Here is a 227290-nt window from a genome sequence, read left to right as displayed (position 1 = left end):
CTGTACATACAGATAGGCAACTTTGGAATTTTAAAGGAACCCCATTTTTGCCAACAAAGTTTAAGATCATCCTGGGAAATTTTTGTCCAGAGACCTAGCCAGTTACAACTCCCTGGACCATAGAGCCAGCTGGAGTGCCAGCAGGCGACTGATTTAGCAGGGGAAAACTGAAATCGAGGGCTACCCACTGCAGTGACCAGAGCAAGCACCCTTTCCAGCGCCCTGAGCGTGAGCATCCCTACAAAAGTTTATAGACCAGCCACGTCCAACTGGGAAGGCCTCTCTTAATCCTGGGGCCACCTGGGAATGTCCCCTCTGGTATCTGGATGCAGGGAACTGGCTAAGACTGGGAAGGCCTTCCCCTAAACCTGGGGCCAACAGGAAATGTCCAGATGGACGGAACTGTCTGGGACCCCACCCCCACCCCCACCCCCATCCCTTGCCACACCGTCCCCAGCCCAGGGATGAAAGGAAGACTCCTTCTGGGACCTGGGTGGAGAGAAGGAATAAAATCTCCAAGACCCCAAGTGAAGTGTGGGAGGTCTGCATTGGAAAGGACTTAACTAAGGCTCGCCTGGTGCTGCTGACAAGACAAGCGCAAGAGTCTCTCGCAGGCACTGATGCATGGGCTCAGGACTGCTGGGAGGAGAATAGGGGTCACTCTGAATCCCGCTTCTGACACAAAATTTCTCAGAAAAGGAATTTAGAGGAAAGAGGCTTAAGTGTGGTGAAAGTTTGCAAGCTGGAGAACACGGTCTTCAGGGTAAAAAGGTGTGCTCCAGAGAGCAAAGGGAAGGCTTGGGTTTTAGAGCAAAAATCCTAGCCCGGTTTCCCAATCATGGCTTTTTATACAAATGAAAGAGTAAAACTTGCTGAGTTCTGATTGGTCAATACAGCTGAACCCTGATTGGTTAATACAGCTGAGCCCTGGTTGGCCAAGGCTGGTGAGCTCTGATTGGTTGGTTCAGGTGAGCACTGGAGTCCCAAAATGGAACAGAGGTATAGGGATTGCCTTTTTCCCGTTCACGGTTGTTCGTGAAACCAAGTAGTGTTAGCTCTCCAAGTTTGTTCTTTTTCAACGTTGTATTGCCTATTGTAGGTCTTTTGCATTTCCATAAGAATTTTAAAACTGGCTTGTAGAATTACAGAGAAACCTTTTGGGATTTTGATAGAGATTATGTTGAATCTATAGATCAATTTAGTGAGAGTTAACATTTTAACAAAATTGAGTCTTCTGATGTATGAAAATGGCATTTTAACAAAATTGAGTCTTCTGATGTATGAAAATGGCATATCTTTCTATTTATTTTGGTCTTCTTAATTTTGCTCATCAATCTTTTGTTAAGTTTTTAATGCAGAGGCCTTGTACATCTTTTGTCAGATTTTCCCCTAAGTATTTCTTATTTTTGATCCTATTTTAAATTATGCTATTTAATTTCAATTGTTGATTGTTGCTAATTTATAAATAATTTTTGCGTATTTACCCTGTATCCTGCAACCATGATACACTCCCTTATTAGTTTTAGTAGATTTTTTTTTTGTAGATTCCAGATGCCATCAGAGATTCTATATAGACAATCAAATCATCTGCGATGGGGAGGCAGCAAGCGGCTGTGTCCCTGCGCCCGGACATTTTCTGTATCATTATCAATTTATAATTTAATTTCATTGTGGTCAGAGAAAATACTTTGTATAAATTGAATCCTTTTAAATTTATTGAAACTTATTTATGGCCCAGAATATTACTATTTTGGTAAATATTTTGTATGTATTTGAAAGGAATGTGTATTCTGGTATTGTTGGGTGGAGCATTCAATAAATGACAATTAGATCATTTGGTTGGTCCTGTTGTTTGTGTCTTCTATACTCTTTAGTTGTTGTCTACTTCTTATATCAATTATTGAGAAAGCGGTATTTAAATCTCTCACTATAATTGTAGATTTGTTTATTTCTCCTTTCACATTTATCAGTTTTTGCTTCATGTTTTTTGAAGTTCTGTTGTTAGGTACATAAACTTTCAGGATTGTTATATCCACTCGTTGAATTAACCCTTTCTCTTAGTGAAATAATTTTTTATACCCATAATATTATTTGTTTTACATTTTTCTTTGATATTAATACTTTTCTTTTGACTAGTGTCATATCTTTTTCCATCCTTTTCATTTTAACCTACTTGTTGCTTTATATTTTAGTACTCTCAGAAGCAACATTTACATGGGTTTTGCTTCATTTATATATTCTGATAATCTGTGCCTTTTAACTGTTTTAACTGAGAGCTTTAAATCCTTTACATTTAATGTGATTGTATGGTTAGATTTAAGTCTATCATCTTGCTATTTGTTTTCTATTTTTCTCACCTGTCTTTTGTTCTTTTTTTCTATATTCTTTTGAATTAATTATTTTTATTACTCCATTTAATCTCTTTTGTTGACTTATTAGCTGAATCTTTTTGTTTCAATCTTTTATCAGCTGCTTTAGGGTTTATAGCATACATACTTCAAGTATGTCCTTTTAAGTGATATTATATGACTTCCATATAGTACAAGTATGTATAATAGTAGAATTCTATTTTCCCACTCCCAGTTTTCATGCTGCTGATGACACACATATTTTGCTTAAACTCCACAAACCCATAAAATCCACAGTCACTTTTTTGTTTAAACAGTTTTCAAAGTTAAAAAGTGGTTTTGTATTAAAAGCTAAAAAGTAAATTATCTTTTCTTTAAAAAGTCAATTATCTTTTAAACAGATTTAAATAATAAGATAAAACTTATATATTTATCAATATCATACAATTTCTAGTATTCTTTATTCCTTTGTGTAGATCACTGGTTCTCAACTGGTTCTGTTGCCCTTCAGGGGACATTTGCCAAGGTCTGGAGACATTTTTGTTGTTGGTGGTGTCACAACTGAGAAAGGTTGCTACTAGCATTTAGAGAGGAGAATCTATGGGTGCTGGTAAGTATCCAATGTGAGGGGTTGAGTCATTGCACACCTGCAAGGCCCCGCGCCCCCAGTGAAGCCGGAAGCAACATCCGGGAAGGCTAACCGAGACATCCGCTTCTGGAAACTGTTGCTTGCGCCAACTTTGCATTGTTTGAACCCCTGTATAGTGGGGCTACCAGCCAACCAATCATGTTAAAGGTCAATGCATGATCCACGCGTGATAGGCCAATGCATAGCGTATGCACCATAGGGATAAAAGGCACGCTGCAACCCCGGTCGGTCGGGGTCCTTGCCTGCGAGAGTGGCCACTGCGTTGGTGCTCTGGGGCTTGGACCCTGGCTAGCCAGAAAATAAACCTCCTCTTGTGTGATTGCATCCTCGATGTCTCTGCTTTTCTGTCCGGTGGGGCTGTGGAAGGTCGGTCCCTAACACCTACAGTGTACAGGACAGCCCCACAACAAAGAATTATCCAGCCCCAAATGTCAACAGTGCCAAGGTTGGAAAACACTAGTTTAAATCCATATTTCCATTTGATTTTACTTTTCTTATGCTGGAAGGGCTTCTTTTAACATTTCCAGTAATGTTAAATGTGGCTTTGCTGGTGGTGAATTCTTTTAACTTTTTCAGAATTTAGAATTTTTGTTTTTTATTTTGCCTTTTTTTTTTTTTTTTTTGAGACAGAGTCTCGCTTTGTTGCCCAGGCTAGAGTGAGTGCCATGGCATCAGCCTAGCTCACAGCAACCTCAAACTCCTTGGCTCAAGCAATCCTTCTGTGTCAGCCTCCTGAGTAGCTGCGACTACAGGCATGCACCACCATGCCCAGCTAATTTATATATATATATATATATATATATATACATATATATATATATATTTTTTTTTTAGTTGGCTAATTGATTTCTTTCTATTTTTAGTAGAAACGGGGTCTCGTTGTTGCTCAGGCTGGTTTCAAACTCCTGACCTTGAGCCACCTGCCCGCCTCGGCCTCTCAGAGTGCTTGCTTTCATTTTTGAAAGGTATTTTACTGACTATAGAATTTTACAGTGATGATTTTTGTTTTTCATTTGGGTACTTTAAAGATGTTGCATCATGATCTTCTTACTTGCATTGTTTCCAACAAAAAATTTGCTATCATCTTTATCTTTGTTCCTTTATATCAATTATGTCTCTTTTTTTGGCTATTTTTCTGGCTATCTGATAAAGATTCTACACTTCTTTAAGGAGTCCAAATATATATCTGGCCATTTGGAGTTATCCAACAGTTCACTGATGATTTTGTCATTTTTTAAAGTTCTAATTAAGTTGTAATTAATTGTGGATAGTTTCTATTGCTATGTTTTCAAAGTCACTAATCTTTTCTTCTGCAATGTCTAAACAGCTGTTAATTCATGTCCAGTATATTTTTCATCTATCAATTTGCAGCTTTCATCTCTAAAAATTTGATTTGGGTCTACTTGACTTCTTGAATATCTAGAATACAACTGTATAGTTATCATAACTGTTTTATGCCCTTTTCTGCTAATTCAAACATTTGTATCAGTTTGGGGTTGGTTTTGATTGGTTGATTTTTCTGCTCACTTATAGATATTTTCCTATTTCTTTGCGTGCTTGCTGAATTTTACTTTTTGTGTATCTATAAATATTCTTGGGCTTTGTTCTGATATGTAGTTAAATTACTTGGGAAAAGTTTTATCCTTTTGGGTCTTGCTTTAAGGAATCTTTAGTTAGAACAGAGCAGCACTTAGTCACAGGCTAATTATTCCAAACTACTGAGAAGAGACTACTGTGAGGACCCTATCCAACCACCTATTCATTATATTCCCTGTCTTGCTGGCGGAAACAGCCACTTTATCTGGCCCTGTGTGAGTACCAGGCACTCTTCTCTCTAATTCTCTGAGATGGTTCTTTCCCCAGCCTCAAATAATTTCCTCCCACGCACATGCTTATCAGCACTCTGCTGAGCTTTTGAGAGGCGTGCTCCACAGGTCTCAGAAATTCTCTCCCCCTCCAACTCTGTCTTCCCTGGAAATTAATCTGCAAATTCCTGGCACTTTGCTCTCCCAGACTCTCAGCTCTATTTATTCAGTAGGGTTCTGTTTACCCAGGGAGTCCACTGGGTGCCACCTGAGTTCCCTTTCCCTGCACCATGGCCTGGAGACTCTTTCATGGCAGTGACCTGGGGTAATCACAGGGCTCACTTTGTTTAATTCGCATCTCTCAACATTACTGTCCTTCACTGCCTGGTGCCCAGTGCCTTGAAAACTGCTGTTTAATATATTTTGTTTGGTTTTTATGGTTGTTTCACGCAGGAAGATAAATCTGGTTTCTATTACTTCAACTTGATCAGAAGCAGAAATTGCAAATGAATTAGGAACTAGGTGTTGTTGTTTTTTTTTTTTTTTTCCTTCTTTTTCTTTTCAGAGACTGAGACTTGCTATGTTGCTTAGGCTGGACTCAAGTGATCCTTCTGCTTCTGCCTCCCAAGTTTTTACTTCTTTCTAACAAGCATGTACACATGTGGCTATGCTTTGACATTGCACACATACAATAGCAACTGAACAGATGAATAATTCATGGGTTTTGTATGCTAGGTAAATCACACCTCCAGGCACCCAGCTTGTGGAGAATTCCTGCTCTTATTTACCTGCCTGCCCCTAGTGTGCATTCAGAGGCCTCTTTTCCTACCGTGGGAGTAACGTCTCCCTTTCAGGGGAATTCCTCTTTGCTCTCATCAAGGGTCCACTTGAAATCTAGTTAAGTTCATTCCTTATAATTTTAGCTTTTTCTCCCTTGAGAATTTTACCAACTGACTTCTTAAGGGACAATATCACATTTCTGGTGTTAAAAATCTAAGTGTGAAGTAATGTAACTTCTTAAAAAAAAACTTAGCATGAGGTCCTTAGGCATGAAAATATTTACGTATTTTAAATAATTGTCCAATAAATGCTCTAAGTAAATGATAAATTTCCACGCAAGGTCTTCCCGAGTCTCAGGCGCATCGGCACAGGAGGCAGGAAGCGGGACTGGGCGCAGGGAAGCCTGCACCGCGCAGAAAGAGCCTCCTCCTTGCCCCGATGGAGAATGAGGCAAAGCTGCTATTTCAGAAAGCTGGAAATTTGTGCCAACGATTTTTTCCCAGCTTATTTTTGGCCTTTTGATTTTAAGGAGTTTTGACCTACAAAGGTGCTCAATATTTAAATAGACAGATATTTGTCTTTTATTTTTTCCATTGCTTTTGTGCTTTGAAACCCTCCTTACTGAGATGAAATAAAGTTTTAACAAATGTTATTATTTTTAAGGGGCTATTTTCTCTATATCATTATTTAAGTCACATGGAGTTGATTATGGGTATGAGATAAGACACTAATGTTTTTTTCCAAAATGTCAAACAATTGTCTTGGATCATTACTTTAAAAAATACCTATCCCCACTGATTTGTGATGCCACGTTTATAAAATATGTACATCTGGTGCAACCTAAGTTCTGTTTATGAGTTCTCAGCTCTGCTCTGTTTATCTTTGTGCCTTATCCTATATACCTATATTGCTACTCTAAATTATTTTAGCTTTAAAATATCTTTTCAAACCTGATAGAAAAGAAGTTCTGTAGAAAAGATCAATACTATTCCTATTCACTATTTTCATCCATTCATTCTTCCAGATAAATTTTATGTTAACTTTTTCAACTTCAAAAAAATGCCATTAAAATTTTCTTTGGGATTAAATAAAACATCTCAATTGTTTAGGAGAAGAACTGCAACTTTAATCTTCCCAATCTTCTCAGCTACAAATATTTTATCTTATTTCAATTTATTTTAATTATTTCAATTTATGCAACTCTTTAATGTCGATCAGTAAATATATATGTCATATGTGTGCATATCCTGTGATTTATTTATTTACTTTTTAGAGATGAGGCCTTGCTCTGTTGCCCAGGCTGGAGTGCAGTGGTAAGAACATAACTCATTATGACTTCTAATTCCTGGGCTCAAGGCATCCTCCCACCTTAGCCTCCCAAGTAGCTGGAACTATAGGCACATGTCACCACACCTGGCAAATTAAAAAAACATTTTTTTTAGAGACAAGGTCTCATTACATTGCCCAGAGTGGTCTCTAACTCCTGGCCCCAAGTGATCCTCCTACCTCAGCCTCCTGAGTAGCTGGGATTATAGTTGTGAACCACTGTACCTGGCTCCCCTGTGCATATTTTAATAAGATTTTTCCAAGTTACTTGTTTTTGCTGTTATTTACATTGTGGCTAGAAACTTTGGGTTTTATGATTAATCTTTGTTGGTAGGAAAAATATTAATGCCTGAACATTTTCCCTCAGATCACCTTACTAGTTTCCTGTAGTTTTTTGGTTGATTTTACATAGTGTTTTATCAATAGATCACTTGAAACTTAATATCCTCTTGATTTAGGAATCTGTTTAATAATTTAAGGAAGTCCTGTGAAATGCTGAATTGGAGAGGGGCAGAACACTGAACCCAAACTTCTAAAATACCCTCATTGTGTGATATGTTTTGCTATAAAATCTTAGTATTCCCTGCAGATGACTAGAATTTTAGATATACCAAATCTAACTCTTTCATTTTCAGAGAATGAAACTCTTTCATTTTCAGAGTATGTGACACGTGCTTGTTGTAATGTTAGATGTTTGGGGGGGGAGAAACATTAGTGATTACCCGATAATGAGCTGTCATCCAAATTCCAATATCTTATAGCAATGTTACTCTGTTGTGAACTGTGATTTTCCCCATAGGTAACACCAGCATAGCCCCCTTTTTCTTAGAAGGACACACTTTATTTCAGAGCAGAGGCAGAAAGGGAGGTTCCCATCAGCTCCCCAAGCAGTGCTCCAAGCTGTTTTCTAAGCCCACGGCAGGCCAGTGTGTGCATTGGCCAAATCTCAGGGTGCGTGTGTAACGGGCCAGCACAAACAGACTAGGCCTCCAATCAGGAACTATCTGCTCTAGAGTCATATTTGTCTTGGGGTTAGAGGTGGGGGGCTGGGACTCAGGGAACTCCATAGGAATAGATCTGGACGGGAACTAATATCCCTAAAGCCACCAAAAGGCCTTCAAGAGTTCTGCAAGAGTATGCTGTTATTACTCAGAAAGGCAGGGCTCTTACCCAATTCCCCTGGGAGGAGCAAGCTTTGGAGAGTGGCTGATGTGAGCCCAGAGTTCAGACACAGATGACACAGACCTTTCTCCTCATCTGCCACCAGCCTGAAATAAGTCTGGCCCCCTTTCCCCATCTTTGCTCCTGTCACGGCTTGAAAGCCCTCTGAGAGTGACTCCAAATGCAGCTCGATTCCCCCAGGCTCAGGTGCAGCTAAATCCCCCTGATGACTGAAGACAATTCCTAAAGGTGATGGGGGACTGAATCTCCGTCTTCCTGGCAAATGTTCATTGACTTACTCCACAGATGCACAGTGAGCTTGTGATGTGCCCACGACTCTGAGCGCTACAAAAGATGTGGAAACCTGGGCCCAGACCTCAGGGAGCCCCATAACCTAAGTACAGGGGAGGATCTGGGAGAAGCTTCCATGTTCAGCTCTAGTCCTTGCTATTTTTGCCTGTGTCAAGCACTAGCTAGATATGAAGGTAACATCTGTGTTATCATAACTCCAGTGGCCCTTGTGTAAACCATGTGTGAAAGTTGTGAAGGAGTGAAAAATAATGGGACATACCAGAACATCAGGTTGAATCTTTGTGATCTTGGATACTCAGATCATCTTTTTCCTTCATTTCTGTAAAATGAAAATACGTATATCAATATCGCAATATTATTGAGACATTTATTGAGAAAATGTAAACAGATTTTTGTAAACAGAAAGTCCTCTCCAAGTATAGGTTTGGATGGTAAGCGTTAATAGAAATAATTTAGTTAAAATGCACCAACACTTGCTATCATAGTACTGTGATACTAATGGGCATTTATAATAAAAAGATAGTATTATATGTATTTGTGATAATTTATTTTTCTAAGTAAAGAGTTAAATTAAGATTAAACATACATTTATTTTACTAGCCAACAGAGCATATGGAGGTAACTTCTACTGTGCCAGCCTAAAACACAAACAAACAAAACTGCCTGCTCCCCAACGAGAGCACACATTAATCAGACAAACCACTGGTTTGAGGGTTTACAGGGAAGACAGGGATTATTTTGATAGCTGGTGGATCTTGGTCATGGCATATACAAACTATACGCACACGTGCCAAGAGGCTCTTAAGTGAGTTCTGTTAGGTAGAATTAATCGAGAAGGTCTTCTTGGGAGAGGTGGGCTTTGGCATTGCTTAAAGCATGCAGAGTGCAGGAGGAAGCCTGAGTTATAGACTCTTAACAGGAGCTTTTACACTTTCCTTTTGTGGGCAGCTGAGCAAGCCCTTGGCATTTTAAGATAGAGTCAGTGTTCTGGTGATGGGTTGATTCCCTAAGCATTTAGGAACACAGACTCCCTTAAAGATATGCAGAACATGGTCATCTGTGCCATCACTGGCGTTTATAATTATGCAGGAGAAACAGTGCTTCCCAATGAAAGCAGAGAACTTAACATGTGGTTTGCCGTCACAACCAGTCTTCAGCCCTTCCTACTTACAAATTTTAAAACTTCAGAGCCTTGTTTCATGGATTACCAGAGACCTGACCTCAGGTGAACAAGGTCAAAGACTGGCTCCTCATGTGGGTCTGTCAGACCGGATTATTCCATAGTCATAGTCTATACCTTGAATTTTTTTTTCTAGAAGGTTTGGTCAGAGTATGGTGAAAAGGTCAATATTACATGTTAATAGACAGGGGCATCCAAAGTGTGAACAGTGATCTTATATTTGCACACCAATCACACATTTACTAAATGCCTATGGTGCCTTCTTTTTGTTCATTTGTCACTAGACCATGAGCTCTCCAAGGACAGGGGCTGTGTCGTATTCTTCTGCATGTGCCCAGTCTCCAGCAATGAACCTGAAACAGGGACATTTTCAAGAAAGGTATGAGTGAATAACCGAATGCACCCCTAAGATAAGAAGAATATAGAAGAAATATAAGGTGTATTTTCTGTCCATTATGAGCTGGTAAAGACTGTCCCTTGCTTTTTAAAATTTCTTTCCAGCTTTATTGAGGTATAATTGACAAATTAAAAATTGTATATAGTTAAGGTATAAAACATGATGATATGCATACATTAATATATTATGAAGTGATTACTATAATCAGGCTTAACATACCCATCACCTCGCATAGGTTTTTTTTTTTTTTTTTTGGTGATCACACTTAAGGTATAATCTTTTAGCAAATCACAAGTATAAAATAACAGTATTATTAACTATAGTCACTATGCTGTACATTAGATCTCCAGAATTTATTCCTCCTGCATAACTAAAACTTTGCACTTTTGGACTAACAGCTCCACATTTCCCCCTCCCCTAGCCCCTGGAAACCACCATTCTACGCTCTGCTTCTATGAGCTCAGCTTTTTCAGATTCCACACATAAGTGGGATTGTGCAGTATTTGTCTTCTGTGCCTGCCTTATTTCACTTAGCACCATGTCCTTCAGTTTCATTCATGTTGTCACTCCTGGCAGAATCTCCTTCTTTTTAAAGGCTGAATAATATTCCTCTGTGTGTGTTTGTGCGTGCGCGTGCGTGTGCACGTGCGTGCCACATTATCCTTGTATATTCATCTGTTGATGGACACTAGGTTGATTCCATGTCTTGACTATCGTGGGTAACAGCTTCAAATTGCTGCAGTGAACACCAGGGTTCTTTCTGAGACACTGATTGCACGTCCTCTGGATGTGTACCCAGAAGCAGGGTTGTTGGATTGAGCTGGTGTTGCAGATCTGGTCCAGGCTGACGGGGTGATTGGCACAGGGGCTCCCTGCCACCACCACCGTCTGCGGGGCACTGAGGGGGGTGAGCACACGTGACAGGGAGGTGGGACTCTGAGCAGGAGCAGAGCTCTGGCCTGAGCCTGTTCCGCACGGGAGGCTGGGCTGTTGACTCCACCTTGTGGTGGCCGCCGAGCGCTTGCAAGCCTGACGGGACGCGCTGTGAGGCACTGAGGCACCTGCTGCTGCACACCCGGCACAAAGGCCCTGGCACCTGCTTCAAGACAAGGAGGACTCCTGGGAGGGCTGGGGGCCAAGCGAAATCTGGGGGGACCCTGCCTTACAAAGGCTGGGAGGTTAAGGGCTATGTTCCATGATCCCACCCCACGGGCAGGGCCCCTAAAGACCGCTTTCCCTCTGAAGCGGGATGATAAAGAACACTGTGTAGGGTCCTGGGAGGACAGCGTCGGACATTCTCTGGATGGCCCAAACCTGGAAGGGCAACTGGGAAGTTGCTTCTCATATCCCTGCTTTCCCAGTGAGGGTCGCGTGGTTCAGACGGAAGTAGTGAAGGTGACCCCTAAGCCCACGCCCCCCGCCGTCAAGCCGACCATTTCACCAATGCCACACGAAAGCCATCTCCCACCGTCCACGTGCCCGGGGCCCTGCCACTGACGCGGCACATCCGTGCATGGGCTAGGACGCGGCTGGCCGTCCACCGAGAACACGAGCAGTCCTGTGACACAGGAGGGAAGCTGGGCAGGTGGGGTGATGAAGTCGCCCAGTGAATAAACAGCAGAGCGGGACTAGACCAAGCCAGGAGCCCTTAGTGCTCCACCGCGGCAGCCGGACGGTGGGAACCATCGTCCCGCTGCTTCGCGTCCCGGCAGGTGAGTGCTCGCAGTTCTGCCATTCGGCCGGCACAGCTTGGTCTACTCGACAGAGCTCTGACAGCAGCTGATTCCCGCCACGTTGAGTGACTGAAGAAAAAGATAAAGGAGAGAACTCGAAGGTTTATCAAGGTGTTTCTAGAGCAAGCAAAACATCTCAGTGGGCAAGGCAGGGCAGGCCACTGACAGGCCACACCACCAATCCACAGAGGCATTCCAAAGAAAACACGCACTGTTCTTTTTATAAACCAGGCTTGGAGATGGCATGTACTTTCTGTATTTAGGCTGTGCTGGGTTGTTCATTCAGCTTGTGTTGGGGGCTTCATTACAGGAGAGGACAGCTCCACCTGTGTGGAGCCGAAGCAGGTGAAAACAAGACGTGTCGTGGACAGGAAGATAAGTGTGGGTGGGGGTTGGAATGGACTTGAACAGGTCACAAAGGATGCAGAAGACCAAGAAGCGACCAGGGCCAGGTTTCCCTTTCATGAAAAGTGCAGTATCCTTGAGCAGCCAGAGTTTTTCTTTGCTCAACCCTCAAAGGGAAGAGGACTCTGTGTCATTTAATAAACATCCTGCCATCAGAGAGCACCCCCCAACCCATGTCATACCAAGACTGGTTAATCTGAGGTGAAGCGACTGAGTCATTGTTGCTTGTGACTGCAATTAAGAAAACTCAAGAAACACACAACCCTTTCAAAATACTTTTTAAAGAGCAAAAGTCACCAAGTGTTCCTCAACAAGAAGTCCAGAACAAGTCAGAGTGCAACTGTGTGACCACTGCACACACACGGTGTGATCAGAGTCAAGGTGCACACGTACACAGGCACACCCACACACACGTGCACAGCCACACACACATGCACAGCCACACACATCCATACACACACATCCATATACACACGTCCATACACTCACACATACACATGCACACCCCCACACACGTGCACACACACACATGCACAGCCACACCCACGGGCACACCCACACACACATGCACACCCACACCCACGGGCACACCCACACACACATGCACACCCACACCCACGGGCACACCCACACACACATGCACACCCACACCCACGGGCACACCCACACACACATGCACACCCACACCCACGGGCACACCCACACACACATGCACAGCCACACACATCCATACACACACGTCCATACTCACACATACACATGCACACTCACACACACATTCACAGCCACACATGCACATCTACACACACACACATAACCCCCCCCACATGCACACCCACACACAAACACATTCACACTGTTATGGGCTGGCTGAATCGCATCCTCCCCCAACAATTCATATGCCGGAGCCCTAACCCCAGCATCTCAGAATGTGAGTGTGTCTGGAGCTCGGGCCGGTGAGGAGGCTGCTAGGGTGAGCCCCAGTCCAATCAGAGCAGTGTCCTTACAAGAAGAGGAACTTCCAACACATAAAAGGACACTGAGGATGTGCATGTGCAGAGGACACAGCAGGAAGGTGGAGTGGTCTTCTGTTGGTGGCCAATTCCTTAGTTTCTGAGGTTTTGCTGCAATGAACATCGTTGTGGATGCCTTTAGGTACCTGAGTATATTTTTGTTTCGATGGGACAGATTGTCAGGGGTGGGATTGTCCAGGGATTGCTGGATCAAAGGTAAGGTTTTAATAATATCTGGCAATTCTGTGGCAATCTCTGAGAAACTGAACTTCGCTTGGGGAAACTGAGGCACTGAGCTGTCATACTTCCGTAGTACCCATGAAGCTTTGGCAGATTTCAGCAGGGCTCAGGGAATGCAGGCCCATAGTCTAAAGATGATAGAACCTTCTCCAGTAGACACCTCGGCCAGCAGAGCTGTAATTCTTGTAGTTCCCTACTGGGGAGCAGAGTGCACCCCGCACCACCCCCAACTTTCAGAACTCTGCTCAGCATGTAGCAGGCTGCGACTTGACCACTGACTCTATGGCAGGGACAGTGCTGGGCACCTGGGTACGACCCCAAGGCGCTCACTATCTACAGGGGACAATGACCAGCAACCCCATCGTTATACTACAGCCTGTGCCTAGTGCTTGGGCACGTCAGGACAGGGTACCTCCAAGAGGGCGGTTGGGGGACAGCCAGGGCTTCCCAGAAGTGTGACGTGTGACCCTGCTCTCAGAGGGCAGGCAGGTGCCAGCAGGGCAAAGGAGAAGGCAGGGCGTGTTGGACAGAGGAAACAGGTGGCAGGAGGTGTGGCCCCTGCGGTAAACACACAGTCCACGCCCGCGGGTTTCTGGGGTGCGGTGTGGGTGCAGTGTGGGTGCGGTGTCTCCAGAGGTGCGGCCTCCTTCCATGGCTCACTCCGAGGGCCCCAGCTCCGCTGCCAGCCCCCCATGCAGCAGGCCCCGCCAGCCGGGCCCTTTACCCCTGCACTGCGCCCGCCTTCCTGTCTAGGAAAGGGCGCCGCTTGGCCCCCTCCTTGTCTACGAGGCCTTCCCCGCCTGTGGCCGCTTATCTCTTGGCCCCAGGACACCCAGCCTAGCACCTGGCGCTTTATAGGGGTTATCAAACCCCTGTAGCACTTGTTGTCAGAAACGCTCACCTGGCATTTGACCCTTGGAGTGAGCTTCAGGCTGCATGTCCCCCGTCAGGAGGTGTTAGGCAGGCACAGAGCCCCTGCTGTGCGCGGATCCTGGGTGCTCAGCTGGGTGCTGCGAGCACCCAGGGCGCCCTTCACTCTGCAGACACCGCACGGGGCTGCTCCCTGAAAATCGTTCGCCCCATTCCAGGAATTTGTCGGGAGTGTGGACGCACAAGCAAAGTCCTCTTCCTGTTTTGTGTTTTGCAAAGTACAGTGATTTAATGTCCAGCTTTCCCAGCCCTAGGACGGGGGAGATCGAGCACTATCTCACCCATGGAAAGAGAAAAGGCGGTTTCCGGCATGTTCTCCCTTCCTGCAAAGGTGCAGAGTGATTAAATATTGGTGAGCTGAGTCCTTCCTGTTGCTCGTGAGCTCATAAGGATTTCCCTCGGTATTTGGCTCAGGGAGCTGCTAGGCGAGTCTGGTGCACATTTCAAACACACCTTGCAGGACTGGCACTGCTCTGAATGAGTACGTGGAGGAGAGAGGCTTCCCGAGCAGGCCCACTTTGAGACTCTCCGGGTTCCAGAGCCTGCCTCAAGCTGCCTGGGCAACAGCTGAGCTTCCAGCATCTCACGGGTGTTGGGAACACAGTCTGACCATCTGCCTTTTAAAGTACATCTTTCCTTTTACAGACATACTAAATTTATCATTAAAGCTAATCTCTAAAGGCCATCTTCCTTGGTTCGTATTTTGCAGTCTAAACAAAAGTTGCACTTTATCTCAAATTGAAATAACTAAAAATCCGTGTTTGGTGGAAGTAATAATAAGGAATAGGATGTTTATGCTAAGAAGGTGTTCACCTGGGGCACTGTGCTTTGAAGTAAGAGTGCAGGCCTACTCTGAATTATTAGGCACCACAGTCCTGCTCTGTCCAGGGGGCAGGCGTTCGCAGCTGCCAAGTGGGGTAACCTCAAGGGCCCAAACATTTGGGCCATTTCTAACTCATTTTCTGAGTTAGAAAATGGCTAACTCAGAGGATTTTGATCAATTCCGAACAGAGAGTATTTCTAGAAAACTGTTACACCTGAAAGCCAATCTCTAGGTGCCCTTTATATGAGAGGTATGTGCCACCTGGTTAGATCCTGAAATCACTCAGTAGGGTTTAAGTCCGTGCATTAAATAAACAGAAGTTCTCCTGGGAACTGTGACAGGAGGGTGGAGTGGCCAATGTCACCAACTCTGGCAGGAAGAGGCAGGTGGCTGGGAACTGGTCTCTGCTCTTCCCTGAAAGGGCTTTGCAACCTTGGGCGGGTCACTTAGGCTGAACTAGATAAAGCACAAGCTTGCTAAAATAAGTGCAGTGCACTTGAATTAAGAAATCTTCTGACCTATCAGTTTCAGTTGGTTGGACTTCATGTATTGGGAAAATAAATTTTGAAACTAGAATGACTGATATAGAGTTGCCAGCAAGATGCTCAAAACCAAACAAACAAAAACAAACAAGCAGCAATAACAAAAAATCATCTTCTAGTACCCCAACTTTAGAAAAGAATGTATGGATACCAGAAATTGTAGGAAATCATCTCAGAATTTAGATTATAGTAAATTTAGCTTTATAAAAATGTGATGATGTTGTTCCCACACCCCTCCCCCATTTTGGCACAAATCAGCAAAAGCTGTCAGACCAGCACCATGATCTAACTAACCCATCTCGCAGACAGGGAAACTGAGCCCTCAGAGATAGAATCACAATGTGCCCCAACGTTCATGGGCTCTTTAGTTTATGATACACTTCAGTGAGATCTTTAAAAATAAAAGGATGTCTTACTTTTATTTGCAGGGGTCACTGAAGCCAAGGAGTTGGTAGCAAAAGACCTTTATTTTATACTTTCTTGTTAGCTTTATTTTTTTTATTTTTTATTATTTTTTCTTTACTTTATTTTTTATTATAATTTTTTTTGTCTTCAAGTAATTTAATGGACTTGTATCTTGTTAGCTTTAAATCCTGAATCATACTGTAAGCTCTAGAAACTTTAGAATTCAAACCTTTAGAATTTGAATTATAGAATTATGAAACTGTGGAGACTGAACAAATTTGGGCAGTCTCCTCATTTAATAGACAAGCCGGCTGAAGCTGGTGGAGATCCTCCATGGACTGTTCAGCTTGGCACATGGCACGTACCACTGGACACAGGCCCTTACTAAGGTCCCAAAGGCAGGTGGTGACCACCACGTTTGAAGAATGACATCCATGTGATTAACAATTAGAGGACTAGAGATGGGGAAGAGAAGCATATCTGATTGGGACTTTTCCATACAAATATTTGGAGAAACAACATTACATTCTTAAACAGGTAATAATTTAAAATTGTTTAAGCAGCACACTGGTATCTGCAGAGGAAATCTAAAGTCAACTCCAAATGCTGATATGCTATGCCGACTTTCTCTCTGGAGCCGGCTGAGGCTGTCCGAAGCCGGGACTCCCCAGCTCTCCGGCCTGCTGTGTGTTCTGCTGGGGAGGGGGACAGCGGGCGGGCAGGCAGTTCTACCAGACGCCAGGCTGCCCACAGCTCGGGGCCCGCCGGATGACACAGAGGCCTCTTCAGCCTCCACCGGAACAACACGCAGGAGGATTGTTGCAGGGAGGCCCCACAGACAGGCAGTACGGTGTGTCCCAAAAGTCTCCATACAAAGGAAAAATTTTGTAAATTTTTGTAATGAATATTTTGTAAATAAAGGTGCACTTAGCTACAATTTCCCATTTTCCCTATGTATGGCAACTTTTGGGACTCTCTATAGTTAACACCATACACTGCTAATGGGAGCCCTGCCTTTAAAACAGGAATGCTTTAAAAGTAGCAATCGTGTCTCCTGCAGGGAAAGTGCCTCCTTATATCATCACATCTGCCTTGTCATATGTCCCCCACAATGATCCAATGAGGTTGGTGGGGCGTGGAATCTAGCCCGAAGAGAGAGAAAAACTCATTTCTGGGCCACCATGCGGCATATGCTAGCATTTGAGTTAAGGCTTGGATGAAAGGATGGAAGGAAGGCAGGGAAAGGAGGAGAAAGGAAGGGTGCAGGTGGCTTCTCTGTTCTACAGAGGAGGACGAAGGGTCAAGGAGAAAGTGATTTGACCAATGCGACACAAGGGCTTGGTGGCAGGGGAATGTCTGGTTGGGGCTATAGACCCCTGGCCCAGGCTGTCCCTCGCCAGAGCCCCTCCAGGGCAGCTCAACTCTTTGCTGACAGCTACATTACAGTTGCACTTTCAAAAGAAGTAATTTATTCTTTTAATTGACAAATAAAAACTATATATAATGATCATGTTCAGCATAATGTTTTGATGTATGTATATATCGTGGAATGGTTAAATCAAGCTAATTAACATATGCATTGCTCACAAACATTTCTTTTTTGTGGTGAGAACACTTTAAATCTATTTTCTTAGTAATTTTTTAAAAATGCAATACAATGTTATTAACCATAGTCACTATGTTGTATAGTAGACTCTTGAACTTATTCCTCCTGACTAACTGAAATTTTGTATCCTCTGACCAATATCTTCTCTACCCCAGTCCCTGTCAAGCACCATGCTAATCTCTGCTTCTATGAGTTCAACTTTTTTAGATTTCGCATATAACTGAGATCATTTGGTATTTGTCTTTCTGTCTCTGGATTATTTCAATTACCATCATGTCTTCCAGGTTCATCCATGTTGTAGCAAATGACAGGAATTTCTTCCTTTTCAGGACTGAATAGTATTCCATTATGTATAGGTGCCACATTTTCTTTATCCATTCATCCATTGATGGTCCCTTAGGTTGATTCCATATCTTGGCCATTGTGAATGATGCTATAATGTACATGGGAGCACAGACATACTAATTTTATTTCCTAGGGATATATATATCTAGTAGTGGGATTGCTGGATCATAAGATATTTTAAATTTTTTAAATTTTCTAATTTTATTTCCTAGGGATATATATATCTAGTAGTGGGATTGCTGGATCATAAGATATTTAAAAATTTTTTAAATTTTTTAAGCTTCAGCCGGCTCATCTATTAAACAACTCAATACTGTTTTCCATAATGGATATATAATTTACATTCCTACCAAGAATGTGCAAGGGTGCCCTTTTCTCCACATCCTTGCCAATACTTACTTTCATCTTTTTGATAACAGCCATTCTAACAAGTGTGAGGTGACATTTGATTATAGTTTTAATCTGCACTTCCCTGATAATTAGTGGTGTAGAGTATTTTTTCATATATCTATTGGTGATTTGTATGTCTGCTTTTGAAACATGGCTGTTCAGGTCCTTTGCCCATTTTTTAAATCAGTTGTTTTTTTGCTATTCAATTGAGTTCCTTATTTATTTTGAATATTAACCTTTTATCAGATGTACGGTTTGCAAATATTTTCTCCCATTTCATAGGTTGCTTCTTCACTCTGTTGACTGATTCTTTTGCTGTGCAGAAGCTTTTTAGTCTGATACAATCCCACTTGTCTATTTTTGCTTTTGTTGCCTGTGTTTTGGGGATCATATCTGAAAAATCATTGCCCAGATCAATGTCATGGAGCTTTTCCCTATGTGTTATTCCCTATGTTTTATAGTTTCAGGTCTTACATTTAAGTCCTTAATCCATTTTGAGTTAATTTTTATATATGGTGTAAGATAAGGATCTAATTTTATTCTTCTGCATGTCAACATCGACTGTTCCCAACATCATTTATTGACTGTCCTTTCCCTATTGTGTGTTCTTGGCACCATTGTCAAAAATCAACTGACAGTAAATACATGGATTTATTTCTGGGCTTTCTATCCTGTCCTATTGGTCTATGTGTCTATTTTATGCCAATATTATGATGTTTTGATTATTGTAGCTTTGTAGTATATTTTGAAATCAGGTAGGATAATGTCTCCAACTTTTTTTTCACTCAATATTGTTTTGCTTATTTGGGGTCTGTTGTGGTTCTATAAGAATTTTAGGATTGTTTTTTCTATTTCTGTGAAAAAAATGTCATTGGAATTTTGATAGGGATTACATTGAATCTGTGGATGGCTTTGGGAAGTAAGGACATTTTAACAATATTAATTCTTCTAATCCATGAAAAATTTCCATTTATTTGTGTTTTCTTCAATTTTTTTCATGAATGTTTTATAGTTTTCATTGTACAGGTCTCTTACCTTCTTAGTTAAATTTACTCCTAAATTTTTTTATAGCTATTGTAAATGGGATTGTTTTCTTTTTCAAATAGATCATTGTTAGTGTATAGAAATGATACTGATTTTTGTATGTTGATTTTTCTATCCTGCAACTTTACTGAATTTATTAGTTTAAACAGTGTCTTGGTGGTCTTTAGGATTTTCTATATATAAGATCATGTCATCTGTAAACAGAGACAATTTAACTTCCTCCTTTTCAATACCTTTTCTGTCTTTCACTTGCCTACTTGCTCTGGCTAAGACTTACAGTACTATCTGAAATAAAAGTGCAAAGTGTGGACATCCTTGTCTTATTCCTGATCTTAGAGTAAAAGTTTTCAACCTCTCAGTATGATGTATGATGATTAGCTGAAGTATGATGTTAGCTGTGGGTTAGTCATATGAGGCCTTTAATATGTTGAGGTGCATTCCTTCTAAACCTAACTTGTTGAAAGTTTTATCATGAAAGGATGTTGAATTCTGAATTTTGTCAAATGCTTTTTCTGCATCTATGGAGATGATGGTTTTTACCCTTCATTCTCTTAACTGGTGTATCACATTCATGTATGTTGAATCATCCGTGCATCTCTGGGATAAATCCCACTTGATCACAGTGAATGATCCTTTTAATGTGTGGTTGAATTTAGTTTCTTATTAGTTTGTTGAGAATTTTACCATCTATGTTCATCAGGGATATTGACCTGTAATTTTTTTCTTGTAGTGCTCTTTTCTATCTTTGGTATCGGGATAATGCTAGCCTCAGAAAGTAAGTTTGGAAGTATTCCCTTTTCTTCATTTTTTAGAAGACTTTGAGAATGACTGGTATTAGTCCTTTGAATGTTTAGTGGAACTCAGCAGTGAAGTCATTAGGTCCTGGCCTGGGCTTTACTTTAATGGAAGGTTCTTTATTATTGATTCTATCTTGTACTCATTACTGATATGTTCAGATTTTCTATTTCTTCCAGATTCAGTCTTGGTAGATTGCACTCTTCTAGGAATTCATCAATTTCTTCTAAATTATCCAATTATTTTAGTGGTATACAATTGTTCACAGTAGTCTCTTATGAGCCTTTGCATTTCTGCAGTATCAGTTGTAATGTCTCCTTCATTTCTGATTTTATTTATCTGAGCCTTGTCTCTTTTTCTTAGTCTAGTTAAAGGTTTATTGATTTTGTTATCTCTTCAAAAAGTATCTCTTAGTTTCATTGATATGTTTATGGTTTTTCAAGTCTCTAGTTCATTTATTTCTGCTCTGATTGTTACTGTTTCCTTTCTTTTACTAACTTTTGGGTTAGTTTGTTCTTCTTTTTCTAGTTCCTTAAAGTGTAATGCTAGGTTACTTATTTGAGATCTTCTTTTTTGATGTAGGTGTTTATGGCTGTAAGCTTCCCTCTTAAAACTACTTTTGCTGCATACCATAGTTTTGGTATGTTGCGTGTCCATTTTCATTTGTCTTGAGATATTTTTTAATTTCCCTTTTAATTTCTTCTTTGACTCAATGGTTGTTCAGGAGCATGTTCTTTACTTTCCATATGTTTATGAAGTTTCCAATATTCCTCTAGTTATTGATTTCTAGTTTCATAGAATTGTTATCTAAAAAAAATACTTGGTATGATTTTCATCTTCTAAAATGTGTTGAGACTTATTTTGTGGCCTAACATATGGTTTATCCTGGAGAATGTCCCATGTGCACTTGAGAAGAATGTATATTCTGTTGCTGTTAGATAGAATGTTCTGCACATGTCTGGTAGGTCCATTTGGCCTAAAGTATAGTTGAAGTTGCATGCTTCCTTATTGATTTTCTGTCTGGCTGTTCTGTCCATTGCTGAGAGTGGAGCTATTAAAGTCTGCCAGTATTATTGTATTACAATCCATATTTCATTTTACATCTATTAATATTTGCTTTATATCATTAAGTACTCCAATATTGGGTACATATATATTTACAGTTGTTATATCTTCTCAATGAATTGATCCCTCTTTCATAATATAATAATATTCTTTGTCTTTTTTCACAGTTTTTGACTTAAAGTCTATTTAATGTGATACAGGTTGAGTCCCCCTTATCTGAAATGCTTAGGATCAGAAGTGCTTTAGATTTTGAAATATTTGCATTATGTATTTACCAGTTTATTTTCCCTAAATCTGAAAATCCAAAATCTGAAATGCTTCGATGAGTATTTCCTTTGAGCATCATGGTAACACTCAGAAAGTTTTGAGTTTTGGAGAATTTTGACTTTGAATTTTGGGATTAGGGATACTCAACTTGTATAACTTCTACTATTCTCTTTTGGTTTCCATCTGCATGGAATATCTTTTTTCATACCTTTCTTTTCAATCTAAGTGTGTCCTTGTAGGAAAAGTGAGTGTCTTAAAGGCAACATAAAGTTGGATCTTATTTTTTAATCCATTCAACCACTGTATGTCTTTTTATTAAAGAATTTAACCATTTCCATCCACACATTTATTCATAGTTAAGGGCTTAATATTGCCATTTTGTTAATTGTTTTCTGGTTGTTTTGTGGACTCTGTGTTCCTTTCTTTCTCTCTTGCTGTCTTTGTGATTAAGTAATTTTTCTAGAGCAATTAATATGATTTGACTCCTTGTATACTTTGTTTATATACTTTAGGCTTTTTCTTTGTGGTTACCATGATGCTTACAAATAAAATCTTATAGTGATAACAGGCTATTTTAAGCTAATAACAACTTAAATTTGATTGCATAGAAAAACCTCTACACTTTAACTCCATACCTTTGTGCATTTAAAACTTCTGATGTCACAATTTACATCTTTTTAAATCCTTCAGCAAATTATTGTAGTTATTATTATTTTAATAGTTTTTGTCTCTTAACTTTCATAAAAAGATATAAGTGGCTCATACTTTCATACTAAAGATATAAGTGACTGCAATGAAAGTATTACAGTATTCTGAACTTGACTGTTTACTCACTTTTACCAGTGAGTTTTATACTTTCATATGTTTTCTCGTTACTAATTGGCATCCTTTTCTTTCAGCTTGAAGACTCCCTTTAGCATTTCTTGTAAGACAGGTCTGTTGGTGATGTACTCCTTCAGCTTTTGTTTGTAACGAAAGGGAATTAAACTTGCTAATTCAAAGTGACTTAGTTTCTTACTTTTGGCTCAGTGTTTGGGATTAACTGGATTCCTTTGGGTGAGTGCTGAGTCTTGCTGAAATTTTGCCCTGACACCTTCTGCTTCCAGGCCAACATCTAGGTGCAGGAGAGAGCATGTCTTTCCCTCCAGTCTCAGATTCTTGTGCTGTTCTTGTGGTCCTCACTGTTATCCACCAAAGAGCCACTGGTCTAGAAGAATCTCCTGTGGGAGGGTCTATTGCTTAAGTCCATGTTCCTGCCATCTGCTGCAGATCCCTGGTCCCAGTTCTAGGTTCTAGGCTCTGCTGGCCCACTAGTCATCTTAAAACATCAAGCACCTCACTTGGGTTCTTACAAACTTGAATCCTTTGCACACCAAGTACAGACCTGGTTAGGGATCTCACCTTCTACATATCCACCTATAGACACATTGACCCCTGATTTCCCTTCAGGTACCCTGTCAGATGAGACACTTGCCTTGCAAGTGTGCTCTTCTGTTCTGGGGAATCAACACAAATATATTAGTGGTTATGAGTGCTTCTCGTCCCTGCCAAGATGGCCCTACCATGTTTCAGAATAGCCCAGTCCCTAGCTTCTGAAGTGTTTTCTCTGTTCTGCCTCTTTCTCTAACAATATTGTGATATATACATGATATAAGTTTCTAAATATATGGTTTTCAGTGTATACTTGGATATATGTTGAGAAGAAAGGCTGAAAAGTAATGAACTAAGCAACGATATGAGAAGTTAGATAATGACGAGCAAAATAAACCCTAATAAAGTATTAATATAAGGAAGGAAATAATAAAGATTGGGGAAGATTAATTAGATAGGACTTTTTTTGGCCATGACAAAGTAACTGGTACCAGACAAGCCCTTTCACCTCATATAAATATAAAACTGAAAAAAATACACGAGCCTACTTACTTATAAAACAAGACAGTTTGGGACTATTACACCTAAGAGAGGAGAAACATACTAGGTGAGCCCCATGACTGCCTCAGCTTCCAGCCTGGGGCATTTTCTAGCATGGTAAGACAGGGCCCAGTGACCTGGGAGGTAGATATCAGGGTTTGGGCTACAGACATGGCTGGTGCCAGAAAGAGGGGAGCTACAAAGGGAAAGTGCTGTAGAAATCTTCACAGATCATGGAGTCTTTGACTGAATAATACCTGCTTCTGAACAGAGTGAGGTGGTAGGAAGCCAGGCTGAGTAGCTGCTGAGGATCTGTGAACAGACATGGTGTGGGTGGTCCAGCACTGAGATGTGGGGGCTCCACATAGCCGGTGTGAGCAGCCTCACTGAACGGGCCAGGCTGGAAGCTGATGCAGTGTAAAGGTAGCACACCTTAGAAGTAAAGCTACTATAGTTAGAGTAAGGGCTACTGCAGATTCAGCCTAATGGTTTTAAAACAAGCCTCAAAAAAATCAAGCTGATCTACCAATAAATGAACTGCCTGTCAGCATAAAATTAAATGGTTTCTAGAGGAAGGCATCAAAATATGGACCCTTAACAATGTAGGGGGGCAAATCAATTGAAACTGGTCCTGAAATAACCCATATGTGGTAATTAGAAGTAGACAAGAACTTTAAAATAATCACAAATACAAAGAATTAAAGGAGAAATGCTTATAATAAGAGAAAAGTTGTAGTATTTCAGCAGAGTAATGAAAACCCTGAAAAAGAACCAAATGGAAATTTTATAACTAAAAATTAAAATATTCAATATTAAAAATTAATTGGCTAGGCTTAATAGTATTAACAGATACATATTACTTAATAAATGATCAAGGAACTTGCAGATTGATACATAAAAATTGTCAATTCTAAAAAACAAAGAGAAAATAGATTGAAAAGAAACTGACCTGTGGGACAAGAGCAAGCAATCTACCTATGTGTAATTGGAGTTTCAGAAGTAAAGAAAAGAGAAATTAGGGCAGTAAATATTATTTTGAAGAAATGACTTACCCACGAAGGATAAATACAAAGAAACTCACACCTTGGCATGTCATAGTCAAGCTGTTGAAAACTAAAGATGAAGAGAAAATCTTTGAAACACTAAAAAACAATAGTAACAAATAAAACTCCACAATAACTACAGGAAGCAAGAAAAAAATAATGACTGACTACACATCAGAATCAATGGAGGGAAGAATAAATTGGAGCAGTATCTTTAAAGTGTAGAAAGAAAAGAAAAAAAAAAAAACTTGTCAACCTAGAATTCTATACCCAGCAAAAATACCCATCAAAAACAATGGTGAAATAAAGACCTTTCAGGTGAGCAAAAACAGAAAGACTCTGTTACCAACAGATTTACATTACAGGAAATAACAAAATAAATTCTTCAGGCTGAAGAGAATTGACTCCAAATGGAAATTTAGAAATATAAGGAAAAACAAGAAATACCAGAAATAGTACAAATGTGGGCAAATACAAAGATTACACAATTTTCTCTTCTCATAATTTATATAAAAGACATAATGATGTATAACTCTGTGCTGTTATAATGTATGTAGGTATAATATATATGACAATGATAGAATTAAGGGTGATGACAATTGGAAATATGTTGTTACAAAGTTCTTATATTTTATGAGATGTGGCACAAGTGATCAATTTATGTCATAATTCCTATAGGAACAACTAGAAGAACAATGAAAAGAGATGCAGCTGAAAATCCAATGAAGGAACTGATGCACACTAAGTTGAGCCTTCCAGATCTTCTCTAAGGAGAAACTTGTTGCCACAGCAGCTGGGACTGCTACTGACAAACAGTATTCTATTGTCAGGGCCTTCACAGATTGTGGTAGCTGCAGAGAGCTATCTTGCCCACCTCTTGCTTGGGCAGTCCACATGAAATGCCTGGCCAGTTGAAAAATATAAAGTTTGGCTCTTTTGGCCCAACTCAGGATATCTCTGAAGGACCACTGTAGCTCCAGAGGTCTCTGTGGGTCTTCTGGGGCTAGTGTTGGACTGTAGTCCAATTTCCTTAAGTACTAATTTGACAGTTGGTATCTCTGACATTTCACTTTGACAATTGTTTTGTTTTTACTGTGATGATATTATACATTCTCAGTCTTTCAAATGCACATTTTGGCTTGTGATTATCTAAATTTTTATCTAGAGCAATTTTTGTGAAGCCATGAGTAAGTCAAAATTCATGTTATTTTGGAATATGAGTTCCATCATGGAACCAATGCAGTACAGACAGCTCAAAATATCAATGAAGTGTTTGGGAAGGATATATGCTAATGAACACACAGTATGTCAATGGTTTGAGAAGTTTTGTTCTGGTGATTTTAATCTTGAAAATGAGCCATATAAGTGACATGAGACCAATGTGGATAATGATGAGATGAAAGCTGTAGTGGAAGTGAATCCATCTCAACCTATGTGTGAATTAGCAGCAAGGTTTCACATTACTATTCCAACAATATTGGACCACTTGAAACAAATCGGCAAAGTAAAGAAGCTGGACAGAAGGGTAACGCATGAATTAAATGAGCATCAGAAGAGAAATCATCTCAAAGTTTGCCTTTCTTTGCTGTCAAGACATAAAGGCCATTTCTACACTATATTGCTATGTGTGATGAACAATGAATTCTTTTTGACAATTGCAAGCCTTTGACATAATGGTTGGATAAAGATGAAGTACCAAAACACAGTCCAAAATGGAATATTCATCAAAAAAAGCTAATGGTGTCTGTTTGGTGGTCCAGTGCTGGTATTATTCACTACTGCTACATGGAAACTGGTCAGTTGATTACAATGGATGTCTACTGCAACCAATTGGATGAAATTATGAGGATGCCTGTGATTAAGCAGCCAAGATTGGTCAATAGAGACAGGCCAATCCTCTTGCAAGACAACGCTCAACCACATGTTTCACAAACAACGCTGCTCAAACTACAGAGGCTGGACTTAGAAACTCTGTCATCCACTGTATTCACCAGACCTTGCATCAACTAACTACCACTTCTTCAAGGCTTTGGAACACTTCTTACAAGAAAAAATACTCCATTTTCAACAGGCTATGGAAAACACCTTTTGCTATTTCATTGCCACTCGCTCTCCAGGCTTCTTCACTGCTGGCATAAACAAGCTACGGCTAAGACGGCAAAACTGTGTCGATAATTTAGGTGTGTACTTTGATTAATTGTACTGCTTCTTGTTTGAGATAGTAAACCACACTTTTGATTCAAAATCAGATATTTCATATTTAATAACCTTTAAATTAGGCCGAAATGTCAAAATTATGTCATTTGCTCCCAAAGTCTGGAGAGGCCTAGAACATTTAGTCTACATCTTAATATCAAAAACAGTTGGTGTGGGCTCATTTAAGCCACCCTGCCAACATGGAATACAGCCCTTCTCATTCAAGAAAAAGTAGAGATTGCCCAAGGAGCGTGTGTAGAATAGAAGAGGAGAATGACTTGGCCAGAGCCCCATGGAATGCCTGCATAGGTGGAGTGGTCAGAGGGAGGGAAGTCACCCAGAAGTCTGAGAAGTGGGCTTCAGGACCTCACAGAAGCCAAGGGAGGAAAGCGGCTCACAAAGTGGTGGACCACTCTTCTAGAAGGAGGAGGAGTTCAATAACATCAATGGCAGTTAGGGCCATGAGATGACTGAGCCTTATTAATTGGATTTAGCCAAAAGGAGGCTTTGATGACCTTGTCAAGACAGTGCAGTGGTAAGGGCAAGCTAGTGGCCGTGGTAGGGACTGAGAGCCAGGGGAACAAGCAGACGATGTTGGCTGAGAAGGGCTCAGTGGTGTTGGAGGAGAAATGTGGCTGTAGGCTGATGTACTTTCTTCCTTCTTCCTCCTTTATTTCTTTGTAGTTCTAGTTCTCCTTCCTTTCATTCTTCTCTCTTCTCCTCCCTTCTTTTCTTTCTTCAAGTAGAGACCTATGCATGTTTAAGTTCTAATGAAAAACAGAAATCAAAGATATAGGTAAATAATTTCCAAAATTCTTGTTTACTGTCCAGATGACTTTCTCATGGACCAATTCATTGCTGGCCAAATGGCTCCATTTGGCTGTCCTTTGGGAACTTGAAGTTCAGCATGTCTAAGACTAGTTTTCCCATCTTCTCCCAGACTCTCACTTTTCTTCTTCTCCTGATTGGCACCACCACCCACCCTCCCAGTGTGCCACCACTTCTCCCTCCCCACCCATAGTGCTGTCCTACTGCCTCTTAGTATCCTGCCATCCATTTCTCACTTTTTCCCACTACCACTCATTGGTAATGTCCTCACTGTCTCTCCCTGGGGCCACTGGAGTCTCCTGAATGGCCACCTTGTCACTAGTCTCCTATCCCACAACTAAGCAGTTTCATCTTTCAAGGAATTCTTCTCATTCTGAATCCCAGCTGTAGAAAAAATTGTGAAGTCTTCCGAGTGTGGCAGATGTCTTTCTTGTCTTGACCTTTGTCCACTGGTCTTCCTCACCTTGGAATGGCACCTCACCCTGTGCCTCAGACCCAACTCCAGAATGGATGAGCACCCCCCCTCTCTATTCCCAGTGTTCCAGACTTTCTCTTCTGATCTGCTTTCATATGTCTCTCTGCTCTTTCTGTCCTAGAGAATAAGTTCTATGGGGCAGGAATGCTATTTTATTAATCTCTGTACCTCCTAGTCCAATAGCAGGAACTTAATGAACAAATAAACAATATGAAAAAGACATGGATAAATGCAGTTTTTTGGCACTGATTCCTCATCCTACTTTTATTAGCCATAAAGCCACCAAATCCTATTATCACTATCTAGGCCACATCCTCTCATTGACCCACAAGATATCATCATAGAGCTCATAAAATGATCTGCTGTGTTGCCTATGTTTCCCAAAGTTTGCCCCAGGAACCACCAGTCTTTTAAGATGTTATGTGAGAGAAGGGTCCCGTCAAAATAGGTTTTCGAAAGAGTGCTTACTCCATTCCCCTCTTGGAGATATACAATGTATTTTACAGACTGAGAAGTTTTATAGTAAAAATGTCTAATTTGTTACCCAATATTTCCCAAACCTATTTGAAACAGAATTATTTTTTTCTTCAAGCTTTAATATCTCTTAAAGCTAATGAACACTGTCCTATGATAGTCTTTCAAGTTACTACCATGGTGGGATTATTCTAACATCCCACTTGAACCCTATGCAGAGACTTTTGGTGTAATCTTCTGAAAACAAGATGGCAATGACAGTTTTTGCAATATATATCTATTGTCTAAATAAACAATGTGGTTAGAGTTTATGACATGTTTTATGAATTAATGATTTTTTTCTCAATTAAGAAAATCTATGCCTATCAAAGAGATTCCCTTTATTTTATGATGTTTACTTTTTTTGTAGAAACCTTTTTGTTCCATCTTAACTATTTGGGAATTAATGAAATGAGATATAAAATTATTATTTTGATTTCTTAATTGAAATGTAAGTTGGTTAAAGTCAGGTCCTACTTCCTCTTGGGTCTTCACTTCAGGCACCTTAAGGAAAGGCAAGTTAAATTATTTTCCAACATTCTCTGGATGGCAAGCTTCCAACCTGCATATTTCATTTTTTCAAATTTGAGATTTCAGAGTCAGAGACTTAGGATGTGTCTACACATGCATTCTAATGCATATTTCTTATTTAAAAATTAACTTTAAAGAGACTTCATCATCCAAAAAAATCCATCTGTCCAAAAAATCCATCATCCACCTAAATCCATCTGATTTTTTCAGGTGAGTTTATATTAATATCATGTTAAATGGGCTTCCTTTAATACACATTAGTATTGCCTTTTCTGAAAGTATAACATGAATCTCAAGTCCTATTGTGGAGCTGGTATTTACACGTGCAATTTCACAGTTTTTCCACACTCAGTTTCCTAAGTATTTGGACTGATTAATACTATGAACAGCCGTACTTTCAGCCATGTGAAAACTCATCCTCAGGGCATGTCATCTGAGTAAGGATTATGCCAATAGCTTCACACATCACATCTGTAAAAAGTTTTTTGATGTTCTCTAATGGAGATTTCACAGTCATATCCAAGTGGAAAGATTTTTAAAATCAGTTTGTCACTGTATCTGAGGTATATAATGAACTCTATTGAACAAACGCCTGCCAACAACACAGACTGAGGATCTTTTATATTATGTCTATATAATACCTGCATGGGCAATAAGTCATAAATCAACTGTTGCCCTGGCAAGTTTCCTTTGTAAAGTCGTCATGTTGGCATCACCAACTCATGACAGGCTGGTCAGAAGCACATCTGAAAACGTCAGCGGAGCAATAATTAGCAACTGCGTCAGGCATCTGGGCCCATTTTGATAATGTGAGATCATAGCTTTCCAGCTCTTGGATGAAAATAAAGAATAGTTTTTGGAAACCATAGAGATCCTAATTTATTTTCCCATTTGGGAATGGGGAAAGGTATTATTAAACCAAAACATTCAAAATAAAGAGGTTCAGAAAATATGCATATTCTAAGCTGATAACCAAATGAGTCACTGGGATTTGCCCAAAATTACTCAGAGAGCCAATCAATTATTTGTAGACTTGTCTAGTAATATGTCCAGGAATACAATGGGTATTTTTCATACATGAGAAATAAAATACATAATGCAGTCCCTGTCATCAATAAGATTAAGAAGACAATGATAAGTGCATGACACAATTAGAAAAGAGTGCCTCCTGATAGCTGGTATGCTATTGAATGTCAAGTGGTATGATATGGGCATAAATATTTAGGAGTTAAGAGAAACAGGAGAGTTTAGGAAAGAGGCATGAGGAGGGTAGGAGGGAGTGAAATTTGGAAATGGAGAGCATTTTGAACAATGGTTAACATTGATTGAATTCTTCCTTTTGTCTGATACTATGCTAAGCAATCAATTTACAGTGTTTCATTTATTTCTCCCTACAATCCTACAAAGCTGATTCTGTTATTGATCCCCGTTTTAGCAAAGAGGAAACTAACTCAAATAGAGTAAGCGAGGTGTCTAAGACAAATAGCAAATAAGTGACAGAGGTAGAATTCCAGAGCAGCTTCTAGAAGCTGGTCACTTAACTACCCTGCTACAATAGATAGTTATGTTGATATAAACTGTATGAACATGGATGTAAATGTATATTCATAGAATAGAGGTCATGGGGGCAGAAGAAAGCGATAAGTGAGAGCATTTCAGATTTGAGAAGAATTGAGCATAAGTATAAAAGAGGGAATTGGCATGACTTGGGGGTAGTGATGAAAACATGTGACTAGGAGGGCTTAGATGATGGGGGGATGGACTGGGGAGGACCCCAGTGGGCAGGTCAGTGTTAGCACGTGACAAGGAGATTTGGTTGGTCTGGAACAGAGATTCAGGTGTATACTGGCTGGTCAAGTAGGTGACCACCATACTTTGTGGGCTTTGGACACACAGAAAGAATCTTCAGGGACATGAATACAGATGCCCAGGGGTGATTCCTGATTTGACTGGAGCCCAGGAGACCTGTGGGAAAGAACTTGACTTCTGATTATACTTGGGTCAGACATATGCAGAGCTGAGGGATGCACTAGAGACAGGAGTCATGGAAACCTGTGGGCCGAGCCTCAAGTGAAGCTCATCCAGCCCCCCACAACTCCCCACAGAGTGTGCACAAGTAAATGTGCATCTGCCATTTCTGGCCTCCCACATGTACACATCACCATTCTAATTCTCTGTTTTCCAATGAGATGATCGTTGGGCTCAAGCCAATTGCTGCATCTGGTCCCTGACCAAAGGAACCATGATCTGTTCTCTTTCTGGACACTGAAAAGCCATTCAAGGATGATTTTAAACCATATTTTAACCTTATTTTCTCCTTGTTCTCTGACTTAAGGACTTAACCTGTGAGTAAGATGCAATTCCACAGTACAAATGAGACATCTCCACCCACAGTTGTCTTAGAGATTCCTGGAAAGGTACAAGAAGTGCAGAAAACTGTCAAAATAGTATTTGGGATGTGCATAAAAGTCAGCTCCTGGCGGTCCCCAGAACACGAGAGTGCGCAAGGACAGGGCTTCCCCTAGGAGTGGGAAGTACTGATAGCTACTGCAGTTCGCGTGGACCTGTCCAAGGGCTGCATTTGTGAGCACAGTCTGATGCCCCAGAGAGCCAGGTTATTAAACACAGACTGTTCTGAGGTACAGAACAGTCAGGTGTGTTGTGGGATGTGCACATACAAACCTTATACACCAAGTGTGGCTGTATTTATTAAGCAAAGACAGCAAGATCACTGATTAACACTAATGATTACAAAAGTAAAAGAGTAGAAGAAACATAAATACTTTTTTTTCAGTCATAACCTTATAAAACTTGCCTTGGGAAAGTGTGATTGATCACCATATTGGTAAAACTTGTATCTTTTCCCATATAAAGATGAATGTTTACATCAAAGCAGAAGAACGAAAGCTTTCCATGTCCTCTGTGCTAAACCCAAGGTCACACTCATGGCAGTGAGCGCACAGGCAGCTCCCAACTTACAAATAGTTGGGCTTCAAGAGTACACTTGCAATTTGGGTCTCTGGAGCATAGAAGCATTTCCCCATCGAAACAATGCTAAGAAGGAGGCCTCAACTCTCAGGCAACGTCATAAAACTCTCTTTAGTTTCCCGCATTCTGAAGTCCACCGAGAGTGCCTCTGCAGCTGTGAGGCTGGGGATGGCGCGGGCCAGGGAGGTGGCACTGGAATTGGAAGTAGGAGACTGCCATGTCCTTCAAAGGAAGGGCTCAAGGGCATGATCATTTTTGCAAAGTGTTTCAGGGCTGGTTGTCCTAGCAATATGTCATTACTTAAAAACAAGAAAAAAAAAAAAAAGTAAAACACTTTTTATTTTGAAATAGTTCAAGACTCACGAGAAGTTGCCAAAATAGTACAGAGAGTTTCCATCCACCCCCTCCAGCTGCTTCTTCAATGATCATGTCTTACAGAACTGCAACCACAGTGCCTTGTCTCAGCCAGGAAGCTGATGTTGCTACAAAGCTATTAACTCAGGTAGAAAGCTTATCTGGATTTGATTAGTTACCTTTTTCCCCCTAAACAAATATAATGCCTTGGAATTATGAGATCATTTCATTTTTCAAGTGCAAATGATAAAACTATTTTTGTAACAAAAGCTTCCATTTTACACTGTAAAAAAACCTGACATTGTTATTTGAGTGAAGACTGAGTAGGTTTTATATTGATATAATTTTGATATAAAAAAGGCAACGATTTTTTTAAATCGTAGAATATTCTTAAATAGAATATTCTTCAGTAGAATATTTTTAAATCGTAGAATATATTTGTAACTAAATGAATAAGTTGAAATGAAGGATTTAAAAAATTAATCTGAGTCTGCATATTTATCACAGTGTGTGGACCTGGATCCATTCTCACTATTGCTATAAACTTGAGTGAAGTCCTTTTCACTGAGTCACTTAATCTCTTTGGTCCTTAATTACTGGATCGTAAAGTAAGAAAGTTAGATTAAATGGCTTCCAAAATTTATTTCAGTAAAAAAAAAAAAATCCGATGATACCCTCATGTCAAAGATATCATATAGAGATCATTGTAGAAAGCATATGACAGTGTTATTTTTTTAAAAAATGGAGCTTAAGTGAAAATAAAAAAATGTCTTGTACTCACATAAAAGTCACGGGGGAAGTGTGAGAGAAGATGTGACAGTGGCGAAAGCGTACAAGTGAGGACCCCCGCAGGGGACCAGAACGGTAGGAACAGCAGACAGAGGGTGACCAGGAGCCACTTCAGCCTGTGTGGCATTTGGACAAATGATGTCAACTTTCCCAAGCCTCAGATCCCTCCCTGTGAAAGGCTGGCAGTCCCTGTGAGCCTGGTTCTGGGGACCCCAGGGATACAGCATGGACAGCACACAGCAGGATCCCCAGCAGAGAGCTCCTTCCATGGAATTCTGTGGATGTAAGAGGGAACCTAACCTGAATGTCAGATTCAAAGTGAAAACGACATAAAACTTGGTAAGAGATTTGAGCTGGGCGATGTGGATGGAACAGGGACAAGCCCGCCTTTGAGGGTGGCAGTTAGCTCACAGGAGGAGCCCTGGTTTCTGAGGAAACCTCTCGAGGAGAACACATCACTGTGCCTAGATGTGGCTGGAACCTCGGCACCCACTTGGCAGATCTGAGAAAGGTGACTGGGCTTTCTCGGAAGACTCGGGAGAGACACCCACGGTCTCAGCAGGCTCTAACTGCAGAGAGCCAGAAATGCACAGAACAGAGCAGTCTCATCTGTTTTCAGAAAAGTAAACATGTCCCACGTAGCTTTATCTCACTGAGAATTTGAGATCAGAATTCAGGCTGTGGATTCCAGGGAGAACCTAAGACGTGGTGACATGAAATCGAAGCAGCGATTTATTAGTCTCTCCCCACCCTGCTGTTCACACTGGGTCTCATCCACGTCCCCTCTCCTGCCCTTCTCCTAGTATTTACAGCAGTGCCTCGGGCATAGCCTTCCAATACTGCTACTCAAGATAAATCCCAAAATTAACTAGACTTTTAATTACATAAAAAGACAATAAAAAGCAGTTAAAACAGAAATATTTATATATACTCCTGCCATTTACATCAAAACTTCTAGTGGATATTCTTGTTTCCTTTATCTTATTTCTTTAGGACTCATTACAAAATGATTTTCTTTTGAATTTTTTGCACGGCTTTCACCTTTCATGTTTAAAACATAGCTTTGAAACCTCACAAAATTAAATATTTCATCTGCCAGCATTCCTCAAACTGCATTACAACACCTGCCTCAATAAATATGTACACACAGCACTAAAAATGGCCTGGATCACCATCAGTTATACATTTTATCTTTGTATTTAGAAGAAAAGAGAATTTGAACTCATTTTACAATCAGGAAATGTTCCGATGATCTTAATTGTGCTGTATTTTGGAGAAAAAATTATTTATTGGCTTATACTAGAACCAGAAATTTACACTTTTACTACAGTGTACACTAGGAAAGAAATAATTTGCAATTTCAAAAATACAAACAAAAATCCATTTGAAAGGAAAGTAACCTGCAAATAGAATGATGACTTTAGTTAAAATTTATTTAAAGTGCCCCATTGGTATTTTTTGCAAAATGTTTACATCAGACCTACATGGTGTTATATGTGAACCTGCTTGCTTTAAGTGTATTTAAAAAAATCAATCCCAGAGAGGAACATTTACTTTTTGAAATCAAATAGCTCCTGGGCCCAGCACTGTGAGGGCAGCAGGGGACGGGCATCCTGAAGCTCTGGAGTCTGGAAGATTGAAGATTGCTCACATTAAGAAAAATAGCCACATCCAAGCCTTACATCCTCATGTGCAATGCCATTTGGATAGTGAGCCACTGAGCAGAGATTTGAAGCTCCATATTTTGTGATTTCTACTAACATAAACACGTAGAAAATTTGAAAAACCTGGGTTTCCAAATTGTTAGAAACCTAATCTCTTTCTCCTGTGGCTGATAAAAAGCTAAATGAGAAATAGTTTCTGTATTAAAAACATCACTAAGTTTCCAAATTTTAAGATATTTTTCTTAATATTTCTAATAAGTAACATTTGCAGGTTTTATACAATTAAAAGTAGATCTTGAGTAACTTTCTTCAATTTCTTTTTCTAATGGGTGAGTGTTCTTGATGGAAACAAACGGTATCAACTCTCTCAGTCTGCTGGGACAGCCATAACAGAATACCATGAACTAGGTGGCTTAAACAACAGACATGCCATTTAATATCTCACAGTTCTGGAGGCCGGAAGTCCGAAATCAGGGTGCCAGCACGACTGGGTTCTGGGGAGGGCTTTCTTCCTGGCGAGCAGATGACCACCTTCTCACTGTACACTCACATGACAGAGAGAGAGCAAGCTCTCTGGTGTCTCTTCTTATAAGGGCACTAATCACGAGGGCCCCACCCTCAAGACTTCATCTAAAACTACATAAAACTAAAAGACTCAAAACTTTTATGTCTCAAAAGCTGCACCTGACAAATACCAACACATTGAGGGTGAGGCCTTGAACATGTGGATTTTGGGTGAACACAGTTTAGTCCATAGCACCAACACTGGCTAAGAGAATAGCTGTGCTGGGAAAATAAAGACTAGTGTCTCACAGAGTCAACAGGAAGGCTGGAGAACCAGGGTCAGAAGGTAGACGGGGGAGAGGCCAGGAAGCAGGAGCTGACCCCAAGAGCATGCCCAGAGTGGGCCCCAGGAGGAGGAGGAGGAGGACCCTGCTGGTGTTCCTATACCTCAGCCATAGACAACTGGCATCAGTGCCATGGACTGGGGCACCATACTGCCCTTGTAAATAACCCCTCAACTGCCCCTGCCTCCCTGCCCCTGCCTCTCTCGACACTAGAATCACCCTACTGGTATCTACCCGAGGACAACCACTGCCAACACTCCAGAGTACCTCTCCTGCATGTGCAGACTGGAAATGTCATTCAGTCCACAAATACTTGTTGAGCACCTGCAGTGTGACAGCATCGACTTGTACTCAGGATCCAATAATGAATTCCTACAGAGAACATACATATGTTATTTTACAAAACAGTGGGATTGTAGAGAATGAACTGCTAGAGCCGGTCTGTAAATTGTTATTCCCTGTTCTCAGGTAGATAAGTGCGGAAGTTGGGAGTAGACACTTAGAAAGGTTTAAACCAATCTGACACCACCACGACACCCTGGTGTGTGGCCAGTGGCTGCATCTCCATGAGCAGGAGTAGAGCAGTTCCAGCGTTGTGAAATCACCTCTGGGTGCATGTGCTATGAGCTGCACACTGGTCATGCCTGTATTGATCTGCAACAGATTTGAAAATCTGGGTTTTCAATCTGACAGACAGACAGACAGAAGTCTGATCACAGGTGGCTGAGAAGCACCGATATCAAATGTGGCCTTTGCAACCTGTTTCTTTTACAGAACATGCTGTGAGCATCGTTCCTTTTCAAGAAATAATGCTTCCATAACAATTTCAATGAAGGTGTTATTCTTCAGTTTTAAGTTTGATTAGTTGAGAGGTTTAAATCAAGTTTTAATTGATGCCTGCAACTTTCCTGAGATGGCCTTCTCCCATTTGGATATTGCACTTGCATGACTTATGCACAATGGCATTGAGATTCAGAAACGGTGGATCTCTCTGGAATGCTTTTCCCAGGGGAACCATTACCAAACTGCAGAAGGTACCTCACTAAAAGAAAATTTCATCCATAATGAGGTCCAACAGTGGAAACTTCTAGGCAATATTTTCATAGAGCTTTAGTTAGCAGCACAGTGGCCTCTTTACTGAGCTCTTCACAAATCCCAAAGTAATGAATTTCACTACAGCACAAGCAAGCTGTTTTGTCTTACACAAAAAAGACAAATTTGGTTTTTCACTTTACCTCCTCGATGACTGGAAAAACCCCGAGCAAAGTGTGTTGGGATGCTGTTGCGGGGTTTGCTAGGCTCCCATCCACCTATCCTGAAGCGCATGTAAGTCAAGTTTTGTGTTTCTCTCAAATTACAAATGATTAGATGTTGAGAACCTCTGGGGCCACTCTAGAATGAACACATCTGTATACAGAAGGAATATTCTAAACGAATTGCATTAACTCTGTGGCGAAAATGCCATTCATTAGATGGGATGCTTTATGATGTGAGTTAAGGGACAGGATGCCTGCTTTAAGAATTGTGGAGATAGAGAATATTGTGGAATCTGGCACTTCCCAGGCTGCACCGACCAATAGAAGGATGAAGGTTCTTCACATTCTGCCTCTGCCCTCTCCTCTCCCTGCAGTGAGCATTCCTGATCAACTGGGGCCTGCTTTCCCCTCAGCTTCCAAGTCATCCTCAACACTGTGCTCTACAGAGCTCTCTGCAGGTGACAGTCGTGGGACCTGAGCCCAAACCTTCTTACCACTCCTGCCCTCAGCCATTTGTGATGAAAGACAGGAACTCTAGAAGTCTCTCAGGCTTACATAAGGTTTTCTACCTTGTCATAATTCGACTCTGGAAGATTTAGTCCTGTTTAGCATTTTTATTGGCTACCACCTTCTCCAAAAGTGACTTTAAGTCTAACACCCTAGACGCTTCAAGTATGGAGAAAGCATTTATTTCAAAAGGATAATACTATCTGTGATATTTTCCCCAGAGACTTTCCTCTAAGAGAGTCCAAGTTGTAGTTAACTGGCAAGTAAAAGATAATTATGAATGTTGGTCAACTTAAATCTAAGTTAGATTCTAATTATAGGTCATAGAATAATGGATGTGCTCTGTAGTTTTTAGTACATTCACATGCTAAGGTAAAAAATAGCCACTCCATGCCAAAAAAGGAAAGAATAAGAGTCTTTCAAACAATTTTACCAACTTGCTAAAACAGAAAATATGATTTCTCATTTTTTTCCTTAGGCCTGAGCACATACACCACTTCACCTGCCAAATTTTCCTCCAACAGATCTTAGAAAAAAAGTTTTGTTTCACCATTTATTATAATATTCCCAAACAAATTAATCTTCTTTGTGCTTTACTCTTCCCAAACAGTAAAAATATCATTAAAATGACATATTTCGGTAACTCAATATGTGGTGAATATACTGGTATATCCTGGTATAACCATTCCTGGTATATCTGTTATACCTGGTATATTCATTTCTAAATGCAATAAAAATAACAACCATAAAATTTCAGATGAATAAACCAGAACCATTACTTTTTCAAAAAGAGTCAATGTCAGCGTGTTTTACAAAAGCTAAAGTTAGGGGAGAATTGATTCCTATGATCCGTGTTTAACCGACATCTATTCATCACTATGTCTGCATCAGGGCTGTGCGCCAGAACTTCCTGTGATGATGGATATGTTCTCCGTCCATGCAGTCCCATGTGTCAGCCACTAGACGCGTGCCTGTTGAGCACTTGGAACATGGCTCACAAGAAAAAGAAGTTTTAATTTGATTTAATTTAAATTAATCTAAATTGAAATGGGCACACATGGGTAATAGGTACCATATTGGACAGTGCAGACATAGAACAGATGTGGACGTTTCGAAGATACAAAGATGGGTGTGATTGGGTTTGTCTCTCAAAATGCCTACAGAGCAGCGCGTGCGGGGTGGTCCGCACAGCCAAAGGCTGCAGCCCAGAAGTGGATTCTAACCAGGGCCGGGGAAAGTGTCCTGACTCGGACACTGCGGCCTGGGCAGGGAGCAGCAGCCTGGAGGCGGTATCCTACTCCGCTCTGCACATCTTTGGGGGTAATAAAGAAGTAAAAAAACAAGGATTCGAACCAACCACAAACAACCTTTCCCTGCGATTCAGGCTGAGAGTAGGGTTGAAAGGTCCTGGCGAAGGAAACCTGTATCTGATCTGGCCTTGAGGTGGTCTCTTCTCACCTTGAACTTCCAGGACTCTGAGCAGGTCGCTCAACCCATGTGGGTGACCCAGCTGCCCTTTTGAAAAAGTTGGACAATCTTGGAGATGTCGCCAAAAATCTAATCCCGCCTGCTTCTAGCTCTGCGATGGGTCAGGGGCAGATGCCAAGCGGAGTCTCTGAACGGGCTGCCCCGCGGGCACAGCGCGGCCTCTGCGCAGGCAGTGGGCGAGGCTGGAGGGGGCTCTCCGGGTACAGGTACGGGACCGGGGCCGCGCGCGTCCTTAGTCCTCAGTCTGCACTCGGGACCGCGGAGAGACCGAGTTCCAGGAACCCCGGGAATGGCTGGGTGACCCTGAAACTTTCTTCTTTTGGAGCCTGACCCAGGACCGACTGCAGAGCAGGTTGCTGGCAGGGACCAAATGGAGCTTCGCGCCAGGCCCAAGGCTGCGCCCGTCACTCGCAGTCCCGGGCCGGGTCCCTGGCGCGCGGTGGCGCGCAGCCAGTCGCTGCCACCCGGGATTTGCCGCGCGCCCACCCCGACCCCGTGCGCCGGGTCCGCGGAGGCTTCTCGCGGGACCTCCCTGGGGCTGCGGAGGGCACCCACGGGGCGAGGCGGGGGTGGCGGGGGGCAGGAGGCGCGGCGGACGCGGGCACGGCGCCAGGGCGAGTGGGGCGGGTGGCGCGGGGGAGGCGGCGGGCTAAAGGGAGGCGGCCGGCGGGGCCCGCGGGTCACTCAGAGGCCGGGGCGGCGGGCGGCAGGACCCGCTCGCGGAGGCGCGCGACAGCGGCGGGCGGCGGGGCGCGGAGCCGAGGGGCCGAGCGGCGGCCGCGCGCACCATGCCCTCCTTCGACGAGGCGCTGCAGAGAGCCGGCGAGTTCGGGCGCTTCCAGCGGCGCGTGTTCCTGCTGCTGTGCCTGACGGGCGTCACCTTCGCCTTCCTCTTCGTCAGCGTGGTGTTCCTGGGCACCCAGCCCGACCACTACTGGTGCCGCGGGCCGAGCGCCGCGGCGTTGGCCGAGCGCTGCGGCTGGAGCCCGGAGGAGGAGTGGAACCGCACGGCGCCCGCCCGCCGCGGCCCCGCGGCCCCTGTGCGCCCCGGCGACGGCCGCTGCCAGCGCTACCTCCTGGAGGCGGTCAACGCCAGCGCCGCCGCCGCGGGCGCGCTCAGCTGCTCCGACCCGCTCGCCGCCTTCCCGAACCGCTCGGCGCCCCTCGTGCCGTGCCGCGGCGGCTGGCGCTACGCCCAGGCCCACGCCACCATCGTCAGCGAGGTAAGGGCGCGCCCGCTCCGCTCCCCGCCGGCACGCCGCCCCTCGCGCGGGGCTGCAGCGCTCGCTCGGGCATCTCTCCGGGACGCGCCTGTCCCGCGTTCCACAGCTGGCGGGAGAGGACGGTGCTGGCTCTCTGGCGACACGTAGAGTGCGAGAAGTTGGCCACCAGGGCAGGTCAGCGGAGATGGCGACTGACCGGCTTCATCCCACACCTGGAAGCCAGGCGTCCTAAATGCCAGAAAAGACCTTTCCTTACTTTCCCGTGCCAGTGAGCTAACGGAGAGATGCTTTGCTTTCAGGTGTGAACAAAAAAAGATCATAGGAGCCAGGTTATATAGATGCTTCTCACACACCTTCTCGGGAGTCAAAGCACCTAACGCGACGTTATCTTGCGATGTGTTGTCGCAGTAGTCGGAAATTATGGGTGGACTCATAGTAGGGAACTTCAGTCTCTTGGGCAAGCGACGTTGGCGGGTCCGGATTGGCTTGTGGTCTCCAGGGGTCAAAGGAAAGGAGATGTCAACGTTTGAAGGTGGCAGCAACTTATTCCAGTTGCCCAAATGCTTATCTGAAATGCAAGGGGACAAAGGTCGAGGCTCTCCCAGGGAATAGTTTTGGTAAAACTGCTTTGGGGCAAAGAGCAACATCCGAAAGAAGTGAGGAAAGCTGAGGGGTTGGATAAGAGGGATCACTTTGTAATAATCGACTCAGAAACTGCCTCAGTAGAGCAAGGGTTGCAGGCATGAGCAGTTTTACTGTGCTTTGTCTACAATCATAGCTCAACTTAATTTTCAAAAAATGATTGAATATGCTCTGGTAAATTGAAGACAAAGTTTTGTCTTTGCTTTATTCTTTTGTCATTAACATTTTAAAGCACCTACTTGAATAATGGAGAAATCCCTGGAGGGAGGTGGGAGTGAGTGCCCTTTCTGTGGCTGTTAAACATGTTCTTTGGTCTGGTGACCTCCTCTTGCACTTGGGATTGTAGATGGTTGCAGTTGTACATGCTCCATAATGCCGTGTAGGGGTGTGTTAGCACACGGTGTGTGGCTCTATACTGAGTGCTCTAAGCATAGAATCCCATGGCAGCGCTGCCAGGCAGTGTGTACCTACCTGTGTTTTGGGTCCTTTAATTCGACTTAATCTGTGGGTAAAGCTGGGGACTGCTTTATAAACTATGGTGGTCTTATTGATAGAGATCTCACAGTTGAACAGGACAGGACATGGCATGTGGTTGGGTGTGAGAAGACGCTATCACTGGTACTTCCCTAGAGTCGCATCTGTTAGGTGGCTGCTCCTATTCCATTTAGCAGGGCTGCTTAGTGTTTACTTCCCCAAAGAACAAGAAGACCCACCTGGAGAGTAGACACCTGATTTCTGAAGGCACTTTAAATGAAGAATAAAACCAGTTTTAAAAAGCGAAATGCATACACATTTGAGGGAGGTTTGCCTGCTTGAATATGATTCGTGGATATCAACAAAGAGAGACATAAAACTATGTAAGTTAATGCCCTGACAGATACTTTAAAAACTTTCTGGGTTACCAGGGTTACTACCATTCTGGAGCTTTACGAAGGTCAGGGGCTTCTAAAACACAGTGTGGAATGAGGAAAGGTCAGGAGATGGTGCCTGACTCAGTTTCCAGCTAGCTATATGGCCTGAGTGAGTCACTTACCCTCTCTGGGCTTAGCTTTCTCATCTGTAAAATTATGCTTTGAATCAGCCTTTTACAGTCCCACAATTGCCATCAGTGTCACCACTGGGGTACTGTTTGGTATGTCCAGTACAATGATCAAAAATTTTCAAGAAAAAGTAAAATGGTATTCAGAATGTGCCCCTTAAAGCCACAGAAAAGTTTTTGAAAAGTACTGGAGAGATTTTTTTTTTAATCCCAAATAGTTTTGTGCTTCTTTTGGTGTGTTTGTTTTTCATTATGTTTTGATTCTTAAGAGGAAACCCCCATTTATTCAGGAAGTTCAGCCATCCAGAACAACTCAGTCTCTCTCAGAGTTCTGCATGGCTAGTATTTTACTGTCTTTGGTTTTGATTATGATTCCATTCGTTTTTGTTCTTTCAAATTCTGTCAGAGTGATGAAAGGAACTGTGGTTCCATCTTCAGCTGGCATCATAGACCCAATGCATTTTTGTAAACTTGAAGTGTCAGATATTAATCATGCAAATGGGTGAATTGGGAGAGTTTATAAAGTGGACAGGCTAACCAGATAGCAGAATGCCTCCATGTGGCTGTTATTCTTAATCCTGCACCATTGTGGGGAAGGTATCATTGTCCTGGCTTTATAGAATAGAGATCTGAGGCCAGAGATACCATAGGACCTGCCAGGGTCCCGCATCTTTTATGTAGGCAGACTGAATTCAAATCCAGGAGTCTGGATTATAAGTTACTCAGTCCCTTTTGCTCCATGCAGTGCTCCAAGTCCTTCAAACAAGTCCATGAAACATGGTACATAGATCTCTCACACTTTATAACCTGCAGAAATCTTGCTGAAACTTTGTGTTTATTTTATTACTGTCATAGTCCTTGGGGCAACATTTTGTTTTGTTTCCTGGTGTCAGGAACTGGCAGTTTGGAGGCTGTGCCTTCATTTGGTGCAAATGGTTTTCTATCCTTTTGATGTGAAAGTTGCAAAATAGTCACTTAAATCTCATCCACCTTCTTTGCATCTTACAGCTCGAAATAGCTCTAAGCAGCTAAGTCAGAGGTCAGTGCCAACTGCAGTGTCGTTTCAAGCCAGCTCTCAACTTGCATCTCCTGCTCAAGGCAAGGCAGTGGATTTCCCACCTACATTGAACTTCCTCATTGTAGACTTTTCTGGGGCCTGATTCTCAGCCTTATCTGGTTGTCAAGTGTTGGGCAGAATAAAACATGATGTAATGCAGAGAAGCAAGTCAGAGCCCCATCTCAAATGTATCAATTCACTGCACAGGGAGTGAGTCTTAAGATTGACGTTAGGATTTTTCAGTGCTTGCTAGTATGCCATGGATGAAAAAAAAAAGGAGCTTCTCCTTAGTCTATCACTGGAAACAGGGCTTTAGATCACTTCTAGAAATAGACTGAATCACACTTATTTTTCATATCCAGATAATTTTTCTTCCAGAATAAAAAAAGGTCAATTTGAAGGATGTAGCTGTTCTAGAGATAGTGGTGGCTGCTTTGTTCTCAGGAGTTGTCCATGTCCTTCATGTGTCCGTGCTGTGTTTCTCGCATGTCTGTGCCAAGACATAGGCCAACCCAGTGGGCTGCCCTGCAGACATCTGTGCCATCGTCACCCTGTCCTCACTCATGATTTGTTAACCATGTAATTGCACTGTTGAGACGGGTGGTTTAGCCAGGCCCAGGTTCTAGTCTGGTTGAGTCTTTGATTTTGTATGGGCACTTTAGAATGATCTTAGTTTTGTATTATTTTTGTTTTCTAACATTATTTGGGCCTTCCCCCTCACCTTTTTTTTTTTCCTGCTGAATTAACCTCACCAGGAGAATGTCTGTTTTATTACAGCTTCAAAGAACCAAGCACTGTATAGCACTGTTTTCTGTTTTATTAATTTCTCTTTATTATTAGCTCTAGTTTTAGGAGATTACTTTTGGTCTACTTTTTCCAGTTTAAGTTGGATGTATAGCTCAAGTATTTATAGCTTTTCTTCTTTTCTAGTATAAATATTTAAAGCTATGAATTTCCTTCTATGAACTTCTTTGCACCTCAGCAAGTTTTGACATGCATATTTTAATTATTTTATTCTCAGTATTTTAAATTTTCATTATTTGTTTCTTTGACTCATGATTTATTTAGGCTTGTTCTTAAATTTCAAATCTATGCTGATGTTTTTACCTTTTAATTGTTGGCTTCTTATGTGACTGTGGTATGGTCAGCAAACACAATGTGGTTTGTATGACACTGATTTTTTTGAATTTTATTGGAACTTGTTTTCTGGCCTTGTAAGAAGTCATCTTTTTTTAGTGTTCCATGCATACTTGAGAAAAATGTATGTTCTTTAGCTATTGGGTGCAGGGTCTTAAAGATGTCTAATATTTGAGGCTTGTCAGTTATACTATTAAATATTCTAAATTTTAATTAAATTTTCATCTGCTTGGTCTATCAATAATTAAAGACACATAAAATCATTTGCCATTGGTAGGTTTGTCAGTTTCTTCCTGTATTTACAGATTTTAAAATTTATATACAATAGGCAATTTTATTGAATACATATGCATATAAATTTAGAATTTAAAAAAATCTTCATAGTGAATCGAACCTTTTATTAGGATACAGTGACTCTAAAGTCTGTGATGCATTTTGTCTTAATATATATTTTGTCTGTTATTAATACAGCTACTCCAACTTTATTCTAGATAATATTTGCCTGCTATATCTTTTATTACCCTTTTGTAACAGTTTAGGTGTGTCTCTTATAAAATGTATATAACTTGACTTAGCTTTTATCTAATGTGCTTAGTTTCCTTTAAACTAGTATGCTTAGTCTCTTTAAATTTATTATCATAATTGATATATTTGGGTCTGTTATGCCCCAGTTTTTTCTCTTTTGTCTTGGTCTTTCTATGCTTTTTTCTCCTTTTTCTTTCCTTTAAAAAGTGATTTTAGTTTTTCATATTCTGCTTTATTCTTTCCTTTTTTTTTGTTTAGAATTTAGATCCTTTATTTTAATTCTTTTAATGGTTACCCTTGAAATTTTACTAAGTTTACTCAACAGAGGCTAAATTTAATACTGTGACTTCCTCCTAAACAATTGAGGAATCTTAACCAATTTAACTAAGTCATTCTTTCTCCTGTCTTGCAAATATTAGTAGCCAATATTCTAAGTCTGCCCTTTTATTACTACTTTATGGTTTTTATGTAGATCTTATATATTTGAGTTTATATTTATACCTGATTTACTCATAATTCCATATGGTATCTCATTTCCCCCCCTTTTGCAGTAAATCTTTAAAAGTTTCCTTAATGTGTATCTCTAGGTGGTAAATGTTCTTAGTTTTTGTTTATATGGAAGTATCTTCATTTTGCCATTACTTGAAAGATGCCTTTGCTAGGTACATAGTTCTATGATATAGATTATTTTTTCTCGGTCCTTTGAAGAGGTTAGTTCTGTCATGTAGCTTTCATTTTGCTTTTGAGAAGTTCATTGTCATTCTGACTGTCCTTCTGCTATAGGTGATCTGTTTTTCTTTCAGGTTGTGTCTAGGTGGGTATTTCTTTTATTTATCTAGCTTGCTATATGTTGCCCGTAAAAAGCATCTGGCATAGAGGAGACACTCAACTAATACTTGTTGGATTAATGAAGGTTGTATTTTCTTTAACTGTGAATTTAGTTCCTTAATCACTTCTGGAAAATTCTCAGCCATTCTGCCTTCAGTGTTGCCTTTTCCATACTCTATTCTTTCCTTCTGAGATTCTTCTTAGACATAGTTGGATCTTCTGCTCTTCTTGGCTCTGAACCTTTCTCTTATATTTTTCATTTCTGTATCTATATGGAGACTCTAGACATTTTTTCAGACCTATCTTCCAGATTACTACCTTTCTATTCAGCAGTATCAAATCTGCTATTTAATCCACCCATTGACTTTTTATTTCAACAATTATTCTTTCATTTATCAAAGTTATATTTATTATTTATAAATATGCCTGGTCATTTATTGGTAGTCTCTTATTTCTCATTCAATTTTGGATGTCTGTTTTTAATTTCTATAATGTTTTACATATGCTTACTCTACATTTTATGTCTGGTAGCTCTAGTACCTGAAGTCCTTGGTGTTCTAAATCTGTCAGAAGTTTCTTGTGTGTTTGGTGTTTGCTGATTGTGAGCTCCCAGTTGATCTTCTCTGTGGGAAAGCTGGCTGGTCCAGAGAGGATTTGTTGGAGCTGGGGGACACTACTGACCTGGAATCACTTTCTCCTTTCCAGACTACCTGGCTGAATCTGTGACAACTGAATCTGTTGTTGTTTGTTTTTATTCAAGGTGTGTAGTTTTTCCTTAGCTCCTGAAACATCAACAATTCAATAAAACTTAGTTGTTATGTTGAATCTTGTCTTTCAGCAAGAGTCCCTGGTAACTAGTCCTTTCTGCAGAAGACAAAAGTGTTTTACTAGTTTAATAGTTTATTCTCAATGGAGTAAAAGCAGGACTGTAATGAGTGAACAGTCACCCCATAGGTGTCTGTTCTTTGGTCTAGGCAGCAGGATGGCCAAACAGATCCATGCAACAACAAAGAAAATATTTATAATAAGGAGCTTCATTATGAAACTATGCAGTAGTAGCTCCTGCTCCTCTCTGGCAACAGATATTTTAGATGATCGACAAAAACTCAGTTGAAATTTATTTAGCATTTATTATATGTCAGGCACTGTGCTAGGCTGGGGATTCAAGGATGAATAAGAGTCTTTCTCTAACAATCTTAAAGCCTGGCAAGGAGAACTGCACTCAGACAATGATGGGATAGATGACAGTGGTGGTAGGTGTGGTGAAGGGTTCTACCCTCTGATGGGGCTGAGGAGTAAACCAGGGGAAAATGTACATTGACCTTAACTTCAGCCTCAGAGGACAATGAGGAGTCCAAGAGGAAAATGAGGAAAAGACCGTTCCATTCTCACATTCTCTCATCTTCATCATCATTTCCTCTGCAGCCATTGATTAAGTGCCCTCCGGAGCAGTGGGTGTTGTGCATTCCTGGGTCCCATCTGCAAAGTTTGGAATCAAAATATTGGGGGTGGGGTTCAGGAATTTTCCTTTTTCACAAACATCTAGGGCTCCTTGCAGGTGGTCCGTGGACCACACAGAGAGACAAGCTGGTTGTTTCTTAATGAGGAACATGATGAGAATATAATGGCTGGAAGAGAAGTAATTGCCAGTTCTGCCAGACACTGCAGACTCTGGCAGAAACATCATCCCTTTATCTTACAGCAGGAATCCCAAATTTTATCTGAGGAAATGCTGCTGTTTATTTTCAAAAAGTTTTGAGCTCTCCAGGGATGGATAACTGATAGTAAAATCCTAGAATTGATTGAGTAAAATCCTAGAATTGGTTGGGGAGAAGCAGCCCACAGCTGAACTACCCTCCCTGGGAATACTGGCAAACCACAGAAAGGAGTTTTGGGCAAAGGCGGGAAAACCCCATGAGACCCCAACTGTATGGCACAGACATCTGTACTGTTCATCTATGGGTTGTTCTTGGCCTAAGGAACCTTAGTAAAATGGAAAGAACATACATATCCTTTGGGGTCAGATAGATCTGGGACTAAAGCCCAGCTCCTCTGTTTATCAACTTGAAGGACAAGTCGCAGCATCTATCTCAGCCTCCGTTTCCTCAGCTAGAAGGGGTGTAATAACACCTATCATAGCAGTTGGTCTGACACGTGCGTGCAAAATGCCTACCATCGTGCCTGGCCATAGGTGGTGCTCAGAACAGCTAGTTCCTGTGAACACATGGAGCTAAATCTCTTGGGCACTAATTTGCTCTTCAAGCTGAGAGTACCAGTACTTTCCCTCTGTAACACCCAGGTGGGTCATATTTCTCAGCTTCCCTTGCAGCGAGTGGGGCTGTGTGTCCAAGTTCTGGTCAATGATGATGGGGAAGCGAATGTGGCACTGCCAGGCCTGGAGCCAGAATGGCCTTCTTCCTATCCTACAGTCCCCCTAAAGGATGGAGGAGCCCTTAAATGGAAGGAAGCCTGGTTCCTGGAAGCCTGCAGGGAGGGCAGTCCCCCCACAACCCTCTCCTCCACACCAATTCATTTGCATGGGACTATGGGAACGTGAATGAGAAATAAAGTTTCTTATGTTAAACCACTGAGGTTTAGGGGATTGTTTGTTACAGTTCTTACTGTCAGCCTGCTCTGTTACATGTATGGCTAGTACGTGTAGTATGTTTACAGGTAGGGCAAAGATCACAAGGCCGCAGGCATCTTGAGATCACCTTCTGCTGGGCCTGGTACATAAGGCCACCCCTGCTTCGCCCAGCGTCTCTGCCCCAGAGGCTGCCCCCCGCCGGGGACCCTGGCCTGCAGCCCTCCAGGCCTGGGATCCTCAACCTCCAGGCTGTCCTCACCTTGGGCTCTTGTATGTGCTATTTCCTGTTCTCAAAATACTTGTCTTTTTTCCTCCAAGGCTGCTCCATCCTTAACCTTAAGATACAGCTTAAGAGTTACCTATTCCAGAAACACCTCCCAATCCCATCTTGGGGCTGGACTGGGCTTCCTTTCCTGGCCTCAGCACTAACCACCCTTCTGTGTGCAGACTGTGGTGCTCAGTGCCGTCCTCATCAGACTGTTAGGGGATGGAGAGCCGGCACTCTGTCCTTCTTGCCTAACACAGTGCCTAATAAATATCTGTGATTAAATTAATGAGTGAATGAGAAAGGGAGTGAGCAACAAATTTAATCCCTTTTATAACTGTAGTGAGGCCAACCCCGAAATGGGCCTTCATGGAGTTACAGGAGGCCTCTCTCCCAGCATTGCCACTGCTAGTGATTCACAGTGCGTGTCGGTCCTCGTGTCTCCCTCCTCCTCACGGCCACAAGGTGTGACCAGTCATTGGTGACCAATCATTAGGAGGTCACAGGCCTGAGGAACTCCCCGCACAGGCCTCTGAGCAAGGTGGGAACAGACGCCCACGTCACTTGACTCCTATCTGCTCGTGGCTTCTTGTCATCTGCTGAATCCTAATTTGGGGGATGTGACCTGGAACATGGAAGGAACAGGAAGGAATAGAACCGCTGGCTCTTTGGGGCCATAATTTTTATGTGCTGACGTCCATTGTGCAGAAGAGGCTTCCCCAGCTGTCCTGGCGCTCCACAGCAGTCTGTGTCGCCAGCAGAGCTCGCTCCAGGGCAGCTAGGCGCGGGTGCCGGGCCGAGGCAGCGGAGGCCCGGGGGGCCTGGCCCCAACTGTCCCAAGGGCACAGCATTGAGCCCTTCAAGGATCTAGAGCGGGAGCAAACACACCTAACTCTCAAAATAAAATAAAGCCTTTCCAACATTCTTCCTCTTTTTTTCTTTCTTTCTTAAACCATAACCAAGAAAGGAAGTTTATATCCTGTGAGGAAAAGGCAAAGTTCCTTAAGGTTCTTGGTGTAGCTTTTTAGAATGATAAATGACTGGTGAACATGTCAAATGATGGTTAATGCTATTTTATCTGGGCAAGAGATCAGTAACATAGCTTTTAAAGGATTACTGTGCTCTTTTCTTCTCTGTGTTTATAATAAAACAAATACCTTTGGGGCTGGTAGTTATGTGATAATAGAGAAGTATAGTAAGGGATGAAGTTTAGGGGCTTATAAGAAGATGAATAAATAAGTGTGACTTTAAAAATTCCTATGTGTACACTATGCAGTGATTTACGTGGTGGGTAGATGGGCCCAATGCAGCCTACCCCACAAAGTAGAAGACTGATTCAGCACTTTAACTTTAAAAACTGCATTTGGGGACATTAAAAATGAAAGCCCAGGAGGGATGGATGTGGAGGTTATTGTTGAATATTTTCTCAAGCTTGGATGCTGGTCTTTGATTAAGCAGCGAAGCAGACGTGTGGTGGAAAGAACACGGGTTCGAGGCTCAGGAACTCCGTACAGATCGTCGGTGTGAGACTGGGGCACTGGGCAGCACCCACAGACTCTCTTCCTTCTCTGGGTAAAGTTAATTGGCAATTGGTGTAAGGTTCTCCTCTCCCTATCACGCTATACTTGAGTTAGCACTCAAGCCCTGGGGTCATCAATTCCTGACCTGAACTCAGGGTTGCCATGTCTATGCAAGAGTGGGAAGGTATCTGGGGATGGAGCTAACGTAAAACATGAGGTGTGTGTTTCCTGAGATCAGGATGGATTCTTCCCTTCCTTCCCAGTGGGCTTGCTGTACTGTAAATGGTGTCAATAGGAAGAGATGGCCCTGGAGGACAGCCACTGTCGCTCTGGAGCAGGTGTCCCACCTGCCTTCTCTAAAGTCTACTCTGCATCCTAGCACCCTGCAGAGTCTGAGGAGGGGAACCTGCCCTAGGCCATATGCACAAGTAGTAGAAACTACTGGATAGAGGCAAGGTGGGTGCAAGCCGGGACTTCAGAAACAGAGGTGCTCACTCTGGTACCATCCCAGGCCTAGGACGCAGGTGACCTCTCCTGAGGATTGTTGCAGGGCAGCGGCCGAGGAGATAAGTGAGTGACTTGTGAGTCCCTGGCTCTCCATTTTAACAGGACCACTGGGACCACATGAAAAAGTGAACCAGAGCTCCCAAGTGCATCCATAGGCACACACTTCTGCCCTAATTATCTGATTATTGATACTTAAACATTAAACCTAACATTTAAATTAAGTGTTAAATTTAACTCTGATCATCCTCTCTGCTCGACAGTGTCTCACATCTCAGATGCCTTTTTCAGTTGTTGCTTATGCCCCGAGTACGCACAGGATGGCTCTGATTTCACGGCGCTTCTGCCAGTTGGAAGCGCTGGGCAACCAACGGCACAAGATGAAAGACAACATGTGTGTCTCCAGCCCCGTGGGGAGGGATGCTGTAAGGTGATGCCTCTGAGGCATAAACAGGAGGGACGAGGCTCCAGGAGCTCCTATTCCGAAGATTGATTGTGGCACATTTATGGGGATTAAGGGGTTATGGTGAAAACAGCATGTACAGTTAATATTGATGATTTTCCAAAGCAATGCTCTGCAGTGTTTATTGAGAAATGAATTCCCTTTCATTGTTCTCAAATGAGTATTTTAAAGCCAATACTCATAGGAAGTCATATAGATAGTTAAAAATTCTAAATATCTAGGGTAGAGGAGAAGATTAGATTGAAACTAATTCAAGTTAATTTCGCATCAACATTTAAAAAATAGAGAAATAAATTTCAAAGTTGTAGGAATATAAGAAATTTTTCCAGGAACCTTTCAACAGAGATTCTTGATCTTTCTGTGTGTCTCAGTTACTTGGTAATTGTGTGACAGATTTGTCACACTATTGTCAGCCACCTAACTGACAATGGATTGCTATACCCCATCCAGGGTGTGTGTGTGTGTGTGTGTGTGTGTGGCATGTACAGAAGAATTTTGATTGCAAACCCGACCAAGTCATATACATTAAAATATCAAATAAAATTGTCTTTGTATTTATTGATAACTAGATGATGACAACTTATTGTTGGAAAATTTTGTGAAGGAATGACCAAATTTTAGATCTGAACTAGTTTAGCATAGCCCTTCACGAAGGCAAATAGGTAGCTGAGAACATAGGCATACTAGCTGTGTGAATATTAGTAAATTGCTTAGTTTGAGGTTTCCTGAGCTTGGGCTTTTACAAAATGGGAATGGTGGTTGTGTGCAGTTGATGGGAGGCTTATATAAATAACACACACAAGGTGCTTCTGTGTTGTCTGATGTATTTTTAAGTGCTGAGTACCGGGAGATGATTACGGTTGCTGATGACAGATACTGAGGAAATTGATTCAGAGAGGCAGCTTGGTTCTGGAAATTAGGGGTGGATGGCAACTCTAGGTCTGAGGAAAGTGTTCTTTAAGCACAGTACCAAGATTGTGATACTAAAGACATGACATGGATCCACTTTCTGAGCTGGTGTAAACTGGAGCTCAGTAATAAAAACTAAGGAAAGACTCAGGATGGAAGGTCAGAGCTACAAGTTTTGGCAAGATATCCCAAGCATCCACGTATTCATGTTGTAACATGGAATTAACAGTTCCCATCCAGGTGGCTCTCAGGGCAAATGAGAAATGCGCATGAACCATTGAGCATATGGAAAGCCCTCGGCACATTCTAATGATCTCCTAGCCCTTTGTCACTAAATGTTGTACCCAAGTCCTCAGCCTGCCTAGTCTGCTCTGGGGTTGCTGGACTCAGGCTCGTTCAGAAACCCAGGCTGTGTTCTGACTGCAGACTGAGCACAGGGATGCTGGGACAGAGCCCTGGACTTTCCTAAACCCAAGGAAATCCCAGGACTGGGTTAGACTGGGGGCAATGACCCAGCTGTTAGGATGCAGGGCTTGCGCAGGAAGCCTGCTGCATCTAAAGATGCCTTTACTCATGATTTGCAGAGATAAAATCATCAGCTTTCAATCTTAAAGTTACTGTTGTTTCAGGGTGAGAGGTGGGGGTAGCACCACTATCCTAGCAGATTATAGGCTCATGGAGGACGAGGTTGTGTGCCACTCAAATTTGCATTGCATCCATGTCACTCCGCTCCCTGCAGGGCCAGCTATGATGCCTTGCAGAGTCAATGTTTGCCTCCTGATCTTCCTAAAGCTTCGCTGCTCATGTCACTCCTGCACTAAGCCTTCCAGCTGCTGACGGGCTCCAATAGGGAGCTCGAGCTGGTACTTTGAGGTCCTTCATGGCCTTGCCCCAGCTAACTCTCTGGACTCATTTCTTGTGACTGCCCACTTTAAGGGCCTTGTTGGACATGGCTCTTGGAAGGAGATGGCAAGGACTGCAATCCTCAACCAGCTGCTTGCACCATGCCAAGTCCCCAGAGAACCCTGCAAGAGGACGAGCCCGGGCACGATCACACCATGCGTAATGAAGGCCTTGGCCCCAGAGTCTGGTGTGGACGTCAGAGCACAGTGAGCAGGGCTGAGTCACTTGTCGTCCCAGAGGACTGCCTGTGCCTGGATGCCACCTTCTGGAGCTGGAGTCAGCCTCAGGCCTGCACAGCCACCACAGCTGCAACGCATCCCAAGAGAGGACCCAGAGAGGAAAGGAATCTGAGAGCACAATCCAAAGGCAGGGAGAGGCAAAGAGAACACAGAGCATGGACAAAACATCCTCACCTCGGGTGCTGTCCACTACCCATGCCTTGTTAGGGGAGGGCTTCCTCCCCCCCTGGAGAGTGCCATTCCCCATGTTGGGGACCCATCCAAACTAGACTGCCAAGTCCCAGGACACTCTGTGGCCCTTTCTTTTCCCCTGGATGGTCCTTTTCCCTCTGCTTCTGCCTCCCTTGAGCAAAGCCCATGTCCACATGAAACGGTCTTGCTCATCTGGTCCAGAACACCACTTCCACATCTCAAATCTTAGAGCACTTTATTCTACTTCTACCTCACAGTAGCTTACATTTATTAAGCACTGACTCTAGGCATTGGGCATTGCAAAATATCAAAAAGACATCTTAGCATCTGGATTTTTTGGACAGAAGAAAACCCTGAAGTTTAATTAATGGTCTACACCAAACAGTCTGTTTTATGATGCAATATAAGGTTGCAGTTAAATCCAGCCTTTGTGGATTTGATAAGTCACAATACCAGGAAATAAAAATAAGAAATAACAAAATTGGTGATAGTGTTGAAATCCAACCTTGTTCAAGAAGCATTCACAATGGAAGCTATTGACCTATATTCTATATAGTCTATATTTAAACAATGATTTTTTTATATGTGAAAAATTTCTAGAAAGAACCATAATAACATTTGTAAACAGAGTCCGAGAAAGATTAATCCTGGCTCCTTTTCTGGATTTCTTATTAGTACAGCCTGACCTTTAACTCATTATCTTATTACCACTATTAGAAGAAGAGTCAAAACATATTTCATGTACTTTTCAAGTATTTATAATTGTACGATTCTTTTTAACAGTTTTCAATTCTCATTGAATAGCATGCTACGCAATTAGATATTTTTCCTTACTAAACTTTTGTAGACATTTTACTTAAATATTTTTTCTTTTTTTTAAACCATATAATCTGTTGAGGTATTAAAAAATATACATAGGCTTATTTAAAAATTTTAAAGATCTATATATCGACTTCCTTTTTCATTTTCTCAGTCTCTCTCAAGCCTCCTTTCCTTAAGAAAATAAACAAATGACAACTACTAAAGCCCTGGAATTCCAGCATTAGTCAAATTGGAGTAATGTCTTGAGCCATCTTTTATAAACCAGTCACAAGAAAGTCCACTCTGTCAGTTTCCCTTCCCAAAAGCATTTAAATTAATGCTAACATATGGTATGTATTTATTAACTTCTTCCAAAAAATAGTCTTTTTACCTCAACCTGTCATTGACTTGGTGACAAAATACAGGGTGATCTTGCAGCTGGGATACATGTTCCTATTTATCATTAGTTTAAGAAAGCAGCAAATGTAGTTAGTCTAATATTTATATGGAAGAATAAAGGTCCACAAATAGGTATTTCACTCTAAAAGAAGGGGTTAAAAATAAAGAAAAAGGCCAAGTGAGATGGTGCATGCGTATATCCCAGCAACTTTTGAGGCTGAGGTGGGAGGATCACTTGACACCAGGAGTTTGAGACCAGCCTGGGCAACATAATGAGTGAGACCCATCTCTACCAAAAATAATACAAAAGGGGTAAAGAATAGAGAGGAGGACTTTCCCTCCAGAAATTAAGATGAAATCCCAAACCAAAATAATAAGAACAGCATGGTCCTAGAGCAAGAACAGACAAATAGACCAATGGACGGGACAGAGCACTCAGAGACTGACCCCATCCCGGTGAACAGCACATACAGTGAAGCTGGCCCCATAGCTCTGTGCACAAAGGATGAATTGTTTGGCAAAATAACACGACTCATCTGATATGGAAAACAATGAATCTACCTAGCCCCACATACAAAGGAGGACTCACAGTGAATTGAAGACTTAAATGTTGAAGTGAAAAGTAAAGTTAATGCAAGAAAATATGGAGAAGCATGACAAGGTTGGGAAGATTTTTTAAAGAAAATTTCGAAAGTACAAATGTAAGCCAAAAATCGACAGTCTAGATTAGATCAATTATTGTCTCATGACAGACACCATAAACAAAGTTAACTGAAAGATCACAGTTAATATTTAGTAGAGCCATACTACTCCATATAAGTAGTATTATGTAACTAATACTTAAGTACATTCAGTGCTTCAATAATTTTTTTTTACTATTTTACTTTTTTTTTACTATTTTACTTTTTTTACTATTTTACTTTACTATTTGCCTGACACATATGTTGTAGGTACTTTGCATGTGTTAACTCCTTTAATCCTGGCCCACTCTGTGAGGGATGTGCTGTATTCCCCTGATGTAGAGGAGGGAAGGAAGGCACAGAGAGATTAAGTAACTTGCCCAAAGTCTGGAGCTGCACTATGGGAAAAATGGAAAAGAAATCTGCAACATTTGAACCAACAAGCGATTAACTGATATCTCTAGAATATGAAAGAAACTTCTGTAAACCAACAAGAAAGTCATGCAGAGGAATAGGATATAGACAGTTTTCACAATAGGAAGCCCAAAAGGCCATTGAGCATATGAAGAGATGCGGGCATTTGAGGAGCTTTCCCTTTCTAATGCAGTCAGCTGCTTTCTGTTAAATTTCAGTATGCAATGAAACTCATTTAAAGTAGGCCTGTGGCATAGACTGGTATCGTGTAGACCAAACACACCCTAACTGGGATAATACTGCAGATATCCCTGTCCTCTGCGGCAGCTGCCCTAATCCTTCCTGGGAGGTGTTTACCTGTGAGTGAAGGAGTTTACCTCACCCTGGCTGAGGACAATGATGAACAATACACAGATGACTTCAGCTGTCACCCAGAGATGCTGTGTCCCCAGATGCAGACCACTGGTGCACACATAGAAGGTCTTTCCTGAGGATGCCACACAGATCTCTGTTTCTATCTGAAAGCCTATTATCAATTTAATATTCAATCATCAAGTTTAATAGTTGCATTCCCCAAATTTTCTTTGGAGTAAACCACGGTTTCTTTGCTTTTGGGTTTGTTTGTTTGTTTGTTTGTTTGTTTTTGAGACAGGGTCCCACCTGTCACCCAGGCTGAAGTGCAGTGGCCAGATCATAGCTCATTGCAACCTCAAAGTCCTGGGCTCAAGTGATCTTCCTGCCTTAACCTCCTGAGTAGCTGGGACTACAGGTGCATGCCACCACAGCCTGCTAACTTTTTTATTTTATTTTTTGTAGAAATGGGGCTATTTTGCCCAGGCTGGTCTCATAAGCTGGCATTAGGCCCTAAGTACGGTAGAAAGTCAGAGAAAAGGCTGGAATAGGGAAGATATGTTTCAAGCAGGAAGTGGGATGAGCAAGAGCTGGAAGAGCAGGTAAAATATTCCCAGTGAGGGAAATTATGTGGAAGCTAGAGCAGAGGTTCCACTTCCTTCCCTACTGACCCCTTGTCTAGGAAGAAGTGTCTTGTCGGGAAGACTGCATGTATCCAGCAAGCTTAGGGGCAGGTGAGGTTTGCCCTCGTGCCCTGCACCTCCTCCTCTTCCTCTGGTGGCTGGTGTTCCACAGGTCCACTCTGACTTCTCAGAAGGAGGTAAAGGCATAGGTAAAGCGTGATGTTCATCACGTAAGCTCAGATTCGCATCACCTGGACAGTTGCCAAGGTGTGCCCTAGATCAGCCTGCACCCTGTAGCCAGCTCTAAAAGCTGGACCGTGCTGGCTCCTCTGTGCCCTGGGGTGAGTCAAGGGGAGCCACCCATCCTTTCCCACTTCCCACAGGACAGAGAGCACAGAACCTGTCCCTGAATCTTAGCAGGCCACACTTACCAGACTGTTGCTTTCCTGTTTCCAAACACCTGCATATATTGGATCCCCGCTACCATCTTCTGTCCACCCAATGGGGCAGGCAGCTGCATCAACTTCACAGTAGACTTCCTGTGTCCCCCACCCCCTCGCAGAGGGGCTGCCTTGATAGCACTCTTTGTCTGTAGAGGTTTTTCCTTAAATACTGTGTCCTGCATGCCAGCCCCATTCTCTTCTGCTTGCACCCAGGGCTCTCCTGCCTTGCCTGAGATTGAGGAGGTTTCCTGGGACATGGAACTTTCAGTGTTAAAACTACGAGAATCCCAAACAATTGGGACAGCTGGTCACCCTAACCACTCCACCAGTAGAAAAAATGATTCCCAAGATGTATAATATTGAGAGGTTTTGAATAACATGAATGTGTATTAGAGAGGAATATGGTTAAATAAACATGGTATACCTATTTGAAATACTACAGAGATGATGAAACTGTATTTATAAGATAATAATGTAGAAATATTGATGATGTCATAGTAAGTAAAAAAAAAAAGTCTAGGATATAAATGTGTGCATACTGCATGATTTCAACCATATTGTTAAACTCTGTGCATGGTAGATTGGTTATTGTAAAGTGGAGATTGCCTGCCAGAGGCCTTGGAGGAGAGAGCTATTAGTTACTGCTGCTTACACTTTCTTTTTAACTAATTAAGATATTGTTTTGCCAAATGCAGAGTGAAAGGAGGTGTGAAGCAGCCTGAACATTATGGTGGTGCCACATTTAACACTGATGAGTAGCCAGAAGTGGTGGCTCATGCCTGTAATCCCAGCACTTTGGGAGGCAAAGGTGGGAGGATTGCTATGTTACCCAGACCTGCCTGGGCAACATAGCAAGGCACTGTCTCTACAAAAAATTTGTAAATTATCTAGGCATGGTGGTACACACCTGTAGTCCCAGCTACTTGGGAGGCTGAGGTAGGAGGATCACATGAGGCCAGGAGTTTTTAGGCTGCAGTGAGCTATGATGATACCACTGTACTCTAGCCTGGGCAACAGAGTGAGACACTGTCTGTAAAAAAACAAAACAAACAAACAAAAAACTGATGAGTAGAATGCTTGCAGATTGTTAATAGTAACTATGTTGCTGTTCCAGTTGCTGGGATTTCTGAGGAACAAGTTCAAGGTGCAAAAATTAAAGCATACAGATAAGATTGGGTTTTCAGCAAAGGACAAGGCACCAAATCCCTTCTCAATAAGGCCCAACAGATAGAGATTGTGAAATCCTGCACACTAGTTAGTAAAAGAACACTATTAATGATCTCGTAAGCAAAATAGATACTTAGTTGCTCACATGAACAAAAAGACTCTCAAAAAAGAGGGGCTGCTCAGAGAGGACAGCATGGGGAAGAATCAAGCCTCTGGAATCACAGGCCCTCAGTTTGGAAAGGGCTATAAGGTAATGAGATGGCTCCATCACTCAAAGCAGGATCAGAAGATAAAACTGGATGAACAAGGTATGGGAATCTAACAGTTGCCTCCCTCAATATGAATAATTGAAAAGGCAATTGCTTTAGTTAGCAGATATTATTATTTTAATCTGACCTATAGCTTTTAATAGCTACAGTCTGTTTAAATATCTTACCACATTATATTTTATCTTGTCTAGTTGACATTTTTTTTTTTTTTTTTTTTTTGAGACAGAGTCTCACTTTGTTGCCCTAGCTAGAGTGAGTGTCATGGCATCAGCCTAGCTCACAGCAACCTCAAACTCCTGGGCTCAAGCCATCCTCCTGCCTCAGCCTCCTGAGTAGCTGGGACTACAGGCACGAGCCATCATGCCCGGCTAATTTTTTGTTTCTATTTTTAGTTGACTGGCTAATTTTTTTCTATTTTTAGTAGAGACAGGGTCTTGCTCTTGCTCAGGCTGGTTTTGAACTGACTTTAAGTGATCTGCCGCAGCCTCCGACAGTGCTAGGATTCTAGGCATGAGCCATGGCACCAGGCCTGTTTATATGTTTTTATATCAGTGATTTTGTTTACTATGTAGCAAGTGCATTTCCTTGTTCAGGAACCATTAATTTATTATTGGTGTGAAATTATGTAGTATTTGGTGTTATTTTGATTACTGAAAATTTCCAGTCACAAAACATAATGGCTAGATACATTCCATGTGTTTAAATACTAAATTATCTTAAGCATCATATAGCCTATGAGGGAAGTAATTATTATTTTCCTACTTTTCAAAGGATGGAATTGAGGGTGAGAGTGGTTTTGTGACTCACCCAAGATAGCACAGCATGAGAATTGGTTTCCCTGCAAGGTCGAGGTCACCCCAGACCAATGTCTTGTCCCTACTTACCTGCCTTGAGGGCAGGCTTTCATATTTTAGCATATCTGACAATCGTCTGGAGGGCTGTGAAACCAGACTGCTGGGCCTTTCACCCCAGAGTTTCTGATTCACTGGGTCCAAGGTGGGGCCTGAAAATCTGCATTTCTAACACCTGCAATTCCCAGATGTTGCTGATGTTCAGGTCCAGCACCACCTCTGAGAACCACTGGTCTACAAGGATGCTTGTGTTAGCTAATGATTTTCCCATCGCAATGACTGGCTAACCTTATACTTGAATGAAAAACATGGCTCTCTTCAAAGAAAGTTCATAGGGAATTCTGTTCTTAAAAATTCAGCTGCTACTCAGTACTGTGGTTTCCTTCACTGCAGTGTTTTTGCCCCCATCACAACTTGCATGTGCTTAGAGGATGGATCTTATAAAATGCTGCACACTTTCAACAGATATTGATGTCATGTCTCTGCATGCAGAATTTATATGTAATTGAACCTCCCTCTGCCTGGCCAGGCAAGCTGCTATGCAGTGTCTTGAGCTGCTGTTACCAGGGGCCTTCCTGTCACCCTGAAGCCATGCCGTGAGCCGGCCCTGACATGCACTAACTCATTCATTCTAGAGGTGGGTGTGGAGTGGCCAGGGGGTCCAGGCATGCTGTGGGTGCTGGGGCACCAGGTGACCAAGAGGCACAGGTCCCAATCTTCCACATTGTGCTCAGCCTCACACCATGCCGTGCCTTTACCTCCATCCATAATGCCCTGCGCCCTCCCTGCTGAACCTTCCTTCTCCTTCCTTCCCTGTCCAGCTCAGATCCGAGGTCCAGCTCTTCAGCTGCCCATCCTGCCTGGGCTGTGAGCACCCCAGAGACACCCTACACTACACGGGTTGCTCTGTGCTCACTGGTCCATGGGCCCCTCCTTGTTGCTTGACAGTCCAGCAATGCCCTGATCTCCTCTCCCTCAGGTTCTCCAGTCTCTGTTTTCTGCAAACTGTCAATCTGTCCCCACCACTCTTAGCAAATCCTTGCTCTCCATGTCCCTGGAGAAATAGAAAACTTGGGATAAGAAGCTTTTTCAGTGTCCTGCACCACGACAATAAATTTCTCTCTATCCATCCCATTGTTTCTTCCTAACTTAACAGAAGAAGAACCATGACACCCCTCCACCTCCCAGTTCCCCCTCCCCTTATCTTTCCTCCTATGCTCTGATCCCCACCCTCCTGCCCTCTCTGGTGAATCCTGCTCCCAGCCCCTCCCTTGGGTCTCCTGTCTTCTTTTCTCCTTCACTGGCCATCCACATTTAGACCCGCTCAAATGCATCTGCTCTTTTCTCCCCGTCCCCCATGCAACTGGCTCTTTAGACAGTGCTCCTTATCCCTGTGTCTCTCTGCAGTGGAGCATCTGTAGCTCCTTGTCATAGGCACACTCTGCCTCCACACTCCTAAGCCCCCATTCACCCCTTAGCCCAGCATGGCCTCCTCCATCTCTACCATGCTACAGAATCAGATCTTCTGGGGTCTCCAGTGACCCCAAGATCATTCTTTACTAACCTCCTCACTCTTGATCTAACACCTAAGTGTCACCTGTGCAAGAGGAAGGAATGGGTTTCACACTTTTTTTTCCCCCTAGAGACAGGACCTCGCTCTGTTGCCCAGGCCAGAGTGCAGTGGTGCAATCATAGAATGCTGCAGCTTCAAACTACTGGGCTGAAGCAATCTTCCTGCCTCAGCCTCCCAAGTAGCTGGGATTACAGGTGTGTGCCACTCTACCCAGCAAATTAAAAAAAAAAAATTGTAGAGATGGGGTCTCATTATGTTGCCCAGGTTGGTCTCGAATTCCTGGCCTCAAGCGATCCTTCCACTTCAGCCCAAATCCCAAAGTGCTGAGATTACAGGCATGAGGCACTCACTGCATGCAGTCCAGGATTCATACTCTTTAGGGACCCTGTGTTTTGCACAAGTAGCTATTATAGTCACCAGTTCATATTTCACTGTTTTGCTCATTCTGTGCTCCCCAATGTTTCTCTTATTTTTACTGCTTGCATATTCTGTCCAATTTCTGATGAAGCCAAATAACACTTAAACAGATGGCCATGCTTCAGTCTCCTGATTCATGCATACTTCTAGGAACCATGAATCTAAAATCTGGAGATGGTCTGCAGAAACTATTCTGTTTAGTAAAATGTTGAAGTAACTTTAAGTTAACTGTAACGTATTTCATCATCTCCAACAATGCCATGATTTCCAGTTGCTCACTTGGCTTTTAGGAAATTTTCCTATCAATGAAACATTTTACCATTGTTCTTTATTTTTTCAGTAATGCTCCATCTATAACTAACACAAACCTCAAAGTCTGACATAATGTATTCACAAATTATCCCTGAATGGTTGGGTTTATTTTAACCTTCTTGACCAGGCCAAAATCCATTATCATTTCAAAAAATAATTAAATAAGGTTGCTGTAGCATGCTAACATTTTCCAGACTATTTATGAAAATTTCTAGCTCTTTTTTTTGTTTTGAGACAGAGTCTCACTCTGTTGCCCAGGCTAGAGTGCCATGGTGTCAGCCTAGCTCACAGCAACCTCAAACTTCTGGGCCCAAGCAATCCTTCTGCCCCAGCCTCCCAAGTAGCTGGGACTACAGGCATGCGCCACTATGCCCGGCTAATTTTTTAATATATTTTTAGTTGGCCAATTAATTTCTTTCTATTTTTAGTAGAGACAGGGTCTCGCTCTTGCTCAGGCTGTTTTCGAACTCCTGACCTTGAGCGATCCTCCCACCTCGGCCTCCCAGAGTGCTAGGATTACAGGTGTGAGCCACCGCGCCTGGCCTAGCTCCTTTGTAAGTCATGTGAAACAAAATCAGAATCTGCTATTCTGTAGAACCATTATTATAGCAATTCCAACGACATCTCCTTGTTATCCTAAATGGCCACTTTATAGTATGGTATTTTCATCTCCATCTTTTCTTTGAATCCTTAAATCAACGAAGTACAACATAAATATCTTTACATGTGAGTTTTGTGGAATTTTTCTATTTTTTGAACATTAATACCTATACATTTTCTGGGAATTTCAACAATTTGTATTTTATGTTACATATTTTCAATTAAAAATATAAAAGTTTTCAAAGAAAAATATAATAAATATTCACATACCCACCTCCCAGAATGAGCAAATGTTAGCATTTTGTCATATTTATTTTAAATTTTTTTAAAAAAAGGAAATAGTTTACTATTACAGATAAGGTTGAAATTCCACTTGCTGTATAACAAATGATCCCCAAACTCAGTGACTTAAAACATTTTCTTATATTCACAGATTCTGAGGGTCAGGAATTCAGAATGGGCACAACAGGGAGTGTTATATCTGCTCTAAAAAAATGCAGCCTCAGAGAGGAGGACTCAGAGGCTGGGCCTACCTGATGGGCAGGAGCCATTCATGTAACTGGCAGTCGTTACTGCTTTCAGATGGGACCTCAGCTGACACAACTGCACATGACCTCTCCATGTAGCTTGGGATTCCTCCTAGCAAGGCAGTCTCAGAGTTCTCACATAGCGCTCAGAGGCTCAAAGGTGTGTTCTACCTCACAAAGCTGCATTGCCTTTCATGAGCTAACCTTGGAAGTCACACTGCATCCTTCTGGTGCATTCTGCCAGTTCCAGGAGAGCCACAGCCCTTCCTGGATTCAAGGGGAGGGGAATTAGACTCCTCCTCCTAGAGGGGGTATGGCAAGGTTCTGAAAGAGCATGTGGGTTGGGAATTCTGGTCATGACATCTTTGGACAGCCACAAGTCCCAATTTCCCTCCTTAGGGACATCCACTCTTGTGGTTTGTCTTCAGACCATTTTTCTCAGTTTGCCTACATATGTGAGCCTCCATGTGAATGTCTTTCATTGTATTTCCATCTTTCTAAAAAAGTAATCACAGAGAGCCATAGAAATCCAGTGTTAAATCCAGGCATTTAATGCTCTTACATTATTAGTCATCAAGCTATGTTGGGGGAACATGGCATTAATAAAGCAGCATGTACATGTAAGTATACTATACTCTCTAATACTTTATAATCATTAGAAATAAATAGTAACATCTTATTCATATAGAACTTTGCAATGCTTAAACTATTTTCACATTTATTCCCTTAGTTAAGACTTCATAAAAATAAAATATAAAAGTCTTAAGAATTAAGTTCATATTTTGTATGAATCAAATAAAATAATGGAAAGTATATGGTTTATCAACTATATAGAGCCACTGAGATGCCCCTTATCACTAAGTCTCCTACTGGGACTTTTTGGAAGATAGTGTAATCCTGTCCAGGTATCCCTTCCTTGTCTCCTGACTGACCCTGTGCCCTTTGCTTCTGCCATCTCTGTGTGTTAATATATAACCGATTCTTCAAACAGCCTTTCCTGACATACCTCCCAGCTGGAACTCCTCTCTCCCTCCTCTGTGCTTGCATATCATTCTGTGTTTCTCTTATGGTGTTCCAGTTTTTATTCTATTTCATACACCATATCACTGGTGCCCAGCTGGAAGCTTCCAGCAAAGCAGAACCCAATTTCTATCCCTCTCAGTGAACAACAACATGCCTTCCACCAGGAGCAATCCATGAAAGTCTTCTGAATCAGTGAACAAAATGAACAGTCTTTTCACCATGCTTAGCTTGCTATGCCTTTCTCAGGCTGTGGAGAAACAGGACCTGGAAGTGTACTTTAAATGTGGCAATATCTTGTGAGACAGAAATTGCCCGTGCTCCCCAAAGTCACCCAGCATGTACCAAGAGAACCCTGGCCTCTCTGACACAGGGCATTTCCCGTGACTCCTCCTTAGCACTGTGGTGCTCATCTGTGGGGATCCTGCTTTCCAGCTTGAGCACGTGTGGACTGAGAAGAGCCACAGGAAAGAGAAAAGACTTGGTTGTGGGGAGGTCGTTCAGGCTATCTCTAGGAAGGGTGCTGGCCTCACCATTAAAGCAATAAGTTATTAAAAGAAATGCATGTGTGTCTTGTCTCTACCTTTAAATTGTAAGGTGACTCTGCAGTGTTAGGGTTAGAGCTTCTCTGCATCCCAGGTGCACTCCAAAGAGGCGGATGAAGAGTGAGTGCAAGAAAGACCACATGCTCACCCAAACCTTTGGTGGCGGCACCTCTTTCCAGAAATTTATTAAAAGAGATCTGGAACTTTGATGGCTTTGTTCCTACATTTCCTAAAAGAAGTAGAGTAAATCAGGGGCTCACAAAAAGCCAGATTCTACCTTAATGTACACAGCCAGGAGCCTGCCTTTCTGAAATGCCCATAGGTTTAAACATAATAAATACAGACTTGTCAATAGTCAGTTTTCCTGTTGTCTAGCCTAGGTCTGAGCCAAGAAAAAGACATATAAACTGCCAAAATGACACTATTCTAAAACCACCTCTTCTTTGCAAAGCAAACACTATTTTAAGGCCAAAGATGCATAACTCTTACACTCAAAAGCTTTCACCTATTTTTCCTAAGCAATTGGTTATCTAAGAGCAATATGAAATGGCCAGAATGATGCTTGAAGGGAAAGAAAACCCAGACTTGAATGATAGCAACATTTTTTTGCATTATGCCAGTCGCAGAAACTGCTCACACAGAGTAAGCGTGAGGCAATATCCAATTGGCAAAGATATGATGGAAGTAGTTCACTTATTAAGAAGGATAGTTTAATTAGTCTTACTTATTTAAAGAACAGTGACAAGGGTTTTTTAAAAGGTCTCAAAGCAAGGGAATTTTGCATATTTCCTAGACTGTACATTTACCCAAGTAAAATTATTTTAAGAATTATCTCAGGAACCTGCTTAAATGAAGAATGTATATTTCAGAAATTTGAAGAGCTGCATTTCTTTGTTCATATCCGTAGGGGCAGGTGGGGCAGCCTGGGTGTTGAGGGTGTGGACCTGGGAGTCAGAGGTCTTGAGTTCAGTATCCCTCCCACCTACTGATGAGCATGGAACCTCACCTGACTAGCACCCAGATCTCTCTAAGCCTCTATTTCTTCATCTATAAAATAAGGATAATAATTGTGTCTACCTCACAGTGTTGTTGGGAGGACTTACTGAGACAGTGTGCGTAAACGACTAACCTAAAGCCTGGCCGATAGAGAGGTAATATGAAGTGCCAATAAAAATCCATTTTAGGCACTAGATTTCAGATTTGAAGCATGCCACAGTACTCGCAATAAGGCAGCACCTGTGTATTTATTCACCTGAACACCTGCATGTGGAGAATAAAAATCACCCAATTGTTGAAGGTTGCTGCATTGCTGTGCCCTGCTTACTTGGTTAATGCATGTTCATAGAGCCAGCCCTGTATGTCCATGTATATATTTTTTGTTTAAGTAGTTTCAAGTAACCACAAGGAAAATAATTTGTTTACAAAATGCATTAAGAAGTAAATATTTTCAGTTTGGAACCTTGCACCGCCATTAGTAACATGATTTCAGATTCCATGACAAATTAGAATGGCAGTCCTGGATGATATGTTAATTTTGCCCTAGAGCTAGCAGCATCAACATGCATCCCAGTCGTGGAAAAGACCAGGTCTTTCCCTCGGTCACACCCATCACCTGGGCAAGGACACTTTTGGGTATCCTAAGGAATTTGGGAAAGACACTTGTGGAGACAAAAGTGACTACATCTTGGATGCTGATTGCCATGTTGACTTCTGATTGGCCCCAGTCCTGGGAACACCTCCTGATTCCTGCTTTATTCTCTGTCCTTAGTGTAAGAACATGTACTCACTATAAATCCTGCCTTTAGATCAAAGCAACCTTGATATTGCACAAATTATAGGTGCTGATGCACACAGCATTCTTGCCTGTTCTGAAGGGTTGACTTTGATTGTCTCTATCGAGCACATACACCCTTACCCTGTGGTACGTAAGCCTTGGGTCTGGGGAGTAACAGGGTGGATGTCTACCTGTCTTGAGGATGCCTCAGACTATGCTTTCCAAATTTCTCAATAAATCACCCTGTACTGACAAACTGGATTTGTCTGCCTCATTCTTTGGTTTCTTGGTTCCCTCTGCATTTAGGGGCTGCTATGCATATATGGCCCTTTCTTGGAACAACACTGTTGCAGGGGGTGGCTAGAAACAAAATCTTTCCACATGTGGAGCTAATCAGAGGTCAGGAGCAAAGTTTAGTCTGTACTTTGGGTCAAATTATTATAAACTGTCCAGTCATAACAGGGAAATGCTTGCAAAGCTGCGATCTCCAGGTAGACTTTGGTCAAAAATCCTATTGTCCCAAGGTTGGCCTGTTCCTTGAAGCTCTCTACCATAAAACCTGGCCAAAACTCTCCTAAGACTGAGCATTTTCTCAAGTATCTTTTCCTCATTCCAATCAATTGGAAATGTTATGAAAATAAGTCTGTTGTCAAGTTCTACTTGCTCTTGCTCTTAAATACAAACCACCAAAAAAATCAAAAGGTAAAAGTGAGCACAAGACACAAAAGGAGCAAGGGGCCATCTGCACAGCCTGCTAAGAAAGCTTAAGTTTGGCTCAAAGATATTTGTTTGAATCAGTTCACTTTTTTTAACCTTGTGATAATTTGTTAACTTATCCTAACAATAGTTTTTGCTTTCTTTACTGGTTTATTTAATGTTATATTTCTCCTCTAAATCTTTTCCTTATATATTTGTTTGTCTCCTAATCTAACAGTAATCATATTAGTGATATGAGTAACCTGCTGTTTATGTCTGATACTCCCTCCACATTCACAGACTCAGAAAATGTCAGAACAGGAAAGCACTAACCTTCAGCACTATTTGTTCAGTGTTCCCTAATTTGACCTGTGAAATTAGGCTCTGAAGATTCTAGAATGATGTGTAAGAGTAAAAAAACTGGTAGCAGGATTAGAATATAGCTTTATGATATTCATATCAAAGTCAATAATTTTTAGAAGTTTAAAGAAGACCCATGTTAAACTGGGAAAATACTAAAGATTCAAATTCTGTAGGCTAGTTTTAATATTCTGGAAAAGTAGATTTTCATAGGGCAATGGTGCTAGTATTTCATCACCTTGGCTGTCCATGTCATAAGAGTGTGTTCTTATTAGAAAATGTGGACTTTGGCAGACTTTAAAAGGTGTACGTTACTACATGTTCTGATGAGATTTTGAAAATCTTTGGCAGCTGTGGTTTCCAAGTGGAGAAAAAGGGCTACCATAATTTTGAAAGACAGAAACTAAAATCAAATAAGATATGATGGTTCTCATTCTCTACCCTAGAACTCCTCTTCAGGGAATGTCTGGTGGACAGTAATATACAGATGTTCCTCCACCTATTATGAGGTCATGTCCTGATACACACATTATAAATTGAAAATCTCCTAAATCCAAAATGCATTTAATCCACCCAACCTACTGAATGTCAGAGTTTAACCTAGCCTACCTTAAACATGATCAACACTTACATTAGCCTACCATTGGACAGAATCATCTAACACAAAGCTTATTTTGTAATAAGGTGTTGAATGTCTCATGTATAATCATTTATTGGATACAGTATGCTGTATAGTATCGGTTGTTCACCCTCGTGATCATGTGGCTGACTGGGAGCTGTGGCTGGCTGCTGCTGCCCAGCATGAGAGAGTATCATACTACATTTCACTAGCCCAGGAAAAGATCAATATTTGAAATTCAAAGTATGGTTTCCACTGAACCTGTATTGCTTTTATACCATTCTTAAGTAGAAAATCATAAGTTGAACCATCATAAATCTGGGACAATCTGTGTACCAGAAAATCCCTGACATCTCAAAATGGCAGATTCCTAAAAGAGATTGGAGCCTACATGTCCTGGAAGCAGCCCCAGTGGTTACGTGGAACTCAGCACCACACCTCCCATAGATCCAGAGGAGGGGGAGTCTCTCTATCCGAAGGACACATGGAAAAGATCATGTTTCTACTTTCCTCAAAAGAGAAGTAAACTCATTGTTTGATTTTTTTTTTAACTTTTGATAATTTCCCTCTATTTGTTTCACTCTTCCTTGACCTGCAGTGTGATGGCTGTAGCATTGTTCCTGCACATTACATGAGATTTTTTTTTTTTAATTTTTTATTTTTTTGAGACAGAGTCTCCCTCTGTCACCCAGGCCAGAGTGCAGTGGCACGATCATAGCTCACTGTAATCTCGAACTCTGGGACTCAAGTGATCCTCCTGCCTCAGCCTCCCTAGTAGCTAGGACTACAGGCACAGGTCACCACGCCTGGCTAATTTTTTTGTAGAGACAGAATCTGACTATGTTGCCCAGGCTGGTTACAATGGGTCCTAGGACCCAGAAAACTGCCCAGTATCTCTTTGTCTGTATTTGAGGAAAATTTCTAGTAGCAAAAATATTCCCTGGCACTGTTTTCAAAATGCCAGTGAAATGTGATAGAACTACTTTTTGTACCAGTGAAGTCCCAAAGTCTCTTTCTTCCTGATAGGTTAATTTAGTACCTTCCTTTTCCCAAACCAAAGAATCACAAAAGACTGCTAAACTTTGTATTATTGTTATTATTGTTAGTTTTAAATATTATAATGTTTCTAAGGACAAATCCTGCGTGTTTTGTTTTGCTTTTTAGTACTTACAATTATCAAATACTTGGCCCATTTTTGTGGTAATTGTGTGATTTCAAATACAAATTGGCCCCATGGATAATTATTGTTACAGTCATCAGAAAGCAGGGAGCTATGACTCCTGCTCTGTTCTTGCCATTTATTTCTGATCTGCATCTCATTTGTCATCTATGCTCACAAATCATCTGCAGATGAATACATCTGAAATATACATGTTGAGTACATCACCAGATTTTATTTTTCCCATTGTTTACTCTTGAAAGCCTTCTTTCCAAAATGTTAAGTCATTTTTATAAATTTATCATACCCTTGTAAAGTTTTTATAATTCCTAATTATTTCAGGGGATGTCATTAAGGGATAATCAATTACAAGAAGAAGTTATAATCACTATAATTAAATTGAGGCTAAACTAGACCGATCCTATGTCTTATTTTTGAAAAACTGGGGCTAAAAAACTTTGTGGAAAAAAAATGGATCTCTGTGGAATGTATTCAGGTTTATTTATTTTAGGAGGTCTGTGCAAGCATTTTACAAAAGAATCTGTAATGCATATAAATTATCAAATTATGTTACTTAATATTTTTCAAACTTATTTTAGAATAAGTTGGACTATGAGGTTGACAAAACAACTAGAATAATTATATTAAAATTACAATTTCATTTTTGCACCCAATGCATTTGTTTTGCTTGCTATGACTTGACTATATTTCAAAATTCTTATAGATTTAGTAACCTTTTCTAAAAAATAGGCTTTTACTGTGTTTCTAGAACAATGGTGGAAAATAAAAACAAATAACCACTTATCCAAAATAAAGGATTGGTTTAAGAATTATGGTCATACATACAATTTACTAAATACAGCCATTGATGGTGATGGTATTAAAGAGAGATTCACAAACTCACAAATCATATGCATATTATATAAAATAGCAATAGAATATAACTTTATCTTTATAAAACACATATACACATATTAATCCATAGACAAAAGTCTAAAAGAATATGCCTTTTAGAGTGGAATTGCAGTTGACAGTAATGATTTCTGTTGTTTTCTTCTAATGTCTATACAGTCACCATGCTACTTAAATTTTAAAAAATTAGGTTATGTGCAATGATATTTAAAATTAATTTATCTGTTTTTTCTCCAGCACTTTAATCTGATGATACAGAATGATAATGCTGTACTAAATCAGAGTTTTTAAACCAAAAAACAAGGTTATGTAGTCTGAGAAGTAACAAGTTCATTTTAGAGACAAAAAATATGATAGAATTGAGACATTTCTGGAAAATTCAGGAAATGTGGTCACAATTTAGCTGTTAACTTCTAGAGCCAACTGAACTAGATATGTAGGGTATTTCCAATCCAGTGGCTGCATCTTATCGAGGCCTTGAAGAGTGAATCAGTAGTATTTTATTAGGCAGAGAAGAGATGGGAAAAAATGGTGCTCCAGACAAAGAGAACAGCCAGAAGCTCAGAAAAGTAAAAATAATTCAAATATTGGTGAATGTGCCAATGTATCTAAGAAGGTAAAAGTGATGGGTTAGGTAAGAGTTGAAAAATGTGCCAAGGCACAATAGGAAAAGCCTTGGAATATATATAAAAACCTGAACTTTATTCTGTTAAAATGGAGAGCTATTGAATGTTTTAATCAAATGAGGGATAATAATTATTTCCAAGGAAAAAACAAAAAAGGCATTCCTCCATAATACCACATGTAGGAGCTGTTCTTATTCTATAGTAAATTATTGCTTTAGTAGTATCTTATAAAGACAGCTGCCTGAGGGTCCTTTAGCTCTACATAGATATAGTAGTTTTTTTAAAAGCTCATCAGCAGACCATTTTTAGAAGCATGCACCCTAAAACTTGAACTTTGAGTATTAAGATTTATGGTTGATATTATGGAATAAGGTACCATAGAAGCCAACTCTTCTCCAGTATTCAAGGCTGACCTTGGTTTCTTGGGACTGAGAATACTGGGAAACATACAAGTCAGATATTATGCATGACGTTAGCACTGTTCTAAAGGCAAGTTAGATGAATATATTCAAACACTAATAGTTAAATGTTATACTACAGAATCTTCAAGGATAAACATATAAATGGAGACTTACACTTAATAAGGCTTAAGAAAGAAGCAGTTTAATGTAAATTTATTGATTTTAGTTTTGTAAATTACATATTTCACAATAATGAAGAGGAATAATAGAGACCTTGTATTATTAATAATAAAGATATTATGAGGATGTCTATTTTCAGCCATCATTTTTTACAAATCTGGAAAGCTGAACCAAAAACTTAGTGGGATGTAGGGAATGTTGGAGTTGGGAGTAGCCAGAAATATCCTACCTGACATGCGGTGACAATAACACTTCAATACTTCAGTTAATTATATTTCCACTGAGTCCAGTGGAATGCAGAAAATTTTACAAATTGGAAATTCCAAAGGACATATTTAAAATAGGAGCTACTTAGTCTTCTTAAAACAATAAATCATTCATTTTAGAATGATTTTATAGTCTGAGCTCATTTCATGTGATTTTTAAATGTAGAAAGGATACTATTATCCTCTAGGTATTATGTTATAAGAGCAAAAGTATGCTGATGCCTAATTTTGTCCAACTTGATTTGTCTTAGAAAAAGAAAATAAAAATCCAGATTCACTTAATCACTGAATACATTTCCCTAACCTATGCCAAAGTCTGAATGTAAACTTTTCCCAAATCCTTGGCTGACCACCAACTTATACAAACATGGGGAGACCACCAGGGGGCCATGCTGAAACAAGACAGCACCACAAGCTGTAAAATTGAGGAGAGTTCTCTGTTGCTGTGTCACAAGACAGTCAGAGTTTGTAGTTTGAGTCCAGGTAAGCTAACTTCTTATCAGATCAGCTTATCAGAGCTTAAAAAGTACAATAACTGAGATAAATTTGCTAAGTAGTCTCAACAGCAGATTGGAGATGGAAGAAGCAAGAATAAGTTATTTTCAAATACCTTGAAGATAGATCAATAAAAATGACCAATCCTAAGGAGAGAAAGAAAAAAATTGAAGAAAAACAAATGGCACCTCAGAGAACCAAAGAACAACATCAAGGGTGCCAGCTCACAAATCCAAGTTCTGCTTGTGCATTAGGCTTCAAATCACCAGGGAATGGCAATGAGGCAGGGATGTATTATGCCACAAAAACTTATTTACCAAAAATGGATTTGGCCAGTGGAAAGAGGAGACTTGCCTTAGACATTAAAGAATTCAACTGTACCTGTACACTGGTTAATCTCAGTATTTTCACATTTTCAATTATTTCCTAAATTTCAAATGAAACTAAATATGATTTGGAAGACTTTTAAGAGAACAATCTCCCACCCCTCACCCTGACTCACCCCAGATTCCCCACTAACAATTACTTCAAACATTTTGCCATGAAGAACATCCTACTCTGCTGCACCCCAAACCAGCTTCATATAGACAGTTGCATGTAACTCTAAGGGACTGTTTCCTCCACTTTCCTCTTGCTATGTTCACTTTGTTTCCCTCAATGAAAACTTCTCTCCCACCCTCCTAATATAGGACTTTACATTCTACATATGTAATTTCTGTTTTTCCAAAGTGGATATAGTTTTACATTTTTTCTAAAAAATACATTAAAAAACACTCAATGACAAAAAATTTGATAAAATGCAGGTTTGAAAACAAACTCACCGATTATCCAACCACTCAGAATTTTAGATCAGCTTAATTGGTATCCTCTTCTGACATTTCAGAGTAGCTTCAGCCCTCTTAATCCCAGGTTGCAAATATACAGATTCAACCAACAATGGATCAAAAATATTTGGAAAAAAACAATAGTAAAAAATAATCCAAATTTTAAAATACAGTGTAACAACTATTTATATAATATTTACATTGTATTAGGTATGATAAGTAATCTAGAGATGATTTAAAGTATTTGGGAGGATATGCCTAGGTTATATGCATTTTATATAAGGGACTCTAGAATCCTTGGATTCTGGGTTCCAAGGTGAGTCCTGGAACTAATCCTCCAAGGATACAAAATTTATGAGCATATATGCATAAATTAAGATTATTTTACACCTATGAAATCATATACCTAGTTTTGTAATTTGATTTTTATTTTTAGTCAGAATGAACATATTTGTCCATGTTAGTAAAAATAGACAATAACTGACTTAGCAGAGAAAGCTGAGTCTCATACTAAGGGCAGGAAGGTGAGGGACAAGAGCATTTGCGGAGGAGCAACAATAATAAACAAGCAGACTCCTACCGGAGAATTCAGGAAAGATTCAGGTACTTCATCCAGGGTCTAGGAGGCTGAATGAGCTTGAGGGTCAGGCGTAAGTAAGTTCTGGCTGCAGTGAGACCTTGCTCCCTCCGGCTGCCTGCTGCAATTTTTCTTCCACCCACAGATTTCTGTATTGGCTTTATCATATAGTCTCCTTTTGCCTGTTTTTCACTTAGGGAAAAACCAGCCTTCACACATTGGATTTTCTCTGTGCTTCTTTTCTCTCAGATTTCTCCACCTTTGTCTTTTTTCTCAGGTTCCTGGAAAGCTTCTTCAAACAGTGTTCCAGGTCACTTTCTCACTTCTTCACATCATCCAGTCTACTGCATCTTGCCTCCGTTTGTTCTTAAATTCAGCAATTATGATTTTCATCTTCAATAATTCCTTTTTGAAGAACACTCCTTTTTCATGACTCGTTCTTATTTTATCAATGTAACATACTCTTACGTCTCACTGAAACTACGAATTCAGGTCTTTTAGTTACTTCTTGTTTCTTGCTGTAGCTATTGCAGTAAGAATCACTTTCTCCAAATGCTCCCACAGTTCTGCTCTTCTGAACTGCTGAGCCTTGCCTTTCCCTGCCTGCTCGCTTTCTTCTCCTTAGGTTTACAGAAGGACACAGCTTGTTCAGTGCCGGCAGGTGCGCTGGAGTCTGTCAAGGGAGATGTGATGCCTGTTCAGTTCGTTTAGTTCCCATTTATTGTAATTTTTTTCTGGTTTGTGTGGGCTCAGGAGGAGATATCCATGATTGGACGGGGCTGCACAGGTCAGCTGGGGAAGGAGGTGACCCCTCTCCCTCCAGGTGCTCAGCGGCTGACCTCTGGAGCGTCTGCCCAGCAACCCCCCACCCCTGCGGTCAGGGTTCCCCGACCCCAGGCCGCGAGCAACAGTGGACGTGGCAGGCTCCTGATCACCGGAGTCCTTCCCGCAGATGCCCTCGAGGCCCGGCTTCATGGGCCTTGGAGCCAGCCCAGGAGTTGTCAGTGAAGAGGCGTGAGAGAGTCCCTTCCCTCAGCCCCTTCTCAGGCTTTCTCGCCTCAGTCAGCTCAGGTGGCGGCAGGGCAGAGGCCACCTGGCTGGGCTCATACCTGCTCTGCGTTCTGTCAGAACGTTCTGGAGCTTTGGGTCTATGGGCAGGACCCTTCTGGAGTTCCCGTCTGAGGTTTGTACGTTTGGTTATTGAATTGGTTGTGTCCTTTCAGTTGGCCATGAGGGGAGAGGAATCCATAAATCTGTGCCCCTTAGGAATTGGAGGCCAATTTTTGTTTCTCATGCCTTATTTCCTAAGTGCGTGAAGCAGCGATTCCCTACTCTTTGAACCCAGGTCCCTCGGGATAAACGTGAAAAGGTAACGTGGCCCGCGCGCCATTACCTGCGTCCTCGGTGGGAGCAGTCACACGTCCCTACGCATGCGTGGTCACCCCATGCGCATGCTCACACGACCCCACGCGCACGCGCACACTTCTGATGAAGCGCTCCCGCCGGGGCAGTGGGGCAGCTCACCAGTCGCAAGTCTGATCAGGTTTGGGGCTTTTGCTTTTTTGCCTCCAGTGCTTTTCTCTTCTGCCCGTCCGTCTCATTCTCTTTTCTAGCCTGTCTTTTCTTTTTTCTGAAGCCTGCCCTTTCCCCTCATCTGTGAGCACTGAGGAGGGGAGATTGGGGTGAGGAAAAGAGAAGGGAATGTGGGAAGAGGAAAAGTCACAGCACGGCAGGGTATGCGTAGTCATTCCCAACTGCTCCTTAATACAGGAGAGTGTCTGGGTTGGCCTGAGTGATCCCATGAGCCCATTGAAAACAGTCTTGTGTGGCTGATGGCCGCAGAGGAATGCAGAGACTCAAGGCCTGAGAAGGATGTGGTGTAACAGTGCTGGGTATGAAGATGGAGAAGGCAGTGGGGAAGGGAGCTGAGAATGATTGCTGGCCTCCAACTAGCAAGAAAACGGGGGCCTCAGTCACACAGCTACAAGGAACTGGATTCTGTGAACAGCTTGGATGAGGTGGGAAGCAGATTCTTCCCTAGAGTCTGCAGATGGGAGCTCTGCCCACCTTGAGTATGAGATACTAAACAGAGAACACAGCCAAGCACGCCCAGACTTCTGACTTACAGAACTGTGAGATAATGAATAGTATTGTTCTAAGCTACTAAGTTTCTGGTAGTTTGTTATATAGCAGTAGAAAACAAATACTCGATAGGTTTGTGTACAATGCCTATGCATTTTTTTCAAGACGCATGTAGTTAATATCCCTTGGCTTCCCAGGTGGTGGCCAGCAATACATGTCAGAGTATTCAATCTAGAAAAACAAAACAAAACAAAAAACTAATGTAAACAACATGTTAGGTTTTTGTTCTCAAACTTGGATGCATACCAGAATTCCCTGGAGAACTGTGTTCTGTTGACCCAAAAACCAAATTCTGCAAAATATTTAAAGAGGTTTATTCTGAGTCAATATGAGTAACCATGGCCCAGGGAAAACAAAAACCCAAGAAGCCTTGAATAAGTGGTCCCAAGGCAGTCAGATTACAGTTTAGTTTTATACATTTTATGGAGGCAGGAGTTACAGGCAAAGACATAAATCAATATATGGAAGGTATGCATTGGTTCAGCCCCAAAAGGTGGAATATCTAGAAGCAGGGGCTTATAGATTATAGGTGGATTTAGAAATTATTTTCTCTGCAGTTGGTTAAAACAGTAAGGCCCTGTCTGAAACTTGGAATCAGCCAGATATCAGTTAAGGTAAGGGTGCTATGTCAGAGTCAGGTTGTGAGAACAAGCCACAACATCTTGGGTCATAATGATCTGATTCACAAAATTGATAGCCTACAGGTGTGACTTAACCCTTGCCTCGTAGGGCCTTGGATCCTGTGTATAATTTGGTATCTTAATGACACAAAGAGTCTGTTTTGTCAGTCTTATGATCTCTATTTTAACACAAGTTCTTCTTGTGCATTAGGCTCCAAACACCAGGGAATGGCAGTGGGGCAGGGATGCATTATGCCACAAAAACTTATTTACCAGAAATGGATTTGGCCAGTGGAAAGAGCAGACTTGCCTTATATATTAAAGAATTCAACTGTACCTGCTGGTCAACTGTACGTGAACTGCTGGTCAGTTATGTCTAAACTCCAAAAGGGAGGGAGTATAAGGAGGTGTGTCCAACCTCCCATCCACATCATGGCTGGGGTTTTATTTTTAGTTTACAGTTCAAATACAGATTTCTGGACCCCACCCTCAGAATTTCTGACTCAGTGTGTCTGAGGTGGAGCCTGTCAACCTGAAATAATCAAAAGGGTCAGATTCCAATTTTAAAGAGTTTATTGATCTTAGCACTTTGGGAAGCTGAGGCAGGAGGATCACTTGAGCCCAGGAGTTTGCAGTTGTAGTGAACTATGATGACATCACTGCACTCTAGCCTGGGCAACAGAGTGAGACCCTGTCTCAAAAGAAAAGTTTATTCAAGCAAAAAGCTGAGAATGGCCATTCCAGGGCACACCTCTCCAGAGAAATGGGGGTAGTGTTCCAAAGTTAAAAGCTAAATTCTTGCTTATATAAGAAGATGACAAACTTAACAGTATTAACACAAGGCTAGTTTGGGAGTTACAACAAATTAAGAAGTTAAATTTCCTTTTCTGTGCAGCTTGTTTCTTTATAGCTGGCTTTTATTTCCTTTCGGATTTAAAAGAGTATATTTAGCATTGCATCTTAAGGCACTGTGATAGCCATGAAGTCCTTTGTGTGAGAAAGGTAAGAGGAAAGTTAATCTATAATGAAAATCAACAATAAGAGGGAAGGGGTCTTCCCTGGGCCCTTAGACATTTACAACATTTTACAAAGCAAGGCAGGTAAGAGAAAAAACTTAATTCAGACAAACAAAAGCTTACTGCTGACTGTCATGTGAGGTAGGCCCTGTAATTCACAATCTTTTAAAGCTCAAAATAGTTTAGAGTTCCAACAGTTTGGATTTTGAATTACTTACTACTTATTTTCATAATCCCAAGAATTTGTGTTTCTCCTAAGTTCCCAGATGATACTGTTGGTATTTGAGAACCACTATGTTACTGCCAACATTACTTCATATTACAAAAAGAACAATTTGTTAAATTGCTCTATGTTTCTAAATCCATAATTTAGATTGTTTCCCTTGTTTTCTAGTAAAAATTTTATTTAAAATGCTCACAGAAATTGAGTTGCCTGTCTATATTATTCTTCTGAATTTAGTCATTTTCCCCTTTGAGGAAAATGACTTCTATAAATCCCCTTATTCGGTATTTTCATTTTATTATAATTCAGCCTTACAGAAAGTGTGGGTATATTATTTTGGGATATAGTTTTAAAAGCCAACAGCAATTATCTGCAACAAGCATAAATATCATTAAAATAAGATGTTCCCTGATTACAGTTATTTACTAAAGAACAAAGGTACAAAGAAAGAATACCACAAAGCCCCATTGTGCCTTAACAGTCAAGCCATGGCCTGCGGACACTGGCAGGTATGAGACCTGCACTGGCTCTCAGTCATCCCCAAGCCAAGGAGAAAAGCCAAAAAGCAACAACCCCTCTTTGCCTCCCAAAGAAGTGAATGTGTTAGATACTCACTGGCTAGTGCAGTCGTTTTGGTCATCTTTCCGGAACATTCATGGTGAGATGATGAAGTGTCTAAGATTATAGACTGGTAATTTCATTTGATTAAAAAGTCATGTGACCTGATTCTCTCATGCAGTTGGTGTTTAATCATAAGCCATTTGTTATGTACTTAATATTGATCATGTTGTGCCATGTAGGAGGCCTTGGCAAGGGAGGAAACTTCTCCCTAACTCCGTTCCATGTCCCTGTCCTATGGGTATAGTGGGTCAGATAGTTGTTCCTCTTTGTGCTTCCAGTATTAAAGATGTTCACACCCAGATGGTTGGAAATGGGCTGCAGTTTCAGTTCTTAACTCATGCCCTGGTTTTAGCACAGGGCTCCCTTTGTGGAAGGGAAACTTTGGTAGTGACAGGTTTATGGCTACAGGACCTAGAGCAACAAAACCCATTTCTGGCAGGACTGGCCGGCCAGCCTGGGATCTCAGGAGACCCTGTTGAAGCTGGTTAGCATTGCCTGCGGCAAAGACGGGGGCGGAGTCCATGCTGTGAAGTCTAAAATGGCTGGCCCTGGCTGTGACTTTGGATGGGTCTTTCCTTTTGGATATAATTGCATTAAATCAATGTGGCAACTCAAGATGGTTAGTTCATGAAAAACAGTAGCTATGATTGGCAAGTATTTGTGCCTTCAGTTAATTTAAAACTGATTAATCATCACTTAATGTGTAATTTTTTAAATAGACTCCTCCAAAATGTGAAGTCATGAATTCAATTTAGAGAGGTACTTGTTGAAATAGTTGTGGTCCACTTGTTAAGCATTCCTTAGCCTGAGTTTTCTGGAAATTGGAGCCTGGGGCAAAAGCTTACATATTAATTCTGTATCAGGAGCTGCAGAACCAGGGAAGGAAGAGTGAGGAAGGAAAGGGACAAGAGGCAGGAAGGAGGGAAGAAAGCAAATGTCAGGCAGGAGTCCCAGCCGGCCACAGCTCCACAGGAAACACAGCAAATATGCCGACCTCAGTCCTGGGGAGTCTCCCGCTAGGCCCTGTGAAACTTCTGCATCTCAGAGGAGCCATGGGAGCGCTGGGCTCCCTCTTCTCCTGCCTCCCGTCTCCTATTGGTCAGAGTCTGTCCCTTGGGACAGCAGCCCCCCTCAGCTCAGGCATTTTTTTCAATTACCCTAAGCAATTCTAATGATCCCCCAATGTTGAAAACCACTTTTATGCTTGGCACGGTGGCTCACACCTGTAATCCCAGTACTCTGGCAGGCCGAGGCAAGAGGATCACTTCATACCAAGGGTTCAAGACTGGCCCAAGCAACATAGCGAGACTCTTCTCTACAAAAAACTTAGCAGTTAGCTGGGGCATTGTGGCATGTGCCTGTAGTCTCAGCTACTCAGGAGGCTGAGGCAGGAGGATCGCTTGAGCCCAGAAGTTTGAAGCTCCAATGAGCTATGATGACACCACTGCCCTCTAGCCCAGGCAACAGAGTGAGACCCTATCTCAAAAAAAAAAAAAAAAAGGAGAAGAAGAAGAAAGAAAGAAATCCGCTTTTCAAAACCAGTTATGTTATTGGACACACTATGTCTCCGGCATTGGGCTAAGTACTGTACATGTATTATGTCAATGACATCACTGATCCACTTGTTCCCCTCATTTTATAGATGGGAACACAAAGTGTCAACAATGTTAAGAAAATCAAAGGACACAGAGCTGGGAGTGGCAGAATCAGGACATCCAGGCTATCTGGCTCCAGAACGATGGCTCTTTTCTGCCAAGAGAACCCTCCACAAATTTAGAAACTTTCATCTTCTTATCGTTAGACATTCTCAGTTATTTAAAGAAATTGCAAACATTTTAAGATGATTAACTGCATGCCTTTGCTACAAAGGAATAAAACAGCCTGGACAGAGAGGGGCCGATGTGTCAAATGTGTCTTATACAATCTGAGGATGAGTCATGAAGGACATAAGTTAATAAATTACAAGCCGTTATTATTATTATTTTTTTTTTTTAGAGATGGGGTCTTGCTTTTGCTCAGGCTGGTCTGGAACTCCTGAGCTCAAGCCATCCTCCCACCTCGGCCTCCCAGAGTGCTAGGATTACAAGTGTGAGCCACTGCACCTGGCCATTACAAGACATTATTGTTAAAAAAGATTTAATACTTTTATTTCTCCCAATTTCACAAGTTCAGACAAAAAGCCATGCATTCGAAAGACCTCTCTCCGTATTTCGAAGCTTATTTGCATAACCTTACCTTAAAGCATGGCTATTACTAACTGAGGGGAGCAGCTCCTATGACAAGTGAGGGTCTACAAGCCTTTATCCCACAGCGATGCCCCCTTATACTAAGCTAAGTCACCCTGTTCTGGGCAGTTGTTGCAGACTCTGTCTCTTGGACTTGCTCTCATCTCCCTGGAATCCTCTTCTTGTTCTGTCCTGGGGCCAGGACATCTGCTCTGGGCCTCTCCATTTGCCACTTTCCAGACTCTTCCTTTGTCCTCTTGAGCATCATCCTCACTCTGTCCTAAGCTCTCTTTACACCCCCGGTTCCCTGAGTGAACTCTCTTTCCACCTCTGTTTCCCTGAGTGAGCTCTCTTTATGCCTCTGTTTCCCTGAGTGAGCTCTCTTTCCACCTCTGTTTCCCTGAGTGAGCTCTCTTTATGCCTCTATTTCCCTGAGTGAACTCTCTTTATGCCTCTGTTTCCCTGAGTGAGCTCTCTTTCCACCTGTTTCCCTGAGTGAGCTCTCTTTACGCCTCTGTTTCCCTGAGTGAGCTCTCTTTCCACCTCTATTTCCCTGAGTGAGCTCTCTTTCCACCTCTATTTCCCTGAGTGAGCTCTCTTTCCACCTCTATTTCCCTGAGTGAGCTCTCTTTCCACCTCTGTTTCCCTGAGTGAGCTCTCTTTATGCCTCTGTTTCCCTGAGTGAGCTCTCTTTATGCCTCTGTTTCCCTGAGTGAGCTCTCTTTACGCCTCTGTTTCCCTGAGTGAGCTCTCTTTCCACCTCTATTTCCCTGAGTGAGCTCTCTTTCCACCTCTATTTCCCTGAGTGAGCTCTCTTTCCACCTCTGTTTCCCTGAGTGAGCTCTCTTTACACCTCTGTTTCCCTGAGTGAGCTCTCTTTACGCCTCTGTTTCCCTGAGTGAGCTCTCTTTATGCCTCTGTTTCCCTGAGTGAGCTCTCTTTATGCCTCTGTTTCCCTGAGTGAGCTCTCTTTACGCCTCTGTTTCCCTGAGTGAGCTCTTATGCCTCTGTTTCCCTGAGTGAGCTCTCTTTAAACCCCTGGGTCCCTGAGTGAGCAGAAACAAAAGCATGCACATCGCTGGCCTTTCTCCCAGCCCCGTCTGCATTGTGCCAGGTGTGCCAAAGTGGAGCTATATGTAAATACCTGCAGATTAGTTTTTACACCGGCAGCTCACCGTGGTGGTTCATACAAACAAGAAAAGCATTCATTAACTGTTTGGGGTTAAATGAAGATGCACAAATAATGCCATCAGATCATGTTAAAAAATTTTTCATGATGACTAGAATTAATAATGACATCCTTTCCCCTCAGGGAGACCCAACCCAAAGTATTTTCTTTCTGGTTACTATAATTTTTAACACTTTATCGGGTTCTGTTATGGTGCTTTGTTGTTGATTAAAAATGGAACCTGCCTATGGAGGTCTACATGTAATTGTTTGGCCAATGCAAAATGTAGCCAGGGAGACACCACACCTGATAGTCAAACCAAAGGTGTCATTGATGCTTCTTTATTTTTATTTGACACTGATGAAAACTTTAATGGCTTCTGGTTCCAAGCTAAGAGCTGATTAGGAATGGTTCCATTCACAACTCATCCCTAGAACAGAGGCACATAGATACTGTAATTTGATGTCAGAGTCCTCTCATTCTCCCAGAACAATACGAACAATACGAACAATGAATGAGTACTATTTCTCATGGCTCATGACTGGAGTCAAATACTGTTATGTCCTCTAATCTTAGAATTTCTTGTGTCAGAGTTTGTTCAAGAGGGCTAACCTACACCTCTATGGAAAAATCCAGCTGATGTGTGTCAGGGTTAGGTTTGAGGAGCAGATAAGGCCACCTCCTGAGTTTCTAAGCCTTTTGCATACTTGCATTATTTTTTACCTTACTTCTTACATTCCATATTTGTATACTGTAGATGTTTTGTTACTCTAGTTTTAAGGATAATTTAGAAATCATAACTTTAGCATATACCTAAAAATTACTTGCCCTAGCATTTTATCATTACAACTCAAATTATTGTAATGTCTGTTTGGATTTTAACAACTAGGATAAGCTAAGGAAAGCCCTTACTTGGAAACTCTTCAGAAGTCTCTAATTTGGCTACAGTTGTGCTTTCTGTAAAATGAAGCAATGTAATCCTTACAACATTACGAGAACAGTTGTTTGAGTCTTTTATCAGATTGACTTTCTGCTCATGCCAAGGGGAGTAATTCTCTTTGTGTAAAAGTGACTTTGAAGATTAATAAGTAACAGAATAGGTACACATGGATTTATGAACATTTAAAAATTGTTTAATGTTTTTGCATGTGTTCACTTTGAAAAAAACATAGGAGGTGCCTCATTTGTTCCACATAAATTGCCTTAGAAGAAAGACATAAATTGTTGTGTCTTTGATTCAGACTTAAGTAAATTTTTGGTGATCCACAGTGACCTCCCACTGACAAGAAGGGGATTTTAGATCTCCCTAGGAATTACAAGTTCTAGTGCTTTATTTCAGGAAACACAGGTCCTGAGCTGTTGCCCCAGCAGACAGGCAGTGAGCTCACAAGCGATTTGGCCCCGGGAGGCTGGGGGCTGCTCCCTGACTCTGTGAGCAAGAGTCAAAACCAAGCTCATGAATCCTTGTGTCTGCAGTGTTCTGTGTACAGCAGACAAACACAAGCAAGTGTGGGTAGATGCATATTTCTTTAAAGATACATAATTTTTTTTAATTTTGATTTTTTTTATTTCAAAGTTCTAAGGGGGGTACAAATTTTTGGTTACATGTATCACTTTTATAATGCTTGAGTCATAGCTATAATTGTGCCAATCACCCAAATAGTGTTAATTTGTTTAGGTTATTTTGTACTTTCGAAAACCGGCAAGATTCCAGTTGTAAAAATGGAAACCAGGCTAGGTATTTTACGCAGAAAGGGATCTGATAAAAGGTTAGGATTTGAGCTGTTTTGGAAGGGCTGGCACAGAAGGAGACGACAGAGATCCGGAGGGACAGCTCCTACAGAGTGTCTTGGTGGTCAGTCCCTGCCCTGCTGGCCAGCCATTACAGCTAGTACCTGTGGGGCAGTATCCTTTTGCCCCCATGTGGCCAGGCAGTGGCCATAAACACTGGCCAACTCCTGCAGCCACCAACCAGTGTTGTCACTGCAAGATTGGAACTGGAGCTGCTGCTATAGCCAGAAGCAGAAGGCCCAAGACCCCCCTCCTGCCTTCTAATCTTGCTCCCTACTGGTGGAACCTAAACAGAACCCTGCTGGCAAAGGAGTCTGGGAAATGTAGTTTGCACACCTCCAGCCCTCTGGGATGGAGAAGGAAGAGAAGGGCAGGCAGTATCTGGCCCAGATGACTGTCATTGTACTTTAGAAAATGTTTAGTTATCAGCACTTTAACCATTTAGACCATTTATTTTAAATTAATTTTGTTTTAATATGAAATACGGAAAGACTCTTTTGACTATTTCTTTTATGATAGAGTCAAGAAGATAATCAATTTTATATTAAAGAATATCTTACAGGTTTAAAGAATATTTGGGGGGGGCATTTTAATTCACACAATTCAAAAGCAACTGAACACATTCATGAAAAGTCTAGCTCTTGGTAGGCCTTGCTATGTCATTTATACAAAGGGTGCCTTGTGTGTCCCTGTGCTGGCTAACCCCACTATTTGAAATATGGCTGGGTGAAGCAAATCCTACTCTCTGGGTTTTTATATTTGATACTAGTTGATACTTTTCTAAAGCAAAATATGGCATTTTCTCTGGTAGTTAAATAGTCTGTTTGCTTTCTCAGATTTTATGTACTTTTATTCTTTATTTCATGTACTTACATTCTTTGCATGTGTAATTCCAATGGGAAGTTATTTCAGATAATAATTACCTATTAGTTTATTTAAAATGTTTGTACCTTAATAAACCAAAATTGATGATAAAAATCCTTTTAAATTACTGTGATCATAACTTTACACATATATGTAAATCTCTTTACTCTTACCTCAGTCAGTCTTCTCAGCATCTCCATGAGGGGCCAGCTACTCCTGCCTCTGCCTTCTTTCCGACTGTATTAGATGACAAGTCATTAGCTACAGAACAAAGTCAGGAAGTTGGATTTTATCAATAAATATGTCAGTTTGCTTATGAATATGTATTTATGAGACTACTTGCAATTCGTTTTCCAACAACATTAGTTTTCTCTTCATGCCACAGTGCAATGCAGTGGTTTTCAAACTGGGGTAAGCACACCATTTGGGGGTTTACAGAGACAATCACAGAGGTTGAGGTTCTAGAAGTTTCTAAAAAGAGTCAATTTTCAGATCCTCAACTCATATGTCCTTGTTACCAAGAAAGATTTGCCTGCACATATGCCAGTGGTAAGGATGCAGGTCCCTATTCAAAACTGTTCTTTTCCCACTTTGCAAAATGATTCATGCGTTCGTCAACTTGAGGCTTTAAAGCCTGTGGGGCACCAAACAACAGGACAAGTTGAAATATTGTTTTAGTGTTCAGAAAGTAATTAAGAAAAAAAGTAAATGACTAATGAGTTAATTAAAGAACTTTTGTAAATCTGGTGGTTTCCATTTTTTTCCTTGGAGCACAATTGTTAGAGAACTTACATGATGTTGGCTAACATTACTGTAACAAAACTCCCTTCGTTCCCATTAATTTATTTATACAGAGAAGTCTTTTTGGCCTACAAATTTATAAAAATGCAAAACAGGAATAGAATTAATGTTGAGTCTTAAGTCATTCTAGTAATCAGTAATACTCATCCACAGATTATATGACCTAACTGGGAAAACCCAGCCTCCATTAACATTCTTCTGAAAATGGAGAGGTACATTTCCAACAAAATTTTACTTACGTGTAATTATTATTTTTCAAAATTCATGATATCTTATGTTTTTATCAATTATGGTCTAAAAGTAACTATAATTATAGTACAATCAGAATTCTAATATTTAGAGACTTATTGTCATAAGAAAGTTTAAGAACTTAAATGTCAATTTATATGTATAACTTAGTGTGCAAAGAAGTATGGTGAAGTAATCAATAAAATATTTTCTACATAAACTATATTACATTAGGATAAAAGTATGTGGAAATGAAAATAAGAGTTCAAAGATAAAAAGATTGCTATCTAGTTGTAGACTGCTAAAGAACTCCTTTTTACTGGACGATGGTAGGTGTCCAAATGCTATGGTATTGCTACTCTCTTGAATACACTTAAAGGGATGATGTAATAATAACATTTTTTCAAAAAATCAGTATTTATACTGAAAATCATATCATTTGCAGTTATTTAAACTGACAAAAAATATTGATGCATCAATGTAAACATACGCATGTGATACATTTTCAAAATTTATTTTAGGAGTGTATGGAGCAAAAATGTTTAAAGAGCATTGCTCTGCACAAAAGATAACATGTTTTGAAGATAAACATTTCCACATGTCTCCACGTGTATTCTCTTTGCTTTCCCAGTTTGACCTTGTCTGTGGCAACGCGTGGCTATTGGACGTCACCCAAGCCATCCTGAACCTCGGCTTCCTGGCAGGGGCGTTCACCTTAGGCTACGCAGCAGACAGGTAGGTACAGACGTGACAGCTGTTTTATGTGACTATAATACAGGGAGGAAAATGGTTGAAGTTAACTGTTAGAACAATAATTTTGCTAACTTTAAAGACAGTTTTTGATTCCACCACTCATGACATTCACACTTGTTTGGCTTGACTAATTCTTTCCTTCTCAAACTTCATCTCCTTCCTCCTTGAACTGTACAAAGGTGTGAGTGAGGCTGTTCCCAGTGGGTCTGCAAGTACCTGAATGACAACAGACCCACAAGGCGGTGGCGTCATGATTGGGTTGACACATTGTTGCACTGGATACTGCAGAGTGGATTCAGTGCGCTTCAGCAACAACTCGCTGACTGTGATTTGATAAATTTAGCCATAAGATCAGCCTGTTGCAAATTTGTTTCATTTAATTAAAAAAAAAACCCTTGTATTTTATTCTAAAATTTTAAAACTCTTTGAAACAATGTTTTCTGCAAAACCATTAAAAGGGTTTTATCTATTAAATAATATTTTGTATTCATAATTGTAACTGGCTAATGGTAGACATGGCAAGTGTGTATATTCAAGACAGTCGTGCTTTCTATTTAAATATTCTTGTTCCTGACATTATTCATGTTAATGTTTAACTCTATTCCTTTATCCCAATTCTAGCTAGGAAAATACTTGCAGTAGTCTAATAATCCTCTCTCTACCCCTCAGAAGGGGTACAGATTGGGACTCTTTGGCCCATGGCCACATCTGGCCTAATATTATCTGGTCACTCCAGCCCAGCCCTTGGTGAGTTCTTGTGGTTGTGCCATTCAGTGGATGATTGCTAAGGGTACCTTTTAGGGAGCTGCAAACAGAAATTAATTAGCTAATTCAGTAACAAAGGGCCCCCACATCCTGTAGCCCAGCAGTCCCCAACCTTTTTGGTACCAGGTACCGGTTTCATGGAAGACAGTTTTTCCACGGATGGGGGAAGTGGGTGCAGCAGTGCAGCAGAGCTCCGTGGCTGGGTCCCTGACATGCCATGGACCGGTACCACCCGGAGGCTGCGGACCGCAGCTGTAGCTGATTGGAGATCTGAGTTTGATCAGACCAGTGCTGCAAAATGGATAGAGCATAAGGTTTCTTTTTCTGTCACTTTCTCTTTCTCCTTCACTGTCTCTCTAGCCCTCCCCCACAGTGGTCCTCTGCACCTGAGTTTCTCCTGGATCCTTTTGTATCAGATGTTCTTTCCCCCTTTTCTTCTCCTTTATCGATGTTCTTTCTCCTGTGTCTACTTCTAGCCCTTTCAAACTTCACCTTTCCTTTCTTAAATCGCTTTCTCTCCTAACTGGTTACAATTTGGGGATGGAGTTATGCATTTTAAATATTTGCTTATTTTGTTTTGTTTTTACTCTTCACAAATTTAAAAATTAGGGGGTTTTTTGTATTTTTTTTTCTGTTTCACAATCAATGAATATACTTCAAACTCAATTAACTTTACTAGAGGAGGTGTATTTTCCCTACCTGTGTTCTGGGAGAGGATTGAGCATCTGTGCTCTTACAGGACTTGCTATTTGGAAAGGAAGTGCCAGGCTTGGGAGAATGATGAGCTGGGAATAATTCTGCCTCCTGGCAGGACTGCCCTGTGGCCTTTTCTCTTCCTGCATTTCTATGATTTGTATCCTTGAAGGAAAGGACAAGAAAGAATTTAACAGGCCATATATCTATAAGGGGACAATATAGGAAGGGCAGAGGGTCAATTTTAAAATCTAAATGGGAACTTCCAGTTTCCAATTTGGCATATAAGGAGCTTAGAAGTCGCTACTCAGTCTAACAACAAGTAAAAAGCTGAGCAAACGGAGAAACCAGCAACTCTTCTTAGATCCATAAGAGAAGAGAGATCACAGGGCAAACTGCTATCACCACCCTCTTCACCACCCCCTAAGTAGAGACACAAGCAGGTGAATACAGAGAGTCAACGCACATGAGCAGAAACACCCTTGGGAGTGCCTGCGTAGACAAAACCAAGTCTAACTGATGAAGTGCTAGAGGCTCGGTGGGCATGAGCTTGAGAATTAAAAACTTCTGAGGGACCCAGTCAAAGGGGACCCAACCATGCCTTTGTGGTTTTTACCCCTTGGAGCTCTAGTAGGGTTTCAAAGGGACTATCAAGGAAAATCCCTCATCCTAACAGCAGGAGGGGAAGGGGAATCATTTTGAAATATACCAGAAAACTCTGCCCTCTGGGGGAATTGTTTAACCAGATCTTGACCCGCTGAGGTTTTCTCAGAGCCTCACTGACCTAGGGCGAGGGGAATACCAACCCCAGCTCCTTCCAGCTTTCCCCGTGGGAGAAGGGAAATAGGGTTACTCAATTCCAGCCCCTTCCAGCTTTCCCCGTGGGAGAAGGGAAATAGCTGGCTCCAGCCATCCTATCCCAGCTGGTGGAGGGGCCTCTAGTGAGGCACTTGTGAAGTTCACAGCGCAGAGACATACGTAGTCTCACCGAAATACCGAGATCCGCTCATGCAAGCACAGAATGATACCCGTCCCTACACCTCACCACCACATTACTGAAGGCCTGTTTACAGCACTTCCTTTTGCCCAGTTCATCATGTCAGGCTATCAAGGAAAAATTACAAGGCGTGCTCTGAAGAGACAGAGCAAGCATCAGAACCAGATTCAGATATGACAGAGATGTTGGAATTATCAATTCAGGAATTTAAAACTACAGTGGTTAATATATCAAGGACTTTAATGGATAAAGGAGACAGCATGCAAAAACAGATGGGCAAAGTAAGTATAGAGATTGAAAATCTAAATAAATAAATAAATAAAATGATAGAAGTCAAGAACGCTGTAACAGAAATGTATGCTATTAACGGGTTTAGTAATAGACTGGGCATAGCTGAGGAAAGAATCTCTGAGCTTGAGGATATCTCAGTAGAAATATCCAAAACTGAAAAACAGAAAAAATACTGAAAAAAAACCCAGAACTATATCAAATAACTATGGGACAACTACAGAAGGTATAATGTATGTGTGATGGGACTACCAATGAAGAAAGAGAGAAAGAAACAAAAGAAATATTTGAAACAATAATGATGAAGAATTTTCTCAAATTAATGTCAGACAACAAACCGCAGATCCAGGAAACTCAGAGAAAACCAAGCAGGATAAACATCAGAAAAATACACCTAAGCATATTATATTCAAACTACAGAAAATTAAATATAAGAAAAAAATTCTGGAAGAAGCTGGGGGTAGGAGGAGACCCTTCCAATTGGGGAGGAACGGTGAACACCCTACTGCTCTTTAGAAACCATGCAAACAAGAAGAGAGTGGAGTGAAATACTTAAAACAGAGGGGAAAAAAATCTCTACCAATCTAGAATTCTGTACTCTGCAAAATTATCTTTTAAAGGTGAAGGAGAAATAAAGATTTTCTTAGACAAACAAAAATTGAGGGAATTTTGATGCCAGTAGACATGACTTGCCAGAAATGTTAAAAGAAGTTCTTTGGAGAGAATGAAAATGATGTAGGTCAGAAATTCAGGTCTACATAAAGAAAGGAAAAGCACTAGAGAGACTAAATGAAAGTAAAATAAAAATTATTATTTTTTTATTGATTGATCTAGCAGCAACTTGTCAAAAAATAGCAATAATGTATTTGATTGTGTATACTTATATATATTATATATTTGCATATATATGCTTACTGTATAAGTAACATGAATGACAGCCATGATATAAGGGACAGGAGGGAGGAATTAGGATTATTTTGTTATTATAAGGTATTTGTACTACCCATGAAGTGGTATAGTATTATTTGACAGTGGACTTGGATTAATTGTAAATGTATGTTGCAACCAGTAAAAAAGTTTTTATTAGATTGGTGCAAAAGTAATTGTGGTTGTGGACCATGAATTTTAAATCATTATAACTAGGCTGAAACACATCTTTATTCACCAAAATTGGAGCCATTACAATCAACATGGTTTTGCCAATGAGAAGTAAGTTTGTTTATTTCTGTAGTGTAAAAATCCATGCTTCAGGGTTCGACAAACTCTTGGAAAGCATTCTCTGCATCCTGCTGGTTGTGGAAGCTTTTTCCCTGCAAAAAGTTGTTGAGATGCTTGAAGAAGTGATAGTCAGCAAGAGGTCAGGTGAATATGGCAGATGAGGCAAAACTTTGTAGCCCAATGCATTCAACTTTTGAAGCATTGGTTGTGGGATGTGTGATCAGGCATTGTCGTGGAGAAGAATTGGGCCTTTTCTGTTGATCAGTGCGGGCTGCAGGCGTTGCAGTTTTCAGTGCATCTCATCGATTTGCTGAGCATACTTCTCAGATGTAATGGTTTCACCAGGATTCAGAAAGCTGTAGTGGATCAGATAGGCAGAAGACCACCATACAGTGACCATGACCTTTTTTGGGTGCAAGTTTGGCTTTGGGAAGTGCTTTGGACTTATTTTCAGTCCAGCTTCTGAGCTGGTCATTGCCCGTCATCGTGTAAAATCTACTTTTCATTGCACGTCACAATCCAATTGAGAAATGGTTCATTGTTGCGTACAATAAGAGAAGACAACACTTCAAAATGACGATGTTTTGATTTTTGGTCAGCTCATGAGGCACCTACTTATCAAACTTGTTCACCTTTCCAATTTGCTTCAAATGCCAAACAACCGTAGAATGGTCGACCTTGAGTTCTTTGACAGCTTCTCATGTAGTTGTAAGACGATCAGCTTTGATGATAACTCTCAGTTGGTCATTGTCAACGTCCAATGGCCTGCCACAGCACTCCTCAACTTCCAATGGCCTGCCACAGCACTCCTCAACTTCCAATGGCCTGCCACTGCACTCCTCTCTTCTCAAGGCTCTCGTCTCTTTTGCAAAACTTCTTGAACCACCACTGCACTGAATGTTCATTAGCAGTTTCTGGGCCAAATGTTTTGTTAATGTTGCAAGTTGTCTCCTCTGCTTTATGATCCATTTTGAACTCAAATAGGAAAATCACTCGAGTTTGCTTTTTGTCTAACATCATTTCCATAGTCTAAAATAAATATAAAATACACAGCAAGTAATAAGTCATTAGCAAAAAGACATAAAGTGAAAAATGTGCATTAAAATGATGTGTAACATAACCACATTTATTTGAGAATGTATCCCAATATCAAATTTCAACAATGCTAAAACTGCAAGTACTTTTGCACTAATCAAAGAGTTTAACTGACATGCTAAGAATGAAGAGAAAATGGAATCATAAAATGCTCAATTAAACCACAAAAGGGAGGAAAAGCGTGGAAGACAAAAATAAGGGCAAAAAATAGAAGACAATAACAAATATGGCAGACATTAATCCAACTAGATCAATAATCACTTTGAATGTAAATAGTCTAAATGCACCATTTAAAGTCAGAGATAGAGTGGATCAAAAACAAGACCCAACTATATAGTCTATACAAGAAACCCGCTTCAACTATAAAGAAACATATAGATGAAAGGTAAATGGATAGAGAAAGATATACCATGCTAAAAGTAATCAAAGCAGAAGTAGCTATATTGATATCATACAGAGCAGACTTCAGAGAAAGGAAAGTTATCAGGGATAAAGAGGGCCATTACATAATGATAAAGGGGTCAATTACCCAAGCAGACATAATAGTACTTAATATGTATTTGCCCAACAACAGAGCATCGAAATACATGAGGCAAAAACTGATAGAACTGCAAGAAGAAATAGATGAATCCACTATTGTAGTTGGAGACTTCAGCACCCCTCTGTCAGAAATGGATGATCCAGCAGGCAGAAAATCAGTAAAGACATAGTTGAACGCAACAATACCATCAATCAACATCTAATAATTAACATATATAGTCTACTTCATCTAACAACAGCAGAGTACACATTTTTCTCAAGTTCACATGTACCATTCACCAAGATAAATCACATTCTGGGTCATAAAACACACGTAACAAATTTAAAGAAATAGAAATCATACAATGTCTAGTCTCAGGACCACAGTAGAATTAAACTAGAAATCAATAACAGAAGGGTAGCTGGAAAATTTCCAAGTACTTGGAGATTAAACAATCACACCTTTAATAACACATAGATAAAAGAAGAACTCTCAAGAGAAATCTCAAAATATTTCCAAACAAGGTATTTTGGACTAATTGAAAATGAAAACACAAATTACCAAAATTTGTGGAATGCAACAAAAGCAATGCTTAAAGGGAAACTTATAGCCTTGAATGCATATATTAGAAAAGAAGAAATATATAAAATCAATAATCCAAGCTTTCACATTAGGAAACTAAAAGAGAATAGAAAATTAAATCCAAAGTTAGCCGAAGGTAAAATACGATTAGAACAGAAATCAATGAAATTGAAAAATAAGAAATCAATCTGGTACTTTGAAAAGATCAATAAAATTGATAAGCCTCTAGCTAGGCTAACTAAGAAAAGAGAAAGTGAGGACACAAATTACTGATATTAGAAATAAAAGAGGTGACATCGCTACAGATCCCATGGACATTAAAAGGATGATACGGAGTATTATAAATAATTCTATGCCCCAAAATTTGATAGCCTATATGAAATGGAACAATTCCTTGAAAGACACAATCTACTAAAACTCACACAAGAAGAAATAGACAATCTAAATAGGGCTATATCTATTAAATAAATTGAATCAGTAATTAAGCTTCCAAAACAGAAAGCACTAGGCCCAGATGGTTTCACTGATGAATTCTACCAAACATTTAAGGAAAAATTTATACAAATTCTCTATATCTCTATAATCTCTTTCAGAAGATAGAAGTAGAGGGAATACATCCTAACTTGTTTTGTGAATTTAGTATTATGTTATACGAAAACCAGGCAAAGATATTACAAGAAAAGAAAACTACAACCAATATCTCCCATGAATATAGATGCAAAAATTCTCAATAAAATATTAGCAAATAGAATTCAACAATATATAAAAAGAATTATACACCACAACTAAGTAGGATTAATTCCAAGTATGCTAGGTTGGTTCAACATTCAGAATCAATTAACATACTTGATAATGTCAACAGACTAAAGCAGGAATCCTCAAACTTTTTAAACAGGGGGCCAGTTCACTGTCCCTCAGACCATTGGAAGGCTGGACTATAGTTTAAAAAAAACTATGAACAAATTCCTGTGCACACTGCACATATCTTATTTTGAAGTAAAAAAACAAACGGGCATAAACATCCGCATGTGGCCCATGGGCCGTAGTTTGAGGACACCTGGATTAAAGAATAAGAATGACATGATCGTATTAATAGATACAGAAATAAAGAAATAAAAAAAGCTAAAAATAGGAAGAAATTAGCTGGACAACTAAAAAAAATACATATATATATGTATATATATATATATATATGTATGTATAAATTAGCCAGGCATGGTAGCGCATGCCTGTGGTTCCAGCTATTTGGGAAGCTAAGGCAGGAGGATGGCTTGAGCCCAGGAGTTTGAGGTTGCTGTGAGCTAGGCTGATGCCACGGCACTCTAGCCAGGGCAACAGAGTGAGACTCTGTCTCAAAATAAATAAATAAATCAACAAAAAATAGATACAGAAAAAGCATTTGACAAAATCCAACACGTATATGTGATAAAAACTTTCACTAAACTAGAAATAGAGGGGAACTTCCTCAACTTGCTAAAGAATGTCTACAAAAACCTATAGCTAACATAATACTTAATGGTGAGAAACTAGAGCTTTCCCACTAAGATCAAGAATAAGACAAATATTTCCCTTCTTACCACTTTTCAATGTGTATTGGAAGCCTTAGCTAATACAATAAGATAAGAAAAGGAAATAGAAGGTATATTGGTTAGGAAGGAAGAAATAAAACTGTTCACAGATGACATGATTATTTATGTTAAAAAAAATCCAAAAGAATTGACAAAACAAACAAAAAACAAACAAACAAAAAAACCACCTGAAACTAATAAGTTATTATAGTAAGGTTGCAGGACACAAAGTTAATATACAAAAGTCAATCACTTTCCCTTATACCAGCAATGAACAAGTGGAATTTGCTTTTAAACACACAATGCTATTTACATTAGCACCCCTAAAAATGAAATACTTAGGTATAATTATAACAAAGTATGTACAAGCTCTGTATGAGCAAAATTCTGATGAAAGAAATCAAAGAAGAACAAAATAAATGGAGAGATATTTCATGTTCATAGATAAGAAGATTCAATATTGTCAAGATGTCAGTTCTTCCCAACTTGATCTATATATTCAGTGCAATCCCAGTCAAAATTCCAGCAAATTATTTTTAGATTGTTGACAAACTGATTCTAAAGTTATATGGAGAGGCAAAACACACAGAACACAATATTGAAGGAGAAGAACAACATCAGAGGACTGACACTACAAGACATCAAGACTTACTATAGAGCTACAGTAATCAAGACAGTGTGGGATTAGTGAAAGAATGGATATATTCTTTACACAAATACATCAGTGGAACAGAATAGAGAGCCCAGAAATGGACCCACTTAAATATAGTCAACTGATCTTTGATAGAACAGCAAAGGCAATACAATGGAGAAAAATGGTACTTTGGCAACAAAATGGTACTGAAACAACTGGACATCCACATGCAAAAAGATTAATCTAGACACAGACTTTATACCCTTTTAAAAAATTAACCCAAAGTGAATCACAGATATAAATGTAAAACACAAAATTGTAAAACTCATAGAAGATAGAATAGGAGAAAATTTAGATGACCTTGGGTTTGGTGATGACTTTTAAGACAGTACAAAAGGCACGATCCATGAAAGAAAGAACGGATAAGATGAACTTCATTAACATTTAAATTTTTTGCTCTGCAAAAGACATTGTCAAAAGAATAAAAAGACAAGCCACAGACTGGGAGAAAATGTTTGCAAAGGGCACATCTGATAAAGGCCATTATTCAAAATATGCAAAGAACTTTTAAAACTCAACAATAAGAAAGCAAATAATCCAACTAAAAATGGGCCAAAGACCTTAACAGACAACCTCACCAAAGAAAATATGCAGATGATAAATAAGCATAGGAAAAGATGCCCACATCATATATTATCGGAGAAATGCCAATTAAAACACCAATGGGATACCACTATATAGTTATTAGAATGGCCAAAATCCAGAACGCTACTAACACCAAATGCCGGCCATGATGTGGAATGACAGGAACTCTCATTCATTGCTGTTGGGAATGCAAAATGGTACAGTGACTTTGGAAGATGGGTTGACAGTTTCCTACAAAACTAAACATACTCTTACTATATGATCCAGCAATTACAGTCTTTGGTATTTACCCAGGGGACTTGAAAACTTACATTCACACAAAAACCTGTGTATACATATGACAGCTTTTTTTGTAATTGCCAAAACATCAAAGCAACCAAGATGTCCTTCAGTATGGATAAACAAACTGTGACACATTCAGACAATGGAATATTATTCTACACTAAAAAGAAATGAGCTATCAAACTGTGAAAAGACATGGAGGAAACATAAATGCATATTACTAAATGAAAGAAACCAATCTGAAAAGGCTACAAACCATATGATTCCAACTATGTAATTCTGGAAAGAGAAAAACTATGGAGACAGTAGAAATATCAGTGGTTGCCAGTGGTTGTGGGGAAGGAGGGTTTGAACAGGTGGAGCACAGAGGATTTTTCAGGGCAATGAAACTCTTGTGTTTGATAATACCATAGTGCATACATGTCATCATTATACATGTGTACAAACCCATAGAGTGTACAACATCAAGGGTGAGCCTAATGTACACTACGGATTTGGGCAATTATGATGTGTCAACGTAGACTCGCAGTTGTAACAAATGTACCACTCCTGTGGTGCATGTTGACAGTGGGGTGGCTGTGCATGTTTTGGGGGAGAGGACATATGAGAACTCTTTGGACTTTCTCCTCAATTTTCCTGAGCACCTAAAATAGAGTCACTTTAAAAAATCTGGCCGGGCGCGGTGGCTCACGCCTATAATCCTAGCACTCTGGGAGGCCGAGGCGGGCGGATTGTTCAAGGTCAGGAGTTCGAAACCAGCCTGAGCAAGAGCAAGACCCCGTCTCTACTATAAATAGAAATAAATTAATTGGCCAACTAATATATATATATAAAAAAATTAGCCGGGCATGGTGGTGCATGCCTGTAGTCCCAGCTACTTGGGAGGCTGAGGCAGGAAGATTGCTTGAGCCCAGGAGTCTGAGGTTGCTGTGAGCTAGGCTGACACCATGGCACTCACTCTAGCCTGGGCAACAAAGTAAGACTCTGTCTCAAAAAAAAAAAAAAAAAAATCTAACTAAACTAAGCCTACTTCCACCCCTACTTTGCTGACTCAAGCAGGATGCTATATGTACAAATATTGTGGAAATTTCTGTGGAAAATGTCATAGAATCAAATATCTTAATAGTCTTTGATGTCAAACCTTCACCAGCTAATAATTTGACACAACTATGCTGAACCAATTAATCTCAGACTCTTGGAGTATTGTGAACAATACCCTGTTCCTTTTTTCTAAGCTATTTAGTAATTATTGTGTAAATGATGAAAATAAAATAGAAAAATTAAGAACAACTCACATTGGCTGTGAACTTTGTAGTTTATAAAGAGCTTTCACATTAGCATCTTATTTGATCCTCTCTACAACCCCATTCTAGAAAAGGTGGTGGAAAACAAAAACAAGAGAACAAAATCTGAGTTTTGGAGAGCTTAGGGATTGGCCCAAGGTCGTGTGGCTGATAGGTGGTTGAGCAGAGAAGATCCCAGGCCAGGCCTTCTGGCTGTCATACACCAGTGCTAGTTCTTTCTACCACTCTCTCCTTGTGACGCAACCCACAAAAATGCTAGAAAGTATCACCTCTGAGCCACCATATTTTGGTACACTGCAATCACAAAGGACACGTTCCATGCTTTAAATTTTGTAATGTCGTTTTAGAGGCACATGTTTGTGCCTGTTTTTGCCATAAAACAAGACAAAGTTTTCAACCATCCTTTACTTTATAATAATGAAAATATAGAGAACGCATTTTCTGCACTTAAAACTTTTTTAGCAACTCTTAAAATGACAGTTTGTTTTTTCCCCATTGTGTTGAAGAAAATGTTTAAGGTGAACTCTTTTCCTCTCTCTCAAATAGGTATGGCAGAATAGTCATTTACTTAATATCCTGTCTTGGCGTTGGCATCACTGGTGTCGTGGTGGCCTTTGCACCAAACTTCTCTGTGTTTGTGATCTTCCGATTCCTGCAAGGTGTGTTTGGAAAGGGGACATGGATGACTTGCTACGTGATTGGTAAGACATTGTCACGCCTTCTCTATTTGGAAACTAGGGCTAGATGGCTGAGAAGCGCCAACTATTGGCCTTCCTCATGTTCCTTTAACAAAGGAGATTTCATCGCAGCTCCAGTAATTATTTCTGTAGTTATGAGGGCTCAGAGCCAGGATTCTGACTGCCTTAGAAACTGAAATGCCTCCTTACTTTGGGAAACAAATATGGAATATCATAAAATACTGGAGTCACCCACTTTCGAGTACTCCTGTATTGTTATCATATGGCTTAGAGCTTTGCTTTATTAGAAATTGATTTTTATAAAAATTTCAGTAGCTCCTTGAGACAATATTTTAAAGCATTTTCTGTGTATTATATTCTGTGATACAGTTTGAGAATACTTTCCTGTGTTTTCAAATATTATCTAATTCTCCTCTTTCTGTACAAGTGGAGAACTTTTTACCATATGGGAAATATGTCTTAAAAATGAGAAGTTCACTTGTGACCTTTTGCTATCTTCCATAACTACAAAGTTTGACCTTCTGGATAGGAGAGAAAGAAAAACTTCCCTTTACTTTTTCTCAGATTACATGGGAAAGTCCTGGCTGCTCCCTTTGGCTCTATTTCTAGTCCGGGACCAGCCACCTACTTTAAGAGTCAAGGTGGATTCATGACCAGGGAAATGCAAATTCCCATCTTAGATTATTGCTCCAGATCTTTGGGTTCCCCCTGTCTTCTGATATTACTTTGCCATTTCCAAGCAGTACCCACTTTGGAGACATCTTGAAGATCTTTCTGTGGGTGGGGGAAGTGTCAGGAGGGATTGGTTGTCACTTGCTGGAGCAGAGGGGATAACTCTGGAATGTGAGGCATTTTTAAGAAGACCCTAGTCTAAGTGAATTTTCAAAGTTGTGATCTTAGGACAACAATCCCAGGATGATCAGAAAAGAAGAAACCAATTAGTAGGAAGGTGGAAAGAGAAGAAAAGGATTGCAGCATTAAAATTTTTAAAGAAATATAACATAAATGAAAAAATGAAGCTGTCTTCTGATAATGAAAAGCATTTGTACAGTCTAATGTTCACAATGAATCTCCTAAAGAGACTGTAATGTGCAAATCTTTAGAGATACAATGAGAAAATTGAGCCAGCTTACTATATTTATGTTTTGATTATTATAATTATCTTTCAAGGTAATCATCAATGAATCTGTCCTAAAACCAACACATGCATTCTTTGTGTTCCCCTGGTGAACCCAGAAGAGTGCTGGTTTGGGGTGTATAAGAGGAAGGTGGAAAATGCTTTTGGTAACTGGCAGAGAAGAGAGTGAGAGAAGAGTGTAAGGTATGAGGAAGGCACACCTCCCTCATCTCAGCCGGTGTGGAGTTCCAGGGTGGTCTAGCAGTGCTGATGGGTATAACAGGTGCAATGTCTCTGAATGTGTTTGTTTCTTTTGGAGCCGATCTTGAGCTTCCCTAACCTCTTGTGTTTGTTTTCCTTCAGTGACAGAAATAGTAGGTTCAAAACAAAGGAGGATTGTGGGAATAGTGATTCAAATGTTCTTCACCCTTGGAATCATAATTCTCCCTGGAATTGCCTACTTTATCCCCAATTGGCAAGGGATCCAGCTAGCCATAACGCTGCCCAACTTTCTCTTCCTCCTTTATTACTGGTAATGTGGCTTTGGTTATTATCATATTTATTCTTATTCCACAGAAATGTAGAGTCCAAACCAATGTGCAAATGAAATCAATAGAGGAGATTTTCTAACATCTCCAAAATGGCTATGTGCTTTGAGAATTTTTAGAGAATTTTAGGATTTATAGGGACTATTTATTGAGTATTCAATTAATAGTTGTCATTAAAAATAACAAAATACCAAAATACAAAATTCTAAATAGAGTATTACATTATGTATTATTGTTTTGCAATATCTTTATGAAAACAATAAAGCAACAAACTATGTTTCCCAGTATTGCAACATTCAAATTAAATGTAATGAAATTTATTTGCTTCTCTCTGTAATCTATTAAGCAAATTAATATTACTCAGGAATTCTCTGGGAAATAAAAAAATGTTAAGAGCATCAAAAAACTAAGTTATCAAAAAGCTGTAGGTATATGCATTTTATTTTTTTGAGAATGAACATATTTTAATGATTCTTCTAATTTAATTTTAATATATGAGCAAGTTGATTTACATAAATCAGGTTCTTAATCTTTTCCTAATACTCATTAAATCCCAATTCTGTTCATATATCATCAGAGATACTATAGTGTGGGAGATTCTGGTTTTGCAAGAGCACTGTCATATTGATTATTTTGATGAACAACGATCCAATTATCAAGTTAGCATTTTTTCCATCCATTATAACCTTGCAAGGATAGTCTACATTTCACAGGGCCTATTATAAACTCTCCTAGTCTCCTCAACTTGTATCAAATTGCAAGATCCATTTTGATAGAAAAACTCGTCATAAACTTTTAGGTTTTGAACTTCCTAGGCAAAACTCAAAAAAGTCTCCTTCTTTGCCAGGGTGGTTCCTGAATCTCCCCGCTGGCTGATTACTCGGAAGAAAGGAGACAAAGCATTAAAAATTCTGAGAAGCATTGCTAAATGCAATGGGAAATATCTCTCACCAAATTACTCGGAGGTAATTTTATTTATTACTGGTACCAAAGATTGTTAAAGTAGATGAATTAATTTCTTTGTCACATATGTACTTAATTTTGCTTCTTAAAATTATGTGTATCTTGCCACATGTTGACTAAATAATTTTCAGTTTGACTAAACTAAAAAAATCTTTGGAAAGGTCATAAGATATACTAAAGAAGAAATAATTATAAAGTTATAATAACATTATAGTTAAGGTTAATTGATCATTTCAGTTCATATTGTAGTAGTTGCACCAAGTTACTTGAATTATTATACTTTACTTACTATAGGCCCTATATTTAACAATTCATCTTGATTGTGCAAACTATAAATTTTCTGACATTGAATTTAGTGTAAAGAAATGTTCTTAAATTTGGTCTTGGAAATACTACTTATTCAAACCAGAGCTTGAACAGGAATGCAATATTTTATCCGTTAGAATATGCTGGTCTTTCTTCCTTCCTTCCTCTTTCATCCAGCAGGTGTTTGGGATGCCTCTGTATCAGTGCACTAAGAAAGGGGGTGGGGGATTACAAGCTTATTTTTTGCCCTCTGGAAGATTTGATATGCAGTAGAGGAAATAACACATATATTTGAGGCAACCCCTAAATAATTAGAGAATAGCATAATAAAGAAATATATGACAACACTTTAGCTGCAAAAACTAAGTGAATGCCGAGTGACAGAAGGATTATTATACAAGAAATATTAGAGAAGAATTTTTGGAAGAAATGAATCTTGATTTAAATCTTGAAGAATATTAAGTTGCTAGCATTGTCTTCTTCATAGCAGTCAGTTTATTTCGATAAAAACGTTCATATAAGAACATTCTGATAAGAACTGGGTTTTGTTGGTTGTATGGCCCCTCCCTAGCCCCTAGAACTAGGTCAGATATATTTAGATTTCTACCTTCTTCCTTCTGACATTATGGTGGCAGGCAGTGGCCTCTGTTTCCAAAGGTTTCTACTAACCAGTTACCACTAATGCAAATAGGTTAATGATGTACCTTGAGGTCTACAGATCATAAAATGTGTGGTAAAGATAAAACATGATCTACTTAAGGGACTATCATTAATTGATCCTTGCCATCCTTTGAGTGAGCACATTTGAGCTCTGCATCCCCTTTCCGGGGGAAAAAAACGTGTCTCTGCTGTCCCAGCTTGCTCTCAGTTCATTGGCTGTCAGTCCTCACAGCTGGATCAAAGGTATGACCATTTCTGTTCAATTTTAATAGTCAAGTGCATGTTTTTTCTCTGTTCGCCTAGCAGTATCCTGAAGATGCTGCACACATCGTCCCAGAGGTAAGCATATGTAAGATCTAAGTCAAGGTTTTTAAGAACATAGAAAAAAATAGCTGTGTGCTGATGGCTTGTGAAATAGAACGCCGCATTCATCAGGCAAGTTGTGTGTCACGGTGAGTGTCGCTAAGAGACGAGTCTGATTTCCAGAAGCAGCTGCTGCTACACGTCCTGTGAGTGTCCGGTTCAGGGCTGCTCCTGTGGACCCACTGACCCAGCTTCTATTTAATAATTCATGAGCACTGCAGAGATCGTGTCGACAGCAAACTAGTTCCATGTTCTACATGGCTGTGCTTGTAAAAGATCATGAGCTATGGGATCCATTGCCTTCCGAGTCATTTTAACTCTAGTTTATAGAGGTTAGACAGATGGTCTCCATTGAAAAGCCAGGTCTGGAGCCAGACTTCCCTGGAGAATTGACTCTAGCATCCTAGCTGCCACTCTTGCCATTGGGTTACCAAAGCTAAGTTTTGGTTTTTTTGTTTGTTTTTGTTGCCCCAATGAGTTTTCATTTTATTCTTACTTTTGTCCCCAAAATTTTAACATGGAAATTTTCAGACCAATTCAAAAACTAGAGCAATGAATTTCTATATGTACATCATCTAGATCTAGCAATTACCCACTCCTGACCAATCTTATTTTTCTATGCTCAGCCTACTCTCGCCACTCACTGAAAAGAATCATCCTATCCAGCCATGATAGCATTTCATCTTGTAATATTTTTCTCTAAAATAGAAACACATAAATACTTATCTCTGGGACTATGTGTGCACTATCTTAAGAACACTGCTAGATGAATTGCAAGAAATACTCATTTGGCTTTTAAAATTCAGTACAAGAAACCACATCTTTGATCCAGCTGTGAGGACTCATTGCTACTGTGAGAGCAAACTGGGGGGGGGGGGGGGGCAGAGGTATATATAATATAAATATAAAAATAAGCTCAATATAATTATTCTAAGAAAAAGCAAATAATTCCTTACTATCAACTATCAAATCAGGGTTTCCAATTCCCTGAATATCTTATCCTGTTTTATGGCTTATTTGTTGCATTGGAATCCTCCTGAAGTTTGTATATTGTGATGGGTTGGGCTGTCTCTTCAGGATTCTTTAGTCTATAAGTTCCTGTACTTTTTGTTTTCCTGGAAACTTTGGGGGTGAAAAATCCTGGGGAGTTTTGCCCATAGAGTTTCCCACAGTCTAAATTTTGTTGATTACGTCCTTAGGAGCCTCTAACGTGTTCCTCTGATCTTTGTATTCTCTGTAAATTGGTGATTAGATCTAGAGTTTAATAAAGTTCAAATTTGATACTTTTGGCAACAATTCTTCCACTACATTTAATGGAAAGGTAGATTCTATCTCTTAATGGAATCTTCATTTATTACTGGAATATTATTATGAAGACCAACTTCTCCCATCAACTCTCAGTTACTCTGAGATATAGTTCGTATAGGAAAGGCAGGACATATGTGTAATTCTTTCTTTCTTTTCAAAATAATGAATTGGTTTCTCACATCCTCCAAAAGTTATCAGTGAGTTGTGTGGTTTTTCAAGTGTCATTATAAATGCCTGGATTTAAACAGATTGTATATGTTTCAGTCCTTTACAGCTATTTTGGTTTATATCCTTATTGACGTGCAAATTGCCCCGTCTTAGGGCAGATGAAGCATGTTTGTGTTGGTTCCTGAGTCCTGCCACCCTTTTGGTAGTTTTGGAACACTTCCTAGCACACCACGACTTCCAATTCACAAACTCATCTTGTAAGTTCCAGTCTCCCACTTGAATCACCTATTTCTCCAAGGATGCTTTGGTTTTTGAAATAAATGTCTCCAAACTGAACCTACCCATCTCAAACCCTTTTATAATAGTTGTACAACATAAGCAGAAAAGCAAAGCTTTATCTTCGAGATGAGAAGGATTTAACAGTTCAGTTTAGAACACCTTGCCAAGAGCTGAATTTAATCATATCAGAGGCCATACCATAATTTTCCATCTCAAAGGGCCTTACGTTCCCACAAAGCATAGTGATGCGCAAAACACCTCTTTGCGATACCCTGAAGTGCTGGCCAGCAGGGCAGGCGTTGCACGTAAACCCCAACACCAAAATCAGAGCAGGATCCTAATATAGCTTTTGTGGAATGATAAGCATGGCCTATATCAATTACTCATATTTTGGTGACTCAAATAAATATTGTTCATGTCAGCGTTAAGATCCAAGGAATCTAGCTGGATTCAAAGCGGCCCTAGGAATTCTGGCCACTCTGAACTCTCTCTCCAAAAGAACCTTGGCCACCTACCAAGCCCAGCCTGTTCCATCGCTGACACCAGGGGTCCTAGTATATTTAGGGGATCCTAAGAACCTAACTACCCAAGGATGCCCTATTTTATAGAAGATAACATAAGTTCACCACAATCTAGAGTCGCACCAATCCTCAGGGCTGTAGTATGTGGAGGGGAGATATGGGAAGAGAAAAGTTCGATGGTTTTGATTCCATTATTCAACCAGATGGATTGTTCTGAGGGCTGTGTGTCCTGTAAATTGCCTCAGTTATAGTTCACATGGATGTTACCCCTTTCATGGGTGGGCAAACTCTGTCTCCGTCTCACTGGTCTCTCTGCTTCCATATTCCAAAGTTCCTGGCTGGCCTCTGGCTCTGTGGAAGAGACAGCTAACAGGTAGAAAAACAGGTGATCAGAACTGCAGGCTGTAATATACCAAGAGTATATCTTATATTATAATCAAAAATAGAATCCAAAAATCCAAATACCAATGTAAAATAGGCAAGCTTCTAGGAGGTTCATGGAAATTAAAGAGAATCAGAGGGTGGGTGGAATTGTAAACAGTAGGTGGTCACCCAACGCAGAAGGAGGATTACCTGAGGCATCTAGTCTGGTGGTTCTTAGCCTTTTAGCATTTGCATACTATAATTTCTAAGGCCTACTTGAAAAAATAAAAAGCAAACTATTGGTGGTGAGTCTACAGTAATTACAGCACAGGCACATCTGCGACATAACGGTATCTCATGATGTCTTTGGGAACATCCACCATCACCCAGTGACCCAAGGGAGCATGTCGGGGAAGAGAACTGTTTTCTACCCTGGCCACACCCTCTATTTTGCTCATAGCGCAAAGTTTTTGCATGTTCCAGTCAATGTGAAATTTTTCTTTGGTATCGGTTGGACATTACTTCCTACCTGTCACCTGTAGTGTGCTGTTTCTTGCCTTACACCTGATCACTAACCACTCAGCTCTACTTTCCTCTCTCATGTGACGGACATGTAATAGTACTGGGTGTATGGGTGAATGATGTATTGAATGACAGTGCCCATCAGAGGTTATGGCCACTGTCCCAGGTGCTGCATGTGTGTGTTTGTTAAAATAGAAAAGGAATAGACAAGCATATGAGAGTGCCTACAATTTTGGTAGTAGTAGCCTTGGTCTATTGCTAAGTAGTGGAGGGCTGGGATTCTTTCTTAGCGAATGTGAAGTGGTGTTATCTGTGATTGATTGTATGATGTTGTCAACTATTCACTTCCTCTCCGTAAGAGGATTATACATCCCACCCCCGCCCATTGCCAGGTGACTGGTAGCAGTATGTCTCTGCAGACAGTTCCATCCCCACCCAGTGTCAGGCTTGGCCACCTGACTTGATTGGATCCAAACACCAGAAGTGCCAGAATATTGATTCAGAGCAGGAGCTTTAAGAGGCATCATGAGTTTCCGACAGCTCTCTTGCTCTTAGCATCTGCCCTAAGAACAGCATATCCCACGTTGATGCTATACCTTCAGCATGGGTCTCAGGAGAGAGCTACACCTTGGAGCAGAGCTGCCCTAGCTGCCCCACACTGCTGTATGGAATATGGCCGAGAAATAGCTGTTTCTGCTGTAAGCTACTGTATGCTAAACCTGTCTCCATATGCTACAGAGATTTGGAGGTGTCTGCTCTTGCAGCCAAAGCTGACTAATGCAGTTGATCATAGTATTACAAGTTCAATTGCCAGAATAGGGTTCAACATATTTTTGGTTATCTAGAAGGCTTCTGATAGTGGTAGATTGGATTATTATTTGGAAATATTCATTCCTCTCTCTCATTTCCGTGGGTTGAAAATACTTCCTGGCTTCCTTGATGTTGGGCGTGGCAATGTAAATTGCCTTGGCCTCGTGGTAGGTGGAGTGCACTTCTGTGCTTCCACGTTGGGCTGGGATATGTGGCTTTCTTTGGCCAGTGGTTACCAGATGTGATACAGTAGAGGGTTGAAATGTGCTTCTGAGGTTGGGCTTTCCCTCTGCACTTCAGCCATCACCATGAAGAGAACACCTCCAGCCTCACTTGCGGGGCCCAGAGGAGGCTGAGAGACACCCAGAGCAGAGCTGCTCCGGCAAAGCTTTCCAGGCCTGCCTCTGCAGCTGCCCAGCCAGCTCACACACGCTGAGCCATGTGAACGCTTGCTACTTCACGCTGCTAAGATCAGTGGCCGGTAGGCTGCGTTATCTATCAATAGGTGACTGATACACTGATTGGACAGCCATTGTCACTGTGCCGAACTGGATTATACAGCTACACAGGTAGTCACTGTGGCAGCATTTTTAGTTTCCTGTTTTTCAAGGATTTTAAAGGCCTTTACCCTAAAGATCCCTCTCCTCCCCCTCCCCGCAAAACTCCCACACCTCTTGTCTTTGTGTGGGATGTGCTCATGGAGAACAGTAGGCTACAATTCTAGTCAACAAAAAGCCTCTGGTACCACAGAACTTAATATCTCCATATTTGTTAGCGATATTTTTATGCTATGCTGGTGAAATAAACCCCTAAGCTTTGATTGTAGTTTTCTTATTTTGGGGATATGCCTATATGGTATATTGTTCATATCTGATCTAAAGCTTATTGAAATTGACTACCAGCTGTTATGTCAGTACATGTTCTTGCATAAACAAGCGCATGGGCAGTTAGTTCCCTTGGTGGTATGTTCAGGTGACATCAAGAATGGACATTTGAGCTTTCTGGTCCCAGATTCCTTTGGGCCCATCATCAGTATAAGTGATCCCATTCTTTGAAATATTTCAAAAACAGAGAAGATTAAAACCTCATTAGAAGTGTCTTGCTAATTTTTAGGTTACCTGAGTTAGCAGAGAGACTTCCAACTCTTAATGGCTACTGTCTTTTCTATAATTTAATGAACTGTCACACAAATACCAATGTTGCTTCCGAAAGGGGCTTTCCAGCTTTGGGAATATCTGTTTGTGACATTTCCTTTCAAAGGGGGATTTTTATAAACAAGTTTTTTCTTCCGAAAGAGGAACCGCACCATGATTCTGACTTTTGTGAAGTCCTTCGGGGCCGTATGGTAATTCAGTCCAATTATGATGTTGTCCGTGTTGACCGTTGTGTCCAGCTGTTATCTCAGACTTGGGATTCGAAATTTCTCCGCATGAAATTCATTTCAAAAGCTCCAGAGAACATAGTTTTGGCCCAGGCAGTGGCAGAAGGGTCTGCAGGGCAGTCCTGCGTCAGAATGGGAAAGGTGTGAGTCTCAAAAATAGTCAAGGGTATTGGAAAGAAAGTCACTGGGAACACGTCCAGTGCTTTCCCCTAACGGAGCTAAGTCTTCGTTCTTTCACTGCACAGTGAATGGTGCCAGTTCTACTAGCAAAGCCCTCATCTTTAAAACATCTCAAAAATGATGACTGCATATGCATATTATCACACTCGCTTTAATTTAGAATAGTCTCAAAAGCATAAAAAATGTCAGGACACTTGATATACCCAACGCAAAATGGACCTTTGCAGCCAATCATTAATTTACTCATACTTTATATTTTTGGAAATAGCCTGAGTTCTATAAATGGGCTATGTTTAAATGGCTGTCTTTACTTTCTGTGTCTTTAACTTTTTAAAAATAACACTATGTGACGTAAACTGTGAGAACTGTTTATGCTACACCGAAATAGTCCTAAGAGCAGCACTGATAAACTGTTATGTCGAGAGCATGTCAAGGGCTCTGAGTTCCTTTCTCAAATGTAATGACTACTAAGTTCCCTTTGTTGGGTTTCAGGGGTCTGAAATGTTGGTTCTTGGTGCGCTCATGGCTCAAGAATGACCAGACGCACCAAAGTAAGGCAAGCATGAAAATGAGGTTTATTGAGGAGAGAAAGATAGGATTGTAGAGCAAGAACAAGATATAGGTTTACAGTGTGTGATACATATGCCACAGATGACGAAAGGACCCATTGTCACAGCCGAGGGAAAGCAAAGGAAGGGCTTGATAGTGGTCTCAGTCTTGTTTTATAGCATCCAGACCGCCCAAGTGGCTCGGACATCACCACGGAACCACTTTGACTGGACAGTTGGGAGTTGCATGACCTGAGTCCTACTATGCATGTGGGGTGTTCTAGGTCACTTTCTGGACTCTGTTGTACCTGTGCAGCCTGGCCCGTGGGCTAGAGAGTCCTCTGCATTCTTTTGCAGTTGATGCACTATATTCTCATTGGTAGATTTGTAGGGTGTTCCCTTCCTACCCCAGGTGTGGCAGTCGCTCGGGACAGAATTAAGGTGGGGCAGGGCCACGACAGGGGCCCACCCTTCTCCTTCTTCCCAGGTGGGGCAATCACACTAAGGCAAGGCACCCACTTTCGTCCCTAGGAGACCTGGAATCCCTTGCTATCTACCTAATATTTTCACAAAAGGAAATTCAGCCTAACATCGTCCATGTAAATGGACTGTCATTTAACCCATGTAAATATTGAGGAGAGGATGTTGCAGAGCATTATGTGGCTTTAAAGGTATTAGAAATTCAAGTTACATGTGCCTTAAAGACTGAGATTACCATCCTGGAGTGAGCCACGCACACTGCGCGATGCCTCACCGCGGAGCAGCGTCTGAGCGAGGAGCCGCAGGGAGCTGTGCCTCCCACGCACCCAAGCTCATCTTCCAGATCCCCTCTTGAAATAACTGGGTCATGCCTTCGTCAGAATCCTAACTATTTCTTGTTAATACAAGTTAAAGTTTGACAAATATTCATTAGAGCTGTGAAAGGAAAGCACTCAGCGTTAGCGTTGTGTAAACTTCATTGTTCGATCCTATCCAGCCAATGCTGGTGTCTGAGGACATACTACTAAAGAGTAATTGTATTCACAGAACCCAGGACAGGGAATGCACCCAGAGCGTGTCTAGTAGGGTGGGCACCTGTCCCCGTTTTCCCAGGACTGGGAGGAATTCTGGAACTTGGGGGTTTCAGAGTTAACGCTGAAAGTGTCTCTGGCAAACTGGGATTCCTGGCCCAACTGGAGCATGTGGCCTGGAATTTGCTGGCCTATTCCCAGTACCAAAGGCAAACTGCTGAGTGCCTTGTGCCTGCCAAGCCTCTGCTTCCTTCCCCAGCCCCTTCTCCCTCAATGCCTGGTTCCTACTCTAGTCCTCTGTCGGCTCCTGAGCCCTAGCCTGTTTGACTGGGCCCCGGGCCCCTGCTTGCTCTCTGCCTGCTCCTTCCTCAGAAAGTAGAAAAGTCTTCACTCATTCATTGTCATAAAGCTGGATGCTGGCACCCCCTTTCGTGGCTGGTACCTGTTCTTTCTAGAGATTGCTGCCGCTGAGAGCCCATCCTCCAGACGAGTACCTGGGCCGTAGACAGCAGAGCCAGCTCGCAGAAGACCCTAGTGTGTCCTCTGCCCTCGGGCTGGCCTCTCCACTTGGAGGAGCAAGTCCCTTTGCTTGTTTAGGCTCAGAGCCACCGCCCTTTCCCTTCTCACTTACTCTGTCATCCCCGCTGCTAAGATTCCAGCAAACCTCACAGGCAGGTCTATGTGTTAGCTGCCTCCGAGTGGAGGTTTCTCCAGCTTCTTGGTGATCATCAGGAAAAAGAAATTCAGGATGCACTATGTAAGCCAAGCAAACAAAAGGCTTTATTATTATTATTATTATTATTGAAAGCAAAAGTATACTCTCAAATGAAAGAGCGGGCAGACTGAAAAAGAGCAGCTTCACCAGGAGGAAATGGTGTTTGGTCTTTTGTAGCCTTACTAATTGAGGGGAGGAATATTCAAGGATAAGGGGTTGACTTTTACTAAAAATCTAGGTAGTGATTCCTAGAATTGGGTTCCCTCCCATTTTTATACTTTATAAAGTTGTCTCAGAACTGTCATGGTGATGTCAGGGCATAGAAATGTTAAAACCGCGATGTAAATGGTATCGTATTTAGGCAAAGTTCATGTAAGGTGGCCGAGATCGCGGACAAGCCAGTTGAAGGCAGTTCTTGCCTGCAGTTCTTGGCCCCTCTAGTGATGGCTTCTGCATGAGGGCCGTTCATGTTGACACCTGGACCTGACCTTCAGGCCCCTGCACTGGACATCAGCCCTGTCTCCTCGTCTCCGACTCTAACATTTGTGGGTTATGACCCAGGAGGGGAGATCTGAGCTCCGCGAAGCAATGCTGAGAGCTACTCAGGCATGCTTTAGTCATGTAATCTGGAAACCAGTGGGATCCTGCATTCCCCTCCCAAAGGCTGGGTTCCCCTGGCCCTTTAGGAACAAGGGTCCCCTTTTCCCACCCAGCAGCCCTTGGTAGACAGAGAAGCATTTGCTTTCGTCTAGCGTAGCCCAAGACCCGCTGGTATCGCAAACAAAATTAAAATGTAAAACAAAACAAATCACCCACGCAGGCTTACTTTATTCTGTTAATACTGGTTGCTCTCTTTTGTGAGAATTGTGAAAGCACCTGATTCAATTATTCTAGCTCTGGGTCCCTCTCTAACAGACGAGAGGAGCGAATTTGCTTTTCCTTTTTCCGTCTTCAGCATGTGCGGGGGAATGGCCCTCTGATACCGTCTTTGGAACCTTCACACTCTATCGGCTTTTTCAAGTGTTTTGTTCCTTTGCCATCTTGCCCATTCTTGTGTTTCTGGCATAATCGGGTTCTGCGATCCAAATGCCTGTGCTTCCCTGCTGTGAGTAAATGAGAACGTGCCCCTCTCTGTGAGTGTCGTCCCCAGCGGAGGTGACAGCGCACAGGACGCCCAGAGCCCTCTGCAGCCAGGGCCCCGGCTGGAGTTCCTGGCGCTATTCATGGCCCAGAGCTGCTGTTTCCATGACAGTCCTGTTTGCTAGATCTTTGACCCACCAGGAAAATTGCCTTTTTTTTCCTGAAATAATCCTGAGAAAAGAGATGCAGCCTGGGAAGAAAGCTAAATCCATTTAAATTCCCCAGAGCTAGATTGAATATCGGTGTACACAGATGTGCCCCTTTGACGCAGATGAAACAGGAGGAACTCGTACTAAATAGTAACAGAGAAAACACATTGAGATCCAGTCTCTTGAGGCCTCATCCAGGAATATGGTATTAAAAGATAGCAGGTGCTCAATTTTCATGGGATGAATCCTCCCTCCCTTAGAAAGAATTAAAATTAAGATCCATCGAATAGATGGGTGGATGAAGGACATCTAGGTTTTGTTGGCATAGCAACGCGTCTTCCTGGGGGTGCTGATTGTGCAAACCCACCCACTCATACAGACTGTACTGGCCCACACGTGCAGAAAGGGCTACGCTACTTGGTTTGGAAAAAGTAATATGGACCTGCTCTGTTTTCATTTTTCTCTGACTTTGGTACTATTTGAGGGAAGGAAATATAATTTCCTCCTTTCCATACAGCAAGGGAAATGGATTGATAGGAAGTCTTTGTAAGGTGCCAAAATAAAGGATTCATTAAAGAGCAGAGAATCTTTATCCTTTCCAGAATAACTTAGGGAATGTTAGGGAAGTAGTCAGAACTCAGGACATTTTTTCGGCTAGAGGAATCTTTCTTGTGTAGCAAAGCTTTGTCACCTTCCCTAGTGATGGGCATGGAGGGTGACCAGAGAGGGAACTCAGGAAGAGCAGATTGCAGTGTTCTTGTTCACACGCTCCTGTCTCCCAGCAGCTGTAACCTCAGCCCCAGAGTTGATGGAAGAATCATGTGGCCAGTCTGTCCAGCGGGCCACAGATCCTTAGGGACTATGGAGTTGCTACAAAGATCCACAAACCATTTACAACCAAGCCTTGTCTGTAGAGTGAATTAATACATCTTGGATAAAAATGTACTTTTTTCCAGATGAAAGTAAATGCAACTGTAATTAGTAATGAATTGGAAAGTATTATTAAACCACAGTAAATTTGTGTCACTTTGTGAGCAGAAATGAAAAGCACAGTTCCCATCATGTGGGCAGTCTTCGCATTGCGGACATGAACCGGACATCCTCATGCTCAGTAATGAGAGGAACCATGCTCAGTAATGAGAGGAGCCACTGCCCTGGGAGCACAAGTAAAGTGTTTCCCCTGTTGAGCAACTACTGTAGGAGCTTTCAGAGTTAAAGTTATATCCTTAGGTATGCCACTTACGAAGAGCTGAAGGACTCTTCAGCTATATATATCTTCAGCCGAAGGACTCTTCAGCTATACCTGAGTTTCTTTGGATAATTTTTCAGCATTCCCAAGTGAAATCAAGGGCTTTCTGGGTAAGACATGAGGAAGGCAAAATTAGATATTTGGCAAATCCAGAAGCACTGAAGATGGAGGAAATTCTGAGATGGCATCTAAGTGCCTCTGTGAGTCGTTTGGGTTCTTGTCCTTTGGGTGCAGAGTTAACTGTGCCCCTCTGTGCGTGGCTCAGTCACCATGGGGCTATGCAAGGCCCTTCCTCACTTTGCTTGTTTTCCTCTTCCCTTCCTCCCCCAACCCCGCTCGTCCCTCTGTAGGTTCCCACTCCATGTGTCTAATTTACGCCCTTTGATATTCATGTGTCCTTATGATGCAGAGGACACTGTCTATGTGTATTTAGGTGACATAAATGGCACCGTGCCACTCCAGATCTTGTTGTAATGCTTACTTTCCCGCTCAACCACGCTTTAAATGTCTGCCCTACTTGCTCCTGTGTGCGTGCATTGCTTCCAACTGCCACGTGATGGTCATTAGCACATGCCCGTGTGTCTCACGTCTCCATCTTCCTGATGATGGCCCCGGGTTGCCGCCAGTGATTGTGATCAGTGTTTACATGCGTGTCCCCTTTGGACCCGGGTGCGGTTTCCCTTGGAGTACATACATTCGGACTAAGACGAAGTGATGATGAGAATTGTGATGGGCGGAGTGTGTGGCTTTGACATGTATTTGTGATATAGCAGACAATTTGCTTTAATCCACTTGCAACAGCTTTCTCTCCCTCTTCAAAAAAATCCATGGCTACCTAGTGTCTTATAGATTCGCAAGTTGCCTATTAGTGGAACTAAAAGTTTTGTGTACCGTAGTTTCCGACATTGGGGATTTTTAAAATGTGATATTTAGAACTTGTTCTCTTTCCGTGATGATTACTGGCATCTACATTACTGGTGCCACTGGAGACCTTCAGTCCCCTAACATCAAGTTTAAGCGTTTAGGATGAGTTTCAGAATGAGAGTGCTCTCTCTTATTTTTTTTCTTCTCTCCTTCCCTTAATTTAATAGCCTCCCCCCCTTCCAAAAAAAAAGATAAAAATAAAAATGCTCTCAGCTTTGTTTTTAAGAAATGAAGAAATGTTCCAACACATGACCAACCACTGCGACCTTCTAACCTTTGCTAACATCGAGGCTGCACTCTGGGTCCCTCGTGGGCCTTCGTAGATAGAGGCCCTTTTGCTGCTCCTGGCGGCGTGCCCGGTCCTGCGGGAGTGAGTGACGGCTCCATCAGGCCAGCTCAGGCCAGTAGCACAAAATGTCTCCTCCACACCATGTTTCACCAAAACAGCCCCTGGGCCTAGGTTATGGGGACTCGCCCTGTCCCGTACAGGGGCCCCTGCTGAAGAGTGCAGTTGAGCCCTCGAAACGTGGCAAGTCTGCGCTAAGATGTGCTGTCCGAGCGATCTGCACAAAGGGTTTCAAAGATTTAGCATGAAGCAGGGAATGTCAAATACCTCATGACTTTCATACTGATTACAGTTGAAATGGTAATGTTTGGGGTAGATTGGATTAAATGAAACATCATTAAAATTAATTTTCCCATTTCTTTTCTAACGTGGCCATTAGAAAATATAAGCTTATGCATGTGGCTCATATGTTTTTATTGGACAGCACTGAGGGGATGGGGGATTTATTTTTAACTACCTCAAATAGCATCGAACACTCAAGATAACTTTAACACAGGTATTTCTTTATCATATGAGCTCTTGCATAGTACATATTTTTTTAAATCTACTCTTGTTTGAAGAGATAATGGAGGTTTTCAAAAATTGCCAAAGCTCTACAGGGAATTTGGCAAATTCTCTTTTGTGGATACCGGGCAGCACTACTTCCGCCGAGACGCTGGCGAAAGCTCTGTCACATCAGATACGCACATGCTCCTGGCCCTTCTGGGACTGGCGTTTGTCTGACTAAGGGGCCGTGACCAGGGCAGTGGGGTGGAAGGTCGTGGGCGTATGTCAGTGGTCACGGGTGGGCTACCTCCCCGCCCCGCTGAGCCCTCCGTCTCTGACGCTTGCCCCTAAGACCCGTGGGCAGTCTAACTTCGAGTGCGGAACAGTATGCCCCAGATCCTCAAACGAGATTTTGTTCATACAGACTTTTAGAGACTAACATTTTCTAGACACCAGAGCCTACAGGGAATTAATTAGTGATGGCACATTCACCTCTTAAGGCACAGTGTTGGACTCAAGATAGGTAAGTTCCTCTTCTCATCAGGGTCAGCTTTCCTTGAGAAATATGGCAACTGATGAAGAAGTCACCTAGTGAGAACAACCCTATGAAGTTGCCAGGCTAGAAATGCAGCTACCCAATGCTGTCCCCTGCTCCTGCCCATGGCAGAGCCTGCAGAGAAGCAGCGTTCTTCCCTCCTAAGCCCGGGAGGACTCAAATTTCTCCTCAACCCAGGGCTCCAGGAAGAACTAAATACTGGAGTGAGCAGTCCAGGTGGGACTTGCTGTTCATTGACTCTCGGTGCTTCTCGCCCCAGTCTCCTGGGGACGTGACTGAAGTGTGATGTCGACTCTGGGTCTCGGGCAAGACATAGTTAATAGGCTCCCAGGTGATGTAGATGCCGCTGACTTGGAGGCCACACCTTGAGTAGCACGGTTCTCTACATGTCGTGTTGTTTGCTTGTGTGTATGTTCATGAAAATTTACCCTCACGTAAGCCTGGGAGATCAACGGTGCCAAATTGACATTAAATACATCTGGCATAGTTAAGAAACTCCAACACAAAAAGAAATATGTTCCTATATTTTTTTTTAGAAAAGGCTCTGTGACAGTTCTCTTTACGAAGGAATTCCCATCAGAGCACCTTCAAAAGCATCTCCCTTTATGCATCGCAGCATTAGTTACAGTTTACTAACTGGAAAAGTGCCGAGTGAATTGTCACCTGGAAGTAAAGTACCTCCCAAATGTTATAAAAAGCAGTGTTCATGTTACAGCCTCTGGTACTGAGCACTTACCGTGTTCCAGGGGTGTGTGTGCGTGTGCACGCGCATGGGATATCTAATTGCATCTTCAGAATACCCTAATGAAGTGAGTATTAACCTCCTTATGCTACTAATGAGAAAGTTAAGGCTCATAAAGTTTAGATAACGTGCCAGTAAAAAAATAAGTCAAATACCACGTCTCTGGGCTATCTTTTCTTGACCTGAAACCAGTCCTTCACATGGGGAGCTCTGAATACTATGTTTATAACAGATGGTTATTTATAATGTCTTTCTCTTCCTTGGCAATTTAAAATGTCAACTTGAGGTAATGTTTCACAAAGGCACCAGGAAGAATTGTAAGGAGAGCTGAATTAATGAAAGAAAGACGAATAAAGTACTCTTTTAACATAGAGTACATCATTGTTGTCAAACAGTGTCTTGGCAGAGTTAAGGGACGATCAAAGAGACGGATAGAGCAAATAGCAATCCCGCTCCTTGAGTAAACACAAGGACAAGGCATCTGCAGTTTAACCTTGAGCGATGGCTTCTTCTGCTACGAGTGGGGCGGCATCGCTAGGCAACCAGCCTCCAAACAGGCAAATGTTACCCCGAGCATCTCCCCCTTTTCCCTTTGCTCCAAATCAAAACCAGCATCCCCCATCTAGATGGTATAAAAGGTATGAGAAAACAGAATGGCAAGTGAGACACAGAAGGCAGCACACTGTGTGGTTCTATTTCTGTGAAATTCTAGAAAAAGCAACACTGTCATGACAGAAAGCAGATGTGAGGGTGCCAGGACCCAGAGTGGGTGGAAGGGACTGACTTCCGAGGGACGTGAGGAAACTTTCCGGGGCCGTGGATGAGTTTACCGTACCGTGGCATGGGAGTGGTAATATGACTCCGTGCATTTGTCAAAACTCATTAAGTGTGCACTTAAAATTGCTGAATTTTACTGTATATGAATTATGTGTAAATATGATAAATTGTATGTAAATGAATAAAGCACATTTTTCAAAATATGTGATAACCTGGCATAACTGTATCCACCTCAGAATGGGCACAATTTGGTAAGCCTTTGGCAATAAAAAATAAGCACGGCTCTAAAGCTAGGAGTTATTGTAAAAGAATAATAGCCGCAGCCGCCACTGCACACGAGCTGCCAAGACTTTACTGGATGAATTCCACCCAAGATACGGCTTTTAGTCTCCCAAGGTCTTTGGACGCCCAGAAAGTGGGTCGTCTTTCAGAATATCTGCGTCACTGGGGCGAAGATGTTAGTAAATCAAAGACCAGCTGGATTTATTCTTAAATGTAGCAACATACTCACTCGCTTGGAAGTACTATTAATCCTTTCATTCACTGGACAGGGCGGACTGGTTTTATGGTCTTGATTACTTTCATTTGTACTCAGCACTTCATACTTCGTTGGTGGAGGAAAGATATTGGGCATTGAACTTGTGCTTTGGAAAAGCAGAGATCATGAGACTGCTTGGTTCTGAATGTTAAACGTTCAGCATTAAAACTAATGCCAAATTATCTTTACGGAGTGAATTGGAGTGTTGAAGCAATTTTTAAACTATTCACTATAAAATATTTTGCCTGAAATATTCAGTTATTAAAGCAAAAGCATTGTTCTGGACTGGATTCTTCAGATAATTCTGCTTTTGGCAACAAGTGACAGAAAACCAACTTAAATGGACTCAGACAATAAGGACATTCACTGCCTCATGTGTCTGGAATTCTGGTTACAGAGTGTTCAGGGCTGGCCAAACTGGGGTCTCCGCAGTCTCACTGAACCATGGCTTTCTGCCCCCCTCTCCCCCCTGCTGACAGGGCAGCTTCCTCTTAGGACTGGTTCCCTTGTGTGTGTGTGTGTGTGTGTGGGTGCATCGATCTATGTGGGCCCACCATGTCCATTCATTCCCTAGGGGAGAGGGAGAAGATTTCCTTCAGGAATCTCTGACTTAAGAGCAACGAAGGACGTTCCCAGAAGCCCTTTTCTCGTTGGCCCAAATTGTGTTGCAGTCTCACTGCTCATTGGCTCAAAGTGGGACACATGCCCAGTCACTGACACAGAGGATAGCATTACCCTTAGGTAATCAGGCCTCCCTCTGCAACTGGAAGCAGGCTCAGCTCCCCTGAGAACGTGCATTGACGCTTTGTACGGGAATGGGGGGTTCTGTTAGGAAAGAGAAGGGGGCAGTAATACTGAGTCAATAACTAGGTACACTATTGTCTAAGTTAAAATCCATGCATTTAAAAGTAAACTTTTTTTGTTATAAAAGTATTATAATAAGGTTTCAATTTTTAATTTTAAGAGAATATTTATAGCTGAAAAGAAGGTAAAAACCGCCATAATCTCACTGCCTCATGAGAACTATTAATGAAATAATAAAAGCATACTTTTAAATGATAAAATAAATATCATATTCTGCTTATTGCAGATGCAATATAGCATAATAGTTAAAAATACAAATTTTGGTATCAAGCCTCCTGATTCATTTAGGTACTGTGTGTCCTCCTTGAGTAAGCTACTTAGCTTTTTTCTATGCCTCAATGTATTCCTCTCTGTAATGGGCATACTAGTAGTATCTGCATAAATTCCTCTAGCACTGACCCCCTAGTTCAGGGGTCAGCAATCTACAGCTTTCAGGTCAGACCCAGCTCACTGCCTATTTTTGCAAATAAAGTTTTATTGGAACCCATTTATATTTTGTCTATGGCTGCTTTCACACTACAATGGCAAAGTTAAGTGGTTGTAACAGAGAACTTACTGTTCACAAAACTAAAAATACTTACTATCTGTCCCTTTGCAGAAAAAGATTGCCAATCTCCATGTTAATCCATAAGAGCTTTATTGTCTTGTTAAAATCTAGCATACCATAATTCTGTAGTCATGTAGTGACCGGAGATCTGGCCAGGAAAATGCAACATCCGCAGAGCTAACATGAGGTCAAGAGATGCTCTATTATTCTATCACTACAAACAGTGAAAAACCAGGAATAAGTGAAAAATCTACAAACGTGTTTAAATGCCGAATCATCTACGTGAACTGACCGGAGATCCTGAAATATGTGATTATTATCTGCCTTCAGTGCTAAGATGCTAACATGGGGGCCTGAATGAAAGCAAATTTGTTTGGACTCACATCTCGTAAACGGAAGCCATCGCGCTAGGCGGGCCGCGAGAAGACTGGAGAGGACATAAGGAAAGCCAGTAATAAATTGCTGTGGATATTGCTTTCGAAAAGAAGAGGGAGAGCGTGGCCACCTGTGTGCTCCGGGTGAACAGTGGCGTCGGTGTGTAGATGAGCGATCTGTCATCTGGACAGAAGACGGGAGACGAGCCCGGGACGAACACGGCTGCGCAGGCCCAAATCTGTGTCACGGAAAATCGCTGAGTGAAGGGCGGTAACTGCTGGAATAAGTCAGCAGTGACACCTGTGTGGAGACAAACTGCCCTCGTATTACCGGTGATTTTAATCCTGAACTGAAAGATCTTTACAATCTAGATTAGTTTAGTCACATCTTTTCTCATAAAACAGAGATTCAATTTTTGGTCAAGCGTATATTTACAAACATATAGAAGTGACCATCAACTGTAAAGAATTTTTCTGGAAGAAAAGCTTTCTACACATTCAGCACTGCTAGGTGGGGATTAAGGACAGAGGATCTCTAATCAATTGTCTGGTTTCAAATCCTGGCTTATCTACCTTCATGCCATTTAATCTTTAACGTCCTGAGCCTCTACTTATAAAATGAGATTAATAAAAGTACTGACTTTATAGAGCTCTGATGAGAATTAAATGAAATAATCCATGTAAAAGCCCAGAATCTAATATTACACGCTCCACGGATATTAGCCATTTTAATGTGGGAATGTATAGAAACTAATTGTTGAAACATTTCAGTAACGAACCATACAATAACATATTGCTGTAATATAACAACTTCTTATCTTCCACGTTTGATATTCCTGCCTTATTTTTGGAGCAGCAAAAGTTAAGGTAAATAAGGAAAAATCTGTCACTGGGGTCTTAACCCTTTGCACTCAGATGTCGAGTGTGACTCGACACAGTTAGCAAAAATTATAGAGATTTAAATTACTCTTTGAATGTATCAATAATTTGAAATATTAAAAAAATCCAAGTAAATAAGTTTGTATGAAAAGAAACTCCAGTTTTTTATTCTACTGCTGCGCTTTGTAAAATCTGGGGTATTTTAAAAAATTAAATCCCGAGTAGAATAAAGGAATCGAGAAAAAAGCAAGCGAGTGCAAAGGGTTAAGGTGTAGAAGGTTAGCTCAGGGAGCATCTTAATGGGCACTGCATTACTTAGGGTCCAGGTCAACTTGCTGGACAACTCGCTGCTGAAACAGCGACCCAAAAACCGTAGTGACAAAAAAAGAAAAAAGTATTTACTCTCTAATACACACCCCCCCTCCCCCAGAGGTAAGTAGCTTGGCTCTGGCAAGGCAGCTCTGTTCCACAGGCCCCCAAGACCAGGTTCCATTTATCTTGTGTCTCCACCATCATCTGTAACAGGGTGTGTGCTGAAGCTCACCAGCATCTTCTTCCGTCAAGCTATCTCCTCTTAACGGATGGGACCTAGAACTTAAGCACATGACATCCACGACCACCTCACTACTGAGGTCTTAGTCACAGGCCACCGTAGTTGCAAGAGAAGCTAGAAGAAGTGACTGTTGACAGGCAGCTGTGTGCCCAACTAAAATTCCATGGGTTCTGCTATCAAAAGAGAGGAGGAAAGAATGGGTGGTAAAATCAATTGTCAGTCTTCCGCTGTCCTCATCATGGAAACTATTGTTTTGTTGACTCTAAGACACTACTGATTTTAAGACACAATGGTTTGGCTGGGCACGGTGGCTCACACCTGTAATCCCAGCACTCTGGGAGGCCGAGGTGGGCAGATCGTTTGAGCTAAGGAGTTCGAGACCAGCCTGAGCAAGAGTGAGACCCCGTCGCTACTAAAAAAATAGAAAGAGGCCGGGCGCGGTGGCTCACGCCTGTAATCCTAGCACTCTGGGAGGCCGAGGCGGGCAGATTGCTCAAGGTCAGGAGTTCAAAACCAGCCTGAGCGAGACCCCATCTCTACCATAAAAATAGAAAGAAATTAATTGGCCAACTAATATATATAATATAAAATCAGCCGGGCATGGTGGCTCGTGCCTGTAGTCCCAGCTACTCGGGAGGCTGAGGCAGGAGGATTGCTTGAGCCCAGGAGTCTGAGGTTGCTGTGAGCTAGGCTGACGCCACGGCACTCACTCTAGCCTGGGCAAGAAAGCGAGACTCTGTCTCAAAAAAAAAAAAAAATAGAAAGAAATTAGCCAGACAACTAAAGATATATAGAAAAAAATTAGCCGGGCATGGTGGCGTGTGCCTGTAGTCCCAGCTACTCGGGAGGCTGAGGCAGGAGGATCACTTGAACCCAGGAGTCTGAGGTTACTGTGAGTTAGGCTGATGCCATGGCGTTCTAGCCCGGGCAACACAGTGAGACTCTGTCTCAAAAAATAAATAAATAAATAAATAAAACAGTGGTTTTGTATCCCACTGAGTCAGAGAAAACAGGCTGTTTAACCTGTGACACATTGCTTTCTTATCAGTTCAGCTGTAGGACACATCCCAAATTAAGAGATTTTAAAATGTGGAAAACCAATGTGTCTTGGTCTAGAAGAAATACAGGATTGGGGAGACTGGGAAAAAAGTGATCTGAAGACCTTCACTTGCAGTCTACTTTAGTGTGTGTGCTTTCCCCAGAGCAAACGTAGGCTCAAGATGTCAAGCTTCAGTTGGCCCTTTGAATTTACTGTCTAGAATATGTGATTGACAAGGTACTGTCGGTGTGAATTTCTCCAAGTCAAATTCTTGTGACTACTGGTTGAGAGACCTTTTGGCTCAAAATCTTGGGGACATTTTGCCTAGATTCTCACTCCGTCTGGGCCAGATCTGGAGTTGAGCAAACGGACAGGAGGGCTCCTGCCCTTAGAAGTCAGGATTCTTACTTGAGGACAAAAACTGAAGGCAACGTCTTGAGGAACAGATATCTCCAGGACACCTGGCTTCCCACTTCAGCATTCAGGCAACTATGCAGTTGTCCGACACCAGGCACGTTGCTTGGTGCTGCGACACAGTCCCCGCCTTCCGAGAGCTCCAGCGCTCCGGGAGGGAGAAAGAGAAGGAGGCGCGTGAGGAACACTGCCTATCGGTGCTGAGAGAGGGCTTTGGGCAGACAGGCACAGGTGGGAAGTCATCAGGTCTGCTGAGGTTACGAAAGACCTCCCAGACCAGGTGAAATCGGGACTGAGGAGGTCACAGGGCCTCCAAGCAGAGGTGACAGACCGCACAGGTGCATGGAGAGGTGGCACTGTGGCCACCACAGGGAACTAGATTCTCTGACACCTTTGGCACACTCGACTAGAGGCAGCCTGTGACTACGGAGGTTTGCCCTGTGTTTTATTTCCTGCATAGTGCCTTGTACGTGGTCGGCCAAAAGTAATATTTGTTGAACTGAAGAAAAGATCAACTTCTTGGATGGCCAGATAAAGATGAGCTGAATTTTCCTGGATCAGAAAGGTGCTAGGTTCCAATGAATGGACAAAAGCAAAATTGTCCTTTGATGTTTGATGCTTGCTCTTAGACTTAACATTATTTTGTCAAAGTAAGATTTGAGGATTTAATATATAACATAAAGGAACACTTGGTTGGATCCCACATGCTTTACCCACTTTTACTCTCATTTTCTCCCAATTTAATAAATGTGCACACGTAGTTACTTTAGAACACACCTTTTGTCCTTGTTTACTCAGAGCAGTTTAACATGAAGTACTGCGATTACGCTAAGAATAGATTTCTCTGTGCTGCAACCCCAGCTTTGTGAATTTGACCTACTCAAAATGCCAGAGGACAAGCCTTTTCATTCTCAGATTTTAAGGTATAATTATGAAAGCCCCCAGTCAGTTTGGTAAGATCATCCAGTTCCGTGGCTTTGAATCTGGTTAACAACAGTTCTGTACTATGCAAGGTGTTTTTTTGGTGTATATTGCTACTGAAATCTGCTTTTCTTGTATAGATCACTGTCACAGATGAGGAAGTTAGCAATCCATCCATTTTAGATCTGGTGAGAACTCCCCAAATGAGGAAGTGCACACTTATCCTTATGTTCGCTTGGTAAGTTTGACCTGTGATGGATTTAAAAGCTTGTGTCAAATTTGCAACATGCCCCTTCCTTCCAATCAGGTTGAAGTCATCTCCTCCTTGTTCTTCTCTGGTGTCTTTCAATGTTGCTGCAGGTTCACAAGTGCAGTGGTCTATCAAGGACTTGTCATGCGCCTGGGAATTATAGGAGGCAACCTCTATATAGACTTTTTCATCTCGGGAGTTGTGGAACTGCCAGGAGCTCTCTTGATCTTACTAACCATTGAGCGTGTTGGACGACGCCTCCCCTTTGCGGCAAGCAATATAGTGGCGGGGGTGGCATGCCTTGTCACTGCGTTCTTACCAGAAGGTAATCTTCCCCTAACTCTGCCTGGCAGGTTTGAAAGACTTGAAAGAACTTTCAAGAACTTGAAAAAAACGAGGCCGGGCATGGTGGCACACGCCTGTAATCCTAGCACTCTGGGAGGCCGAGGCGGGTGGATTGCTCGAGGTCAGGAATTCAAAACCAGCCTGAGCAAGACCCCATCTCTACTAAAAATAGAAAGAAATTAATTAACCAACTAAAAATATATATACAAAAAATTAGCCGGGCATGGTGGCACCTGCCTGTAGTCCCAGCTACTCGGGAGGCTGAGGCAGGAGGATTACTTGAGCCCAGGAGATTGAGGTTGCTGTGAGCTAGGCTGACGCCACGGCACTCACTCTAACCTGGGCAACAAAGTGAGACTCTGTCTCAAAAAAAAAAAAAAAAAAAAATTGAAAAAACTAATCAAAATAGTAAAGTTTAGGGAGCTGCTAGTCCTTAGGAAATGTACCATCAAATCACAATCTTGGCACCAGGCAAACTTTTGCAGTGTCACTCAGTTTTCTGCTTAATTGTTATATAAGCTTTGAAGATAAGAGATTAGTTCTGTAGATGTTTCTGTTTTCTCGTTCATTAGTAGATGAAATAGATGTCATGCTAAATCTAGCTTATAGTGACACAGTTTCCTTTTAGTCTCTGCTATCTGACTGGCTTTTGCAATATGGGTGACGTTGTCAAACATGTTTCCTGAGCACCCACTGCATTGCTGGCGACATGCTAAACACCGAGGCCACCCACAGAACAAAGACTCAGTTCTTGACTTCAAATGGTTCGAAACCTATTAAGGGACACAGATACTTCAATGGGAATAATTTCGTTATGGTAAATGAATTAATAGAATTGTTTACAAGATTTAGAAATAGCAAAAACAAAAATAGGTGGGAGGAGAGATCAATCCATGGGAGCTGTCCAGAGAATCTTCCCAGAAGTGAGAACTAGGCGTGAGTGGAGAAGGAAAAGTTCCAGATAGCAGGAGGGGAGAGGTGTGATTTTTTTTCCAAAGTAGTTTCACGGAGTGCGAAACACCTTTGCAGGTTCAGGAAGTAACGGTTCTTTGCTGTGGCTGGCACCCAGGCCAGGGGCCCTGAGAGATGGTCAGTCACTAGCACGACTGGCCCCCAGACCATGCCAGGAGAATGGTCCTGTGAGCAGAGGACGAGGAGTGAGCTGGGCATCTCTAAAGCAGTTTGGACAAGGCTGTGAGGAGGAAGAGATGCCGAGAGCAGGAACCAAGGTCATGGCAGTGAGCCTGGACAGAAGACGGTGCTTTCATTTCAGGGATGTTTTGGAGTTAAATTTTGCAGAGCCTGGGGACTGGTGGACGGGTACAGGCTAAGGAGAGTTTGCAGGTGACCCCAGGGGCACGTTGACACTGCCCGCATGGTCCCCTGCCACGGAACACAGCAGAGCTGGCAAGGCCATGGCTGGCCCTTTCCACTCCCAAGGGCCGGGTGAATTAGAGCAAGTTTGTTACCTCCGTATCCTAGGAGAGCATGGAGTGGGGACTGCAGAGACAGCTGGATCCTCTGGGGTGCTTTGTGTCTGCACAAGAGAGGCCCTTTGTCATTGAGAATCCTCCGAGGGTCAGCAGAGGAACCGGCAGTGCTGCAGGAGTCAGAGCCATCCGACACTTACGGATGAGTCTGTCAATCGGATGAGGCTTTGTGAACTCCCCAGACATCGAGTAGACACTATTTGGGTAAAGTCAGAGAAATGCCAGTCTTCAGAACACACACACACACACAAGACGTACAGGCCCTCTGACCTATCGGGATGGGCGATGATAAACAGAAACTGCCTGTTTATGTTTCTCTCGTTTTCCTCGAGTGTGTTAGTTCCCCGGGGCTGCCGTCACAAACTGGGTGGCTTGAAACAGCAGACACTCACTCTCTCAGAGTTCTGGAGGCCGGGAGTCTGAGATGCGGGTGTCCCAGGGTTGGTTGCTTCGGGCACTTCTGAGGGGGGATCTGTTCATGCCTCTCTCTGAGCTTCCGGTGGTTGCCGCCAAGCCTTACCATCCCTTGGCATCACGCCAGTCTGTCTCCAGATTCACATGGTGGTCTCCTCTCTGTCCCTGTGCCACCTTAAGTAATTACATCCTCAAAGACCCTATTTCAAAATATGGTCACATTCTGAGATTCCAGGTAGACAAGGATTTGGGGGGATGCTGTTCAACCTGCTACATTGAGTTAGTATTGTCTAAGTGTGGGAGATCTGTGCAATGGTCATCAATCAACATGTGTCTTTTTGGTATCCTTTAATTGCCAGCCCCTAAACTAGGAGGGAGAAGGAGAGGTGAACAAGATAGACATAAGCCCTGCCCTCGGGAAACATACAATTTAGGTAGAAGGGTGAAAAATTGGGAATGTTGGAGACTTCACTATTCTTTCTATTTTACTTTGGTAGTGAAGGTTTAACTTAAAAACATAGTCCTCTAAGAAGAGATCTTGTGTTCTCGTGGCTTATGGAATAGGATGAAATACTCATTGCATGTGAAATTGGGGAGAACGTGGAGAGAAAGACAAATGGCTTAAGCGTGGCCATCATTTCCTGAAGTATACTTTACCATAGGAGATTTTCTCTGGTCCTACACTGAGTGGGATGATTTTAATGTGTGTCACATTCAGCGTGTCCCTGAAAATCATTTACGACTGTGTGTCCAAACCAAGTTTGAAGTAACTAGGTGGGTGGGAATCAAGCTATTTTGTAGAAAACACTTTCATATATATTGGAAAATATAAACCAAGGAATAGAACTTTTCTTCTTATTCTAATCAGTTTTATTTTATAGACATAATTTCCTGATCGAAGCTTTAGAATTGTCCTCAGCAAGATTGAAAACTAATTGCTCTTATTCTAGACACGCTTTATTTGCGCATTTGGCAGACTTGGCTGTTTTTACAGTCATGTGTCAGTCATGACTGTCTGGCAGGAATAAGTTCCAAATCCCTACAGTGAGTTCCAAATGTTAGCAGAGGCTCCTTCCAATTCCAAGAGGCTTTGAGACTTGACTCCCGGGACTGGTAAATTAATGATAGAACAACTTCTCCCTCGGCCATTCCTGACCACGTGGCAGAATGCTGCTGAGCCTCTGGGAGAAACCAGCCCTGACATTACCTCACAGAAAACGGTTTCACTCGCTCTCCCTCCACCGAACCCGACTTTGCACGGTCTGAAGAGTGAAATTCTAGGAAAACAAATAGTCTTTCTGGCTGTATCTCCATCTAAGACTCACTGCTTTTGGCCCAAATTTCTGAATTCTAATTAAAGTCTGGAAAATAAAGAGCTTTCTGTATCCATACCGGTGTGGCATCGCTGAGTTTATTTAGGATGGCTAAAACCTAGCAGTTGTGCTAAGTCTTCTTTTTGAAATGAAAAGGTTGTTTTTCACCTTCATTTCTCTTTAAGTGAAAAGTTCATATATCTTAATTTACATATCTCTATTAGGAGTTTTTGCAAAGTTTTATTTTGGAAATCAGAGCAGGTGTATTGACATTAAAAAAAAACTCGATAAAATAAAGAGGTTTATTCTTTTTTTTCTTTTTTAAAAAATTTTCTTTCTTTTCTAAAAATATGGAGCGCTTCACGAATTTGCGTGTCATCCTTGTGCAGGGGCCATGCTAATCTTCTCTGTATCGTTCCAATTTTAATATATGTGCTGCCGAAGCGAGCACAGGAGGTTTATTCTTGATCCGAATGTGTGTGACTGACAGTCCAGAATACATGGCCTCACAGGGTCCTGAAAAAATGTGCCCAAAGTGGCTGGTTGCAGTTCGGTGTTATACATTCGTGGAGACAGGAATTACACGTAAAGTCACAAATCAGTACGTGGAAGGCGTACATAGGTTTGGTCTGAAAAGATGGGACATCTTGAAGGTAGGGGGGATTACAGGTTATCGGTGGATTTAAAGATTCTTTGATTTGTAATTAAAGAAATGAAGCTTTATCTAAAAGCTTGGGATGTGTTAAGTTAAAATAAGGAAGTCTGATAATCAAAGACAAGCCATGGGACAGACCCCTAGAACAGGGGTCCTCAAACTTTTTAAACAGGGGGCCAGTTCACCGTCCCTCAGGCCGTTGGAGGGCAGTTGGCGAGCGTGGGCGCCCATTCCACACTTGCGACACATGCGCACTGTGGGCCCAGGACGAGTCGGCTGCTAAGCAGGACAGGCAGTGGTGGCAAAAACACCCAGTGGGCCAGATAAATGTCCTCAGCAGGCCGCATGTGACCCAAGGGCCGTAGTTTGAGGACCCTTGCCCTAGAGCAATCTATTAAGTAAATTGATGTCCTGCAGGTGTGATTTAAACTTTGTCTTGCTCGGCTTTAGGTCCTGTCGGTGGTTTAGTATCATATCGTTCCTGAGAGTAACTCCCAAAGCCAGAGGGCACCATGCGGTGTGTCTGGCCTCCCTCCTCCTCACGGCTGGCCAGTCTGTTTTAAGGTTTTTCTGGGGTCCTGCTGTCTAAGAGGGAGTCCATCCAGTCAGCTGGGGGCTTACGATTTTATTTTAGTCCACAGATGGTACATTCAGAAGAGATTCAAAACCCTGTGTCCTTTCTTCAGTAATCGAGGGACTGTTCCCAGTAATCTCTAGCAGCTTGACCGGGTCCCGAATCAGCGAGGGACATTGTTTCTGTGTTCTCATTTAACTCTGCGGGAGACAATTTTAGTTTTAGTACTCATTTTTAAATTGCCTTGTGGTTTTTGCCATTGCTACCAAAAGTTGTCTATCACCACCCCAAAATGAACTTAGCGTATTACTGGAATGATCAGAAGTTTGTGTGTGCCTATATAATTATTCACGCATCCCGATAGATCGTTTCCTTTTTACTCTTTAGTTCAGGAACAGTGCAGAGCCTTAGGGACTTCTCTTTTATTACACATTTCAATGAAATATCTGTCTTGATATATTAATGGTTAGGTACCGGACTCTACTGCTTGGAAAAGAGCGGGGAGTCTTTCAGATTGAGGTCCGCATGTTGGATAGACCATATGTCCCCCAGTGTGGCAACTTGGCAGTGTTTTCTGAACATTTTGCTGCATTGACTAGCTATTTTTCTGAGCTATCCACTTATGTTTCTCATGGTGGGTATATGTTTTAATTTGGTTTCATGGTTTTTGTTTGGTTCTTTCCGTCAAATAGTCCTAGCCTCGGTTGAAAACCTAAATTGAGGCTCAATTATAGAACGACCCTGATTTAATAAAAGGAATCCTGTGACTTAAGTACCTAACCTGGATATGAGATCATTTCCATGGTAGCAGGCGGCCTTCTTCACTGCAGCTGAGAGCAGCGGGAGATTGCCCCAGCGGGCCAGGACCCAGGGAATCTGGGCCACGGCTCCCCCTTTCCGTCCCCAGCACCACCTGCTCATCGAAGGACAGGGGTGGAATGCATTTCCTCGTGCCCCTCCCTGGCCTTCACGAAAAAGCAAAGCCTAAATAAAACACATGTTGACAACCGCCCTGTGCCAGAGCAGGTGGTGGCCCAGCGCATCAGCACAAGTCTGACCCTCCCCGCTCCCTGATGTAACTGTTCGTGTGACAGCTACAGGTGTTCTCATCTGGGAAAAATACCGAGTTCGCCAGCATACCCTCGGCCCAACTGCAGTCAGAACGCAGTAAAGCAAGGGCTCCCAGCAATGACCTGGACTCTCAAACCGTCTTTTCCTCTGCTTGCCCTCCTGGGAAATTGTTTCATCTAGTGAGTTTTAGCTTTTCTGATTTGCTGACTCTTCTCTAGAGGGAACACACAGACGTCCATGAGCTTGATTCTCTTCTTGCCTCCTCCTCACTCATGCCCACTTTTCTCATAAAAAATTATTTATTCAGGAAGATACAATAATGCTCCCAGAAGACAAGAGGACGGTTTAGTGCTAAGTGAGCATGCACATGAGTATAAAAGATATTCATCTGTACACAGATGAAAGCCAGACATGCTGGACGTCCTTAGCTTTGCTTTGAAGAGCAGATACGGTCTCGTTCATGCAATCATATGTCCTCATACCAAATCTCCTGGGACGACGTAAGTTGCACAACTCTTAGGAAACTTAGAGCACTGACCTTTCAGAGTAAAAATACTTAACTCCTTCTGTCCTTAAAACACAAAAGAAAAAAAAATATTTAATAGGGAATGTGTTTGCCATTTCCCACTAGTTACTAGGGAGGAAGGGAGGGTTTCTTCATATAACCAGAACAGTCCTCAAACGGTTCCCTGTTCCAAGGTAGTGACTGCTCGACAAATGGTTCTTGAATTATGTTTCTGTGATGCAACCCTGCTCAGAAAGACATCTAGCACACTAAAATATTAGCTGTCATTCTGGTGGTGGTTGTTATTGAAATTTGGCTACAATATTAAAAGGCTTTATCATTTGTGCTTAAAATTAGCAAATACTTTTGGGCTAGGGGGCGCTAAGCAAGTGCCTTTTGTTGTTTTGTACAATGTTAATGAAATCAGACCTCTGACTTCTCCCTCCCAAACTTTCTGTGTTTGCAGGAATACCATGGTTGAGGACCACGGTTGCTACCCTGGGAAGACTAGGCATAACCATGGCCTTTGAAATTGTTTATTTGGTAAATTCAGAACTGTACCCAACAACGTTACGGTAATTCCAACATACATGTCATGGTTTCTCCTAAGTAACTCTGTAGTCACATATTTTAAGTTGACTTAAAAACTGTAAAATAGCTTCCTTAGCTTGGTAATATGTTAGCCTGGGCTGAATTCGGCCCGTGAGGAAGAGATGCTCTGAGTTATAGCTGCTTTCTGCGTTGCTGCCTGACACGTTTTGCGATAGAAGTATTGCTCATATCATACCTTCATGCACACCTATGGTTTTGTGGAAAGGCTCTAAAATTGGAACCAGAAGACCTCTTCGTGCACTCGCTTGGATCGTGGGTTAAATCTGCATTCGCCAGCATCGCCCTGCCGCAAGGCTATACGGACTCTCGGACGGCGTTATACACCTCGCATTTGTGGGCAGCTGGTTACCGAAGGACAGAGGGAGACAGTGTGCGTGGATTAGCACGAATCAGCCTCCTTTGCTGGGGAAACAGCCCGTGGGCACACTGCTGTCGTGCAAGGGTACCAAAGGGGCACGTACTGGCACAGAGCAGGCAGGGCGTGAGCTGCTGATGGATGAGTGCCTCTCCTCCAACACCGGAGCCTTCCTCACCACGCTCACTGTGAAACGGTGCACAGTGGACATGGTTTGCTTGCAGTATGCGACAGTGGTGGTTTTCAAGGTTAAAAAACTAGAGAAACGGAGAGTGTTGTCACACTTGCTTTGCTAGTGAATATCTCGGAATGTTTTGATTATCTTGAATGTACTTAAGAAGTAGTTTTCATTTAAAACTGTTTTTCATTCCACAGAAACTTTGGAGTCTCACTGTGTTCAGGTTTGTGTGATTTTGGGGGAATCATAGCCCCATTTCTGCTCTTCCGGCTAGCAGCTGTGTGGCTAGAACTACCTCTGATAATCTTTGGTAAGAGCTCACTTTTTATGCTGTTCTTAAGAACTTTCATCTACATTCTTTGCATTAATAGAACCCTATAATGATTATTAGATTATTAGGTTATCAATGATATCCATTTCATACTTTTATGACAACCATTTCAGTTTTGAGGAGCCAATGTGAGTACAGTAAAATTTGAAATCCTACATGGCTTTAATTTACTCTATGTTAATGGGTGGTGATAAACAATGTTTGATTTAGCCTTTTTTGTTTAGGTTCTGGGTTAAAATCAAACACTATGAAACTCTTTTATGGTACCGGGAAACAGAACAGGTGATTTTCAGGGGACCCAGTTGGATCTTTGGTATGTTTAAAAATAAGCCTAAGGATTAATTTTAAAATGTTTAATTAAATGATTAATTTTAAAATGCATTTTAAAATGTTCCCTACCGATATCATATTTTTCTTCTCTTTGATGCCAAATGCTATGCGGAGAGAACAGGGAACTCACGGTCGCTCACACGTGCTCCGTAACCTCTTCCAGGTCCCTTGAGCTCACACCCTCCTTGTACCTTCTCTCGGTAGCACCAGGGAAAGGGCGGAGCCAGAGCCCAGCAGGCCCAGGCAGTTCAGCGCTCCAGGGAGCTCCCCCTCTCCCCCCAGCTATAAGGGACGCTGGTCAACCCCATTCTCACCCAACCTTTCCTCCACTTCCACGTCCTTACTCCCAATAGAGAATGTTTTTCATTTCTTGTTCAACAGTTGAAATTTGAAATTTGAATGAAAATGTTGAGCCCATGAGGACAAACCTTCAGATTCGTGCAAAAACCCTTTGACAGTGCTAGGGACAAAAAAAGCAACTCCTAACCCTTGACACTGGTGAACTCAATAAAAGATCACCTCAAGTTATTTAATGGGCTTTGATCATCGAGCTGAGTGTTGATTCTGTGGCCAGCATGAAAAGGCAGAGAGTGCCAGAGTTTGGCAAGGACAGGGGAGTCCAGGAGACACGCACCTGACCTCCAGGACCGTGGGCACCCAGGCTGCACGTTGGCCCTTCCTTCACAGAGCCTGGGCGGGGACAGAGCCACGTTCCCAAAATCTCGGTGAGGACAGTGTGCTCTCTGCGGAGACCCTGAGAGGAGAGGCGGCTGTGAGAACACTGCACGGGTCCCCTGGCCCTGCTGACGGCGGGGAGAAGGGGGGAAGGCAGGGCGTCTAGGCGGGATCTGAAGATGGGCAGATGCCACCGTGAGGGGCGCTGTGCTCCAGGCAGGGGAAGCCCAGGGCCGGAGAAGATGGCGTCCTCAAGCACCCGCAGGTTAAGGGACCGAGTGCAGTGTGTGAGGGGGGCCTGAGGGGCACAGTGCTGGGGGGGCAGGGGCCAGCTACGCAGGGTCTTGCCTGTGAAGGCTTTGCTCTCGGTCCAGATGGAAGTGGGAAGTGACTGGAGCGACACCCGGGGCCGGCAGAGCTGGACTTGCCTTTGAGAAACACGGCTGTGAGGGCAGATGTGCAGATGGGCTGGAGGGGCCGGCGCTGGGGTGAGACGGTTTCGGAATGTCGCATTCGAGAGATGATGGTGGCTTCTTCTAAGAAGGTAGTGACAGTGGGGACAGAGGGGAGCAGACAGGGTCAAGAAACGTCTTAGAAGTCAGGACACGACGACTTGCAAGGGCTGAGGGGGTGGAGTCAGGGCTGCAGGGGGCCGAGGGAGTCTGTGCTGGCCACGCAGTTTGAGGTGCCTGTAAGACTCCAAGTGGCCCAAGTGCGGAGCCAGGAGTCGCGGGGCTGCCGGGGAGGAGTGTGGCCGAGGGGTGCAGGTCTGGAAGCCACCTGAATGCACAGCACTGTTGGAGCTGAGCGAGTGACAGAGACCCAGGAAAGCAGGACAGAGGGAGAGGAAAGCGGAGGCCTAGGACGGAGCCCTGAGGCTGCAAGTGGAGGCCAGTGGCAGGGAAGACGAGCCAGGCGAGAGGGAAGCGCGGGGCAGGAGGGCGTGAGATCAGCCACGTCAGGACAGACAGCAGCGCAGGGGGGCGTGGGGCCAGCCAGTACGTGGGGGCCCGGGCTGGGCCGGACTGGCACCCGTTCACCAAGGGTAGCTGTTACATTTTTAAGAATTTATGGGCCAGTTGTTAAATGCAGCCATCGCTAAAAATCAAAGAATATAAAAGATATTTAAAACAGAGGTAATAAATCCGCAACATCCATCTGCTCCTAATTCATTGAGTGTTTACTGTCATCTGTGTTCTTGGGTTATTTGTGTCTTTGGTGTCTTTGTGGTGGGGACAGGGAGTGGTGGGCTGTGCCACTTCTCTTACGGTGCCGCGTTCATTGATGTGTGTGGGCGACATGCCTGACACGCCCATGTGGACGCGTTCACACCTGGCCAGTGGGCACACGCTACAAACCACGGCTTTATTTCCCAAAACCGGCTGTTAGGCATTTACCAGCACACGGCTATGGAGAAAGAGGAGAGGAGAGGCTGGCATTTCAGGAATTTGGGCTCCAGAGAAGAGAAAAGGGCAGCAGTAACTGGTGGCATAGAGGAGGCTTGTTAAGGCAGAGACCTGAGTGTGTTTGGAAGCTTCTAGCAATAGGGTGAAGACCCCGGGGAAAGGGGTTGAATCGTCACACCTCAGGCAGAGGCAGGGACAAGTTTTACCGTGCACTGGGAAGGAGGGACAGCAGGGAGAGGGTGTGGCAAGTGACAGTGGCAGTGAACACAAATGAAGATTCCTCTCTGGTGGCTTCCATCTTCCTGCAAAGCCAAAGGTGAGGCCCTGAGTGTTGGGTGCTAAGAGGCACCGATAAACAATCGATAACAAACAGATACCGAGAGCACGGGCCGTGTTTGTGCACAGGGTGCAAGAAGGCAGGGGACATTGGAAGTCGTGGCTGGGAAATGGGGGGGGGGTCTGGTGAAGTCCGTTCAGGTGAGCGCCCTGGTGGCCTCAGCGTGAGCAGGCGGCGGCAGTGGGGCCAGGCCGTGTGTTCTGGGCAGTAACGCCGGTCCCCTGTTCCACAGGTATCCTGGCGTCCTTCTGTGGTGGCCTCGTGATGCTTCTGCCTGAAACCAAGGGCATTGCTTTGCCAGAGACGGTGGAGGATGTAGAAAAGCTTGGCAGGTATTGTACAAAAGTCAATGCATCCTAAACAGAAGCAGCATTTCAAACCACTCGGGAAAGGATGGTGTTGAAAATACAGAATATCCACGAGAGGGGGGGGGGATACCATGAAATTCCCATCTCATGTCCTAAGCAGAGAATTCAAAGTAGATTTAAAAGGTTACTGTAAAGAATAAAAAGCAAAAAACAAAGAGAAGAATCTGCATTATTTTAAAAATATGGTTGTGAACAGAGAAGCATTTCCATGAAGAAGTTAAGACTCAGAAGTGATGTAAAGAAGAGGAAGATGACCTGCAAAGTGGAAATCGCCATGGTGTATTCATAATGTGGACAATGCCACAGAGGGGAGAGGAACTGAGATCTAACCAGGGGAAGGGCACAGGAAGCTTCTCAAGATGGATTACAAAGTGAAACGTCGCTGAACAGTGTGTTATAGTATTTATTAAAAAATAAAACCAATGGCAATCCCTCTGTGTAAAGCTAGATGAGAGGACAGATGACAGACAGATGGTAGATAACTAGATATAAATAAATAGATACAAGATAGATAGTAGATAGATGACAGGTAGATGACAGGTAGATGATTGACAGATGAGAGATAGGTGATTGATAGGTGATCAATGGACAAATGATAGATGAAAGATGGTAGATAGGTAGGATAGATGGTAGATAGATGACAGATAGTAGATGACAGATGACTGATGGGTAGGTGGAGAACAGAGATAAGTAGAGAGACAGAGGAGAGAGAGAGAGAGATTGACTTCTGGAGGGAGTCTAAACAGTAAGCAAGGAAAGTTAACATCTAACCAATATATTAACATGAAGAGTTACATCAACAAAAATTTATACCACACAAATTCCTTCTAATTTTCTGTTTGAAATTTTTCATAATAAAAAGACAATGAAAATGAGAGTATATTGTAAAAGATGCACAATAATAATATACATCCTCTGAGGACAGAAATGGATGAGGAAGAAGGGGAGGCCATCACTTTTCTATCTAGAGATTTCTGTATTGTTCGATTTTTTAAAAAAATTAGAACACATGGTCTTGTGTTATTTTTGTAATTTAAAATATAATTTAAGAGCTAATTTAAAAAATAAAAACCAGTCTTAATAATGACCTGAAATTAAGGGCATAGACCTCTAACTTTAACAAAAATATGTCAAAAAAATTTACAAAAAGACTGAAATTTTGGTAACCTCCTGGTAGTGTTTTTTTTCTTCACTTGTAGATTGGGAAGAGTGTAGAAGCTGACTTTTTTTAAGCACCTGTGGGATTGATGGTTTCACATATGTTATTTCATTTAATATTCAAAACAATTTTGTGCAATGAAAATTTTTATGCTCAATCTTTTGTAACTGGGAAATCAGAAAGGTTTCATAACTTTTAAATGCTAGGACGTGGACTGGTACTGTCTGGCCTACAAGTGTAATTCCATTGTTTTGTGTAGTTTTATTACATGATGGATCCTACTTGTGCATTTGTTTTGAATAGCGAGTCTCCCTCTTGTAGGAATGGAAATTTCTCTCCACAGATCCTCTTTTAATCAGGTACCATCTTCCTCCCCAGAGGCAGACTAAGGGTCTCACAAGTATTTTACCAGACCTTTCAAAGTTTGCAACGTATAGCTAAAAAAAAAATCACACGGTGATTTTTTTTTTAATTTCAGCACATTATGAGGGTACAAATGTTAAGGTTACATATATTGCCCGTGCCCCCCTGCCCCCTCGAGCCAGAGCTTCAAGCGTGACCATCCCCCAAACGCTGCACATCTCACTCATCGGTACGCAGTGATTTTATTGTCCTGTTTTTGATGCTATTTTGAAAGATAAGACTGATTAATTATCCCTAGAACTCTCATAAGAAATGTGCTCAGGACAACATCGGTGAGTCCTGAGTCGGTGTGCTCAGGACAACATCGCCAGCTCTTGTCCCATTCTTTGACGACTAACGGGACAGGGCAGTCAGAGGGCAGGTGGGCGTTTGCCTCGTGAAGAAACCCGAACGCAACCGTATGCTTGTTTGGAATAAAGTGGTGGGTGTTGGCTTATTCCTGGCCCAGAGCCCTACCTACAGTTCACCCTAGAACACGCTACCTGAAGGTGGGGAGAAGTGGGCACTTCTCTTTAAGACACTGCCATTCTGCAGAGCAACATTAACAGGCGTCCTCCTGAGCGTCCGCCGCTGGGGCCTCGCTCTATCCGGAAAGGAGGAACACTCGGCTAATGCTGTCAGCACAGACAGTTGCTTGGCTTGCATCAGCACGAGGGGACTGGGCCAGGGTGGAGGGGCGTGGCCAGCCTGCCGTCCCTGTGGCAGCAGTGCCAGGCGGCCAGGAGAAAGGGAAATGATCAAGCAGGTTAAATGAAGGAAGGGATAACAGTGAGGAAGGAAATGGGATTGTCTTAAAATAGGAGACCCAAACTTTTAGAGTAACTTCTCGTGGGCCCCCAAGGATGCGTTTTGGGGCTGGAACGCCCAGGAGGGTGATCCTGCTGAGACCAAAGGGGTTCGTGCTGACTGTGGGCAGCAGAACCTGTGACTTTGTCATCGGGGCTTCAAGACGCCCGTTGCCCAGTGGTGCGGATGGCTTTCTCACCACATTGGCCACCCTCCCTCCCTGCCAGTGTCCTCACGAGAGGAACCATGTCCTTCCTTTTGATGCTACCCCGTAGACTGCTGCCTGTTTAAATAGTGAGGGTGGAACACTCATTCTTGATCCCCAAACAAGTCGGGGGTCAGATTTCCAAACTCATCAGGAAAAAATGGAGGAACAGGGAGTCATTTGAGATCAGGACTCTTCTCCTGAGTCAGTATTACTAAAATTGAACAACTGGGAGGGATGGGTTTTTGTTTTGGTTTTGTTTTCTTTTGTTTTGTTTTGTTTTTGGTGGAGAGCCATCTAAATGGCATGCAGGGCAAAAGTAACATACATCTAATATATAAACATAAATAATTAAACCAACAAAAATTTAATTTATACAAATTCTTTCTAATTTTTTTTTCTGTGCTTATAATTTTTCAAAACAAAAAGTTGGGCAAATTAGTTATATATTTAGTTCCTACCTTTGAAAAAAACTCTGGGAGAAGTATGATTTACAGTGCTGCAAATTAAGCACAGTAACTGCAATCCATGATTATTTCCTCTGGAAATAAAAAAACTACTTAGTGCTAAATCACTGTAACCCATTGGCATTTTCCCCTCTAAAACTGCACTGAATTATTATACCATTTTTGCTATTTTTGTTGCCATCAACAGCTCATTTCCAAACATGTGTTATTTAGTATACATTCCTAAAGAACTTATGCGCTATCAGGCTAACTAACCCCTAGCTAGGGTCCAAAAGCAGGTCAGAAATGAGCCCAGAGACAGTTATTTTTGCTGCCTTCGAGTTGGGTTTTCATGAGAAGTTATGCATGAGCGTATTTGACCCAAACCAGCCATGCTATTAAGAAATAACAGGAGACTTTCTTCTAACTAGTTGCATAATCTTTCATAAAGACTTTATCTTTTCTCCTTTTTTTTTTAACCATATTCCTATAAATGTGGCAGGAAAAAGAAAACCCAGGTTTCCGGCTCTCACCTTTGAGGCGCTGCCAGAGACGGAAGGAAGGAGCTGCCCAGGAGCCGACCCCTCCCGCCACGCCCAGCCTGGCAGAGAGGCATGTGTCCATCTCGGCCGCAGTGTGCTGCGCTGTTCCAAGTGTTTTTAATACTGTATAAAGACATTCACACTATCCAGAGTATTTATATACCATGTTGGACGAGTTAAGATTTATAATGCTATTGGAGTTCCTGGGAACAGAGACTATGCGGCCGGTTTAGCAAAGAGCCTGTTAGGTGCACAGCCCTTCCTGGGGTTTTCCTTGTGTCGGAGCAGTGGTCTCTGAACCATTCGGTTAAAGAAAGACGAGAGAAGCCCGCCCCCCCCCACACCCCTCAGTTCTCATGACAGCTACATCAAGAATGCAGGATGTGCAAATCAGGGATTTGGGAAAGGTGTACAGAAATGCGTTCATCCAGCTGGGTGAGGGGGGGGCACATGGCCTGTGGTCCCAGCTACTCAGGAGGCAGAGGCAGGAGGATTGCTTGAGCCCAGGAGTTTGAGGCTGTGGTGAGCTATGATCGCACCACTGCACTCCAGCCTGGGCAACAGAGGGGGGCCCTGGCCTTAAATTAATTAGTTAATTAATTTTAAAAAGTGTTAGCGAATCTGATCAAGCAAGAGACTAAGCCCCAAACTGAGTATTCTGAAGATTCCACGGGAGATGAAGATTTGGAAATCCTGTGAATAAAGAGACTGAGTCTCAGGAGCGTGGGCCCCAGGGTGCTGGGCCGCTGCATACTCCGCTTGTCCGGAGTCCCACAAGCCTTTGCAGCACCAACAGGTCAGTGGCCCTTCTCGCCCACCTCCTCTGTAGCCCCGGGGGTTCCAGGCACGATATAGGTCTCATTCCATCAATAAGAACAAATCTGCTGTACAATTTGGGGATTTGACTCTATTATTTATAAAATCAGGTTTTGATCCTGAGATTATCAGGATATTTTTGGTCCTCCTTTAGTGGACGCCTCGAGCCACAGAACCCATTCTTTGCTGAATAAAATCTGTGGATTATGACTTCATGGGTCTTAGGATTTTAAAAGGAAAGGCATATTTATCTTATATTCATGAGATCAGTTCTGATGGTGTCTGTGGTCAAGAGTGAAAATATGGACAGTTCTCATTCAATCTTGGCACTTTTGACTTGTCTTGGGAAAGAGCTTTAAAAAAAGCTTATTTAATTTAAATGAAAGTCCACTTATATCCATGCTTAAAAGGATTAGCAACAGCATCTTAAATGACTTTATAGATACTAATAAGGAATTTGATCTTTCTTTTTTGCTTTCAAGACTTTTGAAATGTGGAACTTAAACACAAATATGTTGTTCTGCTTTGTATATTTGTTATATTTTCAGATTCAGTATATATTTTATGCTGAATTTTTAGATGAAATACTTTGTGAGGACAGGCAAAATGGGCACCAAAGAGAAACCATGTGAACAAGGAAGAAAATTTCCATTTGGAAAACAGATGACAATATGTACTATGTGTGTCCTAATTGTAAAATAAGCTTCTTAATCCTTAAAGGACATCAGAATTGAATATGAATGTTTTATTTGTCAATGAAACAAATATAGCTCTTTGAGGATTTAAGGCTACATTCACCCTTTATTCACAGACATTTGCCTTTTTGCTTTTATTTGCATTTTTTGCTGTAAGATGAATGTTGCTCTTTAATAATACCACTTTTGAATTGTATTTTGAGTTGATATTTTTGTTTGGTAGCAATAAAAATTTTTAAATTGTAAAAAAATATGTTTATCTTTTCTCTTCCTTCTAAACTAAACATGGTCATTGTAAACCATTTTTCCCACGTGATAGTGTTTGCTGCGTACTGTTTCAAAATCAGGGAAGGGCATTTATTGAAACTTTAAAATCTGTACCCCCATAATATGCCGAAATAAATTAAAAAAAAATCAGGCAGCCAATTAGCAATGGAAAATAAGTGGTCCACCTTCAATATTTGTTCATTGTTCCTTTACAGGCTCTTGGCACCATTCCTAGACTCAACCGTGACCCAGAATAACATTCAGACTCTTAGCTGGTCTCGTATTACACTTCAATTGCCCAGTTCATTCCACGACATACAACTCTCTGCTCCGGGTCCCTGGGGCCGGGCTAAAGTCAAGTAGTCAGTAACAGATTCATTCCCCATAATAGAACTTGTTCTCATGACTCCCTATACATGTTGCTACTTTGAAAATACTCATCTCAGTGCCAGAAATAAAGACATGAGAGCTGTGTGTCAAGCCATCATTAGTGGACAAGGTAAATGTATAGATGACGTATCAGCACTTCTCAGCTCTCCTCTCTGTGATCTTACAGCTTCTCAGTCCTTTATGTGACTGTTCCTTATGAAAAAGTGCTAAATCACAATGGTCCATTCATTTAAAATTGGTGGGATGAACAAAGAACATGAAAATGTTGAAAACCAAAAGCAAAAGTAACTCACATCAAAGTAAGTACAGAGTTTATTGTCAACAGACGTTATAGCTGTGTTGCCTTATAATTACAGAATCCAGTAGTCCAGGGATAGGAAAAAGTCATACACAATAATACAAAAGATGCTGAGGTTTGGCAGTAGACGTTAGCTGGGGACAGTGTCTTAGTTGGATTACTGTCAATTATTTCCAAGTATGCTAAATTCCCTACCCACGTTCCAGCTTCTAGGTAAGTTGATGCTTCACTCTGTCCCCCATCCCATTAATTATTTCTCATTATTCCTTCAATCCAAGTAACAAACCTTGAAACACGAACATAGACACCAGGCTTATTGGGGCGTGCACAGCCAAGCCCCCAAGAAGTGACTCCTTGTAAAATGTATTTGTCCTTCTCGAAGCAAACCAGAGGCCCTCCGCTGTCACCCTATACAGAGGGAAGGAAAAAACCATGTGAGGATTAAGCTGCCAACCCTTCATTATGGGATGCCATCCTTCTAATAGCCCTATGTAAGTTTTCCCAGTATTTGAAGTCAGAAAGGAACTTATTAACATATTATTTGAGCATCTGCAGTAGTTACATAGTTAGCATAGTAGAGTCAGCAAAACACCACCATTTAGTTTTCCCTGGGGGTGGGGGGAATCCCTTGTGAATCCCTCACTCATCTTCCTCTGCCTTGGGTTTCCTCTACACAGGGCTGGGCTGGGCACGGTTGTGAGGTGGGTGTGGTTGGTCCTGTCCTGTACCCTTCACTTCCTTCCCTTCTGGAAAAGCCATCACTCCAGTCCTCAGCCAACCACACGCTCCAGGGAGGCACGTGGCCTGCAGGAATCATGGCACTTGCCGCTCCCTTACTACTGATCTGGAACTCAAGGCCCAAGAAGTCACCTTAGGTGATCTGAATAAGCATTCAGGGACAGACCTAGGGGGGATCCGAGCAATGTTTACACTGGGGCCTTCAGAAGAGAAATCCTTCTTGAACTGGCCACTTTGGGGCAGAAATGTCTAAAGGTCCAAGGTAGGGCTGCGCAAGGGTCTCCGTGGCCTTTTCTTACCTGGCAACTGTCAATGCCTCCAACCAGATGCCCAGCACAAAGCTCCGTGGATTTGACCCTTCCGTTCAGATATTCATAGCGATTGCAGACTTTATTCTCAATCACAGGGAGCTGAGCTTCCTTGAGAAGTCCAGCACCAAAGGTACCTGTGTTTTAAAAGATTAAAGAAATGGTTACTGGGGGGAGGGGGGAATGGGCATTTATTGAAACCTTAAAATCTCTACCCCCATAATATGCCGAAATAAAAAAAAAAAGAAGAGCTAAAGCTAAAAAAAAAAAAAAAGAAAGAAAGAAAGAAGGAAAAAGAAATGGTTACTGGATCCAAAACATGTTCATGAGGAAAATTCCAGAACAATAGGGTAGCAACACTAGATCCCTTGTTTGTCCATGAGAGTGGGTAACACAAGGAGTCAGGGCCCAATATCACCGGAACTCTTTCTGACCCTTGAAAGTATAAACATCATAGGAGATTTTATGTTCCCAAGACCTGGATTTAACAGTTTAGGCTTGTTTATGGTGTTTTGAAGTTTGCTGTTGTTGTTTGTTTACTTTTTTGCTTTTCTTTTAAAACTATAAAAAATAATTTTTAATTTGCAAAGAGAATTTAAGAAATATAATTTGCTGCTATTTTTACATATTCTTTTCCAGGCTTTTTTATATGCTCCTTTTATGACCTATGTCATATTGTACAATTCCATATCCTGATTTTTTTCAGTCAACATTGTTTCATAAGGATGTTTTTTATAATGCTAAAATCTTCATATTTTAATGGAGAGTGCTTCATGGGCATGAGGTTTCCTTTCAGAGTGAGGAAATATCGTGATGTTTGCACAACATTGTGAATGTATTACACTAACTGCCACTCAGTGGTACCCTTCAAAATGGTTAAAATAGTAGATTTTATGTTGTGCATATTTTATTACAATAAATAAAAGAATAACTATCATTTACTGAGAACCTTTTCAGGCACAAGCTCATTTAATCCTTACAACAGTCCTACGAAATAGGCCCTTTTATCGCTTCTGCTCTGCAGCTAAGGAATCTGAACTCAGAGAGGTTGTGTAGTTTACCTTGACCCTGGGTCTGTGAAAGTACTACCAGATGCCCCTTGGCCATGCCCATCAGCCCTACTCTTGCTTCTGATGTTCCACATCTTTGCTCACACCGTTTATTCTTATTCCTTGATATCTCAAGTCTAAGTTCCCAGAAATCATATAGACATATTTATGGCTCCCAATAACATTGCCAAATTATTTTCTAAAAGGGTGTGACAGTGTAAAATGTCACTAGAAAAAAAAAATCACTTCATCTCACCCTTATGAATATTCAATTTTTTTTAATATTACCTAAGACAGTAGGTGGAAATTGTCCCAATCCATTTTCTAATTTACGTTTTTTTGACAATTAGAGCGGACATTCTCTTGTATGCTTACTTTAGTAGTTATATTTCTTCTTTTGTGAAACACAGCTTTATTCCCTTTGCCAAACTGAAATAGAATGTGTGCAAAATTGCCAGAGGAAATGCTGTTTTTCCAGATGGACACGCCCAGGGATGTCTCAGTGTTCTCACAAATAATCCAGTTCTCAATTTCGCAAGCCCAGCTTTCACTGGGGTTTTGTAAAAATCTTTTGCTTTGCTAGAATGGCACAGCCAAGAAATGAGATATTATCTCTTCCCCCCAGAGACTCTGAGTAAACGTAGACCACTGTCTTGGGGTCAGGAACTGTGACAATCGGACTTGACAAGAGCGCAAAGAGGCTGGTCCTAGCATCTTGCCCCGGAGCCTGCTCGGCTCTGGCTGGGCAGGGGGACGCATCACCTGAGCTGAGTAGAGATGCGGAGGGAACGCCCTTCTGAAAATATTTTGCGGAAAATTATTTCAGGCAAGTCACAGCTCTAGCATTTGTTCTCTGGGCAAGACAGACATACTGACACTAGTGAAATAGCCACCTCTAGTTGACAGGAGGTCGATGCGGGCTGTGAGGTGGTGCTGCCATCCAGTGGCCAAAGCAGAGATGGCACCCTGAGGGCGGGAGGCCCACGGGACCTCAGGATGGAAGGGAAACAGAGAAGCCCCAGGTAGCAGGATCCCCAAGGCCCCAGAGATGGTGGAGAAGGGGCTGACCTGGAAGAACCCCTTGGCCTCAGCACGCATTTTGCGTTTGGAATATCCAAGTCAGGGAAAGTCTGGAAACGTGAAGGGAGAATTTTGACCTCACGCTGATGGGCTGAGGACACTGATAGATCTGACGTCATTATTGACATGTAGGAAATTAGTAAACAGACCTGAGTTTCTTCTGCGACTCCTGGCTCAGCTAATATTCTGAGAATCGTTTTCTCAGTAGACATGTGGGTAAGACCAGGAGAGACAGGGCGCCCAGTGCAGGGCAGTGGTTGGAGATGGCGGAGGTGGGACACAAGAAACAGCCAATGGGCTCTGGGGTCAGGCAGGCCTGGGTTCCATCATGGCTCAGCTACATACTCGTTATGTGATGTTTATTGATGATGATGGTGGTGATGGTGATGATGATGGTGGTGGTGATGGTGGTGGTGGTGATGATCATTGTGATAATGGTGATAGTGGTGGTGATGGTAGTGGTGATGATGGTGCTGCTGGTGGTGATAGTGGTAGTGATGATGGTGATGATGGTGGTGGGTGATGGTGGTTGTGACAATGGTGATGGTGATGATGGTGGTGGTGGTGGTGATTAGTGGTAGTGATGATGGTGGTGACGGTGGTGGTGGTGGTGGTGGTGATGGTGGTGATGGTGGTGGTGGTGATAGTGGTAGTGATGATGGTGGTGATGGTGGTGGTGATGGTGGTGGTGGTGATGATTGTGACAATGGTGGTGGTGGTGGTGGTGGTGGTGGTGATGGTGGTGATGGTTGTGACAATGGTGATGGTGGTGGTGGTGGTGGTGATGGTGGTAGTGGTGATGATTGTGACAATGGTGATGGTGGTGGTGGTGGTGGTGATGGTGGTAGTGGTGATGATTGTGACAATGGTGATGGTAGTGGTGGTGGTGGTGATGGTGGTGGTGGTGGTGGTGGTGATGGTAGTGATGGTGGTGGTGGTGATGGTGCTGGTGGTGGTGGTGGTGATGGTGGTGCTGGTGGTGGTGGTGGTGATGGTGGTGCTGGTGGTGGTGATGGTGGTGGTGGTGGTGGTGGTGGTGATGGTGGTGATGGTTGTGACAATGGTGATGGTGGTGGTGGTGATGGTGGTGATAGTGGTAGTGATGATGGTGGTGATGATGGTGGTGGTGATGGTGGTGGTGGTGATGGTTGTGACAATGGTGATGGTGGTGGTGGTGATGGTGATGATGATGGTGGTGATAGTGGTAGTGATGATGATGGTGATGATGGTGGTGGTGATGGTTGTGATGATGGTGATGGTGGTGATGATGGTGATGATGATGGTGATGCTGGTGATGATGGTGGTGGTAGTGATGCAGGTCTGAGCCAGTCAGTGGCTGGTTCAGGGGTGGGCACATGACCCGAGTCCCACCTCTCAGAGCTGGGCAGACTACTGTTTGCACTATGGAGAAGATAGCCTTCCTCATTCCTCCTTGGCAGAGCCAGAGCCAACACAGCATCTGCAGCCACGAAGGATGGCACCTTTGTGCCCAAGAATGGTGCCTGCACTATGGCTGGAGAGGGCCTGGGGCCTGGGGCCATCATGTGAGCCTGCTGGCTTTTCAGCACACTAAGAATTTCCCTCTTTGTCTAGTTCAATTTGAGTCGAATTTTCTGTCACTTGCAAAAAACAGTCGCAGTGGACACAACTATATCCCATGTCATTAATAAGAGCTGCTGTTTAAGGAGTGCGTTGTATGTGCTCAGTGCTCTATGCACTGTCTTCTTGTTTCCCCTCGATGGCCCTGCAGCCCGTCTTGCAGCTGAGGAGACAATCAGTGAGCGTTTGTGACTTTTCTGAGCACCCACAGCTAGTAAGTGGGAGCCAGGCCTCCCACTCGAGTCACTGTAACCCGCCCCATCAACCCAGTTTCTGCTGTACAACCTGCACCTTCTCTGAGCCTCTGTCCCTGATTTGTAAAATAGGAACAATAATATCTAACTCATTGGGGTTTGTAGCATTCACAATTTTGAAAATGCAGAATGCCAGGAACAGTCACACATCCACCGATGACGCCTCATTTGCCGAGTTCCCCTTTGCTTGGCCTCGACAGGCTCAGATGTGCCCAAAGCGGGAATGGGAAGGCAAAGGGGTGAGGCTTTAAAAATAGTAGGAAAAGCACAGGAAAAGGAAGCCAGCTTTGAGATTATCTAGGTCAGTGGTTTTTAACCTTTTTTTTTTTTTAAGCCACAAAACCTTTCTTCAGACGAAAGCTTATGTCCAGGGCTCACGTGGAAAACACAATTTGAAAACACCGGTTTTACAGATGCAGGATTAGAGCCAAGTGGAACAAAGAGGTAAAGTGACCTGTCCAGGTCTGTCCCGCTAGTGGCAGAGTTGGAACTACTTTCAGGTCCCCGGACTCCCACTGCAGCCCCCACCAACACCTCCGAGAAGGTGAGGCTGAGACCCCCAGACAGTCCCAGCGTGCCCGCAGCCGAGTGGGTGGGGCTGATGGGTGTAATTAGTACCAGGGTGCGCTGCAAAGCAAAGAAGGAGGTCCCCAAATGCAGTTCAGGTGCTGGTACCAGATCCCGAGTGAAGGTTCCCTCTCTTGCCCTCGCCCCATCCACCAATACCAAATGCCTGGAACGGGGACGTGTGGCCCGTCTCGCCTTCCCCCAGCCCTTGGTCCTCTCCCTGACAGCCGCCGCACACACCGTACAGGTGGGGGCGTTTGGGAAGAGGACTCGTTTAACTACAACTTTTGTTGTTTCTGTCCTGTACACGTTTGGAAACCCAGTGTGGCCAACTTCACGTGGAAAGTGATCTAGCACTCTCACCTTGCGGGCGGTGTCAAAACCTGCTCACCGAGGGAGCAGTATTCACGTGGCAGGGACGCAGAGTAACGGCCCCTCCCCTTGCCCGCGCCCACGATGACCGACTATGGGGACACAGGCAGGTGCCCAGGCAGAATCAGGACAGGGGGACCACATTCCCTGATAGGAACTTGCGCAACTTTCTCAGAAACGTTCGTTTTGTCGCACGGGCCGTAGGTCAAAACCCGCTCGCTCTGCGGCTGGTGGGAGCTATCTCACCTTGGGTTTCTCCCCAGCCGGTGATGTAGCACACCGTCCGGTCGGCAACCACGTAATCCTCGGGCGGCAGACAAGCCGGGATCACTTTGTCAGTGATGACCGCGGGTCTGGAAGAGAAACGTGGCCAGTTACCTTTCAACGGCCCAGCTGGGAGCCTTCTGCACCCACAAGTAGACGCCACCCGCCACCGAGCCCCTGAAGCCGCTGGGTGGTAGCGCCCTGCCTCCCTGGCACGGAGCGCCGTGGACACCACGCTTCATCCTCACGTTGGCCTGTGGTCGCCTAGCAACCACAGGAACTAAATGGATGTGAGGTGTCATTCAAAAGGCATCAGGTGTATACAAGACACTGCTGGTGGCGTCGCCCCTGACAGCAGGGATGACAGAGACTCACTTTTCGTGTGCATCCTGTGCACTGCTACAATTTTCTACCAAGGGCATCCTCTCATATGAATTTAAGCGGGCACGATCGGTAGGCACAAGGGGCAGCTGAAACCCTGTCACGGAGCTATGGTAACAGCAAACGCGTTGTGTGACAGAGCAGGGTGCTCCCTGCTTGGGACCCCCAGTTCCCTCATCAGTCGATGTGACAACAGCCAGGCCTAAGGATCCAGGAAGGTGCTACTATCTAATGTGAGACGACGGGGAATAAGCACCCCGCAAAAGCAAAGTGGTGTTGTTTTCAAAGAACACTCACGCACCTTAGAGTTGCAGCGACTCTCGAACTTTAGAACTCTGACTTTTAGACTCGATTCTACTTTAGTAAGTTAGGCAGGGGTGGGGGGGGTGGAGAATGAGAAATGCCTTCTTCTAATCAAGAATCATCGTAGTCACCAACTTTGAGCAGATACACCTTCTGGGAGGCAGCAGCCCAGCCCCTCACACAGCTATATAGTCACTCCTGTTCCCTCTCGGGACACTAAATGCCTGGGACTCTACGACTCAGCAAGTGGGCTATCAGAGAACATTTCCAGAACCCGGCATTTACTAAAATACTTGTTCAAGCCATCAGGTCATCCTGACAAGCGTCTGGGGACGAGGAGGAGAGGAGCCTGCATGTTTGCACGTTTGCTGGGGGTGCAGGGGGGTGGGGAGGGGGCTGGACAACATGAGGAAAATCAGATACTTTTTGGACTGAGCCACAAAGGCCCTTTCTCCCCTTTCCGGAGTGCCCCGGCATCCCAGGACCTCAACCCCAGTTGACAGCCTGGAGCTGCGGCCCCATGTTTGTGACCCAGGCCCAGAGGAGCCCCCAGCCCCCACCCCCGCACTGGTGCTCCACCCTCTTCACCACCAGCTGCACCCTGTCTTCTGGAGCCCGTCAGCACGGCCCGTGCGCCCGGAGAGCCCTGCTGCCCGTCCCAAATGTGCCTACTCTCAAAATAGCTGCTGTTGGCCAGCTCCACTAGGACCTGTCTCCAATCAATTCTGACTTTAAGTGACATGATCAAATTTATCAGTTCATCAGTCTTGATAAAACATCTCAATAGGAAAAACAAAATCAAAGAAGCCTATCATGATAATGATACAATTCACATTTGTAAATTGTGTGTGGGTTGTTTTCCCACATTGTAGTTTTTTTTAAGTGCATTGAAATATATAATCTCATTTGATTCTCTCAAATGTGTTATGGTGAGAGGAGAATTGTCCATCTGGAAAAACCGAATCCTCCTCTCAGTGTGAGTGTGTATTACCTGGTGAACATTAAGTGAGAGTTTTAGGGGTAACGTGTCCCTTATATACTTCAACTCACTCCTTTTGCACATGAGGATGCTGAGTTCTGGTGCCTTTTTCAAGACCACAGCTAGTCCGTGACAGGGCTGGGGCTGAAGTCTGATGCTGTCCCCAAAGCCCTTGAGCCTTTAATGTCACAGACGGTGCCTCCCGCTGCCTGGCAGCAGTGACGGTTATAAAACCCAGACGTAGAACGAACGTCTTCACCAGCTTAGGGAAAAAAAAACACAGGTGAGCTAGTACCTGCTTAGCTTCAGCAAGGCAATATCTGCCCGTCTGGGCTCCAAGAACAGCCTGGACACTTCGATCTGCTGCACATCTGATTCGAGATTCACCTCTCGGTGTGCGCCCAGGATGACCTTGTATGACGAAGGCAGTCGGGACCTAGGGAAGAGCAAAACAGGGTCCAGCCCCTTCACTGGGACCCGTAAACATGGCCCTGTCTCCCCGAGATCCTCGGCCACCCAGAATCAGTGACTTCTGAGAGGCAAGAAAGGAAATCCACGCTTGGCCTGAATCTGGCACTTAAGGACTGTTCTAGGGCTGCTCTGGCTGGGACCAAAGCCTGTGGCAGTGACCAGCTCTGACCGGCTGTTCCTAGCCCTGCAAAATCGCCCACACTGAGGTCTTTCCCCTGTGGTTTCTCTGCAGAACACTTCCCTCCTCTCCCGTCCGATTGCCTGGCAGTTCTTCCCCGGCCTCAGCACGTGCGTGCCCGCCCTGGCCCTCAGGGTCGCTGCGGTGGACGGGAGAAGGGAGACACGAAGGGAGGGGAGGAAGACGCCTTTAAGACAAGCCCTCTCATCAGCTGCCCCAGAACCTACCTCTCCAAGCAGTGGGCAGCGGTCAACACCCACTCAGGTGATATTAAAGTGCCTCCACAGAAGTGCTGTCCATATCTAGAAACATGCAAAGATTTTAGTTCAAATTCGATGGTTTACTCTGCTCCGTGATACAGAAAGCCAGAAAGACATGTGCACTCAATTTTGATAATGTTGGTATTCCCAGAGGAAAAGGCTCCCGTCCCAACATCAGGATGGTCGTGACTTTGAATTGTGCTCCATTAGTGGGGTTTTTCAGAAGGTCCCACGCACATCGCTCTAGGATGGCTGTCGCGGTGTGGGCACAGCCTGTCCTCAGGAGACAGAGCTAAGTGGCCCCAGCATGGAGGCCTACAGCCACGGACTTGATCCCGAATCCCTGGACTCCAGCAGAAGTGACCAGCCAAAGACCTCCCGGCAAGGTCTCTTTTTATGTCTTTGTTTTGAGACATAGTATTGTCCTGTCGCCCTGGGTAGAGTGCAATGGCGTCATCATAGCTCACTGCAACCTCAAACAAACTCCTGGGCTCAAGTGATCCTCCTGCCTGAGCCTCTCAAGTAGCCGGGACTACAGGCACATGCCACCATGCCTGGTTAATTTTTTCTATTTTTAGTTGCCGGCTAATTTTTTTTTTTCTATTTTTAGTAGAGACAGGATCTCGCTCTTGCTCAGGTTGGTCTCAAACTCCTCAGCTCAAGCTAATCCTCCCACCTCGGCCTCCCAGAGTGCTAGGATTACAGGCGTGAGCCTCTGCACCCAGCCTTCCTCAAGGTCTCTTTCCCTTCTTTATGACAAGATCTTTGCCAGCTCTGATGAACATTCTTCCAAGGGCCTGGTGTGATCAATCCCCAACTGTGGTGGTTCACAGGAGTCTTCTGATCTCACCTGAGAAACTCTACTTTTGGGGGATGCCCGCCTAAATCACTAACTTTATATGACCAATCAGGGATGTGGTAGCTCACAATAATGTTGTGAGCCACTCCAAACCAGACTGTAATGAAAAGAAATACAAATCGCAAGTGCATGATTGCAAGCAGGTTACCAAATCAGCCCGGAAGTAGACCGTGCACAGTGTGGGGAAGAATGAATTTGAAACACGTGGAAGGGGAAGACTCTGCGTAACAAGGAGTTGCTAAACGGTCAGGTAAGGAAAAGCCAACTCAGCAACGGTGCGCGTGGAAGGAAGGCTCGCCAGCGGGGAGCAGCGATTGAGCTCACATGCACAGTGGAGGGACGCGAGGAGGAAGCAAAACAGGAGAGTGACAGGCCTGTTTCACGTGTGTGAAACACGTGTGCTTTCTGAGAGCCCCAGGGAATGTAGGAGAGGCATGTTGCGCTGAAATGTGGCCCAAACTGTCCAAGTTCAGCAGGGTCAGACTGATCACCCTTAAACTACGGTGATCACCAACTATCATTTGTTCACGTGTTTGTGATTGAGTGAGCAGCCTCTGCATTAAATTCAGTGATTCACAAAAGTATATTTAAAAAAGAATCTGTATCTCTGAAAGACTGCAGGTAATTTTTCCTTGTCCCTCCCCCCGCCCCCCACAAAGTGTCACATTTCTAAAAATAGCCCTTTGTTTTCATTTTACAGTAAGGCGATCCATAGCTATATAAACACCTAAAGCATCTTCAGGATTTTTCCAGCACTCTCGGAACTTGGCGTAGACGACCGTGTCTGCAGATTTGGATGACAGCTGCCCAGATCAAGGAAAAGATTCCAATCTGGGCCATTTTCGGAGTAGAGAACCCAGAAAAATATAATGTTTTATTTTTATAGCTTTTTTTTTCCCACCTCCTTGGGCAACTATAGAAATGCCACTGATGCCTCAGCAGTGCTGGCTCGGTGTAAATGCAGAGAGGTTGCACGGGCTTCGTGGAAGGACGGGGCGAGCTGCTCGCAGGGCTGTCTTACCTCGTTCTGAGGCTGATCTGCCAGGGCCAGGAGTGTGGGTGGGCCACGCACCCACCCACCACCCTTCCGGGACATTTCTTGGGCTCCACTCGAGGCTTCCCGCAGTCGAATGATGAGGGTGAGGGTGCTGTGGCACAAAGCAGGGGAAAGGGGTGGCAATTCGGTCGTAGAATTCAAGATAAACTCCAAGGACTGGAGTTTTGACATCTCAAAGCCCAAACCGACTAGTAACACCATAAGCATCTTTTGGAACATTTTTCCCTGTTTCAAAAGTGGTTATCGACACAGAACCCCCTCCTTTCATGGAAATACAAGTGTTTTGGTTTTTAAAAATTATTTTGTTGGAGAAATCATAAAATAAGTTGGTGTAGCTAAGCATTAGAATGAGATCTTTTCTGAGAGGACCTTGACTGGCACAAATGGTTATTTGCAATTGTTATTCTGACTCGATGTAATATATGTAGAACATTGTCTCACCATCATTCAGACCACCATCTAAACCACGTGACATTTACTAAAAACCATAGGTGTCATCCCTGCTGAAAGGCAGCATTATTTCCACATGAATCTGTGTGTGTGCGTGTATGTGTGTTTGCGTGTGTGTGATTGCATGTAACCAAGATAACCGTCCTATGTTGAAATATTGCATTATTTCAGCCAGCTTGGGACTTGGGACTGGCCCCTGTGAGTAACCCAATGCCAGGGGGGTGACTTGCACACACTTGCCTTTGTTCTCTATTTACTTCCTACCTGCCTTCCCTCTGCAGCTAGCAGACCCCCATCAAGGAAGTGACCCCTGTGTTTATTTGGGAAGTAGTTTTTGTTGTTGTTTGTTTGTTTGTTTATATATTTTCCTTGCAAAAACAGAAAGCAGCTCACCACACCGAGGGATATCGCAGTAGTCAAAAAGTTTCCTGGGGTTCATTGTGTAGCACCAGGGACCGTTGTCGTCACCGTCGGGATTCCGGCAGTACTGCAAACAAGCAGGTGTGTGAGCCACGGTGCACGTGGGGCAGAGGGGAAAGGCTTAGGGACCCAGCCACAGAGGACAGTGGGACATCACTAACTAACTCATGTGGCTCCTGGGTGACTTCAGCAATCGTCTAACCAATGAAGCCTGCTCACTGTCCACTGAGAAACTTTTGTTTCTGTGGACTGTGTCCCCTCCCTGGGTCAAGACACAGAAAGGTAGTGTCTTCCTTTTCCCTCCTGTGATATTGTATTATAATAAGAAATATGTGTTTGCTCTCTACCCCCCAGTTCCTGACACAGAACTTCTAAATCCCGTGGAATTTTCTGGGCTGTGGGAGCATCTTTTGTGTTAATGAAGCAACTCTTGGCGGGCTCCTGGTAGCCTCAGGATGGGGGCTGGTCGCCAGGAGAACCAGCTATGTGATTAGAGGGTTGGAACTTTCAGCCCTACCCTTCGACCTCTGGGGCAGGGCCCTCTGGGGCAGGGCCCTCTGGGGCAGGGCGGAAGGCCGAGTTGATCACCAGCGGCCAACGATGCAATCGCTCATGCATACAGAATGACGCCTCCATGAAAATCCAAAAGGAGAGTTTCTGGATAGCTCAACGCATGGAGGCCCCTGGAGGGTGGCGTGCTGGGGGCAGGGCGGGCATGGAAGCTCTAAGGCCACCTACATGCTCTGCCCTGGGCATCTCTTCCACATGACCGCTCACCAGTGTCCTTCATAATAAATGGGTAAACGTAAAAAGTGTTCCCTGGCTTCTGTGAGCCGCTATAGCAAATTAATCGAATGCAAGAAGGCGCTCTTGGAAAAACAGATTTATAACCAGTTGGTCAGAAGTGCCGGTCACAACCTGGAACTCGTGATTGGCATCTGAAGTGGGGGACAGTCTTGTGGGACTGAGCGCTTAACTTGTGGGATTTGAAGGTACCTCCAGATGCAAGGTGTCAGGATTGAGTTGCCCTGCTGGCTGCCAGAAGTATCATGCTGAGTGGCGAGGGAGAGTGGGGGGCACACTTTGGTTTTTCCCATAGACTTCCCTGCACAATTCCCGAGAAGTTAACCATCCCAGAGACGGTATGAGACTACGGGAAATCCTGCTAGGTGGGGTACTGCTGGCCCATCAAAATGTTCTGGAAAAATCTGACTAAAGTGTCATGAAGTGCATCTCTGATCACTAGAACCTAGAGGACAAATACTAGAAACTGGAAACAGCACCCAATCACAGAAGCATGCAAACAATGTCACCAAAGGGAAATGAGAGGCCTGAGAGTGGCCGCAGCACGGGGCTCTGCCTGCCTGTGCCCGCTGCACTTTCCTGCCAATGCCAGTGATATTTTACGCGTAGTCCCCGGAAATTGCTCCAATTTTTTCCTCTTACCCCCATCCCTTCTCACTAATACCAGAAATCAGTCCAGGGTGATTTTCTGTAACAGGATCAATTCTGTTTGCAAAGATTGGTCAGCAAGAAGCAAATAGGGTCCAAATCAAAGCGGCTTACGTTTTCTTCCAGACCTGCCCGTGGGTTTGTCTCTGGAGTGAAAATGGTGTGACGATGGGGCTCCTGAGCAGCCCACCCCTGGCATGGAGTCCCTGTGACAGTGGTCGAGGTCTTGCCCCGATAGCTTCTGCCGTTCCCGATGATGCACTCTGTAGGAAATGAAGCGGGTGGTCACGCACTACTACATCGCCGAGGACCACGGGGAGTAAATGCAGTCATGTCAGTTTCTCTAGGATGACATGCTCCGTGGTCACATTCCTCAGAAACTGGAACGCTGAGATTGCAATGAACACTGCCTAATTTAAGAAATTTACCAGATATGCTTATAGCCTTGGAAATAATCACGTACTTAGAATAAGAACTTTGGCTAGGACACTAAGATAACCAGTTTCGGCCGGCCAGGGTGGCTCACGCCTGTAACCCTAGCACTCTGGGAGGCCGAGGAAGGAGAATCGCTTGAGCTCAGGATTTCAAGACCAGCCTGAGCAAGAGCAAGGCCCCGTCTCTACTAAAAATAGAAATAAATTAGTCGGGCAACTAAAAATAGAAAAACGTGGCCGGGCGTGGTGGTGCATGCCTGTAGTCCCAGCTACTCGGGAGGCTGAGGCAGGAGGATCGCTTGAGCCCAGGAGTTTGAGGTTGCTGTGAGCTAGGCTGACGCCATGGCACTCTAGCCCGGGCAACAGAGCAAGACGCTGTCTTAAAAAAAAAAAAAAAAAAAAGATAACCAGTTTGATGACAAGGTGAATGGTAAGTCAAGCACCCTGGAGGATTTGCACAAGCCCTAAAATCTCCGCTCACCCACAGTATACCAAAAACAACAGCTCTGGCTCCCCCAGAGAGAACGCCGGGTCTTCCTTTCACGTGGTAGCACTCGGATGCCCGCGTAACATGGAAGCCTTCTGCATCAGAAAGACCTTCCATCCCTTTCCATCCCAAGGTCCACATACGTAGATGTGTGGCCAGGGACGTCTTACCTTGTTCAGAGGAAGCCTGTACACTTGGGACCTGGGAGAGAGTCGGGGGTGCAGCGACACCCCCCGCTGCGTCTGGGCATTTCTTCAGGTTGCAGAACTCCCACCTGACGCTGGGGTCCGTGGTGAAACACCACGGGCTTTTGTCGGCATCCGGATTCCTGCAGTAGTTCATTTCCAAGCCACTGTAAATTCCAGAATAATACAGGTCACAAGGGACAGGACAATCTTTGGGGGCACCCGGCACCCTCTAAATTTTGTTATGACAAAATGTTAGCAAGTGACTTGGCAATGTTCCCACGAAAGGAACAGTAGTAATGCCACAGGCACAAACAGTCCTTAACTTCTAAACAACTGTGTAAATTTCAAAGCGAGGTGACTATTTTTATTTTAAGAAATCAAGAGTAATATATGCTCCCTTTGAAAACTGAGACAATCTGTAAATAGATAAAAAGAAAGTGTCAGAATATCCTGCTTCCACATTCTGTAGATATATTCCTCCCACTGATACAGATTTAGAAGTGTGTATGTTAGATTTTTATGGAGCTACAAATCTGTGTCTGTCACTATCTCTCTCTCTCTTTCTCTGACTATATAATGATATGTAAGTTGGAACTAAAACATATTGCCCCAAGGAAGAAATGATACATAAGATGATAACATTGCCAGGCATCCCTCTTAGTCTATTTACTCGTAGTGTAGCTAAACGGCTGTACATTTACCAATGAAGGACACTCATGAAAATACTGTCACTATAAATACGGCATTGGGTAGATCAAGTGGGTTTGGATTTGAAAGACTTATATACAAGGCTGGCCTCTAAAACCAGCCCCCAGGCAGGCTGTGGTTCTGTGGCCACATTCCTGGCCAGGAGGTCCTCTCCTGCTCCCAGCCCACCCCCTGCTGGCAGCAGCCACTCGAGGCTGAGGCGATGGGGCTGACATTAAGGAACAGTGAGACGGGAAGGACAAAGGGAGGCAGCTGGGTATACTAAGGCAGCTGCTTGGTGATGGAGGAGTCAGAGAAGCTTGAGTAAGAGACATAGCGGGGGAGGATCCTGGGGAGCCCTAGAGGATGCAATGCCCTTGGGCTTCCCAAGAACGTTGTCCAACCTCTCATAATCTTCAGCCTCGGAACCTCCTGCAATGCCTATGAGTGGCCTGCCACTGTCTGAGAAAACCTGCGTGCTGTTATGTGCTATGGGGGTGCAACACTGAGTCTGCAGATACTGCAGGCACGCGGCACGTCTCAAGCCCAGGCCCACGGGCAGGAAAGCCAATCAGCGAGTTTCCAAGCAGCTGTAGGTGTTAAAAAATTCTTTTATATGTTGCTGGATTGAATTTACTAATTTTTTGTTAAGTCTTTTGTGTTTATGTTCACAACAGATAATGTTCTATAATTTCTTGTCATACCCTTGTCTATTTTTTTGTATCTGAGATTTTTGACCTCGCAAACTGAGTTGAGAAGTGTCCTCTCCTCTATTTCCTGTGATAGACAGTAAAATATTGGAGTTATTTCCTTGTTTAATACCGTATAAAATGGCCAGGCGTGCTGGCTCACGCCTGTAATCCTAGCATTCTGGGAGGCAGAGGCAGGTGGATTGCTCAAGGTCAGGAGTTCGAGACCAGCCTGAGCAAGAGCAAGACCCCGTCTTTACTAAAAAATAGAAAGAAATTATCTGGACAACTAAAAATATATAGAGAGAAAAAATTATCTGGGCGTGGTGGTGCATGCCTGTAGTCCCAGCTACTTGGGAGGCTGAGGCAGAGGATTGCCTGAGCCCAGGAGTTTGAGGTTGCTGTGAGCTAGGCTGACGCCACGGCACTCTAGCCCGGGCAACAGACCCAGACTCTGTCTCAAAAAAAAAAAAAAAAAAATACCAGATAAAATTTCCAGTGAAGCCATCTGGGCCTGGAGTTTTCTTTGTAGGAAGTTTTTTTTTGATATATTGATATATACTAATATATTAAAGAATATATACCCATATTTTCTTTAGGTTGTTAAAGAAATCAATTTATTCATTGTCTGATTTACTTATTTGTTTTTCATAAGGAATTAGTCCATATAACCTAAGTTGTTGCATTAGTCAATATAAAGTTGTTCTTCATATTTTCTTATCTTTTCATATCAGAAGGGTTCTATGGTGTCGCCTCCTCTCTACTTCCGTACCTGAAGGAGGTGACTGTACGGTCACCTGCGTTCATGACCACGTTAGCCAGAGGTTTAGCAACTACATCGGTCTTTCCAAACAACCAACTTTTTGTTCCACTGACCTATTTGTGTATCTATTTTCTTTTACATTGAGTTTCTTTTTTATTACTATTATTTCCTTTCTTCTGCTTATTTTTTGGTTTTATTTGCATATCCTTGTCTAGATCCTTAAGTTGTTATCTTAGATCAACACTTCTCAATGAGTTTGGTCTCAAGATCCCTTTACGCTCTTAAAAAGTATTGCAGATCCCAAAGAGCTTTAGATTTGTTGGTATACACTATTAACTCATATTGCATCTACTACAAATGAGAAGTTTTTAAAATGTAAGAATACACATTCGCACATTTCATTAGCCATCAGAGAGATGATATCGTTACATATTATGTAGCCTCTAGAAAATTCTGCTATATCCTTGTGAGAAAATGAAAGTGAAAGAAGCAAATACAATCTTTTTTTTTTTTAAGTGTTTTAACTTCAGAGACTCTCTAAAAGGGTCTCAGGAATCCTCAGGTTTCTCCAGACCACACTTCGAGAACTGTTGGCTTGAATCATTGATTTTTAAATGTTTCCATTTTCTAATGAGAACATTTACAGCTATAAGTCCCTAAAAACATTCACTGTACTCCACAAATTTTGATATATTGTGTTTGTATTATTATTCAGTTAAAACATTTCTCATTCCTTCATGATGTCTTCCTGATTCACGGATTATTTAGAAATTTGTTGCTTAATTTCCAAATATTTGGAAATTCCCTCAATTTTTCATTATTTATATCTCATTTAATTCAGTTGTGGTCAGAAAACATACTTGGTATTATCTCAATATTTTGTAATTTATTGAGATTTGTTTTAAGGCCAAGCATATGGTGTATCTTGGTGAATGCTCCACACACATTTGAAAGTGTGTTCTGTAATTTGGCATAGTATTACATAGAGTATTTTCCATTAAAACTTCTATATCTTTTCTGATTTTTTGTCTATTTGTTCTATTATATTTTGTTTGGAGAGTATTTATAATTATACTAAGAGATAAGTAAGGAAATCTCCAACTATCATTGTGGACTTATCTCTTCAGTTCTGTCAGCTTTCGATTCCTGTATCTGAAGCTGTATTATTACGGTACAACACATTTGGCATTGTTTTCTCTTGATAAATGAGCCCTTTTTACTTATGAACCATCCTTTTTATCTCTGGTATTATTTCATGTCCTGAAATCTACTTTGTCTGATATTAACATAACTATTCCAGCTTTTTTTCATTCATGTTTCAATGGTGTATCATTTTCCCTACTTTGGTTTTTAATGACTGTCTTTGCATGTCAAGAGCATGTCTTGTTAAGAGAACATGATTGAGCTTTGGTTTTTATTCAACTTGACAATCTCTGCCTTTTAATTGACATGTTTAATCTTTTTACATTTAATATACTTTCAATGTGGATAAGTTTAAGTCTACCACAATGCTACATGTTTTCTGTTTGTACCATATCTCCTGTATCCTTTTTCTTCCTTTTCTTACTTCTTTTAATTTAATTGAATATTCTTATTATTATCTATTCTTGTAAGTTTAAATACTTTTAGTCCCTCTTTAAACTATCATATTCAACCATGTATTAATATTACATAACTTCATGAAGAATGCAAGACACTTACAACAGTATGATTCTGTTTATCCCCTACATTATTTATGCTACTGTTTTCAAATTTTAACATATGTTAAAATGAAAACATACTGTTTTAATTTTGCTCCAAGTAGTCAAATATTTTTTAAAGAAATTAATAAATAAAGAAGTGAGATAAATAAAATCTTTTACATTTACTATTTGCAAGGTTTCTCATTACTTAGCGTAGATTAAAGTTCCCATCTGGTCTTACTTTTATTTAACATCTTTTATAGAATAGACATGATGGTGAAAACTTTTTTCAGTGTTTTATTTGTTTTCTGGGGGGGAAGAATATGTATTTATATAACATTCATATTCAAGTGAATATGAATATTCAAATGAATATTTTAAAAATTGCTCTGCCAATTCTATCATTTCTGGGTCTGTTTGTATTGACTGATTTTTCTCCTCATTATGGATCACACTTAATGCTTTGTGCATATCTAGGAAATTTTTAAATTTATGTCAAACATTGTGGATGCCACATTACTGAGCAACTTGATTTTGTTTTTTACCTCTATAGAGTGGTTTTTTTTCTTCTGGAAGGCAGTTAATTTACTTGGAGATCATTTTGGCCATTTTAGGCTTGCTTTTGAGTTTTGCTAGGGTGTTTCTAGAGTAGCCTTTCTTCTAGGAATACACAATTCCTACTCCTAAAGCATGGCTTTTCTGGGGTCTCTATGGAATGCCCAAGATGTTCAATGAGGACTCTCTTCTGTGGCGAGGCAGAACTCAAATAGCTCCCAGTGCTGTGGAAGCTCAGTAATCTCCATTTAGCTCACTGCTCCCAGGTAGCTGTTCTTTGCCCAGCAGTTGTTCTTTGTCCTACTTCCTCTGTGTGATATCTCCCAGTACACCTGCAGCTTTCTATTTTGCCAAAGACTTGAAGAGACCTCTGTGCGTATTCCTGGAGCTCTTTCTCTCCACAGATCCTCTCTCATTATTACCCAGCCTACCAAATCCCAGCTGCCTTAGGAATCCCAAACTGCAGGGGTTGGAAGCTAGAATGACAGGATTCCATGGTGGAAAGATTGCAATGACCTTTCGTGGTGTGGTGGCATGGTCCTGTTCCCAAGTGTGTGGTCATTTGTCCTCCTGAGTTTTGCATTAATGTGGCCTCACCACTTCCATGTATCCCCTGTCCCTACAACACTACTCAGGAATGGTGGACAGTCTATAATTTCTCTTCGTCAGACCTCTAACCCCAAAGCAAGCTTCCTGCACATTTTGCCTCAGAGTCTGGCTCTAAGAGAAATACAATCCTAAGGAGTTAGCTTAAAACATAGCTCTTCTAAGAGAAACTTATGTCAGCCATTGTTCCTCTAATGGTTAAAATCAAAGACCTACGCATTTGGGTAGTTTTCTGGGGTCTTCTTATGTGAATGTGGTGTTGAAGACGACCAAGATTGACATTTCCTTCCTGTGATAGTGATGGATGATGTACCTCGGTAACTTTGCCCATTACCCTGGTAGCATTCCTCGACCACAGGGGTTTGCTCAGGCGGTGCTAAAATTAAAATAGAAGATATCAAGCTTAACAAAGACTGAAACAGGGAAACGTGAAGTGATTCATAACAAAAATCAGCTCATGAATCTCTGGGGATTACTACTGTTCTCTTCTCCATATTAGCAGGCAGATGGACATGCAAAAAGATTCATTAAATTCATAGCATTCTAGAACTTTAATAACCTAGCTTCTCTTGGGAATATTTAATTTAAAACTAAGGGAAAAACAGGCAAGTCAGAGAGCATGGCTGTCAGTGGGCGGTCATACTTGAAACCTCTGGACATTTCCCCACACCATTTGCTCATGCAAAGCCAGAGCCTTAAGCTTCTGGGAGATGGAGCCGGAATTGGTGCTGCATCTCGGACTGCAGGCAAAGATCCATCGTTTCTCAGACAGGGGTACAGGCAAAAACCTCTTTCCCCTGCAGGAGAGACAAGGAACCCTCTTGCCTAGGGTCCTGCATTGACACAAGGCAGAAGCCTGCTACTCTTCCACTCCAGGCCCTCCACCCATACAAGTTCCATGACAAGGAGAAGCAAGAACACTGAGAAATCACTACTACCAAAGCCTAGGTGCCCAGAGCCTACCCACAAGTGTGGTAGATCAGGGAGATAGAGAATTTGCTCACTTTTGCCAAAAACTGAGCATTGAATACCAAGAAACAGCAGTCTGTCAGTGGGGTCAAATTAAGTGTAGGGAGAGATGCCCCACGTGGTGTGAGCATGGAGTGACTGCTAAAATCTGACAGTGGGTTAGGAACACCGAGAAAACTCTTCAGCACCCCAGACCCCACTGTAAGCACGAGGTAAGAGCAGTCCATCGCTGGAGGAATTTGAAACCTGTGGTGCACGTGCTGTAAAAGGAGCAACAACAAAGCCCAAATTGAGTTCATCTGCAGACCACATTGACTCAGCTACCCACAGGCCATATTGACAAAAGAAGAGGAGTGCCCATTTCAAGGTATAAACAATATTTACTGCAATCTATACTGGTGTTCTATTCACAATGTCCAGCGTTTGGTTAAAGAATTACAAGACACACCAAAAAGAGAAAGGAAAAAATAAAACAACACCACTGAGTAATAAAGCAACCAGCTTCAGAGATGACTCCATGTAGAAACTATCTGAGTGGGATAATCATGAAACTAATCATGATTTAAATGTTAAAGAATCTTGTGGTAAAGGTAGACATCATGCATGGATAGATGGAGAATTTCAGCAAAGAGATAGAAAGTCTAAAAAAGAGTAGAATGAAATTGCTAGTCATGAAAACCATGGTATCAGAGATGAAGAATCCTTTCAATGGGCAAACTAATCAGCAAACTACACAGAACTGAGGAAATCAGTGAACCTGAAAATAGGTTAATAGAAATTATCCAAACTCACACACTAAGGAAACAAAGAGTGATTGAAGAAAAAAAATCAGAGAAAACATTCAAAAGTTACGAAACAATATGAAGTGGCGTAACATTTGGGTACCTGTAGTCCAAGAAGGAGAAGAGAGAGAGAGAAAGAATGGAAAAGAGAAATGTTTGAACAGATAATGGCTAAGAATTTTTAAAACATAATGAAAATCACAATCCACAAATCCAAGAAGCTCAGAAAACACAAGCATAATTTAAAAAAAAAAATTAAACACACCCAGATTCACCATAGTCAAACTGCTGAAAAACAAAGATGAGGGAAAGTCTTAAAGGCAGCCAGATAAAAAAGAAATATTGAATATGTAGGAAGAAGGAAAAAACAGAAGATAATGGAGTATCACCTTTAAAGTGGTAAAGTAAATAAAACTATCACATCGGTACTTATATCCAGCAAAATTATTTTTAGAAACTAAAGGCAAAATAAGATTTTGCATACAGACAGAAACTGAAACACTTCATCAGCAACAGTCTTGTGCTAAAGTTTGAGTTTTTACAGAAGGAATGTGACACCAGATGGAAATGTGGATCTACACAAAGAAATGAGTAGAGCACTAGAAATGGTAAAATAAATAAGTAAAAAAATGTAAAAAATATTTTTTATTTATAATCACTTTAAAAAACAACTGACCATTCAGGGCAAAAATAGTGTCAATGTAGGTTTACAACATAATAGAAGTAAGATTCTTTTAGAGAGGACGATAACACAACATTGTAGGAGGAAGGAAATAGAAATACAAATCCTAAGGTTCTTATACCATACAGCAACAAACTAGAGTAAGATTATTTGTAGGTGGAATGTGATAAGTTTGAGATATATATTGTAAACATTAAAGAAAACGCTAAAACTATTAAAACTGATTTACCTAATAAGTAAATAGCGGTGATAGAAGACAATCATAAAAATACTTCAATTCAAATGGAAGTGGAAAAAGACAAAAATAGAAATAAAACTCAAGTAGGATAGAGAAAAATATGCCTAACTTCATGGTAGATTTAAATCCAACCATATTAACAATTACATTCATGCAAATAGTATAAACATCTCAATTAAAAAGCTGAGAAAAGATATATCAGACAAATACTAGTGAAATGGAGCTGCAAAGGCTGAATTCACATCAGCAAAAATAGACTTCAGAGCAAGAAATATTTCTAGAGACGAGAAGTATTATTACATAACGATGACAGGGGTCGTTTCGTCAAGACGACGTGACAATATTAAATGTGCATGTGCCCAACAATAGAGCTTCAAAATACAGAAACCAAACAGAGCTAGAACCTGGGAGAAACAGACTAATAACCTACAGCTAAAGTTGGACCTGTCGCCATTCATCCCTCAGAAAGCAATAGAATGGGGGACGGCAGTCGGTGAGGATAGGTGAGAACAGCACTAACGATCACCTTGACCTCACTGACCGTCAGAGAACACCCTACCAACAACAGCAGGAGTCACGTTCTTCTCAAGGGCACGGCAAACATCCACCAAGATGACTATATTTTGAACCATAAGACAAACCTCAACAAATTTAAAAATGACTGAAATCACACAGACCATGTTCTCAGACCACAACAGAATTAAAGTAAACGAAGCCACAGCACGTTGTGATGACAGCACTGGAGAATTAAACTACTAAGGGTGTTTGGGCCCTCAGTAAGCTCTCACAGCCCTTCGTACCTGAAGCATCCAGGTGTTCTATGGATAACGGAGAGGCCCCACAGGCTGGAATCTCGCAGTATTCCCACCTCACTGCACTGTCGGTTGTGTAGCACCACGGGGCTGCTTCTCCATCCGGGTTACGACAATAGTTTTCATCCAGATTCCTGGGGGGGTGGGGGGGAAGTCATTATGAGTTTGGCTTTCCAAAAAGGCTAAATAAACAAGGTGCACACATACATGCTTGTTTACGGTGGTATTGGATGCACACCCAGCTGACAGTCTAGAGTCACACAAACTGAGTAAGAGGCCCCAGAAGGAAGCTTAAGCAGCCTAGGATTTCATACGATTCCTTAGAATCATGGCCCAGATGCTCTTCTTGGGTTAAATGGTTGAAATATACTCCCTGGCTTTGTATGGCCAAGTGAAATAGGTCTTTTTCTATGTGTCGGGCACTAGGCTGTACCCTCGAAATGCAAGGGATGTTTTCCACTCTACTCCTGCCTCTATGAGTATGCAGCCCAGGCCTGGGATTTGAGGGTTACAGAGCAGTGGTCCTCAAAGCTCAGAGTGCATTCAATGGAGGGCTTGTCAAAACACACTGCCGTGGCCCATCCCCAGAGCTGCTGAGTTAACAGGTCTGGAACAGGCCCCATGAGTTTGCATTTCTAACAAACTTGTGGTGATGCTGATGCCGCTGGCCTGGGAAACCGCACTTTGAAGACAAGTGTCAGGGGGGAAACTGTGCTGAATTTCACTCCCCTCGCATATGACGCGGTCGGTTTTCACTCGAGGATGCTTTAACCCCGGGATCCTGTAGGAACTAAAACTAAGGCACAGTCAACGGGATTTCACAATCATTCATTCCGCAGCAGCAGAGAGGGCATGAGACCAGAGGGGACTTACTTGCAGGGAAAGTTCTCTGGCGTCCTGTTGTGTCTGTGAGGGATCTGCTCGCTCCAGCGCTGGCAGGTGTGCCCCGACACGGTGACAGCCACCTTCCCACGATAGCTTTCGCCTCTTCCCTGCAGACACTGGTACGTTGGCCCGGAAGACGGCGGGGGTGTTGCTTGAATGGGGAAAATGAACTATTACACGATGAACATTTTCAAATAAAGAATGCACCGAAGGGTGTTAGGGAGATCTCCTTCTCTGCTCAGCCTGACTTGGAATCTGGCACTTGAGAGTTGTCCAGCATTTTCAGAAGAAATCAGGTTAGCAGGACCTGTGCCTGCAAGACCCTTTCATGGGGAACTCCTCCAGAAATAGACTCGTGGGCCGACGCTGCTTTCTATGCTCACTTCGTCATGCACAGGGAATGTCGGCCTGTGTCACCCGCACCGCAGATCCTTACGTATGCCAGTGGTCCACGCTCTTTTGTGGAGAGTAAATTACTCACTGAGTACACATAACCGAATGACACCCCATAGCCCACAAAGCCAAACGACAGAGAAGGAGTCCGTGCAACGAAGGCAAAATATGTGTCCAGGGAAAAGTGTGTGCATCCAGAAATCAAAACGTTCTTGAGGAAAAAAAAAAAAAGAAGGAAAAGAGAAACTGATGTTCACAAAGAGGGGGAATACCTGAGCTCCCCAAAGGATGATTTTCAGAGCAAAGGAGGGTAAACCAGCCCTCACCGGATCCTGTTTAGCTTGTGATGATTGTCGTTGTCTACATTTCTAATCCTTTGCTTCAGATTCTCAGAGAAGGAAAATATTATAAAATTGCTTTCTCCATGACACGTCTGCTGGGTCTGCCATTTCATCTTCTCCTCCTGAACTCTCCTCCCCTGCAGGGCCCGACTTGGGCATACTGAACACTGGACATTCACTGACACTCCTTTGTTTACAAGGCAATGGACAGAACCCTGGTTGATAATCAATTCCATGTACCAGACAGCATGGGTCCAATTCCCCTGTAGCGAAGAGTAGAATACCAGAGATACCAGCCCAGAACCCACATTTACTACATGTACTCATAAGAGGCAGAAGTCTCTGATAGGAAGAAACAAAAACAAAAACATAATACACGGATACTCTGATCAATTACCTACAGGAACCACTAAATTGTTTTGAAAGAGCCGTAAGATCCCACTGGACTTGCAGGTCACTTTAGGCACTGCACTCTGCACCGATGCATGTTTTCCTTTTGATTTTCAGACCAGAGCAGGTCAGGATGTGGAGGGCCAGTAGTGCCGGTACTTACTGCAGCGAGGGATGTCGCAGAGCTCCCAGCGCTTGTTGGGATTGGTGGTGAAACACCAAGGGCGGGGCTCCCCGTCAGGGTTCCGACAGTAATTCATCTTCAAGTTCTTGCTTGGAAATCTGAATGGGCAAGAGGGTTTCAACAGCACTGAGCATTTACATTCATGGATGGGAATCTTTTGTAGTGAGCAAACATTGAGCACCTGCTGTGTGCCAGGCACAGTCAGGCACCAAGGTAACTGGATGCAGGCCGTCCTCAAAGAAGAAAGATTGGCTCAGAATTCTAAGGGCTTTTGTTCATTTTTAGAAACCGAGGATGGGGGATGTGGTGCTCCCCATTATGTTTCCCAGGCTGGCCTTGAAGTCCTGGGCTCCAGAGAGCCTTCTGCCTCATGCCTGGCCGCTACAGGCTGTTTCCTAAGAGTTTACATGTGTAGAAATCACTCAACAGCATCAGTATAACCTTATCATTTTGGCCATCTGGAAAACTGATGTAAGCAAACTCCAGCTATTCAGCTGCAAACGATGGCAATTTTTAAAATACAAAGTGCTCACTGCCTAACATAGTCATTTGGTACATAACACAGCCAAGAAGTTGGCATCTTCATGGCTTAAAGGAATAGTCCTGCTGATCCACTTGACTCTGGCCCTGCCAGCCCTGAAGCTGAGAGAAAGCCAGAGAGAAGCGATGCTCTTGCGAGCGCTGGCCGCCAGCCCTCAGAGGGGGGACAGGGTGGCTCAGGTTATGGTCAGGATGCACGCTACACCTGGTGGCCCTCTGGGCTTATTCCCTCCCTCTCTGAGGTTGTAAAGGCTTAGTGGGGATGCACAGAGCAGCCAGCAGTGGCTTAAGCAGTCCTCTTCTCCTTCTGGTTTCCTGCAGTGAATTTACCCAGGTTGAGGCCTTGAGGCCTTTACTGTATCTCTGCAGGATGGCAACTGCTGCGTGGACAGCCAGCTATTCGGAAGGGGAAGTGCAAACATTGAGCGGAGTTGTTTTCCACAATGGAAGCTGTGGCTTAGCCTCACTTCTGCATCTCTTATGAGCTAGGAGCTCTGTTCTGGTCCTGCAGTTACCATAGAAGGAAGAGAAAGACCAGGAGCAGCTACAGAGTGAGAAGTGTTTCCAGTACGGCTAATGTGAAATAGAATATGCACAAAACCTTACTCTAGCCACCGTCATGACTTTCTAGAGCAGGGTCTCTTACTCCTGCTTTAAATTCATGGTCCCCTTTGAGAATCGTGTGGAAGTCATGAATCCTCGTCCTGGAAAAATGCACAGATATAAACACACATAAAACATCGGGGGACTCACAAAATCCACGATGTACACCCATAGCTGATAGATTAGGACGCCTTGAATCTCATCAGAATAAAAGAAAGGAAAAGAGGGAAATATTTGGAAAATACACAAGCCAGAGGTACCTGTATCTTTCAGTACAGATTTCAATGCGTTCGCACACATGTTAGGATTTCAATGTGTGTACAAGTCAGCCAAGGATCTGGTTATAACACAAATTCAGATTCAGACGGTCTGAGATTCTGCCTTTGTAACAAACCCTCAGGTGGTGTCACCTCTGCTGGTCCATCCAGGGACCACGTTTTGGGTAGTAAGAACGTACACTTCCCTTGCAGTCTTGTGGGAGGATGCTAACTTTGAAATTCAAAAACAGCAAGTGTTCACTTCTGGAGGGATGCTGAAAATATCTAAATATTCTAAATAAGAGGAAATGTCCGAGAGAGCTGCAGAGTCTTAAACGCAGAATGTCCTTCCCCGGGAGACTTACTTGGAAGGAATGTATCCATGGGCATGTGGGCTCTGGGAGTCCCAGGCCTGGCACTCCAGTCCGGACATGGTCTTGGAAACTTTGCCCTGGTAATTTTCCCCACTGCAGTGCATGCATTCCTCTGGGCAGAGAGGGGAAGAAAGAGGGAGAGGAAGTTATTCTGATCATTCAGATGCCTGCCGAGTGAGCTGGCACCGTTTCAGGGCTGCAGTGCTGGAGTTTCTGATTGTGCTCATGGCCTCCTGGGAGAACAACATTCGCCTGAAGTGACAGCGCTCCTCTTTATATATTGTTGAGAAAGCATGGCGGGGTGTTTTTCGCTTTCCTAAATTATTCAGAAAATGAATCTTTGATTTAGAATTATTGGAGTCCTATGGCGAGGCAGAGTAATATATTATGTGACTTAAATTCTTCTAGGGTAATAAGGAAAACAGGGACAGGCTTAACACAAAACGATACATTCAGGACACTTAAAGGCCAGAGGACCTATGACAGTGTACAAATAAAGGATCCCCGTAGTTCAGGTAGATAAAAGTGAAGGGAGAACTGAGTTGTCACAAGGCACGATATCCACGTTGTCGCTCGCATAAATCCCACCCTTACCTATTCCCCCTTGCACTGATAAGTGCAGGCAGAAATATGAAATGAAGAAGTTTCTTCCATATGACATTTTTAACATTTTTAACATTGACCTTTAAAGTGCACTGTTAAGTTGGTTGGTCCATTAAAATAATAGATTGCTGATTTAAAAGCTGATTTCATTGCTTGGCTCCAACTCAACTACAGAGTCTACCACATTAAATTAATGGTGTTCATTTGAATTGTATTGATTTCATGGTTTTACTTTAATTATTTAATTGTAAATTTGGGGTTTTATACTGTGGAAGAGTTTTAAGCATAAGAAGCTGTGTCTAGAATTTAGACCTAGTTTTATATTTGTACATGTTGAAGTAACATTCTCTTTCTTTCTTTCTTTCTTTCTTTCTTTTTTTTTTTTTTTTTTTTTTTTTTTTTTTTTTTTTGACTAGGTCTCACTCTGTTGCTCAGGCTAGAGTATATTGACATCATTGTACCTCACCACAATCTTGAACTCCTGACCTAAGGCTATCCTCCTGTGTCAGCCTCCCCAGTAGCTGGGACTACAGGTGCATGCTACCATGTCCAACTAAATTTTTTTATTTTATTTTTTTGTAGAAACAGGGTCTCACTATATTGCCCAGGCTGGCATCTTAAACTCCTGGACTCGAGCGCCCCTCCTGCCTCGGCCTCCCAAAGCGCTGGAATTACTGGCATGAGCCACTGCACTCGCCCTGAAGAGTCATTTTCATAAAAAAAAATAATTCAGGTCAATAGTCGGGGTCTGAGCAAATTTTTGCCCCTTTCCAAGAGGTGAATACTTACTCAATTTCATCGTGCATGGCAGTAATTGATTATTAATAATGTCCCAGAGGGAAATGGCTTTGCAGCAAATTACTTTAAGGTGAAGGGCAGATATGGAAACATGTTCTAGGGCCAGCCCTGACCTTCACACTCAGGAATATCGCAGTAGCCGAATCTCTGGTTTGGGTCCGTGGTGTAGCACCAAGGTCCCCGCTCGTCGTCGTCTGGGTTCCTGCAGTAGTTCTCCTCCAGCCCCTCTGTGGGGTACGCGTCAGGGGAATAACTGTGGGTGACAGAGAAGAAGCACTTTGACTGTGTTCTGAAAATCAGCATGCTATCAGCAGTGCAGCAAGAGATGCACCCCAGTGCATTTCATCCATGTGCTGTAGCACTTGTGGGGTCAGGTTTCAATGTCTCTATTGATAGGCTTCTTTGGGTACAGGAGCTGACATTGTCATTACTACTGTATTGACAGCCAAGTCTTAAATACAGAGAAAAATGTATTTTTATTAAAGAGTCAGCAGAAATACAAAGGCCTCAAAACCCAAGACCCAAATCCTTGATTCCTTCCCAAACACCTGCTGCTGTCCAGCTGCTCTTTCTCTGTAAAAACACTAGTAGCTAATAGCATTTTGTCTGTGTGAATATATGTGCTAGATACCATACTAAAATCTTTCTATATGCTCTCTCTTTCAGTCTTAATAAAAAACCCTAGCAGGAAGGTGTTATTATCCCTATTTTCTGGAAGAGAAGACTGAGTATGGCAATGTAAAAAAAAAAAAAAAAAAAAAAAAACGAAACTTGCACAAGCTTGAACAACTAATAAGGGGAAGATCGAGAATTCAAAGTTGATCTATCTGATTCTAAAGGCTGACTTTTCTCTGAAATGCAGCCTAAATTATTAAAATAATGCAGATGAAGAAGGGAGTTGAACTCAATTTCAGCTCTAGAGCTGAGTTGCTGCATAGAGATACCAAATTAGATGAAACGCACAGGACTTAGAGTCTAGAAGACAGGTTTTATTTCTGGCTCTTCTGTGTACATGTCTTGGGCAACCCCCACCCACCCAGGACCTCAGCGTTCTCATAAAGATGAGCCTAGACCATCATGTCAAATCAGCCAAGATTGTCTCTAAGGCACCTGACATCGTATGATTTGGCCATTCGGCTGAATCGTTTCACATTACCAAACGGGGAAGACTCGATCTGCTCATCTCATAGGGATGCAGCCAAGGCAGTCTGTTTGGTGTTGGGTGTCCCGAGTACCGGACACTAAATTCCTATTCGATGAGCATCATTACTGAGAACTTACAGCCATCTGACACTACACCGGGGAAAGTGCAAAAAGAAGGACACTAAAATAAAAAAACAGGCAAGCTACCATATTTATATTTCATGTATGTCTCATTTTTATATTTTATTTACTCTCTTTGGTCCACAATGCTGAGGTGAAGAGAGTCCCAACTTGAAATGTTTGACACGTTTAACTCAGGCCTAAACATAGTCATCTCTGGTCTTTCCTCAGACTCAGCCTGGAACTCATGGCTTCACTGTTCTTTTTAGCTAAGCTCGCTTCCATGTTCTAGGTCTCCCCAAAAACTCTACACACAAGAATAAACAGAAAAAAACCATTTTCCACTTTTGTGCTATAAACAATTGAACATCATCAATTCTATATCAGCATCGCAAAGGTTCTATCTGCTCATTCACATATTCCGGTTTGATTCAGAAGTGATAGAATCATTCTAAATACAGGCGGCCCTCTGTATCCCCGGGCTCCACATCCTCAGAGTCAACCAGCCGTGGATTGAAAAGACCAACAAAAAAAAAAATGACAATACGATGATAAAAAATAATACAAATAAAAAATACAGTATAACAACTACGTATATAACATTTACATCGTAGTAGGTATTACAAGTAACCTGGAAATGGTTTAAAGTGTATGAGAGATGTATGCAAATGTAGGTTATAATGCAAATACTGTGTCATTTTATATCGGAGACTTGAGCATCCTAAGATGTTGGTGTCATTAGGGGTCTTGAAATCAGTCCCCTGCGGACACGGAGGGACGACTGTAGCACAGATGAACACAAAGACAAGAGAAAGGCTTACTTAGGTCTGTGGGGGACGCTGGCGCTCCACTTCTGACAGGTCGTGCCATTTCTCGTTTTGGACACCGTGCCTCTGTAGTTCCTTCCCCTCCCGGTCTTGCACTCTGAAAGGTACACTGAAAGGACGGCCACACGGCGTCAGGGTCCTTCTGCATGGTGCAGTCGCGCCCAGAGAAAGAACCTGCTCCCAGACCCCACGTCCCTGCCATCTGGACACCAGCGTCTACATCTACGGACGGGCTGCAGGACACCGAGCCACCTGGTTCTTGGGTGCGTTTACCCGGACGCTACTGACCGGCCCCGCCAGCTCGGAGCCCAGGACGCCAGGAGCCCAGGCCCGAGCGCAGGTTCCAGCAGCGCCGGGCAGGAGGGTCACAGAAGGTTTTCAAAGAAACAAAGCATGAAACGAGAGAACCTCATGGCGGTGTGAGTTGCGGAGAACTCGAGCAACGTGATGAGGAGGGTGAAAGACTGGGGAGGGGCTTTTCAGACGGGGGGGGGGGGGGACGGCAGGCTTTTCAGGGGGCTGAAAGAGATCCCAGCCACTTCTGTTTTCTCAGGCTCCCAGAGACTTGAAAGAGTGCCAGAAGGGGCTACAAAACTGTGGTCCACTTCAATGCTCGCAGTAAACACTCTCAACCAACCTTCACTCCACCGACCTCCACCTAGCCGCTGGGCTCCCTGCTGTCTTCAAAGCAGTCCGGGGCCCACGCGTGGTGCGCGAGCAGGACGGGCCCCGCAGCGGGCAGGCCTCTCCCTGGAGCCGCCACGCCCCTGTCCCCGCAGGTGCGCGTGTGCTCGCCAAGGGGCATTAGCTTCCACGGTCCAGCTTTCTTACACACTTATATTTAATTAAGGATGGTCTAAACTGAGAAGTGAAGATGAAAAGAGCCTGTTTTGTTTTTATGTGGAACGCTTTTAATGAGTTGAAAGAGTCCAGTCGTTCTAAAAATTGCTGTCAAATCCACTGAGGGCAACCCTCCCTCTCTTGCAGTTGGCTATAGAAGCTTGAGGGGAAAATCATAAAAATCTAAAGTTATTGTACACTCAGATTGGTTAAATGTCTAGATCTTTCTCCACTTCAAAGATAAGGAAAATGATTATTGTCCTTGACTCAGTAGGGCGTAGTTTATGCAAGAAGTGCACCAGAGAGCTCCCACTAGTGGTCCCATGTTCGAAGAAAAAAAACCTCTGCTCCAAATCAAAAGAGGCTTATGCTTGTGTAAACCTGTGATCTCAATGAAACTATATAATGGGTAAGGTATATCTGCAGCACTCTGTAAGATAACACACTTTAGCCAAGGGTTATAATTCATTGATCAATCACCTGAGGAAAGTACTTCTGACATAGCTAAGCAAACTCAAGCTTTTAACGCCACACTGCGTATCATGATTGCAAATACATCTTCATCAGACGTTATTACAGTAGACGGATTATATTCATCAAAAGTGTAAACTCAAGGTACTTTGTGAAAGGGTACCGCCGGGTTCTACAACCACAGATCTACAACTGTGGATCGAAAAAACCAATAAAAAATGACAATACGATAATAAAAATAATACAAATTAAAAAGTGGGCAAAGGACTTGAACAGAAACTTTTCTAAAGAAGACAGAAGAATGGCCAACGAACATATGAAAAAATGCTCAACATCTCTAATCATCAGGGAAATGCAAATCAAAACCACAATGAGGTATCACTTAACTCCAGTGAGAATGGCCTTTATCAAAAAGTCTCCGAACTATAAATGCATGTGGAGAGAGGGGAACACTCCTGCACTGCTGGTGGGACTGCAAACTAGTTCAACCTCTGTGGAAAGCAATATGGATATACCTTAAAGCGATACAAGTCAATCTACCATTTGATCCAGCAATAACACTACTGGGCATCTACCCAAAAGATCCAATGACACTCTACAAAAAAGACACCTGTACTCGAATGTTTATAGCAGCACAATTCATAATTGCAAGGCTGTGAAAACAGCCCAAGTGCCCATCAATCCAAGAATGGATTAATAAAATGTGGTATATGTATACCATGGAGTACTATTCAGCTCTAAAAAACAATGGTGATATAGCACATCTTATATTTTCCTGGTTAGAGCTGGAACCCATACTATGAAGTGAAGTATCCCAAGAATGGAAAAACAAGCACCACATATACTCACCAGCAAACTGGCATTAACTGAGCAACACCTAAGTGGACACATAGGTACTACAGTAATAGGGTATTGGGCAGGTGGGAGGGGGGAGAGGGTGGGTATATACATACATAATGAGTGAGATGTGCACCATCTGGGGGATGGTCATGCTGGAGACTCAGACTTGTTGGGGGAGGGGGGAAAGGGCATTTATTGAAACCTTAAAATTTGTACCCCCATAATATGCCGAAATAAAAAAATATATATACAGTATAACAACTATGTATATAACATTGACCTCATAGTATTATAAGCAACCTGGAAATGAGGAGTCGAGGAGAGACTTGGAAAAGGAGGTGCTGCCTGAGCCGAGACCCGGGAGATGGGAAGGAGCTGGCACCCCAAGGACAGAGGTGAAGAGGGTCTCAGGCAGGAGGAGTGTGTGCTTGGCATGTTGGAGGAACGGAAATAAGCCCAGCGTAGAAAAGTTTAGCAGGCCAAGCAAACACCGGCCCTGGGGAGCCTTAAATAACACAGGGCCCTGTGGCATTTGGGACATATTGGGATCTTGTTCTAAGTGCGTGAGGGAGGGTTTTAAGCAGGGAAGGTACATTTCTAAGAGATCACTTGTGTGCCTACCACCAGAGGGACCCACGACTGCAGTGGCTCCAGCCAGACATGATGAATTCGGGTGGTGGCTGGTGGCAAGTGGCAGATGTCAATGTAATCTGACACAGACTGTTCCCAGCAAAACCCAGGCAGGTCAGGATTCCACAGTAAAGAAACAAGCACTAAAAACTGACTAACTTTTGACTTTTTGCCTCTGCTGTGTTTGCATGTACCCGCCAGAGTTTGTTTAACCTTTGGCTCCCTCTATCAACTTGAAAACAAGTAAACTAAGTATTCAAACTTCAGACTTCAGCCTCAGCCTAACAATCATCCCCATGTTCCTTCTGGTTAACAATTTACAAATGACATATTTAAATGGTAGAGTTTTGTAGAGAGAATAATCCCACAGGCTTTTTTTTTTAAATCTGGTAGACAGTAAGTGATCCTGTTTATTTCATCCTTTATTCACTATTTATCAGAACCACTAACTTCAACAGATAAGGTTTAGATTTAAACTCAAGAATTAGAGGTAAAAAGTGGTAAGGATGGGATGCAGCTAATGGAACCCAAGATGTGTCAATGCGTAGAAATAATCCTAACCTAAAGAAATACTGTTTAAAATCATTTAGAGTTTTACAGTGAAGACTGCAAACAATGTTGCAAGTCACTGTCAAGAATACAAGAACTAGGATGTTTCTTATCCTCTTTAGCACCTGTGATACAGAATATTTGGAGAGCTAAATTGTTATTATTATAGTCTTAATACCTAGCCAACAACAGAGTATAGGAGATAGTTGTTAAACCATCATACATCCGTTTAAGTCTTCATAAGTTCCACTTCATGGAACTTTTGCATATCTAAAAAGACATGCAACTTCCACCAAAATCCAGGCCACCTCTTATCCTAAAGGATGCAACAATTGATCCACATTTTAGAAGAAACTATAGAAAAGGAACTGTAACGTTTGTATTTTAGTACATTTTTAAAAGGCAACATTTCAGAGTCTGAGGAAAATATAGATCATCACCCAAAAAAGAAAAAAACAGTGGGAAATTTAAGAATAAAAATAAGGATTTTTTGGCTGGGTGCAGTGGCTCACGCCTATAATTCTAGCACTCTGGGAGGCCGAGGTAGGAGGATCATTTGAGTTCAGGAGTTCGAGACCAGCCTGAGAAAGAGAGAGACCCTGTCTCTACTAAAAAAAAAAAATTAGCCGGGTATGGTGGCACATGCCTGTAGTCCCAGCTACTTGGGAGGCTGAGGCAGGAGGATTGCCTGAGCCCAGGAGTTTGAGGTTGCTGTGAGCTAGGCTGATGCCATGGCACTCTAACCCGGGCAACAGAGTGAGACTCTGTCTCAAAAAATAATAATAATAATAAGGATTTTTGTCCCTATCCAAATGTTACTAAGGATTAAAAACACCTCGAGATTTCTGTTTTACCAAACTTCAGTGTAGAAGTTAGGGCCCAAGGACCATGATCACCCTGCAGAACAAGAAGCCAAAGTCATAAAGAATGTTTAGACTTTCCATCTTCTCCTTAAAATAAAATTTCAAAAATCTTATTTTCCAGGTCATAGAGGTAGAAGTAATTTTGTAAACTGAGTCCCTTCATTGTTCAAACAAGAAAAATGAAACCAAAGAGGGAAAATAATATACTCAAATTGACATGTCTGGTTAGTGGCCAAATCCTTTCCTAACTCAGAATTCAATCTCATGACACCATGATGCCTTCATTCTCTGGCCTCATAAATTAAAGATATAGATGAGGAGGAGGAGGGGGAGGAAGGAGCAAGAGGGAAAAGGAGGGAAAGGGAGAACAAGTGTACCCACTTTTCTTTTCAAATAAAACGACATCTCTCATCCTCACGATTGTAGAAGACTTGCTGTTTGCAGCCATCATCACACATTGTTGCTCTTTACTGTGATATTGGAATGACCTGCACAGGGGAATCAGGAAATACGGTAAATGGGCTTCCATATTTAAGGAAAGCAAATGTTTATTAGCAAGACCCTCTACAGACCATTGTATCTCATGAAGAATCAGGGAGCTCAGCACTGTCGCCTTTCGGTGAATCGTGGCACAGCATCAATGAAGTACTGAAAATAATGCACCAGCACATGGTGGTCACTCTTGTTCCCTTGTACTTTTACCTTCTCCCCCTCGTAATTTTCTCTTTCTTTCTGTTTCTGCTGCTTTGCTCTTTCTTCCCTCGTTTCCTTAATTAAGTACAGGAATATTTGTTTTGGGGTTGGAAAGAAGCAACCCCAATTGCCCTGAACTCCTTCCCTAGATGGTCTGTCTCTGTGACTTCTGGACTCCAGCAAGTTCCCCTTCACCTTTGTTTCTACGTCCCACCTGCCCCTTCACCTTGCGCCTCCCTTCCCCATCCGCCCGGTCCTGCTGTGGACGCTCTGCTTGGGGCTCAAAGCTGGTGCGGCTACCTTCCCAGGCTGAAGGCTAAGGTGAAGCCTTTGCTCTAGCAAAAGTGGTCTATAGATTGTCCCTTCCAGAAGGGGCAGGGCCCTGCCTGTCCCCTGCCCAGAATGCCTCCCCACCGTCCCTGCTTGGCAAGATCTCCCTCACCCTCAGAATCCAGCTCAGGACCCACCTCCTCCCTGCTGCCTCAGCCTTAGGGGCTGTTCTTTCCTCTGCGTCTGTGCGGAGCATGCATTGATTAGGCTACTTCGGGGTACCTCACCTTGCTTTTTATTCTTCTTTTCACATTATTTACATTATATTGGATTTCTTTGACTACATGAAAAGGCAGGCACTGGATCTCGGAGCTATGCTTGTTTGCCCCTTCAGATCTATCCAGGACACTTTTATTCACATGACCTTCCATAAATGTTTTGCTGGTGATGATGTTACAAAGTAGAGTTCAGAGCAATAGCTGCTAATGTTTATGTTATGTATAGAAATAAATTACTTCCTTTTAGGATATTTTTCTAAAGGGGACACCAATAAACCTTAACAAGAAGCTGTTAGCATGACTTCAGATACTGTGAACAAATGTAATTCCAAACATTGATCCCGTAAGTTCCTCTCAAATGGTGTTTTTGTTAATAAATCCATGAGTAAATTACTTGCCATCAAAATAATAGATTTCTGTTTAGGTACAACAACAATGAAAATACCTGCAAATGAATTCTTTTTCCTCCTCACATTTTGCTGCACATTCATTTATGCTTCCTGTTCTTAGCTGCTTCTTGGTGGCACTAAACAGGGAAGCCCCCTGGGTTTTCACATAGTCATCCAGAGGGTCTGCTTGACCTAAAAATGGAAGATAAAACTGGAACAACTGAGGAAATCAATCAACACCATTGTTTAATTATCATGACTTTTTAATCTATTTGCTTTGTATCAACCAAATGAAATTTATTGCTTTGTTGGAAGCAGAACGTGTAGGTATGAAAAAAAATGTTTAGTCAGGAAAACATGTCCATTAACAGATTGCAATATAGTAAAAGATTAACTAGATTGATAAAACATTACAAGTATGAAAGAACCTCTATGTTGTTATATTATTTCATAGAAACCGTTAAAAAATACCACGCTGTTTTTGTTACTATAGCCTTGTAATATAGTTGGATGTCTAGTAATGTGATGCCTCCAGATTTGTTCCTTTTGCATAAGATTGTTTTGGCTATTCATGCTCTTTTCTTATTCCAAATGAAGTGTAGAATTATTTTTTCTAGGTTTGTGAAATAAGACATTGATATTTTGATGAGGATTGCATTGAATCTGTAAATCAATTGGGTAGTATGAACATTTTAACACTGTTGATTCTACTGATACATGAGCATGATATGTTTTTCCATTTGTTTGTGTCATCTGTGATTTCTCTCCTCACCTATGTAACACAAGGGAGAACCCAGATGTAAAGCCATCCACATATAGCCAACTGACCTTTGACAAAGCAGGCAACAATATACAGGTAAAAGAAGCCCTACTTAATAAATGGTACTGGGAAAATTGGATAGACACATGCAGAAGAATGAAACAGGGTCCATATCTCTCACCACTCACAAAAATTAATAAAAGATGTATCAAAGACTTAAATGTAAGGCATGAAACCATAAAAACTCTAGAAGAAAACTTTGAAAACCTCTTCTAGATATTAGCCTAGGCAAAGACTTTATGAAAAATGGCAATCACAGCAACAACAAAAATAAATAAAAGGGACTTGATTAAATTAAAAAAGCTTCTGCACAGCTAAGGAAACAGTCAGTAGAACAAACAGACAACCTACAGAATGGGAGAAAATATTCTCAAGCTATACATCTGATACAGGGCTGATAACCAGAATCTACAAAGAACTCAAGCAAATCAGCAATAAAAAAACAAACAAACCCATTAAAAAATGGGCAAAAGACATGAATAGAAGCTTTTCAAAAGAAGATAAATGGCCAAGAAACATGAAAAAATGCTCAACATCACTAATCATCAGGGAAATGCAAATTAGAACCACAATGAGATATCACCTTACCCCAGATAGAATGGCTTTTATTAAAAAGTCTAAAACCAACAGATGCTGGCGTGGATGCAGAGAAAAAGGAAAGATTGTACACTGTAGGTGGGACTGCAAATTAGTACAACCACTATGAAAAGCAGCATGGAGATTCCTCAAAGTACTAAAAGTAGACCTATCAGTTCATCCAGCAAGCCTACTATCAGATATTTACCCAAAGGAAAAGAAGTCATTTTATCAAAAAGATACTTGCACATGAATGTTTATTGCACCACAATTCATAATTGCAAAGATGTGGAATCAACCCAATTGCCCATCAATTTATGAGTGGATTAACAAAATGTGGTATATGTACACTATGGAATACTATGCAGCCATGAAGATGAATGGATTAAGGCCTTTTGTAGCAATTTGAATGAAACTGGAGACCATTATTCTAAGTAAAATATATAAAGAATAGAAAAACAAACACCACATGTACTTGCTATTGAATTGGAACTAACTGATGAGGACACGTGTGCACAAAGGGAAGCTAAACTCAGCAGAAATCAAGCAGGGAGGAGGGTGAAAACCTACCTAACAGGTACAAAGAACACTATCTGGGTGATGGACACACTTACAACCCTGCCTCAAGCATAACAAAGTCAATACATGTAACCAAAAACAGTTGTACCCCCATACTATTGTGAAATAATAATTTTTAAAAACCTTAAATAAGAATAAACAATGTCTTTTTGCTGCAATTTCCATGTCATGAGAGAAGAGTAAGACACCATCAGTGGCCAAGATTGATGTCGATTTGTCCATCCCAGGGAATGAATGGAACCTGAGGCCATTGCTTGATTTCCAACACAATACACTTGGGTTGCTACTGTCACCGGGGCTTTAATGACAAGCATTCTCTGAATGATTCACAAAAAGTTTGGGTGAGTTGACGATGTTGAGGATGAATAAGAACTGAACTAAATTATGTTGCCGTCTTGGGCAAAAGTTACTGGAGGGTGAGAATCTCACCCACAATACAAGGTGATTTTTGTACTGGGTTTAGTGGCAGTGACAGAACACTGTTAACTGCAGAGAAATAATTTTTTTTTTCCCATAATGCTGCCAGGTATCTGGCTTTTCAGAGGAAATGGTAGGAGAAAAAAAAAAAAAAAAAGCAGAGCCTGGGACAAATACTGGCCTTGATGTTTCTGTGAGATAAAATCTGAGGCAGAGCCCGTCCAACAGTCTCTTTGCCCCTTGTTACTGCAGACAGTGGACGAAGGGGGCCCAGCCGTGTGCCCAGTGCAAGGCTATGGGGTGTCCCCTGTGGCAGGGCTCCACCTGCCCCCTACCCAAGCGTGGGCAGCCCTATCTCGAGCCTGGAGACGCCAGCTGCCCCATCCTTTGGCACAGCGTGCCAGTGATTTTCACAGGAGAGGCCAAAGGAGGTTACACGAAATGAGGCAGCAGAGTTTCCATGGGATTAGGCAACATGGCAACCTTGACCCCTGCAAGGGGGGTAGTGGGGGCAAAGGCAGAGGGAGTGGGTTAAAGGGTGGCCAGGCCGAGCAGCAGGAGAAGGAAGACAGCCCTCCACAGAAGCCTGGCGGGGAATAGGCAGCCCTGCGCGCTTTCTAAAGACGAGACACTAAAGACGAGACACCTGGCGCACCTGTGCGTGCTGATGACAATTAGCCAGCAGGAGGGCTCATTCCGGGTCAGATTCTCCTTCCCAGAAAGGCCGCTCCTGACCACCTGCAAACACGAGCACTAGGAGGCAGGTGGGCGTGCTCCACTCGATGACCAAAGTCCTCTGCCAAAGTCCACCTGCCCCTGCCTCTGCTGCTCTGCCCCTGCTTGGTGCATGACGCTACAGACTGTAAGGGTGGGCTACTGAACGGGAAGCCGGCCAGTGCACCTTAAACCGAACCACACATCAAAAAGCGCCTGATGGATGTATCAAAAGATGATGGAGAAACAGACACTTCGAGCCCATAGCCATGGCTTCACCCTGCATTTGCTTGCAGTTGGAGTTCTCATTTCCAAGAAGAGGTGTGCTTTGGTAAATCTATGTAGATCAGGGTGTGACTTCAAAAACACACAGTAAATCTGTAGAATGTGTCCTGCAAAGAGTTAAGTTAAACTTTCTGAAGAGTTTTTGAGAAGGGTAGCAGAGCAGGCTAGGTACAAAGGATATTCAAAAAGAATATTTCCATCTATATCGCCCTTTAATGAAGGTGCCTTTAACTGTGCCGTGTTGCTGTGTTTCATAGGGTACAGCTGCTGAGGTCCACTTTAGGACCCGATGTCCCAAACAAACAACCCAAAAGAGAATATTTTTTTTTCTTTCTAATTTGAAAATTTTTCCCCAAATCATTTTTTTCTCTTATTCACCTCCAGGACTCATATACTTGAGCGGGTTTAAGGGATTTAATATGGTTTATATGTTGGTGAAGAAACATTAAAGAAATCCTTTAGTAGAAAAAAATATATTTCATTTTATATTACAGCAAAATATAAATGTATATTGCTACCAAAGCAAATATATTTTATCAATAACATGGGACTTTTTAATCACGGTAGTGTGTGTATGTCTACGTGTACTTGCGTGGAAAGAGAAAAGACTTAGTAATTTGTGAAATGCAAGATGTTTATCCACCTCCCACTGAGTGTAGCTATAAAATAATTTTTTTTTTCTCTCCCCAGCCATGGCAGCACACGGGAATGATGAAACTCACCCCCTTGGAGAGTGAGGGTAAATACATTGCTCTCGAAAAGAAATGGTGAGAGAATCCCCACCCTCCTGCCAGGTTGGTTAAGATGTATGTTAATTCTGTCCCAGAGAATTGTGTTCTAGCCTTTGCGTGTAGCCCACTGAATAAGTTCATAGTGTCCCAGGTCCCAGTTTCCATGGGCTGAAATAAAGTGCTCATACCCTGCCCCCCAACACTCACACCTATTTCCCACAAAAATCTCTTTGTTTAATCTTCTCCTGCTCCGTATTTTATTTGATATTTCTTTGAATGGCTTCCACTAGGTTCAAATGTATTTGACTCTAAAGTATACCTTGTATAATGTTATCTGGTAATTTATAGATTGAATTTCAAGTATCTATACATTTTTATCTGAAGAACTACTAGAATAATTTAGGATTCCATTTATATAAAAATGTGAAAAATAGGCAAATCTTTAAAAACAGAAAGTAGATTAGTGGTTGCTAGGGGCTGCAGATTGGAAGTAACCGTTAAGGAAAGTATAGTTTCTTTTGAGGATAATGAAAATATTTTTAAATGTATTGTGGTGATGGTTGTACAACTCTGAACATATTGAAAATACACCTTAAGTGGGTGAATTGTATATGTGAATTATATCTCAATAAGGCTGTTTTAAAAAAAAAACACAAAAAACTAGGACATGTTTAGAATAGCTTTTTGTTTTGTTTTGTTTCTGAGACAGGGTCTCACTCTGTTGCCCTGGTTAGGTGCAGTGACATGATCACAGCTCACTGAAGCCTCAATCTCCTGGGCTCAAGTGATCCTCCCACCTGGGCCTCCTGTAGCTGGGACTATAGGTATGCACCACCACAACTAGCTAATTTTTTTAATTTTTTGTAGAGATGGGGGTCCTACTATGTTTCCCAGGCCGGTCCTAAACTCCTAGCCTCAAGCAATCCTCCCACCTTGGCCTCCCAAAGTGCTGGGATTATGGGCTAGAATATCTTATAAAATGCTTAAACAAAGTTGAAAAGTGAGAAAAGCACTAGATTCGTCCTTTTAAATTCTGGTTTCTTCACTTCCTTCATTTGGGAGTTTGGTCAATGGGCATGTGACATGATTTTCCTAAGTCTAGATTTCCTTACCTGTAAAATGGAGGTGAGTATACTACCTTACCTGTACCACCTGCTGAATAAGCTACTATTAGGAAAGGACACACGCACAAACACACTCACACACAGGTATGCGTGTATGTATAAAATGTGCCTGGTCTAACGCAAGCACTAAATGAACATTTGCTGAACTACTATGTGCACGCATCATGTGGCCAACCGAGGCACGTGCTTTCTCCAGGCATAAGAAGCAAACACGTACCTACGGAGAGCCTTCCTTAGGCCAGAAGAAGTAGAGAAATTCTGAGGCCAACTCCACACACTCATCAAGGAACAGAATATATGCAACGAGATATTTCATTGTTTAGATTTGGGAGTGAGGGGGCTGTGACACCTTAACAAAACTGACATAGATTATCAAACTGAGAAACGGGCAGAGAGATTAATCATCTTTTAGGTTGTTAGCTACATTGGTTATTTTGTCAACTAAACTAGCCATTTGGGGTCATTTAGATTTAAAATGTCACCCATAGGCCGGGCATGGTGGCTCATGCCTGTAATCCTAGCACTCTGGGAGGCCAAGGTGGGAGGATTGCTTGAGGTCAGGAGTTCGAAAGCAGCCTGAGTGAGGCCTCGTCTCTACTAAAAATAGAAAGAAATTAATTGACCAACTAAAAAAATATATATATACAAAAAATTAGCTGGACATGGTGGCGCATGCCTGTAGTCCCAGCTACTCGGGAGGCTGAGGCAGGAGGATTGCTTGAGCCCAGGAGTTTGAGGTTGCTGTGAGCTAGGCTGACGCCACGGCACTCACTCTAGCCTGGGCAACAAAGTGAGACTCTGCCTCAAAAAAAAAAAAGCCACCCATTATTTTCTCTGCCCATTCAGCCCAGCATCCTGGCAGTATTCATAGGGAGATTATATTTATTTCTTGAATAATTTCTTGATCTGAGATTTTGAACTGGTTGTCTCATGAATTAAAAGCTAAATTAAATGAACTGCACACAAAGCCATAATGTGTGTACTTTAAACCTATGGCTAGGAAAAAGATTATCAAAGTAAAAAAATAAAACACTTTAAGTCTTACCTGATCTCAGAAATAAAAGAAGGAGAAGAAGCACTCCCTTATGTTCCATGTTGGGACTGGCCGGCGGCGTCTGGGAAACGGTGTGTCTCAATCCCAGGATGTTATTGACTCGCACAAGAGTAAACACATCCACAAACAAGATAGTCGGATTAAGTTAATGATTCTCTAGGGGGCCGCTGCCACTGTTCTCAGAAGGGTTCAGCACTTCAAATATTACCTTAAATAAAGGGGCTTACAACATGTTTCAGGGCGGGATCTGCAATAGATGCTGGGAAGTGGGGAAAACGCTTCCCTCCCACCCCGCGAGGCTGCCCCGCTCCGCCCTCCTTTCTCCTCATTCCTCCCCTTACCCATTTGGTCTCCTTTCCTTGCTACTTTTCCTTCCCTTTCTTTTGGAGAAAATAAAACCATAAAAGTAGCTCACATTTGCCGAGCACCCTCCAAATGCCAGCCCGGCTGCCAGGCGGTGCACAGCCATGGGCTCTGGTCAAGCTGCAGGACAGGTGGTCCCCATGGTGGGATGAGGGCATGAGGCTGTCCCAGGGCTACGTGGCTGACCGGGCAGACGGCCGATAGACACAACAAACTAGTTAGGTCTTTGATTCTGAACTGAGGCTAAGCGTCACTGTTAACATCCCCACATTCTACCGTACACAGAAATGACAATGTAAAAGCGAAAACATTTTCTTATTATCAAAATTTCTTAATTCCCAGTGGACTCATATATTTCCTGTAATTATAAATTATGTTATAAAATATCAATATTGCCCCTAAACAAATTCACAGTGCAGTACTATATTTTCATCCTCGTGAAAGAAAGCAAAAAGAGGCCGGGCGCGGTGGCTCACGCCTGTAATCCTAGCACTCTGGGAGGCCGAGGCGGGTGGATCGCTCGAGGTCGGGAGTTCAAAACCAGCCTGAGCAACAGCTAGACCCCGTCTCTACTATAAACAGAAAGAAATTAATTGGCCAACTAATATATATAGAAAAAAATTAGCCGGGCATGGTGGCTCGTGCCTGTAGTCCCAGCTACTCGGGAGGCTGAGGCAGGAGGATCACTTGAGCCCAGGAGTTTGAGGTTGCTGTGAGCTAGGCTGACGCCATGGCACTCACTCTAGCCTGGGCAACAAAGCGAGACTCTGTCTCCAAAAAAAAAAAAAAAAAAAAAGAAACCAAAAAGTACTACAATTAAATGGGCAGAGCTTGTCAGATTGTTAATTGTCTAATCAGCACTTTTCCCTGACTTAAGGCTAGAGTGACCAGTTAGTACATGTTTAAAACTACTATTCCAGGGTTCAAATTTTTTTAGGAACGGTTAAGTTGACCTCTCTATTTTAGGTGTGAAATGAGGGCAAGAAAGCATTCTCTCGTCTTTCCAGGCCACGAAATTCCTTCCCATACATGAACTGGCAATGTGCAGAGCTGGAAGTCAGCTTCTCTTGGGTGAAACATCCTCCCAATTCCCTGGGATTAAAGTACCATGCGGAATTCTCCAGAACAAATGACTCTGGACGACAAGGGGGTGCCCCATGCGAGGGGCAGGGGGACCTGATGGCATGTCCTGTCGTGCTGTTGTAGCCCCACTTTCTTCCCCCTCCCACCCTCCTGCTGCCTGCACGCCCTGCCCCTCACCAGCACTGCTTAGAAAGGAACAGAAGGTGGAAGCATGCTGAAAAAGCAGTCGTGGGCAGAGAACGTCTTTTCTTGAAATAGTGTGAAATGTCTTTTAGGGGGGCAATGTTGATGTGTTTGAGAAAGTACTTTGGGAAAGAAAATACCAAAACAAAACCCAGACTCTACTAACGTATAATGTTCCCAGTATGCGTTCATTCCCCTTTAAAATACCATCGTAGCACTTGCTCCTGGGCAAGCCACCTCGGGAGTGATGTGATCAGAATTTCTTATGTCCACAGGATTTTCCCTTTTCCTGCTGTTTTTGGTTTCGATTTGGGTGGTGCTGAGACGCCTTTTGCCCGCTTTGGCCCTGGCGTGGGCAGGGCTGTGTCCTGGTGCCGGCTCTGGAGCAAGTACGGAGAAGAGCGAGGAGGGCCGCGCTGCTCGGCCACCCGGGCCAGGCGCACAGCGACGCCCGCAGGGCTGGCATAAGCAGGGACTGCCCTGGACGTTTCACAAAAATCCCACGCCCCACTCGTGGAAGGACTTTTGCCCGTGGCTCTGAAGACACTAATTCAAAATAAGTCATTTTCTGCCGAAAGAATGGTGGGAACTGAGGAAAGAGATGAGAAAAAGATACCATCTCTGTGACTAATATCAGGTCGGACAAATCCTGAGATTTATGGGTTTTTTTTAATTTAATTCACTTCATTAAGTCTTTATTGTGTACAGGATTATCAGGTTATTTTATTAATGGGATGACAGTTGACCCTTGAACTACATGAGGGTTAGGGTTGCCGACCCTCCAGGCAGTCAAAAATCCACGTATAACTTTTGACTTCTCCAAAACTTAAATACAAATAGCCTGGTGGTGGCTGGGAAGCCTTACCGATAACATAAGGAGTCAATAAACACATATTTTGCATATGTATTACATAGTATATTATTACAATAAAGTTAGTTAAAGAAAATGTGACCAAGAAAATCAGAAGGAAGAGAAAATGCATTGACAGAACTGTACTGTATTTATCCGTCCTGTAAGAATATGTCATCAGTTCACACAAGATGAGTCGCCTGTCTGAAGTGGGGTACCCACAGCCACACACCCCAAACCACTGTTTGATTTGTTCTTGTAATGTCGGGACTGTTCTCTGCTTCTTAGGGGCAATCTAGCATCGCTAGTGGCACTTCCTATGGGTCCCCTGGTGTTATTCAAGGCTTACAGTATTGCACTAAACACGAAAAATGTGTAAGAACCTAAGGAGGTCACTTTTTACTGCGGTCCATCATTTACTGGAGGGACGAACTGCTCACGCAGGGATGAAGAGCGACACAGGGCATTTTGAGGAGATACGCCCAACACCCAAGCTTGCCGCGGTTGCAACAGGAGGTGGCTAAGAAATTATTACAGAGGGGAATTTTATGCACTGTCAGGGTGGCAGTCTGCCCTTGGTTGTTGGTGCGCTCTTGGCTGAAAAATGACTGGAAAATGACCAAAGTGTCAAGTCCAGGTTATGATCTTGGTCCTCTGGTTCCTTGCTTGGAAAAATCACCAGCAGGGCCAAGGTGACAGAAAAACCACAGGCAGGAAGCAGTTTCACTGGAGCAGCTCTTTATTGTAGAACAAAACGGGTCTGTTTCCACAAGTGGAAAGTGACAGACCGACTCATCCTCTCCCACTGAATTCTCAGATTGTTTCCTTTTATTAGCCCAGTCTGTGGGCGGACTCTTGGGATGTGTGGGATGTTATCAAATGATCAACAGGTGTCCTCAAAATTCCATCTGTGTAGAGGAGCTCCCTCTCCAAAAGCCCACGGTGGGGGTGGGGGTGTATGGACCACAGTGCAGATTCAAGCTAATGGCATAATAATTGCCCTTAGGGTACTCCAGGTCACTTTCTAACTCCTAGCATGCCTGGGCCGGGGAATTCCCGGATTGATAAAGCGTTCCCCCCTTCCCCAGGTGTAGCAGTTGCTGGGGACAGGATCAAGGGTGGGGCAACACCAAAATGGAGTGCCCCCCCTTATCCTTCCCAGGTGGAGCAGCTGCCCCAAATAGCACCAAAGCAGGGAACACTTTTCTTGCTGAGAGCTGAGAGCCTAACTATCCACCTGACATTACTACAGTCAATTTTATGCACTTACGATGCAACGCTGCATCTGTACTTTTGTTTATATTTCTCTTGACTGCAAATGGCACCCTGTGGGGTCTGAAGTGTTTGCGTGCATACGTTTTGATAAATTTTACTTTGTATAATAGATTTGTGTATATTTTATGGTAGAAAATGATAAAATAGACTATTATCTACATACGTTTTATGCATTCATGACATACATAACTTTTTCTTAATTTTTTCAATATTCCTGGCCTCCATGCTTCACCTTTGAGTTTTTTCAAATTGCCAATCTCCAAAATATTTTCCAACACATTTTCTGGAAAAAAAAAAAAATCTGTGTATAAGCGGACCGGCACAGTTCAAATCCATGTCGTTCAAAGGGCCAGTGTTTATAACAAGGACAAATCCCAGTCTCTACCCTCTCCCAGCCTTTCCCTAAGGGAACTCCAGGACATGTTTGCACCTAAGATTTGTGGAGATTCTGTTGCTGCCCTGGTAGCCAGGCCCGAGAACATTCAGGTCAGATGGGAGACGACCCTAATTTCCCTAGCTCTGCCCAACGTGAGGCCTGCAACCAAGACCGGCTCGGGTTCTCCTAGGAAGGAAAACATCAGGCCGTCCTCCCAGCGTTAAGGTGGTAAATGCCTTGCAAGCACCTTACAAAGAGAAGCCACAAACACAAGGAAAGGCCAACCTCATCAGGAGACTGAAGGCAAGTCCACCCGTCCGTCTCATCTGGAGTGGAAGCTGTGGCCAGGTCACAACTTCCCGGGTGACACGCCTTCACGTAGCCTGCGCTGCACTCACTGCTGGCCTGCCATTCCCACCGCCAGCTCCTCCCCACGTCCGCTTCACCCCTCCCTCCCGCCCAGGCCTGGGAACTGCCATTCTGGGACAGCTCACTACGCCGCCATGAACATCTCTGAACAGCCCCAGTGAGACCACACCATCTCCGAATGGAAACAGCGAAACAATTAATCTATGAAGGACTCACGCAAAGCATCCCTTTGTTGTTGCAAAGGTTCTTAGCAGGTGTATCTGCACCCTCGATGCCGGTTTTCAGGTTGCTTTTGCTGCTGTTTTAGTTCATTAGAGCACATCACCTGGGAGGCGTGTTCCAATTAATCTGGAGGTGGCTTTTGTTTCTTTTTTTTTTTTTTTTTTTTTTTTTTTTTTTGAGACAGAGTCTCGCTTTGTTGCCCAGGCTAGAGTGAGTGCCGTGGCGTCAGCCTAGCTCACAGCAACCTCAGACTCCTGGGCTCAAGCAATCCTCCTGCCTCAGCCTCCCGAATAGCTGGGACTACAGGCATGCGCCACCATGCCCGGCTAATATTTTGTATATATATTAGTTGGCCAATTAATTTCTTTCTATTTATAGTAGAGACGGGGTCTCGCTCTTGCTCAGGCTGGTTTCGAACTCCTGACCTCGAGCGATCCTCCCGCCTTGGCCTCCCAGAGAGCTAGGATTACAGGCGTGAGCCACCGCGCCCGGCCGGCTTTTGTTTCTTTAGTTGGCCATTGTCCACGTGTTCGCTAGCCTTTGCTCATCCGCCCCTGGGCCCGTGTAATGAGACGTTTATCGGCCCTCGGCTCTGGTAGCGATACAGCTGCACGTTAGCAGAGTGGTTAAAAGGTAATCCACTAGGGGACCCTTCTTAGTGACATCTGACTGACTTACTCGGCGTTCAGCAAGGTGATATTTTCTTAGTTGAGTTGTTGTAGAAGAGGTAGAGATGTCTTTACATCTTCAAAAAAACATTAGTTCCCATTGGCCATCTCCTCATCAGACGTGCTATACGCTTAAGATAAATAATAGCTGAGAAGACCGTCCGTCATTCCTGGACAACTTAGCTGCCTGCACTGAGGTGGCACCAGGACTCCAGCGAGGACAGGCCAGGGTCCTTGCTGCCCTGAGGTCCAGACTCACTGTGGATAAAACTGACATAAACCAGATCATCCTTTCCCTCTCTCACATTCACTGTTCTCTCTAAGTAAGGCAAAAAATCTCACTTCACGGTGTTTGGGGGAGAAAAATCATGTAGAAAACACTAAACTCTTTTCAGAAAAACATATGAGTTCATATAAAAACTGGTGACATCTGAGTGAGGTCTGCGGACCAGTTCCTGACATTGTGTCGGGGGACAGTTTCCTGGTGGTGATGAGGAACTCTAGCTGTGGGAGGCAGGATGGTGGCTGCAGGGGACCTCTCAGTACTATGTATTTGTAACTTCTCCTGTGTTTATAGTTATTGCAAAATAAAAAGTAAATATACAGGTCTACATATGTATATATATGTGTATGTATTTGGATATGTATGCATATATGTGTACATATTTGGATATATGTGTATATATTTGGATACATGTGCATATATTTGGATATATATACATGTATATTTTATGAGGACTTAGGATGATGTAAATGTTTCCATAATATTAAAGAGAACTCCCAAAGTACAGAAACCTGCCCAGGAAGAGTCTAAAGTTACAGAATTTCTAACTCAGGGTGCAGAACTCAGCGTTTGGCTGAACCCCATGAGCTCAGAGGACCTGTCAGTCAGACGGAGAGGCGGGTTCCGTGCCATGCTCCTCCCTGGTGGTTAAGGACAGATGGATGCCCAAAGCAGCAGCATCTCCCCGCTGAGCCCTCCTAACCCAAGGAATGACTCCTCTTCCCTCCCTCCCGGCCTGAGCCACTCCGTCAATCCCATGTCGAGTAGGACGAGAGGGGGCGTCAGTGAAAACGAGCTTTGCTGTGAACTCCCGTCCGTCAGTAGGTGTCCTTTCAGAGTGCAGGTGTTTGGTGCTGCCCTTGGGGAGTTTTCAGCCTGCTGGGGGTCGGGCAATGAGGGTCTGTCATTGGGATTGTAAAAGCGAGGTCCATTTGCTGTGGTGCATGCGGAGAAACTGTCTTGAGGAGTGAGGAGACACTACTAAAATTCCTTCCTCTCCCACCTTGACACACAGGTCAAATCTTTGCAGTTTGTTGGCCCAAAGAGCTTCAAGCTTTTTTTTCTATCCTTTTTATGCTTCTGTTGAAGGTTGAGCCAGAGATTAGTCCTACCCAGCTGGTGCGGTCAGGGTCAGGAACTACCAACATCACTGTGTCTTTGTCAGGGAAAGGGACTCATTTATTCCAGGGAATAAGCTCCGGTTTGTCATTGCACCCAGAAAGCCAGCCTTTTGCTGCTTGAGAGAGTAGCCCCCCATTCTGTTCAACCAGAGGGTATAACAACACAGAGTTGCTTGGGGATCTTGGGCGTTGCAATCTTTACTTGCCGTAAACACACATCCCTGCGTCCACAAAGCATGCCGATGCCTGTGCTTTTCGGCTCTGTGGGGGCAGTGTCGGAATGGGGTTTTGCGGCAGCCCCACATTCTATCTCACACCAGTCGCCCCTGCAACATGCTGCCCCGGTGTCGGGGGAGACCTCTGAGTGCAAGATCCTTTCTCACATAATGGAACATTCTCTCTCAAGACGCCCGGGTGTTTCTAACAACTTGACCTTGGTCCGGAGTTATTAGATGAGATTTTATATCCCTGCACCTCGATGGGAATTAGAATGTGACACCCCCAACTCTGATCACTGGTAGTGCTTGAGCTCTGGTCTAATTCTACCAAAATGTGTTTTTACAAAGATAAGGACCAAATAATGATCATTGGGTTTGGCAAGGAGGGAGTCAGTAGAGTGGTGGGAAGAGAAGCCAGGCCATGTGTCTTAGTCTGTTTGTGCTGCTATTACAACATACCACAGGCTGGGCCATTGATAAAGAGCAGAACGGCATTTTCTAACAGCCCTGGGGCTGGGCAGTCCAGGAGCAAGGTGCCAGCATCTGGCGAGGGTCTCAGGACCGCACCCTCACCCAGCAGAAGGCGGAAGGGCCGAGAGAGGACAGATGCTGTGTCCTCCCGTGGCAGAAGAGCAAAAAGAGCGTGAGCCCCCTCCCGCACGCCCGTTTTCAAATGGAGTTAGTCCATTTCTGAGGGCAGAGCCCTCAGGGCCCTGGCATTTCCCGTAAGGCCCTGTCTCCCAGCACCGTTGCACTGGGGATCAAGTGTGCATGACGTGAATGTCGGGGGACACATTCAGACCGCAGCGCCATCGTTGAAGAGTCAGGGGAAAGTAAAATGGAAATGCCAAATCCAGGCAACTCTGGAGAAACGTGGCTGTGACGAAGCAGGCAGCAGAGGAGCTGGAGGGACCGGGACCGGGAGTGAGGCCACGTCTCTCTGCTCACAGGAGAGTGCCAGTAGCCGGGGAGAGGTCCGGGAAGGGTTACCAGTTGCCAGTCCCATGGGGAGGGTGGCAGCCATGGCTAGAGGAAACACAGTGCAGTTCCAGGGGAAAGGACACAAGAATTGGGTGGGTGATGGGGAGTTTGCTATCGCCTCAGCAGGAGATGGAGGGAGTTTCCTTCAGGGTTCTGTTGGGTGCACAGCAGAGGTGCGTTCACCTGCAGAGCAGGCAGGTGCAGGTTGGGGTGTGGCCGGGAGGGGGAGGGATGCTTTGGGCCAGGCCGAGGCAGACTGGCAGAGGGCGCTGCAGGAGCACAGGGGTGCCGGCCAGATTCCAGAGCCATCCCCGCCCCGTCTCTCAGGAGGATCAGCAGCCAGGGCCTGGCCTGAGCCCGTTTCATGGGCATCTTGCCCCCATGCGAAGGCAATTCTTTGGCTTCCAGCGCCTTCGTCCTTGTTGGAAACGCCCGTAGCACAGTGGCGGCCGAGAGGGCACTGGCCCCGCCTGGCTGTGCATCCAGTGTCGGAGCTGCTCTGGGCCGAATCCGGGTGGAGGCAGCAGAAGGAGCTTAGGGGAGAGAGTGACAGCAAACTTGGTTTTGTGTGGCTGGCAGAAGTGACAGTGACAAGTGACAGTGATTTAGTTTGCTAAAGATTATGTTTAGAAAATTGAATTTGAGTCTGTCACCAAGAATTCATGTTCCCTGCCCGACCCCCAAAGGCATGTGAATTTGCAGTTCCTGGTTTATGTGACTGTTGTGTTGTGCCCCCTTCTTCCTCAATTCCTATTTGAAGCCCTCCCTCCCGACAGGAGGGTATTGGAGTTGGGCCTTTGGGACGTGATCGGGGTGAGAGGAAGTCATGAGAGCAACCCTCGTGATGGGATTGGTGCCCTGATAAGAAGAGGAAGAGAGATCTGTCTCTCTACAGACACACACACACTCACAGGCATTGCATGGACTTGCACACACAAGCGGGAGGGAATGCCTCATGAGGATGCAGCAAGAAGACACCCCATTTAAAAGCCAGATGCTGCATCTGCTGACACCTTGATCTTGGACTTCCAGCCTCCAGAACTGTGAAAAATAAATATCTGTTGCCTAAGCACCCCCGCCCCCATCTGTGGTATTTTGTTACAGCAGCCCGAGCTGACTGAGACACCTGGTTAGATCACAGAAAGCAGGTGACAGGCATTGGAGGAGGGGTCAGAGTGGAAACCAAATGGGGCCAGGTGACTGGGGGAGGGTGATTACCTTGCTAAAAATCGTGGGTTTCAACCCAAAGGCCAGGATGAGCCACTTGAATGAAGGCAGATTGTGCCACAAAGTTGGGGACCCCCAGGCCCCTCAGAAAGTATGTCATTTGTGGAGAAAAGGAGATTCCCCCTTTTCAAAGGTCATTTCACCTTTATGAAAGAATACTTCCTGTGGTTCTTAGTCTTAGAGCACAGTAACCTGAGCCCAATCATGCCCAAGTCCCTAAGAGCGGCCAGAGAGGAAAAGAACCCACCGAGCTGACACTCCACTTGAGCAAGCTTAGGGATGTTGTTTTGAAAGCATGTGTAGGGCAGGGGAGCTAACCCACATCTCACCACGAGCCCGCTGCCTCCTCTGGGCCAGGTCCTTCCGGTACCCTTCCTTGCCACCGAAGGATGGATGGACTATTGCAAATGTTCAGTTTATTCGGCTTACTTTACAGAACCAAGTTCCAGTATGCGAATGACTGTGGGAGCTAAGGGTTTATTTGAGAAGCCTTTCCACTTCCCCAAGCAGTGATCAGTAGTAAGTGCCATTGAGTCCTTGAGGCACATCTTCCAAAATTTCTTTGCTTCAAAGACTGCACAAGAACTGCTCTAAGCAGGACTCGTGTCAGATGTGGACCATTCCACCAGCGCTGCAGACAGCTCTTGACTGCCACGTGCCAACTATCACTGAGTTCAGACACCTGCCAATCTGCCAGGAACTCACCTTCCAATAAGCAAATAAGTGGAAAGGGAAAATTAGATAAGTCATCATCACCTGTGGGTACGATTATGCATTGGTGGCTAATCTAAACATGCCCCTTTAAAAAAGAAATTATATCATCACTAGCTACAATTTATTGTAGGCTTTTCCACTCTGTTCCAGACACAAACAATGCTCTAAATTACCCATACCGTGCCATAACCACCAGACTTTCTCTGTTACTATTATCATCAATCTATGGATCAGGGCATTGAAACTTGCCCAAAGTCGTGCCAATGGAGTTTGGCAGAGCAAAGTTCCAACCCAAATATCTAGGCCTCAAGTGCTCACTTTAGCTTATTCTCTGCAATTTACTACATGGGAAGAAGGAATAATAATAATAATAATGGCAGTACTTGATTGATTAATGGCTGCGTACTAGGCACTTGTACTAAGTAAGCTCTTTACATAGGCTATTTCATGCACTCCTTCTCCTAACCTGACAAGGTTAGCACTGTCACCTATTATTAGCATTCTCCTTTTGCCAACAGAGAGATGAGCAGAGGTTCTTTAACTTTCCCAAAGGCACACAGCTAGTGAGGCGGGATGGAGCAGGGCTGCCCTGCAGCCCCCGGGGCCTCTCTGCTGCAGGAGCCCTCCAGCTTCCTGGGGATTCTCGTGCATACCCAGAATAAGCGTTTATCAAGCACCTACTGTATCCTCTGAACTCTGATCACCCTGGAATCCCAACAAAGGAGGCAAAGCCAACGGTTGGTAAAAACAGCAGGATTCAAACCAGAGTCCAGGCCCTGAAGTGTGCCATGTGGGCCACCAGGGGAGGGTCACTCGCCTTGAGCCACTGCCCAGGGACTGGCTGCGTCGGCTGGCACTTTTCAATCTATTGTATTGAGCTCACCACTTCGCTGTGCACAGTTTTGTTTGCTTTCTGTTTTCAGGACAAATATCGCCAAGCAGAAGTGAAGCTCCAGGAGGATGGTGGCCCTGCAGGTTGTATCTCCAGCTCGTATCCCCCAATCGGCGCAGGGTTTGTTGGTGCTCAAGCAAAAACCTGTAAAACTGAATGAAACGTTCCTTTTCTATCTCTCTCATTATTTATTTTTTATACCCATAAATGCTTTTAAGGGCATCAGTTTTAGATGCAAAGTTAACAGGTAGGCAACGAATCAGTTTAAGGTTTTTCGGCAGCGGTGAAAAGAAAAGACAGACAGGGAGTGGGGGCCAAACCTCGTGGCTTTATTATACACTGGTGGATGAGGTTCTGGGGCTCCCAGAGAGGGGGGGCCCCAGAAGTAGCTGCTGTTTGAAGGGGTTGAGGCCTTTTATACCCTTTGGGTGGGCTAGGGACTTTGGCGGGAAGAGCTGGGGATTTTAGGAGGGGCTGGAGGTATTCGTGGAAACCAAGAGCCAAAACGTTGGTATTCAGGTGGACATCTGGGTGTGGTTCCTCTCAGCGGGGCCTGGCAGTTTTGTCCTTGGCCGGTCTGGTCTCATGAGCCTTTTCTTTTTTTGATCTAGGGAAGGGAGGGGGCCCGCCACCAGCCTTACAATCGGCTCATCCAACATTTCCTTCTCATAAAAAAAGGTTCTTTTGTAAGCCTTATTTGGCAGAGGCTTGCTCCTTTTGCGAGATGGGTAAGTCATAGGAGATAAAGTCGATTATGCTACAGACTTAATGTGGAAAGGCGGCTTCATCCAAGAGCTTGGAGTTTTCCAAGGCATTGTACTGAACCTAACTCCCCTTGGGCAATACCAACGCCTGCAGGCAACAGGTCTGACGCACTTCGGCCTTCAGTCCAACCCACAGAAGTGCAGGCTGCGCTGGGAAACCTATTGCTAAACAAAAGAGCAACTTATTCTTTTCCTCTCTCTCTCTCTCTTCTGGAATTTGCACACAACCTTTATTCTCAGCCTCGCCTCTCTGTTCTGCTTCCTGGAACCCGGCTCGGCACCTTCAAACCAAAGCGTTCGCCAGCACGGGCCGGCAGGGGGCAGCAGGTCACACGCCTTTCCGCCCTCGGCGCCCGCGGGTCGGCGGCCCCGCGTCCCGCCCCTGCCGCGTGCTCTGCGGTAAGTGGCTGCAGCCGTCTGAAGGGTCCGAGTCCTTCTGAGACTGCAAAACGTGCGGGGAAAGGGCTTCGGGAGGGCTGTGACGGGGAGAGAACGATGCAGAGGCGGCCCGGGGGGCGGGGGGGAGTGGGTCCCCGCGGCCGGTCCCCGCGTCCGGTCCCCGCGTCCGGTCCGTGCTTCCGAGCGAGGCGGGAGCTGCTCGGGCAGAGCCTGGGGACGCGGGCGCGGGTGGGCGGACCCCCTGCTGCAGCTCTGCGGGGCAGCCAGGGCCCCCACCCGCAGGGCCAGGAGGACAGGTGGGAGGACAGGTGGGAGGACAGGTGGGAGGACAGGTAGGAGGACAGGTAGGAGGACAGGTAGGACGACAGGTAGGACGACAGGTAGGAAGACAGGTAGGAAGACAGCACTCCAGGCTGGGGTTGCTCTTTCCCAGCCGGCCCTGTCCTCCCGGAACCGCGCCACTCGTCCCGCGTCTGCACGGGGCCAGGTTGGGTGACCCACGGCGCAGGTGAAAGATGGGCTTGCGTGAGGGGCGGCTCGCCTTCCCCAGCGCCTGGATGCGTAGCCTGGGTGCTCTGAAGACGACCTTGAATTCAGGAGCCGGCAAGGGCAGGAGACATTTTGGAGGAGGACAGCCCTCCCTCTGCCTGTTGCTCTGTTCTAACAAAAAGCCTGCTGGGTTCAGGCCTGTGCAGAGTCTGGCAAAGTTGAGGTTAAGAAGAAAGGGGCAAGGAGTTCTGGTACTTGTACTTTTGACTAGGAAAAAAAAAAAAAATCTAACACCAGAAAAGCCAGTATAATGGGTTATGCCTCCTTAACACATCCAATTTGACTTTGCAAGCTTCCTTCTACAGATTTGTCTTGTTTTGTGCGGTAGATGTGTTCCTGCGAAGCTCTGCAAAACAATTTTTGTGTGTTGAATCTGGCTTAAAAGGCGGAAGTTGCTTACCACAGGGCATGCTGATCCCAGGTGAAAGGTGTGTGTACCCTCAAACGTGGACATTCACGGGCTCTGTCTGCCTCTGCTCTATAGAACTGCAGATGAGACGATGAGCTATTCACTGATCTTTCAGAATTGTGCAGAATTTGTTCAGAAAAAAAAGTATGATATGAATGAATGGCTAATATGGGCGTTTTAACTGATTTCACAGAAGCAGCGCTCTTGATATTTTGAGACAAAATTGTATTTGGTTCCTCGTTGCAGTACGACCAGTCAGCCAGTTACTTCGTAAGTTCTATGGGGGGACTTTACATTTTCCCTTTAAATCTCCTTTCTCTTATTTAAAGAAATAATAAAGAAGAAAGCTTTCTGCTAAACTTAACATTTATCCTCCACTCTTCTAAAGTTTAAGCATCAATAATTAATATAATAAGTATAGTAAAATTAATACTTTAAAGCTAGCTGATATGCTTAATAACTGGAAAACACGCCAATGTTTAAAAACTCTGCTGCATCTAGAAAGCTCACCCATATGATATATATGTGTATGTTTTTAAAAGTATAAACATATATTCATATATAGAAAAGAAGGTATATTATGCATTGTATAGAGTTTATACTTTTATTGTGCATCGCTAAGACCCTTTTTAACTTTAAAAGTGGGTTATATAGACCTGTAAAGTAAGCAACAAAAATTAAAACATGGCCATTTTTTGTGGTTCCGTAAACACACAGAAAAGTGGCAGTAATCACCTATGGTGCTGGCCGAGCATTAAGGAGACGCTATCAGCATGCACTATAGTCTGTTTTCTGCTGACAAAGGCAGAAGGCTGGATTTGAATTCCCTTGGTGCCACATTTCTTGGAAATGGCTCTTTTGACTAGACTACTGGGTTGTTGTTGTTTTGCTTACAAAAGTTAAAAAAAAAAAAAACAAGTGCATAAAATTGGACCTAGTAAGTAGAGATTTAATGCAATCACCTCGTTCTGCACAAAGGTACAAATGATATCAGAGAGGAGGAGCCCTCATGCTGGGCCAGTCGTCACCTGCTCCCTCTTCTAGATGACAGTCCTTCCTATATCTGCAGGCAGCTCCCGTGTCCCCAAATCTCTTCTTGGATCAAGCAGCACCCAGAGCTTCAGGTCTTTGTCATACCCTTCATCAACACCCCATGAAAATGTGAAACCTTGCAGAGGTCCTCTGCGTGTGGTCTGGAGAGCTGAGACAGAACCCTGGGGTCCTTTCTTACCATCCCTTGATCGGGGTGTCTTATTTCTATTCATTCTACAAATGGTCATTTTTAAAAACACCATTCATTTTAAACCAGTCCCTCAGCCGCCCTGTGTATAAACGGCTGGGAAACTAGGTCCACACCCTCAACTCTGTAACTGATTACCTGGATTATTCTATAGTGTCAATTTAAGCAATGTTAAATATATGGAAAAGCACAGAGGGGACAAATACTAAAGCAACTTGCCACTTTCCCACAATCTGCAATTAACAACTGTGAACATTTTGGCATTTTAACTTTGTTTTGTAAAAAATCCGAAAGGTTAAATCCTTTCTCTCTCCTCCCTAGCCCCCAGGGCCTTCCTCAGCTCCTCTGCCCTCTAACCCAGCCCCACAGCCACTGTCATGAGTAAGTGTCACTCATCCGATCTATTTGGGCACATTTTAAAACTCTTTTAATTTGTGTTTTTAAATCAACTTTATATGTGCACTTAGTTGAAAGAGTCAAGAAGTTCAGTAAAAAGCCTGTGTTTCCTTCTCCCCCAAGGCAAACACTGCCAACTCTTTAAACCCATTGGCACCATTGGCATTTACCTTTAAATCCCTAAACAACCTTCCCATCTGGTCCTGGTACTTCTGTTTTCAGTTTTAACCATTACCGATACACTTCCCACCCTGGGATATCAGGATTGAACTCTCTCGAGTGCGCCGTCAACATCACACCACACACACACACACACACAACGTACACACACCACACCACACCTCACACACAGCCCATATGCACCACACACACACCACACACCACACACACTCGCACATACACACGCCACACACCATGCGCACACCTATACCGCACACACACAACACACTGTACACGCCACAAACACACACTACACATACACATACATGCTGTAAACACCACACACAAACACCACAAACACACATCTCAGGCACAACGCACACCATGTACACCCCATACACACCACACACATACCACACCCCACTTACACACACATCCTTTTCCCATGTGTTCCCAATAGAATTTCATAATCATATTGTAACTTTGGTTAAATAAATATTCAGTGTTCATATTTTTCATGATTATGGAAAATGCTATTTATAACTGAGTCATGGAGTATACTTTTACATTTCTCCCTAGAATTATTTTCTTTTTTTGTGAGCTTTTATCTGTTTTCACTAATTCCAACCCCAATTCTCTACGAGTTTTGTAAACTGTTCCTATATATACCCAATCCCTTCGCCAGTCTAGCGATGCCCTTAGAGATCTCCCCTCTGGAACCTTCTCTGGGCACTTGCCAGGCCTGCAGCGCAGTTACCAATGATCCCACCCCCTGTCATCCAGCACACCCCTTGGCCTCTCTGGTGTTTGGTCCCCTGTTTCTTGGATCCCATGTCTTCCTATATTTTTTTAAAAAATTACTTCCTCATTTTGCCTAGGCAAATCCTCCAGTATCCTCTTCAGAATGGGTACATGGAAGGTATTTTTTAAAACTGAGGTGAACTTCTCATAACAAAATCAGCCATCTTAAAGTGAGCGATCACTTGTCATTCAGTACATTCACAGTGGCAACCACCACCTCTGTCTAGTTCCAAAACATTTTCATCTCCCCAAAATAAAACCTACTAGGCAGTTGCTTTCTGTCCCCCCATCCTCAGCCCCTGCTCTCTAGGGCCAGCCGTGTTGTGGCATGGACCCGGACTCCTTCCTATGGCTGAATAATATTCCATGTGTGTATAAACCACAGTTTATCCATTCATCTGCTGATTAACATTTGGGTTGTTTCCCATGTTTGGTTATCGTACTAGTGCTGCTATGAACATTCTCGTGCAAGCATGTGCTTGAATACCTGTTTTCAATTCTTTTGGATATATATCTATGAGTAGAATTGCTGGTTATATGGTAATTCTATGTTTAACTGAATTATTTTGAGGAACTTCCAAATTGTTTTCTATAGTGGCTGAACCATTTTAGGTTCCCAGAAGCAATGTATGAGATTCTAATTTCTCCACTTCCTCATCAACACTTGTCATTTTCCATTTTTTAAAATTATAGGCATCCTAATGAGTATGAAATATTATTGAATTGTGGTTTTTGTTTGTATTTCCTTAGTGGCTAATGATGTTGAACATCATTTCATGTACTTCTTGGCCATTCAGATATTTTTTTCAGAGAAATGTCTATTCAAGTTCAACCCATTTTTAAACTGGGTTTTTTTTGTTGTTGTTGCAGCAGAGTTGTGAGAGTCCTTAAGCTACTCTGGATACTAGACCTTTATCAATAATTTGCTTTTTCAATAGGTTCCTTTTTACTTTGTTGATAATGTTTTTTGATGTACAACAGTTTTTGATTTTTTATTTTTATTACATTTATATTATTTTTTCCAGCTTTATTGAGGTACACTTGACAAATAAAATTGTATCTATTTAAAGTGTACAATTAAATGTTTTAAAATACATATACATTGTGCAATGATTACCATAATCAATCTATTTAACATATGCATGACCTCCCATAATATTTTTGTGTATGTGGTGACAAGACTTAAGATCTACTCTCTTAGCAAACTTCAATTATACAATACAGTATTATTAACTAGAGTTACCATCTGTACATCAGATCTCCAGAACTTATTTATCCTGCAAAATTGTACATTTGTATCCTTTGACCAGCATCTCCCCATTTCCCCCACCCCTGGCCCTGGCAGCCACCGTTCTACTGTCTGCCGCTAAGAGTTTGACCTATTCAGAATCCACATGTGAGATCATGCAATATTTGCCTTTCGGGGTCTGGCTAATTTCACTTAGCATAATGTTCTCCAGGTTCATCCATGTTGTCCCAAAGGCAGGATTTCCTTTTTCTTTAAGGCTGAATAATATTAGTGTGTGTATCACATTTTCATTATCTATTTATCTGTCAACAGACACTCAGATTGTTTCCATATCTTGGCTATTGTGAATAATGCTGTAATGAACATGAGAGTAGAGGTTCATTTTGAGATACACTTCTTCCACATGTATACCCAGAAGTGGGATTACTGGACCATACGGTAGCTCTATTTTTAATGTTTTGAGGAACCCCTATACTGTCTTCTATAATTGTACCAATTTACATTCTCACCAACAGTGTGCAAGGGTTCCCTTTTTTCACATCCTTACCAACACGTGTTACCTTTTATCTTTTTGATAATAGCCAGTCTAACAGATGTGAGTTGACATCATAGTGTGGTTTTGATTTGCATTTTTCTGATGATTAGCAATGTTGAGCACATTTTCATATTCCTGTCTTCTTTTGCGAAATGTCTGTTCAGGTCCTTTGCCCATTTTAAAATTAGGTTATTTTTTGTTGTTGGCTCTTGAATTGTTTGGATTTCTTATGTATTTTGGATATTAACCCCTTATCAGATGTATGGTTTACAAATATTTTCTCCCATTCTGTATGTTGTCTTTTCACTCTGCTGATAGCTTCCCTTGCTGTGCAAAAATTTGATGCAGTCCCATTGCCCATTTTTGCTTTTTGCTCCTGTGTTTTTGAGTCATATCCAAAAAATTATTTCCCAGACCAATGTCAAGAAGTTGTTCCCCTATGTTTTCTTATGGTAGGTTTATAGTTCCAAGTCTGATGTTTAAGCCTTTAATCCACTTTGAGTTGCTTTTTGTACGTGGTCTGAGATAAGGTCCAATTTCATCCTTTTGCATGTGGATTTCTAGTTTTCCCAGGACCATTTACTGAAGAGGTTATCCTTTCCCCATTGTGTGTTCTTGGCACCGTTGTCAAAGATCAGATGAACATGAATGAATGTTGAACTTTGTCAAATGTCATTTCTGTATCTATTGAGATGATCATATGGGTTTTTAAAATTTTTGTTAAGGTGGCACGTCACATTGATTGGTTTGTATATGTTGAAACAAACCTTGCATCCCAGGGATAAATCCCATTTGGTCATGGTGTATAATCCTTTTAATGTGCTGCGGAATTGGGTTTTCTAGTGTTTTATTGGGGAATTTTGCATCTGTGTTCATCAGGGATATAGTTTTCTTTTCTCATGATATCTTTAACTAGCTTTGGAATCAGGGTGCCTTATAAAATGAGTTTGGAAGTGTTTCCTCTTCTTCTATTTTTTGGAATAGTTTGATAAAAACTTAATTTTTCTTCACATGTTTAATAGAATTCACCCATGAAGCCATCTGGAACTGGGCTTTTCTTTGGTGGGAGTGGGTTGCTGACGACGGATTCAATCTTATTTTTGTTATTGGTCTGTTCAGGCTTTCTGTTTCTTTTCGATTCAGTTTTGGTAGGTTGTATGTTTTTAGGAATTTATCCATTTCTCCTAGATTATCCAGTTTGTTGGTATATAGTTGTTCATAATAGTTTAGTTCCTCATGATACTTTTTATGTCTGAGGCATCTGTTGTAATGTCTTTTTTATTTCTGATTTTATTTATTTAAATCTTTTCCATATTTCCATAGTCTCACTAAGAGTTTGTTGATATTGTTTACTTTTTCAAAAAACCAACTCTTAGTTTTGTTGATTTTTTCCCTATAGTTTTTCTGTTCTCCATTTGATGTATTTCTGTTGTGATCATTATTATTTCCTTTCTTCTGATAACTTTGGGCTTAGTTGATTGTTCTTTTTCTAGTCCCTTGAGTTGTAAAGTAAGGATGTTTATTTGATTACCTTTCATCTTTTTTGATATAGGTATTTATTGTTATATATACATTGTTATATTGTTATATGTATATAACAATATTGCTTTATGTATATAGCAATATTGTTATATTATATATACATTGTTATATATATAATATATTTATTGTTATATTGGAATTTATTGTTACTATAAATAAACAATAATTTATTTATTGTTATATATAACTATATATTGTTTAAAGTTCCCTTTTAGTACTGCTTTTGTTGTATCACATAAGTTTGGGTATGTTGTGTTTTCGTATTCATATTTTTTAAATTTCCTTTTGACCTTCTCTTTGACCCACTGGTTGTTGAAGAGCATGTTGCTTGATTTCATACATTTGTAAATTTTTCTGTTTTTTTTACTGTTATCGATTTCTAGTTTCATTCCTTTGTGATTGGAAAAGATACTTGAAATGGTTTCACTCTTCTTGAGTGAAACTTTTCTAAAACAAGACTATTTAAGACTTGTTTTGTGAACTCACATGTGATCTGTCCTAGAGACTGTACTGTGTGTGCTTGGGAAGAATGTGTATTATTTCGTTGGTTGGAGTGTTCTGTATATGTCTGTTAACTCCATTTTATCTATGGTGTTGTTAGTTCTGCTGTTTCCTTATTGATTTTCTGTCTGGATGATCTATCAATAATAGAAAGTGTGGTATTGAAATCTCCTACTATTATTGTATTGTATTGTATCTATTTCTCCCTTCAGATTTGTCAATCTTTGCCTTATATGTTTAGGTGCTTTGATGTTGTGTGAATATATATTTATAATTATTGTATCTTCTTTTATATTCTTACTTTTAAAAAAATATATTACCTACACCTCCCAATATTCCTCTTCCTACTGATTGATAAAAGCACTGAATAGAACTGAGCCAATGATAGGGCTATGGGCAGTGCCACTAGAATCCACTCTTCAAGTGGACAGTAATCTATTCCAGCAAGAGTTTTTTGATATAGTAATGTAACCTACTATAATTTCACTTTATGCTTCTGCTTCTTGCATGAATCTAGGGTAAGCATCACTGTGCAATGCTTTATTGGGAAGCCCATATGCACTGCACATGTAGCAGTCTTCTCGTCTACCTGCTAACTCATCAGATTGAAAAAGGAAATAAAGGTTACCATTTACTGTGTGGCTGTAAGGCACTGTGCATTTTCATATGTCATATCTAATGCTTACAACACCCACAAAAATAGAGCATTACTACTACAGTTTTAGAGGTGAGTAGAATGAAGCTCACAGGGGTGAAGGACAGAGTTTAGGTTATACAGTCTTATCTGACTCAAAACAAATTTTATTTCTACTCCTTCTCACTGTTGGTCAGGATCAGCTTACCCTGATTTTTTCTGAGCAATCACCTTGTTATGGGCTGTACGCTGTGTCGTAAGCCCTGGGATGGAACTGAAGCGATGAACAGGTAGTCATGGCTGTTGCCCACCCTGAGCTTGCAGGTGAGCGGGTGATACAGATAAGGAAACAGGCAGTTCCACTCCATGTGGTGAAACCCATGGTGGGGACGCACGGGGTGTTAGGGTGTCCATAAGAAGTACTGAGCCCTGCTTTGGGGAGGGGGGTCGGAAGAGACTTCTGGAGTCATTTCTATGCTGAGATCTGAAGGCAGAGTGAGTGAGAGGTGGTGGTTGAGGGCGTGGTGTGCCCTCAGTCTCTCAGGCAGAGGAAAGAGTACCGGCCAAGACTCAGAGCCGGTCTAAAGCCATGTGCATTGTAGGAAATAAACATAACCGACAGCGCCTCTGAGGTGGGAAGTGCCAAAACGAGAAGCTGCAGAAGTAGAGCAAGATCTGATCATGAAGGTCTTTACGAAATGCCAGGGAGTGGCATACTGGATTGACATGTCGGCGGTGTCATAGCGCGGGTGAGAGTTCAGCTGGGAGGCTGTTGAAATAGTGCAGGTGCAAGGTGACAGTGGCTAAACCAGGAGAGTGGTGGCGGGTGCCTAGGGAAGTAGGTGGCTGGGTGGACTTGGACGGATTGGATTGGGAAGGGGGTGTGGAGTAGAGGGGAGGAATAGGAGAGGTGGAGGATGGAGCCCTGGTCTCCAATTTAAGTAAAAGGTGGGTATGTTCACTGACAAAAGAGAACACAGGAAGAGCAGCAGATGGGTAGGAAAAGTGGGAAATTCGGGAGGCCAGTTGAATATCCACGTGGAAGCACACAGATGTAATAGATATCAGGTGCAAATGCAGTCTGGGGAATACAAATGTGGGGGCAGTCAACACGCAGAGGTTCCCTGAAGCCGGCGGAGTGGGTGAGCATGTCCACATGCAGAGAGAAGAGAGGAGAGAGGCCAGGGCACGATCCCTGGGGACCAACAACAAAGGATGGGGGTTTGGGAAGCGAGATCAAATGGAGGAAGACCTAGCCTGTAGGAGAAAGGTAGCAGAGTATGATGGTACTGGCTCAACAATGAGCAAAGGTATGACGGTTAAACATATGTTGGTGCACAGAAAACTCGGAGACTCAAAAATGAGCCAAGTGGTTTCTTGTTTAGTTAGTCCATCTCTAGAACCATGGATATAAAGGCTTTCAAATAATCCTGGCCTGGGAACTTAAAATCTGTTTGACGAGGCAAAACACAGAAATAATAGCATCAGTGACCAAAACAGTATGTTTGTTATAGACCCTGAAAGTGCCAGTACCTTTGGGGAACTCTTGGTTAACATGTCTGATTACCCATGCTCCCGAGAGAGAGAGGAAAAGGGTAGGAGAGGCACAGAGAGCCCTTCAATTCTCCCTGCTGAGGGTGAGCTGGTGACCGTTGGCGGGAGAGATGTGAGCTTCTGGGGGAGGGAACAAGAAAGAGTCATCGCAATCAGACAACTGACTTGTTTGGATAAAAAAAAAAAAAGAAAGAAAGAGTCATCGCTGATATCACAGGCTGGAGGGAGCCCAGTGTAGACGCCCACAAGATGGGGATGCGGAGGGAAGGGTGGCCTGGGAATTCTGGAGAGACACCCCACTCCGTGATAGCCCAGGATGACAGAGGGACAAGAAGGGAGTGAATGAAAGTCAGTACTGAAAGCAGCAGCCGGCCCTTCCTCCGCCCCCTGCTTCCCACAGAATTCCTGGCAATCAAGAGCTTCCCCACCCCCCTAGCCCTAACTCCAGGCAGGAGAGCAGAGATTCCCGCTCTGCAGAAAGGGAGTGGCCCAGTGACAGGCCCCTACCCAGTGACGTCTGGGTCTACCCCCAACAAATGGGACCATGTTGTCGGGATTGGTTTTCTGTGTGAGGGTTGATTGGACGCTAGTGGCCAAGCAGCGAGTTGCATGACCCAAAGGAATCATGTGCGTTGGTTTGAGTGTCTGAAGCAATGTGTGGTAGCAATTCTATTTGAAATTATATCCTCTCAATTTGACCAACCATGTAGCCATTTAGTTAATTGCTTTATAAGCGGGTTTGGAAGTTAAAAGAGGAAATCAACCTAAAAAATTTCAGCTCATGTGGTAGGTGTAGACCCTAACTTTTATCTACCTTTGTATGCATGCTTGCTTGTGTTTTGTTTTTGCATCTAATATATTTCTAATGATGTGTCTTATTACATATAGTAACTATCACTCCGCCCCTAACCATTTGAAAGAGGAGTTCGTGAGGGGTTAAATCAGAGGCCACCTCATCCTCATCCTCACTAAATTCTTTTTTCCCAGGTGTGTTTTATCTCCCCAGCTTCCTCCTCATCTTCCAGTTCTCTTTCTGCTATGTGCCTCTGCAGCATAATTTAAGATTTTTTTATTAGAATTAGAAGGTGTAACAAAATATAATAGTTTATTTTTCCCTTTCCTATTTCTTCTGTAGAAAATCTCCCTGTTTATTTTCTTTGAGATTATTCACAAGTGATTGCTTTTATCCTACTCCCCCGGCCCACCCTTGTTTATTTTCTCTCTCTTTTGTCATAATCCATGAAGCTGTCCCTCTCTGTGAGTCCCTACCCAGACATCACTGACACTTCTTTTATCTTCCCTGGACTGCTGTTCCATGTGGCTTTTTGACAGTCATTCTGTCAAGATTTTTTCTTTCAATATGAGTACAATATAGGCTCCTGTTTCTTTGTAAATTTCTTTTTTACTACCTCTATTTTGACACATTTTTCCCCTGTGTTTTTAAAGGATTTGAGTAATGAATAAAAAGAGACTTTAAGGTACGATCGACAATAAGTTGGCCTTCCCCATTTCAATAAGAAAATTGAGGCCAAAGACAAATTCTCTGAATGTGTACAAAAAATGCTACTAGGGATCTGTGTATGTATTTTTGATTAAGGGGATTTGAGGCATTACTGCCATAAACTGTTTGCTATTGACCACTTTATTTTCTGGTCAACATAACTATTCATATGTTTTGAATATCAGAATTATCTGTATGCATTTGAGCAACTATTAAGACTAAATGTAATCTATCAGAATTCTCACAAATGCATTTCCTACAAGAAGCAAGCAAAAGAAGAATTTTATCTGACTAGTTTGTGTTCAAACTTATACACACCCTATATGAACCCACAGATCAAAGATTACTTACAACTGTGTCAATGTGCCAATGTCCAGAAGAAAGATGAAAATATCCATCAGTATTTCTAATAAAGGAATGTAATAGATTGAATAACAGGATATTTTTATTTTTCACTCACATCTTTAATTAAACCCCTTCCCCTTGCATCACCAAAATTTTTTTCTAGTCACAAAGAGAAAGGAGTCAATATCACATGTTGAAACTACTTCAGAGTTTCCTTCACTAGGTTCTTAGGAATATAGACACCTTAAAATTTCAAAATATCCCCACTTTTGACTTTGAGGAGTTCAATAGTTATTGCCTAATAGTAATGGAATAAATAAGCAGTTTTTATTTGTTTGTTATCCAGGTTGGGAAAATAATTAATTTAACCTAGGAGATGCTTTTACAGTTGCTTTTGATGATGGTCTTGTGGCTAGTTACATTACCTTCCTTCCAGGAGGAATGCAGATTCCCAGCTCTAGGACTAACCTAACTGGAAAGGCACACTTATGAATCATCACAGTCTCCTATTTTTGTAAGAAATATAGCGAGAGTTTCAACTTGCACGGACATTAAACCTAGAGTAGCATACCCATGAACCCTCCATGGATTTTTTTTTTCTCTCTTGGCTATTTTATATATTGTTTGAAAGGAAAATACTAATAAACTCACATAAAGGATGTTTTTTCATAATTTGATGATTCCAACAAAAGTAACTAACAAGCCCATTATAGCTAAAATTTGTTGAAAATACATCTTCACACAGTCACCTCATACCACTACTACAACATGTAGCTACCTGGATTCCTCCCCGCACCACCGATTTGCCTAAATCAGAAGGACCATCCCACCACCAAGTAAAACCCTAGGTAGGTGGAAGCAAAACAGCAAGAGAATATCTAGAAATCTGAGTCAACATAGCGCGAGATAATCAGGAATTAAAAGAAATCTCATGTGCAGGTTTTACAAAACATTTTAAAATGCGTTTATTCTGTGTATAAAAGGCTAGATTCATTTTTCTAGATTACATCTTGAATACTTTTGAACTTTTGCATTTATGAAACAAAATCATTATTTCCTTATGTGTGCCATTTCTTGAAAGCATTTCAATAAACATTTAAGTTTTAGTTTTTGTTAAGGAACTTCACCAAAGGCCTCTTTTTGATTAATTAATGTATTTATTTGTTTTGAGCCCAAGTTACTATGTTCCAAGCATGCGGTGCAACTTGGAGGCACCTACAGGCATGTGCACACAAGCACACGAACACATAGCCTCAGTGTGAGGGCAGAAAGCTTGTTCACCAAAGACTATTTTTAGATGAGTTCTGCGCTGAACTATACTGTTTCATTTTCTAAGGTGAAGTGTAATATTTCATTTTAAAATGTTTTTTAACCTGTGTTGGAGCCTTCCTGGGAATAATCCAACTGTTTTGCTGAGCCTCCCTCCCTCTTTTTATTCAAGGTTACAGAAGTACAAAGCGTAGATTCAATTTGATACATAAAGAATGACTTAAAGAAGACTGAAGTTACTTCTAGTTAGCAAGTTCTTTGCCATTCAGGTAACAATGTATCACAATTTGACTTGATCATTTTTAATTTGGGGTTAAGAAGGAAGGTAGAAATAGCTCTGGGCAGAGAGCAAAGGTTCACATGGATGTATATACATGTGCTGTGATGTGATATTTTATCCCACACCCATATTATAAATAAACACAACTGGACTACAGTATGAAAATCCTCCAAATAGTCACTGTGCTAAAACTAAAGCATGTGTTCTATATTAAGAGAAGTGGTATATATGGTAGTTTTCCTGACAAAATGCCTATTTTCCTTTCCCCTTCGAAAAAAAAAAAAAAGACTTTACAAACTTCTTCATAGTGATCATATAGTTTGTAATTTGAAGTTCAGATTCCATGTGGTTAAAGGAGTTCAGTCCATTTTCCTTTATAATCTTTGTAGACTGTTGGTAGGTAGTTTGCTCTCTTTAGCAATCATTTTAAAACCTAGCTGGCCCTGCTTCCTATGCAAACACTCCCTGAGGTTTCTCTCCTTCCAGTGACCTCCTTACATTTCCCAACAGAATTTGCAAAATAGCAACTGCTTTTAAAGATAGGCAAACCTGCTTAGGAGAAAGGGAGAAAGGATCCTATGGAGCAGGGACGGTAAGTGTGTGTTGTTTTTGTAATCTGCTATTTTGAAGGATGACATGACCAGGCGGTGTGTCATTCACCGAACCCGGCCCAGGTGCCAGTCTCCTACCAGTTTGTTTACCTCCAACTCTTCTAGAAACAAGTTAAGTGATGACTCAGGGCTGGTGCTCTGCTATTTTTTTTTTAGCACTTTACATAATTGAACAAAGTATATATTGATTTTATATTTCTTTGATAATGGAACAGTGGGAAGCACTGTTTTGAAAATATAGACAACTTTAGGTATTATTATGACCTAGCTAGCTAAAATCAGCAACTTTCAGGAAGCTTAAAACAATTATCCCTTTTTGGGAGCCCCCTTTTGGAAAGCCAAAACCCCATTATTTTGCTTGCTCATATAACTAATATCATTTTCAATTGTTGGGATGAGAATTGCCCACAGGTGACATCTACAGCAACAATTTTTTCATTAAACAGACATGTCCTGGCCTCCAGTTGGTATCAGGGCTGTCTGGCAATCCTTGCCTTCCGGGAGGTCAAAAGTTAAGGAGGAAAAGAAAAAAGTTAAGGAGAGGCCGAGTGCGGTGGCTCATGCCTGTAATCCTAGCACTCTGGGAGGCCGAGGCAGGAGGATGGCTCAAGGTCAAGAGTTTGAGACCAGCCTGAGCAAGAGTGAGACCCCGCCTCTACTAAAAATGAAATAAATTAATTGGCCAACTAAAAATATGTAGAAAAAATTAGCTGGGCGTGGTGGCACATGCCTATAGTCCCAGCTACTTGGGAGGCTGAGGCAGAAGGATCCCTTGAGCCCAGGAGTTTGAGGTTGCTGTGAGCTAGGCTGATGCCTCGGCACTCTAGCCCAGGCAGCAGAGTGAGACTCTGTCTCAAAAAAAAAAAAAAAAAAAAAAGCTAAGGAGGGGAACTGAGCCATAGACAAATGATCATATTTCAGCGTGGAATTTGCAAATATTAGTATGTGCCCAGGGTTTTGTAAGAACACAGAGAATGGACACACAACTCAGCTTGGTGGGGGCGGGGCAGCAGGGGAGGCTTCCTAAGAACTGAGTCAATGAGGGTGACATTAGCACGTGGCCGACCGAGGTGGGGGAAGGCACGTCTGGGAGGGGGTGGCAGTGGCAGGGAGACAGGCCTGCGTGACACGGCAGCAAGTGCATTGAACAGCTTGCCGCGTCCGGAGCTGTGGGTCGCTGGCTTTGCTGGCGCAGGAGGTGAGGTGAGGGGGCGAGGCGGGAGGCTGGGAAGGTGGGCAGGCCTGGCTCCTGGAGGCTTCGGCTGTGCTAATGAGCCTGGCCTTCCTCCTCAGCCCGCAGGGAGCCGGCAGACGTGTAGGCGGGAGAGGCTGTCATTTAAAAGTGGTCAGAGTTGCAGGTTAGGTGGATCAGTTTGAAGAGGACAGGACTGAGGGTGGCAAGGCTGGACCCCGGGAGAAGAACGGGGAGACCCTTCTAGTAGTCGAGGCAAGGGATGCATTGGATGGCGCTAGGAGTGGAGGGGGAGACGGCCTCCAGAAATCATACGCTGAACTCCATGACTGCTACTTGTGGGAATGATGGGCCAGAGGAGTCGAGGGTGACCTCGAGCAGTCCAGCTCCGGAGGCCAATGGGTGGGGAGGGGGATTAGGGAAGAGGGTCTGTGGTCTAAGGTGAGGCTTTCCCCACACCTGTCAGCCCAACACACACACACACACACACACACGCACACACACGCACTATTTAAATCTCTATCTTGCTCCCATAATCTCTGTCCTGTCCCTACAGGGACATCATTGCACTTTATTTTAATTACTTGTTTAACTGTCTGTCTTCCTCACTAGACTGCAAGCTCCTTGGGGACAGGGATTGTGTTCGCCTTCTTCATCATTCAGTCCCAGAGTGAGCGGACTGCCTGCTACACAGGAGGCATCAATAAATATGTGTAAAAGGCACGTGTTCTGTGTTTAGCTCATAATTAAGAATCAGCCATACATTTTTAGTTTTTTTGCAATCTTTTTTTTTTTTTTAAATGACAGCCCTGCTGAAGTTATTTAATAAAGAGACTAGAGCCGCACACTCCAATGAACCCGGGTCCCAGTCTCGCCTCTGTCCTTGCCAGATTTGTGATCTTGGGCAGGGGGACGGACCACCCTGTGCATCCTTTCTTCACGAGTGTGGTTAGGGATTTGGCCAGGTGTGATTGCCGAGGTCTTGCCTGATCCTGGCGTTATGCAAGAAGGGAAGGCATTTTCTAGGACTGGTCAAAAGAGAAAACTAGTTAAACTTTTTCTGGGGTTTTGTGTGTGTGTCCTCTCCCAAACTACCGTTGAACTTTCATTGCCATTTTAACAGTACTGAGAGGCGGGAACTTTGGGAGGTGATTTGGCCACGAGGGCTCTGCCCTCATGGGTGGGTTTAATGCCTGTGAAAAGGGCTTTCTGGAGTGGGTTCTTTCTCCCGGCTCTGCCATCCTCCTGCCACGTGGGGGACAGTGTCCCTCCTCTCTGGAGGAAGCAGCGTTCAAGGTGACATCTTGGAAGTGGAGACCAGGCCCTCTCCAGTCACCAACCCTGCTGACACCTCAGTCCTGGGCTTCCTAACCGCCAGGACTGCAGTAAATACATGTCTGCTCTTTATAAATCGCCCAGGCTTCGGGCGTTCTGCCATGGCAGCACAAAACAGACTAAGACAACGCTGAATATTTTATGGAGTCAAAACCCACAGATGAACACACACGTCAGGAAAGCAGAAAGCCCAGACTCTGAGCCTCCTTTGCCAATGAACTGCTTCCAGCCCCTCGGATGGATGGAAGTTTTCACGCCAATTGGAGGAGAAAGCAGTTCAAGAGTGCCGTTTGCTGTGGGCTCCCTGTGGGCCGTCGCCGCTCTCCTAGGATCTCATGGTTCCAACCGTGAGCGAGGTGAGAAGCGGGTTCTGTGAAGACGTCGGTGCTCCCGGCATGCTTGGCGAGCGGGGAACTTTGCCCGCAGCAGCTCGGTGTGCATGTCCCTAAGACGCCCTGCATTGATTCCACTTCTGAGCGCTTCCCCCTTTCTGCAAAGCATCATTTATACCCCCAGAGAAAAGAATGTGAGCTCAGAGGCGTCTTTGTCCAAAAAAACTTCGGAGGCAAATTCCTTGAGCTCTTGAGACGTTCAACAGACAGTAGTCCCTTCCCTCACGGGTGCACGGGTTTAGCTCTGGCAGGACCTTTGACATATGTTTCCACAGCTCCGTTCATGGTGACTTCCTAGGGACATTTCACTGTCGCAAATTTAACTAGAAAAGAAAGCGTGCATTATTGCCGCTTGGCTTTAAGCAAGCTTGAGAAGCCCTTGTGTGTTACAGCTTTTGCTGTAATAACTTTCTCATGACAACTCCGGGCGTAGCTCGCTCACAGAGAAAACGTGCTCTGCAGCGATGCGTGCGGACTGAGTCCCTGCGGGTCACATCATGCTAGGCGAGATGGTTCAAGGAGCCTGTCATGTTCTTTTTTTAAAGTGAAAATCTGTCGTGTGGGGCAGTCTCCTAAATTGCCATGACATCACAGCCGTTGCTTCCCCACCCCGACCCGCCTCCACGACCGCCACCTCCCAGCTGGATCACTCGTCAGCCCCTTGGTTCCACCCTTGATTTCGGCACAGCAGCCGGAGCGAGCCTTTTAAAACAAATATTTGATACATTCTAAAACTGAACTCCTCCATTCAAAACACTCCAACAGCTCCCCATGTCACCTGGGGTAGAATCCAAAGTCCCTGCAGTGGCACTGCCCTTTTTACATATGGCCAGGCACGCTGCAGCCTGGGCTCTGGGCTGGCTGTTCCCTGCTGTGACCGCTCCTTGGAAAACTGCAGTCCCCACTCTCTCCCCGCTCCCCCCACCCCCAAGCCTTCTCTTCTTTCCCTACTCTATACGTCTTTGCTCACTCACTGTGCGTACTGTCCTTGTCACCAGGAGGTGAGCTACATGAAGGCAGAATTGTTTTCTGTTTCCGTAGCTGCTAGGTCTCCAGAGCCTGGCCCGAGCTCTGATATTTGTTCAGTGAGTGAGTGGGTATTTCTCGTGTGTGATCTAAACAGAGTTGATTTTTAATTTTCCATATAGTTCAAAACTACGGTAAGGGTAAAGTCTATTAGTGTGTGTGTGTGTGTGTGTGTAAACTAGTGTTTGTAAATAACTAGCAAGGAAATGCTGTATAACAAGGGACAATGCTGACAAGACGGGACTCGGGGAGGCGCAGGAGGCAGGAGGGAGGGAGCAGGGACTGAGGCTTAGTCAGAGCATCTGGCTGCTCTCAGTCTTTGTCTCGGTGAAACGTGCGTCATGATAGCTGCTGCTGTTGTGAGGATTAGCGATCATGTATGTAAAGTGCCGGCCCACACTGATGATTGCTGCATAAATGGAGTAATCATAAGCTTTGTGTCATTTCTGCATCGTCCTAGGCTGTCCCGGTGACTTAAGCCTTCTCGACAGCAAACAAACAAGCACACAGCAAGTGCCCATTTCCTGCTGGAAGCCCTTTGCCCACCACACACCAAGGGGCACCTTTGGGGACTGGCACAGTGACGGCATCAAAGCTATGGCCATCCCGTGCTTAGGAACAGAAAGTAAGTCAAGGGCTAGATCCTCACCCCTTGCCCAGGACAAAGCAGATGCTTCCTTCTGCAGACTTGACACTGCTCGCATTTTGCATTTGTGTGAAGCTTCAGATGTTTGAGTCTTGCAGTACTTCACGGCCTCCCAGGAGTCCTGTGGGATAGGTAAGGCAGCTACACACTCTCCAGCACCAGGTTCCCAGTGACTTGCCCATGGTCACAAAGTGTCCTGAGCTCCAGGTGAATGTTCTTCTTCCCATTTATGGGCTTTGTTTATTTAGGCAACAAATATTTCACCACTGATTATGTGCCCAGCACTGTCCTGGGCTCTGGGAACACAGAACCGCCTCTGTCCTCATACAGCAGACATTCTAGGGGAGGTAAGAGGACAGAAAGCACCTACAAGTGAATCTGCAGCATATCAAGTACAGAAAGATGAAGGGCAGAGGGCTTTGATGTGTTAGGAAATGCTGTTTGAGATAGGGAAACCAGGGAGAGCCTTGCAGAGAAGGTGCCATCCGGGAATAGGCTAGAATAAGCCTTGCGGATATCTGGAGACTGTTGCAAGGTGGGCACGGCTCATGCAAAGGCCCTGAGGCAGGATCATGTCTGGATATCTGGAGCAGGAAGGGGAGGCCAGGGTGGCTGGAGCAGGGTGGGCAGGTAGGAGAGTGCTGGGAGAGGTGGTGGGAGGGAGCACAGAGCCTCAGGTCCTGACCTGCTTTCTAGGCCATCACAGGACTTTGATTTTTCACTCTGCGGTAGAAGGGAAACACTGAGTGATTTGAGGAGAGGAGTATCATGATCTGACTTACCTGTTATCAGAATCATCTGGCTGAAGTCAGACAGACTGGAGGGACGCAAGAGGAGCCGGGTAGAGCAGGCTTACGACAGGTCCAGCTGAGAGATGCTGAGAGCCAAGCCCAGGCCCGTGGCTGTGGGGGAGTTGAGATGTGGTTCCACTCTGGACACATCTTGCAGGTTGAACTGAAAGGTTTTGCTGGAAGATCAGTGTGTGAGTTGAGAGAAATAGAGATGTTAACAACAAACTCCAAGTTTTTAGCTCAAGCAACTGGAAGAACTGTGAGTGAAAAGGGAGAGATTGCATGTATCACAGGTTTTTGTTGGTTTCATTTATCTGGTTGTTTCTTTGAAATCAGGAGTTCAGTTTTGGGCCTGTGAAGTTTATTTGCTACCCAAGGGGAATGCCCCACAGGCGTGCCTGTAGGAGGCTGGGAGGAGCCCGCAGTTGGAGCCCCATGGGACTTTAACATTTGCCAGCTATGGGATGGCAAGGACCCAGGGCAAGAGGCTGGGAAGGTGTGGAGTGGTGTCCAGGGAGCCAGGGAAGAAAGTAGGGGGAGGGGTGACCTCTGTCTGTCGCATGGTGCTGACAGGTCTGAGGTCCAGGATGTGACCGTCTCTCCAGGAATGTAAGGTGACTTCAGTGGGCTAACCATCTATTCTCTCTCTTGACAATACAAAAAAATAATATGAAGGCCACAGTCACAATAGTAGGAGCTGGGTTTTTTATTGTTATATTGTAACTTTTAAAAATATTTACTTGTCATAGAAATATGCAGATATAGAAATAAATTGCCTATAATCTCCCAATCCATAAGCAGTTTTTTCTGTACATTTTTCCTTATATATTTGAGACCATACTATGTGTACATGTATTTGTGGGTAGAACCTTATTTGATAAGCTTAACATTATATGACCAGGTCACTGAAAGCACCATGTAAACATCGTTTCTCATGACTGGACTACATAGCCTGTCCTATGAGATACCATAATTTATTTGATTATTCCTCTTCTGCTAGACATCTAAGTTCCCAAACTTTTTCACTATAAATAGCATTGACAATAGTTTCTTAGCTGTCCCAGGAAGTTAATTATTTAGAACAGCTAGCTAGAAGTGGTAGAAGTCTAAGGGAGCCAAGGGTATGAACCTGTTAGAGCACTTGCTGCATATCATCGATTTGCTTTTGAGAAAGTTTGTGTGGATATACACACCTGTCCAAATGAGTGACGGGTGCTTTCTTATCAGTCCCTTCTGGCACTGAGTATCGTCAATAGGGGTCAAAATATTTATTTCTGATTATTAAAGCAACATTTTTATTGAAAATGTGAAGAATCAGAAGTGACTAGAGAATTTTAAAACAATAACAGCAAAGAATCTTTCAACATTTTTGGCGATATATTTATGTTTTTGTGAGTTAGCATCATATCATAGTATGTGTTTATGCACACTGTATATATGTATGTATGTGTGCAGATGCATATGTTTGCCTTCTTAACTTGATATTACCTCATGATGCATTTTCCATGTCATTAAATATAATTCCTGTACATGGCTCTTAATGTACAGTCTTTCATCCCATGGGTGATTTATTTGCTATTTTCTGATTATTGAGTGCTTGTAGCAATTTTTCCATATCATAAATAATACTTGTATATAATTATGCGCATCTTTTGATTCTTCAATATATGTTCCTAGAGCTGGAGTTGTAAGGTTAAAAGTGACTATGTGTTAGAAATTTTCTCCCAGAAAGACTATACCAATTTTTGCTCCTACCAGCATTTTTTTTTTGAGACAAAGTCTCATTTTGTTGCCCAGGCTAGAGTGAGTGCCGTGGCATCAGCCTAGCTCACAGCAACCTCAAGCTCCTGGGCTCAAGCAATCCTGCTGCCTCAGCCTCCCGAGTAGCTGGGACTACAAGCGTGTGCCACCATGCCCAGCTAATTTTTTCTATGTATTTTTAGTTGGCCAATTAATGTCTTTCTATTTATAGTAGAGACGGGGTCTCCCTCTTGCTCAGGCTGGTTTCGAACTCCTGACCTCGAGCGATCCGCTCGCCTCGGCCTCCCAGAGAGCTAGGATTACAGGACTGAGCCACTGTGCCCAGCCTCTCCTACCAGTATTATAAAAGAGTAATGCTTGTTCTATTGTGGCTCCATCAATACTGTGTATGAGTCATTTTTCAATTTTAAAAAAAATAGAATAGAAATGGTTTATCAATTTTAATAGAATGGAAATGGTTTATCAATGGTTTATCACATTTGCCTTTTCTCCTGAGTTTATACAGCTTACTATGGCACAGCTTTTGTTCATATCTTTTATCACTTTATCTGTTGGGATCTTGTATTTTTCTTAGTTACCTGATTAAGCCACTTATACAGTAAGGATATTTATGTTTTATCATATTTGGGATAAATATTTTCACTACTTGTTTGCATTTTGGTTGCAAATGGCATAATATCATATATAAAGTTTTAACATTTTATATAGTCAAATGTATCAATATTTCTTTTCTTTTAAATCTAGAAAATTCTTCACTATCTGAAGGTAATATACATCTCTCTCTATAAGTTTATAACTCAATATTTCCAAGTTTTAACTGTTTAAAAGTTATTTAGTTTTATGTACAAAGGTAACACCCTAAACTGCCTTTTTTCCCAGAAGTAACCACATCTACTCGCCTAGATCAGGAATTTCTACAACTTATTCCAAATTCAGCCTCTCGTTGTACAACACTTTCAAACAAAAGCAAAGTAAATAGTAAACAACCTGTTTCAAGAGTTCTAAGTCTGAGGTTTTTTGGCCTCAAAATCTCCTTCCAGGCAATTTCTGAGTCAGTCAGGATAGGATAGGCTACGCTGCAGCGATACACAGCCCACTTCTCCTTCATGCCTTGTTGGGAAGTGACACCCGTCACGTCTGCCCACACCCCATAGGCCAGAGTTGGTCACATGGTCCCAGGTCTAGGGGGGCCTATGGCACAGCCTCCTGACCATGCTCTGGTGTTGAGCTCTAGAACGCAGCGCAAGGCTTTTTCATATGTGCTTTCAAATATTACAAAGTAGCGATTACATTACACTCCCCCCACATATACCTCTTCCCATCCACACTCACCCTAAGTAAGTCCTTCATAGAGTTCTGATTTTCAGGGAAACAAAACCCTACTCTGTGGACCATTCTTTCTGTGATGCAGTTTCTCATCTTGCCATCCTGGTGACCCCTTCCTAGTTGTCTCATCACTCAGTGATACCCAAAATGTCTTGTGATTAATACAGAGATGCATATACACTGTTTATTTTCCATTTCATTAACTTTGGTCCTATGTTCCTGAAGGCAGAGTCTTTATCTTCTTCTCCTCGATGCCCCCTTCATGCAGCACCTTCCTTCCCAGCCAGCACAAGGCCCAGCTCGTAGCTGCTCAGTTGGCCAAATGAATCGCACGCCGGCAGTTCCCACTGACTCGGGACTGTGGTTCTGAGCAATGCACGAAGCCGTGTCCTGAGCCAGAACCCGTGGCAATTCATTAAGTGACTGCAACTGCTTTATGTTATGATCCAATTTCTGTACTTCGGCTTTTCAGTGCTTCCTGCTGCTACATGTTCTCCCTCTGGGTCTTGATGAATCACTGGGGTGTGAAAAAGTAGACAACCTAGAGAAAAACAATGTCACCAAATTGATAATGATTGTCTCTCAGTCTCTGCTGATTTAGGACGGGAAAGAGGAAGGGATTTCCAAAGCCCATTCTCCACCTCCTCATGTTATTTTTAGATGGGAAAATTTGCTTTGATCAATCTCGTACTCCTTGAACAAAAAAAGCTTTCCTTCTGTGCCACCCTCCCCCCACAGGATGCTGCCTTGTCCCCACAGAGCCAGATGGTGACAATGGGCCTGAGGGGTCTGTAAGGCCAGACATCTTTCACAGATGCTCTGCCAAGAAAATTTGCCCTGGTGACATTTGAGAATGTTTATAGGGCAACGCAAAGTTGACTTCTGTATTACCCGATTACGTGTGTCTTATTTATGCTCAAAACCTATTTAAAATGCTAAGTAGGAATACCTGTGTTTTACGAACCATGATAAGTGCTGTGTTAAAAACCCATGTGATAGCTAGTTTTTATGCATACATTAAATCCTTGCTGAGACCCAGAGACACTGTTTGTTCTAACAGCCTAGATTCAAATTTTGGGGGGGATGCTTCAGTATGTTAAAGCATAAGCTTAAATTTGCCCTTTAACCTACCTAATAGTTTCCAAATATGCATTCACGTGCCCATCGTCTTCTGACTTCCTTCATTGTCATGGCTGAATGCTAGTGGTCTATTCTTCAAAAGAGTGAGAGTACCATTAAGCCTCTCTTGAAAACAGTACTGTCAGACTGACGTCCAGCTGCCATTCATGCAACGCACACTGAACACATCTTAAAAACCCAACACTTCTATGAGTTACCCTAAAGGTGTTTTCAAACATTATTTCCAAAACACTTTTTGTTCCAAGTAATGTGAGTAGGCCTAGCAATTTACTAATTTCCAGCCAAGTCTGAAATATCAAAGTTAGTCCTCCGAGATGGCAGTGTACGAAAGAATGGGAGCTCTTGTTTTAAAATCCAGCTGTGTTGGTTTTACAATGCAGGGCTGGAAAATGGCCAAAAGACTTTATTAACCTTCTTTTCAATCTTTCCTAAGAATTCTGCCGTGTCTAGGATGCCAATTACACTCCAAGAATTCATGCTTATTTTCTGGCACCCTGGGGGTCCCTGCTGTTATCAGTAGAGTTAACTGCAGTGGGTAGAGGTTCAGGATGGAGAGAGTAAGTGTTGACCCAGGTATAGGGTTGTATGTGCTTCACCTGGCATCTCAGTGACGTTCAGAACCACTCAGGGGCTTGACTGTGGCCCCAGAGAAGAGGAAGGAGTCCCAGCACATGCCCACCATTGGAGGCTTGGTCTTGATTGCTTGGTTCTTACTGTAGTTTGGTTTTGTCCTGTTTCTGTTGACTATCCTGGTTGTCGTTTCAGTCCCTCTAGACATTAAAGAAAGTGACGCGGAAAATGTCAGGCGCCAGGATGCGGCCGCTTGCCTCCTCCCTGGCGCTCTGCATCTCTGCAGGCTGGCACTGCGCTTGCCAGTCGGAGGGCACGCTGCTGCGGCAGGGCCCCATGGTAGAGCCGGCTGGGGCCCCACGGTGCACGTGCTAGAATGCCCCTGGCCCTGCATGCTGCTGCCTGTTTCCGGCCACGCTGCTTGCTTAGTCCTGATTGGGTAATTTTTGAATCCCACTGTTGTTGATTGGATGCTAAAGCTTGTTGCTGATTGGATGTTAAAGCTTGATGTTGATTGGATGTTAAAGCTTATAGTTGATTGGATGCTTTTTGAGCCCTATCAAGGGTATAAAAGTAAGAGGAGAAGAAGGAAGTGGGGGCAGAAGATGGAAAGAGAGCCAAAACACTAGCTGTGCTGAGCCTGCTGTGGAGGAATAAAGGCTGTTCTCTGACTCTTCGTGTGTGTGTGCGGCTCGATTCTTTCCCCGGTCAAGAGCTGTAACACTAGCTGTACACATTGCTGCAACAAAAGCACCTGTAAATTCTCGTCCCAGGAACTCTAAGTCACCAGAGTACGTTAGCTGATGGCACTGTGTATCAATTTATGCTGAGACAGACAGTGTGGGGCTGTCTCCTCTCATGGCACTTTGCCTTTTGGACAGCTAATGGGAACATGTGCAGACACTATTAGAGGGCATATAGGGCATTTTAGGATGAACTTGGCCAGTGGCAGGGAATGTTCATACACTCATTGGTGTACTCAGAGAGCTAAGTGCTTTGAATTGTTTTTTTTTTCTGATTTAGTTTACTCATCTAGTCTCCAAAAGAAAATGAAAATCTCAGGACCAATCCCCAACTCTTTCTGCAAAAGGAAAGATCAAGTGTGGAGGTTACTGACATTACCCATTCGCCAGATCCCCACGGGAAAGTAAAAGGCCTCAGGCATCTATGGAGGATGTCCCCACAGACCATTCACAGACCATTGCTGGACTCCCAGAAACAAGGACATGCCAATTGTAGTTTTAGGTCTGCAGTCTAAGTCTAGCTCCTAAAATTAAAGTCTGTTTAATTGCACACTGATAATGTTGATTCCAAGCTTATCTTCCCAGGTGCAGAACAGAGACAAGATCAATCATTTCTCCACCTACCCAGAAACATTTGTGTAATTGATTCTTCCTTTACTCCCTTTTTCCCTTCAAACATTCACCTTATCTTATGTAAAATGCATATTTCCTGGGCCTCAAAAAATGTAATCATTTGCCTCTCTACCCAACCCCCTGCTCCTTTTTCTTTTCTTTCTTTCTGTGTATGTGTTTTGAGACAGGATCTCTTTCTGTCACTCAGGCTGGAGTGCAGTGGCACCATCATAGCTCACTATAACCTAAAACTCTTGGGCTCAAGCAATCCTCCTGCCTCAGCCTCCTGAGCAGCTGGGACTACAGGCATGCGCCATCATGCCTGGCTGATTTTTTGTACTTTTTGTAGAGATGGGATCTTGCTATCTTGCCTAGGCTCATCTCGGACTCCTGGCCTCAAACAATCCTCCCACCCTCAATCTCTCAAAGTGCTGGGATTACAGGCATAAACTATTGTACCTGGCTTCCTTTTTGTTTCTATATTTCCTCTCCCCTTTAAATACCGAAGTTTCCAAATCCCTGTCCAGAAAAAACAGTCACAGATATGTCTGTGGTTTATGTTTTTCCTGGGCACATTCTCAGCCTTTGGCTTAATAAATTTCTATTGATTGAGACTTTGCCTCAGTCACTTATTTTGGGTTATCAAGTCTTAGCTCGATATGTTTATTTGTGATTATTTGCTTAGCACCTTCTATGCAAAATCTAATAATGAGTTTCCAATCAATATTTATGACATTGTTCTTCACTTTCCACTTCTTCCATTGTGAGCTCCTGAATCTTTTCCTGTGTTTTTCAGCTGTGTGTCATCAGCCTTGGAGGTAGTGGTTAGCTCATAAAAGAAACTCAAAATATATCTATTAAATTAATAACTTCTTAAAGTTTTGATCTCCAAAGGGGACTTGATCCTTTCAAGTTGATTTTACATAATTGAAGCAGAAAGGACACAGAAAGTGATTGGACTTAGAACCTGAGTTTACCTGTTGGCTCTGATACCTTCACTAAGGAGCCCAACCTCTCAGCCTCGATCCTAACCTGCTAACCTGTGGCGTGGGAGCAACGTAACCACCTCACAGGCTTCTCACAAGGACTAAGGGATGGGGCATATGTGAAGTTCCTGGCACAAAGTAGTGCTCACGATCATCATTACAAGCAGACTAAGAGTTAAATGGGTAAGAGAGAGGGCTGTACAGCCACACCTTGGCTCTAGTCTCAGTTCTGCCGTTGTCTTGCCGTGTGATCCACTGACCCTGGCACATGGTGAGTGATGGATAAATTTTTAAATCACTTCTCTAAAAGAACATGCAAAAAAGATATTCATATCTGTTTAGGAGGAAGAGACATAAATTTGAGAGGAACAATTCTATGATTGAGCCTGAAGTTTTGCTTTGGGTTTCTGGGCAACCACGGCAATAGAAAGAAACAACAGTCTGCATAATTATCATCGTCAGCTGCGATTAGTCAGTGAGACCTGTCCTGTCCAACTCAGGAACTAGTAGCCACACGGGGCTATTGAGCATTTGAAATGTGACTCATTGGAATTGAGCTGTGCTGTAAGAGTAAGATAGTCTGGATTTTGACGACTTGGTATGAAAAAGTAAAATATCTCCTTAATAAGGTTTTATATTGATTATATATTAAAATTGTGGAATGTTGATTATTTAGATTATTATTAAAATTAATGTCACCTGTTTCTTTTGACTTTTTTAGTATGGCTACTAGAAAATTAAAATTTTCACTTCTGGCTCTCATGATCCCTCTATTGGACAACACTGAACTTTACTCTCACTATTCTAAGTGGAATTCATTATCTAGACTTTTATGTTACTATAAAATAACTATAAATTTCAGTTTGTAATTATATATTACAATATCAACATATTATGTTTACTCTCGTAAAACATGTAAGTATTATATTAATATATTATAAATATGTACAATTATTAATATTAAATATAAAACAGAATGTTGTATATTGTTATGAACTTCATATTTTTTTATAAAAGAGGCTTTGGGCTCAAATGGATAATATCTTCATCTACAATTTGAAGGAAAATTTGGTAAGTATCTTTTTTTTTTTTTTTTTTGATTCTCACCTGCTGTGTGATAGTAAGTATCTTGATGAGGGAGAAGTAATAATTGTAATACCTACCATTTGTTGAATGCTTATGTATATGCCAGGCACAGTCCTAGTTTCTCTACGTCTATCAATTCATAAGTAGTGCAATGGACTGAATGTCTATGTTATTCCAAAATTCGAATGTTAAAACCTCATCACCAAGGTGCTGGTGTTAAGAGGTGGGGATTTTGGAAGGTGGTTAGACGAATGGGGTTCCTGCCCTCATGCAAGAGACCAGAGAGCTGCCTCATCCTTTCTAGGATGTGAGGACACAGCAAGGAGCCACCAGGGCACTGGCTATGCAGTGGGACGCGGCCCTCACCAGACACTGAATCAGTCCTGATGTGTAAGTAGAAATTCCACTGAACTTTGCTTTTAGAGCCTCCTGCTTATAACTGGCCACGCTATTGCCTTTGGTTCCTTCCAGTTCATTCTGGTCTCCCAGCTGCCCCTGCTCTGCTCTGGGATGCCAAGGGGCTAAATAGTTGCTCACGGGTCTGGTGGGCTGAGCCCCGGGCTTTATCATTGACTATTTAGTGAGCCTTTTTGCAGGTGCTAGCTGTTGACGAGAATGCAAAAGAGATGGGAATCTTTGCTTCCCCCAAAGAGTTCAGTCTGGCTGGGGAAACAAATGTAGCACACACAAGACAATCCAGTCACGTGGAGCCATGCACAAGGAAGTGGCCAAGCGGGCCAGAAAAGCCAGTGCCGGGGAAGAGAGGGGTTGCCTGGGAGGCTGAGGACCTCTTTGCAGAAGAGGAAGGACAGGAGAAGCGGGATCCGGGAGGATGGGGGTTTGGCTGGGCAGAGAGCAGGGCGGACACTTACCGTCTGCCCTATTACTGAAATGTCAGGCATGCCTGTCTTATCTCCCAACTCCCTGCACACTCCCTGGGGAAGTGACCTTTCCCTCAATAGCCCACATAGAGCCATGCATACAGTAGGTGAAAAATAAACACCTGTGAAATGTGGTTGTCCTGAAAGTATTCAGAAATAGGACATTAATTTGTAATTGTTGCAGTTGTTAATGTCAATAATGAGACCTCTTTTTTAAATGAATCTTTTAAAAATCACTGTTATTCTCTTCTGAGCACCTCAGTGAATATACTCATGATAAAGCCAGAGATTTCTAATAGTTATCTTAAATTGGTAATTGTTTTATGCTCTGATGTTGACAATGTTCTTTTTAAACTCCGCGTGGATACTTCTTAAAAACCAAATTTTACCCCAATCTACAGTGTGCTTAAGAGCCCACTTCTACACAGCAGGGAGGATGATTTGCAAGCCACAGCCCAGACTAGAGGAACTGGCTTTCTAATAATTAGGAGATGAGATCATTGAATTTGGAAGCCTGGTAGCGATGGGAAGCCAACTCTGGCCCCCAGATGTGAGGAGTGCCGGCGGATTTGCATGTGAGCTGTAGTGTGCACGGGGCAGAGGGGCCAGCGGGTGACAGGACTCCCTGTCCCACCTCCTCTATGGGACCCGGGAACCAGAAGGGAAACGCAGGGAGGAAACTAAGGCAAAGGGAAAGGCTGTATCTGGAAGGCAAGAGGTCTGTTCACACTAGTGTGCTATTCCTTTTTCTTTTCTTTCTTTCTTTTTTTTTTTTTTACATTAACCAGCAACGCACTTTGTATGGATAAGCACCTCAGTTTCTTGTTTTCCAAAGAGGAAACGGGAGCGGACCAGATGAAGGAGGCAGAGCACTCTCCCACACAGCTGGCCTCCTGTGGCGAGGCGTGTGGCCGTGGTTCATAAACAAGCCGGGTGATGACCTGTCACAGAAGCCTCCGACCTGGCAGGCAGCAGGGGACACGAAGGAGTTTGGCCTGAAATGCTCTGACGTGTCACCGCCTCACTCTCGGGCGGCTCCTGAGCACCCAGCAGAGCGGGACCTGGGAATACCCTTACTGGGCATCTGGTCGGAGTGAATCACGCCCGAGCCTGCGGCTGAGGGAGATTTCTAGCGTCCAGCCTTGGGTTCTCAGCGTTTGCAGACGCGGACGGGCCGAAACCCTCTGGAGAGAAGGCACTGGCGCCTCGCCAAGGCAGGCAGCCCGCTCTGTGCTGCTACTAGGGAACCACAGCGACTCCGAAATGCACCCTAAGCTGCCCTCGCATTGTGACAGTTTGTGTTGGCCTGAGGATCTAAAATTAAGACTCTAAACCGAGGAGAGTAACTTCAGGCTGCCCGGGAGCCACTGGAGACTCACATGCAGATTGCAGATTGACATTTGAGACCCTTCCCTCTTTACCCCCACTGGTCCTTCCACACCTGTCACCGGGCTCATCTGAGTGGTCTCTGTCCCCAAACCCTGAACGCACCTTTGCTTCTGTCCTTCCCCCTCCCTCACCTGCTATGACTTGCATGATTGTTCCTTTCAAATCTCACATTGAAATTTAATTGCCATTGTGACTGTATCAGAAGGTGGTACTTCTAAGAAGTGTTTAGGTCATGAAGGCTTCACCCTCCTCTTACGGCGGCATGGGTTCCTTATCACAGAATGGGGGCGTTATCACAGGAGGACATCCGCCCCCTCTGGCTCTCTGTCTTCCCCTCTTTCTGGCAGTCCTCCAGGGATGCCTTCTGCCAGGTGACAGTGTAGTACCAAGGCCCTTAACAGGTGTGGGCACCTTGACCTTGGACTCTCGCCTCCAGAACTGCGAGCCAGTACATTTCTATTCATTATAAATTTCCCAATCTGTGGTAATTCCATTATAGTAGCACACAGCAGACATCCCATTTGTGACATCCCTAGTGACATCCCATTTGTCTCTCAATTGTCCCCTTGTGCCGAAGCCGCCTAATCAGCTTCCCCCAGAGAGAGGCTTCCTTCTTCTCTTCTCCCAGAAAGGCCTACGGATAAGACACTGCTTTAGAACAATCATGAGTGGTAAAATGGATAATCTGGCAATTCTAGCTCAACAATCTGCTGCCTGATACAATTTATTAAACTCACTTTGCTGCAGCAGGTACAGAATTAGACACTGGGAGCAAAGATGCAAAGAAAGCCAAAGTGCTAACAGGACAAGTGGGCTCTGGTTTGTACACTGATGGATAGTGTTTCTAATGTACCTAAAATATATTATCGTGTAATATTTATGCAATAGGTTTAGATCTCATGTTTATGGATAATTATCCACTTTAGTATAGAAACCTATTATTATACGTGCATAATAAATACACAAATATACAGTATAGTTTATAATATTTATATAGTACTTACAAATATGTTACTTGTATTTGTTTCTAGATATAACCTGAGACATTTACTGAAAATATAGATGCCTGGGTCCTCCTCCAGGGGTTCTGATTCACTTATTTCTAGATGGAGCCAGATGATCTGGGTTTTCTGTGGAGCTACTGAGGCGACTGGTCCAAAGAACTGCTCGGAGAAACACCAACCCAGGACAGGCCGGCACTGCCCCTTCTCCCACTCCCTCCTGCTTTCTCCGTGTTTGGTCCTCTCCCAGCGCTGGGCTCAACAAGATCCCTGTGGGTTGGTTAATTTTATGTGTCACCTTGGCTGGGCCACGGTGCTCAGATACATGGTTAGGCATCATGACGGGTGTTTCTGTGAGGGTGTTCCGGATGAGATTGACATTAAAATCAGTGGACTGGGAGAAAAATAGATTTCCCTCCACAATGTGAGTTGGCCTCATCCAGCTAGTTGAAGACCTGAATAGAACAACAGCAAGAGTGAATTCTGAGCAAGAGTGAATTCTGTCAGGGAAGTGTCTTCGGACAGGAACTGCAACATCAGCTTTTCCTGGCCTTCGGTCTGCTGGCCCAGCCGACAGATTTGGGGCTTGCGAGCCTCCATGGTCGTGTGTGCCAATTCCTTACTATAAATCTCTTTCTGTAATGTATACACAGAGCTGTGCAATACATGCTCTTGGTCCTGCTTCCCTGGGGAACCCTGACCAACATACCCCTGAGAATTTGAACTCAGATCCTCACGGCCAAGCACACACACAGTGAAACCCACCCCTGTGTCTCCCAGCGTGTGGGATGAGCCTGACCCCCTCAGAACCACCCAGGGAGCCCTTGAAAATGCAGGTTCCTAGTCTGCACCCCCAGTCTCTCACCCAACAGGGCTTGAGTCAACCCTGAAATCTACAATTACAGAATATTTGGCTATTTTTTAGTATGTGACTCTGAATCATTTCAAAATGTGAGTTACTCTAGTATAGAGCTCTGTGAAAAGCACAATAAATAAAAACCAGTGCTTCTGGGAAGGGATTTGCAATTTGAGTGAGAACGTCTATTTTGGAGTAACAGCACCACAATTGTACTGGGTTGAATAGTGTCACTCTCAAATGCATGTCCTTCCTGGAACCTCAGAATGCGATTATATTTGGAAATAGGGTTGTTACAGATGTAACTAGTTAAGATGAGATCATACTGGAGTAGGGAGGGCCATTAATTCAGAATAACTGGTGTCTTTCCTCTTGAAAAGAGTCACAGAGACAGACACAGAAGATGGCCGTGCGATGACAGAGGCAGAGATTGGAGTGTGGCAGCTGCAAGCCAGGGAGTGTCAAGGATTGCTGGCCACCACCAGAACCTAGGAGAGAGGCATCCAATGGATCCTCTCTTAGAACCCCGGAGAAGGAACCAAACTTTCTCACATCAGGCTTACACTTCAGGCTTCAGGACTAGGAGAGAATAACTTTCTGTTGTATTAAGCCAGCCAGTTTGTGGCACTTTATAACGGCAGCCACAGGGAAAACTAATATACCCACTTACTGTAAACAACCAGGAAATTGGACAAAATACGTAAAACAACTGTTTTCAGACATTGGACAATTGGCAGAACAGGTCTATGATCCTCGAAAGAGGGCAAACGAATGTGGTGGGGCAGCACCCATATGACAGCATCACCGCCAAGGCTAAGCGTGGAAAGTTCTGTATTTGTGGTGCCTCAGTCCCTACTGGATGGAACTTTCCATGATGGGAAGTGGCTGGTTTTCTAGACCTCTAGATTCCCAACTGTAGCCTGCACATTGTTGTTCAGATTAGGCCCTAGGTAAAGAATTGAGGAATACTCTTACACTGTGTTTCCTAAGCTGACTTTGTCTTTTGAGGGTTTGAGTCTGTAACAGTGGTTCTCATCCCTGGCTGGGCATTAGAATGAGCGGGAGAATGTCTTTAACCTATGGATGCTGGAGCCCCACATCACAGCGATGAGATGCAGATCCAGGAGAGAGGTGGGATCCAAACTTCCATGTTTTCTAAAACCTCCCCGGGGTGATTGTATCATGCAGCCAAGGAAGAGGCTCATTGATCTTAATTTTACTTTTCAAACCAGTCACTAAGCCTCTTTTAATAATCTGCCTAAAACCTAACAAAAACAGATTTTTTTCCCCCATATAAGCATCTTATACATCACCCCTCTAATATTTATGTAAATGCATTCTTACGTGAATTCACCCAAACAGGTAGACGTTTTGTTTTATGGGTTACTGTCATGTTACTGTCCTCCCACCGACTCTGGCCACTACCCAGCTTCTTGGTGTCACACGGCGATTTCCTGGAGAGGCTATGTGTCCTCTCATCGACTCCGAGAAACCCAGGTAGATTGGTTTCCCAGGGCTGCTGTCACAAAGTACCACGGACTAGGTGGCTTAACACAACAGAAAGTCATGCTGTCACCATTCTGGAAATAAGAAATCCAAAACCAAGATGTCAGCAGGGCCATGTTCTCTTTGAAATCTCTAGATGAGGACCCTTCCTGGTCTCTTTCTAGCTTCTGGTGTTTGTTGACAATCCTTGGTTTTCCTTGGCTTCTGCCACATTAGGACATGTTTGTTCCCACTGGAGTAAGCAGCGTTCGCCATGCCATCTTTGCTCAGCTCTCCCTAGACAGTGAACCTGCTGGTGCCTTGACCTTGGACTTCCCAGCCTTCAGAACTATGAGCAATAAATGTATGCTGTATATAAATTACCCAGTCTCAGGCATTTTGTTATAGCAGCACAAACAGACTTATACCTTCTTGAGGGATACAATGCATCCCACAACACCAGGATTTCCGCATACTTACTGATTTTTGAGAAAATCACAGAGAAAGGAAATATACATACAATCAGCCAAGTTTTTAGTGCAGATAGGTGGTAGAGCTAAAATAAGGGTTTGCTCAAGGTGCTATGGGGACGGTGAGGGGGATTGCCTAGCCATTAAGTTAGGGTGGGCTGGTGGGGAGCTCAGGGCAGCCTTTCCAGAGTGGGGTGGGAGAAACTCTAAAGCATTTGGAGGGACCTTGCCACGTGGAAGCGAAGGGCAGGAGCCTCTGGCAGAGGGCACAGAGCTCCTAGCTGTGTAGTCATCTCTGTTCTTCTCTGTGCCTGGTTCCCTGTCATGTGCAAAGCATACATTTCTTGATTTGAAGGGATCTGAAAATAATCTAAGAACTGCTGCTTGCAGTTTCATGGTTCTCTAAACCTCGCACCTGGACATCTGAGGAGACAGACATAAAAGGATGAGACTCAGGCGAGTTCTCTAGATGATTCAGTGGGAAACTACTGAAACTCTCAGCTGATGGGAAGAGCGTGCTCCCTCTGGGATTTCAATTTCTTAAGCTGCTGTTCCTCCTGTGGGTGGGATCTTGGAGAGGTGAATTGAGAAGTTGGACCAGGAATGAAGAAATGTCGCTGTCCTGATTTTTTTCTGCCCGTGCTTCCAGAAGGAAGTGAAGTGGTGTGTTCCTCACTGTGGCTTACTGCCAGCACAGTTCCCCAACCCCTGCATTTTCACGTTTTGTATTTTGGAGGCCAATTCCTTTGCTTTTATTAGTTTCATTCCTTTGGGTAAGACACACACTCTTCTGACCTGTTTTTTTTTTTTTTTTTAAAGCTTGCCACTTTTTCATCCTTTGTTTAGTGATTTGGAGCCCCCAGAACTCCATGTAGACTCTCTGTACAGAGGAGAATGTCTGAAATAAGAGGTGATTCTCGTGTCCTGGTAGCAAATAACAAAAATCGGCAAATCACCTGTCACAAAAAAAGCAGCGGAGGTTTTATCTAACTTCCTACTACTCAGCCAAGAAGGATGAGACTTAATGTTACAAGGACTATTTAAAAAGTGTGGTAACTAATTATCTTTTGTATGTATCCAATATTTCTTTGTGTTTTACTAGTCCTTAGAAATAGATGTTATTGTATCATTATGGGGGGAAAATCGTGTGTAGTAATGGTTAGCTTAGCTTCTCCCTGCTAGGAGTGAGGTTTTTATGGCTCTTTCACCGAGTCTGCCTTTTTTCTGTGTGTGCTGGAGTGAAAAGGAATCAACCCCCTTTGCTCATGAGCAGATTGCCATGCTCTCAATCCTTCTGCCTCTGCAGAGCTGGGCGGGACTGCAGAGTCACCGGGAGGCCCAGGGCCAGAGCTGGCGGAGGTCTTTGTCCTGTCCTCACCCAGGAATCTGGGGGAAAGAGCTAATGTAAACCACAGGGAAGGGAGGAACTTAAAGTAAAATGCAGCACCAAGCTAATAAAAATTAAAGAAACTATAGCCTTAAAAGTTTGGCTTTAAAAAAAAAAATAGCACATAACCCTATTTATAACATTTGGCACAAGAATTCTTTTTGAATCATCTTGTGACAAAACCCATAAAATTGGCTAATATATTAGCTGGGATAAGGTGCTAAGGTGGTTACAATGATGTGCTTTACACTGATGTATATACAATAGTTTGAGACGTCCTTATAGTGGTAGTAAATGTGTCCAAGGTTTTTGAGTTTTTTGGCAAAACAGAACTTTGCATGTGAATATGTAAC

The 227290-nt window shown here is 42.9% G+C and overlaps 2 protein-coding genes and 1 non-coding gene across 3 annotated transcripts; 1 reads left to right on the top strand and 2 right to left on the bottom strand.

The window, feature by feature from the left end:
• Window positions 1-39677: 39677 nt before the first annotated feature.
• On the top strand, window positions 39678-138402 carry SLC22A3 (solute carrier family 22 member 3). Its single transcript, XM_012759639.3, has 11 exons — window positions 39678-40175; window positions 85197-85300; window positions 96456-96610; window positions 98088-98256; window positions 99120-99237; window positions 121008-121105; window positions 121228-121442; window positions 127951-128059; window positions 128827-128939; window positions 131941-132040; window positions 135598-138402. The coding sequence occupies exons 1-11, from the start codon at window positions 39741-39743 to the stop codon at window positions 135632-135634; spliced, it is 1653 nt and encodes a 550-aa protein (XP_012615093.1). The 5' UTR covers window positions 39678-39740; the 3' UTR covers window positions 135635-138402.
• LOC142871188 (U6 spliceosomal RNA) lies at window positions 125024-125130 on the bottom strand. The gene has a single exon (XR_012919452.1). It is a non-coding gene; the product is annotated as a U6 spliceosomal RNA (small nuclear RNA).
• PLG (plasminogen) lies at window positions 138100-180414 on the bottom strand. The gene is made up of 19 exons (XM_012759638.3): window positions 180291-180414; window positions 174056-174191; window positions 172751-172857; window positions 168171-168285; window positions 166200-166339; window positions 164677-164797; window positions 162891-163009; window positions 161592-161754; window positions 160707-160852; window positions 157452-157611; window positions 152236-152417; window positions 151259-151407; window positions 149666-149759; window positions 148787-148913; window positions 146874-146948; window positions 146293-146433; window positions 144317-144423; window positions 139141-139286; window positions 138100-138511 (listed from the first exon to the last, which is right to left on the bottom strand). The coding sequence occupies exons 1-19, from the start codon at window positions 180337-180339 to the stop codon at window positions 138350-138352; spliced, it is 2439 nt and encodes an 812-aa protein (XP_012615092.2). The 5' UTR covers window positions 180340-180414; the 3' UTR covers window positions 138100-138349.
• Between the last annotated feature and the right edge of the window lie 46876 nt (window positions 180415-227290).

Source organism: Microcebus murinus, chromosome 5 (genome assembly GCF_040939455.1).
Source record: "Microcebus murinus isolate Inina chromosome 5, M.murinus_Inina_mat1.0, whole genome shotgun sequence".
Lineage (NCBI taxonomy): Eukaryota > Metazoa > Chordata > Mammalia > Primates > Cheirogaleidae > Microcebus > Microcebus murinus.
Note: the sequence above shows the minus strand (reverse complement) of the source record. Positions and strands in the feature narration are given on the sequence as shown.

Bases quoted from the DNA above. Each gene is read 5' to 3' on its own strand.
- PLG (XM_012759638.3), bottom strand. From the start codon at position 180,339: ATGGAACATAAGGGAGTGCTTCTTCTCCTTCTTTTATTTCTGAGATCA. The intron at 172,858-174,055 runs GTATTTTCATTG...TCCCCTGTGCAG, and splicing joins GAAAAAGAATTCATTTGCAG to GTCATTCCAATATCACAGTA. The intron at 164,798-166,199 runs GTCAGGGCTGGC...CTCTCTGCCCAG, and splicing joins CGATATTCCTGAGTGTGAAG to AGGAATGCATGCACTGCAGT.
- SLC22A3 (XM_012759639.3), top strand. From the start codon at position 39,741: ATGCCCTCCTTCGACGAGGCGCTGCAGAGAGCCGGCGAGTTCGGGCGC. The intron at 85,301-96,455 runs GTAGGTACAGAC...TCTCTCAAATAG, and splicing joins TTAGGCTACGCAGCAGACAG to GTATGGCAGAATAGTCATTT. The intron at 121,106-121,227 runs GTAAGTTTGACC...ATGTTGCTGCAG, and splicing joins CTTATCCTTATGTTCGCTTG to GTTCACAAGTGCAGTGGTCT.